General features: G+C 44.3%; 8 protein-coding genes and 1 long non-coding RNA gene across 17 annotated transcripts; 6 read left to right on the forward strand and 3 right to left on the reverse strand.

The window, feature by feature from the left end:
- Window positions 1-10937: 10937 nt before the first annotated feature.
- ppp3ccb (protein phosphatase 3, catalytic subunit, gamma isozyme, b) lies at window positions 10938-39268 on the forward strand. 3 transcript variants are annotated; one of them, XM_021602866.2, is made up of 13 exons: window positions 10938-11589; window positions 16592-16789; window positions 16862-16986; window positions 18250-18361; window positions 18489-18634; window positions 18801-19018; window positions 19125-19219; window positions 19349-19474; window positions 19581-19658; window positions 31255-31339; window positions 32634-32731; window positions 34570-34596; window positions 37728-39268. In XM_021602866.2, exons 1-13 carry the CDS (start codon window positions 11529-11531, stop codon window positions 37883-37885), a joined length of 1527 nt encoding a protein of 508 aa, XP_021458541.1. In that variant the 5' UTR covers window positions 10938-11528; the 3' UTR covers window positions 37886-39268. The 3 variants fall into 3 exon arrangements, with proteins under 3 accessions (XP_021458541.1, XP_021458542.1, XP_021458540.1); XM_021602865.2 differs by having other exon boundaries at window positions 10939-11589; window positions 37719-39268; XM_021602867.2 differs by lacking the exon at window positions 34570-34596 and having other exon boundaries at window positions 37719-39268.
- An 82-nt stretch (window positions 39269-39350) lies between these two features.
- LOC110523820 (dematin) lies at window positions 39351-48920 on the reverse strand. Of its 2 annotated transcripts, XM_036977503.1 has the most exons (16): window positions 48757-48919; window positions 45369-45414; window positions 45211-45288; window positions 44919-44990; window positions 44566-44646; window positions 44424-44468; window positions 44169-44265; window positions 43893-43937; window positions 43658-43792; window positions 43428-43531; window positions 43057-43177; window positions 42941-42981; window positions 42808-42853; window positions 42181-42248; window positions 41971-42051; window positions 39351-40131 (listed from the first exon to the last, which is right to left on the reverse strand). In XM_036977503.1, exons 2-16 carry the CDS (start codon window positions 45375-45377, stop codon window positions 40018-40020), a joined length of 1137 nt encoding a protein of 378 aa, XP_036833398.1. In that variant the 5' UTR covers window positions 45378-45414; window positions 48757-48919; the 3' UTR covers window positions 39351-40017. The 2 variants fall into 2 exon arrangements, with proteins under 2 accessions (XP_036833398.1, XP_036833399.1); XM_036977504.1 differs by lacking the exon at window positions 42808-42853 and having other exon boundaries at window positions 42181-42246; window positions 48757-48920.
- A 12014-nt stretch (window positions 48921-60934) lies between these two features.
- LOC110523822 (protein PBDC1) lies at window positions 60935-64927 on the forward strand. Its single transcript, XM_021602875.2, has 6 exons — window positions 60935-61025; window positions 61327-61392; window positions 61588-61647; window positions 62569-62709; window positions 62805-62916; window positions 63054-64927. Exons 1-6 carry the CDS (start codon window positions 60996-60998, stop codon window positions 63143-63145), a joined length of 501 nt encoding a protein of 166 aa, XP_021458550.2. The 5' UTR covers window positions 60935-60995; the 3' UTR covers window positions 63146-64927.
- A 111-nt stretch (window positions 64928-65038) lies between these two features.
- LOC110523821 (exportin-7) lies at window positions 65039-98128 on the reverse strand. 5 transcript variants are annotated; one of them, XM_021602873.2, is made up of 29 exons: window positions 97979-98128; window positions 90898-91044; window positions 90661-90754; window positions 90493-90574; window positions 90322-90406; window positions 90147-90212; window positions 88973-89077; window positions 88691-88856; window positions 88529-88602; window positions 88326-88445; window positions 87807-87953; window positions 87464-87636; window positions 87197-87390; window positions 86971-87076; window positions 85151-85286; window positions 81460-81533; window positions 81303-81383; window positions 81148-81211; window positions 80933-81041; window positions 80647-80842; window positions 80321-80428; window positions 75656-75738; window positions 75324-75538; window positions 75062-75200; window positions 71645-71709; window positions 71446-71538; window positions 69100-69198; window positions 66554-66681; window positions 65039-66466 (listed from the first exon to the last, which is right to left on the reverse strand). In XM_021602873.2, exons 1-29 carry the CDS (start codon window positions 98069-98071, stop codon window positions 66373-66375), a joined length of 3336 nt encoding a protein of 1111 aa, XP_021458548.1. In that variant the 5' UTR covers window positions 98072-98128; the 3' UTR covers window positions 65039-66372. The 5 variants fall into 5 exon arrangements, with proteins under 5 accessions (XP_021458548.1, XP_021458546.1, XP_021458547.1 ...); XM_021602871.2 differs by having other exon boundaries at window positions 69094-69198; XM_021602872.2 differs by having other exon boundaries at window positions 90147-90215.
- LOC118964604 lies at window positions 90385-96609 on the forward strand. The gene is made up of 3 exons (XR_005051737.1): window positions 90385-90519; window positions 96058-96169; window positions 96267-96609. It is a non-coding gene; the product is annotated as an uncharacterized LOC118964604 (long non-coding RNA).
- Window positions 98129-114460: 16332 nt separating the features above from the next.
- On the forward strand, window positions 114461-192215 carry LOC110522941 (ras-specific guanine nucleotide-releasing factor 2-like). Of its 2 annotated transcripts, XM_036977506.1 has the most exons (25): window positions 114461-115122; window positions 168482-168588; window positions 169461-169608; window positions 170507-170850; window positions 170968-171047; window positions 171142-171335; window positions 171476-171585; window positions 172192-172310; window positions 172505-172668; window positions 179351-179417; window positions 179525-179661; window positions 179842-179924; window positions 180060-180308; window positions 180630-180722; window positions 180965-181509; window positions 181623-181850; window positions 182192-182298; window positions 182712-182824; window positions 183008-183068; window positions 188600-188703; window positions 188810-188894; window positions 189080-189357; window positions 189921-190038; window positions 190161-190229; window positions 190326-192215. In XM_036977506.1, the coding sequence occupies exons 1-25, from the start codon at window positions 114844-114846 to the stop codon at window positions 190419-190421; spliced, it is 3978 nt and encodes a 1325-aa protein (XP_036833401.1). In that variant the 5' UTR covers window positions 114461-114843; the 3' UTR covers window positions 190422-192215. The 2 variants fall into 2 exon arrangements, with proteins under 2 accessions (XP_036833401.1, XP_036833402.1); XM_036977507.1 differs by lacking the exon at window positions 180630-180722.
- Window positions 192216-192647: 432 nt separating this feature from the next.
- On the forward strand, window positions 192648-199067 carry LOC110523823 (creatine kinase S-type, mitochondrial). The gene is made up of 10 exons (XM_021602876.2): window positions 192648-192667; window positions 194968-195148; window positions 195971-196169; window positions 196250-196345; window positions 196463-196684; window positions 197609-197694; window positions 197825-197948; window positions 198053-198187; window positions 198311-198436; window positions 198560-199067. The coding sequence occupies exons 2-10, from the start codon at window positions 195000-195002 to the stop codon at window positions 198674-198676; spliced, it is 1254 nt and encodes a 417-aa protein (XP_021458551.1). The 5' UTR covers window positions 192648-192667; window positions 194968-194999; the 3' UTR covers window positions 198677-199067.
- A 2075-nt stretch (window positions 199068-201142) lies between these two features.
- On the reverse strand, window positions 201143-204749 carry LOC110523824 (ubiquitin-conjugating enzyme E2 L3). The gene is made up of 4 exons (XM_036977508.1): window positions 204606-204749; window positions 202726-202821; window positions 202367-202553; window positions 201143-202049 (listed from the first exon to the last, which is right to left on the reverse strand). Exons 1-4 carry the CDS (start codon window positions 204630-204632, stop codon window positions 201895-201897), a joined length of 465 nt encoding a protein of 154 aa, XP_036833403.1. The 5' UTR covers window positions 204633-204749; the 3' UTR covers window positions 201143-201894.
- Window positions 204750-210677: 5928 nt separating this feature from the next.
- LOC110522942 (hypermethylated in cancer 2 protein-like) lies at window positions 210678-223225 on the forward strand. Its single transcript, XM_036977509.1, has 3 exons — window positions 210678-210833; window positions 216215-216443; window positions 216668-223225. Exons 2-3 carry the CDS (start codon window positions 216225-216227, stop codon window positions 218108-218110), a joined length of 1662 nt encoding a protein of 553 aa, XP_036833404.1. The 5' UTR covers window positions 210678-210833; window positions 216215-216224; the 3' UTR covers window positions 218111-223225.
- The last annotated feature ends 2851 nt before the right edge of the window (window positions 223226-226076 follow it).

A 226076-nucleotide genomic window follows, 5' to 3' on the forward strand; every position in this document is an offset into this window, starting at 1 on the left:
GGGAAGATCTCCTCTGAACTTGATGCATCAGATTCTGAGGACTGGTTGGATTCTGAAGATTCTGAGGAAGACTCCGTTGATACTGAAGAATCAAAGGCCTTTGGTGATCCCGGGCCTCTTCCCTTGCTGTGTCTGAAGACATCCTCAGAAGAGTGACCCCGCTCGTACCATTTCAACCATTCCAATGGATTTGATGCTTTATGGCCATTATGGTGTCCAGGCCTGCCAAACTGTGGAGTGAACAAAACACAAGACAACAGCAACTGAAAAATACTGTAACGATAGCCACTACCAGGGGAGCAACTTTGGTTTTATGGAAAAGGAAGGAAAATATCAAAATGTTCACCCACTTACCGGTTTTGTGAATGCTATTGTGATAAACACAACAAGAAGTGCAGTCCTCAGTAGCTCCATCTTTTACAATTATTTTCTGATTTTAAAAAAATCAAAAATCAAATAGTTTACTCTGAGGTCCTGTATGAGCCTACTGTGGAGGAGAACATAAAATGGACAGACATCCAAAGCTGGAGTTAATATAGCCAGTGTCAATGAGTAAACCAAGGGTTGGGCAGCCATCTAATCCTTGGAATGTTGCAGGAGGATGACTTGGCCAGATATTTCCCACTACAGTAGAATAGGCTTTCTGACTGTGTGTAACACCCATCTGCCATTTCATCACTGAAAATGTTCCTCTCTGAACTCCCAAACTGAAATAACTCCAATGTAAACAAAATAGTAAATCATCTAGGCAGCCCCTCCTTTGTTGAAGAGATCCATTGTGTTGAAACATCTGAAAATGAAAAAAGCTGCTACGATATCTGTCACTAGAAGGATTCATATATTTGCCAGAAGCAACACTGTGGTTTTATTTTACATAGTTTTAACTATTTGATTAGTCAGGTTCTAGCCTCACTAGCTCAAACTAGTGACGATAATCATTTAAACCACAAGCTTAGCCAACAATATATCATGGAAATTCCCTGAAACCAACTAATTTATGATTCAAAATGTGTAGACATGCCTTGCGGCAGGTAGCCTAGCGGGTAGTGCATTGGGCTGGTAACTGAAAGGTTGGTGGTTCAATTACCCGAGCCAATAAGGAAAAACCTCTGTTGATGTACCCTTGAGCAAGGCACTTAATCCTAATTTTCTCCAGGGGCATCATACTACTATGGCTGACCCTGTAAAACAACAGATCTCCCTGGATCCTGGTATGTGACAATATGTTACTCATTGACACTGTCTATATTAACTCCAGCTTTGGATGTCTGTTTATTTTATGTTCTCCTCCACAGTAGGCTCATACAGGACCTCTACTCAGAGTAAACGATATTTAGATTTTTTGACTTTTTTTTAAAATCAGAAAATAATTGTAAAAGATGGAGCTACTGAGGCCTGCACTTCTTGTTGTGTTTACACAACAGCATTCACAAAACCTGTAAGGGTTTTCGTCTTCCTCCTCTGACGAAGAGGAGTAGTAGGAAGGATCGGAGGACCAATGTGCAGCGTGGTAAGTGTCCATTTTAATATAAAAAACTGAACACTACAAAAATACAAAATAACAACGTGAATGAACAAACAAAAATCGAAACAGTCCCGTATGGTACAGACACAGGAAACAATCACCCACAACTCAAAAGTGAAACCAGGCTACCTAAGTATGGTTCTCAATCAGGGACAACGATTGACAGTTGCCTCTGATTGAGAACCATACCAGGCCAAACACAGAAATCCCAAAACATAGAAAAAGGAACATAGACAGCCCACCCAACTTACGCCCTGACCATACTAAAACAAAGACATAACAAAATAACTAAGGTCAGAACGTGACAAAACCGGTAAGTGGGTGAACATTTTGATATTTTCCTTCCTTTTCCATAATTAGTAGTAGTAGCCAGAGGTGCAACTTTCACTGGGAAATTGTTAATTGTCCCCCCTGTCGGGTAGGCTGTTTGGAGCGTTTATCCGACTGGATTAAAAAATATAAGAATAATTATGTCTATGCTGTGGATGTTAAATACATTTTAAAATTAAGATACTGTTTGGTGGCTCCTCAGACCCTCTCACTACACACACAAAATCAAACACTCAAATGATGCTGATATACACTGAGTGTACAAAACATTAGAATCAACTTCCTAATATTGAGTTGGACCCCCTTTTGCCCTCAGAACAGACTCAATTCGTTGGGTCATGGACCTCTACAAGGTTTCAAAAGCGTACCACATAGAAGCTGACCCATGTTGATGCCGAGGCTTCCCACAGTTGTGTCAAGTTGGCTGTATGTCCTTCGGGTGGTGGACCATTCTTGATACACACAGGAAACTGTTGAGTGTCAAAAACCCAGCAGCATTGCAGTCAGACACACTCAAACTAGTGTGTCTGGCACCTACTAACATATCCGGTTCAAAGGCACATTCAGCCTCTGAATGGCACACATACACAAGCCATGTCTCAAGGCTTAAAAATCCTTCTTTAACCCGTGTCTCCTCCCCTTCATCTAGACGGATTGAAGTGGATTTAACAGGTGACATCAATAAGGGATTCACCTGGTCAGTCTATGTTGTGTAAAGAGCAGGTGTTCTTAATGTTTTATATACTCAGTGTATTTTGATACCTTGCCTTAGAGATCTTACAGCACAACAAAAACAGTTGAGTATCAACAGCTAGTGTTAACTAAACAGTGCCAATTAAAACAGATATCAACACTACAAAGTAGATACATTTCCTGGGACATTCCCCCTGACTGTGTTTCACTGAACCAATCATCATCATCATCATCATCATCATCATCCTTCTTAAGGAAAGTTTCTTCCCAGAACCAAGGTTGATGACAAATGGGGGAATTTTGGTGCCACTGAGTCAGAGAATAGGGATAATGTGTTTACATGTCTAATGAAAATTCCTTGTTAGAAACAACTCATTGTTAATTACTGTCGAAGTGTAAACCTACTGGACAAAAACTGGTTGAATCAACGTTGTTTCTGTGGAAAACTGATTGGATTTGAAAACGTAAAGGAATTTAGCTTCCCCCTCGCCCAATTTAACCTAAATCCATTTTTGGACATTTTTGGTTGATTTCACGTTAGTTGAAAACTCAACCCATTGTAAATCCAAACTAGACGTTGAACTGACATTCCTTGTCAGTACCCTGTCAACCATTTTCAATAATGTACTATATTGAGACTGATGACAATGACAAAAAGTCAATTAAATCCAGTCATAGCTGCTGTAATCTTCCCATAATCTCATGCAAGGAGCTGTCAAAAAGGTAGCTGTCAGCGTCAGTGGTGTATAGGTGAGGACGGAGTCAAGTGCAGGAAACAGAAATGAGGAAAAATAACGTACTTTACTCGGGAAAAATAAACAGTACAATAAATTCACATAGGGATAACAAACCCTAACACAAAACAGGAACAATCACACACAAAATATAATGAGAACCAGAGGGTTAAATAGGGAAACAATAATAACGTAATGGGAACCAGGTGTGTACAATCAAGACATAACAAATGGGAAAATAAATGTGGATCAGTGGCAGCTAGAAAACCGGTGACGAACAAGGAGAGGAACCAACTTCGGCGGAAGTCGTGACAGTAGCAGTCTAAAATGGAGATAGAAATATCTAGGGAATCTATGTAATGAAGAATTATGGTTTGTTAAGCAATTTCCTTTTATAACGTCAGAAATATTGACTTACAAGTTCAATCTTGCCCAACCTGTTGCATCCAGGGTGGTTCCTCCATGTCCTTGGTTTCAACCACCGACAGAGGGTAGATGTGAGGACGCAGAGCCTGCAAGCAGATCGATGGCACAGTCCCGGGGCGATGAGGAGGGAGACAGGTGGCGCAGGTTTTGGAAAATACTTCCCGCAGGTCCTGGTATACCTCCAGGATGTTGGGCTAAAGGGCAACCACAGGACTCTCAACCAACGTGGAACCACAGGGGACGGGAAAGCAGGTCCTCCGGTATTTGGGTCCCCAGTCCGTAATTTTCATCCTCGAGCATGAGATGGTGGGGTTATGGCGTTGAAGCCAAGGGAGGCAGAGGATGATCTTGTGAGCTGGTGATGAAGGCAGTGTTCTCCTGGTGGATGGACTCCACAGTGATGGTGAGTGGTTTGGTGATGTGCGTGATGGTCCCGGAACCTAGTGACCGATTATCGAGGGCTTGACCTGGGAAAGGAGAGGAGAGCGGGGATGAGGTGATGTTAAGAGAGGAGGCAAGGGTCTGGTCAATGAAGTTCCCCGCGACACCGGAATACACTAACGCTGTAGAAACAATACAATACAATCACTAGTGTGATTGACACCAAAAAGGGTTTGGCGGAAAGTGATGAAGAGGGGATACTCACTCCTGCCATAGGAGGTGGAAGATCACGTGATCGTCCCTCTGCTCTCGTGGATCCCGAGTTGGGACGTACCGGACACTGCTGGAGCTGGTACCCTCCTTCACCTCAATAGAGACAGAGCCCCAGCTGTCTTCATCTGCGTCGCTCCGCCACGGAGAGGCGTGTGACCCCTACCTACATGGGTTCAGGATCTGATCCAAAGTGTTCACTGGGGGAGGGGGGGAAGTGAGGAGAGCACCGGCGCTACTGAAATAGGTTATCGCGATGAGTGTGTCCACGGAGAGGTTGTCATCTCGACAGGACAGTGCCGGCTGGACCTCCTCGCACAGGACAGCTACTGTCCGGAAGGTGAGCGCGTACTCGGCAGCCATCTAGTCTTCCTGCCAAAGTTGGAGTAGGCACTCACGTCCCTCTCTGCCCTCCGGTGGAGGATCGAAGACAGCCATGAACCCCCTCATACAAATAAAGCTCCTCCTCTCTAGGAAGCCACGGCATTTAGATGGGGTGGCATCATATTTATCCGGGGTCGTGGTGTTGACGAAGTAGGTATCCATTCTCGTCGACCGACTGGGAGATGTTCTGATTTCCTGCTGCTTCCATTTGTAGAGGGAGTTTTCTATAACGTAGACGCTGGGAGTCGAGAAGCAGGTGCAGGTGGTAAGATTAATACAACAAAGAACATGGAACAATACAACATAGGAGTAGTGTCTTGACATGAACACAGAAACAATACTGACTAGGGAATGAACCTAAGGGAGTGCCAGATAAAGGGGAGGTAATGGAGTCCTGGTGTGCCTCGTGATGAAGCACAGGTGCGAGTAATGATTGATGCCAGGTGCGCTTAATGATGCTGGGCACACCTGTATTTGGGGAGATTCTCCAATTATTTTCTGCAGATCCTTTATCAGGTTGGATGGGGAGCGCTGCTGCACAGCTATTTTCAGGTCTCTCCAGAGATGTTAGATCGGGTTCATGTCCAGGCTCTGGCTGGGCCACTCAAGGACATTCAGGGTCGTTGTCGTGTTGGAAGGTGAACCTTCACCCCAATCTGAGGCCCTGAGCGCATCAAGGTTTCTGTACTTTGCTCCGTTCATCTTTGCTTCCATCTTGACTAGTCTCCCAGTCTGCTGAAAAACATCCCCACAACATGATGCTGCCACCACGCTTCACCGTAGTGATGGTGCCAGGTTTCCGCCAGACGTGACGCTTGACATTCAGGCCAAAGAGTTCAATCTTGGTTTCATCAGCCAAGAGAATCTTGTTTCTCATGGTCTGAGAGTCTATAGGTGCCTTTTGGCAAACTCCAAGTGGGCTGTCATGTGCCTTTTACTGAGGAGTGGCTTCCATCTGGCCACTCTACCATAAAGGCCTGATTGGTGGAGTGCTGCAGCGATGGTTGTCCTTCTGAAAGTTTCTCCTATCTCCACAGAGGAACTCTAGAGCTCTGTCAGAGTGACCATCCGGATCTTGATCACCTCCCTGACCAAGACTCTTCTCCACCGATTACTCAGTTTGGCCAGCGGCCAGCTCTAGGAAGACTCTTGGTGGTTCCAAACTTCTTCCATTTAAGAATGTTGGAGGCCACTGTGTTCTTGGGGACCTTCAATTCTGCAGAGATGTTTTGGTGCCTTGACACAATCCTATCTCCGAGCTCTACAGAAAATTCCTTCAACCTCATGGATTGGGCTTCTCTCTGACATGCACTGTCAACTGTGAGACCTTATAAAGACAGTTGTGTGCCTTTCCAAATCATGTTCAATCAATAGAATTTACAACAGGTGGACTCCAATCAAGTTGTAAAAATATCTCAGGAATGATCAATGGAAACAGGATGCACCTGAGTGTCTGAATACTTTTGGAAATAAGGTATCCGTTTTTTTTTTTTTATGCATTTGTTTTTTCTCTTCTTCATTATGGGGTATTGTGTGTAGAATACAAGGATCTTTATAGTAAGGCTGTAACATAACAAAATGTGGAAAATGTGAAGGAGTCTGAATACTTTCCGAAGGCATTGTCTGTACAGTACATGTAGGTAGAAGTAAAGTGACTATGCATAGATAATAAACAGAGATGCAAAAAGTCCTGGTAGCCATTTGCTTAGCTGTTCAGAAGTCTTATAGTTTGGGATTAGAAGCTGTTAAGAAGTCTCTTGGACCTAGACTTGGCACTCCAGTACCGCTTGCCGTGTGGTAGCAGAGAGAACAGTCTATGACTAGGGTGGCTGGAGTCTTTGGCAATTTCTATGGTCTTCCTCTGACACTGCCTGGTATAGAGGGGCCTGGATGCCAGGAAGCTTGGCCCCAGTGATGTACTGGGCCGTACGCACTACCCTCTGTATTGCCTTGCGGTCGGAGGCCGAGCAGTTTCCATACCAGTCGGTGATGCAACCATGCTCTTGATGGTGCAGTTGTAGAACTTTTTGTGGATGTGAGGACCCATTCCAAATCTTTTCAGTCTCCTGGGCGGGAACAGGCGTTGTCGTGTCCTCTTCACAACTGTCTTGGTGTGGTTGGACCATGATAGTTTATTGGTGATGTGGACGCCAAGGAACTCTCAACCTTCTCCACTACAGCCCCGTTGATGAGAATGGGGGTGTGCCCGGCCCTCCTTTTCCAGTAGTCCACAATCATCTCCTTCGTCTTGATCATGTTGAGGCAGGGGTTGTTGTCCTGGCACCACACTGTCAGGTCTCTGACCTCCTCTGGCTGTCTCATCGTTGTCGGTGATCAGGCCTACCACTCTTGTGTCGTCGGAAAACTTAATGATGGTGCTGGAGTCGTGCCTGGCCGTGCAGTAATGGGTGAACATGGAGTACAGGAGGGGACTGAGCACGCACCCCTGAGGGGCCACCTTGTTGAGGGTTAGCGTGGCAGATGTGTTGTTACCTACCCTTACCACCTGGAGGTGTCCCGTCAGGAAGTCCAGGATCCAGTTGCAGAGGGAGGTGTTTAGTCCCAGGGTTCTTAGCTTAGTGATGAGCATTGAGTTCACTATGGTGTTGAACGCTGAGCTGTAGTCAATTAATAGCATTCCCACACCGGTGCTCCTTTTGTCCAGGTGGGAAAGGGCAGTGTGGAGTGCAATAGAGATTGTGTCATCTGTGGGTCTAGTGTTTCTGGGATAATGGTGTTGATTTGAGCCATGACCAGCCTTTCAAAGCACATCATGGCTACAGATGTGAGTGCTACGGGTCAGTAGTCATTTAGGCATGCTATCTTAGTGTTCTTGGGCAGAGAGACTATGGTGGTCTGCTTGAAACATGTTGGCATTACAGACTCGGTCAGGGACAAGATGAATTGTCAGTGAAAACACTTGCCAGTTGGTCAGCGCATGCTCGGAGTACACTCCTTGGTAATCCGTCTGGCCCTGCGGCCTTGTGAATGTTGATCAATATCAGAAGCACACATTCTTTACAATCACAGACACTCACCCCAAAATTGACTCCCCTTGTTTTGTCATCCACCTATGTTGAGAGAAAGTAATCTAATATATCAGAACTGATGTTCAGGTGACGTACCATTTTGATAAATGTGTTACATTCTTTTAATCACGCACTTACTGGGGCAGCAAGACAGAAGCTCACAAGTAGAATAACCGTCATTATAAGGCTCCCTGTATGAAGGATAATCAGAATTTTATAGATCAGAATTACCTGACAGAATTACCTGACATGCCATTTACAATGAATAAAGTGAATCTACAAAATGTTCAAAGAGTATGAATCCAGTTAGATGACTGTGTATCCTATAATTCCAATTTGACATCTTAGTGGGCTTATATAAATGGTTATATAAATATTCTGACCTATCCAATCAGATCACTGCCCTGTTATTTGTTTAATTAGTTTCACCCCAAAAACAAAGTCCCACCATAACTTAATTCAATATGAATCACTGCTGGACAGGAAATAACAGTATTGATGTATTTTCTGAGGTGAGCATATCATAGAAAGGGTGGAGCAATGCTGTGATGGTAAAGTCTAGACTTGATTCTGGTGGGTTCAATTGTAATTTGGGATTGTGGAAAAAATAAATGAGCTTGGTTTGAAGTCCAATTCACTTTCATAATGTTTAGGTAGTTGTCACGTTTACTCCCGCTCCCCCTATCTCCTGCGCTGGACGTCGTCAGTTGTCTCATCATTACGCACACCTGCCATCATCGTTACGTACACCTGTGCCTCATGACACTCACCTGGACTCCATCACCTTCCTGATTACCTCCCCTATATCTGTCACTCCCCTTGGTTATATCCTCAGGGGTTATTGACTCTGGTTCATGTCTGTAACCCACCTTTGTTTGTGTGTCTTGGGTGAGATATTATTACATTTTCACTCCCTATACTTGCTTCCTGACTCCCAGTGTACATGTTACAGTAGTGGCTTTAGGTGTTTCATTATAAATGTTGACATTTGGATTGGTTCATGTGGATCATGTTGGTTGATATCATAGTGATTTCTATTTTTCATTATAAACTGGTTGGTTTGAGCCCAGAATGCTGATTGGCTGTGGTATATCAGACCGTACACCACGGGTGTGACAAAGCATGTATTTTTACTGCTCTAATTAATTATTGGTAACCAGTTTATAATAGCAATAAGGTAGCTCAGGGGTTTGATATATGGCCAGCTAATTGCTGTATCCAGTCACTCCGTGTTGCATCGTGCATAAGAACAGCCCTTAGCTGTGGTATATTGGCCATATACCCCACCCCCTCTGGCATTATTGATTTTATATTGACAAGTATACTATTCTGCTTTTATCATACCCCTCAAAGCCCTCATAATCCTTGACCAAGCGCTTTATGCTAAAAGGATGTAGCTAATCCCATAGAGTAGACACCATTAGATTCCCAGTAGAGCAGTGTTTCCCAGTAGAGCAGTGTTTCCCAATCAGGGGTACTAGGACACAGGGGCTCCTTGAGAAGACTCATGAGACCACAGGGGTACTCTGGGCAGAGCAATATGTACTTGGTGGTACAGTAACCAAAAAAGGTTGGGAACCACTGATATAGAGGAATAACTGTAGCCCACATTAACTCCATACTGAGATGAAATACTTTAGCATTGACATGATTACAAACACTAACCTCAAATCAGTAAGCTGTGAGGAGAAGATATTACACTTGGTGCACACTTTATTTCTATTTTGTTTATTACATCAATCGGTGTAATCCATGATGACAGTATCGGGTTTCATCACACCGTTGTGCTGTGGTTAGTTAATCATTAAGCAAGTAATTAAGCAGCTAACTTATCCAGAAGAGGTAAGATACCCTATCTTCTCTATAAATTACATTTCATATACTGTATACTTTTCACAAAATCCCAAAGGTGTATCGTAATCAACATATAATGGTGAGTAAGTCAGTATGTCATTGTCCTTCTCACAGAACAAACTTTTCAGTGTATGTCTTACTGCTCTGGCAAGTCTAATGGATTCTGAATAATAGCTAAGCACTTGAGTATTGCTATCTGTCTGACACCAGGGGACACAAGTGTATAAAATACATTTTCTGTTTATAATACTATAATATAGGTGGATCAACAAGAACCTGAAAAGAGTGGAAATGTTGAGGTAAGAGAACATTGCCATGTCTTCTTCACACTTTAAAGCATGTCTGTACTTACACGGCCATAGTGACGTTGTATTATCTTTTAGGGGGAGGTGGTGTTGGGAAAAGTCTCGCTCATGATTTATTTCTCATATCATTGATGATGTCTTCTCTCCCAGAGTCCAAGCCTTATTGGAGCTCCATTGGCCCAACCCACTGGCACTACAGCTACCACCCGGACCATCACCAAACAACCCCTACAACCCTTACTACACATACCCCAACTACTACAACCCTTAGAACGTGTTCAACATGTATAACTACGGCTTGAACCCTACTATAAACAACCCTCTCAGTGCCTACACTCTGCCCCCATTGTGACCAGTCTGCCCAAGCTAACCCGCTGAGGGGAGAGGAATAGGCCTACTCATCATCATGTGGAGGTCTCATGAGCTGTGCGGTAATTTGAGCCATTTCTCAATACAAGAAAGACTTCAATCAACATCAGACATATCGTTTTTTTCGTTGTAGGGGCAAGGTGGATTTCAATTGTTTTTTAAATAGTCAAAAACTGACAGTAGAAAGCAATTTCTTGCATGAGTCAGGTTAACGTCTTTGTACTGAAGCCTACATCACTAGTGGCTAGCGACATCTAGTGTTCGATGAGTATATTGACTAAAACAACTGTTCTGAGAGATGAATTGTCTTGTTGAACCAGAAGTGAAGAAAATCAGCGAAGGGACGGTGACACAGCAGGTTAGGTATGTAGGTGCGGTATGTCTAATAGCATGTCCCCCCCTATGCATAAAAACGAGTTTACACATGCAAAATGTCCAAACAGCCTTAACAGCGTGCACGAAGGTACATTTTCAAGACACTTGACCAATAATATGTTGGTATTGAAAGAAAACCAGTGTGTGTGTGCGGCCTACAAGCAAACAGCTGTGTCCTGTGTCCCATAAGTGTATGTCCCATAGTGTGTGTCCCATAAGTGTGTGCCGGCATAACAATAATACTACACTACCCACAACACCATGCGTTAGACAGACACAGCCATGTTGTAGGAAATCCGTTTGTGGTGGATTACAGTAATCCGACAGCAGAGTCTGGACGATACATTTGATCACGACCAAAACCCAAACCGAGAGGCCTGGACCAAATGAGGTACAGCCAAGAACAAACAGATGAAATTAAGACATGAACTGATGCGCGGTGTGTAAACCTGAGCAAAGTGACAGTGAGATTGGCTGGAAATCGTTTCCTGGACTGGAGCGGTCGATTCATCTGACAGAAATTGACAGCAGCTGGCTAGCTAACGTTACCTCCGCAGCGCAGGGCAGAGAGACAAGGCAGGAAAAAAGCTTTCATTTAGTGGTTAAAGTGATCTTCCCCTTTCCCTCCCCCTCACATCTATAGCTAGCTAACTAATTTACGCTCCTGCCTAGTTGATCTGCACTGCCCTAGTCTACAAGCCCGCTGCCGTAGAGGAAGGCTGCGGATCCAGAGGTGCTGTTCCAGCTAGCTAGCTAGCAGCACGGCTAGCTCATTTTACCAGCTAGCCTGCTAGCTACACCGAGGAATTCACACCATTAGCTAGCTGTTTCCTGCTGGGGAAGACACGCCGAGATGTCGGTGACGAAAGACCAAACGCCAACCAAACTGTCCACCACCGAGCGGCCCATTAAAGGTATACAGTCGTATCTCTATTAATTCAGCAAGTGGTTGCAGAGAATTTAACGTTAGCTAGCTAGTTACACGATTATTACAGCTAGTTAGTTAACTAGCAATCAAGCTAACTAGCTAGTTAGGTCATTGTTGTTCACCGTTTGGCGCAAGTGGGATAATATGGCATCTCTTTATTTCCTAGCATCCCTTGCTAGCTTGTTAGCCTGCAGTACTAGTAGGAGGACATGACATGTCATGATAGAATGTCAAGTAGCTAGCTAGTAAATATTTGACACCGTCAATCTTGGACTAACAAACTAGGTAGTCAACTGTTTTTGAGCCTCCTAGTCCTAGCTTGATTCTATTTTTGTTGAATCTGACTGAACTGAAATAAATGTGTGTGTGTGTGTGTGTCTGTTTGATGTATGTCTGGTTCAGAAGACCTGTGTGTGTGTGTGTGTGAGAGAGAGAGAGAGAGAAAAAGAGAGGGTGTGTGTGTGAGGGTCTACACACACACACACACACACACACACACACACACACACACACACACACACACACACACACACACACACACGGTTCCTGCGGCATATGCTGAATGACTGTCAGTGGATTGAGTGCCATAGAGCGGGTCTTTTTGATTTACAGCCTGGGTGGCCTATTAGGAGGGGGGGATTTGCTTTGCTACCAAATTGCAACATTTGCTTTTGAAGAATCTGCTTCTATTTGTAATGGACTTGAATGGTACAGCATGCAGATGGCAGGCCTAACAGTGCATAGCTACTGCTCTGTCTCAACTGTGTAGCCTGATCTAACCCTGATCTATATTATGAAAATAACAACAGGACTCATGGACTTTGGGTTTGGCCACAGGGATTGACGAGGAGTAAGTAGTGACCTCTGGCTTTATGACAATGTACTTCGTTGTGGCCCCAAAAAGAGAGAGTGTGAGTGAGTGATAGGCTCAGTGGGTAAGTGGTGCTTAGGAGCATGAAGATGATGTCATTATACCTGCATCTCTCTGACGCTGCCAGGCTAACTATCATCCTACAGAAAGCACTAGGCTATATACGATCACATTGCTTGCCCTCACACACTCATACATAGGTCTATAGCATGACTCTGACATGACCACTGACCTCCCTGGCTGTGACTGACCAAGATGCTCCCCCCTCCCTCCACCGCTCAGACTGTTCTACCTCCATTCTTGCTTCTTGCTCCATTATCTTTTGATTTTGTTGTATTTCATCTTATTAATTGAAATGTTTTTCTTGTATGTGTTAGTGTACTCTAATTCAGCTTGTAGCTGGCATAGTACACATTCAATTACATTTCAAAAATATTCTTTAAATTATATACACACACGATGTAACTTGTGTAAATCCAAATCTGCTTAATCTGATGTTACCTGTAGTTTTAAATGTATTTTTTATAGCATTTAAAATCAAATAGAAAGTTGGCAGAACACATCTCTCATGCTAATATTTTGATTAGTGGCGGACCGTTTTTTTTGTCAAAAAAAATGCGGCCTATGCCTTTAAATGTTTCTAGTGCGACGCGAGCATGTTTTTTAAAAGAATTGCCTGCGATCAATAATCCGTTTTTGGTCAGGTGTGTGTGTGTGTGTGTGTGTGTGTGTGGGCGCCTGTGTGAGTGGGTTGTCAATGCTCTGTGAGGGTTGACGTTTTGACCTTTTGGCTTATTTACCGATGGTAACCTGATCAGGCCAGCCAGCTGCATCACTCTGCCTGTGTAACGACTATGTCACACATGCATGTATGGATATGGGCCCTGATGCAGGTCCCAGGGAAGAACTCTATGGATATGGGCCCGGGACTAGAATGTGTTTAGTGTGGAGTCACTCTGGATAAGATGAACCAGTATTCAGTGAATGGGTTAGATATGATGAACTAGTTTAGTGTGACATGATTGGCTCAGTCTGTCTGTGTGACCTGCTTCTGTTTTGAAGTTTTACACTAACTAGATCACTCGGCCGAGAAAGCCAATCGAGATATAGCTATTTTCATAGCGGAAATTATGGATGCAATACCTGGCGCCACGCCGACGATAACATAAAAGACCGGGTTCTAATGAATGAATGGTAGATTAATAATGTGGCTAGGACTTAACATTTAATATAGCCTGGAGACAGACAGAAGAGAGAGAGACACAGATAGAGATGGTTATTTGCCAGTCAAACCTGCTCTTCCTGATAGAAGTAACTAGTCCTAATGCAAATGTGACGCTCTATTCTTACCCACTCACTCAGCCATGCAGTACACCCATAAACGCTCTCTGTCTTTCTCTAGAGCCAACACCTCTTTGTGAAAGGATGGGCACCCTGAGGTCTCCAGAGGGTGTGTCCTGGGGTTCAATTGACCAATAGATACATTAGGGGGTGGGTCCTGGGGTTCAATTGACCAATAAATACATTAGGGGGTGGGTCCTGGGTTTCAATTGACCAATAGATGCTAGAGGGTGTTTAATGCACCAATTATTTACAGCGGTTAGTGTTGGTAGTAGAGGTCGACCGATTATGATTTTTCAATGCCGATAATGATTATTGGAGGACCAAAAAAAGCCGATACCGATTACTCGAGCCAGACGGCCCAAGCGGTTGCATATACCCTGACTCTGCTTGCACTGATCACAAGAGAAGTGACACAATTTCCCTAGTTAATATTGCCTGCTAACATGAATTTATTTTAACTAAATATACAGATTTAAAAATACATGCTACTGTCTATTGATTTTAAGAAAGGCATTGATGTTTATGGTTAGGTACATTTGTGCAAAGATTGTGCTTTTATCGGCAATGCGCTTTTGTTAAATCATCACCTGTTTGGCAAAGTTGAAGTAGGCTGTGATTCAATGATAAATTAACAGGCACCGCATTGATTACAGTTAAAGTCGGAAGTTTACATACACTTAGGTTGGGGTCATTAAAACTTGTTTTTCAACCACTCCACAAATTTCTTTTTAACAAACTATAGTTTTGGCAAGTCGGTTAGGACATCTAATTTTTCCAACAATTGTTTACAGACAGTTTATTTCACTTATAATTCACGGTATCACAATTCCAGTGGGTCTGAAGTTTACATAGACTTAGTTGACTGTGCCTTTAAACAGCTTGGAAAATTCCAGAAAATGTCATGGCTTTAGAAGCTTCTGATAGGCTAATTGACATCATTTGAGTCAATTGGACATGTACCTGTGGATGTATTTCAAGGCCTACCTTCAAATTCAGTGCCTCTTTGCTTGACATCATGGGAAAATCAAAAGAAATCAGTCAAGACCTCATAAACAAAATTGTAGGCCTCCACAAGTCTGGTTCATCCTTGGGAGCAATTTCCAAACGCCTGAAGGTACCACGTTCATCTGTACAAACAATAGTATGCAAGTATAAACACCATGGAACCACGCAGTCGTCATACCACTCAGGATGGAGACGCGTTCTGTCTCCTAGAGATGAATGTACTTTGGTGCGAAAAGTGCAAATCAATCCCAGAACAACAGCAAACGACCTTGTGAAAATGCTGGAGGAAACAGGTACACAAGTATCTATATCCACAGTAAAATGAGTCCTATATCGACATAACCTGAAAGTCCGCTCAGCGAGGAAGAAGCCACTGCTCCAAAACCACGATAAAAAAGCCAGACTACAGTTTGCATCTGCAGATGGGGACAAAGATCATACTTTTTTGAGAAATGTCCTCTGGTCTGATGAAACAAAAATAGAACTGTGGGGCCATAATGACCATTGATTGATATGTTTGGAGAAAAAAAGGGGGGGGGGGGGGGCTTGCAAGCCGAAGAACACCATCCCAACCGTGAAGCACAGGGGTGGCAGCATCATGTTGTGGGGGTGCTTTGCTGCAGGAGGGACTGGTGCACTTCACAAAATAGATGGCATCATGAGACAGGAAAATTCTGTAGATATTTTGAAGCAACATCTCAAGACATCAGTCAGGAAGTTAAAGCTCAGTCGCAAATGGGTCTTCCAAATGGACAATGACCCCAAACATACTTCCAAAGTTGTGGCAAAATGGCTTAAGGACATCACAGTCAAGGTATTGGAGTGGCCATCAAAGCCTTGACCTCATCCTATAGAAAATTTGTGGGCAGAACTGAAAAAACGTGTGCAAGCAAGGAGGCCTACAAACCTGACTCAGTTACACCAGCTCTGTCAGTAGGAATGGGCCAAATTTCACCCAACTTATTGTGGGAAGCTTGTGGAAGGCTACCCAAAACGTTTGACCCAAGTGGAACAATTTAAAGGCAATGCTACTGAATACTAATTGAGTGTATGTAAACTACTGACCCACTGGGAATGTGATCTGAAATAGTCTGAAAGTCTGAAATAAATCATTCTCTCTACTATTATTCTGACATTTCACATTCTTAAAATAAAGTGGTGATCCAAACTGACCTAAGACCGGGAATTTTTACTATGATTAAATGTCAGGATTTGTGAAAAACTGAGTTTAAATATATTTGGATAAGGTGTATGTAAACTGCCAACTTCAACTGTATATGCAATGCAGGACAAGCTAGTTAACCTAGTAATATCATCAACCATGTATAGTTAACTAGTGAATATGTGAAGATTGATTGTTTTTTGTAAGAAGTTTAATGCTAGCAACTTACCTTGGCTCCTTGCAGCCACAAGGTCCCTTTGACTCTGCACTCGCGTTACAGGTGGTCTGCCATGCAGTTTCCTTGTGGATTGCAATGTAATCGGCCATAATCGGCATCCAAAAAGTCTGATTTACCAAGTTGTTATGAAAACTTAAAATCGGCCCTAATTAATCGGCCATGCCGATTAACCTCTAGTTAGTAGTGTGTATTCCGTTAATCCAGGCTGCATCACATCCGGCCGTGATTGGGACTCCCATAGGGCAGCGCACAATTAGCCCAGCATTGGCCGGGGTAGGCCGTCATTGTAAATAAGAATTTGTTCTTAACTGACTTGCCTAGTTAAATAAAATAAAAAAATGACAAATGTTGTTTTTATTGTGTTGTAGCGGTGCCCTACCCCCCTGGTTCCAGGCTGACTGTAAAGGACCTGTATGTAGATGGGAAGCCCAGTGTTGAGGTACTGAAGAGCCATCTGGTTAAGGAGGGGCGCCTTGAGGAGGAAGCAGCTCTACGCATCATCACTGATGGAGCCAACATCCTGCGACAAGAGAAATGCATGCTGGAGGTGGAAGCACCTATTACAGGTAACCTCTGACCTCTAATTAACCCCTAACATATTCCGACAGACGGACCTCTAACGTGTGTGTGTGTTGCAGTGTGTGGGGATGTCCATGGCCAGTTCTTTGACCTGATGAAGCTGTTTGAGGTGGGCGGCTCGCCCAACAGCACCCGCTATCTGTTCCTGGGGGACTATGTCGATCGAGGGTACTTCAGCATCGAGGTCAGTGTGTGTTTCAGCATCTGCTGTTTCATCTGACATTTGGAGTCATGGCCTGTTACACAGCCTTGAGTCGCAGGGCTTAGGAGCACATCTTTAAATAGATAGGAAGCACACTACCCAGTACCACCGCCCTCCCCCACACAGACGAACAGAAACGCACACTACCCTCCCTAACCCAACACACACTGTTGGGTTTAAAAATATTGTGGGAAGGCTGTGAATAGCATGTATTCCAATGAATTAAAGAGATTCTCCGGTACTTTTGTAGTTGTGAAAGTAGCGCTGTAGAGCCAGTAGTTGTGAAAGTAGCGCTGTAGAGCCAGTAGTTGTGAAAGTAGCGCTGTAGAGCCAGTAGTTGTGAAAGTAGCGCTTTAGAGACAAGTTGTCCCTGAAATTTCCGTACTACGTCACATAGTGTATGTGAAGATATGTGCCCCACGTCATTGCTTTCTTTCTTTCTGCTGTGTGTGCGTCTTGCTAGCCCTTAATCAAATGGCAAGGAACTGAATCTCATTGTCTTGAACTTGATTTGCTAGGTGGCTGGCGCATGGGAGGAACTGTGAGAGAAGTTGGCCTTTATCCTAGCTGTGGTGATCATAGCTAACGGTAGCATCATGATAGGAATCGTAGCTAACGCTAGCATCATGATAGGAATCGTAGCTATTGCTAGCATCATGATAGGAATTGTAGCTAACGCTAGCATCATGATAGGAATCGTAGCTAACGCTAGCATCATGATAGGAAACGTAGCCAACGCTAGCGTCATGATAGGAATCGTAGCCAACGCTAGCGTCATGATAGGAATTGTAGCCAACGCTAGCTTCATGATAGGAATCGTTGCCAACGTTCGCGCCATGATAGGAATCGTAGCCAACGTTAGCGTCATGGTAGGAATCGTAGCCAACGTTAGCGTCATGGTAGGAATCGTGGCCAATGTTAGCTTCATGGTAGGAATCGTAGCCAACGTTAGCGTCATGGTAGGAATCGTAGCCAACGTTAGCGTCATGGTAGGAATCGTAGCCAACGTTAGCGTCATGGTAGGAATTGTAGCCAACGTTAGCGTCATGGTAGGAATCGTAGCCAACGTTAGCGTCATGGTAGGAATCGTAGCCAACGTTAGCGTCATGGTAGGAATCGTAGCCAACGTTAGCGTCTTGGTAGGAATTGTAGCTAGCTATCGTTAGCGTCTTAGCTATGATTCTTATTATGATACTAACGTTAGCATCATGAGAGGGATCTCACACACACTCTTTCTATCTTCAGTGCGTGTTGTTCCTGTGGACTCTGAAGATCAACCATCCCACCACTCTGTTCCTACTCAGAGGAAACCATGAGTGCCGACATCTCACAGAGTACTTCACCTTTAAACAAGAGTGTGAGTGGTCCTTGTGTATTTAGTGTGAGTGGCCCTTGTGTATTTAGTGTGTGCGCCTGTGGGTGTGCCTGTGTGTGGGTGGGTGCATGGGCGTAATAGTAATAATGTCCTCTTTGTTGTGTTCTAGGTAAGATAAAGTACTCTGAGCGTGTGTATGATGCGTGTATGGAGGCGTTTGACTGCCTTCCCTTGGCTGCGCTCCTCAACCAGCAGTTCCTATGTGTCCACGGAGGCCTGAGCCCTGAAATCACCTGCCTGGATGACATACGCAAGGTATGACCCCTGACCTCTATCCCCTGACCTGCTCTGGGTTAACTTAATCATTTGAATTGGTTTAGCTGGCTATGTTAAGTGTTTTGACTGGTCTAATGAGTTATTTAACTGTGTTTTAATTGGGAAACCCTGTAGATCAACTTTGTTTAACTCTTGTGTTGACCAGCTGGATCGGTTTAAGGAGCCCCCTGCATTCGGACCCATGTGTGACCTGCTGTGGTCAGACCCTGGAGAAGACTACGGCTCTGAGAAGACCCAGGAACACTTTGCTCATAACTCTGTTAGAGGCTGCTCCTACTTCTACAGTTACCCAGCAGTATGTGACTTTCTGATGAACAATAATCTGCTGTCAGTAATAAGAGCACATGAAGCCCAAGACGCTGGGTGAGTATTATCCATAATATGACGCATTAATAATAATAATATTAGTAGTAGTATAATACTGTTTCGCAATATTAACAGTGTATTTCCTGTTTAATGTGTATTTCAGGTATAGAATGTACAGGAAAAGCCAGACGACAGGTTTTCCTTCTCTGATCACGATCTTCTCTGCTCCGAATTACCTGGACGTGTACAACAACAAAGGTAAAGAAATGACCAAGGCCACACTCCATTTCAAACCATGACAACAGGGAAGAAACCATGACGACAGGATAGAAACCATGGCAACACAGGGTAGATAGATTATGTATATATGTGTGTGTGTCCTTGTAGCGGCGGTGCTGAAGTATGAGAACAACGTGATGAACATCAGGCAGTTCAACTGCTCCCCCCACCCCTACTGGCTGCCCAACTTCATGGATGTCTTCACCTGGTCTCTGCCCTTTGTAGGCGAGAAAGGTGAGTGTGTGTGATAACTTTGGGCTCCATGTTACCTTTGCAAAACTGACCTGTGAGATAACGTTGTGTGTTCGTGTGGTAACCCTGTGTGTGTGTGTTCCTACAGTGACAGAGATGCTGGTTAACGTGCTCAACATCTGCTCTGACGACGAGCTCATGTCTGAAGGAGACGACACCTGCGAGGGTAAAAAAAAAACACGCCCTGTTAAGAACTCTTTTTATTTTTTAAAATATGTTTTTATATATATTGACTTTCAATGTAAGCAAATGATGAGAAGAGGCTGAAATAGCAGCATTTTGTTTCTTCAAGGAGGAACTGAAACTTAAGGAAGTGAAGTTGTTTTTGACTGAAGTGCGTTATTGCTCATCACAGAGCAACGGTAGATGTGAAGGTAAATAGACAGACCTAAAGGGTTGTTAGAACAAAGATCTGTATATAATGACTAGGGATGGGGGTTTGAAATAATTTCACTATTGGAATAGTGTCATGCATTTTTTTTGCCGGATATTCGAAATACATGTGACTCTTCTAACCTGAGCACTGCTGCGTGAGGGATAAAGGCTGCCGCGCTATTGCTGCAGCTGCAGATGGGCCGGTTTGTAATTTATGAGATGGGAACGAGCAGACAGGGGAAGAGAGAGCAACTCTACTACAGCCTAGACTATCTCACTTGTAGCAGCCACAATGTTATTTATGATCCCATATAACAGTGCCTGTCTTGACTGGAGTAGCCTAGCTAGAGAAGCTAGCTCCACTAGTCAGCTAGTTGAGGCCACATGCTGCACTTTCTCCCAAACCCCCATTCAGATAAAACAACCGCCTACCTGTTGGTTGCCTACCTGTTGGTTGCCCTACTCCTTCTCATTTCTGTAACTTTTAATTCTGTAATTTCATCCATTTTGCATTGCTTTAGTAAACTCTCACTCCACTTGCTACACGCTGAGCCTCTTTGCCCCCTTGATTGGCCAACAAAACAGCAAGTTACACACATGAAGGCTACCGGTCATCTGTCAGTATTTGTATGGGGCGCACCGTGCACATTGTAAAAACTAAATTGAAAAATTGGTTGTTTTATGAAATGAATCATTTGAAAATCATGGTATATTCTTGTATGCAACTATGTCACATGAATATTACATTTTTTTTTAAATTAGAAAAAGCCTTTTCAGTTATAAAATAGGCCTATCATTGTTTTCTCGATAAAATGTATACTCTCACAAGTATTCGAATACTAGCATCCGTTCAAATATTCAAAGAACCGTACACATCCCTAAAATTGACGCGATGCTCATCTGCCGCCCTTGAGTCCTTGTCTCAAAGGCAGGAAGGCAGGCGACAAGCTTAGGTGCAAGATAAGCCCATACACACGCTTTGGGGTATTTATGGACAGATTTTGGCAAAAGTGAAACCTCTTGCGTCGCCTCTTCCTCTGGTTAAAAGCATCAATTATAAGTTTGAGACTGAAGGCCTGCTTTTAAAGAGCAACTGCCCCTAAAAACCAACTTCTCATTTAGAAAATAGCCTATGTGGCGTTAATATTAGTCAGAATATGAGTCAGAAATATTTATTCTACTCTCAAAATGTACTATTAAGTGTAAATAAGAACATTTTGGTCTTAAAGTCCGTCTCATCCAAAACAGAGTGTTGTGTGATTTGTGGACGAGACAGTATCACAACGTGAATGAAAGTGGGGTTTGTTTAAAATCAAACCATATGCCCCCAGCTGGCTGCACACAAGTAATTATCAATCCGGAGTGCAGCTGCACGCCACCGTATCGTAATGCCTGTGGTAAATTTAGCCTAGGGACCATCGGTAAATTATGATTTATAAACCTCAAACCACTATATATTTTTTTGAAAATCATGTACACATTTTGAAAACATTTAATGATAACTAAAAGGTGTGCCAGCATGAAAATATGGACTCATTTACATTGTGTAATCTTTTGACAAACACAAACTAGCCCCGGAGATATAGTGCCTTCAGAAAGTATTCATACCCCTTGACTTATTTCACATTTTGTTGTTTGATAGTCTGAATTCAATTTTTTTTTTTTTCATAAAAAAAAAAAAAAATCTCACCCATTTTACACAATCGTCACATACAGTTGAAGTCGGAAATTTACGTACACTTAGGTTGGAGTCATTTGAAAGTCGTTTTTCAACCACTCCACAAATTTCTTGTTAACAAACTATAGTTTTGGCAAGTCGGTTAGGACATTTACTTTGTGCATGACACAAGTAATTATTTAGATTATTTCACTTATAATTCATTGTATCACAATTCGAGTAGGTCAGAAGTATACAATACACTAAGTTGACTGTGCCTTTAAACAGCTTGGAAAATTCCAGAAAATTATGTCATGGCTTTAGAAGCTTCTGATAGGCTAATTGACATCATTTGAGTCAATTGGAGGTGTACCTGTGGATGTATTTCAAGGCATACCTTCAAACTCAGTGCCTCTTTGCTTGACATCATGGGAAAATCAAAAGAAATCAGCCAAGACCTCAGAAACTAAATTGTAGACCTCCACGAGTCTGGTTCATCCTTGGGAGCAATTTCCAAACGCCTGAAGGTACCACGTTCATCTGTACAAACAATAGTATGCAAGTATAAACAACATGGGACCACGCAGCCGTCATACCGCTCAGGAAGGAGACGCCCATACTGTGCAAATCAATCCCAGAACAACAGCAAAGGACCTTGTGACGATGCTGGAGGAAACCGGTACAAAAGTATCTACGTATATCCACAGTAAAACGAGTCCTATATCGACACAACCTGAATGGCCGCTCAGCGAGGAAGAAGCCATTGCTCCAAAACCACCATAAAAAAGCCAGACTACGGTTTGTAACTGCACATGCGGACAAAGATCGTACCTTTTGGAGAAATGTCCTCTGGTCTGATGAACCAAAAATATAACTTTTGGCCATAATGACCATTGTTATGTTTGGAGGAAAAAGGTGGAGGCTTGCAAGCCGAAGAATACCATCCCAACCGTGAAGCACGGGGGTGGCAGCATCATGTTGTGGGGGTGCTTTGCTGCAGGAGGGACTGGTGCACTTCACAAAATAGATGGTGTCATGAGGGAGGACAATTACGTGGTTATATTGAAGGAACATCTCAAGACATCAGTCAGGAAGTTAAAGCTTGGTCGCAAATGGGTCTTCCAAATGGATAATGACCCCAAGCATACTTCCAAAGTTGTGGCAAAATGGCTTAAGGACAACAAAGTCAAGGTATTGGAGTGGCCATCACAAAGCCCTGACCTCAACCCTACAGAAAAGTTTTGGGCAGAACTGAAAAAGCGTGTGCAAGCAAGGAGGCCTACAAACCTGACCCAGTTACACCAGCTCTGTCAGTAGGAATGGGCCAAAATTCACCCAACTTATTGAGGGAAGCTTGTGGAATGCTACCCAAAACGTTAAACAATTTAAAGGCAAAGCTACCAAATACTAATTGAGTGTATGTAAACTTCTGACCCACTGGGAATGTGATGAAAGAATTCAAACCTGAAATAAATCATTCTCTCTACTATTATTCTGACATTTCACATTCTTAAAATAAAGTGGCGATCCTAACTGACCTAAGACATGGAATTTTTACTAGGATTAAATGTCAGGAATTGTGAAAAACTGAGTTGAAATGTATTTCGCTGAGGTGTATTTAAACTTCTGACTTCAACTGTTTTTCCAAGTAGATATAAGTCAAAACTGTAACTTGGCCACTCACTTTCTCCATTCACTTTCTTCTTGGTAAGCAACTCCAGTGTAGATTTGGCCTTGTGTTTTAGGTTGTAGTCCTGCTGAAAGGTTCATTTATCTCCCAGTGTCTGGTGGAAAGCAGACTGAAACAGGGTTTCAGTATTTGTATTTATTATGGATTTGCATTAGCCAAGGCAGCAGCTACTAGTCCTGGGGTACAGCAATATTAAGGCAGTCATATACAATTTTTAAAACATTACAATACATGACGCAACATATTTCACAACACATTAAGTGTAAGCCCTCAGGCCACTCCTCTACTACCTCATATCTACAACACAAAATCCACGTGTGCGTGTGTCTTCACAGTCCCTGCTGTTCCGTAAGGTGTATTTTTATCTGTTTTTTTTTATTTATCAAATTTTACTGCTTGCATGAGTTATTTGATGTGGAATAGAGTTCCATTTAGTCATGGCTCTATGTAGTACTGTGCGCCTCTGGTAGCATGTCTTGTGGTGTATGCATGGGTGGCCATGCTAGTAGTTTAAATAGACAGCTTGGTGAATTCAACATGTCAATACCTCTCTCAAATACAAGTAATGATGAAGTCAATCTCTCCTCTACTTTGAGCCAAGAGAGATTGACGTGCATATCATTAATGTTAGCTCTCTGTGTACATTTAAGGGCCAGCCCTGCTCCCCTTGGCCAGTTGTAATTTTCCTAAATCCCTCTTTGTGGCACCTGACCACACAACTGGACATTAATCCAGGTGCGACAAAACTAGGGCCTGTAAGACCTGCCTTGTAGATAGCGTTGTTAGGAAGGCAGAGCAGTGCTTTATTGTGGGAAGACCTCTCCCCATCTTAACTACTGTTGCATCAATGTATTTTGATCATGAGTTTACATTCCAGGGTTATTCCAAGCAGTTTAGTCTCCTCAGCTTGCTCAATTTCCACATTATTCATTGCAAGTGAATGATTTGTCCCAAATGATTTGTCCCAAATACAATGCTTCTTGTTTTGAAATATTTAGGACTTATTTTTTACCACCCATTCTGAAACTGACTGCATCTATAAGTGTTGCAGGGGTTTCACTTGCTGTGGTAGCTAATGTGTCTAGTGTTGAGTCATTAGGATACATAGACACACATGCTTTACTCAGAGCCAGTGGCAGGTCATTAGTAAAGATTGAAAAAAGTAAGAGGCATAGACAGCTGCCCAGGGGAATGCCTGACTCTACCTGGATTATGTTGGAGAGGCTTCCATTAAAGAACACCCTCTGTGGTCTGTTAGACAATTCACAATAAAGCAGGGGATGTAAAGCCAAAAACACAAGTTTTTCCAGCAGCAGATTATGATCGATAATGTCAAAAGCTGCACTAAAGTCTAACAAAACAGCTCCCACAGTCTTTTTATTATCAATTTCTCTCAGCCAATCATCAGTCACTTATATAAGTGTTGAATGCCCTTACCTGCTTCCCTCCAGGCCTGTAGGCACACACATTCCAGTAGGCTTAGATTGAAGAGATTGCAACTAAAATTGTATCAAATTTTTTGTCATATGCTCTGAATGCAACAGGTGACCTTAAAGTGAAATGCTAAATAGGGGTGGCAATATCGTCCGCTATCATCCTCAGTCATTTTCTATCTGAGTTGTCAGACCCAGGTGGCTTGTTATTTTTTTCACCTCTTCCACACTTACTTTACGGAATTAAAAATTACAATGCTTATCTTTCATACTTTGGTCAGTTATGCATGGATGTGTAGGTTCAGAATATGTTATTGGCATGTCATGCCTAAGTTTCCTAACCTTGCCAATGAAAAAATAATGAAAGTAGTTTGCAATATTAGTGGGTTTTGTGATGAATGATTCAATGAATGATGGAGCAGAGTTTGCCTTTTTGGCCAAAATTTAATTGAAGGTGCTCCACAGCTTTTTACTGTCATTCTTTATATAATTTATCTTTGTTTCATAGTACAGTTTCTTCTTCTTTCTGTTCGGTTTTGTCACATGATTTCTCAATGTACAGTGTGTTTGCCAATCGGCTGTGCAGCCAGATCTATTTGTCATTCCCTTTGCCTCATCCATCTCAACCCTACAATTTTTAAATTCCACATCAATCCACACTGATTCAAATGTTTTTACATTAATTCTCTTAATAGGTGCATGCTTATTTAGTAACTGGAATAAGCAATTTCATAATTGTGTGAAGTGCAGCGTCTGGTTGCTCCTCATTATCCAGGCTGCATCACAATCGGCCGTGATTGGGAGTCCCATAGGGCTGCGCACAATTGGCCCAGCGTCATCCTGGCTTGGCCAGTGTAGGCCGTCATTGTAAATAAGACTGACTTGCCTAGTTAAATAAACGTTAAATAAAATGACACACCACATTTTCAACATAGGAATCACTAGAAAACATCTTGTAAAACGTCTTGTATCTTATACACACTATATTAGGCCCAGCCTTTGGAACTTTGGTTTTCCTGGGTATGGCTGCTATAATATGATCACTACATCCTGTTGGATTTGGATACTGCTTTAGAGCAGATTTCTGCAGCATTGGTAAAGATATGATCAATACATGTTTAGGATTTCATTCCTGTGCTGTTTGTAACTACCCTGGTAGGTTGACTGAACCATGTTGCAGGCATTGGTTACAGTTTGAAGCTTTTTCTTGAGTGGGCAGCTTGATGAAAGCCAGTCAATATGTAGGTCACCCAGAAAATATACCGCTGTTGATATCACATACATTATCAAACATTTCACGCATTATCCAGATACTGACTGTGTGCACTTGGTGGTCTATAGCAGCTTCCCACGAGAATGGGCTTTAGGGGAGGCAAATGAATCATCTGTAGCCATATTACATCAACAGCATTTCCTCTCTAAGCTTTACAGGAATATGACTGTGAACATACACGGCAACACCTCCACCATTTGGCATTCCTGTCTCTTCCGAAGATGTTGAAGCCATGTATTGCTACCGCTGTATCATCAAAAGACATTATCTAAGTGACTTTCAGAGATAGTCAGTATATGAATGTTATCGGTTACTCGCAAGTTCTTTTTAGCACTTTTTGGTGTTTCTTTTTTTTTTTATTGCTTTACTTGACAAGCTTATTAGAGGTAGACATGACAGTGATATTTATGTTTGAGCTGATGATGCAGGGAGAGCTGCACACAGTGGACTTCCTTCTAAGGCAAACCGGCTCAGTGCTAGCAGTGTAACTCAGGTTCATAGGCCCATGATTACTGCATACAAAAGATGTAGGATTGGGAGGGGCATTCAGGGGAGTTAGAGGGACAGAAATGAGGTTACTTACATTATGACTGCCAACGCCCCTGGGACAATGTACATTTGCAGCAGCATTACGACAACTCGGCGACTCAAGGGTAGGGATTATCTGAGCTGGGCTTGGGTCACTGATAAATCATTTTCTCGAAGCAGCCTTTAAATGCATGGACAGGGTTAGGGCTGGGCGATATGGCCAAAATATCATATTGAGGCATTTCAACAACAAAGACATTACGATTTGCCTGTATTTTATGTTTTTAAATAGCCTAGGGACCATTGGTAAATTACATTTCCATACTGCCACGAAGGGATGCACGATATGGGCAAACAATCAAGGCCATATTTTTCAGCAAATGTTGCAATTGCAATTTGACTTGTGATTTAGAGGAAAACACTTGGGTGACCTGTTGTAATCATGGAAATAGAATGATTCATCTAATTATATAGGTAGAATATAATAGTGTGCACTTTTATACAGTGTTCGACATGATAACGAATTAAAATGCAAGGGAGGAGTTATTGTGGCAGGGTAGGATCCAAAGTGTTGAGAAGTGTTTCCTCGGGGATGCTATAATCTTTGGCTACATTTAATGTTTTCTCTTAGCTAGTTCATGTAGCTAACATATTAATTCTTTGCATATTCCTCTTTGATTTAGAAGGTACTGTTGCACAAACAACATGCTGATTTAGGTCTATATCACTGGTATTATCAGTCTGTATAGCTAATTATGTTTGCTCTGACTCAGTACATTTATTAGCTAGCCAGCCCGCCAGCCAGCTAAAACGATTTAGGCCCAACTTGCTAAGAAAAGACAAACTAGCTGTTTGCAGATGTAACAGACACAAACTACTAGTGAATTATGGAACGCTACTGGATTTATACTAAGTTGCAAAGTGAAAACAGCATTGTTGTCATCAACAATGACCTCATCTGGCTTAACTGGTGCCTCCAGAGATAAAACCTCTCTCATCGTCACTCAACGCCTAGGTTTACCTCCACTGTACTCACATCCTTCCATACCATTGTCTGTACATTATGCCCTGAATCTATGCTGCCACGCCCAGAAATCTGCTCCTTTTATTCTGTCCCAACGCACTAGACGACCAGTTCTTATAGCCTTTAGCTGTACCCTTATCTTACTCCTCCTCTGTTCCTCTGGTGATGTAGAGGTTAACCCAGGCATGTAGCCCCCAGTTCCACTCCTATTCCCCAGGCGCTATCATTTGTTGACTTCTGTAACCGTAAAAGCCTTGGTTTCATGCATGTTAACATCAGAAGCCTCCTCCCTAAGTTTCTATTATTCACTGCTTTAACACACTCCGCCAACCCTGATGTCGTAGCCATGTCTGAGCCCTGGCTTAGGAAGGCCACCAAAAATTCAGAAATGTCCATCTCCAACCACAACATTTTACGCCAAGATAGAACTGCCAAAGGGGGTGGAGTTGCAATCTACTGCAGAGAGAGCCTGCAGAGTTCTGTCATGCTATCCAGGTCTGTGCCCAAACAGTTCGAGCTTCTACTTTTGTGTCTACCTTTCCAGAAATAAGTCTTTTGTATCTACCTTTCCAGAAATAAGTCTCTCACTGTTGCCACTTGTTATAGACCCCCCTCAGCCCCCAGCTGTGCCCTGGACACCATCTATGAAAGTTATGACAACAGAACTATAGTGTTATTTTAGCCAAGTGTGTAATGCCAGCTGAATCTGTGCTTAGCTACATTGTGTTATTATTATTATTTTTTTATCCTCAAAAACTCCCCAGTCCTTAACGATTACAAGCATACCCAACATGATGCAGCCACCACTATGCTTGAATATATGGAGCGTGGTACTCTGTAATGTGTTTTGGATTTGCTGCAAAAATTACACTTTGTATTCAGGACAAAAAAGTCTAATGCTTTGACACATTTTTTGCAGTATTACTTTAGTGCCTTGTTGTAAACGATGTTGCAAGCTTTCCTTTCCTTTTTTTGACTGTCAATTAGGTTAGTGTTGTGGAGTAACTACATCCTCTGTTTTCTCCTATCACAGCCAGTAAACTGTTTTAATTCACTATTGGCCTCATGGTGAAATCCCTCCGGGATTTGAATTCCTCTCCGGCAACAGAGTTAGGAAGGACGCCTGTATCTTTGTAGTAACTACAGTTGAAGTCGGAAGTTTACATACACCTTAGCTAAATACATTTAAGCTCCGTTTTTGACCATTCCTGACATTTACTCCTTGTAAAAATTCCCTGTCTTAGGTCAGTTTGGATCACCACGCTATTTTAAGAATGTGAAATGTCAGAATAATAGTTGAGAATTATTTATTTCAGCTTTTATTTCTTTCATCACATTCCCAGTGGGTCAGAAGTTAACGCATTGAATTAGTATTTGGTACCATTGCCTTTTTAAATTGCTTAACTTGGGTCAAACGTTTTGGGTAGACTTCCACAAGCTTCCCTCTATAAGTTGGGTAAATGTTGGCCCATTCCTACTGACAGAGCTGGTGTAACTGAGTCAGGTTTTTAGGCCTCCTTGCTCGCACACGCTTTTTCAGTTCTGCCCACAAATTTTCTATAGGATTGAGGCCAGGGCTTTGTGATGGCCACTCCAATACCTTGACTGTGTTGTCCTTAAGCCATTTTGCAACAAATTTGGATGTATGCTTGGTGTCATTGTCCATTTGGAAGACCCTTTTGCGACCAAGCTTTAACTTCCTGACTGATGTCTTGAGATGTTGCTTCAATATATCCACATAATTTTCCTTCCTGATGAAGCCATCTATTTTGTGAAGTGAACCAGTCCCTCCTGGGGACCCCCACAACATGATGCTGCCACCCCTGTGCTTCACGGTTGGGATGGTGTTCTTCGGCTTGCAAGCCTCCCCCTTTTTTCTCCAAACAAACGATGGTCATTATGGCCAAGTAGTTCTATATTTGTTTCATCAGACCAGAGGACATTTCTCCAAGAAGTACGATCTTTGTGCCCATATGCAGTTGCAAACCGTAGTCTGGCTTTTTGATGGCAGTTTTGGAGCAGTGGCTTCTTCCTTGCTGAGCGGCCTTTCAGGTTATGTCGATATAGGACTCGTTTTACTGTGGATATAGTTACTTTTGTACCTGTTTCCTCCAGCATCTTCACAAGGTCCTTTTGCTGTTGTTCTGGGATTGATTTGCACTTTTCACACCAAAGTACATTAATCTCTAGGAAACAGAACCCGTCTCCTTCCTGAGCAATATGACGGCTGCGTGGTCCATGGTGTTTATACTTGCGTACTATTGTTTGTACAGATGAACGTGGTACCTTCAGGCATTTGTAAATTGCTCCCAAGGATGAACCAGACTTGTGGAGGTCTAAATTTTGGCTGATTCTTGGCTGATTTCTTCTGATTTTCCCATGATGTCAAGCAAAGAGGCACTGAGTTTGAAGGTACAGCCACAGGTACACCTCCAATTGACTCAAATGATTTCCAATTAGCCTATCAGATGCTTCTAAAGCCATGACATAGTTTTCTTGATTTTTCCAAGCTGTTTAAAGTCACAGTCAACTTGATGTATGTAAACTTCTGACCCACTGGAATTGTGATACAGTGAATTATAAGTGAAATAATCTGTCTGGAAACAATTGTTGGAAAAATTATTGTCATGCACAAAGTAAATGTCCTAACCGACTTGCGAAAACTACAGTTTGTTAACAAGAAATTTGTGGAGTGGTTGAAAAACAAGTTTTAATGACTCCAACCTAAGTGTATGTAAACTTCCGACTTCAACTGTAGGTGTATTGATCCAAAGTGTAATAACTTCACCATGCTCAAAGTGATATTCACTGTCTACTTTTTCTTATTTTTACCCATCTACGAATAGGTGCCCTTCTTTGCAAGGCATTGGCAAACCTCCCTGGTCTTTGCGGTTGAATCTGTGTTTGAAATTCACTGCTCGATTGAGGAACCTTACAGATAATTCTATGTGTGGGGTACAGAGATGAGGTAGTAATTCAAAAATCATGTTCAACACTATTATTGCACACAGAGTGAGTCCATGTAACATATTACATATCTTGTTAATCACATTTTGTGATTCCTGAACTTATTTAGGCTTGCCACAACAAAGGGGTTGAATACTTATTGACTCAAGACATTTTAGCAATTTTGAAAAACAATTCTACCTTGACATTATGGGGTATTGTGGCCAGTGACAAAACATAAAAATGGAATCCAAGTCAAAACCACAACCTGGGGCGGCAGGGTAGCCTAGTGGTTAGAGCGTTGGACTAGTAACTGGAAGGTTGCAAGTTCAAATCCCCAAGCTGACAGGGTACAAATCTGTCGTTCTGCCCCTGAACAGGCAGTTAACCCACTGTTCCTAGGCCATCATTGAAAATAAAAATTTGTTCTTAACTGACTTGCCTAGTTAAATGAAGGTAAAATAAATAAATAAATAAAAAGCGTGGCCAAATCACACTATTCAGTCTTAAATATCTGTTGTTGCACAATACCTTATCAAAGCTTCTATTGATGCCACATGCCAGCTGAGTATCAGCTGAGCTGTGTTTGTGCGGGTGCACGCATGTTCGACTTTAAAGGAGAGTCGAGACGGACTGATCTACTGATCTAGCATCATAAATAACTACTCAATAATATTTATAGATCACAATTTACCCATGAGTTTTGATGCTCTTGAACACTGCCAGTGTGTGTCGTGATGTGCGTGACTATGATGGGTAGTTTTAGTTTCACCAGTCCCTTACCTCCCCCCCCCCCCCTCTCTCTCTCCCCATTCCGCTCTCTGTCTCTCTCTCAGCTGGAACTTCTGCTGTGAGGAAGGAGGTGATCAGGAATAAGATCCGAGCGATCGGGAAGATGGCCCGCGTCTTTTCTGTACTCCGGTAAGTGTGTGTTTGTCTCTGTATGGTTTTATTGATGACGTAATCAACCTCTATAAAGGTTTTTAAAATTTTATTTTTACCTTTTATTTAACCAGGAAGGGCTCATTGAGATTTGAAATCTCTTTTTCAAGAGCTTCCGGGCCAAGATAGGCAGCACCAAGTCATTACACAATTACAGACAGACAACACGAAACACTACAAGTAATCTAGTAAAAACCATAGAATTCACAAGAGTATAACAAAATCATAAAACAGCAAATTAAAAAAACGGTGACAGGTCAGGGAATCAGTCTCAAGATCATTCATCAGTGATTTAAAAATACCAATCGGGACAAGTTCTTCCAGTTTAAAAGTATTTTCTAAGGCGTTCCAAGACGATGGCGCAGAGTACATAAAAGCCATTTTACTAAATTCAGTTCGGACATTTGGAACAGTTAGCAGGATAAAGTCCTGCGAACAAAGAGAGTACCCACCACATTTCTGAACAATAAAAATAGCCAAATAAAATGGTAGTAAACCCAAAATGGCTTTGTAAATAAAAGTATACCAGTGACAGCCTACGAGTGACTAGAGAAGGCCAGCCAACCCTGGTGCAGTGGTGCATAAGGGGTTTTCAGTTTAAAATAAATCTCAAAGTGCCATGGTAAAGGGTGTCAATTGATCTCAAACACTGAGCGGTAGCATTCATATATAAAATATCCCCATAGTCTAGTAAAGACATGAATGTAGCTGATACTAGCCCCCTGGCTTCAAAAGAAAAACAGGCCTTATTCCTAAAATCACAGCTTCAATTTTAAAAGAGGCCGTCATCAATTAAAATTCCAAGATATTTATATGAGGTTACAGTCTCAATCTCCTTGCCCTGACATGTAGTAATGGGTGAAAGGTTCTGAGATTTATTTCTTGCTTTAGAAAACACCATTAGTTTAGTTTAGTTTTGTCAGTATTGAGGATGAGCTTCAATTGACACAAGATATGTTGAACCGTATAAAAAGCAGTTTGCAAGTTCTGGAAAGCTTTTGTGAGAGACGAGGCACAACAATAAATAACAGTATCATCAGCATAAAAGTGAAGTTGCACATTTTTGCCTTAATTATTTATATAAATAGTGAATACGAGAGAACCAAGTACAGAGCCCTGGGGCACACCATTACAGACAGTATTGATGAAAGACCTGCATACAGATTATATCTGGCCTTGGTTAGGTTCAGCTTTCAATCCAATCTTTCTACGGTGCCTCCCTTGTAACAACCATGCTTTTGAATTTGAAAATGGAATTTGTGTGTGTTGACAGAGAGGAGAATGAGAGTGTGTTACAGCTGAAGGGGCTGACCCCGACTGGGGCCTTGCCTGTAGGAGTTCTGTCTGGAGGACGGCAGACCCTGGAGAGCGGTACGTATACACACCTAAACCTACACACAAACATACACCTACACTCTAACCTGAATTACTATGGCATCATGCTTTCTCTTTTGCCTGCACTCAAACCCACCAACAGACAAAATCTTCATCACCCCCCCCCCTCTCTCGTTCTCTCTGACTCACACACTCATACACCCACACTACTAAATCACTCTCTCCCTCTCTCTCCCAGAACGCACACTACCTCTCACTCACACACAGCAATCCCTAATCCACATTCTCCTTTAACCGACAAAAATATATTTAAACCTCGATCAAGCTCTTAAACCAAAAACATTCCTGCACTCCTTCTGCACTAACCACTGTGACTGGGTGTATGTGTGACTGTCACTGTAAATCCTAGTACTCCTGTGTCGGGGTTGAGAGGGGAGAGGGCAGGGGGAGGTTGGGGATGTGGTTGAATGATCATTGACTGACTGACTGGATTGATAACAAGTCACTGACTATAGATGTTTAACACTCTCTAAATGCATTGATAACATACACTGCATGGCCAGTATGTGGACACCTGCTCATCAAACATCTCATTCCATAATCATGGGCATTAATATGGAGTTTTTCCCCTTTTGCTGTTATAACAGCCTCCACTCTTCTGAAAGGCTTTCCACTAGATGTTGGAACATTGTTGTGGGGACTTTCTTCCATTCAGCCACAAGCGTTAGTGAGGTCGGACACTGATTGGGCGATTAGGGTTGGCTCGCTGTTGGTGTTCCAAATCATCAAAAAATGTGTTTGATGGGGTTGAGGTCGGGGCTCTGTGCAGCCCAGTCAAGTTCTTCCACACCGATCTCGACAAACCATTTCTGTATGGACCTCGCTTTGTGCCCGGGGGCATTGTCACGCTGAACAGGAAAGGGCCTTCCACAAAGTTGGAAGCACTGAATCGTATAGAATGTCATATGCTGTAGCGTTGAGATTTCCTGTCACTGGAAGGGGCCTAGCTTATTCCTCCTCCACCAACCTTTACAGTTGGCACTATGTATTGGGGCAGGTAGCGTTCTCCTGGCATCCGCTAAATCCAGATTCGTCCATCGGACTTCCAGATGGTGAAGCGTGATTCATCACTCCAGAAAATGTGTTTCACTGCTCAAGAGTCCAATGGCGGCAAGGTTTACACCACTCCAGCCGATACTTGGCATTGTGCATGGTGATCTTAGGCTTGTGTGCAGCTGCTCGGCCAAGGAACCCATTTCATGAAGCTTCCGGCGAACAGTTGTTGTGCTGATGTTGCTTCCAGAGGCCGTTTGGAACTTGGTAGTGTGTTTCAACCGAGGACAAGACCATTTTTACACGCTTCAGCACTCGGTGGTCCCGTTCTGTGTGTTTGTGTCACCTACCACTTTGTGTCTGAGCCGTTGTTGCTCCTAGACGTTTCCACTTCACAATAACAGCACTTACAGTTGACCAGGGCACAAATTTGACAAACTGACTTGTTGGAAAGGTGGCATCCTATGACGGTGCCATGTTGAAAGTCACTAAGCTCTTCAGTACGGGCCATTCTCCTGCCAATGTTTGTCTATGGGGATTGCATAGCTGTGTGCTCGAATTTATACACCTGTCAGCAAGGGGTGTGGCTGAAATAGCCGAATCTACTCATTTGGAGGTGTGTCCACATACTTTTGACCATGTAGTGTAACTCACTATAGATTATGTTTAACACTGAATGCATTGAAAACATAATTCACTGACTATATATGATGTTTAACACTCTGAAGGCATTGATTACTCACTGATCTGGTTCTGTTGGTAATGTTAACACTCTCTCTCTGTATGTTTTGGGCATGGCTCTACTACTCACGCTTACACAGCTACCGTAGAGGCAGAAGAGGCACGAGGTACGCAAGTCATTTGTCATCTCTTTCTCTCTCTCTTTCTCTCTCTCCCCTCCTCAAAGTTTGAGCTTATTGTTGTTTATGTACATATTACCAACTCTACCTTCAACCCATCAGAGACTAAGGGGGGGTTCTACTAAGATATATGGAATTGGTTATGTGATTTGAAATTTTAAGACTGTTGTGGAAATGTCCTCTATTTACCAAATCATGAGAGCAAACCACACACAAGTCAGAGTTGGTTATCACAAAGTCCATCTTTCTTTAATTATATGAGCTCTATCACAACCCTGTGACTCTCAGATCAATTCAGTGTCTATCAATGAATTCTCTGAGTCCATTACTCATTTCAACTGAGATCCTTTATAGCAAAGACACACATAGTGAGACAGCATAGGCATAATTTATCATTCAGCTTTGTCTCCTAAACTATGTTATTTTCTCAAACTCAGAACCATAAACAAATCCTCCATATCAACAGCCATGTATCAAATCAATCCTATCTTGACAAGATCACAGAGACACACTGACTGGCACACAGACATTGTGGAGCCGAGAGATACACGCTTGACCTCTCCCCTCTGTCCGGCCCAAGTAACTTAGTCTTGACATAGAACAGATACTGCAACCCCGCCACAGTATTATATAAAAATAACATTCTGATGAGAAGTAACTTACAAACATATGATGAATATAAAACATCTTACCTATGTTATCAACTAATTCTGATTATTCCCCAACAAGACCCCTTGAAGTAACCCCCAAAAATATGTAAAACGTTTTTTTATTAATTATTATTTTGGGCCTTACTGCTATTGGCCTATACAAAAACATTGAATAACAGATAGTTCCAAAAAAAAGATCAAGTTTGTTTTGAAGTGTCTCTCCTATATCGGAGCGATATTAGAAAGATCAGGAAGTGTTTTTTTTGTTGTTTTTTTATGTTTACATGAATTTAACCCCATATTTTTGGCATTAAATAGTCTCTATATATACTGTACTTCCATTCATTTTTGTCAACTGGTACCGGGGACCTACAGACGAATCTTGTGAGGCCAGTGGGTATCCCCGGGCAAAACAACCTACATGTACATGTTTGTGAGAGTCATCTTTGCACAGAGGGGTCGTATTAGTTTGTCGACCAAACGGTTCGGATCTTACAGACAGAAGTTGGCAGATCAGCTGTACCAACTTCAGCCGAGTCTGACACTTGTGGAGGTTGTAGAGCAAAATGGAGAACGCCATTGTGAGAGTCTCATCTTTCCATAATAGTTTGTAGGCCCATTCGGACGCTACAGAGGATTTTTTGAGAAGACCAATTTTCGGGATGTCTCATGGTCTGACAAACACTTTCACCTCAGATGCGGAAGTGCGACATGGGTAGATGCGGTGGATTGAGTTGCATCGATTAAAAAAAAAAAAAAACATTTAACGTCTCTAGCTTATTTATTATGCTAATTTGATTTCCCCGGGGGCGGGGACATCAACCTTAGGGGGTTTAAGGTATTTTTTTAACAGGGTTAAGTGCAGTTTTGTGGACAAAATGTTGCCCATTAGTCAGTATTGATCTACATAACCACCATGTAAACAGTGTTTCTATTTTTTTTTTGTTAGCTTAACTAGCAACACAAAATATCAGGCTATTGACCTTAAAGTATCAGACTGTTTATGCCAGTTTGCTCCCCTCCACTCCTTCCTTCTCTACCCTCCACTCCCTCGTTCTCTCCCCTGCACTCCCTCTTTTTCTCTTCCACCTGGTCTCAATCTCTCTCGTTTGTTTGCCCATGCTGCCTTGATGTTCTTGAAGTAAGTGTCTTACCTCTAACCACCAAGTCTAACAACTAAACCTCTCTCGTCTGAGAAAAAAAGAAGAAACCCACACACTGCTCTTTCTAGTATCACAGTGATACTAGCAAGAGCAGTGTGCAGGTTTCTTCTTTTTTCTCATGTTACCATGCACCTGCAACAAAGAGCTCAGATTGGCGAGTGCCATTTGAATAAAATATCAGACTACTTTACCATGTATTAGCGACTAAACATTACCATATTAAACTACTTTACCATATATTAGTGACTAAACATTACCATATTAAACTACTTTACCATATATTAGTGACTAAACATTACCATATTAAACTACTTTACCATGTATTAGCGACTAAACATTACCATATTAGACTATACTAGTTTAACATGTATTAGCGACTAAACATTACCCTATTAGACTATACTAGTTTAACATGTATTAGCGACTAAACATTACCATATTAGACTACTAGTTTAACATGTATTAGCGACTAAACATTACCATATTAGACTATGCTAGTTTAACATGTATTAGCGACTAAACATTACCATATTAGACTATACTAGTTTAACGTGTATTAGTGACTAAACATTACCCTATTAGACTATACTAGTTTACCATGTATTAGCGACTAAACATTATCACGTTAGACTAGTTTGCCATGTTTTGGCGACTAAACATTACCATATTAGACTATACTACTTTACCATGTATTAGCAACTAAACATGACCATATTAGACTAGTTTACCATGTATTAGTGACTAAATTACCATATTACACTATACTAGTTTATCATGTATTAGCAACCTAACATTACCATATTAGACTATACTACTTTACCATGTATTAGCAACTAAACATGGCCATATTAGACTAGTTTACCATGTATTAGTGACTAAACATTACTATGTTAGACTCTACTACTTTACCATGTATTAGCGACTAAATATTACCATATTAGACTATACTACTTTAGTTGCTAATACATGGTAAACATTACCATATTAGACTATACTAGTTTACCATGTATTAGTGACTAAATTACCATATTAGACTATACTAGTTTACCATGTATTAGTGACTAAATTACCATATTAAACTATACTAGTTTATCATGTATTAGCAACCTAACATTACCATATTAGACTATACTTATGACCACTACCTAGTACCTTATCCTTTCTCTTTACCCATATACCTCCCTTACCCAGCATCATCCCAACCTAGAGTTGTATCCCCCTTACCCTCTTTATACCCTGCAACTGTGGTGTGTGTTGGGTTCCTGCACTGATGCTAAACTCTACATCTCTCCTCCAGCCATCCAAGGGTTCAACCCGCAGCATAAGATCCAGTCCTTTGAGGAGGCCCGAGGTCTGGACAGGGTCAATGAGAGGATGCCCCCCCGCCAAGATGCTCCTCCCCCTTCCAACAACCTTACAGCCAGCGCCCCACCCGACAAGAACGGGACCAACACACAGGCCTAGACACCTGGCCCACCTCCCTCACTCTCTCCCTCTGTTTTTCCCTCTTCTCCCTTTTTCTCTTGTGCCTTTCTCCCTCTCTTCTGTCCTCTCTTTTTTCACTGTCACCTCTTCTTCTCCTCTTCGTCTCCTCTTCTTTCTCTCCTCTCTTTTCTCCCTCTCTTCCTCTCCTTCTCTCCCTCTCTTCTCTCTGTGAGGGGCAGTAGGATGGGTCTTTCTTACTTGGCCTCCAGAGAATCAGTCCAACATCATGTTTATTTATTTCATCTAGAATGAATCTAATGTCATCAGTTTAAAAGTGAATCTGAACAAATGACACATGATGATTAAATCTACAGTGTACATTTCTATAAATGATACATAACGATTCAATATACAATGTACATTTCTATGTAGACTGGCCCTAGGCTGGGGCTTCACTGCCGTATTAAATAAAAGGCAAATCCATTTTGTAATTTTGAGTTGATATTTGGGATAATATTCAGAACACATTTTTATCTGTTACTACTTTGTGTGCTTGGCAAAGGAATACCTGTGCTGTAACTCATATAAAGGTCTTTACTCATCTAAGATATAAAGTATCTCGGCTATGGTACCTAAAATATGAAGTACCTACGCTATGGTGCCTAAGATAAAGTTTAAAGTACATTTGCCGTGTCTGTCTGTGTCCCACCCAAAAAGAGCAAGCAAGAGCACTTGAGTAAAAAATAATAATCGATTGGAACCTCCATTGCATTAAATCCATCCTTTCTTATGCCAATGATAGTGTGACAGAGTATTGACATTTATATTATATATGTACATTATAAATGTTCCCTTCTCTCAATGTGATTTTGACTTTGTTTTTATTATTTTTTTTATTTTTACGAAAAGTAGAATTAGGCGTTATACCTAGATCAGCCGGGGGGGGGGGGGGTGAAGTAAAGATGAGAGTTGTCTCTTTGCGAAGATGTCAGTTGGTTACCAGTGGAGGAGTTGAAGATTGTGTGTGTGAGAGAGAGAGCAAGATGTATGAGTGAAAAGTTTGTGTGTGGAGAGGATGGGAGTAGGTGGATGATGACTAAGTGGAGGTGAGTCGGCGAGACGAGTGGCTGTTTGGAGTGTGGGTTTTTGGTTGTGGGGGAGGGGGGCGTTAATAGAGAATGGTGTTGTGGAGGTGTACTGTATGTAAGGGGGTGGGAGAGGGGGGCCGGGGCCTCATTTTGTTTCTGACTTCTGTTCCAGCTCCTCAACATATCTCACAGAATGTACAGAGATTGTTTAATCAAGGTTTTTCTTAATAGCTGAATAAAAAAAATATATGTTTTTTTTTTGTCAAGTACTTGTACTGCGAGGCCTCTGATTTCTGTAGATGTATCACTCCATTCAATAAAAACTGAAAAGGAACAATTTTGTTAACTTGTAGAATTTGTTGAAAACAAGTTTTTCTTTTATACATTTAGCATTCTACAAAAAAAATAAACACAGCTTTATTTTATTCATATTTTATTAATTTTCTAAACTCGGCATATACACTGTAGGGTTGTCAGGTAGGGGTTATGGGTCTGGTCCTTGGTTCGATGTGGGATTGGAATGTTAGTCATTTCTGATGTTCCACAGGGAAAAAAGATTGCTCTACTGTTTTGCGAGACTAAAAGATATAATCTCTCTTGGTCAACCTCAATCTTGGGTAACACATTAACATGAATTAAGAACTTATACGTTACAGAAGACAAAGATCCCAATCGATCAATCATTAACCACATTTACAAGATCTCTGATAATGTACATGGATTTATCATGAAAATAATATTTCCAGTTTCTGAGTGTATTAAAAGCCATAATATGTATTGTGTGTGTAGGCGGTTGCGTCTGTGTATGGGGGTAGGGAGGCAGTAGATACTAGGAGATTCTCATTGCAAATGATAGGGTTGGTTAGGGTCAGGCTTGTCTCTATACTGATGCTCTATAGTAAAGCTAGCGGCGACTAAAGGATACGAAGGAACATACAGATAGAAGAATATGTGTACGATATGATATAGGATAAGTTAGTATGTGATATGGATAGTTAGGGAGTGATAGTTTGTTGTGTGGTATTCTTCATTAGGCAGTGCAGCGGTTCCTGTTTCCTGTCTGACGGATAAGGTCACTTCCTGCTAGAAAAGTTGAACGTTTTTCTTCAGATTATTTCGTTTCCATAGCGACAGGCGGTCGAACTCAGCAATGGGCATTCCGAACAGACGCTCAAAGTCCTCAGGAGAAAGGTGTCTCTGAGGAGAGAACACACAAACACTTAGTAACACACACACACAAACTAACACATTTCAGTAGTAACACACAAATGACATACGTACAGTTGAAGTCGGAAGTTTACATACACCTTAGCCAAATACATTTAAACTCAGTTTTTGACAATTCCTGACATTAAATCCTAGTAAGAATTCCCTGTCTTAGGTCAGTTAGGATCACCACTTTATTTTAAGAATGTGAAATGTCAGAATAATAGTAGAGAGAATGATTTATTTCAGTTGGGTGAATTCCTCCTGACAGAGCTGGTGTAACTGAGTCAGGTTTGTAGGCCTCCTTGTTCACACACGCTTTTTCAGTTCTGCCCACAAATCTTTTATAGGTTTGAGGTCAGGGCTTTGTGATGGCCACTCCAATACCTTGACTTTGTTGCCATTTTGCCACAACTTTGGAAGTATGCTTGGGGTCATTGCCAATTTGGAAGACCCATTTGTGACCAAGCTTTAACTTCCTGACTGATGTCTTGAGATGTTGCTTCAATATATCCACATAATTTTCCTCCCTCATGATGCCATCTATTTTGGAAGTGCAGCAGTCTGTCCTGCTGCAAAGCACCCCCACAACATGATGCTGCCACCCCCGCTCTTCACAGTTGGGATGGTATTCTTCGGCTTGCAAGCCTCCCCCTTTTTCCTCCAAACATAACGATGGTCATTATGGCCAAACAGTTCTATTTTGTTTCATCAGATCAGAGGACATTTCTCCAAAAAGTACGATCTTTTTTTTTTCTTTTTTCTTTTCCTCCAGCATCTTCACAAGGTCCTTTGCTGTTGTTCTGGGATTGATTTGCACTTTTCGCACCAAAGTACGTTCATCTCTAGGAGACAGAACGTGTCTACTTCCTGAGTGGTATGACAGCTGTGTGGTCCCATGGTGTTTATACTTGCATACTATTGTTTGTACAGATGAATGTGGTACCTTCAGGCGTTTGGAAATTGCCCCCCAAGGATGAACCAGACTTGTGGAGGTCTACATTTTTTTGCTGAGGTCTTGGCTGATTTCTTTTGATTTTCCCATGATGTCAAGCAACGAGGCACTGAGTTTGAAGGTAGGCCTTAAAATACATCCACAGTTGGGCCTCCCGGGTGGCGCAGTGGTTAAGGGCGCTGTACTGCAGCGCCAGCTGTGCCATCAGAGTCCCTGGCTCTGTCGTAACCGGCGACGCACAATTGGCCTAGCGTCGTCCGGGTTAGGGAGGGATTGGTCGGTAGGGATCTCCTTGTCTCATCGCGCACCAGCGACTACTGGGCCGGGCCGGTCGCTAGCCAAGGTTGCCAGGTGCACGGTGTAGCCTCCGACACATTGGTGCGGCTGGCTATGTTAAGAAGCAGTACGGCTGGTTGGGTTGTGTATCGGAGGACGCATGACATTCAGCCTTCGTCTCTCCCGAGCCCGTACGGGAGTTGTAGCAATGAGACAAGATAGTAGCTACTACAACAATTGGATACCACGAAATTGGGGAGAAAAAGAGGTAAAATAAAAAATAAAACAAAAAAAATAAAAAAATAAAAATACATCCACTCAAATGATGTCAATTAGCCTATCAGAAACTTCTAAAGCCTTGTATGTAAACGTCTGACCCACTGGAATTGTGATACAGTGAATTATAAGTGAAATAATCTGTCTGTAAACAATTGTTGGAAAAATTACTTGTGTCATGCACAAAGTAGATATCCTAACCGACTTGCCAAAACTATAGTTTGTTAACAAGGAATTTGTGGAGTGGCTGAAAAACGCGTTTTAATGACTCCAACCTAATTGTATGTAAACTTCCGACTTCAACTGTACATGCACACACAAACCTCCAGCCTGGTACGGTCCACGCCCGGCGGAAGCTTGCGGCGCCCTCTATGGGTGACTATGAGCATTTCATATGGGTAGATCTGAGGAGAAAACACAGTGTTGGCTGGGTCTTTTTTTTTTTTTATGGAAAATAATTTAGTATTTTAAAGAAATTTCACTGTGATTTTAGTGGGGTTTTGTCTGTGTGCATAGTGCGTGTTAGTGCTCACCGTCTGTTCCAGCATACTTGGCAGTGAGTTTCCTCTGTCCATCCTTTCCCGCGGTGCCTCTCCATTCTACACACGCACGCACGCACGCACGCACGCACGCACGCACGCACGCACGCACGCACGCACGCACACACACACACACACACACACACACACACACACACACACACACACACACACACACACACACACACACACACACACACACACACACACACACACACACACACACACACACACACACACACACACACACACACACACCGTTAGTGAAATATAGGTAGATAGATATGACTTGAGCAGAGGGAAGAGTCGCTTTGAAAACACGTCCGGGATTCAATCGGATCGTGCTTGTAGACAATGAAGACATCGGTTCAATTAGAAATTGCCTTTAAAGGTCAAGCATGCTATTACACAGATCTAGCGCATATCAAAATGAATCTCGGCCTAACCTCTTACCTCTTCAGTTGCACAACACGACAGGGAGAGACAAAAGAAAGGAGAGTGAAATAGTTATATTCATACATAAATATAGACTTAAATATATATATATATATTGGCGAACTTGCTTGTGTGGGCCCAACTTCACTACCACAAGTGCTTTTGTAACACATGCTAATAGCCTACCTGCTCTACCCTGATCCCCCTCTATAGCGAACTCTGCTGACTGCATCTGCATAGAGGTAACACGCGTAAGTTATCAACCACAAACACACACACATACACCTACTGCAACGCACGCACACACACACATACTCACCCTGGTCAGACCTGAGCGGGAGGAGGACTTCAAGGAGGAACCTGTAGTAATCAGAGCAACCAATCAGAATCAGGTTCTTACACACGCACACACACACACACTGGACTGTAACTTACTGGTGTGCATGTGCGTTCTGTCTGGCAGTGACTGAGTCTTCCTGCGTCCAATGCCAAGTAGAGCCTTCTCCTTCTCCTCCTTCTCCTCCTTCAGGATCAGCCTGCCCAGGTTAGACTTGATCTGGCACACCCACGTCGCACGCACACACACACACACACACACACACACACACACACACACACACACACACACACACACACACACACACACACACACACACACACACACACAAACACGTGCATGCAGACATACACACCATCAATCAATACATATTGACTAGTGAAGACGGGTTTTGCATTATAATGCATTATACATAGCTGAAAAGGCGTTATGAAAGCACTTATAAGACGGTCTCCGTGGGATGGGTTACCTTGTGGAGCTCCTGCTCCTGCAGTGTCTTGGCGTCATCAGTCAGGTCTTCAAATTCATCCTTCCCCTCTTCCTCTTCCTCCTTCTTCCTCCTCCACTCGATCTCTGTGGCAACAACAGGAGAGATTAGACCACACACTACCAGTACCTCTCCAATCACACGCGTGCGTGTGTGCGTGTCTGTGTGTGTCTGTGCGTGCGTGCGTGCGTGTGTGTGTGCGCGCGCGTTACCCATAGTAGCCAGTGAAGGAGGACAAGGCCAGTACTCTGTCTCTATCTTTGAGGGCAGGTTGGGGTCTGGTTTCTGAGCTGCTGGGAACATAGACGACTGGATGATGCTGGCCATCACGTGCTGCTTGCTGACCTCTATAGACAGGCAGAGAAAGAATTAGACACGCAAAGATACACACACACACACACTCTTAGAATTATCAGACACACACAATCTCAAACAAATATACTGTACCCTGTTTAAAATTTGGCAGCTTCTTGTAGATGTTGGCACCATTATCTAAAATAAAACACAGAAGAAAAGTAGATGTGTGTTTGTTTGTGTTTGTTTGTTTGTTTGTTTGTTTGTTTGTTTGTGTGTGTGTGTGTGTGTGTGTGTGTGTGTGTGTGTGTGTATGTGTGTGTGTGTGTGTGTGTGTGTGTGTGTGTGTGTGTGTGTGTGTGTGTGTGTGTGTGTGTGTGTGTGTGTGTGTGTGTGTGTGTGTGTGTGTGTGTGTGTGTGTGTGTGTACCTGGCGTGTGGAAGTGTTGCTGTACAGGGGTGGCTGTCTTTCGGAGCTGCAATGTGGAGCCTCCTGGAGACCCTCCCCCCTCTCTATACTCCTTCAGCTGAGAGAGAGAAGAGAGAGAGAGAAAGAGAGTTACTACTGCTGGGTAACTGGATTAAAAGAAAGACCCACCCAACACAGAGAAATAAAGGGAGGAAGAAAGGGGGAGAGAAGAAGGGGAGAGAAGGAGAGGGAGAGAGGGTCACAGAAGTGTCTTACCTCAGGAGAGGGAGGAGGAGAGATGGAGGAAGGAGAGAGGGATCTCTGGAGAAGGAAGAGGAGAACACAGTCACATCCCACTCTCCCCCCTTTTTATACAGCCGTTATGAGTTACTTACTCTAACACGAAGTGTGTGTGTACCTCTCTACGGGGCGTACGCGGCGCGTCTAGCGGTGAGAAGGTGAGGTGGGGTTGGTAGGTCATCAAATCTGGTCTCTCCACCTACAGAATAGCACAGACAGCGTTGAATCACAAACACGCACGTACACATGCACCAATAAACCACACACACATACCCCCACAAAAACCATGCACACACACACAGACCTCCCCACAGAAACCATGCACACACACACATACCCCCCACAGAAACCATGCACACACACACAGACCCCCCACAGAAACCATGCACACACACACATACCCCCCACAGAAACCATGCACACACACACATACCCCCCCACAGACACCATGCACATACACACAGACCCTACCTGTAGAATACTTTTATCTCTGGGCAGAGCAGCAAGATCCCTGTACTCCACCACTTCGTCATTCACACGGGCCTGGAGGAAGAGCAAGAAAGTGTGTGTTGGTGCTATGTGTGTGTGTGTTGGTGCTATGTGTGTGTGTGTGTGTGTGTGTGTGTGTGTGTGTGTGTGTGTGTGTGTGTGTGTGTGTGTGTGTGTGTGTGTGTGTGTGTGTGTGTGTGTGTGTGTGTGTGTGTGTGTGTGTGTGTGTGTGTGTGTGTGTGTGTGTGTGTGTGTGTGTCTCTGTGTCTCTCACCATGATGCTGGGTGAGCCAGGAGCACTTGGACCCCGCAAGGAGGAGGATATGCTCCCCGGGGCTGGCCGTCCCTCCACCTACACACAGACATTATAAATCATACCTAACCCCTCCCTTCACCTACACAGAGGAAGACATATGTGTGTGTGTGTGTTACCTTCTGCATGATGGTGAAAATCTCTCCTGTGGTTTAAACCAGATGGCTTTGAGAGAGAAAATAGAGGGAGGTTAGGAGGAGCGGAACAACTCAGTGATGTAGATAAGAATCAAGATTCATAAAGCCCTTCTTTCTGATGGAGGATATTGTTGCCACTGTGAACTGCATCCACAAGCTCCTCACAACAACATCCCACTCACACAGTCTCACACACACACAGCCCAAAACCACTGCCCTCAATAGTCACTCGACATAGTGTGACACACGCACCCTCTGGCTGTATGTGATGAAAACAAAGATTCTCTTCAGTGGCGTTGCGTGGGTAAAATCACTGGGGAAGTCTATCCAGAAAACAAAAAGCCATATTACAACCTATGTGTTGTGATAATTGCGTTGTTTGCTCTATAACCTGTTAGTTCATATGCCTATCGACCGTGATACATAGGCCTAAGGCCGAGACAATAAGAAGACACCGTGAAATAAATTCAACCACACCTTTGTTTCATCACAAAACAGGAGAACAACTTGTCCACAAAGCACAATGAGATGCAACAATTCAAGTTGTTTCTGTCAATGACGTATTGCTCTTGATGTAACGTGATTGGAGTGACGCCAAATCCAAAATGGCTTCCCTTGACACTTTGTTTTTGGTGCGCCATGACCATTCACAGTTGAGCTCATTCAGTTTAGCTCAACGCTGATTGGCTGTTATTTTATACTTTTTTTTACTAAGGGAGGCCAAATGCTCGCTGACTTCCCTTGCATTCAATGCTACTGACAGCAACAATGTCATACTCAGATAGAATCGCCTACACATACAGAGACAGCGATGTTTCGCTCGCTCAGATGCTTTCTACGATGAGATACATTCAGCATCCTGCGAATTGAAGTAAAATCATGAAACACAAAATTATTTTATGTTTTTTATACAAATATTTTGCTCTGTCAATTTTTGTTTGTGCATGATGACTCCCTTGGCATGCTAAGTTAACATATGGAATTATTTTAAGATGGTCATACCAAGGATCATTTAGCTATGTGATTTTTTATTTTAAGACCCCTTAATGTATAAAAAAAATATATACAAAAAATATTTGATGAAACATTGAATTTGGCCTTAATGCTATTAGCCCATCGAAACCTATTGAATAACAGATTCACTACATGGAACAACAGATAGTCTAGAAAAAAATGTAAAGGAAGTGTGTTGTGAAGTGTCTGTCCTATATCTGAGAGAAAAAAGAAAGATCAGGAAACAACATGGTTTTTTTTACACCTTTTTAACCCTTTATTCTAAGCAATAAACTACTTCCATATATATTCCATTCATTTTTTCAACTTGTACCGGGGTATCTTCAGATGAGGCTTGTGAGGCTTGTGTTTGTCCTAGAGCAAAACAACCAACATGTACGTCTTCGTGAGAGACTCCATTAGACGGGGTCATAATATTTTGTAGGCCAAACCGTTCAGCCGCTACAGACGTTTTCGTGAGAAGACCAATTTTCAGGATGTCTCGTGGTCTGAAAAACACCGCTGTAGCTCTGCCACCTTTCACCGCAGATACGGAAGGGCGACATCGGCGGATGCGGTGGATTGATGCATCTAATGCAACAAAATAGATATCTCTAATTTAAACCAACGGATTTTGATGGGGATTTTTGTATTTTGCTAATTAGATTTGCACTGTGGATCGGACATTGGCTCTAGGGGTTAAAGAAAGAGAGAAATGTTGAGAGAGAGAGAGGGAGAGCGAATGAAGGAGGAGAGTGGGGGTAGAGGGATGAATTCCTCTGCTGAAGGATCTGTTCATCCTCTTACCCTCCTTTCCCATCGATCTCTTTACTCCCCTTTCTCTCCATTTCCCCTCTCCCTGGCTAGGTTCTGGTTTGCCTCACCTTCTCTCTGAAGTGCACTTGTTTGTCAGATTTGTTAAAACCATTCCTTAAAGATTCAGGCACCCACCTCCATCCTTCCCCCTCCCCCTCTCCTGCCTCCTCCCGCTCTCTCTCTAACTGAACTGTTTATCAGTCCTGCCAGTCAGGCCGACGCCCAGCCAGCCATCACCACGGTTACACTCCCCACACTGGGGATCATCACTTTGGAGAGGCCTCCTCTCTTTTGCTTTCTCTCTCCCTCTGGCTTTCTATGTCCCTCTCCCTTTCTGTCTTCCCCTCTTTCTCTCCCAGTCCCTCCTTCCGCCTTTCTCACACAAACACACAGACACACACACACACATTGGTACAGTGTGTAGACAGCAGTGAGGGGCAGCTCTGAGCTCTCTGCCAACTGTGTTAGCAGATTAATATTGATCTATTGGGATCTGGCCTGGGATCTGTTGCTCTGAGAGTGGATCCGGCTTAGGAGATCTATAGGGAGCAGGCAGGCCGCAGACGCCACAGTAAAATATAGATGGGGTCTAGTCTATAGGGTAATAGAAGAGCTAATAGCTCCACCTTGCCCTCTTATAGGCATTGCTTATACCTATCCAATCTGTTCAGATCTACATAAGTGCTTACGGGTTGGAGGGGTTAAGGGTTGTTTGTTTGTGGACAGTGCCCTTGAGGACAGACTCAAGTTCCCAACCCTGCTCACAGAGGAATTTCCTTTAGAACCACATCCTGCATGGCCACTGCCCCAAAAAACACACACACTTTCTCCTCTCTCTCTTTCTTTCTCTCTCTGTCTCAATTCCATGGGCTTTATTGGCATGGGAACAATATATTTACATTGCCAAAGCAGGTGAAATAGATCATAAACAAAAGTGAAATAAGCAATCAGAAATTAACAGTAAACTCTCTCTCTCACACACACACACACAAGGTCTAATTAAGCACAGTCAGATGGCTGGCCTGGTTTGAACGCGTAGGGCTCGCAATAGAGTGGCCGCGTAAACATGCGCAGCATGCAACATCACCGAGTGGGCTGGCTGGTGCCCTTGTCTGATTAAAGATCCAGTTTGGAGTCGCTTTCAAGGAGTCATATTTTCTATGATAAAGATGTATAACAATATAGCCTCAAAATAGATAAGCATGTCCAACGCACCAGATGAACATAGGCTCATTTAGGTTATAGCAGCCTATTAGTAATATATCATGTAAGCCTATCATATTATAGGCTCTCTATCCAATAAGACTATAATAATCACGTCATACGGCTTTCCGTCGATAAATGCGCACGAGGGGGAATGAGACAAAGAGCTGCCCGTAGCAAAACAATATGCTTGAATTATTTACATGAAATGTGCTTATCAGCCCTGGTGATAATAGGATATAGGTCATTATTTATCCTTCCCGGACGCCCTCGGGCCAATAGCCCTAGTTGATTTTCAAATGCAATGTTTTTATAAACGTGCCTAATAATAAAATGAAATCAAATAATCCGATTTTACCTGTCAATCAAACCGATCGATCCGCCGTCATCAACAAAATAACACGAACTATAATGATGGGAACAGATCAAGCATGCCAGAATCCCATCAGTCGCGTGCCATGGGCGAGAGGCTTTCAGTTTAACGGCGCTCCTAGACACAGAGGACAGTGGAGGAAGGGAGGATGTACGCGTGCGTGAGTGCGTGTATTAAAACGGGGCTTTGGCTGCAAAGCGACTGCCCCTGGGCTGCATCTCAATCTAGTAGCTTCCTCCTCTCTTCTCTTCTTCTATTCTCTAGTCTTCCATCATCCCCACCCAACCAGTGGCGGTTGGTGCCATTTCAGATGAGGGAGGATGATTCAGTTTTTTTATGAGCATGGCCTTATTTCTATTACAGCATATTGGATGAATGTCATTCATATTCCATTAACCCAGCTCAATGCAACATCAACAGGTTTAGTCTACTACATGATACTCGAATTTCCCCTGTGCCCATCATGAGGTTTCTACAACCTAGCCTATGAATGTAAGTTTACAACATAGTGGATTTTGAGTACCTAAGGTGACAGACAGTGAGTGACACATTCAATACCACCTTGCAGACTCTTGCCTGCATCTAGCTGATCCTGACAGTAATCATTAGTTCAACAGTTGCAAATGTACATTTCTATTGGACAAATTCAGGTATTTTTTATCTCAGTTTCGTTTCGTTTGCTTCCGTTGAAGCATTTGTTTTCAACAGAATCGGCGGAATGAATACACCCCTTATCACACACAAACACAGTTCACGTTCACAGCAGCCACATAAAAACAGTGTCATCACGTTGCTCGTTGTATACAGTGCCTTGCGAAAGTATTCGGCCCCCTTGAACTTTGCGACCTTTTGCCACATTTCAGGCTTCAAACACAAAGATATAAAACTGTATGTTTTTGTGAAGAAGCAACAACAAGTGGGACACAATCATGAAGTGGAACGACATTTATTGGATATTTCAAACTTTTTTAACAAATCAAAAACGGAAAAATTGGGCGTGCAAAATTGTTCAGCCCCTTTACTTTCAGTGCAGCAAACTCTCTCCAGAAGTTCAGTGAGGATCTCTGAATGATCCAATGTTGACCTAAATGACTAATGATGATAAATACAATCCACCTGTGTGTAATCAAGTCTCCGTATAAATGCACCTGCACTGTGATAGTCTCAGAGGTCCGTTAAAAGCGCAGAGAGCATCATGAAGAACAAGGAACACACCAGGCAGGTCCGAGATACTGTTGTGAAGAAGTTTAAAGCCGGATTTGGATACAAAAAGATTTCCCAAGCTTTAAACATCCCAAGGAGCACTGTGCAAGCGATAATATTGAAATGGAAGGAGTATCAGACCACTGCAAATCTACCAAGACCTGGCCGTCCCTCTAAACTTTCAGCTCATACAAGGAGAAGACTGATCAGAGATGCAGCCAAGAGGCCCATGATCACTCTGGATGAACTGCAGAGATCTACAGCTGAGGTGGGAGACTCTGTCCATAGGACAACAATCAGTCGTATATTGCACAAATCTGGCCTTTATGGAAGAGTGGCAAGAAGAAAGCCATTTCTTAAAGATATCCATAAAAAGTGTCATTTAAAGTTTGCCACAAGCCACCTGGGAGACACACCAAACATGTGGAAGAAGGTGCTCTGGTCAGATGAAACCAAAATTGAACTTTTTGGCAACAATGCAAAATGTTATGTTTGGCGTAAAAGCAACACAGCGAGAAGAGCGTATTCTCAATACATTTTTCATAAAAAGAATCCGACAGGATTCAAGAGACAACAAACCCAACAACGGAGTAAAGAAAAAAAGAAAAATGAAGTACTCTGCTTCTTACTTCTCGCTCCATCCCCACTGTCAAACATGGTGATGGCAGCATCATGGTTTGGGCCTGCTTTTCTTCAGCAGGGACAGGGAAGATGGTTAAAATTGATGGGAAGATGGATGGAGCCAAATACAGGACCATTCTGGAAGAAAACCTGATGGAGTCTGCAAAAGACCTGAGACTGGGACGGAGATTTGTCTTCCAACAAGACAATGATCCAAAACATAAAGCAAAATCTACAATGGAATGGTTCAAAAATAAACATATCCAGGTGTTAGAATGGCCAAGTCAAAGTCCAGACCTGAATCCAATCGAGAATCTGTGGAAAGAACTGAAAACTGCTGTTCACAAATGCTCTCCATCCAACCTCACTGAGCTCGAGCTGTTTTGCAAGGAGGAATGGGAAAAAATGTCAGTCTCTCGATGTGCAAAACTGATAGAGACATACCCCAAGCGACTTACAGCTGTAATCGCAGCAAAAGGTGGCGCTACAAAGTATTAACTTAAGGGGGCTGAATAATTTTGCACGCCCAATTTTTCAGTTTTTGATTTGTTAAAAAAGTTTGAAATATCCAATAAATGTCGTTCCACTTCATGATTGCGTCCCACTTGTTGTTGATTCTTCACAAAAAAATACAGTTTTATATCTTTATGTTTGAAGCCTGAAATGTGGCAAAAGGTCGCAAAGTTCAAGGGGGCCGAATACTTTCGCAAGGCACTGTATATAATTCCTTCTCACAACTATCTATGCATCTCCTCCTCTCACCTTTTCTCTTCGCATGACTTTGAGGCGCCGAAAAAACCTTTCCAAGCCAAGCCTTCATATCATGACCTTTATAACCACTACACACAGCCTACATCATTGTCAAGTCATAGTCAACATAGCTACTAGAACTAACGCGTCAGTAAACCCATTAGCTACAATTACGCATTACAGTCTACAGCCAGATTATTTAGCCAAATCAAAGTAAAAGTTTTTTAAAAATACAACTAAATATAGCTAGCTGTCTTTCTCTCTCGCTTCTTTTCATTTCGGAATAAATGAATTTGTTCAAAACTGTTGTCTTTCTCTCTCTGAGTCATGACTCACCACATTTTATGCACTGCAGTGCTAGCTAGCTGTAGATTATGCGTTCAGTGTTCATTCTCTGATATTTTGATTGGGTGGACAACATGTCAGTTCATGCTGCATGAGCTCTGATAGGTTGGAGGACGTCCTCTGGAAGTTGTCATAATTACTGTGGAAGGGGGTGAGAACCATGAAGCCACTACTAAAGGACACCAATAAGATGAAGAGACTTGTTTGGGCAAATAAACACGAGCAATGGACATTAGACCTGTGGAAATCTGTCCTTTGGTCTGATGAGTCCAAATTTGAGATTTTTGGTTCCAATCGCCGTGTCTTTGTGAGACGCAGAGTAGGTGAACGGATTATCTCTGCATGTGTGGTTCCCACCATGAAGCATGGAGGAAGGGGTGTGATGATGTGGGTTGCTTTTCTGGTCACACTATCAGTGATTTATTTATAATTCAAGGCACACTTAACCAGCATGGCTACCACCGCATTCTGTAGCATAACCCATCCCATCTGGTTTGCGATTTGTAGGACTATCATCCCTCATGATGCTGGTTGAAGAATGCCAAGAGTGTGTAAAGCTGTCATCTATTGTACTTAACACTATCAAATCATTCTCTTCAGCTTCTGGTCTGGAACTTAACGTACATTTACATTTGAGTAATTTAGCAGACGTTTTTATCCAAAGCGACTTACATGAGTGCATACATTTTCAAACTTAAATACAGTAAATGTGAAGTATTGTCCCTGCATAATTCAAATGACCAATCCATTGAGAATATTCCAGTGAAAGATCATGTTAAATATTCAGGGGTGTACATGGCGGGGAAAAAAACATCCTGCATCCATAGCTCTGTCTATGAATTTTCCCAGTATGAAAAAATATTACAAATGTATGCACTCACTACTGTAAGTCACTCTGGATAAGAGTGTCTACTAAATTACTAAAATGTCAAACATAAAATTCCTATTCCCAAGAAATCTAAGACTTCATGCCACAATAACTATCACCCCATAGTACTCACATTTGTAATCATGAAGTGCTTTGAGAGGCTGGTTATGGCACACATCAACTCCATTATCCCAGACACCCTAGGCCCGTTCAAATGTACATACCACCCTAACAGATCACTAGACGACGTAATCTCAATTGCACTGCCCTCAACCACCTAGAAAAGAGGAATACCTATGTGAAAATGCTGTTCATTGACTACAGCTCAGCGTTCAACACCATTGTCTCCTCCAACCTCGTCACCAAGCTTAGGACCCCCGGACTGAACACCTCCCTCTGCAACTAGATCCTGGACTTCCTGACGGGCCGACCCCAGGTGGTGAGGATAGGCAACATCATCTCCGCCACACTGACCCTCAACACGGGGGCCCCACAGGGGTGTGTGCTTAGTCCCCTCCTGTACTCCCTGTTCACCCACGACTGCGTGGCCATGCACGATTCCAACACCATCATCAAGTTTGCTGACGACACGGCGGTGATAGGCCTGATCAACAACCTCTCCCTCATCGTCAGTAAGACGAAGGAGCTGATCGTGGACTACAGGAAAAGGGGGAGGGCAGCACCTCTTCCCCCTCAGGAGGTTGAAAAGGTCTACAGCTGTACCATTGAGAGCATCTTGACTGGCTGCATCACTGCTTGGTATGACAATAGCACCACCCTCGATCGCATTGGTGCTACAGAGGGTGGTGCGGACTGCCCAGTACATCACTGGGGCCCAGCTCCCTGCCATGCAGGATCTCTATATCAGCCGTTCTGAAAGAAGGCCCGAAAAATCTTTAAAGACTCCAACAACCCAAGCCATAGACTGTTCTCTCTGCTTCCTCACAGCAAGCGGTTCCAGTGCATCAAGTCTGACACCAACAGGCTCCTGAACAGCTTCTATCTCCATGTCATAATACTGCTAAATAGGTAACTATATAGCTAACAAAATGGCTACACAGACTATCTGTATTTTATTCCTATTTTTGCCCCAGCTTCATGCACACTCACAGAGCCCTACACACTACGGACACTGATACTCCAACACACATACAAACACTCACTCCATCATTTGCTCACACACACATAATATGCACATACAATCATCCTATATGCTGCTGCTGCTACTCTGCCTCGTTGCTTGACATCATGGGAAAATCAAAATAAATGAGCCAAGACCTCACAAGTCTGGTTCATCCTTGGGAGCAATTTCCAAACGCACCACGTTCATCTGTACAAACAATAGTACGCAAGTATAAACACCATGGGACCACGCAGCCGTCATACCGCTCAGGAAGTAGACGCGTTCTGTCTATTAGAGATGACTGTACTTTGGTACGAAAAGTGCAAATCAATCCCAGAACAACAGCAAAAGACCTTGTGAAGATGCTGGAGGAAACAGGCACAAACGTATCTATATCTACAGTAAAACGAGTCCTATATCGACATAACCTGAAAGGCCGCTCACCAAGGAGGAAGCCACTGCTCCAAAACTGCCATAAAAAAGCCAGACTCCGGTTTGCAACTGCACATGGGGACAAAGATGGTACTTTTTGGAGAAATGTCCTCCGGTCTGATGAACCAAAAATAGAACTGTTTGGCCATAATGACCCTCGTTATGTTTGGAGGAAAAAGGGGGAAGCTTGCAAACCCAAGAACACCATCCGAACCGTGAATCACGGGGGTGGCAGCATCATGTTGTGGGGGTGCTTTGCAGCAGGACGGACTGGTGCACTTCACAAAATAGATGGCATGATGAGAAGGAACTTTATGTGGATATATTGAAGCAACATCTCAAGACATCAGTCAGGAAGTTAAAGCTTGGTCCCAAATGGGTCTTCCAAATGGACAATGACCCCAAGCATACATCCAAAGTTGTGGCAAAATGGCTTAAGGACAACACAGTCAAGGTATTGGAGTGGCCATCACATCCCATATAAAATTTGTGGGCTGAACTGAAAAAGCGTGTGTGAGCAAGGAAGCCTACAACCCTCACTCAGTTACACCAGCTCTGTCAGGAGGAATGGTCCAAAATTCACCCAACTTATTGTGGGAAGTATGTGGAAGGCTACCCAAAACATTTGACCCAAGTTAAACAATTTAAAGGCAATGCTACCAAATACTGATTGAGTGTATGTAAACTTCTGACCCACTGGGAATGTGATGAAAGTAATAAAAGCTGAAATAAATCATTCTCTGTACTATTATTCTTACTTTTCACATTCTTAAAATAAAGTGGTGATCCTAACTGACCTAAGACAGGGAATTTTTACTAGGATTAAAAGTCAGGAATTGTGAAAAATTGAGTTTAAATGTGTTTGGCTAAGATTTATGTCAACTTCCGGCTTCAACTGTATCCTCAACTCTAGCCACCTTATTACTGTACAGTTGTAAGGGAAATGTTCATGTTTGTGCTTTTCTTATAACTAATTTCTGTCTTCTATTCATGTGCTGTTCTAATAACCAATAAACAATAACCAATTTCTGTGTTCATGCAAGCGGCTGACTGGAACATATCCTCACTTGCAGCAGTAGCTGCAATTTGGCAGTACGCCCAGACCTTGTTTTGAGAACAAACGAAAGATATCTCAGTTTCAAGGTCTCAGTTTACAGAGAAAGAAGCCTCGTGAGGTGTTGGTCTCTCACATGTTATGAAACAGTATTGGTCGGTCACATGAATTAAACAAAATGGTAATGAATAATGAATTATGCTAAATCATGCAAATATGACTTGTCTATGTATAGCCGTATATAAGACAACTGCTGGGTCTACAGGGAGAGCTCCTTATTGACATGTGTACTATGGTGCATTGAGTTGGTTGGAACCTCTCCAATGCGCTGACAGTAAACAATGATTAATTTAAGATTGACTTCGAGTGTCCCCGTGTAAGAATTTCCACGACACAGTGCCTTCGGAAAGTTTCAAGACCACTTGACTTTGTCCACATTTTGTTACGTTACAGCCTTATTCTAAAATATATTTTTTTTAAATAAAAACTCAGCAATCTACACACACAACCCCATAATGACAAAGAAAAAAGTGTTTTTTTTATCATTTTTTGCAAATTTATATTTTTTTAAACTGAAAACCTTTTATAAGAACTCAGACCCTTTGCTATGAGACTCGAAATTGAGCTCAGGTGCATCCTGTTTCCATTGGTATTCCTTGAGACGTTTCTACAACTTGATTGAAATCCACTTGTTGTAAATTCAATTGATTGGACATGATTTGGAAAGGCACACACCTGTCTATATAAGGTCCCATGGTTGAAAGTGCATGTCAGAGCAAAAACCACTCCATGAGATCAAAGGAATTTTCTGTAGAGCTCTGAGACAGGATTGTGTCGAGGCACAGATCTGGGGAAGGGTACCAAAAATGTCTGCAGCATTGAAGGTCCCCAATAACGCAGTGGCCTCCATCATTCTTAAATGGATGAAGTTTGGAACCACCAAGACTCTTCCTAGAGCTGGCCACCCAGCCAAACTGAGCAATCGGAGAAGGGCCTTGGTCAGGGAGGTGACCAAAAACCCAATGGTCACTCTGAAGGAGCTCCAGAGTTCCTCTGTGGAGATGGGAGAATCTTCTAGAAGGACAACCATCTCTGCAGCACTCCACCAATCAGGCCTTTATGGTAGAATGGCCAGACGGAAGCCACTCCTCAGTAAAAGGCACATGACAGCCCGCTTGGAGTTTGCCAAAAGGCACCTAAAGGACTCTCAGACCATGAGAAACAAGATTCTCTGGTCTGATGAAACCAAGATTGAACTCTTTGGCCTGAATGACAAGCGTAATGTCTGGAGGAAACCTGGTACAGTCCCTACGGTGAAGCATGTTGTTGGCAGAATCATGTAGTGGGGATGTTTTTCAGGATCAAGGGAAGGATGAACGGAGCAAAGTACAGAGAGATCCTTGATGAAAACCTGCTCCAGAGCGATCAGGACCTCAGACTTGGGGGAAGGTTCTACCTTCCAACACAACAATGACCCGAAGCACACAGCCAAGACAACACAGAAGGGGCTTCGGGACAAGTCCCTGAATGTCCTTGAGTGGCCCAGTCAGAGTCCGGACTTGAACCCGATCGAACATCTCTGGAGAGACCTGAATATAGCTGTGCAGCGACGCTCCACATCCAAACTGACAGAACTTGAGAGGATCTGCAGAGAAGAATGGGAGAAACTCCCCAAATAGAGGGTCTGAATGCTTACAGTGGCAAGAAAAACTATGTGAATCCTTAGGAATTATCTGTATTCCTGCATAAATTGGTCATAAAATTAGATCTGAACTTCATCTAAGTCACAACAACAGACAAACACAGTCTGCTTAAACTAATAACACACAAATTATTGTATTTTTCTTGTCTATATTGAATACATTGTTTAAACAATCACAGTGTAGGTTAGGAAAAGTATGTGGACCCCTAGGTTAATGACTTCTCCAAAAGCTAATTGTAGTCAGGAGTCAGCTAACCTGGAGTACAATCATTGAGACGAGATTGGCGATGTTGGTTAGAGCTGCCCTGCCCTATAAAAAACATTTACAAAATTTGAGTTTGCTATTCACAAGAAGCATTGCCTGATGTGAACCATGCCTCAAACAAAAGAGATCTCAGAAGACCCAAAATTAAGAATTGTTGACTTGCAAAAAGCTGGAAAGGGTTACAAATGTATCTCTAAAAGCCTTTATGTTCATCAATCCATGGTAAGACAAATTGTCTATAAATGGAGAAACTTCAGCACTGTTGCTACTCTCCCTAGGATGGCCGTGCTGCAAAGATGACTGCAAGTGCACAGCACAGAATGCTCAATGAGATTAAGAAGAATCATAGAGTGTCAGCTAAAGATTTACAGAAATCTCTGGAACATGCTAACATCTCTGCTGACGAGTCTACGATAGGTAAAACACTAAACAAGAATGGTGTTGATGGGAGGACACTACGGAAGAAGTCACTGCTGTCCAAAAAAAACATTGATGCACGCCTGAAGTTCGCAAAAGAGCATCTGGATGTTTCACAGCACTCCTGGCAAAATATTCTGTGGACAGATTAAACTAAAGTTGAGTTGTTTGGAAGGAACATACAACACTATGTGTGGAGGAAAAAAAGGCACAGCACACCAACATCAAAACCTAATCCCAACTGTAAAGTATGGTGGAGGGAGCATCATGGTTTGGAGCTGTTTTGTTGCCTCAGGGCCTGGACAGCTTGCTATCATCAACGGAAAAATCTATTCCCAAGTTTATCAAGACATTTTGCAGGAGAATGTAAGGCTATCTGTCCGCTAATTGAAGCTCAACAGAAGTTGGGTGATGCAACAGGACAACGACCCAAAACGCTGAAGTAAATCAACAACAGAATGGCTTCAACAGAAGAAAATACGCCTTCTGGAGTGGCCCAGTCAGAGTCCTGACCTCAACCCGATTGAGATGCTGTTGCATGACCTCAAGAGAGCGGTTCACACCAGACATCCCAAGAATATTGGTAAACTGAAAAGTGTTTTGTAAAGAGGAATGGCCCAAAATTCCTCCTGACTGTTGTGCAGGTCTGATCTGCAACTACAGAAAACATTTGGTTGAGGTTGGTGCTGCCAGAGGAGGGTCAACCAGTTATTAAATCCAAGGTTTCACATACTTTTAGTATGCACTATAGCCTTTTTCACACTGCTCAAATAAGTTTTATTTTTCCTATCCGTTTTGGAATACTGACTGTCCACAAGTGACAAAATCGGATTTGTGTGTTCAGACAGCAATCATTTGCTGACATGGCTACACTAGTTGTCATAGCAACAACCAGTGTGTGCACAGTGGTGTAGGCTGATTGGTAGAAGTGCTTGCTATCACTCAGAAGTTATGTAGAAGGGTAAGGTGACAATGCCTGCCATGTACGTTCCCCAGTTGCTTTAAATGTTCAAAATCACAGTGTAAGAACACTTAAAGCCTCAATGGATAAGACGGTCCAACTTTCAAAACGAGTCATTTTTGGCTAGCCACAGCAGTCAACTATACTGAGCAAAAATATATATTGAACAAAAACATAAACGCAACATGTAAAGTGTTAAAAGATCCCAGAATTTTTACATTATGCACAGAAATCTTATTTCTCTCCAATCTTGTGCACAAATTTGTTTACATCCCTGTTAGTCAGCATTTCTCCTATACCAAGATAATAAATCCACCTAACAGGTGTGGCATATGAAGCTGATTAACAGCATGATCATTACTCAGGTGCACCTTGTGCTGGGGACAATAAAAGGCCACTCTAAAATGTGCAGTTTTGTCACACAACACAATGCCATAGATGTCTCAAGTTTTGAGGGAGCATGCAATTGGTATGCTGACTGCAGGAATGTCCACTAGAGCTGTTGCCAGAGAATGTAATGTTCATTTCTCTACCATAAGCCGCCTCCAACGTCATTTTAGAGAATTTTTCAGGAAGTCCAAACTGCCTCACAACTGCAGACCACGTGAAACCACGCCAACCCAGGAACTCCACATCCGGCTTCTTGACCTTTGGGATTGTCTGAGACCAGCCACCTGGATAGTGGATGAAACTGTGGCTTTGTACAATCAAATAATTTCTGCAAAAACTGTCAGAATCCATCTCAGGGAAGCTAATCTGCGTGCTCATCGTCCACCACCATCTGGACCTAAATGCAGTTCAGCGTGGTAACTGACTTCAGTGGGCAAATGGCAGCCGTAGTTTGGGCGAGCGGTTTGCTGATTTCAACTTTGTGAACAGAGTGCCCCATGGTGGCAGTGGGGTTATGGTATGCTAAGGCATAAGATACGGATAATGAACCCAATTGCATTTTATCAATGGCAATTTCGAATGCACAGAGATACCGTGACAAGATCCTGAGGCCCATTGTCGTGTTATTCATCTGCCACCATCATCTCATGATTCAGCATGATAATACACAGCCCCATTGTCAAGGCTCAGGAGAAGGCCCAGATGAAGATCACTACTAGGAAAGTATTATGTACAAGAGAAGACCAAATGCATAAATAAGTCAACGAATAATTGTTAAATAAAATATGGAACAGTTAATGAAAATGTTACATTTCCTTTTGGATCAAGGTAGATACTAGCTAGCTTGCTGACAGCAAGGCTTTGACAAGAGATTACATGCAAGAGCTTGCAGGGATTTGTAGTCTTGTATGATGTCTAATTTGATGTTAATTAGCATTTTTGAATATGAGAGTAAATACAGCTGAATACATTGATAAATGTCACCTTGTCCAAGAGAGAGTTACATATTTTTTGTACAGATTTGACAGTGCTACTGATAGTAGTGGTTGTGCTTGGCTTGCACGTGCAAATTCAGCATACACCACATTCTATAATAGAATTGTGTTATTTGACGTGTCAAATTAAAAGCTTATTTCATGCTTTTTTTTTTACATGCAAAGACCCAAACGGCGTTCAATGTGCCTCACCCTAACAATTTAGTCTATTTTCATCTCTTAATTTCGCCTACTGTTCTAACTTGGTGGTGCACATGTAGCCTATAACCTGTTTTAGAGAAATGTAATCATTGAATATTATAAGAGCTTTCATTGTCTGTTTATATGCCCCCTATATTTATCCTACGGTTCTGACTTGTACACTGTAAGAACCGCCCATGTTCTGAATTCTGTCGCTGTACATTTCAAAAGTACTGAACAAATAGTTATATTGACTTTGCCCATCATCGCTTGCTCATTAATGTCTTAATTGAAAGCAAAGCACCATCGGTGTGTTCGAAGCCTTAATGCATTTTGGTACACCAGAATTACATTAATTTCCAATGAACCGCTGCGTTGCCTTGCAGCATTGTGTTGCAGATACAGCTCGTTCGGTGTGGTACATATGTTGGATTTACCGAACGTGTATGAGTAGATGGCTTGACAAAAATGGTATGATGAACTTTTGTTGCGCACATATCCAGATGACGCTGCATACTATTTTTCAAAGTGTTACGCTTCGATCACACCAACAGTATCATTGCCTTTTGGTACACCAGAATTACATTCATTTTCAATGAAACGCTGCATTTGCCTTGCAACATTGCATTGCAGTTGCAGTGCGTTCGTTTGTGGTGCATACATTGGATTTATCGAACGTATGCCAAACTGTGTGCGTAGACGGCTTGACAGAAATAGTAGCAGAAGGTGAATGTTGATGATGCTACGTACTATTTAGCGCAAATTCACTGTCGGGGTGTTCGAAGCGTTATTGCATTTTGGTACACCAGAATTACATTAATTTCCAATGAAACGCTGCGTTTGCCTAGCAGCATTGCATTGCAGAGGCGTAGACAGCTTGCGCTAGAACGTGACGTCATTGGGTCAAAGTTTACAGCTATGGCGTCGGGAAATGGAATTGCTTCTCTGGTGAGAATCCACAAGATTAAATAACAGTATTTTAACTGAATGTACATGTAATATACGGGTATATTGTAGCTGCATATATAAGTGAACTGTTAAAGTATATGATGCATGTTTTATTTGGACTGATGCCGGCCTGCTGTTTAAAATGCCGCTGGCTAAACGAGGACAACGTTGATTGAGTTAAACATGTGCTTACCATTACACTGCAGCAATATTGAATTACTAATGCTAATGACATTTTGTCGTTATATAGGGTGTGATATCAATTGTAATACTTTTCTTTTGTAATGGTTATGTTATTCAGGGCGTGGAGGGAGCTACAGCAGCCGCCCAGGCTCTGTCTCTACCAGCTGAGGCTTATGGGAACGATGTGAGTAACACACCGGTGCTATTTAGGTTTCCTCTCTGACACAAACTCACAACACAATAGTTTTCTAGTGTGTTAGTTTCAAAGTTTATTCGCCACGTGCACAGGATACAACAGGTGTAAAACAGTCAAATTAAATTCTTACCTAGAGAACTCTTTCCCAACATTGCAACTAACCTGTGTGTGTGTGTGCCTCAGCCTCAACTGGAGGTGATGTGGGCGATGAAGGCTTACAATCATGCAGAGATCTACTTTAATGTGAGTATCTCTTTCTCACAAGCACCTGAAATCAGGTAAACTACCCACATGGAAAAAATACTACAGTTTACTATAGAATAGTACAGTATTATCCACAAAAAAAACTGTAGTAAATACTACAGTTGTGTGCAAAAACACTACAGTATTTAATTTGCATATACCCTGCCTATTTCCCTCCCCCGATATCCCAATTTGTGCCACCCATAAGTGAGAAACCTACATGCTAAGTATAACCATATTGTGTGCCATACAGGTTATAGAGAACACTACAGTAAATACTACAGTATATTATTAGTCCTCAAAAACACTACAGTAAATACTACAGCAGTGGATCTACAGGTTTTGCCTCAGGACCCAAATTGAGCCAGGTTGCCTCAGTCGCGACCCAATATACAATCTGGAAAACTATATTTAATGCTATATTGATAGTAAATGTGTCAATTATGACAAGGGAACAACATTCTCACCTCTCATTTTCAATAAATACATTTTGCCCATATTCTTCAAGAATGTTAAACTCACTGTCAAAATCAACCAAAAGTGTGTGCTAATAGATCTATTTTGAAACATTGATAGTTCATATTTTCTTCCAGGTTTGTAGTTTTTTTTCATTAAAATATAAACTGTATGTATATATTCAAAACCTCCCCGGACCCGAACTGGGGTCACGACCCACCAGTTGAGAATAGCTGTACAACAGTATACAACAGTCCACAAAAACACTACATTAATTACTTTAGTATAAATACTGTAGTAAACACAAGTTAACAGTAAAGTCTGCAAACGCACTATAATACTACAGTATTTAGACCATAGTATGTTTTTTTTTATGTGGGTAGGTGGAGCATAATACCAATACTAGCAGCCACATTGCACTGATCTAGTCCTTCCCTCCAGCTAATCGTGTCTGTCTGTGTGTAGCTGATCTCGTCGGTAGACCCCAGTAATCTGAAGCTGACCAAGGTGGATGACCAGATCTATACGTCCTTCAGAGAATCCTTCTCAGACCTCAACATCAAGAACTTGGACCCAGACATGCTCAAAACGGCCGATGCCAAAGAGGTAGGGGACTGGGTGTGTTATAGGTGTCAGAAATACAAAAAGGGACGGCGGAAGAGTGAGAGAGAAACTAACTTAGTCTCTGTGTTGGTGTCTAGAAGTGGCGTCCGTTCTGTAACCAGTTCGACGGGGTGGTGGAGGACTTTAACTACGGGACTTTGCTACGACTTGACTGTGAGAAGGACTACACAGAGGAAAACACCATATTTGGTATGTTCAGCGAGTCACTATTACACATACAAAACGTTGTCACTGTTAAAAAGTGGCATGAGGAGCATAGCAGTGTAAGGGTCCTGTGTAGCCCAGTGACTACACCAGTGTTAACTGCGATCATGTTGTTCCTGCAGCCACCAGGATCCAGTTCTTTGCCATCGAGATCGCTAGGAACAGAGAAGGATTCAACGCCCCTGTATTTCAGGCCAAAAAACAGCCTTCTTAACCCATACCCTATAACCTTCTTAGCCTAGTCTCCAACACCCTTGTAAACCCAACCAAGGAAGAGTTTCAACAGCCCTGGTTTGACACCCTACCTTTTGACCTAGGTATGGAATACTCTGAACCCCACATCACCTACAACCTCTAACCCAGGAAACATAACATTTCAACAGCCCTGGTTACCAGGCTTAACATCCCCATTGCTTGACATCCATCTCCTTACACTTTTCCTGTGTGATTGTCGACTGGATACTAGACCAGTGGCACGTTCAGCAGGGCACCATGTTGTGGAACGTTCATAGATATATAGAACAATGACTTATCTGCAACGTTTGCTTACTGGGGGTGGCCCAGAGGTCCACACTGCAGCCTGCATCCCACTGTGCATGAGTGCGTGTACTGATGTCCAAACTGAGCATGGTAGCTACAGAGTCTTCAGAAAGTATTCACACCCCTTGATTTTCCACATCTTGTTACAGCCTGAATTTAAAGTGGAAGTTGTGATTGTGTCACTGGCCTACACAATACCCCATAATGTCAGTGGAATTATGTTTTCAGAAAATCTAAAGCCTTGAGTCAAGTATTCAACCCCTTATATGGCCAGCCTAAATAGGTTCAGGAGTAGAAATGTGTTTAACGTGATTTAACGACTACATCATCTCTGTAACCCACAGATAATTAAGGTCCCTCAGACGAGCAGTGAATTTCAAACACAGATTTATCCAGACCAGGGAGGTTTTCCAATGTCTCAAAGGGTAGATGGGTAAAAAAAAAAAACACATTGAATATCCATTTGAACATGGTTAAGTTATTACACTTTGGCTGGTGAATTGATACACCCAGTCACAAGGATAAATGCATCCTTCCTAACTCAGTTGCCGGAGAGGAAGGAAACCACTCAGGGATTTCACCATGAGGCCAATAGTGCATTTAAAACCGTTAGTTTAATGGCTGTGATAGAAAATTGAGGATGGATCAACATTGTAGTTACTCCACAATAACTGAAATGACAGAGTGAAAACACATTCTCCCAAAAATGTATACTGTTTGCAATAAGGCACCAACGTAAAACTGCAAACAATTGGCTAAGAAATTAACTTTGTCCTGAATACAAAGCATTGTTTGAGGCAAATCCAACATCACTGAGTACCACTTAATATTTATGACTAGGGAGTTTGGGATACAAATAAACAATAGAGCTAAGCACAGGCGAAAACCTGGTTGTCTGCTTTCCAACATACACTGGGAGACATTCACCTTTCAGCAGGACAATAACCTAAAACACAAGGCTAAATATGGTTGCTTACCAAGACGACATTGAATGTTACTGAGTGGCATAGTTGACTTAAATGGCTGTCTAACAATGACCAACTTGACAGAGCTTGAAGAATTTAAGAGAATGTGCAAAGATGATTCTAACATGAATTGACTCGGAGTTGAATACTTGTCTAAAAGATATCATTTTCCCACTTTGACATGAGTATTGTGTAGATTGTTCACACAAAAAATTACTTTTATCCCACGGTGTGAATACTTTAAGGCGTTGTATATGTAATTAGGTTCTCTAATTTGTGGCAATAATTTCTGGGTATGTTCTTGTACAGTTTGTTTCAAATGACATTCTTTATAGTGAACCACTTTGACCAGTGTGCTGACTAAAAGTGGTGCACTATTGGAAAATGGGGTGTCCTTTTTGATTTGCCCGGTGTGTGTATCCGACCGCATTCACTGACTGGTTGCGTGAATGGTAAAAATACAAATCTGAATAAATGGATGTCTGGAATCAGCATGTAGCCTGTGTATGTTTAATTCTTATGACGATATTATCTTGCTAGACTGCACCACACACTAAAGACATTACCCCATGTTGTGCAGTGGAAGAACTGACAGCGCGGTATACAAACCAAATGACGTTTATTTGCAGTCAATGATGACACTATAATATGTAGCCGACATCCACACAACTCAACCAAGCTACCGATCCAACACACACTCACATCAGAGAACCAAGCTACTGATCCAACACACACACACAAACTTCAGGGAACCAAAACAATAGAAACCAGAAGTCAAATCAACATGGTTAGAGATGAGCTAGTCGTCACAAACAGTTAGCAGCAACATCTGTAGAGTAGCACAAGTTGCTAATGAACTCTGAACCCCCATCTCCTCTAATACACAGTTCTGTATTCTTATTCCTATCATCCATATCCCTGTAATACACAGCTCTGTTCTACTAAAGGTTGCATTCTTCATTTAATCATTTAGAAATAAACAATCCTTCAGGGAGCTTGGAGACGAGTGCTGAAAGTTCTAGAATTTCCTGGTAGGTTCTGGCTAGAGCTCACCGCTCCTTCACAGCACCCTAGGAGGCCACACACACACACACACCTCACACTAACACACCAGAGACTGCAGTGACGCTCCTATCTGTTGAGTCATCAGATCTGTGACCCCTACACACTAGCCTGCTCAGACACTTCACCCCTCCCCTAACCCAACTAACTCCCTTAAGGTTAGTGTCAGCTCCAACCAGCCTACCAGAGGGTAAAGTGGAGCATAACCTTAACCCATTTAACCCTGCCCCACACCCAAATCCTAATGGAACAAGTAATCATTTTCTAGGCAAAGTGTCTCGGTGCTAGGGTTAGTGTCTAGGGAGTAAAGCAGGGTGGGTATTTACAGCACTCCAACTAAAAGGCCAGAGGAAATGTACAACACAGCCACTCTTTCTCTGCCCCTTTGCAGCTCTAGTGCTCTCTCATCCCCTGTAGAAAGTTTGCTCCCCACAGACAAACAGGTGCACTGACTCACTACACTGTAAAAAGTTCAATCACACGTTTCTCATTTTGTTTTAAATTCAATCAATATAAACATTGTTCAAAATGTTATGAAAAAAAATGTACACTTGTTTTGTTGTTTCTATACAAGGCAGGCAGAAGCAGAGAACTACATTTACCAGCTTCCCCCTTTTCATCCGCTCTCCTCTTTCATCCCCCCCATTCCTCTCCCGCTAGAATGTGTAGAGGTATCCTCCGTCCATCCTCCTTCTCCTCCCAGCAGAGCGACCTGCGGTGACCTCTACAAACTGGCTTTAAAATAGATCTGTATATTTATAGGCTTCTATAAAAAAGGAGGGGGGAACCAAAAGGGGGAGGAGAGGAAGGGTGAGAGGAGGGGTTGAGTTGGGAGGGGGAAGCTGCTCTGTGTGGAGCAGGAGTGCGTGGAAGGTCAGCTCATCATGTCATTGCTGTTGACGCCGTAAGAAGAGTTCTTCATGCTGTCGTTCACCTCCCTCCGGAACACCGACAGATTCTGGGTGAACCTGCACAGATTAATACAGAGAGAGTTAACAGTGACTGTGCACACCAATAACACGTGTGGAGAGAGTGGTCGCTGGGATTGTGTGTACCTGTCTCGGTTCTTGGTTAGCAGGTTGCGTTCTATCCCCTCCATCAGGTTTTCAAAGCAGAGATGCATGGCCTGCTGCTTCTCTGGAGGCTGGCTGTTCACAATACTGTTTCTCAAGTCTGCAAAATACTACACACCCAGACAAAAATTCAGCTTCTCTGATCGGACAAATACTGCAGGAATGGAGGTATATACACACACACGGGTAGAGGCTGTGTCAGGATTGTCATTTTTTTCGTCCACTCAGCAACAAGCAAAAAAATCCCATGACAAACGTAAATCGATCTCAGATTGATTGTCTGGGCCCAAGTTAACCTCCCCTTTCATGTAAGATAGTAATTAGCATAATGCTTTTAGGGAAAGGGGTTCATTTTGAACATGTATTTAACTTGTTTAGGGGGTCTGGGGTCTTCCCCGGGATCATTTTTATGTAGGACAGAAGCTAAAAAGACAATCTAATCCAAAATTAATTAAAAATAATGACACCATCTAAAATATAATTTCCACCTCCAGAAATGAGCCCAATAACATACTGGACCATACATAGCCTACACATGGTCTATATTATCAAAGGTGTTATAAGCAATAAGCATGATCATCTATAGCCCAATTAATGCAGCATAATGGCAAAAAAATAGATGTACATAGGCTGAAGCATGGGGTTTGTTCTTCTGCATTTACCCCACTGGAAACAACCTAATTATTATTAACTCCCCAAAAAGTTATCTTGGGGGGTTTCTATTACAAAGTATGTGATTGCACTTTTAAAGACACCGTTGCCCCTTTAAGAGCTCTGTTGCGCAGCTGCACCTAAATCTCACTTGTAACTGCATTTGTAAAATGTCACACGCACAATTGAAGGAGTAGAAGAGAATTCAACGTGGTATGGTGGTAGCAATGGAAAACTGGGATCAACAGTTTATTATTTATTTTTTAAACAAAGGTCAAAAATCCTTCTTTAACCCGTGTCCTCCCCTTCATCTACACTGGGATCATTGCTTTCACCCGGTCAGTCATGGAATGAGACTAACCAGGTGTTCCTAATGTTTTGTATGTCAGTTCAGTGCACACAAGAGAAAATATACACTATTGTCAAAGTTTGTGGTCACTTAGAAAATGTCCTTGTTTTTGAAAGAAAAGCAATTATTTTGTCCGTTAAAATGACATCAAATTGGTCATATACGGTGTAGACATTGTTAATGTTGTAAATGACTATTGTAGCTGGAAACGGCAGATTTTTTATGGAATATCTACACAGGCTCATTATCAGCAACCATCGCTCCTGTGTTCCAATGGCACGTTGTGTTAGCTAATTCAAGTTTATAATTTTAAAAAGGCTAATTGATCATTAGAAAACCCTTTGGCGGTTATGTTAGCACAGCTGAAGACTTGCGCCGATTAAAGAAGCAATGGCCTTCTTTAGACTAGTTGAGCATCTGTAGCATCAGCATTTGTGGGTTCTATTCCATGCAAGAAATTGCCAAGAAAATGAAGATCTCGTACAACGCTGTGTGCTATTCCCTTCACAAAACAGCGCAAACTGGCACTAACCAGAATAGAAAGAGGAGTGGGAGAAACAGACACCTCAAGTACTCAACTGGCAGCTTCATTAAATAGTACCCGCAAAACACCAGTCTCAATGTCAACAGTAAAGAGGCGACTCCGGGATGCTGGCCTTCTAGGCAGAGTTGCAAAGAAAAAGCCATATCTCAGACTGGCCAATAAAAATAAAATATTAAGATGGGCAAAAGAACAGACACTGGATAGAGGAAGATTAGAAAAAAGTGATATGGACAGACAAATCTGCTTTGGTGGTGGTAAAGTGGGAAATTTAAGAGTATCACTCCATGCCATACCTTGCACTTAATTGGAGCCAATTTCCTCCTACAACAGGACAATGACCCAAAGCACAGCTCCAAATTATGCAAGAACTATTTAGGGAAGAAGCAGTGAACTGGTATTCTATCTATAATGGAGTGGCCAGCAGTCACCGGATCTCAACCCTATTGAGCTGTTGTTGGTACATCTTGACCATATGGTACGTAAGAAGTACACATCAAGCCAATCCAACTTGTGGGAGGTGCTTCAGAAAGCATGGGGTGAAATCTCTTCAGATTACCTCCACAAATTGACAACTAGAATGCCAAAGGTCTGCAAGGCTGTAATTGCTGCAAATGGAGGATTCTTTGACGAAAGCAAAGTTTAAAGGACACAATTATTATTTCAATTAAAAATAATTATTTATAACCTTGTCAATGTCTTGACTATATTTCCTATTCATTTTGGAACTCATTTCATGTATGTTTTCATGGAAAACAAGGACATTGCTAAGTGAGCCCAAACTTTTGAACGGTAGTATAGTGTATTTCATATAACAGACATGATTCTGATTTAGGCCATGTCATTTTCAAACAAGCCCCACAGAGATTTTCCTTGCAGATCTCAAAAATGGCCTCTCCAGAATCCATATGATGAAAAATCCTTTAACCCCTGCACATGTGTTCCAGGGAGTGGTGGGATAGTGGGTGTGTGGTTGTGTACCTGTACCTTCTCGTTGAGCAGGATGAGGCCCAGTAGAGGTCTGGACATGGACCACTGGTTCCTGCAGTCCTCAAAGATGATGATGTTCAACACCGTGGACAGCATCTGTAGGACAAACACACAGATTGATTAGTGTGTGTTTGTGTTAGTGATGCGCGGGTCAGCTGTTTGTTCACCAGCACCCACCCGTAATTACTAATAACCCATCTGCCCAACTATTTGATCGTGAAATCCTGAGGCCTGACCCTAACCCGCAAATATAGAAATTGCACTATACAGTTAGTTCCCTTTTTGTCTCTTCAACATTTTTGTATTGAACAGTAGCCTAATGTTTGCTGAAACCAAAGAAAATGGTAAACAAAAGCCTAAACCAGGGATGGGAAACTGGCAGCCCCCTCAGATCATTGATTTTGTTAGTCTCACTCAGATACACTACATGATGAAAAGTATGCTTGTCAAACATCCCATTCCAAAATCATTGGCATTAAGATGGTCCCACCTTTCCTGCTATAACAGCCTTTACTGTTCTGGGAACATCACTGCGGGGACTTGACCATTCAGTCACAAGAGCATTAGTGAGGTCGGGCACTGATGTTGGCCGATTATGCCTGGCTCGCAGTCGGTGTTCTAATTCATCCCAAAGGTGTTCGATGGTGTTGAGGTCAGGGCTCTATGTAGGCCAGTCAAGTTGCTCCACACCGATTGACAAACCATTTCTGTATGGACCTCCCTTTGTGCACTGGGGCATTCTCATGCTAAAAAAGGAAACGACCTCCCCCAACCTGTTGCCACAAAGTCGGAAGCACAGAATAGTCTTCAGCACTCGACGGTCCTGTTCTGTGAGCTTGTGTGGCCTACCATTTCGCGGCTCACCCGTTGTTGCTCCTAGATGTTTCCACTTCACAATAAAAGCACTTACAGTTGAACAGGGCAGCCACTTGTTGGAAATGGGGCATTCTAAGTCACTGAGCTCTTCAGTAAGGCCATTCTACTGTCAATGTTTGTCTATGAAGATTGCATGGCTGTCAGCAACAGGTGTGGCTGAAATAGCAGAATCCACTAATTTGAAAGAGTGTCCACATACTTTTGTATATAGTGTATCATATTAAAACCTGCAAACATCTCTCTCCACCCTATGGAACTTTGTAGAATTGCAGCAAACATGCAGTAAAAAAAAAGCTACTTTCTCTCTATGCCCCAAGGCAAAATGTGTAGAATTTCACAAAAATTAACTCTGTGGATCCCACCCCCAAAGTTGCCCATCCCTGGCCTAAACTGACACCATGTGCATGCCTTTGTGAAAATGCACTGTACAATGAGGCGATTTGCCTACTTTGTCTTCCTTTCTTTTGCAGCACAGTTGAGAAACAGAATAGCACCCATTAGAGGTCTTCACAGGTCCAAAATGTTGGACCAGTGGCTTTCCCACCTAACCCAATATGCATAAATAGAAATAAATAAAACTGGGGCCTGTTCCGAATGGACTCGAGGACAGTCAGACCAGTTCGGAAAAAGGACTGTGGAAAAACAGACCCAGATCGTCTACTACTGCTACAAAGAGATAGGCGTACAGAAGGAGACTAAATAGTTCATTTAAATCAGATGAGCATTATATATTGTTACATTAAAGAAGTTACTCTGGTAGGCCTAAAACATTCTTCCTCACATCAAGTTCAACTGTCGAGGTAGTTGGAGCACCGGTTTACACAGGCCTGCTGTAGCTAAAGCCTATCATAGCCACAACACACCAAATGTTCACAAAAGTTTCCAAAATGTATTAGGGTAATAACAAAAGTAAGTAAAGCCATTGTTTATAGGGAAAATATGAACAGGTTATTAAATTGCAGCATTACATTGTTAATTTTTTCATCTCGGTCTACTTGTTTTTTTCTTTTCATGGTTTGAGTGCGATTAACAAATCGTAATTCCATTATACTGCTGCAAACACAACATTAAAGTTAGAACTTAATTTAGCCAAAGAAAATGGCTCAACAGAATGACAAAAATACTTGTTGCATATTTAAAGAAACTGGTTTAAACCTTCACAAAAGTTTTGAACAGCCTATATTGCAGCAATTAGGCTTACCAACAAAAGGTGAGTGCCTGTACTATAGTCTACCCAACAAAATGACAGCAATAGGCTAATGATATTTATTTTACAACTGGCCTACTTACAGTGCATTCGGAAAGTATTCAGACCCCGGGATTTTTCCCAAATATTGTTGCTCTAAAATGGAATCTATTTTAATCTACACACAATACCCAATAATGACAAGGCAAAAACCGGTTCTTTGATATTTTCTGTAAATGTATTCAAAATAAAAAAAACTGAAATATCATGTGTGTTTGTACCTGTTGGATCATCTCTGGGTGTTGCTGCATGATGTGTAGGAAGCGGTCATCTGTTGCCATAGCTGCAGGTCGTTTCTTAGTGGAGCGAGACAGCTGAATAGAAATAAGACATTTTATTTACATTCATAACAACACAGAACATACATAATGTATAATGTCATATGAATAGATTATAGATCTACATGGAGGCAGTTGTTACCTGTTTGAACAGGTAGGTGACGATGTGGTCCAGACTGGAACAACACCCAGTACACACCATGGTATCTATAACAAAACACACACAAACACATGTTAGTCACACACGTTTTTCAACCACTCCACAAATTTCTTGTTAAACTATAGTTTTGGCAAGTCGGTTAGGACATCTTTGTGCACTACATGTAATTTTTCCAACAATTGTTTACAGACAGATTATTTCACTGTATCACAATTCCAGTGGGTCAGAAGTTTACATACACTAAGTTGATTGTGCCTTTAAACAGCTTGGAAAATTACAGAAAATGTAGCCATGGCTTTATAAGCTTCTGATAGGCTAATTGACATCATTTGGGTCAATTGGAGGTGTACCTGTGGATGTATTTCAAGGCTTACCTTCACACTCAGTGCCTCTTTGCTTGACATCATGGGAAAATCAAAAGAAATCAGCCAAGACCTCAGAAAAAAAAATTGTAGACCTTCACAAGTCTTGTTCATCATTGGGAGCAATTTCCAAACGCCTGAAGGCACCACGTTCATCTGTACAAACAATAGTACGCAAGTATAAACACCATGGGACCACGCAGCCGTCATACCGCTCAGGAAGGAGACGCGTTGTCTCCTAGAGATGAACGTACTTTGGTGCGAAAAGTGCAAATCAATCCCAGAACAGCAAAGGACCTTGTGAATATGCTGGAGGAAACAGGTACAAAAATATCTATATCCACAATAAAACGAGTCCTATATCGACATAACCTGAAAGGCCGCTCAGCAAGGAAGAAGCCACTGCTCCAAAACTGCCATAAAAAAGCCAGACTACGGTTTGCAACTGCACATGAGGACAAAGATCGTACTTTTTGGAGAAATGTCCTCTGGTCTGATGAACCAAAAATAGAACTCGTCGGCCATAATGACCATCGTTATGTTTGGAGGAAAAAGGGGGAGGCTTGCAAGCCGAAGAATACCATCCCAACCGTGAATCACGGGGGTGGCAGCATCATGTTGTGGGGGTGCTTTTCTGCAGGAGGGACTGGTGCACTTCACAAAATAGATGGCATCATGAGGCAGGAAAATTAGGTGGATATATTGAAGCGTCATCTCAAGACATCAGTCAGGAAGTTAAAGCGTTGTCGCAAATGGGTCTTCCAAATGGACAATGACCCCAAACATACTTCCAAAGTTGTGCCAAAATGGCTTCAGGACAACAAAGTCAAGGTATTGGAGTAGCTATCACAAAGCCCTGACCTCAACCCCATAGAATATTTGTGGGCAGAACTGAAAAAGCATGTGCGAGCAAGGAGGCCTACAAACCTGACTCAGTTACACCAGCTCTGTCAGGAGGAATTCACCCAACTGAAATAAATCATTCTCTCTACTATTATTCTGACATTTCACATTCTTAAAATAAAGTGGTGATCCTAACTGACCTAAGCTCTGTCAAGAGGAATGGTCCAAAATTCACCCGACCTATTGTGGGAAGCTTGTGGAAGGCTACCCGAAACATTTGACCCAAGTTAAACAATTTAAAAGGCAAAGCTACAGAATACTAATTGAGTGTATGTAAACTTCTGACCCACTGGGAATGTGATGAAAGAATTCAGACCTGAAATAAATCATTCTCTCTACTATTATTCTGACATTTCACATTCTTAAAATAAAGTGGTGATCCTAACTGAGCTGAAAACAGGGAATTTTTACTAGGATTAAATGTTAGGAATTGTGAAAAACTGAATTTAAATGTATTTGGCTAAGGTATATGTAAACCTCCGACATCAACTGTATACAGTGGGGTAAAAAAGTATTTAGTCAGCCACCAATTGTGCAAGTCCTCCCACTTAAAAAGATGAGGCCTGTAATTTTCATCATAGGTACACTTCAACTATGACAGACAAAATGATAAAACAAATCCAGAAAATCACATTGTAGGATTTTTAATGATTTTTTTGCAAATTATGGTGGAAAATAAGTATTTGGTCACCTACAAACAAGCAAGATTTCTGGCTCTCACAGACCTGTAACAACTTCTTTAAGAGGCTCCTCTGTCCTCCACTCGTTACCTGTATTAATGGCACCTGTTTGAACTTGTTATCAGTATAAAAGACACCTGTACACAACCTCAAACAGTCACACTCCAAATTCCACTATGGCCAAGACCAAAGAGCTGTCAAAGGACACCAGAAACACAATTGTAGACCTGCACCAGGCTGGGAAGACTGAATCTGCAATAGGTAAGCAGCTTGGCTTGAAGAAATCAAATGTGGGAGCAATTATTAGGAAATGGAAGACATACAAGACCACTGATAATCTCCCTCGATGTGGGGCTCCACGCAAGATCTCACCCCGTGAGGTCAAAATGATTACAATAACGGTGAGCAAAAATCCCAGAACCACACAGGAGGACCTAGTGAATGACCTGCAGAGAGCTGGGACCAAAGTAACAAAGCCTACCATCAGTAACACGCTACGCCACCAGGGACTCAAATCCTGCAGTGTCAGACGTGCCCCCCTGCTTAAGCCAGTACATGTCCAGGCCAGTCTGAAGTTTGCTAGAGAGCATTTGGATGATCCAGAAGAAGATTGGGAGAATGTCATATGGTCAGATGAAACCAAAATATAACTTTTTGGTAAAAACTCAACTCGTTGTGTTTGGAGGACAAAGAATGCTGAGTTGCATCCAAAGAACACCATACCCACTGTGAAGCATGGGGGTGGAAAAATCATGCTTTGGGGCTGTTTTTCTGCAAAGGGACCAGGACGACTGATCCGTGTAAAGGAAAGAATGAATGGGGCCATGTATCGTCAGATTGAGTGAAAACCTCCTTCCATCAGCAAGGATATTGAAGATGAAACGTGGCTGGGTCTTTCAGCATGACAATGATCCCAAACACACCGCCTGGGCAACGAAGGAGCGGCTTCGTAAGAAGCATTTCAAGGTCCTGGAGTGGCCTAGCCAGTCTCCAGATCTCAACCCCATAGAAAATCTTTGGAGGGAGTTGAAAGTCCGTGTTGCCCAGCAACAACCCCAAAACATCACTGCTCTAGAGGAGATCTGCATGGAGGAATGGGCCAAAATACCAGCAACAGTGTGTGAAAACCTTGTCAAATGTTTTCTGTAAGTCTTCACCTCTGTCATTGCCAACAAAGGGTATATAACAAAGTATTGAGATAAACTTGTGTTATTGACCAAACACTTACTTTCCACCATAATTTGCAAATAAATTCATAAAAAATCCTACAATGTGATTTTCTGGATTTTTTCCCCTCATTTTGTCTGTCATAGTTGAAGTGTACCTGTGATAAATTACAGGCCTCTCTCATCTTTTTAAGTGGGAGAACTTGCACAATTGGTGGCTGACTAAATATTTTTTGGCCACACTGTATACTACCCAGTGCAGTGTGTGTGTATGTGTATATATATTACCCAGTGCAGTGAGTCCCTCGGAGATAGATGACAGTATGTACATGACGACATGCGGCTCTAGAGAAGCAATGAAGTTCATGTGATCCTGAGTCAACACCTCCAACAGACTGTAGAACGACTGGCTCAACTTGGGATAGTCCTGGAGGGAGGGATGCAGACAGGAGAGCAAAGGAGAGTTGGTGCAAGTTTTGCTGGAACTGCCATTGTCAGATTGTATATTTACAATGTTCAGAGAAATAGATCACTGTATGTATGCATCTACCAGCAGGTCGCTGTGTGGTATGGACAGCAGCAGTTTGATGAAGGTTTGTAGTGCGTTGTCCAGTGCGTCATCTCCATAGAGACGGAACACCCCGAAATTGACGTAGTTCCCAGAAAGCACAGCCTTCAGCATAGAGAAGCACACACTGACACCCTTCAGCTTCACACTGTACACCTGGTCCTTAGGCACCTCCCCGATGGTCAGGATTCGATTACCTGGAGAAGGGGAGAGGGAGAACCAAGGAAATGAACATAAAATTGTGTGGCTGACAAACCAAATCACAATGCTCCAGTGAACAGCAACTGTTGCAATAAGACACTTAAATGTTTTACCATAGGTGGTGATCATCTTGCTGGTTTCTCTGAACAGCAGGATTCCGTTAGGCGACGACACGTCAAACTGTAACCTCTGTGACCTGGAAACAAACAGAGTTCGGGATTCCTATTTTCCAGAAAAATCTAACAAATGTTCCATCCCAAGACTTTCCCAGATATCCCGAGATTCTAGTTCAAACCGGAAATGGTATCTAAAAGCCTATAATACCAGCAAGGGGAAAATGGACAATTATACCACTGTAAATTGAGAAATACACAGAGGAATCTAACGGTTTCTTGTTGTGTTGCAATTGAATCAACTCAAAGTTCTTTCAAAGTCATCCTACTTAGTTGCTGTAGCTTATAGTTTTAATGTAGGCCTATGAAGCACTGTTGGCCAAATGGTCAAATAATTGTAGGTTATTACAGCTAGTGAAAATTGTAATTTTACCATCGACAGAAAGATGTCACCCAGCTTGTATGCTCTCTCCTCTCCCCTTTAAGAGCAGCTGCCTGGCTATCAGGGCAATTGGGAAGATCCTGACTGTATATGCTATGATAAGCGAGTTATGTAGTGACTTTGTTTAGCGCAGCATTAGATACACCATATATACACAAGAGTATGTGGACACCCCTTCAAAATTAGGGAATTCAGGTTGCTGACAGGTGTATAGAATTGAGCACATAGCCATGAAATCTCCATAGACAAACATTGGCAGTAGAATGACCTTACTGAAAAGCTCAGTGACTTCCAACATGGCACTGTCATAGGATGCCACCTTTCCAACAAGTTCGTCAAATCTCTGCCCTGTTAGAGCTGCCCCGGTCAACTTTAAGTGCTGTTATTGTGAAGTGGAAACGTCTAGGAGCAACAGCTCAGCCGCAAAGTGGTAGGCCACACAAACTCACAGAATGGGACAGGCGAGTACTGAAGCGCGTAGCATGTGAAAATCGCCTGTCCTCGGCTGCAACCCTCACTTCAGAGTTCCAAACTATCTCAGGAAGAAAAGTCAGCACAAGAACTGTCTGGAGGTTTACGAAATGGGTTTCCATGGCCGAGAACATCACTATGCGCAACGTCATGCGCCGGCTGGTGTGGTGTAAAGCTCGCCGCCATTGGACTCTGGAGCAGTGGAAATGCGTTCTCTGGAGTGATGAATCACGCTTCACCATCTGGCAGTCCGACGGACAAATCTGGGTTTGGCGGATGCCAGGAGAACGGTACCTGCCTCAATGCATAGTGCCAACTGTTAAGTTTGGTGGAGGAAGAAAATGTCAGGGTCTGTTTCATGGTCCGGGCTAGGGCCCTTGGTTCCAGTGACGTGAAATCTCAACGCTACAGCATACAATGACATTCTAGACGATTCTGTGCTTCCAACTTTGTGGCAACAGTTTGAGGAAGGCCCTTTCCTGTTTCAACATGACAATGCCTCCATGCACAAAGCAAGGTCCATACAGAAATGGTTTGTCACGATCGTTCTGGAAGAACACGACTAGCCTGCACAGAGCCCTGACCTCAACCCCTTCGAACACCTTTGGGATGAATTAGAACACTGACTGCGAGCCAGGCATAATTGGCCTACATCAGTGCCCAACCTCACTAATGCTTGTGGCTGAATGGAAGCAAGTCCCCGCAGAAATGTTTCAACATCTAGTGGAAAGCCTTCCCAGAAGAGTGGAGGCTATCAAAGCAGCATAGGGGGGACCAATAAAATAATAATGCCCATGATATTGGAATGAGAAGTTCGACGAGCAGGTGTCAACATACAAACAGTTGAAATCGGAATTTTACATACAGTGACGTTTTTCAACCACTCCACAAATATCTTAACTAACTATAGTTTTGGCAAGTCGGTTAAGACATCTACTTTGTGCATGACAATTTTTCCAACAATTGTTTACAGACCAATTATTTAACTGTATCACAATTCCAATGGTAAGAAGCAAACATACACTCAATTAGTATTTGGTAGCATTGCCTTTAAAATGTTTACCTTGGGTCAAACATTTCAGGTAGCTTCCACAAGCTTCCCACAATAAGATGGGTGAATTTTGGACCATTCCTCCTGACAGAGCTGGTGTAACTGAGTCAGGTTTGTCAGCCTCCTTACTCGCACAGACCTTTTCAGTTCTGCCTACAAATTTTCTATGGGATTGAGGTCAGGGCTTTGTGATGGCTACTCCAATACCTTGACTGTGTTGTCCTTAGACCATTTTGCCACAACTTTGGAAGTATGCTTGGGGTCATTGTCCATTTGGAAGACCCATTTGCGACCAAGCAAATGCTGATGTCTTGAGATGATGCTTCAATATATCCACCTAATTTTCCTGCCTCACGATGCAATCTATTTAGTGAAGTGCACCAGTCCCTCCTGCAGCAAAGCACCTCCACAACATGATGCTGCCACCCCCGTGCTTCACGGTTGGGATGGTGTTCTTCGGCTTGCAAGCCTCCCCTTTTTTCCTCCCCCAAACATAACGATGGTCATTATGGCCAAACAGTTCTATTTTTGTTTCATCAGACCAGAGGACATTTCTCCAAAAAGTACGATCTTTGTCCCCATGTGCAGTTGCAAACCGTAGTCCGGCTTTTTTATGCCGGTTTTGGAGCAGTGGCTTCTTCCTTGCTGAGCGGCCTTTCAGGTTATGTCGATATAAGATTAGTTTTACTCTGGATTTGGATACTTTTGTGCTCGTTTCCTCCAGCATCTTCACAAGGTCCTTTGCTGTTGTTCTGGGATTGATTTGCACTTTGCGCACATCTCTAGGAGACAGAACACGTCTCCTTCCGGAGCGGTATGACGGCTGCGTGGTCCCATACTTTTATACTATATATTGTTTGTACAGATGAGCGTAGTACCTTCAGGCGTTTGGAAATTGCTCCCAAGGAAAAAACAGACTTGGAGGTCTACACATTTTTGCTGAGGTCTTGGCTGATTCCTTTTGATTTTCCCATGACGTCAAGCAATGAGGCACTGAGTTTGAAGGTAGGCCTTAAAATACATCCACAGGTACACCTCCAATTGACTCAAATGATGTCAGTTAGCCTATCAGAAGCTTTAAAGCCATGACATAATTTTATGGAATTTTCCAAGCTGTTTAAAGGCACAGTCATCTTGTAAACTTCTGACCCACTGGAATTAGTGAATAGTGAATTATCACTTATATTATAAGTGAATTATAAGTGAAATAAAACTGTCTGTAAACAATTGTTGGAAAAATTACTTGTGTCATGCACAAAGTAGATGTCCTAACCGACTTGCCAAAACTATTGTTTGTTAACAAGAAATTTGTGGAGTGGTTGAAAAATGGGTTTTAATGACGCCAACCTAAGTGTATGTAAACTTCCGACTTCAACTGTATGTTCACTGTGACAGACAAGCAAACAGCGTCAAATAGTAGTGTTGGGTTCCCCTCTCTCCCTGAGGGAGAGAGGGGAATGTATAACGTTTACATTCTGTCCGTATGCATTATTGTTAGCCAGAAGGGACCATATGGTAGGAAGAGACACATTCTGGGAAGAGTCAACATGACAGCCGTGAGTAGGAATGAGTGAGCACTTTGGGGCAGAGGTCAGGTCAGCTGAAGTGAGGAAGAACAGATATCATTAAGGTTCTATCTAGCAACAGAGATGCATTGGCTGTTCAGATGTGTAGGAGGAGACTCAGCATAGGAAAAAGGGTAAAAAAAATAAAGGTTTCTTTTTTTTTGTAACTTTAATTTAACTAGGCCAGTCAGTTATTAAGAACAAATTCTTATTTTCAATGACGGCCTCGGAACAGTGGGTTAACTGCCTTGTTCAGGGGCAGAACGACAGATTTTTACCTATCAGCTCGAGGATTCGATATTGCAACCTTTCGGTGACTTGTCCAACGCTCTAACCACTAGGCTACATGCCTCCCCATATGAGTGCTTGTGTGAATATGTTTGTCTTTTGCAGCTGTATTGACCCAATGGGTGAACAAACTTGGTTTAAGCTTTACTAATCACCCGTGAGTTTTAGTAGGTTCATTTAGAACCTAACAGTACTAATAGCATAAAATCAGCACCATGGACAGCTTTCGGTCAATTCCCAGTAAATCTGACCCATCGCTTTTGTTAGTGTAACATGGAACATTTTTGCGAATGTCTATTTCCTTGAGCGCTTTTGCAGACAATGTATTAGGCGTTTTGTTAGCAGCCGCTGTTTATATTTTGGTGCAACCAGCGTTGCACTACACTGAAACCGGCGTTGAAGATGGAATCCGCAGTAGGTAAAACAGCCCCACTTCCCCCCTTATGGCCGTTATTGTTTTGCTGACGAAGCAGAGTTGGGGAGAGTCGCGCATCGTGATGAAAAAGAAAGTGCAGTACACCGCTGTTCTATTGCACATGCAATGACGTCAGAGGGGAATAAACAGTGTTCGTTGTCTACAGAAACCTTATTGTCATTACACAAACGGACATCGCAGTTTCACCATTAAGAATTCCAGCTTTTAACCCCAACACAGGGTTAGAGGTCGAGGGAGAAGTGTCAGGGTTCTGGTAGCATTGCATATTTTGTATTTCCACATTAGTGCGACATCGAAAATTGTACATATTTGTTCCAGTTGCCAAAAACAATTTCCCTTCGGGAATCGGGGATGCACTTGGTCAGCAAAAAAATAAAAAATCAGGGCTAGAAGTGTGTGCATGTTTGTGTACCTGTTGTGGACGAGCTCAGCCATGAGCTTTAGGACAGGAGTGGTGCATGCTGGTACGTGGTACCAGAGTTCTATTGCTCTCTGCAGAATGGGCATGTAGGCTGGGTAGCTGGTGGAGGGGTTAAGGACAAAACTGTCAACCAATCACATCTCCGCTGCTACAGTGATTCCCTATTCTGCGACAGACTGTCTTATTTCTTCTAGACAACGCATTCCTAACATTCTGTAACCTTGCAACCTCCTACACCCTGGTCAGTAAAGGTCAGGGGTTACAGGTCAGAGGACAGGATTGAGGGTGTATAGAGGTCTGGGGGCAGTGAAGGATACATCCAGTCGAAGAGCATCATGAAGCTGGTCTTGGCGTTGAAGGCAAAGGCGATACCTCTCAGGTCTCTGACCAGCCCCACCAACGTCCTCTTGGCCTCCTGCTCGTTGAACGTGTTGGTGCTGAACATCTGAGCAACCGCTTCAAACGCTGCCGTCAGGGGCAGCATGAACTGTTCAAACTGGTCCTCATCCTCACCTACACACACACACGAAAAGGTGAAAGAATGAAATGTTATCCAAATAAGAAATATTACTGATAATTGTGTAGATAGGCGTGTGTGTCTACCTAGGTCCACCATCAGCAGACGTCCCAGCGCGGTGTAGAATGTGGTGCGGCATCTCATGTCGCTGAGGTTTGATTGGTTGTTCACACCCAGGAAGGAGAAGTGCTCGCTCTGACATAGGAGAAAAGCAAAAGGCATTACCGAAAAATAACTGGATCAAAAGGCATAAATTGAGTTTCAGGCGGTTAGGGGTCGGGGTCAGGGTCAGGGTTCTTACTGTGTGGTTGTTCAGCATGAACTGAACAGCGCTGAGTTTCACCAACTTCCTCACACTGCTGTATGTACACACACACCGTCAAGGAGACAACACAGGAGCTGGAATATAACAGAAAACGAAACCCCACCCCTTTTCACACACACGGTAAAGGATATCCTATGGAAAGGTCGTTGAGTAACTGAAGCGTCTTGGAGGTGATCGGTTCACACTGGCCCCAGTACTTCAGATTGGTGATGCTGCAATCACAAATGGTAATCAATCAATCATTACTTCATAGTACCAGTACTAGTACCAATACCACAGTAAACTCACATTTTTCCGATGAAGACGCTCAGTACCATGGTCTCATCATTTAGCCCCAGAACCTCTGACAGCCGCCGGTACAGCTGGGACACACACAGACACACGTCATTAACCATTGGAACACCCCCTAGAGAGAGAGCAGCTACACAGCTAAAGTAGGAGAGAACTAGGATATAATCATCTGCTAGCAGCGTGACACCAGCCATACATCTCCACAGGGTTGAAGACAACACACACCCATCAACTCTGCTCTCATCTCCCCAGCATGGCCGTACATTCCACCACAGCTCGGAGGTATATTAGTGTGTGTGAGCAAAATGCCCTTTGTGAACAAACATGCGCACTTCACCCCCCCCCCCCCCCCTTTACTGGCTCTGAATTTGCTGATAGTAAACTACTTTATTTAAGAAAAGTGTACTATTAATGAGAACGTGCATACGGAAAGTATTCAGACCCCTTCTCCACAATTTGTTACATTAAATCCATTTTAGAATAAGGCCGTCAATCTACACACAATACCCCATAATGACAAAGCAAAAAAACAGGTTGACATTTTTGCTAATGTATATCAAATAAAACAATAATATTAAATTTTCATAAGTATTCAGACCCTTAGTTGAAGCACCTTCGGCAGTGATTACAGCCTCGAGTCTTCTTGGGTACTTTTTAAAAATGTATTTGACCTTTATTTAACTAGGCAAGTCAGTTAAGAACAAATTCTTATTTTCAATGACGGCCTTGTTCAGGGGCAGAACGACAGATTTTTACCTTGTCAGCTCGGGGATTCGATCCAGCAACCTTTCGGTTACTTGTCCAACGCTCTAACCACTAGGCTACCTGATGCTACAAGCTCAGCACACCTGTATTTGGGGAGTTTCTCCAATTCTTCTCTGCAGATCCTCGTAAGTGCTGTCAAGTTGGATGGGGAGGGTAGCTGCACAGCTATTTTCAGGTCTCTCCAGAGATGTTCGATCAGGTTCAAGTCTGGGCTCTGGCTGGGCCACTCGAGATTCAGAGACTTGTCCGGAAGCAGGTTTTCATCAAGGATGTCTCTGTACTTTGCGCCGTTCATTTTTCCCTTGATCCTGACTAGTCTTCCAGTCCCTGAACAACATCCCCGCAGCATAATGCTGCCACGTTTCACCGTAGGGATGGTGGCAGGTTTCCTCCAGATGTGACGCTTGGCATTCAGGCCAAAGAGTTCAATCTTGGTTTCATTCATTCTCATAGTCAGAGTTCTTTAGATTCCTTTTAGAAAACTCCAAGCGGGCTGTCATGTGCCTTTTACTGAGGAGTGGATTCCGTCTGGCCACTCTACCATAAAGGCCTGATTAGTGGAGTGCTGCAGAGATGGTTGTCCTTCTAGAAGGTTCTCCCATCTCCACAGAGGAACTCTGAAGCTCTGTCAGAGTGACGGGTTCTTTGTCACCTCCCTGACCAAGGCCCTTCTCCCTCGATTGCTCAGTTTGGCAGGACAGACTGCTTTAGGAAGAGGTGGTTCCAAACTTCTTCCATTTAACTATGATGGAGGCCAGTGTTCTTGAAGACCTTCAATGCTGCAGACATTTTTTGGTACCATTCCCCACATCTGTGCCTTGACACAATCCTGTCTCGGAGCTCTATGGACTATTAATTTGACCTCATGGCTTGGTTTTTGCTCTGACATGCACTGTCAACTGTGGGACCTTATATAGACAGGTGTGCCTTTCCAAATCATGTCCAATCAATTGGATTTTACACAGGTGGACTCCAATCAAGTTGTAGTAACATCTCAAGAATGATGGAAACAGGATGCACCTGAGCTCAATTTCCAGTCTCATAGTAAAAGTTCTTAAGATTTACGTAAATAAGGTATTTCTGTTTTGTCATTATGGGGTAGTGTGTAGATTGATGAGGAAAATGTTTTTATTTAATCAATTTTAGAAACGTAACAAAATGTAGAAAAGGGAAAGGGGTCTGAATACTTTCCGAATGCACTGTATGTGGTTTTCCAACCTAGCTATCTTAAGATGAAATCTCTAAATAAGTCGCTAAATGTTTAAAATGTCAAATGAAAATGTGAGGTAGTGTGTGTGTGGTAGAGTGTTAAATTGAGCAGAGCTGAGGGTGATTTGCCTAAGTAGCGGGAGGGAGGGGGGATTAGAGTGAAGGGTATTATAGAGGGGTATGTATGTATGCATCATCTGCTGGTCTTTATTGTTCTTTAATCTGACAGGTCAGACTCACACATACACAACTTGAAATATCAGACATTCCAGAGCCCTCATCATACAAATTATTCTCGAACTCCCCTGCCTCCACCCCACCTCCATTGGGCTCTCTCTGGCTAGCCATGTTAGCAGTAACACTGACCATGTCACTAGGAAGGGGTAGGAGAGGATTACTATAACACCAAACAGACATGTAGCGCGGGGGGGGGGCTGCTCTCTCTACTGTCGCCACTTATCTGGGCTGTTCACATTTTGCAGCCTCTGCCCAGCACAAAGAAAACGCAGTCAAGTCAGCCCAAGTTGTATTGTAGAAAGGCTGTGTCTGCTCTAACATACCCACAGACAATGGAGTCTGGGACAAAAGAGCTGCTAGTTAAAATATAACACATAACTCTCACTAGTAACAGTCTAAGAGAGGGAGGGAGAGAGAGAGAGAGAAAGAGGGAGGGAAAGGGAGAGAGATTAACAGAGTTAGTCAGACATTTAATAGGATAGGATAAACTGTATTGTCTAGGCTTGGGCACTATCCAGATTTTCATATCGTCCTTCTCTCATCCCGGGATTTATGGTATTACTGGCATAGCACACAAGGGGGTGCTAAAAACGCAAGAAAAGTCCATTGGGCATCCATTACCAGAATGCTAACAAATTTAGCACAAACAAATAGCGAAATCACAGATGCTGTTAGCTAAATGCTAACAAGCGAAAACGAACATAAAATAATTGCAAAGACAGGAAAATCCAGCCTATAAAGTTATACAATAGTGGCCAGTAGCTACCAAATATCATTTTTGGTGAGTGTGGCCATTTACAAGAGAAATTGTGTAAATGAACAAAGGGGATGCAGCATGTGTACACGGAGCAGATGGGAGAACAGAGGGGATTTTTTTTAAATATTCATTTATTTAAAAAAATTAAGTAAAATCGCTAGTAAGAAGCAAAGGAAAACAAAATGGTAGCTGTACAGACAACTCATCCAGAGCTCTAACTCTGGCAGAAATCCATTACAAAATATCTGATGGCAAACACTTAGTAGTTTCATACACGTTTAACTTCACCTTATGTGCGCTGTACAGATACAGACTCGCCAATAGATACAGAACGCCATCAGCTCGCTTTCTCCCATTGTGCTATTTACTGTACTAACACGTGACTGGCTCAACTGTTTCCCGGGGAACTACGGTAAGCTTCATAATATGACAGGCGAAATGAAGAACGCAATCGGCTTAATCTCCAAACGTATTGCACAAGTTGACTGAAGGTATTCACTTAAAAAGTAGCTACAACTATTCAAGTGTATTGAAAAACTGCAAAGAAAAACCATCCTGTGGCTTTTTCCAAACACCCTGGTATACGGTATACCGCTCAAGCCTAGCATTGTCCTTGGTGGGGGAAATTGTCCTAGACACAACATTGCTGTGGATCATCTCAACATTAGATCACGTTTCAGGTCTGAAGTATAACAGTGTGTGTGTGGTAACAGTACTTACCTTGGAGGACTTTTGCACCTGGTCTCCGATGTAGATTTTCCTGAACTGTTCGAAGAAGCTGAGCATGGCCAACTCCAACCGCTCGTTACCCGCCTGGGCCAGCCGCGAGTCTGTTAGGTTCATCAGCTGGAGCACCCTGAGATGACACACACACACACTGATCAATTCATCTGCTGCAGCATCCATAGCAGGGCTGTCCCAGACAACAACAAATCTTCGACCGAGAGCGGTCCTGTTCTTTCCACTGATCGAAATTTTTCTTTCCATTTATTGACAGACACACCCCCTATGTGTTTGAATAAAAACTACATATGCAATGAGCTTGTCCGACGCTTTAAGCACACCGTTTGATCATTACGACACAGATGACTCAAAAGAGCCCGATGGTCACACTTTAAAAAAAATGACAGTGAGTGCCTGTGTGACTGGCGCACGTTGTCTCGCTCTCCTCCCTACTGCAGCGAAAAGGTACCACAGCAACTGTTTATTGCGCTGTCCGTGCTGATGCTGCACCATCATTACAGCCATTTAGTTGTTTTACTTGTTTCTAACTGAAAAGTTTTGGTCACCGAAATCCCTAAATTGTTTAGGAAAAACATTCCCTATTCCCTCAACCCTTGCTCTCGTACGTGAAACATGTAAGCATCGTATCCAACCAATATGGCCTGACCTATAATCACATAAACACTGGTAATAAACTCAGAACACTGCTGTTAGATTACAATATAATTTTTTCTGACCATTTAGAAGTGTAAACAAAGTGTCCGTTCTAACCAAAAAATATATTTATAAAGCCTTTATTACAGCAGACTAAACACTGCTGCATGCATTCGTGAATTGCGGTTTATTTATTGCTTAGGCTAATTATTCAACGCTCCCCCCGGAATTTAATTTTAAAACTAAAATGCTTGATTGCATTTCAAAAGACTGAATGTCTCGTACGGTGTGTGATGGCATGAACAAATGAATGATTGATACAGTAGTCTATATATTGAAATATAGGCCTAAGTTAATTACATTATTAAGTCTAAACAGGACACGCTCTTCAGCTTCCAGTTTGATGGTGGTTATACAAGGCTACGATACAAAACCTATTAATGATAATCACATTACTTATTATAACGATGATCATAATAGCAATATGAAGGGGATCAAGAAAAAGGAGGGTATAGGAGCGACAGCTGCGTGCGTATTATGTGACAAACAGGTGCTGTTAGATTACAATATAATTGTTATGCCTGTTTGGAATGGTGTAAACAAAACTAAATAAAGTATCAGTAATACCAGTCTATTCTAATGAAAAATAAAGTGTGAAGCCTTTATTAAAGCAATGAAAAGCGTAAATAAAAACAGCTGAATCTGTGAAATTGCTTTACCCAACATTTTGTCGTTGCATGAGGCTTGGTGCACACGGAATCAGTAAGCTATTAAGCACATTTAACAGTTAGGCTATTGATTATAGACCCAATTTTCTTAGACAATTAGGCAAGGGCTGTTTCCTCGTCTGCTGCCTCCGCCGCAATGTCCTCAATCCCCATATATTATGCACATAGCAACATAGGGAAAAGAGCCAATTCTACAGCGCACTATAGACAATGTTTCAGAACCGTTGACAATGACCGTATCCAACGTGGGAGAAAGAGCATGTTATAAAATAATATTTGATTTATTAGTGTTGCGACATCATATTTTTTACAGCCTATCGACCAATCAATGGGCCAGTCAACTAAATGGGGTCAGCCCTAATCCGGACAAATATTTCCAATAGGACATGTAGGTGGGGGTATTGGTTAGGGTGAGGTTGTTGTGTGCGGACATACCGACAGACTAGTTCTCCGTCCATAGCATCTTGTTCATCTGTGGAGGCGAAGGACACTCTTCCTCCAATGACCGCCCCGATTATATACACCAACCATGTTAACCTTCCTGTAGAGATATAATTATAAACACCAACAACAGCAACCTGCCTGGTAACAAAAACATGTTTGTTTAAAGCGCTATTTTGTCACATATTTCTTTGATTGATTGATAGGGAGAGAGACTCACCCTCCTGGACAGTGATGTCGATGGTACTAGAGTTGGTAGACTGCAGTAGTTCCTGGTAGGTCTGTGCTGATTGGTCAAAGAGCTGGACCAATAGGGCACAGGTCTTCTCGTATTCACAGCGACCGATGGTGGAGAGCTGGTCTAACTGCTGCTGGACTAAACCTGCGTCATCTAGAGGGTCCTCAAGCCCATCCCTACACAGACACACACACGCGTGAAAATGGTTTCAAAGTTCCACAATTTGACCTGTGAGTTTGAGACAGTTACCTGAGGATGATGCAGACAGACTCGAGGCGGGAGGTGATGTAGGCCTTGGTGACTTCAGGTGTGTATGTCTCTAGCAGGTGAGGCTCGGTGGCTTTAACGTAAGGGACCGACGCTGCCAGGCGCTGCCACAGGCTCAACAGGTAGTGGACAGAGTTAGGGGCAAACTCCCAGTGCTGAAACACACACAATATAAAAAGGTTAACATACAACAACGACAATCTTTTTCTGATATATCAATAAGGAGGAAAAAGGTTTCAGCAGAACATTAACGCTTGCATCTAACATCATCCCACCCCATGCACAAGTGACATGACTAAGGCATAGGAGCTCACACACACAGTACCTGTAAACTGGTGACAGTGAAGTTGGCTATAAGCCTGATGACTTCTGGGTAGTTTTCTACTTTGACCAGCTCTCCTAGCTGGTAGTTACTCTTCAGCCGCGCCAACAGACGACAAAACTCATGGTAGTTGTTAGGGTCTGACAGGCTCTGGAACACAAGCACAGCGGCGCTGGTTGAGGCACACGATGTGGTATCAGAGAGAGATGGGTCAGCAAGAAAAAGAACCCAAAAAGCAAGGATGGATCTGAAGGGAGAACATAATTTCACACAGCACAGGGGCATGTAGCCTAGTGGTTAGAGCGTTGGACAAGTAACTGAAAGGTTGCAAGACCGAATCCCCGAGCTGACATGGTAAAAATCTGTCGTTCTGCCCCTGAACAAGCCAGTTAAACCCACTGTTCCTAGGCCGTCGTTGAAAATAAGAATTTGTTCTTTACTGACTTGTCTAGTTAAATAAAGGTAAAAAAAACAAAAACAAATGTTTTACATGTAACACGCAACAGTGTGTGTGTGTAATACCTGCGGGTTCTCTAGTATCCTCTTGACTCCATCCACCAGGTGAGAGAGGAACTTGGCTCGCTCTGCGTTGTTGAACAGAGACCTCCGCACCGACGCTATCTGGACTAGACACGACAACACCTACACACACACACACACCATTAAACACTACATCCATTATGCTCTGAAGTGAATATACCAGACACACATTCAGCTTTACTCACCAACGGGGAGAGGGATGGAGGGATGGAATGATACAAATCAAAAAAGAGCTGGAGAGTGGAGGAATCCAAAAACGCTGCGAGAGAAAGAGAGACCGGTTAGGTTACTACACAGTAATGGGTGGCACAGCACAGCTATTTTACAGAATTGGCAAAAGGTGTCACCTGATCTCCAGGAGGTGGGGATCTGAACAGTGCAGAGGTCATCAGAGGACTCGTCTGTGGACGTTCCGATGAAGTCATAGTTCAGACAGTTGTGGCTGAGCTTCAGCAGCTGCATCAGCAGACCATGCTGACTCTCATCATTCAGGTTCAGGTTTTTACCCGACGCCTACACACACACAGGTCACAAGAACGACTGGAAATGTCAATACCTTACTACAATCTCTAACACACAGGCTGCTGCTACTACGACTATTGCTACTGCCACCACCACTAAACACACACCTGTTTGAGGAGATTGCAGGACAGGGTGAATATGTCGAAGAGGGACGAGTCTCTGAACGACGACGCAATCTTCCTGTGTTTGGTCAGTGGGTGGCTGGTGTCTGCCTGTACATGCAAACACAGATTTAACTCACACACACTTTCAAAAACAAATACAACACCACCACTTTAAATGAGAGGAAAGAAGGGAAAATAAGAGAAGCTCATTTTCCCCCAACATCGGACACCCCCCAACATCGGACACCCCCCAACATCGGACACCCCCCAACATCGGACACCCCCCAACATCGGACACCCCCTAACATCGGACACTCCCTAACATCGGACACTCCCTAACATCGGACACTCCCTAACATCGGACACTCCCTAACATCGGACACTCCCTAACATCGGACACTCTCTAGCGGTTGGAGGATTAAAATCAACTCGAGCTCAACATTTAAACGGCCTGGAAAATAACAGTGCGTTTTGCGACTAAAGACAACCTTCTAGCTAGCTGACCACCGATTTCCATTGCAGTTTATGCAAGTTAGGTTTTGAGCGTTTTCAACAACAAAAAAAAGTCACATTTTGTGGGACACGCTGTATATTGTAAAATTCGACTGCGCGACAGACCAGACATTTAATATCAAACTTTTACCTAAATTATTCATGCTCATGTATATGTGAATATTAAACCATTATCTACTTTCTCAAAACATAAGATGAATGTGTAAAACACTGAAGAAGACGTTGGTGAAGAACCATTAAGAGTCTACAGGAGGGCGCGCTGGGCTGCGCAATGGAAAGTTGACAGGCAAGCCATTGTTGTTTTTTACTGGAAGGCTAGCCAACTAGTCAACTATCTAGTAAACACTTTGGATACGAGGTTGTTGTCTCTTTTTTTAAACTAAATTAAAAACAGACAGATCTTGTAATTTAACAAAATAGTACGGTGGCCAATAACTGGGGACTGCATGCCGATAATACAGGATGTATTATTTTTTTTAGCTAATTGCTAACCTGTTAGCTAACATTTTTACTAGACCAATGATCACAAAACATTAAATGGCTTGATCACAAGACACCTTCAACAGTGTTAATAGATTTCTTAAACTCTGTTGAATATGCCAATAACACGAGGTGCTACGCTAGAGAGGTGTGGAGGAGAGGAAAGAGGGAGAGGTAAGTGTACCTGGTTGATCTCATTGGTCAGTTGGGATAGGATGGTAACGCCTATGATGCAGTGTTCTACACTGTCCTGCTGACAGACAGACAGATACAGGCAGATTCGATCAGCTCACTTCCTGTTTCAAGAAAACACATTCTATTGGCTTAAAACACATTCTATTGGCGACACACGTTTGTACCTGTAGGAAGCGCGTGACGTCCGCGATGACGTTTCTGAAGACATAGTCGTCTTTCTGACAGTCGAACCAGCCAAGCTTGGTGATCCTGGAGGAGACAAACACGGAGAGAATTACTCACATGGAGGAGAGACGGATGAGGAGGAGGAGAGAGGACAGCGAAGAGACGTTTACCTGGAGTACAGCTGGATCAGAGCCTGGGTAACAAACTCGGCCAACTTCGGCCGCGTCGCCAGATAGTTTAGCACATAGTTCCCTGCACACACACACAGATATGAGCCTTATGGACTGACTTCTGGAGCATTAATATAGACTGGTGGGATGTGTGTGACTGAGTCTTACGGATGTCAATGCGATGCTCCAAAGGAAGAGGGTTGCTTGTACGCGATACAAGTTTAGACAGACAGGTAGCTGCAAGGAGTTGAGAGTAGGAAGACTGGAGAGAGAAAGAGGGGAATATGGGGATACAGGCATAGACAGGAGACACCGCAACATCAGCGGAGCTTTTTTTGATCAAGTAATAATGTAATATCAACAGTTTATTGATATAGCGTCAGTGTGTGTGTGTATACTACTCACGCTGCCTCTCTCCAGTAGTAGCTGACACTTGCTGAGACAGTCGGGGCTGTTAGTGAACTCCACCAGGGCTTTCTCTGCCTGCAGCCTCACCCCCGTCTCTGTTGTCTCGTACAGCTGCTTACATAGGATCTCTAACTGGGCTAGGCTCTACACACGAGAGAGAGAGAGAGAGAGAGAGAGAGAGAGAGAGAGAGAGAGAGAGAGAGAGAGAGAGAGAGAGAGAGAGAGAGAGAGAGAGAGAGAGAGAGAGAGAGAGAGAGAGAGAGAGAGAGAGAGAGAGAGAGAGAGAGAGAGAGAGAGAGAGAGAGAGAGAGAGAGAGAGAGAGAGAGAGAGAGAGAGAGAGAGAGAGAGAGAGAGAGAGAGAGAGAGAGAGAGAGAGAGAGAGAGAGAGAGAGAGAGAGAGAGAGAGAGAGAGAGAGAGAGAGAGAGAGAGAGAGAGAGAGAGAGAGAGAGAGAGAGAGAGAGAGAGAGAGAGAGAGAGAGAGAGAGAGAGAGAGAGAGAGAGAGAGAGAGAGAGAGAGAGAGAGAGAGAGAGAGAGAGAGAGAGAGAGAGAGAGAGAGAGAGAGAGAGAGAGAGGAGAGAGAGAGAGAGAGAGAGAGAGAGAGAGAGAGAGAGAGAGAGAGAGAGAGAGAGAGAGAGAGAGAGAGAGAGAGAGAGAGAGAGAGAGAGAGAGAGAGAGAGAGAGAGAGAGAGAGAGAGAGAGAGAGAGAGAGAGAGAGAGAGAGAGAGAGAGAGAGAGAGAGAGAGAGAGAGAGAGAGAGAGAGAGAGAGAGAGAGAGAGAGAGAGAGAGAGAGAGAGAGAGAGAGAGAGAGAAGAGAGAGAGAGAGAGAGAGAGAGAGAGAGAGAGAGAGAGAGAGAGAGAGAGAGAGAGAGAGAGAGAGAGAGAGAGAGAGAGAGAGAGAGAGAGAGAGAGAGAGAGAGAGAGAGAGAGAGAGAGAGAGAGAGAGAGAGAGAGAGAGAGAGAGAGAGAGAGAGAGAGAGAGAGAGAGAGAGAGAGAGAGAGAGAGAGAGAGAGAGAGAGAGAGAGAGAGAGAGAGAGAGAGAGAGAGAGAGAGAGAGAGAGAGAGAGAGAGAGAGAGAGAGAGAGAGAGAGAGAGAGAGAGAGAGAGAGAGAGAGAGAGAGAGAGAGAGAGAGAGAGAGAGAGAGAGAGAGAGAGAGAGAGAGAGAGAGAGAGAGAGAGAGAGAGAGAGAGAGAGAGAGAGAGAGAGAGAGAGAGAGAGAGAGAGAGAGAGAGAGAGAGAGAGAGAGAGAGAGAGAGAGAGAGAGAGAGAGAGAGAGAGAGAGAGAGAGAGAGAGAGAGAGAGAAGAGAGAGAGAGAGAGAGAGAGAGAGAGAGAGAGAGAGAGAGAGAGAGAGAGAGAGAGAGAGAGAGAGAGAGAGAGAGAGAGAGAGAGAGAGAGAGAGAGAGAGAGAGAGAGAGAGAGAGAGAGAGAGAGAGACATGAAGCGAGTAGAGCACTAAAAGCGTTCCGTGTCAACCGCCAGGAGACGGGTGTATAGGTGTATTGAGCTGTGTTCAGTACGGCACAACGATGTAGACCGTTCGGACAGAAATAAGACAAGACCACAGCCCATTTTACACAACAGACATGCCTCGCTCTCATTTCTACAACGAGGAGAAAGTTAACCAAAATAAACATTCAGCAGCACCCTATTGAACGCGCTCCTCGTTAGATAGAAACACAGGGGCGAGACAGAGAGAGACGGGTGTAGTAGTGGTTAAAGGGGCTGGATGGGACTAGTCACCAGATAGTGTGTTGTACTGGGGTAATGGTTAGTTAACTTACTAACATACCAACTAAACCCATCCACCTAACTGACACTAAATCCACCAGTAACACTGCTGCCGACTATTCACCTCAGCTACCGTCAGTAACAACATTGTTGTAAAGAACTATTTACCTAATCACGCACCTCCCAGCTAGCCTGATCGACACCATATTGTTTCAAGGACTAGTCAGCAGAATCCCAAAGATAGTGTGACGCTAGCTGCTGATATAGTACAGTATGTACTAGTATAGATAGGGTGGGAGCCACATGGCTGGTGAGAAGAGGACTGCCACGCATAGATAAGAGCTCAATACCCCCAACACTACTGCTGACACACACACACACACTAATATGGCTCCTATGATTACACAGTCCTGATGCTGTGTAGTCCATAGCTGGCTAAGGATGTGGGCTACCTAGAGCATGTCATACCAGGTTCCTGAGAACAGTGTCAAGATCTAATGGTTTGAGCAGGCCAAGATAGAATGTGCGTGTCTAGAGCGTGCAGTGTGTGTGTGTCGTGCATGATGACTTCGCAATAAGAGACTGTTACATCGCACGGTCAGGCATCCTGACCAGAAAGCACATCCCTTAGTGCGAATGCACCTGCAGTAATTATTGATAAGCTATCTATCCGGGTCTCTCACAAGCCCGCTAAGCTAAAGTTACCTAAATACTGACACTGCGGATCTCTAAATTGTGCATTTCTATGCACAGAATTAACATGGGAGGGGTGAAGACAATTTAATCAACACATAGGTGTTGCTACATAGCTACATGTCCGACTTAGCTATCAACAAAATTATTAGCCAGATACTGTTGCATCAGCAGTGTAGCTGGCTAAGTTAAGTAGTCACCGACAGCTTGAGGTTACTACAAACACAAAAAGGAGCTATGGACAGCATGAGGCAGATATACACAAAGACTGTCATTTCAACAGAAACACCGTAGAAAGCACAGTAAATGTGCTTTACAGCATTAAACACTGACTCCATTGTGGGTAAAATTATGAAAAATACTTAGTAATTTTTGACCAGAGGCTTCCAATTAGTTAACATAATGTATTTATTTTCAGTAATAGCTTATGCCTACTGTAGATTAAAATGATCTGTTCCAGGCAACAATCTCATGCTGTCGGGTGAGACATGAAGCTCAGACTATTTTAGTAAAGTGGGTGTGAAGTGGAATAACATTTTCAGCAGCTGCTGGTTTGACTTGCTTATAAGTATCTTTATTGCTAGCCAACTTTGAATTACTGCATGTTTTCTAACCTAACCGAACTAGCTAGCTAGCTGGCTAACGTTGCCACAAGCCATTTCGGTCTTCACTAAATTGCTCAGCAAAATATTGACGTACAACCTAGGAAAACATCACCCAAAAATATATGTTGTGATGATAGGCCTCGCTGTACAACAGCTTCTGAATGCCATAAAGAATACACTTGAGGTCAGATACATAACCGTTTGCAGACCAGGAGTGTCTGTATAGCTTCTCCCTACTAACCATTTGTTTAATTTAAACATTGTTCCATAATGTTACAGTATTAGCTAAACCTGTTCACATTACCAGTAGTACGCAAACATTCGGTGGCACAGAAAGAAGGAAAAAAAAGGTTGCGAGTCTGGTAAAAAAAATAAATCAGTGGTATTGTGTAGGCCAGGGCTTCCAACCCTGTTCCTGGAGAGCTACCGTCCAGTAGGTTCATTACAACCCTAATCTAGTGCACCTGACAGGGTTCCCTTAGGAAAATTTGGCGCTGGACAAAGTGACCGGCAAGATTTAAATTTACTGGACATTTGAGAAACTTACCAGACATCCATATGCATTGGGTGCGTAATGCCTTAGGGCATCCACACACAGTGCTCAAAATCACATTCAGATTATTGCAATTCATCTTAATAGAAATTAGCCTGTAAAGTTTTTATAAAGTATGCCAACATGACGTGCTTTTCAATAAAAACCTAACATTGTCCGTTGCGTCTTCATCCCTGCTATAAATAATAAACTAATATCACTTAAAACACTTAGCCTTGAAGAACAAGTTGCCTACACAGTAATAAAACAATGTCAAAATATATCTGTAAAATATCATTTCCAAACGACCTGTCCTATAGGCTATTTGTATGAACATTTTAATTAATAAATAACAAAACACATTTTCAAATACAATCTAGGCCTCTCCAATTTGATTTAGCCTAGGCATGAACATTTTAATTAGGCCTAATAAATAACAAAAACATGGCTCTCTAGTAATACCTGGGCCGGCCCGCCCCACTCCCGCTGCGATTCAGCACCACAGCAGTGGAAGGAGGCCACTCCAGACAGTCACGAAATGAAAAAATTATAAAACTGATGTTGGACAAACAAATTCAATATGTAAATAAACATAATTTGTTAAGACTGGTTCATTGAAAGAAAGCCTATTTTACAATGCTCATGTGAAACAAAGACAGAGCCATGTATTTATGAAAGCACTTGTTTCCAAAGCTCAAATGATACCTCTTTTTACACTTCTACTGGGTGATGTTAAATTTATTGTAATTTAAACCATCGTGGGGTCTTGACTCGTGTCATGTGTGATATAAATGGCTTACTGATAACTCTGTTTCCTACTAAAGGCAGTTGGCTGCCTGGTGACTGCAAAACGAACTCACCGATGTGAATAGTTGGCAACGATGTTTCGTTTACAAGTTGTGCTACTGAATAAGTGCAACTAAAATGAACCAATTGCGCATGATACACATCATCACTCTACTCAAGCCATTCCAAATCTTTATACTATACATGACACAGGGGCAGCATATGCAGAACAGCTAGGACCAGGCCTGACCAACACAATCATTTGCCTCTAATTTACTTGCGTTTGCGGCGGGCCTTGGCCTGCTCAAAGGTAGTCGCTGCTGTTGGGAAGCTTGCAGCCTTGTTACTAAGTCCTCAAGAAGGCGTGATCTTGACTCTGTCACTCTGATGTTTACTCTGTTTTGGAGAAAGAATCCCCTCTCAGCAGGTACACTGGAAACAGGGATAATCAACAAAATCTTTGCCAATTTTGGAGCACAACTGTATTTCCATCTCCCAGACAATTTGGCAGGAAATTTTATTTACCAACTTTTCATTTAATAAAAAAAATAATGAATAGGTCAAAAGCAGGCATTTCCCAGCTAACAGAAACCCTGGCATCTGATTTGAATAATTAGCTGGTTGATCAGCTGCATCAAGTTAGTTACAACTGGGGTTGGATAGGAAAAAAACTACAGGAGAATAGCTCTCCAGGAACAAGGTTGGAGAGCCTTGGTGTAGGCTATAGCAATGTTTTATCTAGCCGTCTTATTTTAATTTGTTCAATGCCTCAATTGATTTCATAAACTATATTGGATATATGCTGTAGGTTCAAATCAACCCAAGATGAACACTGAAGATGGAACTCAACCTGTTCTCAACCACTACTTTGCCCCATTCTTCCAAGAGCTCACAGAGTTTGAATGAAGACCCCTGGAGAGGTACATGTACACACACAACTTGACATGTCCCTTGTCATCGGTCTTTTAACCCACAGTGCTGTCATTCAATTGATGTATTTTTCTATGCTTGTCCTAGGGGTGAGAAGAGCTGACAAATCCAAACTGAGGATGATTGTTCCGGAGCCCCATGAGGAACACCTGACACGTCGCTGACTTCTCGCTTCTGTCCAAATGGTCCCGTTGTGGGTTTCACTGCCTCTGCCCCTTACCCCAAATAGAGTTGCCTCTGATAGATCTAGGATTGTACCCAATCCCAATTGTAACTCTGTCTCTCCCCCCACAGCACACCCCAAATATATTTTTTAAATGAGTGTGGTAATGATGCTCCTATTTGGTTAAATGTGTTAACTGTTGTTACTTCTTTTGCCAATTCCGTTAATTTGCTGTTACCAATTTGAATAAATGCATGTACAAATGTATTGTTTGTCTTACATTTAGATTAAGACACCAGATTTGCCAGCTTAATACTGTCATTTTCATTTACAGCAAAGATGTAATACATTTCATAGTACTATTTTTTTTTTACTGTAAAATATTACAGCATCTCTAAATGCACAGTAGGGTTGAGAAAAAAAAAGTTTTTTATTTAACTAGACAAATCAGCTAAGAACAAATTCTTATTTACAATGACGGACTAGGAACAGTGGGTTAACTGCCTTCTTCAGGAGCAGAACGACAGATATGTACCTTGTCAGCTCGGGGATTCGATCCAGCAACCTTTCGGGCAACTGACCCAACGCTCTAACCACCAGGCTACCTATTAAGCTGGCAACTTCCGTGCCAGTATAATGCTGTACATTTACAGGTAAACATTTTTCAATGTAGTTTATGTATTCATTGCTTGAGGTGACAGCTGTAAGTGCTACCTAATGTCAATGGTACAAGGTGCCCACATGACAGCTCGACATAGCTAGCTTGTAGCTGGAATGCTGGCTATGTAGAATTGGCTGGAAAGCTGGCTAACGTTAACGTTAGTTGATTTGCTAATGCTATGCTAGCTAACTATGCGTGTCAGTTTCGCAATGGAACATTGTTCTGGTTGCATAATGTGCACGGTGTGGTTTAAGTAGCCAAATAACAACGATGCACGAGCTGTCGAGCTAGCGACATTGCTGCTCACAGCGTGTAAAAACGCAATGATATTTCGAAAGGGGTAGCGCGGGAGAAATGTATTGTGCTGCTTGTAAGCTAGCAACAGCCAACTCCTTCGCTAACCAATAGCACAACATTGAGGTCTGACCAAGCAAGCCAATCACAATCCAAGAATTACATTTGCACATTAGATACATTTTAGTTCAGAGCGGCGAATGCGGTCTTGAGTTGCTAACCAATTAGTGCTAGCTAACAACTTAGCTAGCGTTACTGTTGCAAGTTAGCCCCCCTCCATCTTCTCCTAGCTAGCAGATAGGCCTACCCATTGAACATATCTGTTGAAGGGTTTGTTTGGCGTTACTTCCTTAAATAGGCTAGAGATAAAACACAATAACTAGGCGGTACAAGCGATACAATCGCCCAGTTCAAACCGTCTTCTTTCATAAACAAAAATGTGTTCTGTCCGCATCTCTAGGTAGTTAGCTAGCTAAACGGCGAAAGTTAACGTTACACGATGACAGGCCACAAGTCAACACTGCAGCCCGCATCCTATACATATATCCCACACAACCTGTACGGCGACTGCTTAATGGATGCATTCACTATATATCAAATAACGTATCGAAATATATATTACAGCTCATTCAAATAGTTATTGTGGATTTATATACTACAAAAACATAAAGCTGTGGTTACCTGCACATGATCCGCCATTTTGCTCCATTCATGCTCCTCTCTCACTCCCCCTAACAAAGTGCATGCGCGCAGATTTTCACATTCAGTAAGCATTTACGCTCGGGAGTCGCGCAATCGTTACGAAAGTTGCCCCGTGCAACTTTACAGAATTTTAAAATCCGTAAAATAAAATACCGCTCACATAAAGCAAACCCCGCTCTTTGTTTACCTCGCTCTTAAAGATAAACTGCTTAATTGCGTTATTTTCTGTTCTGAAATTAGTTTAATCAAACACTATAGAAAGGTTTATGAGTGTGGCACTGCATGCTAAACAGTAGTTAAATACGGTTAAATATGTAGTCTTCCAGTCCTTTGTGTCTGCTTTGGGGATTGGGGACATACATGTTGTAAACCTTTGCTTCCTTTAATAATGCTTTGTTTCACAGTCTAGATAAGCCAACAGAAGTCTTCAGGTCTCGTGGTCACACATCATGGAAGGCTGGTTTCAAACTACTTTTACACTACACCACATTTTGACCTAATTATTCTTGCAGATATCCAGCCGAGTTACAGGCCCAATGTGACTGACAGGATTTGAACTTGGGTCTCCAGGTTCCAAAAAAAGCACATAACCCCCTAAACCAAAACCTGTGCATTCGCTCAGTGAACTATTGGGGAGACAAAACAAGTCATCAGGTCTCAGCTAACGTTACTCAAGTCGATCACCTCTGTTACACTTTTACATGATCACAGATGGACCAGTAGGGCTAAAAGACCATTCTCAGTGAGGTCATGCCAGGGCCATTCTCATGAATATGGATTTCTAGGACAGTTCCATGTTTTACCACCAGATGACACCCCCCTCTAACAGTCTATGGTTGAATCGGTTGGTTGAAAAAAAAAAAAAAAAAGTGCCTGCTTTATGACTACAGGATAATATATTGTAAATGTCATCATGTCTCAATGGGAAGGTCTGCTGGTGAGATGAGAGGTATACCCTGGTGTTGTCCAGTCACAGTCTGACCTAACCTGTCTGCAGCAGGAGACTGGCTGGGGAGGGAGAAAGATCAAATCATATTTGTCACATGCACAGAATACAATAGGTTTAGACCTTACTGTGAAATGCTTACTTTACAACCCCTTAAACAATAATGCAGTTCAAGAAATAGAGTTAAGAAAATATTTACTAAATAAAGTAGAAAATAAAATAATTTATTATAGGCATCAGATTAGTGTCCTGCTCCTTGAAAGCACCAGTTCCAGCCTTTAGCTCGGTGTGGATGTTGCCTGTTTTTATTTGAGATTTTTTTTAATTTCACCTTTATTTAACCAGGTAGGCCAGTTGAGAACAAGTTCTCATTTACAACCGTGACCTGGCCAAGATCAAGCAAAGCAGTGTGACACAAACAACAACACAGAGTTACACATGGAATAAACAAACGTACAGTCAATAACACAATAGAGAAGTCTATATACAGTGTGTGCAAATGAAGTAAGATTAGGGAGGTAAGGCAAAAAATAGGCTGTAGTGGCAAAATAATTACAATTTAGCAAATAAACACTGGAGTGACAGATGTGCAGAAGATGAATGTGCAAGTAGAGATACTGGGGTGCAAAGGAGCAAAAAATATGTAAATAAAATAAATAACAATATGGAAATGAGGTAGTTGGATGGGCTATTTAAAGATGAGCTATGTACAGGTGCAATGATCTGTAAGCTGCTCTGATAGCTGATGCTTAAAGTTAGTGAAGGAGAGTCTCCAGCTTCAGTGATTTTTGCAATTTGTTCCAGTCATTGGCAGCAGAGAACTGGAAGGAAAGACGGCCAAATGAGGAATTGGGGGTGACCAGTGAAATATAACTGCTGGAGTGCGTGCTACGGGTGGGTGCTGCTATGGTGACCAGTGAGCTGAGATAAGGTGGGGCTTTACCTAGCAAAGACTTATAGATGACCTGGAGCCAGTGGGTTTGGCGATGAATATGAATTAATGGGCAGCCAACAAGAGCATACAGGTCGCAGTGGTGGGTAGTATATGGGGCTTTGGTGACGAAACGGATGGCACTGTGATAGACTGCATCCAATTTGCTGAGTAGAGTGTTGGAGGCTATTTTGTAAATGACATCACCGAAGTCAAGGATCGGTAGGATAGTCAGTTTTACGAGGGTATGTTTGGCAGCATGAGTGAAGGAGGCTTTGTTGCGAAATAGGAAGCCGAATCTAGATTTCATTTTGGATTGGAGATGCTTAGTATGAGTCTGGAAGGAGAGTTTACAGTCTAACCAGACACATAGGTATTTGTAGTTGTCCACATATTCTAAGTCAGAACCGTCCAGAGTAGTGATGCGAGGCAGGCGGGCGGGTGAGGGCAGCGATCGGTTGAAGAGCATGCATTTAGTTTACTTGCATTTAAGAGCAGTTGGAGGCCGTGGAAGGAGAGTTGTATGGCATTGAAGCTCTTCTGGAGGTTTGTTAACACAGTGTCCAAAGAAGGGCCAGATGTATACAGAATGGTGTCGTCTGCGTAGAGGTGGATCAGAGAATCACCAGCCGCAAGAGCGGTATCATTGATGTATACAGAGAAAAGAGTCGACCCGAGAATTGAACCCTGTGGCACCCCCTTAGAGATTGCCAGAGGTCCGGACAACAGGCCCTCCGATTTGACACACTGCACTCTATCTGAGAAGTAGCTGGTTAACCAGGCGAGGCAGTCATTTGAGAAACCAAGGCTGTTGAGTCTGCCGATAAGAATGCAGTGATTGACAGAGTTGAAAGCCTTGGCCAGGTCGATGAATACGGCTGCACAGTATTGTCTTTTGTCGATGGCGGTTATGATGTCGATTAGGACCCTGAGCGTGGCTGAGGTGCACCCATGACCAGCTCGGAAACCAGATTGCGTAGCGGAGAAGGTACAGTGGGATTCGAAATGGTCGGTGATCTGTTTGTTAACTTGGCTTTCAAAGGCCTTAGAAAGGCATGGTAGGATAGATATAGGTCTGTAAAAGTTTGGGTCTAGAGTGTCTTCCCCTTTGAAGAGGGGGATGACCGCGGCATCTTTCCAATCTTTGGGGATCTCAGATGAAACAAAAGAGAGGTTGAACAGGCTAGTAATAGGGGTTGCAACAATTGTGGTGGATAATTTTAGAAAGAGAGGGTCCAGATTGTCTAGCCCAGCTGATTTGTAGGGGTCCAGATATTGCAGCTATTTCAGAACATCAGCTATCTGGATTTGGGTGAAGGAGAAATGGGAGAGACTTGTGCAAGTTGCTGTGGGGGGTGCAGAGCTGTTGACCGGGGTAGGGGTAGTCAGGTGGAAAGCATGGCCAGCCGTAGAGAAATGCTTATGAAAATTCTCGATTATCGTTGATTTATCGGTGGTGACAGTGTTTCCTAACCTCAGTGCAGTGGGCAGCTGGGAGGAGGTGCTCTTATTCTCCATGGACTTGACAGTGTCCCAGAACATTTTGGAGTTTGCGCTACAGGATGCACATTTCTGTTTGAAATAGCTAGCCTTTGCTTTCCAACTGCCTGTGTATATTGGTTCCTAACTTCCCTGAAAATTGCATATCGCGGAGGCTATTCAGTATGCCACAGGGTGTTTTTGTGCTGGTCAAGGGCAGTCAGGTCTGGCGTGAACCAAGGGCTATATCTGTTCCTGGTTCTACATTTATTGAACGGGGCATGCTTATTTAAGATGGTGAGGAATGCACTTTTAAAGAGCAACCAGACATCCTCTACTGATGGGATGAGGTCAATATCCTTCCAGGATACCCAGGCCAGGTCGATTAGAAAGGCCTTCTGGCTGAAGTGTTTTAGGGAGCGTTTGACAGTAATGAGGGATGTTCGTTTGACCGCGGACCCATTACGGACGCAGGCAATGAGGCAGTGATCGCTGAGATCCTGGTTGAAGACAGCCGAGTTGTATTTAGAGGGCAGGTTGGTCAGGATGATATCTATGAGGGTGCCCGAGTTTACGGATTTGGGGTTGTACCTGGTAGGTTCTACAGAAAGTATTCGTACCCCTTGACTTTTTCCACGTTTTGTTAGGTGGCAGCCTTACTCTAAAATGGATTAGATTGTTTTTTTTCTTCATCAATCTACACACAATACCCATAATGACAAAGCAAAAACAGTTATTGCTAACTTATTTTTCAAAAACAAATGAAATATTATATTTCCAAAAGCATTCAGACCTTTTACTCAGTACTTTGTTGAAGCACCCTTGGCAGCGATTACAGCCTTGAGTCTTCTTGGGTATGACGCTACACTCTTGGCACACTTGTATTTGGGGAGTTTCTCCCATTCTTCTCTGCTGATCCTCTCAAGCTCTGTCAGGTTGGATGGGGAGCGTCGCTGCACAACTATTTGAAGGTCTCCCGAAAGATATTAGATTGTGTTCAAGTTTGGGCTTTGACTGGGCCACTCAAGGACATTCAGAAACTTGTCCTGAAGCCACTCCTGTATTGTCTTGGCTGTGTGCTTAGGGTCATTCTCCTGTTGGAAGGTGAACCTTCACCCAAGTCTGAGGTCCTGAGCGGTGCGGAGCAGGTTTTCATTAAGGATCTCTCTGTACTTTGCTCCGTTCATCTATGCCTCAATCCTGACTGGTCTACCAGTCCCTGCCTCTATAAAACATCCCCACAACATGATGCTACTACCACCATGCTTCACCGTAGGGATGGTGGCAGGTTTCCTCGAGATGTGACCCTTGGCATTCAGGCCAAAGAGTTCAATTTTGGTTTCATCAGACCGGAGACTCTCATGGTCTTAGAGTCCTTTAGGTACCTTTTGGCAAATTCCAAGTGGGCTATCATGTGCCTTTTACTGAGGAGTGGCTTCTGTCTGGCCACTCTACCATAAAGGCCTGTTTGGTGGAGTGCTGCAGAGATGATTGTCCTTCTAGAAGGTTCTCCCATCTCCACAGTAGAACTCTAGAGCTCTGTCAGTGACCATCTTGCTGACCAAGGCCCTTCTCCCCGATTGCTCATTTTGCCTGGGCAGACAGCTCTAGGAAGAGTATTGGTGGTTTCAAACTTTTTCAATTTAAGAATGATGGAGGCCACTGTGTTCTAGGGAACTTCAATGCTGCAGAAATGCTTTGGTACCCTTCCCCAAATCTGTGCCTCGACACAATCCTGCCTCGGAGCGCTACAGACAATTCCTTTGACCTCATGGCTTGGTTTTTGCTCTGATAACTGTGGGCCTTATATAGTGTTGTGAAAATACTTAAACAGGGGCACTCAATGTCAATATTAAATTGCAGGGAAGATTTGTTCAATCAGTGACTTGCACAAACACAGAAATTGGTTTATAGAAAAGCACAAGCAGAGCACAGAAATGTGTTATCAGAAAAGCACAAACATAAAAATGGCCATCGCATTCCATCCTCTTATCACTTGCGTGAAAATAATCGTAACATTTCAATGTAAGCATTTAGATTTGAGCTTGTATATCATATTTCTATTTCAGTAAGGGAAATCATCACAAAAACCCAAACACTTCATCATTTCAAACCCTTCATTCTTGGTTGTACAATCCAATTAGTATGCTAATATTATTATCATAATAAAGGTTATAGTTCTATTAACGGGAGTGAATTGATCAAAAATACACACACACACACACACACACACACAGCATGTTAAATATCACAATTCAGACAAACGAAGAAAAAAAACACACGCTGCAGCCCATTTTGCAACTTAGGATCCCCAACTTCCAAACAGGAATTCCAACCAAGTTGCAGGCATCCACTCTGTTTGTGGGGAATTATTCTTAGCAACAGTGGCAATGTATTCAGCGAAATCAGTCCTATCAGAAGAGGAACCTGGAACATAAGTACATTCATCGCCAATGATTGCACAAGTGCCCCCTTGACCTGCCAAAATATAGTCAAGAGCCTCTCTGTTTTGCAGAGCCAATTGACTTTTTTTTTTAGCATTGACAATTTTCTCTACGTCTCTAGATATCTTCCGAATTTGGTCTAGGGCACATGCATATTGACTTTCACAGGGAAGAGAGAGAACACATGTTATAACAGTTCCACACCAACATTGATAAGAATGAGATTGGGGCAAGGTTAGCCCAAGCTAAAATCTAGTGTCTCTCCTCACATTTTAGGGGCATAGCTCTGTCTCAAGAAGCCTCGCATTTCCAAATCATAATTATAACTATTGATAAATTATCCACCCCAAATGTAGAATGACAGTCCTTAGTGCTTCACATTGGTTCTATCACTTTAATTTAAGACCCTCAACTTAGCACACACCGACACATCGATACTGGCAGAATATACATTTACATTGACATACAGTATATTCAAAAATGTCCTATACCGGAGCTTGAGTAAATTACATTACTAAGCTGCTCCCGATTGTACTACGTCAGGACATGGAAATCGATTCTATTGTAGTTCGTGTGGGTTTTAATAACATTATGAAGGCAGCTCTGAACAGTTGAAACTGGATTTTAAAGAGCTGATTGACTCTCTGCTAGACACTAACAAAAGACCCATCATATCTGGCCCTGTGCCCTCTCTGAATCGTGGCATTGAGCGCTTTAGCAGGATTATTTCTCTTCACAACTGGCTTCGTGATTATTGCACCTCAATGATTGTAACTTTTGTTAATAATTTGGATACCTTTTGGTAACAAAACACGTTTTTTAAGGAGGGTGGGATCCACCCAAATCATTTGGGTTCCTGGATCCTTTCACAGCATTATAAGGCTACGTTAAGACAACGACTTATCAATGACCCAAAGCCCAGCTCAGCTAATCCCTACCATTGTGACGCAGAGTTGTCATAATGCTTCAGCCAATGTACATTACACCAGGGGCATTGGTAGACACAATGTAAGTAACCTAATTTATGTCACTCTAACTGCCCTGAATGCCTCTGTTGATCTTACAGCTATTGTATGTAGTAATCATGTGCCTATGAATCAGATTTATGCTGTTAGCACTGAGGCGGTGTGCCCTAGGAGGAAGTCCACTGTGTGCAGTTCACCCTGCACTAACATAAATAACATGAGCATATCTACTTCTGCTAAGCTTCCCAGTAAAGCAATGAAAACAAGTAAGCATCCCAGAAGAAAAGTGCTCAAAATAGCTCACGTTAACAAGGTCCCTGAAAACAATAATTTGCTAGTAACAGATGGCATTCATATTCTGAATATCTCTGAAACTCACTTACATAATACCTTTGATGATACAGTGGTAGGAATACAAGGTCAAATTACTGAAGATAATAGCGGACGATATTGCCACATTTTCAATTTAATCCTACTAGAAAGTGTGTGCCCCCAGGCTTGGAGGGAAGTAAAAGTCATTCCGCTACCTAAGAACAGTAAAGCCCGCTTCACTGTCTCAAATAGCCGACCAATCAGCCTGTTACCAACCCTTAGTTACCTTTTGGAAAAAATGTGTTTGACCAGATTCAATGCTATTTTACAGTAAACAAATTGACAACAGACTTTCAGCATGTTTATAGGGAAGGATATTCAACAAGCACAGCACTTACACAAATGTCTGATGATTGGCTGAAAGAAATTGATGATAAAAAGATGGTGGGGGCTGTTTTGTTTGACTTCAGTGCGGCTTTTGACATTGTCGATCTAAGACTGCTGGTGGAAAAATGTACAGTACCAGTCAAAGGTTTGGACACACCTACTCATTCAAGAGTTTTTCTTAATTTTTTACTATTTTCTACATTGTAGAAAATAGTGGAGACATCAAAACTGTGAAATAACACATATGGAATCATGTAGTAACCAACATTAAAAAAATATGTATATTTTATATTTGAGATTCTTCAAAGTAGCCACCCTTTGCCTTGATGACAGCTTTACACACTCTTGGTATTCTCTCAACCACCCCCTTCCTACTGGCACTCATCCTTCTGGCATTTCTACATGTTCTTCTTCAGATAGTGTTTCAGTTCGTCCTAGAGTGTTGGAGGCTATTTTGTAAATGACATCGCCGAAGTCAAGGATCGGTAGGCTAGTCAGTTTTACTAGAGTATGTTTGGCAGTGTGAGTGAAGAAGGCTTTGTTGCGAAATAGGAAGCCAATTCTAGATTTAATTTTGGATTGGAGATGCTTAATATGAGTCTGGAAGGAGAGTTTACAAATTAGCCAGACACCTAGGTATTTGTAGTTGTTTACATATTCTAAGTCAGAACCGTTCAGACTAGTGGGTGTGAGCAGCGATCGGTTGAAAACCGTGAATTTCATTTTACTAGCATTTAAGAACAGTTGGAGGCCACGAAGGAGTGTTGTATGGCATTGAAGCTTGTTTGGAGGTTTGTTAACACAGTGTCCAAAGAAGGGCCAGATGTATACAGAATGGTGTCGTCTGCGTAGAGGTGGATCAAGAAATCACCCGCAGCAAGAGCAACATTGTTGATCGTCCATCATGCCGACACAATGTCTGTGCTCACTTGGGCATGGTTACTGACTGAGAAAAAGTTTTATATAAAACAACTATTTCATTAGAAGAATAAAATCACATTGCTATCTTCACAAAAGTACTCTCATACTTAATCATATATTTTATACAACATTTAGACATAAACTTGATAAATAGAACATGTCCACTTTCAGAGTTACTCTTATTTCGTTATACCATCCTTAATGACATCACAAAATAATAATATGACATGATTATTCTTTAGACCCCCACTAATCATTCCAAACATTTGGATGTCAGGAATAATGTTCTAATGTTTACCTATTTTTAGAAAACGTTTTTGGCAACAAGAGTCTCTCTGTAGCAAAGGAGATTTCAGTCTTCCAATACTAGAGACCAAAAGGAGTCCTTTTCTGCAAACTGTTTATGACCGGTTGTTACGAGTCATAAAACCGTCCCAACTCCCCCCTCTCCACTCCTGTGGGAGATGGGGAGGGGGAGGTCTGGCTATCTGTCAGCCATTTGCCAAGCTGATCTGACACCTTTGATCCTCACCAAGGAGAGCAAGTCATGACAATGTTACTCTATATATTTATTTCAAATTTATGTTGGATACTCATTTTCTGCTTCACACTTATTAAATGTCCAATTTTAGTATTGCTGGGCTGTAACATGTAATGCTTTGGAGGGATCAATATGTATTACTGGGCTGGCACTGTCTATCAGTCCCCCATAGATGGCATGCTCTGCCCATAATAAGCCTCTACCAAGCACGTAAAACAGTTGAGTAGGTGAATACAGAAAACCATTGGTTCTATTTAACAGGGAATGGGGTTTATTTCAAAATGTATTACCAGGGTGGAAGAAATCTCATAAGCGTTTATAGTTTTATTGGTTAGGGGTAAGTCAAGTCCCGTACAATGCGTTAACCTTATTTTTCTCAAATGATCCACTCTGAACATTCCTCAGAATACTTTTACACCGCTTACGTACATCTGCATGTGCAAGTTGTATATTATTATTATTTTTCTATTGTTACTTCATCAGATCTCTAGTAATCGATTATACTCCCTATTATGTTACTTTATCTCAAGTAACCCATTATACATTTGTGTTACATCACAAATTCCTCCTCTACACCAGTGTTCTATTCATACAGGGGTTTACAAGCATTTCGCTACACTCGCATTAACATCTGCTAACCATGTGTATGTGACAAATAAATTTGATTTGATTTAAATCTTCGCTCTAGTGTTCTATTTAACAGCATATTCGGTAATAGTACTTCAATTCTTTCATATCTTAACATTCACTTTTCCCAATATACGTAACTTCTATACTTAGGTATTCACATCCACACCACTCATATAAAACAACACCCCGTGCTCAATAACACCACATGCTATTATTAGTAGTCTCAGACTACGATGGGCAGTGGTGGACGGAACCCCTAGATAACGTTATAGATTTTTTTTTAACTCAGCCACACAGAACTGGAAAACTCAGCTCACACTTCACTCCACATTCACACTGGAGGTAGTCTCCTGACAGCTCTCTTAACACGTCCTTTCCACACTGACACAACCATACACAACTTTCACATCCACATTCACTTAGTACTATTCCCAAACACACTCAGCAATCTCCCTTATTACCCCATGTGTATCTTCAACCATTATTTGTCCTTACTTCCTATGCACCATATGTAGCTTCACTATACATATAGAATAGCACGTAGTACACATTATGCTATTCTCTACCATTGTCAGCAGACCACGTAGACACTTCTCTTATAAATGCCTACAGACAGCTGACAATAGGGCATGGTATCATTACTTTCCCTCGCTCTAGTCTTCTCTCTAAGACTAGCTCTAGCCTTCTTCTGTCATATGTATCTACAACGGTTCCTCTATAGTCTCTACAGTCGCCATAGTCTCTACAGTATCCATGGTCCCTGGGCATCCATAGTCCCTATAGCGTCACAGTCCCTATAGCATCCATAGTATCTATGGTCCCTACAGCCTCCATAGTCCATCACCATCCATAGTATCAATAGTTTATATAGGAATAAATGCTATGGTCTCTATAGACTTTATAGTCTTGCCTCTTCCCATACATATAGAATAACACTTTGTGCTATTACTTAAGACTAGTGGTACCCTCCTTCTACATCTTTATGTTTGGTTTTATTGGTTCTATCATATTTGTATTTAATTTTTTTTATACAAATTCATTTAAATTTAATTACTGAAATCAGTTGTTGCCCCTCAATTGTTTTGCGGATGATGTGTCTCCTCCTGGGCAGCTCACAGTAAGGGTCTGGTCTGGGCTGGTCTGGTCATCTTTTGGTCAGATGGGAATTTCCCTAACGCTTCTTAAAGCGGTTTTCCTCACAGACCCACACTGGAAAGCTCCGCAAGCAGAATCAGTCATCCTGTTCGTTGGAGCCAAATCGTAGAGGAAATTGTTACACAGGGACACTCAAAGTCAATATTATTTTTTATTATTATTATTATTATATATTTTTTTGCTATATTTTTTATTTGATCTTTATTTTGTGTTTACATCTTTTTCTCCCCAAATTTGTGGTATCCAATTGGTAGTTACAGTCCTGTCTCATCGCTGCAACTCCCATACGGACTCGGGAGAGGCAAAGGTTGAGAGCAGTGCGTCCCCCAAAACACAACCCAACCAAGCCGCACTGCTTCTTGACACAATTCCCACTTGACCAGGAAGCCAGCAGCACCAATGTGTCGGAGGATACACTGTACACCTGGCGACCGTGTCAACATGCACTGCGCTTGGCCTGCCACAGGAGTTGCTAGTGCGCGGTGGGACAAGGACATCCCTACTGGACGACGCTGGGCCATTTGTGCACCGCCCCATGGGTCTCTCAGTCTTGACAGAGCCTGGACTCAAACCCAGAGTCTCTTGTGGCACAGCTAGCGCTGCGATGCAGTGCCATAGACCACTGAGCCACTCGGAAGGCCCCGAAGTCAATATTAAATTAATAATTGTTCGCTGTCACCGCGCTGGAGAGGTTCCAATAGACTTGATGCACCATAGTGAACATCTGTCAGGAGCCCTAACAGGGCAGTCCCGTTAGTTCCCTTATATACTGACAAGTTATATTTGCATAATTTAGCTTATTCATCATTCAAAATTAATGTTTGCTTTATTCATGTGACGACCAATACTGGGTCATGCATGTGACAGACCAATACCTCACAACGCTTCTTCTCTCTAAGCTGAGACCTGGAAAACTGAGATATCCCTTTCTCAAAACAAGGTTCTGGGCGTACTGCCAAATTGCAGATACTGATAGTGAGGATTCGTTCAATCAGTCACTTGCATGAACACAGAAATTGGTTTATAGAAAAGCACAAACAGAACACAGAAATTGGTTATTAGAAAAGTACAAATGTAAAAATGTCCATCACAATAGACAAGTGTGTGCCTTCCCAAATCATGTCCAATCAATTGAATTTACCACAGGTGGAGTCCAATAAAGTTGTAGAAACATCGCAAGGATGATCAATGGAAACAGGATGCACCTGAGCTCAATTTCGAGTTTCATAGCAAAGGGTCTGAATACTTATATAAATAAGGTGTTTTCAGTTTTTCTGTTGTCACTATATGGTATTGTGTGTAGATTGCTGAGGATTTTTATTTATTTAATCGATTTTAGAACAAGGCTGTAACGTAGCAACATTTTGAAAAAGTCAAGGCGTCTTAATAATTTCTGAAGGCACAGTATATGTACATATAAAATAGATGACGAGGAAATAATCTCTCTTTCTCACCATCCCTTTCTCGCTGTTGCCGTTAAGGGTTTGTTTATACTCCAAACATTAACAAAACAGATTGTGGTATGGTCATTTTAGGGACTAATGGCCTGGGTGGGGGTTATTTTAGGATTGACGGACATACAGTATTGGTAATCCCCCATAATCCTTCAGTGCTCCCTCTGTCCACTGAGGAGAGAGAGGTTTTTAATACCCCTACAGGACCACTATCTATGTCTCTCCCCTCTTCTAAGGGATAGTTCGACATCTACTGGGATGGGGGGGGGGGGCTGGTCCAAATTAGGAGAGGGCTGTCTAACTTTTTTTGCAGGTTTGACTATATAATGTCTTCCATATAGCCACTTCCTAATTTGCTTGCTTGCTCCTCCCCTATCAAGGTGTTTTGGTACTTCCCATATGCACTGTGCTTTTCCACCAAATTCTTCAAAGTAGCCACCTTTTGCCTTGATGACAGCTTTGCACACTCTTGGCATTCTCTCAACCAGCTTCATGAGGTAGTCGTCGCCTGTAATGCATTTCAAATACCAGGTGTGCCTTCTTAAAAGTTCATTTGTGGAATTTCTTTCCTTCTTAATGCGTTTGAGCCAATCATTTGTGTTGTGACAAGGTAGGGTTGGTATACAGAAGATAGCCCTCTGCCTGTCTCCAATCTCTCTCAACTCTACAGTCGTAGCCTTGTCCCGCTGGTCCTGAACCCGCTCTCCCTCTGACACTCTCTCCCACTGTCACTTGTCCCCTTTTCCTCTCCCCTTGTCACCATTTCCCTATAGCCCCCCCCCCCCCCCCCCCCCCCCCCCGTCTGGCTGTAGCTAGTCCCCTGTGGTGATGCAACAGAAGCATGTCCTTGCCTCTCCTCTAACCTCAGTGTAATGATTTGCCTCTCTGTCCCCCCTCAACCTCTGTTATAGGATTTTAAGCCGCTATGAGACTTTTTTTCAAATCTGGCTGCTGTTGTAAGTTGTTTAGCTGGTGGATGGCGGGTCAGCTCAGGGCAATACAGTACAGTAAGATGAGGTGGAACAAGTCTGTATAGGAGAGTGCTTGCGTTATTCTCATCTGGGGTTATCGTCTTTGTTCCTCCATGCATGGCCTTCCTTCACTTAGAGTCTGTATAAGAACATTAGTCAGCAGCTTTGAGCTGTTCTTAGTGGCGCTAGAGGCCACCTGAAGAAACACTTGGTGTGTGTGTTTTCGCTGAGGAGCTGCTGAGCGTAGGACGGTTGCGTTGTGAGTGGGCAACGCTGGGGATCTCTGGAACACTTTATCGTGTCTTTCCATATTATACACTCGATTCTAGGTGGTTCCTTTTTTCTCATGAAATGTTTTTTTGCCTGAATGAATCCTAAAGAAGCAAAATAGTATGAATTAAGTAAGTATTACGTAATAACACATTTACAACATGTACACGTAGCAAAATAAATTAAAAGTAAATATTCTACTATACTCTGTTGTACTGTACTGTGTGTGCTATCCCACCTTTGGTCGCTTCAGCAGTCTGTTTGGAAACGAGTCCCCAAAAAAGTTAACCATCCCTCTCTTTAGCTCCCTCCCTCCCTCCACCCCCCTGCTGGGTATTTACAATATCACATAACTATACTGGCATCTGGTAATGCAAAGGGAGGCATACATCATACACAAACACACACACACACAGAGACTAAAGCATAGGAATATCTGTTTTTTTCTCTCAAGCTGGCTGGCAGTTTCAAAAACAAACAACTGCATTTTGAAATCAACCGTTGATCTGCATATGCTTTTTTGTCAAATTCTGATCTGAAATCAGGACTGGGTGAAACTATATCACCCTGCGCCAGCAGCCTTCCATCCTTGCCTCTGAAGCTAGGGTTGGTCCTGGTCTGTCCCTGGATGGGAGAACAGATACTGCTGGAAGTGGTGTTGGAGGTCCAGTAGTGGGCACTCTTCCCTCTGGTCTAAGGAGACCCCAATGCAGTGTCCTGACTGTAGTCACTAAAGTTTGATCGTTTCTAGTCAGGTATTTCTCAACTCCATCATGACTCAGCGTGAAGTCGATACTTTAAAAAATGTTTTCTTTGTAGAAATCCACACTTTTTCATTTAACGTTAATCAAATACAACCACTGACTGTTTCCTTGTTGCTGTTGTTCGAAGAGGCAACTCAGTGCAAATGCCCATGTACCAATTGAATCTCAATGAGGAAACAGTCAGGGGTTGTATTTGATGAACGTTTATTAAAAAGTATGGATTTCAGCAAACAAAGAAAGGCAGGCAACAACAAAGGCCAAACATAGATATAAAGTACAAGTTTAAGAATTTACATTTTATAAGTAACGACTTCACAGCGACTCGAAGCAACTTGAAGGAGTTGCAGGTTCACTCTAAAAACACGCGTTTTCACTCAACGCCATGGATTTGGTATAGTGGCGTTAAAATACACTGCTCAAAAAAATAAAGGGAACACTAAAATAACACATCCTAGATCTGAATGAATGAAATATTCTTATTAAATACTTTTTTCTTTACATAGTTGAATGTGCTGACAACAAAATCACACAAAAATGATCAAACAAAATCAAATGTATCAACCCATGGAGTTCTGGATTTGGAGTCACACTCAACATTAAAGTGGAAAACCAAACTACAGGCTGATCCAACTTTGATGTAATGTCCTTAAAACAAATCAAAATGAGGCTCAGTAGTGTGTGTGGCCTCCACGTGCCTGTATGACCTCCCTACAACGCCTGGGCATGCTCCTGATGAGGTGGCGGATGGTCTCCTGAGGGATCTCCTCCCAGACCTGGACTAAAGCATCCGCCAACTCCTGGACAGTCTGTTGTGCAGATAGGCGTTGGTGGATGGAGCGAGACATGATGTCCCAGATGTGCTCAATTGGATTCAGGTCTGGGGAACGGGCGGGCCAGTCCATAGCATCAATGCCTTCCTCTTGCAGGAACTGCTGACACACTCCAGCCACATGAGGTCTAGCATTGTCTTGCATTAGGAGGAACCCAGGGCCAACCGCACCAGCATATGGTCTCACAAGGGGTCTGAGGATCTCATCTCGGTACCTAATGGCAGTCAGGCTACCTCTGGCGAGCACATGGAGGGTGGTGCGACCCCCCAAAGAAATGCCACCCCACACCATGACTGACTCACCGCCAAACCGGTCATGCTGAAGGATGTTGCAAGCAGCAGAACGTTCTCCACAGCGTCTCCAGACTATCACGTCTGTCACATGTGCTCAGTGTGAACCTGCTTTCATCTGTGAAGAGCACAGGGCGCCAGTGGCGAATTTGCCAATCTTGGTGTTCTCTGGCAAATGCCAAACGTCCTGCACGGTGTTGGGCTGTAAGCACAACCCCCACCTGTGGACATTGGGCCCTTATACCACCCTCATGGAGTCTGTTTCTGACCGTTTGAGCAGACACATGCACATTTGTGGCCTGCTGGAGGTCATTTTGCAGGGCTCTGGCAGTGCTCCTCCTGCTCCTCCTTGCACAAAGGCGGAGGTAGCGGTCCTGCTGCTGGGTTGTTGCCCTCCTACGGCCTCCTCCACGTCTCCTGATGTACTGGCCTGTCTCCTGGTAGCACCTCCATGCTCTGGACACTACGCTGACAGACACAGCAAACCTTCTTGCCACAGCTCGCCACATGTGCCATCCTGGATGAGCTGCACTACCTGAGCCACTTGTGTGGGTTGTAGACTACGTCTCATGCTACCACTAGAGTGAAAGCACCGCCAGCATTCAAAAGTGACCAAAACATCCGCCAGGAAGCATAGGAACTGAGAAGTGGTCTGTGGTCACCACCTGCAGAACCACTCCTTTATTGGGGGTGTCTTGCTAATTGCCTATAATTTCCACCTGTTGTCTATTCCATTTGCACAACAGCATGTGAAATGTATTGTCAATCAGTGTTGCTTCCTAAGTGGACAGTCTGATTTCACAGAAGTGTGATTGACTTGGAGTTACATTGTGTTGTTTAAGTGTTCCCTTTATTTTTTTGAGCAGTGTATATTTGTCCATATAATTTACATTCCATTGGTCAGTAACACTGCTGGTCCAGCATAGTAAAACCTACAGTTTCACCTTTTACCGTGAATGAGAGCGAGGGAAGCGCAAACCCTTGTCTAGACTGTACAGAAGACCGTCCGTCGGCCCGCCCCGCCCCGGCAGACAGGCAGACAGACAGACAGTAGCCAGGCTATGCTACAGTGGATTAGACAGAGACAAACAGTAGCTCTAGTCCAGTGGAATACATTACAGCGACCTGTCTCTTTAAATTACTGTCAAAGCCGATTAGCGCTTTTTTCACCGTCTGTTCTCCTCAATCTATTTTGGTTTTACGCTGCTACAGCCTGCAAGTCTTTTGCGATTTTCCATTTGTATAGGCTATATTTTTCTAGTCATTTGGGATGATTTGGATCCCCTTTCTAAAAAGTTTGAGGTTTGAGGCATGAGACTTGGGATTATTTATTTATTTCTGTCTTCTTCGCGGCGCACAGAGTGGACCGGACTCAAATTTCCCCCTGCGCGTCTGTGGTGAACTTGGATTAGCGCGCTCTCTCCTCCACATCTACTTTCTCTCTCCTATCCTGTCCAACTCTCTCCGAAAATATGATAGATATGTCACAGATATGACATCAAAAACAACGACCACTTTTTGAAATCGACTGAAAGAGAAGGGGTCTCACGGAAAATGCAGAAGAGCGTGCGCTATAATGAGGGGCACGCTCTATATCTGTCGCTTGTCGCGCGCAAAGAGGGTACGAAACGCGGCATCCTGAGCAAGAAGACGACGGAGAACAGTCGGTGGAATGACAAGTACTTTGCTCTCTACCAGAATGTGCTCTTTTACTTCGAGAACGACCAGAGCACTCGGCCCTCCGGGATTTACTTGCTGGAGGGGTGCACGTGCGAGAGGGTTCCCGCGCCCAAAAGCGCCACGGTCAGTAAGGACATGGTGGACAAGCAGCAGGTGGGTTAGGTACCCTAGTGACCATGGTAGTGCACCACCTGACATGGTTGTGCTTTGGTTTTGGTCTCTGCTCGCTGTGTTGACACTGAGGTTTGGCACCCTACCCTCACCCTGGTTTCTTACGTAAAACAGATTAAGGATTTGCAGCACAGACGGGGATTACGCATAGAAAGTGCACCTTAGTTGGGAGGAGAGGAGGGATGGAGGGATGACAATTGATTTCCTCCGTAGCATACTCTGTCTGTCCCAGAGAGAACCAGAGGCCTGGGACGTTGAGGGACAGCATGGGCAGTTAGATATTACACAGCTAGGCCTACCTAGAATACATGTAGAATATTTCAAAATGTGGCTTTACACTTTTAGAATGAAGCAGCACATACTACTTACTACCAGTATGCCATATCCTCATGACAGTTGCTGTAGTTAATATATTCCCATGTACACTCTTAGAAGAAAAAGGTGCTATCTGGAACCTAAAAGGGTTCTTCGGCTGTCCTCATAGGAGAACGCTTTGAAGAACCCTTTTTGGTTTCAGGTAGAACCCTTTTCGTTCCAGGTAGAACCCTTTTGAGTTCCCTGTAGAACCTTTTACGCAGAGGTTTCTACATGGAACCCAAAAGAGTTCTACCTGGAACCAAAAAGGGTTCTCATATGGGGACCGCTAAAGAACCCTTTAGGAACCCTTTTTTTCTAAGAGTGTAGTGAATGGAAGCTAAGTATGGAAATACAAGTCTAATAGTCCCTATGAAGAGCTCCATTACTAGCTGACATCTTTGTAATTGTGATGAGCTGCATGGAGTCAGTGACTGGGTACAGATGTTTTCTTGTTGACCTATTACATCCTCACAGTTGGAGGGTGGAGACAGCACATTCACTGGCTCTGTGTACACTACAGTAGTCTACTAGCTTTGTGTTAGCACATTTATACAAATGTTTCTTCTAACGTATATATATTTTTGCATTCACACAGTAACCTGTAATCTGTCTGTGGGTCTCCACATCTACGTTTGTACACTACATGACCAAAAGTATGTGGACACCTGCTCCTGAACATCTCATTCCAAAATCATGGGCATTCATATGGAGTTGGTCCCCCCTTTGCTGCTATAACAGTCTCCACTCTTCAGGGAAGGCTTTCCACTAGATTTTGGAACATTGCTGTGGGGACTTGGGCACTGATGTTGGGCAATGAGGCCTGGCTCACAGTCGGCGTTCCAATTAATCCCAAAGGTGTTTGATGGGGTTGAGGTCAGGGCTCTGTGCAGGCCAGTCATGTTGTTGCAGAATGATTGTGACAAAACATTTCTGTATGGACCTGGCTTTGTGCACGGGGGCATTGTCATGCCGAAAAAGAGAAAGGGCCTTCTCCAAACTGTTTCCACAAAGTTGGAAGCACAGAATCGTCCTCCACCAAACTTTACAGTTAGCAGTATGCATTCTGGCAGGTAGCTTTCTCCTGGCATCCGCAAAATCCCAGATTCGTCCATCGGACTGCCAGATGGTGAAGCGTGATTCATCACTCCAGAGAATACGTTTCCACTGCTCCAGAGTCCAATGGTGGCGAGCTTTACAGCACTCCAGCTGACACTTGGCATTTCTCTCTTTAGGTACTTACCTGTGTCTGTATCTCTCCAATGTGTGCTGCTACTGTCACCTTGGCACAGTATTCAACCCCTGCCGTTGAAATGAACCTGCATTCATGTACTGTACTATATATAGGCCTACTGTACTAGACTGAAAAACAATCACTTCATCAACATCAATTTACATGCTCTAGATCAGGGGTGTCAACATAATTTTCCTTCGAATATAATTTCCAGTTTTGTGCTTTTTTTGGGTTAAAACCCCAATGAGAACAGAAGTGTCAGAAGGGCGGCTCATTGTTGGAAATAGGACGACAACAAAAATCACCAACACACCACCACAATCATCCTCTAATGAGACAGAGATCAGCTCATAGCCTGGAGGCAGCAGGAAGAGGGATTTTCATTGTCACATCAGATCAGGTCATGTTATCTTAGAGGTTGGTGTTGTGTGTTGGTGTTGGGGACAAGTTAGATCACATTTTGACCACATTAGATTTCCTCCGCACCCATGTCTGACGTGTGTGTGTGTGTGTGTGTCTGTCTGACACCCCTGCAAACCAACAGGACCCTAACAGCAATAGCAGCTACAGACACATGGCTTTATTGAACAAACCAAATCATTCCATACAAGTGTCAATGTTGTGTTGCAGTGAGAAATGGCAACTGCAGTATCTAACTCTTCCCCCCCCCCAGACTCTGTTCCTCCTGTGATTGTGATGTTATAGATGAGGTCACTGACCCTCCCGTGTGCCATGTACTCAGTTTAGCTCTGGTGTGTGCGGTTGAAGTGTGTGTGTGTATGTGGTTGACCGTGTGTGTGTGTGAGGTCACCGTTTCCACCATGTGCTAGGGAACATGATCCCCAAACAGGTTTGGTACAGCTGTGCAACAAACACGTGGAACAGTCTTACAACAGTATTATACCATTAGTTTGGGCGACTGTAATTACACTGTATTTAGACACATATTACAATGATGTTACTGAGGTCGTAATGTCTATGTATTGTGAACTTAATTGATGTCTATCTGGTGCTTCAGATTAACATATTCATGGGACATCCATGAAAAACAATGCAGTGTTTGATTCTGTCAGTTCAAGGCCACTTAGTGGACTACCGAACACACAGCTCCAAAGGCTGGAAAGTGAGAGGGTTTTTAACACAAACACCCATGAAAACGCAAACATGTACGCGCACGCACACACACACCTTCACAAAAACACACACGCAGGCACACGCGCAATCCACAAAGACGTCGAAGCATTTAAACCAGACTAAAACATCAGAGAGCTTCAAAGTGGCAATGTCTGATTGAGAGGCAGAGAAGTGTTCTACTGATGTCCTCTCAGATAGCACGCACACACACACACACACACACACACACACAGAGAGAGCGAGAGAGAGAGTGTTACAGTTTGAAATAATAGAGCAGCAGCTTTATCCTCACAGAACATGATATCGTGCCTTAGAGCCGCAGCCTCATGTCCTTAAAGTTGCTGTTGTCATCGTTTTTTAAAACTTCAACTAAATCAACTACTGTAGCAACTGTAAGCGTCTAGGGGGTTTGGGCTGTGTCTTTTGTTAATGTCTCGTGTGTGTGTGTATGTGTGGTCCTGCTCTTGTGAGGTAGTGGAGGATAGCGTGTGTCTGTAGCCAAGCTGCAGGCTCTGAGGGTGTAGACTCTGTGCAGAGAGGGGGGATAGTCACGGAAAATTCTGTGTGAAGGCTCAGTCTCTGGTGAAAAGGACAGACTGTAAACTTGCAAACAGCAGCAGTTTGGGAAGCAGTGTTTCCTCTAATTATTTTGGGAGGGGGCGTGCTAAGGACCTTAAAGCAACATTGAGAGCTGCAGACGCAAATGAGGCCAAATGAAGCCTTAATTGTTTTATATGGAGGAAGGGGGAAAGGATGGAATGAAGAGAGGAAGGGGGGAGGATAGGGAATGCAGACTGCCTGTAAGTGTGTAAGTGTTTTCTGTCTGTCTGTCTGTCTGTCTGTCTCTCTCTGTCTATCTCTCTTTCCCATCTCTCTCTTTATGTAAGTCCTTAGATAATCTACCTCTCTGTGGTCTCACATAGGAAAGTTCTGTATGCTAATGACGCGGCCTACTATAGGCTACTTCAATGCCAGCCAGCCGGCTGATTGATGGGTTACCATGGTTACCAGGGTTGATAGTTGAAGTGGCACAGTTTGAGAAAACATACCGCACACACACACACACACACACACACACACACACAGAGAGAAGTAGCACTTCAAGAAATGTTATACAAGGTGGTCTACAAGTTCTGGCAGAGAAAGAGAATTAGAAAGACTGAGGGATAGAATGAGAGATGATAATGGGGTAAAAGGCTGGAGATGAGTAGAAAGAAATATTGTAGATGAGGAGAAAGAGAGAGAGGAAGAGATGATGAGTTTGTAAATGAGAGCTGGGATGTGATTGACAGTATTAAGTATGATGTGTGATGAGAAAAAGGGAGGGAATGAGGGGAGGGTTGTAAAGGTTGTGTGTGTGGCCCTCTGCTGTGATGGTGTCTACTCTTAGTACACACGGTTCACTACACCCTGAAAACTGACTGTGACAATTAGAGAACAGAGTTTCCGTTAACCTGCCATTGCCAGCTTTTGGCCGATTAAAAAAAAAGATAAACCAATAAATAAAACTGTTGCCGGCCAAAATGATCAGGACAAAACAAATCCCATTGCAAAATAATGCTTTTTATTCAATGATGGAAATACCATTCCATGTAACAACATTTGACAGTCACACTTATCGGTCTATAGGTTAATTTGCATAATTTTGTGCAATTAAATAGGCTTGTGACCATTCATGGTGGAAAAATTCAAAATGCCATCACGTGTTTAAAACAGTTTTGGTGCAGAATAAAAAAAAATAGCTACTATTTTTATTTCTCAACTGGTAATTGAAGCTCGGCTCCCATTCACCATTCAAGTGCAGGGAACAGGCTAAATGCACTCACCCACCACTTTACAATGTGAGCTGGAGGCCGTATGAATTTTGAAAACATACTTGTTTGAAACCTAAATGTTTTATTTTATATTATGAGGCATGTCTTACCTTGCTTCAAAGTAGCCTACAGGCAAAATCCAACCATGGGAACTTCGAGGAGGTTATTTAATAAAGACTTAATCGGCTGAGCGTGAGTTTAAAGTTTGGGGAAGCTTAAAATGTATCCTACCATTTCTACCGTTCTGCGTCCCAGTGAAGCTTTTCATGTGTGCATTTTCGTGAAACAGTTTCAGTTCAGGACTAAACTTTCTCAAAATCATTGCCACATGGTCAATCATAAAATTTGAATGAAAATTCAAAAAAAAAAAAAATGTGAAAGTTATAAGTCAACTAATGTGAGATCACCAGCCTCTACCATATGACACATTGATACACCGAGATCCATTGGCGGCTAAAGACATAAGCGCATGGAACTGATAGCCTATAAACCAATGCAGCAGTAGGCCTAAAACGTCCATTGGTTGCTCTTTCACACCGAGGATTGGTGACCATCGAGGGGGAGTTTGTTTGAATGATTTTTCAAATAGCTTACTGTGAGGAACTATAGTTTTAATATATTACCATTTGCAATGGATGTTAAAAAACAAACACTTTCCTACATTTCTGTGCAGCCGGCCAGGAAAGTCTATGCGTGCTCAGGTGCTTGCGCTCCCTCAACATTATCAGGACAGAGTAACCAGACACATGCTCATATGGAGCACTCTAGCACAGACATGAAACCGAAACAATGACGCCTGGGGAAGGAACCAAAGGGAGTGACATATAAAGGGCAGGTAATCAAGGAGGTGGTGGAGTCCAGGTGAGTGTCATTATGCGCTGATGCGCGTAACGATGGTGACAGGTGTGTGTCATAACGAGCAGCCTGGTGACCTAGAGGCCGGAGAGGGAGCACACGTGACAAATATTGTAATCAGATTGCAGATACTTTTGAAAAATTAGATGATTACTTCTTTTATTACTTTCAAATTCAGAAAGGATGTTTGCGAAAAACAATCTTTGACACTTCTATGTCTTCTCAATGACATTTAGATCAGCATTGAAAAAAGACACAAATTTAAGTTTGTTCCACCTGAGTGAGTCTGACCACAAGTCAGAGACCACTATGATCACACACCAAATGTGACCCAGTTCAAGAAACTAGGCGTATGTCGCAAGTCACGACTTCACAAGAGAGCCTTTTGAACGTAAAAAAATATTTATCAAAATGCGTTTTTTGGCAGAAATGCCTTCTCGAATATGTGAACTTTTATGTGCCTTAATATCAAACTTGTATGTCGAATAAAATTGTTGAGACTGCTGTCTTTTTCTGTGGCTAAACCAACTAGGCTCGTAGTTTAACAATTTGATTCATATTTACAGTTGACATACAAGTTTGATGTTAAGGCACATGAAAGTTCACATGTTCAAGAAAGCATGTCTGTGCGTTGTTCGTGTTTTGTATTATGTTTTGTTTATTCATTAAATGTATTCACTCCCTGAACTTGCTTTTTGGCCGAAATGCCTTCTCGCACATGTGAACTTTCATGTGCCTTATTATCAAACTTGTATGTCATCTGTAAATACAAATAAAATTGTTAAATTACGAGCCTAGGCCTCCTGCCAGTGGTCTAAGGCACTGCATCGCAGTGCTAGCTGTGCCACCAAAGACTCTGGGTTCGAGCCCAGGCTCTGTCGCAGCCGGCCGCGACCGGGAGGTCCATGGGGCGATGCACAATTGGCCAAGCGTCGTCCGGGTTAGGGAAGGTTTGGCCGGTAGGGATATCCTTGTCTCATCGCGCACTAGTGACTTCTGTGACGGGCCGGGCACAGTGCACGCTGACCAGGTCGCTAGGTGTACGGTGTTACCTCCGACACATTGGTGTGGCTGGCTTCCGGGTTGGATGCGCGCTGTGTTAAGAAGCAGTGCTGCTTGGTTGGGTTGTGTTTCGGAGGACGCATGGCTCTCGACCTTCGTCTCTCCCGAGCCCGTACCGGAGGGGTAGCGCTGAGACAAGACAGTAACTACTAACAATTGAATACCACGAAATTGGGGAGAAAAAGGGGGTATAAAAATAAAAATAAATGACGAGCCTAGTTGGTTTAGCCACAGAAAAAGGCAGAGGTCTCAACGTCAACAGTGAAGAGGAAACTCCGGGATGTTGGCCTTCTAGGCAGAGTTGCAAAGAAAAAGACAAATCTCAGACTGGCCAATAAAAAGAAAAGATTAAGAGGGGCAAAATAACACAGACACTGGACAGAGGAACTCTGCCTAGAAGGCCAACATCCCGGAGTTGCCTCCTCACTTTTGACATTGAGACTGGTGTTTTGCGGGTGCTATTTAATGAAGCTTCCAGTTGGTGACTTGTGAGGCGTCTGTTCTCAAACTAGACACTAATGTACTTGTCCTTTGCTCAGTTGTGCACCAGGGCCTCCCACTCCTCTCTATTCTGGTTTAGAGCCAGTTTGCGCTGTTCTGTGAAGGGAGTAGTACACAGCGTTGTAAGAGTTCTTCAGTTTCCAGGCAATTTCTCGCATGGAATAGCCTTCATTTCGCAGAACAAGGTTAGACTGGCAAGTTTCAGAAGAAAGTTCTTTGTTTCTGGCCATTTTGAGCCTGTAATCGAACCCACAAATGCTGATGCTCCAGATACTCAACTAGTTTAAAGAAGGCCAGATGTATTGCTTGTTTAATCAGAACAACAGTTTTCAGCTGTGCTAACATAATTGCAAAAGGGTTTTCTAATGATCTATTAGCCTTTTAAAATGATTAACTTGGATTAGCTAACAACTTGCCATTGGAACACAGGAGCGATGCTTGCTGATAATGGGCCTCTGAACGCCTATGTAGATATTAAATTAAAAATCTGCCGTTTCCAGCTACAATAGTCATTTACAACAATGTCAACACTGTATTTCTGATCAATTTGATGTTATTTTAATGGACAATTTTTTTTAGCTTTTCTCTCAAGAACAAGGACATTTCTAAGTGACCCCAAACTTTTGAACAGTAGTATATACAGTTGAAGTCGGAAGTTTACATACACCTTAGCCAAATACAATTAAACTCAGTTTTTCACAATTCCTCACATTTAATCCTAGTAAAAATTCCCTGTTTTAGGTCAGTTAGGATCACCACTTTATATGTGAAATGTCAGAATAATTGTAGAGAGAATTATTTATTTCAGCTTTTATTTCTTTCATCACATTCCCAGTGGGTCAGAAGTTTACATATACTCAATTAGAATTAGCTTTTAAATTGTTTAAACTGGGTCAAACAATTCAGGTAGCCTTCCACCAGCTTCCCACAAAAGGTTGGGTGAATTTGGTCTCATCCCTCCTGACAGAGCTGGTGTAACTGTGTCAGGTTTGTAGGCCTCCTTGCTCGAACATGCTTTTTCAGTTCTGCCCACAAATTTTCTATAGGATTGAGATCAGGGCTTTGTGATGGCCACTCCAATACTTTGACTTTGTTGTCCTTAGCCATTTTGCCACAACTTTGGAAGTATGCTTGGGTTCATTGTCCATTTGGAAGCCCCATTTGCGACCAAGCTTTAACTTCCTGACTGATGTCTTGAGATGTTGCGTCAATATATCCACATCATTTTTACTTCCTCATGTGCCATCTATTTTGTGAAGTGCACCAGTCCCTCCTGCAGCAAATCACCCACACAACATGATGCTGCCATCCCTGTGCTTCACGGTTGGGATGGTGTGCTTCGGCTTGCTAGCCTTCCCCTTTTTCCTCCAAACATAACAATGGTCATTATGGCCAAACAGTTCTATTTTGTTTCATCAGACCAGAGGACATTTCTCCAAAAAGTATGATCTTTGTCCCCATGTGCATTTGCAAACTGTAGTCTGGCTTTTTTATGGTGGTTTTGGAGCAGTGGCTTCTTCCTTGCTGAGCGGACTTTTAGGTTATGTCGATAAATTACTTGTTTTACTGTGGATATAGATACTTTTGCACCTGTTTCCTCCAGCATCTTCACAATGTTCTTTGCTGCTGTTCTGGGATTGAATTGCAATTTTCGCACCAAAGTACGTTTAGAGCTCATCTCCTTCCTGAGCTGTATGACGGCTGCGTGGTCCCATGGTGTTCATACTTGCGTACTATTGTTTGTACAGATGAACGTGGTACCTTCAGGCGTTTGGAAATTGCTCCCAAGGATGAACCAGACTTGTGGAGGTCTACATTTTCTTTGAGGTCTTGGCTGATTTCTTTTGATTTTGCCATGATGTCAAGCAACGAGTTTGAAGGTAGGCCTTGAAATCCATCCACAGGTACACTTCCAATTGACTCAAATGATGTAAATTAGCCTATCAGAAGCTTCTAAAGCCATACATAATTTTCTGGAATTTTCCACGCCGTTTAAAGGCACAGTCAACTTAGTGTATGTAAACTTCTGACCCACTGGAATTGTTATACCGTGAATTATTAATTAAATAATGTGTCTGTAAACACGTGTTGGAAAGATTTTCTTGTGTCATGCACCAAGCAGATGTCCTAACCGACTTGCCAAAACTATAGTTTGTTAACAAGACATTTGTGGAGTGGTTGAAAAACAAGTTTTAATGACTCCAACCTAAGTATGTAAACTCCCGACTTCAACTGTATATACACACACACATTGATTATTGAAGAATATAATTTTAAAATGCCTCATGAGTTTAGTTCAAGTGTCACACCCAAAACCCCAAGTAAGCGTGTTTTTCTCCAATGTTTGTAAACATTGTAAATGTAAACACACTGTATACCCTCAAAACATGGTTAAAACAATCATTTTGATATTGTAGCTGGTCAGTCCTTGCATCCATAGTGCTGAGCAGTTAGGTTTCTCCAGGCCCATCCCTCAACTTTTTACCAAAACAGAGGCAGGGCGGCCATTTTGTTATTGTTTCATCTGTGGATTTGTCTTTTAAACAGCTGCATTATCAAGATATCAAAGTGTCACCCACTAAAAAGGTTAACAATAGGCCTATAGCAAATGCAGTATAAGGCATTAATTATTTTGCTCAAAGCATGCCATACCATGAGCGTAGCATAAACTTTTTAAACTAGAATCAATGAGTCCAATCAGTCCTCCATGACAAAGTCATAAACAGAGTAGAGCTGGCTAATAAGTTTTTTGTTTTGGGGTTATGCTCAAGTAAAACAATTTGGCTAACCTATACTTCCATAATTCAAAGTCCTATTCTTGAAGATCAAGGGGTGTACGATTTATTGGAATTAGGTTGCTAGATCAAATCCCTGAGCTGACAAGGTAAAAAATATGCCGTTCTGCCAGTGAACGAGGCAGTTTTTTTTCTCAGAATTTGTTCTTAACTGACTTACCTGATTTACCTAGTAAATATTAAAAAATAAAATGGCAGGCAGAGGTCAATAATCCAGAGAGGTGTAAAGCACCGGAACAGCAGGCTGGGTCAGGTCAGGCAGGGGTCAATAATCCAGAGAGGTGTAAAGCACCGGAACAGCAGGCTGGGTCAGGTCCGGCAGGGGTCAATAATCCAGAGAGGGTGGAACAGCAGGCTGGGTCAGGTCAGGCAGAGGTCGGTAATCCAGAGAGTGTGGAACAGCAGGCTGGGTCAGGTCAGGCAGAGGTCGGTAATCCAGAAAGGGTGGAACAGCAGGCTGGGTCAGGTCAGGCAGGGGTCAATAATCCAGAGAGGTGTAAAGCACCAGAACATTAGGCTGGGTCAGGTCAGGCAGGGGTCAATAATCCAGAGAGGGTGTGTTGCAGGAATTAAATTCCTCTGTTTTAATACCTAATTAAAATTAAACACTGTCAATTCATAAGAATTTGTATGACTCTTATTTGTATAAAATGGACAGAGCCCAGTCTTAAAGTCAACCAGCAGCGTTTATTCACGAGAGTACTGCCCATTATACATTTTACCACAGGTTATAAACAGAAAATGACGTCATTAGTTTTAGTACTAGCCCGTCTCATCTCCGCTCCAGTACAATGGCTGTATGGTTCTCACATCATCTCCCCCTATTAAGATAATTTATGACCAAACCAAGGCCAGCCTGTGTAGATAAGCCTTCCAGCCAGTCTGGCTATAAGTTCATTCATTTCTACCAAGGTACAGACAGTCATTGTTCTAATTCTTGATTATAATTACACACATTATATTCAGTACTAGGATTAAAAGAAAATTCATACATATACAGTAACATAATAATATTCTGATTAGCCGATCCTGATTGAAATGTATACATAATTAGTCATTATTGATAATAAAAAAAAAATCCCTTAACAGGGTGGAACAGCAGGCTGGGTCAGGTCAGGCAGAGGTCGGTAATCTAGAGAGGGTGGAACAGCAGGCTGGGTCAGGTCAGGCAGAGGTCGGTAATCCAGAGAGGGTGGAACAGCAGGCTGGGTCAGGTCAGGCAGAGGTCGGTAATCCAGAGAGGGTGGAACAGCAGGCTGGGTCAGGTCAGGCAGAGGTCGGTAATCCAGAGAGGGTGTAACAGCAGGCTGGGTCAGGTCAGGCAGAGGTCGGTAATCCAGAGTGAGGCAAAGGTACAGGACGGCAGTAACGGTTGTCGTCGGGAGAAGGAGAAGAGGACCAAAGTGCAGCGTGGTACGCATTCATAATGATTTTAATAAAGATGAATACTGAACAAAAACAACAAACCGACAAACGAACAGTTCTGTAAGATGCAACAAAAACACTAAACAGAAAATAACTACCCACAACCCATAGTGGGAAAACAGGCTGCCTAAGTATGGTTCTCAATCAGAGATAATGATTGCCAGCTGCCTCTGATTGGGAACCATACCAGGCCAAACACATAGAAATAGAAAACATAGAACACAAAACATAGAATGCCCACCCCAACTCACACCCTGACCAAACTAAAATAGAGACATAAAAAAGGAACTAAGGTCAGGACGTGACAACGGCAGGCAGGAAAGGTCAAAAACAGGGACTATAGCAAAGAAGGGAAACCCCTGGTAGGTTTGAATGAAGAAAACAAACTCGCACAGACAGAAAACACAGGTATACAGTGGGGCAAAAAAGTATTTAGTCAGCCACCAATGGTGCAAATTATCCCACTTAAAAAGATGAGAGAGGCCTGTAATTTTCATCATAGGTACACTTCAACTATGAGAGACAAAATGAGAAAAAAAATCCAGAAAATCACATTGTATGATTTTTAATGAATTTATTTGCAAATTATGGTGGAAAATAAGTATTTGGTCAATAACAAAAGTTTATCTCAATACTTTGTTATATACCCTTTGTTGGCAATGACAGAGGTCAAACGTTTTCTGTAAGTCTTCACAAGGTTTTCACACACTGTTGCTGGTATTTTGGCCCATTCCTCCATGCAGATCTCCTCTAGAGCAATGATGTTTTGGGGCTGTTGCTGGGCAACACGGACTTTCAACTCCCTCCAAAGATTTTCAATGGGGTTGAGTTCTGGAGACTGGCTAGGCCACTCCAGGACCTTGAAATGCTTCCTACGAAGCCACTCCTTCGTTGCCCGGGCAGTGTGTTTGGGATCATTGTCACACTGAAAGACCCAGCAATGTTTCATCTTCAATGCCTTTGCTGATGGAAGGTGGTTTTCACTCAAAATCTCACGATACATGGCCCCATTCATTCTTTCCTTTACACGGATCAGTCGTCCTGGTTCCTTTGCAGAAAAACAGCCCCAAAGCATGATGTTTCCACCCCCATGCTTCACAGTAGGTATGGTGTTCTTTGGATGCAACTCAGCATTCTTTGTCCTCCAAACACGACGAGTTGAGTTTTTACCAAAAAGTTATATTTTGGTTTCATCTGACCATATGACATTCTCCCAATCTTCTTCTGGATCATCCAAATGCTCTCTAGCAAACTTCAGACGGGCCTGGACATGTACTGGCTTAAGCAGGGGGACACGTCTGGCACTGCAGGATTTGAGTCCCTGGCGGCGTAGTGTGTTACTGATGGTAGGCTTTGTTACTTTGGTCCCAGCTCTCTGCAGGTCATTCACTAGGTCCCCCATGTGGTTCTGGGATTATTGCTCACCGTTCTTGTGATCATTTTGACCCCACGGGGTGAGATCTTGCGTGGAGCCCCAGATCGAGGGAGATTATCAGTCGTCTTGTATGTCTTCCATTTCCTAATAATTGCTCCCACAGTTGATTTCTTCAAACCAGGCTGCTTACCTATTGCAGATTCAGTCTTCCCAGCCTGGTGCAGGTCTACAATTTTGTTTCTGGTGTCCTTTGACAGCTCTTTGGTCTTTAGCCATAGTGGAGTTTGGAGTGTGACTGTTTGAGGTGTCTTTTATACTGATAACAAGTTCAAACAGGTGCCATTAATACAGGAAACGAGTGGAGGACAGAGGAGCCTCTTAAAGAATGATGTACAGGTCTGTGAGAGCCAGAAATCTTGCTTGTTTGTAGGTGACCAAATACTTATTTTCCACCATAATTTGCAAATAAATTCATTAAAAATCCTACAATGTGATTTTCTGGATTTTTTCTCTCTCATTTTGTCTCTCATAGTTGAAGTGAACCTATGTTGAAAATTACAGGCCTCTCTCATCTTTTTAAATGGGAGAACTTGCACAATTGGTGGCTGACTAAATACACTGCTCAAAAAAATAGAGGGAACACTTAAACAACACAATGTAACTCCAAGTCAATCACACTTCTGTGAAATCAAACTGTCCACTTAGGAAGCAACACTGATTGACAATACATTTCACATACTGTTGTGCAAATGGTATAGACAACAGGTGGAAATTATAGGCAATTAGCAAGACACCCCCAATAAAGGAGTGGTTCTGCAGGTGGTGACCACAGACCACTTCTCAGTTCCTATGCTTCCTGGCTGATGTTTTGGTCACTTTTGAATGATGCCGGTGCTTTCACTCTAGTGGTAGCATGAGATGGCGTCTACAACCCACACAAGTGGCTCAGGTAGTGCAGCTCATCCAGGATGGCACATCAATGCGAGCTGTGGCAAGAAGGTTTGCTGTGTCTGTCAGCGTAGTGTCCAGAGCATGGAGGCGCTACCAGGAGACAGGCCAGTACATCAGTGGAGGAGACCGTAGGAGGGCAACAACCCAGCAGCAGGACCGCTACCTCCGCCTTTGTGCAAGGAGGAGCAGGAGGAGCACTGCCAGAGCCCTGCAAAATGACCTCCAGCAGGCCACAAATGTGCATGTGTCTGCTCAAACGGTCAGAAACAGACTCCATGAGGGTGGTATGAGGGCCCGACGTCCACAGGTGGGGGTTGTACTTACAGCCCAACGCCGTGCAGGACGTTTGGCATTTGCCAGAGAACACCAAGATTGGCAAATTCGCCACTGTGCTCTTCACAGATGAAAGCAGGTTCACACTGAGCACATGTGACAGACGTGACAGAGTCTGGAGACGCTGTGGAGAATGTTCTGCTGCCTGCAACATCCTCCAGCATGATCGGTTTGGCGGTGGGTCAGTCATGGTGTGGGGTGGCATTTCTTTGGGGGGCCACACAGCCCTCCATGTGCTCGCCAGAGATAGGCTGACTGCCATTAGGTACCAAGATGAGATCCTCAGACCCCTTGTGAGACCATATGCTGGTGCGGTTGGCCCTGGGTTCCTCCTAATGCAAGACAATGCTAGACCTCATGTGGCTGGAGTGTGTCAGCAGTTCCTGCAAGAGGAAGGCATTGATGCTATGGACTGGCCCGCCCGTTCCCCAGACCTGAATCCAATTGAGCACATCTGGGACATCATGTCTCGCTCCATCCACCAACGCCACGTTGCACCACAGACTGTCCAGGAGTTGGCGGATGCTTTAGTCCAGGTCTGGGAGGAGATCCCTCAGGAGACCATCCGCCACATCATCAGGAGCATGCCCAGGCGTTGTAGGGAGGTCATACAGGCACGTGGAGGCCACACACACTACTGAGCCTCATTTTGACTTGTTTTAAGGACATTACATCAAAGTTGGATCAGCCTGTAGTGTGGTTTTCCACTTTAATTTTGAGTGTGACTCCAAATCCAGACCTCCATGGGTTGATACATTAGATTTCCATTGATCATTTTTGTGTGATTTTGTTGTCAGCACATTCAACTATGTAAAGAAAAAAATATTTAATAAGAATATTTCATTCATTCAGATCTAGGATGTGTTATTTTAGTGTTCCCTTTATTTTTTTGAGCAGTGTACTTTTTTGCCCCACAGTAAGTACCCAGGGGAATAATGGGGAAGATGGGTGACACCTGGAGGGGGGTGGTGACAAGCAAAACGACAGGTGAGACAGATCAGGGCGTGACAAAATATATAATTTAATCGTATTATTATATGTAGTAGAAAGCGATGGGTTAGAAGAAGCCTACACATCCAACCCATAAAGTAACATGTAACATCCATATATGGCCAGCTATGTAAACTTTAACATTGATTTATCCTGCAATAGATGGTAACATACATTTTTGTCTTCTTCTAATGCCTCTTAAGGGGAAAGTCATCTAAAAGTAACTGAATGTAATCAGATTAGGTCACCGATTACAATTCTGGACAGGTAACTAGTAACTGTAACAGATTACATTTAGAAAGTAACCTACCCAACACTGCTGTCCGCTGCACTGTTTAGAATGGTGTTTTCCCGCGAATTGCATTTGAGCAAAATGTTTCAAACAACATTTCATTGGCTGCTTCATTACCTGAGTTGCATGTTCTGCTAAAATGCATTACCATAATCTACATGTGATTTCTGTCATTCTGATCACCGCGGGTTATGAGCACCCATTGGTCAGATAAATTCTCAAATTGCCAGTAAATGAAAATCTTCACGTTGTCCGGCGCCACAGTTTCCTAACAGAAACGCTGTTGGAGAGAGGGAGAGAGAGGGAGAGAGAAACTATTTGAATTTAAAAAACACTTCATTAGGTCAACGAAAAGCTATGGAACTGTACATTTAAAACATTTAACATACTAGCACAGAAATCCACCAGAGAGAGAGAGAGAGAGGAAGACCGAAAGCAAGCAGGATACTGAGAGATAAAGGTTGCTGGAGAATCAGATGCCCGGTCTGTGTGTGTGTCTGTGTGTTTCTATGTGTGTGTTTCTATGTGTGTGTGTTTTTCTATGTGTGTGTGTGTTTCTAGGTGTGTGTGTGTTTCTATGTGTGTGTTTCTATGTGTTTGTATGTATGTGTGTGTGTGTGTTTCTATGTCTGTGTTTCTATGTGTGTTTCTATGTGTTTGTATGTGTGTGTATGTTACTGTGTGTGTTTCTGTGTGTGTGTTTGTATGTGTGTGTGTGTGTGTGTGTGTGTGTGTGTGTGTGTGTTTCTATGTGTGTGTGTGTGTTTCTATGTGTGTGTGTGTGTGTGTTTTTATGTGTGTATTAGGGTACAAGTGCTCTGGGATGCTTCTGACTAAGAATAGCAGCTTGCTGGTTCTTTAGCCTCAAGCCACACAGTCTACATACTTTACAGAGCTCTCTGTTTACCTGGATATGTTGAGGCCTGGGACTGTGCGTGTGAGTGAGTGTGTATTTCTCAGTTGTATCATTCAGAGGAAATCAGCACGTTTGTGTTTTGCTGCTGTGAGCAGCTCAGGCACCCAACTGACCAGCATAAATCCTTCCTCTGTCCTCACATTAACACACATTAACACACACATGCAGACGCACACAGAGACATGAATACACACACACACACACACAGACAGGCACAGGCCTATTTGTATTTTGATACTTTAGACAGATCTGTCTGCCGGCTTAAAGCTCTCCAGTCTGACACATAAATGGAAGTCAACTATTGGTCCACAGGCCTTTATGGTTGATGCACCTGTTGTGACTCGCTGTGTTGACATGCTGCCTAGGGGTTCTATCATGTTGTTGTTCAGATTAGACACCAGAGATATGAACTGATGGCTCGCTGTGTTGACATGCTGCCTAGGGGTTCTATCATGTTGTTGTTCAGATTGGACACCAGAGATATGAACTGATGGCTCGCTGTGTTGACATGCTGCCTAGGGGTTCTATCATGTTGTTGTTCAGATTGGACACCAGAGATATGAATTGATGGCTCGCTGTGTTGACATGCTGCCTAGGGGTTCTATCATGTTGTTGTTCAGATTGGACACCAGAGATATGAATTGATGGCTCGCTGTGTTGACATGCTGCCTAGGGGTTCTATCATGTTGTTGTTCAGATTGGACACCAGAGATATGAACTGATGGCTCGCTGTGTTGACATGCTGCCTAGGGGTTCTATCATGTTGTTGTTCAGATTGGACACCAGAGATATGAACTGATGGCTCGCTGTGTTGACATGCTGCCTAGAGGTTCTATCATGTTGTTGTTCAGATTGGACACCAGAGATATGAACTGATGGCTCGCTGTGTTGACATGCTGCCTAGGGGTTCTATCATGTTGTTGTTCAGATTGGACACCAGAGATATGAACTGATGGCTCGCTGTGGAGTAGTCCTGTGTGTGGGCCTGCCTCCCCCTCTCTCCCTCTCTCTCTCTCTCTCTCTCTTTCCCTCCATCTCTATCCCTCCATCTCTACCCCTCTCTCTCTCCCCCTCCCTCTCTCTCCCACCCCCTCTCTCTCCCCCTTCCTCTCTCTCTCTCTCTCTCTCTCTCTCTCCTTCCATCTCTATCTCTCTCTCTCTTTCCCTCCATCTCTATCTCCATCTCTATCCATCTCTCTCTCTTTCCCTCTATCCCTCTCTCTCCCCCCCTCCCTCTCTCTCTTTCCCTCCATCTCTATCCCTCTCTCTCTCTCCCCCTCCCTCTCTCTCTCTCTCTCTCTCTCCCTCTATCCCCCTCTCTCTCCCTCTATCCCCCTCTCTCTCTCTCTTTCCCTCCATCTCTATCCCTATCTCTTTCCCTCCATCTCTATCCCTAACTCTCTCTCTCTTTCCCTCCCTCTCTCTCTCTTTCTTTCTCTCTCTTTCTTTCCCCCTCTCTCTCTCTCTCTCTCTCTCTCTCTCTCTCTCTCTCTCTCTCTCTCTCTCTCTCTCTCTCTCATTGTTATCCCCAGCTGACAACAGGCCTTCGGGACGCCGCATTAGTCGCAGTAAGGAGCTGCACAAGCACTGGTGGTTATGTAACCTGCACGCACACGTGCACACACACGCACACACACACGCTAACACACACACACGCTAACACACACACACACACGCACACAACACGGACAAGCCCTTAAGCCTCTCTCTGGTCTCTTAACAGGCACACACACTAGCTAGTGTCTCTCACCCACTTATATACTGTACTCACGTGCACGCCGCACACACGTTTGTATCATCAGATTTGATTTGATATCAACACATTCTTGTGGTGGAATTTGAGTGTAGTTGTGTGAAAATGAATTGTAATGAATTCTAATTGAATCCAGTATTTTATGTATCAGGTACAGATAACATGTTTATTTTCTAAATAAGCACACCAGTGGTGACATTCAAATCATAATTATATGAAAATACATTTTAATTTAAAAAAAGAAAATTAACATTCAATGTGTAATAATATTGTTTAATAGAATAGAATAAAAAATATCACCTTCCTTTTCTTCCCAAGGAATCAGTGGGCAGAACACAGTAGATAAATAAAACAACATTTATTTTTCAGGAAACCTGGTTCTGAACTACATGCTCTATAGCACTCTCCTGTTTTCTCCTGTTTTCTCCTGTCCTCTCTCCTGTTTTCTCCTGTTTTCTCCTGTCCTCTCTCCTGTTTTCTCCTGTCCTCTCTCCTGTCCCCTCTCCTGTTTTCTCCTGTCCTCTCTCCTGTTTTCTCCTGTCCTCTCTCCTGTCCTCTCTCCTGTCCTCTCTCCTGTTTTCTCCTGTCCTCTCTCCTGTTTTCTCCTGTCCTCTCTCCTGTTTTCTCCTGTCCTCTCTCCTCTTTTCTCCTGTCCTCTCTCCTGTTTTCTCCTGTCCTCTCTCCTGATTTCTTCTGTCCCCTCTCCTGTTTTCTCCTGTCCTCGCTCCTGTTTTCTCCTGTCCCCTCTCCAGTTTTCTCCTGTCCTCTCTCCTGTCCTCTCTCCTGTCCTCTCTCCTGTTTTCTCCTGTCCTCTCTCCTGTTTTCTCCTGTCCTCTCTCCTGTTTTCTCCTGTCCTCTCTCCTGTTTTCTTCTGTCCCCTCTCCTGTTTTCTCCTGTCCTCTCTCCTGTTTTCTCCTGTCCCCTCTCCTGTTTTCTCCTGTCCTCTCTCCTGTCCTCTCTCCTGTCCTCCCTCCTGTCCTCTCTCCTGTCCTCTCTCCTGTTTTCTTCTGTCCTCTCTCCTGTCCTCTCTCCTGTTTTCTCCTGTCCTCTCTCCTGTTTTCTCCTGTCCTCTCTCCTGTTCAATCTACTGTTTTCTCCTGTTCAATCTCCTGTTTTCTCCTGTCCTCTCTCCTGTCCTCGCTCCTATTTTCTCCTGTCCTCTCTCCTGTTTCCTCCTGTCCTCTCTCCTGTTTTCTCCTGTCCTCTCTCCTGTTTTCTCCTGTCCCCTCTCCTGTTTTCTCCTGTCCCCTCTCCTGTTTTCTCCTGTCCTCTCACCTGTTTTCTCCTGTCCTCTCTCCTGTTTTCTCCTGTCCCCTCTCCTGTCCAATCTCCTGTTTTCTCCTGTCCTCTCTCCTGTCCTCTCTCCTGTCCTCTCCCCTGTTTTCTCCTGTCCCCTTTCCTGTTTTCTCCTGTCCTCTCTCCTGTCCCCTCTCCTGTTTTCTCCTGTCCTCTCTCCTGTCCTCTCTCCTGTCCTCTCTCCCGTTTTCTCTCCTGTCCTCTCTCCTGTTTTCTTCTGTCCTCTCTCCTGTCTTCTCTCCTGTTTTCTCCTGTCCTCTCTCCTGTTTTCCCCTGTCCTCTCTCCTGTTCAATCTCCTGTTTTCTCCTGTTCAATCTCCTGTTTTCTCCTGTCCTCTCTCCTGTCCTCGCTCCTATTTTCTCCTGTCCTCTCTCCTGTTTCCTCCTGTCCTCTCTCCTGTTCAATCTCCTGTTTTCTCCTGTCCTCTCTCCTGTTCAATCTCCTGTTTTCTCCTGTCCAATCTCCTGTTTTCTCCTGTTTAATCTCCTGTTCTCTCTCATGTCCTCTCTCCTGTTCACTCTCCTATTCTCTCTCCTGTTCAATCTCCTGTTTTCTCCTATTCTCTCTACTGTTCAATCTCCTGTTTTCTCCTAGTCTCTCTCCTGTCCTCTCCCCTGTCCCCTTCTCATGTCCTCTCTCCTGTCCCCTTCTCATGTTCTCTCCTGTTCTCTCTCCTGTTCTTTCTCCTGTCCTATCCTCTCTCATGTTCTCTCTCCTGTTCTCTCTCCTATCCTCTCTCCTGTTCTCTCCCATGTCCTCTCTCCTGTTCTCTCTCCTGTCCTATCCTATCTCATGTCCTCTCTCATGTCCTCTCTCCTGTTTTCTCTCTTATCCTGTCTCCTGTTCTCTCTCCTGTTCTCTCCCATGTCCTCTCTCATGTTCTCTCTCCTGTCCTATACTCTCTCATGTCCTCTCTCATGTCCTCTCTCCTGTTCTCTCTCCTATCCTCTCTCCTGTCCTCTCTCCTGTTCTCTCCCATGTCCTTTCTCATGTTCTCTCTTCTGTCCTCTCTCATGTCCTCTCTCATGTCCTCTCTCCTGTTCTCTCTCCTATCCTCTCTCCTGTTCAATCTCCTGTTTTCTCCTGTCCTCTCTCCTGTTCAATCTCCTGTTTTCTCCTGTCCAATCTCCTGTTTTCTCTTGTTTAATCTCCTGTTCTCTCTCATGTCCTCTCTCCTGTTTTCTCCTATTCTCTCTACTGTTCAATCTCCTGTTTTCTTCTAGTCTCTCTCCTGTCCTCTCCCCTGTCCCCTTCTCATGTCCTCTCTCCTGTCCTCTCTCCTGTCCCCTTCTCATGTTCTCTCCTGTTCTCTCTCCTGTTCTTTCTCCTGTCCTATCCTCTCTCATGTTCTCTCTCCTGTTCTCTCTCCTATCCTCTCTCCTGTTCTCTCCCATGTCCTCTCTCCTGTTCTCTCTCCTGTCCTATCCTATCTCATGTCCTCTCTCATGTCCTCGCTCCTGTTTTCTCTCTTATCCAATCTCCTGTTTTCTCCTGTCCTCTCTCCTGTCCTCTCCCCTGTTTTCTCCTGTCCCCTTTCCTGTTTTCTCCTGTCCTCTCTCCTGTCCCCTCTCCTGTTTTCTCCTGTCCTCTCTCCTGTCCTCTCTCCTGTCCTCTCTCCCGTTTTCTCTCCTGTCCTCTCTCCTGTTTTCTTCTGTCCTCTCTCCTGTCTTCTCTCCTGTTTTCTCCTGTCCTCTCTCCTGTTTTCTCCTGTCCTCTCTCCTGTCCTCTCTCCTGTCCTCTCCCCTGTTTTCTCCTGTCCCCTTTCCTGTTTTCTCCTGTCCTCTCTCCTGTCCCCTCTCCTGTTTTCTCCTGTCCTCTCTCCTGTCCTCTCTCCTGTCCTCTCTCCCGTTTTCTCTCCTGTCCTCTCTCCTGTTTTCTTCTGTCCTCTCTCCTGTCTTCTCTCCTGTTTTCTCCTGTCCTCTCTCCTGTTTTCCCCTGTCCTCTCTCCTGTTCAATCTCCTGTTTTCTCCTGTTCAATCTCCTGTTTTCTCCTGTCCTCTCTCCTGTCCTCGCTCCTATTTTCTCCTGTCCTCTCTCCTGTTTCCTCCTGTCCTCTCTCCTGTTCAATCTCCTGTTTTCTCCTGTCCTCTCTCCTGTTCAATCTCCTGTTTTCTCCTGTCCAATCTCCTGTTTTCTCCTGTTTAATCTCCTGTTCTCTCTCATGTCCTCTCTCCTGTTCACTCTCCTATTCTCTCTCCTGTTCAATCTCCTGTTTTCTCCTATTCTCTCTACTGTTCAATCTCCTGTTTTCTCCTAGTCTCTCTCCTGTCCTCTCCCCTGTCCCCTTCTCATGTCCTCTCTCCTGTCCTCTCTCCTGTCCCCTTCTCATGTTCTCTCCTGTTCTCTCTCCTGTTCTTTCTCCTGTCCTATCCTCTCTCATGTTCTCTCTCCTGTTCTCTCTCCTATCCTCTCTCCTGTTCTCTCCCATGTCCTCTCTCCTGTTCTCTCTCCTGTCCTATCCTATCTCATGTCCTCTCTCATGTCCTCTCTCCTGTTTTCTCTCTTATCCTGTCTCCTGTTCTCTCTCCTGTTCTCTCCCATGTCCTCTCTCATGTTCTCTCTCCTGTCCTATACTCTCTCATGTCCTCTCTCATGTCCTCTCTCCTGTTCTCTCTCCTATCCTCTCTCCTGTCCTCTCTCCTGTTCTCTCCCATGTCCTTTCTCATGTTCTCTCTTCTGTCCTCTCTCATGTCCTCTCTCATGTCCTCTCTCCTGTTCTCTCTCCTATCCTCTCTCCTGTTCAATCTCCTGTTTTCTCCTGTCCTCTCTCCTGTTCAATCTCCTGTTTTCTCCTGTCCAATCTCCTGTTTTCTCTTGTTTAATCTCCTGTTCTCTCTCATGTCCTCTCTCCTGTTTTCTCCTATTCTCTCTACTGTTCAATCTCCTGTTTTCTTCTAGTCTCTCTCCTGTCCTCTCCCCTGTCCCCTTCTCATGTCCTCTCTCCTGTCCTCTCTCCTGTCCCCTTCTCATGTTCTCTCCTGTTCTCTCTCCTGTTCTTTCTCCTGTCCTATCCTCTCTCATGTTCTCTCTCCTGTTCTCTCTCCTATCCTCTCTCCTGTTCTCTCCCATGTCCTCTCTCCTGTTCTCTCTCCTGTCCTATCCTATCTCATGTCCTCTCTCATGTCCTCGCTCCTGTTTTCTCTCTTATCCAATCTCCTGTTTTCTCCTGTCCTCTCTCCTGTCCTCTCTCCTGTCCTCTCCCCTGTTTTCTCCTGTCCCCTTTCCTGTTTTCTCCTGTCCTCTCTCCTGTCCCCTCTCCTGTTTTCTCCTGTCCTCTCTCCTGTCCTCTCTCCTGTCCTCTCTCCCGTTTTCTCTCCTGTCCTCTCTCCTGTTTTCTTCTGTCCTCTCTCCTGTCTTCTCTCCTGTTTTCTCCTGTCCTCTCTCCTGTTTTCTCCTGTCCTCTCTCCTGTTCAATCTCCTGTTTTCTCCTGTTCAATCTCCTGTTTTCTCCTGTCCTCTCTCCTGTCCTCGCTCCTATTTTCTCCTGTCCTCTCTCCTGTTTCCTCCTGTCCTCTCTCCTGTTCAATCTCCTGTTTTCTCCTGTCCTCTCTCCTGTTCAATCTCCTGTTTTCTCCTGTCCAATCTCCTGTTTTCTCCTGTTTAATCTCCTGTTCTCTCTCATGTCCTCTCTCCTGTTCACTCTCCTATTCTCTCTCCTGTTCAATCTCCTGTTTTCTCCTATTCTCTCTACTGTTCAATCTCCTGTTTTCTCCTAGTCTCTCTCCTGTCCTCTCCCCTGTCCCCTTCTCATGTCCTCTCTCCTGTCCTCTCTCCTGTCCCCTTCTCATGTTCTCTCCTGTTCTCTCTCCTGTTCTTTCTCCTGTCCTATCCTCTCTCATGTTCTCTCTCCTGTTCTCTCTCCTATCCTCTCTCCTGTTCTCTCCCATGTCCTCTCTCCTGTTCTCTCTCCTGTCCTATCCTATCTCATGTCCTCTCTCATGTCCTCTCTCCTGTTTTCTCTCTTATCCTGTCTCCTGTTCTCTCTCCTGTTCTCTCCCATGTCCTCTCTCATGTTCTCTCTCCTGTCCTATCCTATCTCATGTCCTCTCTCATGTCCTCGCTCCTGTTTTCTCTCTTATCCTCTCTCCTGTTCTCTCTCCTGTTCTCTCCCATGTCCTTTCTCATGTTCTCTCTTCTGTCCTCTCTCATGTCCTCTCTCCTGTTCTCTCTCCTATCCTCTCTCCTGTTCTCTCTCCTGTTCTCTCCCATGTCCTCTCTCCTGTTCTCTCTCATGTCCTCACACCTGTCCTCTCTCCTGTCCCCTTCTCATGTCCTCTCTCCTGTTCTCTCTCCTGTCCCCTTCTCATGTCCTCTCTCCTGTTCAATCTCATGTCCCCTCTCCTGTCCTCTCTCCTGTTTTCTCCTGTCCTCTCTCCTGTCCTCTCTCCTGTCCTCTCTCCTGTCCTCTCTCCTGTTTTCTCCTGTCCCCTTTCCTGTTTTCTCCTGTTCTCTCTCCTGTCCCCTCTCCTGTTTTCTCCTGTCCTCTCTCCTGTCCTCTCTCCTGTCCTCTATCCTGTCCTCTCTCCTGTTTTCTCTCCCATGTCCTCTCTCCTGTTCTCTCTCCTGTCCTATCCTATCTCATGTCCTCTCTCATGTCCTCTCTCCTGTTTTCTCTCTTATCCTCTCTCCTGTTCTCTCTCCTGTTCTCTCCCATGTCCTCTCTCATGTTCTCCCTCCTGTCCTATACTCTCTCATGTCCTCTCTCATGTCCTCTCTCCTGTTCTCTCTCCTATCCTCTCTCCTGTCCTCTCTCCTGTTCTCTCCCATGTCCTTTCTCATGTTCTCTCTTCTGTCCTCTCTCATGTCCTCTCTCCTGTTCTCTCTCCTATCCTCTCTCCTGTTCTCTCTCCTGTTCTCTCCCATGTCCTCTCTCCTGTTCTCTCTCATGTCCTCACACCTGTCCTCTCTCCTGTCCTCTCTCCTGTCCCCTTCTCATGTCCTCTCTCCTGTTCTCTCTCCTGTCCCCTTCTCATGTCCTCTCTCCTGTTCAATCTCATGTCCCCTCTCCTGTCCTCTCTCCTGTTTTCTCCTGTCCTCTCTCCTGTCCTCTCTCCTGTCCTCTCTCCTGTCCTCTCTCCTGTTCTCTCTCCTGTCCCCTCTCCTGTTTTCTCCTGTCCTCTCTCATGTCCTCTCTCCTGTCCTCTATCCTGTCCTCTCTCCTGTTTTCTCTCCTGTCCTCTCTCCTGTTTTCTTCTGTCCTCTCTCCTGTCCTCTCTCCTGTTTTCTCCTGTCCTCTCTCCTGTTTTCTCCTGTCCTCTCTCCTGTTCAATCTCCTGTTTTCTCCTGTCCAATCTCCTGTTTTCTCCTGTTTAATCTCCTGTTCTCTCTCATGTCCTCTCTCCTGTTCACTCTCCTATTCTCTCTCCTGTTCAATCTCCTGTTTTCTCCTATTCTATCTACTGTTCAATCTCCTGTTTTCTCCTAGTCTCTCTCCTGTCCTCTCCCCTGTCCCCTTCTCATGTCCTCTCTCCTGTTCTCTCTCCTGTCCCCTTCTCATGTCCTCTCTCCTGTTCAATCTCATGTCCTCTCTCCTGTTCACTCTCCTATTCTCTCTCCTGTTCAATCTCCTGTTTTCTCCTGTCCTCTCTCCTGTTTTCTCCTGTTCAATCACCTGTTCTCTCCTGTCCTCTTTCCTGTTCAATCACCAGTTTTCTCCTTTCCTCTCTCCTGTTTTCTCCTGCTTTCTCCTGTCCTCTCTCCTGTTTTCTCCGGTTTTCTCCTATTCTCTCTACTGTTCAATCTCCCGTTTTCTCCTATTCTTTCTCCTGTCCCCTTCTCATATCTTCTCTACTGTTCTCTCTCCTGTCCTCTCTCCTGTCCCCTTCTCATGTCCTCTTTCCTGATCTCTCATGTCCTCTCTCCTGTCCCCTTCTCATGTCTTCTCTCCTGTCCTATCCTCTCTCATGTCCTCTCTCCTGTTCTCTCTCCTATCCTCTCTCATGTCCTCTCTCCTGTTCTCTCTCCTATCCTCTCTCGTGTCCCCTTCTCATGTCCTATCTCCTGTCCTCTCTCCTGTTTTCTCCTGTCCTCTCTCCTGTCCTCTCTCCTGTTTTCTCCTGTCCTCTCTCGTCCTCTATCCTGTTCAATCTCCTGTTCAATCTCCTGTTTTCTCCTGTCCTCTCTCCTGTTTTCTCCTGTTTTCTCCTGTTTTCTCCTGTCCTCTCTCCTGTTTTCTCCTGTTCAATCTCCTGTTTTCTCCTGTCCTCTCTCCTGTCCTCGCACCTATTTTCTCCTGTCCTCTCTCCTGTTTCCTCCTGTCCTCTCTCCTGTCCAATCTCCTATTTTCTCCTGTCCCCTCTCCTATTTTCTCCTGTCCTCTCTCCTGTTTCCTCCTGTCCTCTCTCCTGTCCAATCTCCTGTTTTCTCCTGTTCAATCTCCTGTTTTCTCCTGTTTTCTCTCATGTCCTCTCTCCTGTTCACTCTCCTATTCTCTCTCCTGTTCAATCTCCTGTTTTCTCCTATTCTCTCTCCTATTATCTCTACTGTTCAATCTCCTGTTTTCTCCTAGTCTCTCTCCTGTCCTCTCCCCTGTCCTCTCTCCTGTCCCCTTCTCATGTCCTCTCTCCTGTTCTCTCTCCTGTCCTCTCTCCTGTCCTCTCTCCTGTCCTCTCTCCTGTCCCCTTCTCATGTCCCCTCTCCTGTTCTCTCTCCTGTTCTTTCTCCTGTCCTATCCTCTCTCATGTTCTCTCTCCTGTTCTCTCTCCTATCCTCTCTCCTGTTCTCTCTCATGTCCTCTCTCCTGTTCTCTCTCCTGTTCTCTCTCCTGTCCTATCCTCTCTCATGTCCTCTCTCATGTCCTCTCTCCTGTTCTCTCTCCTATCCTCTCTCCTGTTCTCTCTCCTGTTCTCTCTCCTGTCCTCTCTCCTGTCCTCTCTCCTATTCTCTCTCCTGTCCTCTCTCCTGTTCTCTCTCCTGTTCTCTCCCATGTCCTCTCTCATGTTCTCTCTCCTGTTCTCTCTCCTGTCCTCTCTTCTGTTCTCTCTCCTATCCTCTCTCCTGTTCTCTCTCCTGTTCTCTCCCATGTCCTCTCTCCTGTTCTCTCTCATGTCCTCACACCTGTCCTCTCTCGTGTCCTCTCTCCTGTCCCCTTCTCATGTCCTCTCTCCTGTTCTCTCTCCTGTCCCCTTCTCATGTCCTCTCTCCTGTTCAATCTCATGTCCTCTCTCCTGTTTTCTCCATTCCTCTCTCCTGTCCTCTCTCCTGTTCAATCTCCTGTTTTCTCCTGTCCTCTCTCCTGTCCTCGCTCCTATTTTCTCCTGTCCCCTCTCTCCTGTTTCCTCCTGTCCTCTCTCCTGTTCAATCTCCTGTTTTCTCCTGTCCTCTCTCCTGTTCAATCTCCTGTTTTCTCCTGTCCTCTCTCCTGTCCTCGCTCCTATTTTCTCCTGTCCTCTCTCCTGTTTCCTCCTGTCCTCTCTCTTGTTCAATCTCCTGTTTTCTCCTGTCCAATCTCCTGTTTTCACCTGTTCAATCTCCTGTTTTCTCCTGTCCTCTCTCCTGTTTTCTCATGTCCTCTCTCCTGTTCTCTCTCCTGTCCTCTCTCCTGTCCTCTCTCCTGTCCCCTTCTCATGTCCCCTCTCCTGTTCTGTCTCCTGTTCTTTCTCCTGTCCTATCCTCTCTCATGTTCTCTCTCCTGTTCTCTCTCCTGTTCTCTCCCATGTCCTCTCTCTTGTTCTCTCTCCTGTTCTCTCTCCTATCCTCTCTCCTGTTCTCTCTCCTGTTCTCTGCCATGTTCTCTCTACTGTTCTCTCACCTGTTCTCTCTCCTGTCCTATCCTCTCTCATGTCCTCTCTCATGTCCTCTCTCCTGTTCTCTCTCCTATCCTCTCTCCTGTCCTCTCTCCTGTTCTCTCTCCTGTTCTCTCCCATGTCCTCTCTCCTGTTCTCTCTCATGCCCTCACACCTGTCCTCTCTCCTGTCCTCTCTCCTGTCCCCTTCTCATGTCCTCTCTCCTATCTTCTCTCCTGTCCTCTCTCCTGTTCTCTCTCATGCCCTCACACCTGTCCTCTCTCCTGTCCTCTCTCCTGTCCCCTTCTCCTGTCCTCTCTCCTGTTTTCTCCTGTTTTCTCCTATCCTCTCTCCTGTTCTCTCTCCTGTTCTCTCCCATGTCCTCTCTCCTGTTCTCTCTCATGCCCTCACACCTGTCCTCTCTCCTGTCCTCTCTCCTGTCCCCTTCTCATGTCCTCTCTCCTGTTCTCTCTCCTGTCCCCTTCTCATGTCCTCTCTCCTGTTCAATCTCATGTCCTCTCTCCTGTTCACTCTCCTATTCTCTCTCCTGTTCACTCTCCTATTCTCTCTCCTGTTCAATCTCCTGTTTTCTCCTGTCCTCTCTCCTGTTTTCTCCTGTCCTCTCTCCTGTTCAATCACCTGTTTTGTCCTGTCCTCTCTCCTGTTAAATCACCTGTTTTCTCCTGTCCTCTTTCCTGTTTTCTCCTGTCCTCTTTCCTGTTTTCTCCTGTTTTCTCCTGTCCTCTCTCCTGTTTTCTCCTGTTTTCTCCTGTTTTCTCCTGTCCTCTCTCCTGTTCACTCTCCTATTCTCTCTACTGTTCAATCTCCCGTTTTCTCCTATTCTCTCTCCTGTCCCCTTCTCATATCTTCTCTACTGTTCTCTCTCCTGTCCTCTCTCCTGTCCCCTTCTCATGTCCTCTCTCCTGTCCCCTTCTCATGTCCTCTTTCCTGATCTCTCATGTCCTCTCTCCTGTCCCCTTCTCATGTCCTCTCTCCTGTCCTATCCTCTAACATTTCCTTTCTCCTGTTCTCTCTCATATCCTCTCTCGTGTCCCCTTCTCATGTCCTATCTCCTGTCCTCTCTCCTGTTTTCTCCTGTCCTCTCTCCTGTCCCCTCTCCTGTTTTCTCCTGTCCTCTATCCTGTCCCCTCTCCTGTCCTCTCTCCTGTCCCCTCTCCTGTTTTCTCCTGTCTTCCTGTCCTCTCTTGTGTTTTCTCCTGTCCTCTCTCCTGTCCCCTCTCCTGTTTTCTTCTGTCTTCCTGTCCTCTCTCCTGTCCTATCCTCTCTCATGTCCTCTCTCCTGTTCTCTCTCCTATCCTCTCTCGTGTCCCCTTCTCATGTCCTATCTCCTGTCCTCTCTCCTGTCCCCTATCCTGTTTTCTCCTGTCCTCTCTCCTGTCCCCTCTCCTGTTTTCTCCTGTTCTCTCTCCTGTCCTCTCTCCTGTCCTATCCTCTCTCATGTCCTATCTCCTGTCCTCGCTCCTGTTCAATCTCCTGTTTTCTCCTGTCCTCTCTCCTGTCCTCTCCTGTCCTCTCTCCTGTTCAATCACCTGTTTTCTCCTGTCCTCTCTCCTGTTCAATCTCCTATCCTCTCTCCTGTTCTCTCTCCTGTCCTCTCTCCTGTCCCCTTCTCATGTCCTCTCTCCTGTCCCCTTCTCATGTCCTCTTTCCTGATCTCTCATGTCCTCTCTCCTGTCCCCTTCTCATGTCCTCTCTCCTGTCCTATCCTCTAACATTTCCTTTCTCCTGTTCTCTCTCATATCCTCTCTCGTGTCCCCTTCTCATGTCCTATCTCCTGTCCTCTCTCCTGTTTTCTCCTGTCCTCTCTCCTGTCCCCTCTCCTGTTTTCTCCTGTCCTCTATCCTGTCCCCTCTCCTGTCCTCTCTCCTGTCCCCTCTCCTGTTTTCTCCTGTCTTCCTGTCCTCTCTTGTGTTTTCTCCTGTCCTCTCTCCTGTCCCCTCTCCTGTTCTCTCTCCTATCCTCTCTCGTGTCCCCTTCTCATGTCCTATCTCCTGTCCTCTCTCCTGTCCCCTATCCTGTTTTCTCCTGTCCTCTCTCCTGTCCCCTCTCCTGTTTTCTCCTGTTCTCTCTCCTGTCCTCTCTCCTGTCCTATCCTCTCTCATGTCCTATCTCCTGTCCTCGCTCCTGTTCAATCTCCTGTTTTCTCCTGTCCTCTCTCCTGTCCTCTCCTGTCCTCTCTCCTGTTCAATCACCTGTTTTCTCCTGTCCTCTCTCCTGTTCAATCTCCTATCCTCTCTCCTGTTCAATCTCCTGTTTTCTCCTGTCCTCTCTCCTGTTCAATCTCCTGTTTTCTCCTGTCCAATCTCCTGTTTTCTCCTGTTTAATCTCCTGTTCTCTCTCATGTCCTCTCTCCTGTTCACTCTCCTATTCTCTCTCCTGTTCAATCTCCTGTTTTCTCCTATTCTCTCTACTGTTCAATCTCCTGTTTTCTCCTAGTCTCTCTCCTGTCCTCTCCCCTGTCCCCTTCTCATGTCCTCTCTCCTGTCCTCTCTCCTGTCCCCTTCTCATGTTCTCTCCTGTTCTCTCTCCTGTTCTTTCTCCTGTCCTATCCTCTCTCATGTTCTCTCTCCTGTTCTCTCTCCTATCCTCTCTCCTGTTCTCTCCCATGTCCTCTCTCCTGTTCTCTCTCCTGTCCTATCCTATCTCATGTCCTCTCTCATGTCCTCTCTCCTGTTTTCTCTCTTATCCTCTCTCCTGTTCTCTCTCCTGTTCTCTCCCATGTGCTCTCTCATGTTCTCTCTCCTGTCCTATACTCTCTCATGTCCTCTCTCATGTCCTCTCTCCTGTTCTCTCTCCTATCCTCTCTCCTGTCCTCTCTCCTGTTCTCTCCCATGTCCTTTCTCATGTTCTCTCTTCTGTCCTCTCTCATGTCCTCTCTCATGTCCTCTCTCCTGTTCTCTCTCCTATCCTCTCTCCTGTTCTCTCTCCTGTTCTCTCCCATGTCCTCTCTCCTGTTCTCTCTCATGCCCTCACACCTGTCCTCTCTCCTGTCCTCTCTCCTGTCCTCTCTCCTGTCCTCTCTCCTGTTTTCTCCTGTCCCCTTTCCTGTTTTCTCCTGTTCTCTCTCCTGTCCCCTCTCCTGTTTTCTCCTGTCCTCTCTCCTGTCCTCTCTCCTGTCCTCTATCCTGTCCTCTCTCCTGTTTTCTCTCCTGTCCTCTCTCCTGTTTTCTTCTGTCCTCTCTCGTCCTCTATCCTGTTCAATCTCCTGTTCAATCTCCTGTTTTCTCCTGTCCTCTCTCCTGTTTTCTCCTGTTTTCTCCTGTTTTCTCCTGTCCTCTCTCCTGTTTTCTCCTGTCCTCTCTCCTGTTTTCTCCTGTTCAATCTCCTGTTTTCTCCTGTCCTCTCTCCTGTCCTCGCACCTATTTTCTCCTGTCCTCTCTCCTGTTTCCTCCTGTCCTCTCTCCTGTCCAATCTCCTATTTTCTCCTGTCCCCTCTCCTATTTTCTCCTGTCCTCTCTCCTGTTTCCTCCTGTTCAATCTCCTGTTTTCTCCTGTTTAATCTCCTGTTCTCTCTCATGTCCTCTCTCATGTTCACTCTCCTATTCTCTCTCCTGTTCAATCTCCTGTTTTCTCCTGTTTAATCTCCTGTCCTCTCCCCTGTCCTCTCTCCTGTCCCCTTCTCATGTCCTCTCTCCTGTTCTCTCTCCTGTCCTCTCTCCTGTCCTCTCTCCTGTCCCCTTCTCATGTCCCCTCTCCTGTTCTCTCTCCTGTTCTTTCTCCTGTCCTATCCTCTCTCATGTTCTCTCTCCTGTTCTCTCTCCTATCCTCTCTCCTGTTCTCTCTCATGTCCTCTCTCCTGTTCTCTCTCCTGTTCTCTCTCCTGTCCTATCCTCTCTCATGTCCTCTCTCATGTCCTCTCTCCTGTTCTCTCTCCTATCCTCTCCCCTGTTCTCTCTCCTGTTCTCTCTCCTGTCCTCTCTCCTGTCCTCTCTCCTATTCTCTCTCCTGTCCTCTCTCCTGTCCCCTTCTCCTGTCCTCTCTCCTGTTTTCTCCTGTTTTCTCCTATCCTCTCTCCTGTTCTCTCTCCTGTTCTCTCCCATGTCCTATCTCCTGTTCTCTCTCATGCCCTCACACCTGTCCTCTCTCCTGTCCTCTCTCCTGTCCCCTTCTCATGTCCTCTCTCCTGTTCTCTCTCCTGTCCCCTTCTCATGTCCTCTCTCCTGTTCAATCTCATGTCCTCTCTCCTGTTCACTCTCCTATTCTCTCTCCTGTTCACTCTCCTATTCTCTCTCCTGTTCAATCTCCTGTTTTCTCCTGTCCTCTCTCCTGTTTTCTCCTGTCCTCTCTCCTGTTCAATCACCTGTTTTGTCCTGTCCTCTCTCCTGTTAAATCACCTGTTTTCTCCTGTCCTCTTTCCTGTTTTCTCCTGTCCTCTTTCCTGTTTTCTCCTGTTTTCTCCTGTCCTCTCTCCTGTTTTCTCCTGTTTTCTCCTGTCCTCTCTCCTGTTCACTCTCCTATTCTCTCTACTGTTCAATCTCCCGTTTTCTCCTATTCTCTCTCCTGTCCCCTTCTCATATCTTCTCTACTGTTCTCTCTCCTGTCCTCTCTCCTGTCCCCTTCTCATGTCCTCTCTCCTGTCCCCTTCTCATGTCCTCTTTCCTGATCTCTCATGTCCTCTCTCCTGTCCCCTTCTCATGTCCTCTCTCCTGTCCTATCCTCTAACATTTCCTTTCTCCTGTTCTCTCTCATATCCTCTCTCGTGTCCCCTTCTCATGTCCTATCTCCTGTCCTCTCTCCTGTTTTCTCCTGTCCTCTCTCCTGTTTTCTCCTGTCCTCTCTCCTGTCCCCTCTCCTGTTTTCTCCTGTCCTCTATCCTGTCCCCTCTCCTGTCCTCTCTCCTGTCCCCTCTCCTGTTTTCTCCTGTCTTCCTGTCCTCTCTTGTGTTTTCTCCTGTCCTCTCTCCTGTCCCCTCTCCTGTTTTCTTCTGTCTTCCTGTCCTCTCTCCTGTCCTATCCTCTCTCATGTCCTCTCTCCTGTTCTCTCTCCTATCCTCTCTCGTGTCCCCTTCTCATGTCCTATCTCCTGTCCTCTCTCCTGTCCCCTATCCTGTTTTCTCCTGTCCTCTCTCCTGTCCCCTCTCCTGTTTTCTCCTGTTCTCTCTCCTGTCCTCTCTCCTGTCCTATCCTCTCTCATGTCCTATCTCCTGTCCTCGCTCCTGTTCAATCTCCTGTTTTCTCCTGTCCTCTCTCCTGTCCTCTCTCCTGTTCAATCACCTGTTTTCTCCTGTCCTCTCTCCTGTTCTCTCTCCTGTCCTCTCTCCTGTCCCCTTCTCATGTCCTCTCTCCTGTCCCCTTCTCATGTCCTCTTTCCTGATCTCTCATGTCCTCTCTCCTGTCCCCTTCTCATGTCCTCTCTCCTGTCCTATCCTCTAACATTTCCTTTCTCCTGTTCTCTCTCATATCCTCTCTCGTGTCCCCTTCTCATGTCCTATCTCCTGTCCTCTCTCCTGTTTTCTCCTGTCCTCTCTCCTGTCCCCTCTCCTGTTTTCTCCTGTCCTCTATCCTGTCCCCTCTCCTGTCCTCTCTCCTGTCCCCTCTCCTGTTTTCTCCTGTCTTCCTGTCCTCTCTTGTGTTTTCTCCTGTCCTCTCTCCTGTCCCCTCTCCTGTTTTCTTCTGTCTTCCTGTCCGCTCTCCTGTCCTATCCTCTCTCATGTCCTCTCTCCTGTTCTCTCTCCTGTCCTATCCTATCTCATGTCCTCTCTCATGTCCTCTCTCCTGTTTTCTCTCTTATCCTCTCTCCTGTTCTCTCTCCTGTTCTCTCCCATGTGCTCTCTCATGTTCTCTCTCCTGTCCTATACTCTCTCATGTCCTCTCTCATGTCCTCTCTCCTGTTCTCTCTCCTATCCTCTCTCCTGTCCTCTCTCCTGTTCTCTCCCATGTCCTTTCTCATGTTCTCTCTTCTGTCCTCTCTCATGTCCTCTCTCATGTCCTCTCTCCTGTTCTCTCTCCTATCCTCTCTCCTGTTCTCTCTCCTGTTCTCTCCCATGTCCTCTCTCCTGTTCTCTCTCATGCCCTCACACCTGTCCTCTCTCCTGTCCTCTCTCCTGTCCTCTCTCCTGTCCTCTCTCCTGTTTTCTCCTGTCCCCTTTCCTGTTTTCTCCTGTTCTCTCTCCTGTCCCCTCTCCTGTTTTCTCCTGTCCTCTCTCCTGTCCTCTCTCCTGTCCTCTATCCTGTCCTCTCTCCTGTTTTCTCTCCTGTCCTCTCTCCTGTTTTCTTCTGTCCTCTCTCGTCCTCTATCCTGTTCAATCTCCTGTTCAATCTCCTGTTTTCTCCTGTCCTCTCTCCTGTTTTCTCCTGTTTTCTCCTGTTTTCTCCTGTCCTCTCTCCTGTTTTCTCCTGTCCTCTCTCCTGTTTTCTCCTGTTCAATCTCCTGTTTTCTCCTGTCCTCTCTCCTGTCCTCGCACCTATTTTCTCCTGTCCTCTCTCCTGTTTCCTCCTGTCCTCTCTCCTGTCCAATCTCCTATTTTCTCCTGTCCCCTCTCCTATTTTCTCCTGTCCTCTCTCCTGTTTCCTCCTGTTCAATCTCCTGTTTTCTCCTGTTTAATCTCCTGTTCTCTCTCATGTCCTCTCTCATGTTCACTCTCCTATTCTCTCTCCTGTTCAATCTCCTGTTTTCTCCTGTTTAATCTCCTGTCCTCTCCCCTGTCCTCTCTCCTGTCCCCTTCTCATGTCCTCTCTCCTGTTCTCTCTCCTGTCCTCTCTCCTGTCCTCTCTCCTGTCCCCTTCTCATGTCCCCTCTCCTGTTCTCTCTCCTGTTCTTTCTCCTGTCCTATCCTCTCTCATGTTCTCTCTCCTGTTCTCTCTCCTATCCTCTCTCCTGTTCTCTCTCATGTCCTCTCTCCTGTTCTCTCTCCTGTTCTCTCTCCTGTCCTATCCTCTCTCATGTCCTCTCTCATGTCCTCTCTCCTGTTCTCTCTCCTATCCTCTCCCCTGTTCTCTCTCCTGTTCTCTCTCCTGTCCTCTCTCCTGTCCTCTCTCCTATTCTCTCTCCTGTCCTCTCTCCTGTCCCCTTCTCCTGTCCTCTCTCCTGTTTTCTCCTGTTTTCTCCTATCCTCTCTCCTGTTCTCTCTCCTGTTCTCTCCCATGTCCTCTCTCCTGTTCTCTCTCATGCCCTCACACCTGTCCTCTCTCCTGTCCTCTCTCCTGTCCCCTTCTCATGTCCTCTCTCCTGTTCTCTCTCCTGTCCCCTTCTCATGTCCTCTCTCCTGTTCAATCTCATGTCCTCTCTCCTGTTCACTCTCCTATTCTCTCTCCTGTTCACTCTCCTATTCTCTCTCCTGTTCAATCTCCTGTTTTCTCCTGTCCTCTCTCCTGTTTTCTCCTGTCCTCTCTCCTGTTCAATCACCTGTTTTGTCCTGTCCTCTCTCCTGTTAAATCACCTGTTTTCTCCTGTCCTCTTTCCTGTTTTCTCCTGTCCTCTTTCCTGTTTTCTCCTGTTTTCTCCTGTCCTCTCTCCTGTTTTCTCCTGTTTTCTCCTGTTTTCTCCTGTCCTCTCTCCTGTTCACTCTCCTATTCTCTCTACTGTTCAATCTCCCGTTTTCTCCTATTCTCTCTCCTGTCCCCTTCTCATATCTTCTCTACTGTTCTCTCTCCTGTCCTCTCTCCTGTCCCCTTCTCATGTCCTCTCTCCTGTCCCCTTCTCATGTCCTCTTTCCTGATCTCTCATGTCCTCTCTCCTGTCCCCTTCTCATGTCCTCTCTCCTGTCCTATCCTCTAACATTTCCTTTCTCCTGTTCTCTCTCATATCCTCTCTCGTGTCCCCTTCTCATGTCCTATCTCCTGTCCTCTCTCCTGTTTTCTCCTGTCCTCTCTCCTGTCCCCTCTCCTGTTTTCTCCTGTCCTCTATCCTGTCCCCTCTCCTGTCCTCTCTCCTGTCCCCTCTCCTGTTTTCTCCTGTCTTCCTGTCCTCTCTTGTGTTTTCTCCTGTCCTCTCTCCTGTCCCCTCTCCTGTTTTCTTCTGTCTTCCTGTCCTCTCTCCTGTCCTATCCTCTCTCATGTCCTCTCTCCTGTTCTCTCTCCTATCCTCTCTCGTGTCCCCTTCTCATGTCCTATCTCCTGTCCTCTCTCCTGTCCCCTATCCTGTTTTCTCCTGTCCTCTCTCCTGTCCCCTCTCCTGTTTTCTCCTGTTCTCTCTCCTGTCCTCTCTCCTGTCCTATCCTCTCTCATGTCCTATCTCCTGTCCTCGCTCCTGTTCAATCTCCTGTTTTCTCCTGTCCTCTCTCCTGTCCTCTCCTGTCCTCTCTCCTGTTCAATCACCTGTTTTCTCCTGTCCTCTCTCCTGTTCAATCTCCTATCCTCTCTCCTGTTCTCTCTCCTGTCCTCTCTCCTGTCCCCTTCTCATGTCCTCTCTCCTGTCCCCTTTTCATGTCCTCTTTCCTGATCTCTCATGTCCTCTCTCCTGTCCCCTTCTCATGTCCTCTCTCCTGTCCTATCCTCTAACATTTCCTTTCTCCTGTTCTCTCTCATATCCTCTCTCGTGTCCCCTTCTCATGTCCTATCTCCTGTCCTCTCTCCTGTTTTCTCCTGTCCTCTCTCCTGTCCCCTCTCCTGTTTTCTCCTGTCCTCTATCCTGTCCCCTCTCCTGTCCTCTCTCCTGTCCCCTCTCCTGTTTTCTCCTGTCTTCCTGTCCTCTCTTGTGTTTTCTCCTGTCCTCTCTCCTGTCCCCTCTCCTGTTTTCTTCTGTCTTCCTGTCCTCTCTCCTGTCCTATCCTCTCTCATGTCCTCTCTCCTGTTCTCTCTCCTATCCTCTCTCGTGTCCCCTTCTCATGTCCTATCTCCTGTCCTCTCTCCTGTCCCCTATCCTGTTTTCTCCTGTCCTCTCTCCTGTCCCCTCTCCTGTTTTCTCCTGTTCTCTCTCCTGTCCTCTCTCCTGTCCTATCCTCTCTCATGTCCTATCTCCTGTCCTCGCTCCTGTTCAATCTCCTGTTTTCTCCTGTCCTCTCTCCTGTCCTCTCCTGTCCTCTCTCCTGTTCAATCACCTGTTTTCTCCTGTCCTCTCTCCTGTTCAATCTCCTATCCTCTCTCCTGTTCAATCTCCTGTTTTCTCCTGTCCTCTCTCCTGTTCAATCTCCTGTTTTCTCCTGTCCAATCTCCTGTTTTCTCCTGTTTAATCTCCTGTTCTCTCTCATGTCCTCTCTCCTGTTCACTCTCCTATTCTCTCTCCTGTTCAATCTCCTGTTTTCTCCTATTCTCTCTACTGTTCAATCTCCTGTTTTCTCCTAGTCTCTCTCCTGTCCTCTCCCCTGTCCCCTTCTCATGTCCTCTCTCCTGTCCTCTCTCCTGTCCCCTTCTCATGTTCTCTCCTGTTCTCTCTCCTGTTCTTTCTCCTGTCCTATCCTCTCTCATGTTCTCTCTCCTGTTCTCTCTCCTATCCTCTCTCCTGTTCTCTCCCATGTCCTCTCTCCTGTTCTCTCTCCTGTCCTATCCTATCTCATGTCCTCTCTCATGTCCTCTCTCCTGTTTTCTCTCTTATCCTCTCTCCTGTTCTCTCTCCTGTTCTCTCCCATGTGCTCTCTCATGTTCTCTCTCCTGTCCTATACTCTCTCATGTCCTCTCTCATGTCCTCTCTCCTGTTCTCTCTCCTATCCTCTCTCCTGTCCTCTCTCCTGTTCTCTCCCATGTCCTTTCTCATGTTCTCTCTTCTGTCCTCTCTCATGTCCTCTCTCATGTCCTCTCTCCTGTTCTCTCTCCTGTTCTCTCTCCTGTTCTCTCTCCTGTTCTCTCCCATGTCCTCTCTCCTGTTCTCTCTCATGCCCTCACACCTGTCCTCTCTCCTGTCCTCTCTCCTGTCCTCTCTCCTGTCCTCTCTCCTGTTTTCTCCTGTCCCCTTTCCTGTTTTCTCCTGTTCTCTCTCCTGTCCCCTCTCCTGTTTTCTCCTGTCCTCTCTCCTGTCCTCTCTCCTGTCCTCTATCCTGTCCTCTCTCCTGTTTTCTCTCCTGTCCTCTCTCCTGTTTTCTTCTGTCCTCTCTCGTCCTCTATCCTGTTCAATCTCCTGTTCAATCTCCTGTTTTCTCCTGTCCTCTCTCCTGTTTTCTCCTGTTTTCTCCTGTCCTCTCTCCTGTTTTCTCCTGTCCTCTCTCCTGTTTTCTCCTGTTCAATCTCCTGTTTTCTCCTGTCCTCTCTCCTGTCCTCGCACCTATTTTCTCCTGTCCTCTCTCCTGTTTCCTCCTGTCCTCTCTCCTGTCCAATCTCCTATTTTCTCCTGTCCCCTCTCCTATTTTCTCCTGTCCTCTCTCCTGTTTCCTCCTGTTCAATCTCCTGTTTTCTCCTGTTTAATCTCCTGTTCTCTCTCATGTCCTCTCTCATGTTCACTCTCCTATTCTCTCTCCTGTTCAATCTCCTGTTTTCTCCTGTTTAATCTCCTGTCCTCTCCCCTGTCCTCTCTCCTGTCCCCTTCTCATGTCCTCTCTCCTGTTCTCTCTCCTGTCCTCTCTCCTGTCCTCTCTCCTGTCCCCTTCTCATGTCCCCTCTCCTGTTCTCTCTCCTGTTCTTTCTCCTGTCCTATCCTCTCTCATGTTCTCTCTCCTGTTCTCTCTCCTATCCTCTCTCCTGTTCTCTCTCATGTCCTCTCTCCTGTTCTCTCTCCTGTTCTCTCTCCTGTCCTATCCTCTCTCATGTCCTCTCTCATGTCCTCTCTCCTGTTCTCTCTCCTATCCTCTCCCCTGTTCTCTCTCCTGTTCTCTCTCCTGTCCTCTCTCCTGTCCTCTCTCCTATTCTCTCTCCTGTCCTCTCTCCTGTTCTCTCTCCTGTTCTCTCCCATGTCCTCTCTCATGTTCTCTCTCCTGTTCTCTCTCCTGTCCTCTCTTCTGTTCTCTCTCCTATCCTCTCTCCTGTTCTCTCTCCTGTTCTCTCCCATGTCCTCTCTCCTGTTCTCTCTCATGTCCTCACACCTGTCCTCCCTCGTGTCCTCTCTCCTGTCCCCTTCTCATGTCCTCTCTCCTGTTCTCTCTCCTGTCCCCTTCTCATGTCCTCTCTCCTGTTCAATCTCATGTCCTCTCTCCTGTTTTCTCCATTCCTCTCTCCTGTCCTCTCTCCTGTTCAATCTCCTGTTTTCTCCTGTCCTCTCTCCTGTCCTCGCTCCTATTTTCTCCTGTCCCCTCTCTCCTGTTTCCTCCTGTCCTCTCTCCTGTTCAATCTCCTGTTTTCTCCTGTCCTCTCTCCTGTTTTCTCCTGTCCTCTCTCCTGTCCTCGCTCCTATTTTCTCCTGTCCTCTCTCCTGTTTCCTCCTGTCCTCTCTCCTGTTCAATCTCCTGTTTTCTCCTGTCCAATCTCCTGTTTTCACCTGTTCAATCTCCTGTTTTCTCCTGTCCTCTCTCCTGTTCTCTCTCCTGTCCTCTCTCCTGTCCTCTCTCCTGTCCCCTTCTCATGTCCCCTCTCCTGTTCTGTCTCCTGTTCTTTCTCCTGTCCTATCCTCTCTCATGTTCTCTCTCCTGTTCTCTCTCCTGTTCTCTCCCATGTCCTCTCTCTTGTTCTCTCTCCTGTTCTCTCTCCTATCCTCTCTCCTGTTCTCTCTCCTGTTCTCTGCCATGTTCTCTCTACTGTTCTCTCACCTGTTCTCTCTCCTGTCCTATCCTCTCTCATGTCCTCTCTCATGTCCTCTCTCCTGTTCTCTCTCCTATCCTCTCTCCTGTCCTCTCTCCTGTTCTCTCTCCTGTTCTCTCCCATGTCCTCTCTCCTGTTCTCTCTCATGCCCTCACACCTGTCCTCTCTCCTGTCCTCTCTCCTGTCCCCTTCTCATGTCCTCTCTCCTATCTTCTCTCCTGTCCTCTCTCCTGTTCTCTCTCATGCCCTCACACCTGTCCTCTCTCCTGTCCCCTTCTCATATCTTCTCTACTGTTCTCTCTCATGTCCTCTCTCCTGTCCCCTTCTCATGTCCTCTTTCCTGATCTCTCATGTCCTCTCTCCTGTCCCCTTCTCATGTCCTCTCTCCTGTCCTATCCTCTAACATTTCCTTTCTCCTGTTCTCTCTCATATCCTCTCTCGTGTCCCCTTCTCATGTCCTATCTCCTGTCCTCTCTCCTGTTTTCTCCTGTCCTCTCTCCTGTCCCCTCTCCTGTTTTCTCCTGTCCTCTATCCTGTCCCCTCTCCTGTCCTCTCTCCTGTCCCCTCTCCTGTTTTCTCCTGTCTTCCTGTCCTCTCTCGTGTTTTCTCCTGTCCTCTCTCCTGTCCCCTCTCCTGTTTTCTTCTGTCTTCCTGTCCTCTCTCCTGTCCTATCCTCTCTCATGTCCTCTCTCCTGTTCTCTCTCCTATCCTCTCTCGTGTCCCCTTCTCATGTCCTATCTCCTGTCCTCTCTCCTGTCCCCTATCCTGTTTTCTCCTGTCCTCTCTCCTGTCCCCTCTCCTGTTTTCTCCTGTTCTCTCTCCTGTCCTCTCTCCTGTCCTATCCTCTCTCATGTCCTATCTCCTGTCCTCTCTCCTGTTCAATCTCCTGTTTTCTCCTGTCCTCTCTCCTGTCCTCTCCTGTCCTCTCTCCTGTTCAATCACCTGTTTTCTCCTGTCCTCTCTCCTGTTCAATCTCCTATCCTCTCTCCTGTTCCCTCTCCTGTTTTCTCCTGTCCTCTATCCTGTCCCCTCTCCTGTCCTCTCTCCTGTCCCCTCTCCTGTTTTCTCCTGTCTTCCTGTCCCCTCTCCTGTTTTCTCCTGTTCTCTCTCCTGTCCTCTCTCCTGTCCTATCCTCTCTCATGTCCTATCTCCTGTCCTCTCTCCTGTTCAATCTCCTGTTTTCTCCTGTCCTCTCTCCTGTCCTCTCCTGTCCTCTCTCCTGTTCAATCACCTGTTTTCTCCTGTCCTCTCTCCTGTTCAATCTCCTATCCTCTCTCCTGTCCCCTCTCCTGTTTTCTCCTGTCCTCTATCCTGTCCCCTCTCCTGTCCTCTCTCCTGTCCCCTCTCCTGTTTTCTCCTGTCTTCCTGTCCTCTCTCGTGTTTTCTCCTGTCATCTCTCCTGTCCCCTCTCCTGTTTTCTTCTGTCTTCCTGTCCTCTCTCCTGTCCTATCCTCTCTCATGTCCTCTCTCCTGTTCTCTCTCCTATCCTCTCTCGTGTCCCCTTCTCATGTCCTATCTCCTGTCCTCTCTCCTGTCCCCTATCCTGTTTTCTCCTGTCCTCTCTCCTGTCCCCTCTCCTGTTTTCTCCTGTTCTCTCTCCTGTCCTCTCTCCTGTCCTATCCTCTCTCATGTCCTATCTCCTGTCCTCTCTCCTGTTCAATCTCCTGTTTTCTCCTGTCCTCTCTCCTGTCCTCTCCTGTCCTCTCTCCTGTTCAATCACCTGTTTTCTCCTGTCCTCTCTCCTGTTCAATCTCCTATCCTCTCTCCTGTTCAATCTCCTGTTTTCTCCTATTCTCTCTACTGTTCAATCTCCTGTTTTCTCCTAGTCTCTCTCCTGTCCTCTCCCCTGTCCCCTTCTCATGTCCTCTCTCCTGTTTTCTCCTGTCCTCTCTCCTGTCCTCTCTCCTGTCCTCTATCCTGTCCTCTCTCCTGTTTTCTCTCCTGTCCTCTCTCCTGTTTTCTTCTGTCCTCTCTCCTGTCCTCTCTCCTGTTTTCTCCTGTCCTCTCTCCTGTTTTCTCCTGTCCTCTCTCCTGTTCAATCTCCTGTTTTCTCCTGTCCAATCTCCTGTTTTCTCCTGTTTAATCTCCTGTTCTCTCTCATGTCCTCTCTCCTGTTCACTCTCCTATTCTCTCTCCTGTTCAATCTCCTGTTTTCTCCTATTCTCTCTACTGTTCAATCTCCTGTTTTCTCCTAGTCTCTCTCCTGTCCTCTCCCCTGTCCCCTTCTCATGTCCTCTCTCCTGTTCTCTCTCCTGTCCCCTTCTCATGTCCTCTCTCCTGTTCAATCTCATGTCCTCTCTCCTGTTCACTCTCCTATTCTCTCTCCTGTTCAATCTCCTGTTTTCTCCTGTCCTCTCTCCTGTCCTCTCTCCTGTTTTCTCCTGTCCTCTCTCCTGTTTTCTCCTGTTCAATCACCTGTTCTCTCCTGTCCTCTCTCCTGTTCAATCACCAGTTTTCTCCTTTCCTCTCTCCTGTTTTCTCCTGCTTTCTCCTGTCCTCTCTCCTGTTTTCTCCGGTTTTCTCCTATTCTCTCTACTGTTCAATCTCCCGTTTTCTCCTATTCTTTCTCCTGTCCCCTTCTCATATCTTCTCTACTGTTCTCTCTCCTGTCCTCTCTCCTGTCCCCTTCTCATGTCCTCTTTCCTGATCTCTCATGTCCTCTCTCCTGTCCCCTTCTCATGTCTTCTCTCCTGTCCTATCCTCTCTCATGTCCTCTCTCCTGTTCTCTCTCCTATCCTCTCTCATGTCCTATCTCCTGTCCTCTCTCCTGTTTTCTCCTGTCCTCTCTCCTGTCCTCTCTCCTGTTTTCTCCTGTCCTCTCTCGTCCTCTATCCTGTTCAATCTCCTGTTCAATCTCCTGTTTTCTCCTGTCCTCTCTCCTGTTTTCTCCTGTTTTCTCCTGTTTTCTCCTGTCCTCTCTCCTGTTTTCTCCTGTCCTCTCTCCTGTTTTCTCCTGTTCAATCTCCTGTTTTCTCCTGTCCTCTCTCCTGTCCTCGCACCTATTTTCTCCTGTCCTCTCTCCTGTTTCCTCCTGTCCTCTCTCCTGTCCAATCTCCTATTTTCTCCTGTCCCCTCTCCTATTTTCTCCTGTCCTCTCTCCTGTTTCCTCCTGTTCAATCTCCTGTTTTCTCCTGTTTAATCTCCTGTTCTCTCTCATGTCCTCTCTCATGTTCACTCTCCTATTCTCTCTCCTGTTCAATCTCCTGTTTTCTCCTAGTCTCTCTCCTGTCCTCTCCCCTGTCCTCTCTCCTGTCCCCTTCTCATGTCCTCTCTCCTGTTCTCTCTCCTGTCCTCTCTCCTGTCCTCTCTCCTGTCCCCTTCTCATGTCCCCTCTCCTGTTCTCTCTCCTGTTCTTTCTCCTGTCCTATCCTCTCTCATGTTCTCTCTCCTGTTCTCTCTCCTATCCTCTCTCCTGTTCTCTCTCATGTCCTCTCTCCTGTTCTCTCTCCTGTTCTCTCTCCTGTCCTATCCTCTCTCATGTCCTCTCTCATGTCCTCTCTCCTGTTCTCTCTCCTATCCTCTCTCCTGTTCTCTCTCCTGTTCTCTCTCCTGTCCTCTCTCCTGTTCTCTCTCCTGTTCTCTCCCATGTCCTCTCTCATGTTCTCTCTCCTGTTCTCTCTCCTGTCCTCTCTTCTGTTCTCTCTCCTATCCTCTCTCCTGTTCTCTCTCCTGTTCTCTCCCATGTCCTCTCTCCTGTTCTCTCTCATGTCCTCACACCTGTCCTCTCTCGTGTCCTCTCTCCTGTCCCCTTCTCATGTCCTCTCTCCTGTTCTCTCTCCTGTCCCCTTCTCATGTCCTCTCTCCTGTTCAATCTCATGTCCTCTCTCCTGTTTTCTCCATTCCTCTCTCCTGTCCTCTCTCCTGTTCAATCTCCTGTTTTCTCCTGTCCTCTCTCCTGTCCTCGCTCCTATTTTCTCCTGTCCCCTCTCTCCTGTTTCCTCCTGTCCTCTCTCCTGTTCAATCTCCTGTTTTCTCCTGTCCTCTCTCCTGTTTTCTCCTGTCCTCTCTCCTGTCCTCGCTCCTATTTTCTCCTGTCCTCTCTCCTGTTTCCTCCTGTCCTCTCTCCTGTTCAATCTCCTGTTTTCTCCTGTCCAATCTCCTGTTTTCACCTGTTCAATCTCCTGTTTTCTCCTGTCCTCTCTCCTGTTCTCTCTCCTGTCCTCTCTCCTGTCCTCTCTCCTGTCCCCTTCTCATGTCCCCTCTCCTGTTCTGTCTCCTGTTCTTTCTCCTGTCCTATCCTCTCTCATGTTCTCTCTCCTGTTCTCTCTCCTGTTCTCTCCCATGTCCTCTCTCTTGTTCTCTCTCCTGTTCTCTCTCCTATCCTCTCTCCTGTTCTCTCTCCTGTTCTCTGCCATGTTCTCTCTACTGTTCTCTCACCTGTTCTCTCTCCTGTCCTATCCTCTCTCATGTCCTCTCTCATGTCCTCTCTCCTGTTCTCTCTCCTATCCTCTCTCCTGTCCTCTCTCCTGTTCTCTCTCCTGTTCTCTCCCATGTCCTCTCTCCTGTTCTCTCTCATGCCCTCACACCTGTCCTCTCTCCTGTCCTCTCTCCTGTCCCCTTCTCATGTCCTCTCTCCTATCTTCTCTCCTGTCCTCTCTCCTGTTCTCTCTCATGCCCTCACACCTGTCCTCTCTCCTGTCCCCTTCTCATATCTTCTCTACTGTTCTCTCTCCTGTCCTCTCTCCTGTCCCCTTCTCATGTCCTCTCTCCTGTCCCCTTCTCATGTCCTCTTTCCTGATCTCTCATGTCCTCTCTCCTGTCCCCTTCTCATGTCCTCTCTCCTGTCCTATCCTCTAACATTTCCTTTCTCCTGTTCTCTCTCATATCCTCTCTCGTGTCCCCTTCTCATGTCCTATCTCCTGTCCTCTCTCCTGTTTTCTCCTGTCCTCTCTCCTGTCCCCTCTCCTGTTTTCTCCTGTCCCCTCTCCTGTTTTCTCCTGTCCTCTCACCTGTTTTCTCCTGTCCTCTCTCCTGTTTTCTCCTGTCCCCTCTCCTGTCCAATCTCCTGTTTTCTCCTGTCCTCTCTCCTGTCCTCTCTCCTGTCCTCTCCCCTGTTTTCTCCTGTCCCCTTTCCTGTTTTCTCCTGTCCTCTCTCCTGTCCCCTCTCCTGTTTTCTCCTGTCCTCTCTCCTGTCCTCTCTCCTGTCCTCTCTCCCATTTTCTCTCCTGTCCTCTCTCCTGTTTTCTTCTGTCCTCTCTCCTGTCTTCTCTCCTGTTTTCTCCTGTCCTCTCTCCTGTTTTCCCCTGTCCTCTCTCCTGTTCAATCTCCTGTTTTCTCCTGTTCAATCTCCTGTTTTCTCCTGTCCTCTCTCCTGTCCTCGCTCCTATTTTCTCCTGTCCTCTCTCCTGTTTCCTCCTGTCCTCTCTCCTGTTCAATCTCCTGTTTTCTCCTGTCCTCTCTCCTGTTCAATCTCCTGTTTTCTCCTGTCCAATCTCCTGTTTTCTCCTGTTTAATCTCCTGTTCTCTCTCATGTCCTCTCTCCTGTTCACTCTCCTATTCTCTCTCCTGTTCAATCTCCTGTTTTCTCCTATTCTCTCTACTGTTCAATCTCCTGTTTTCTCCTAGTCTCTCTCCTGTCCTCTCCCCTGTCCCCTTCTCATGTCCTCTCTCCTGTCCCCTTCTCATGTTCTCTCCTGTTCTCTCTCCTGTTCTTTCTCCTGTCCTATCCTCTCTCATGTTCTCTCTCCTGTTCTCTCTCCTATCCTCTCTCCTGTTCTCTCCCATGTCCTCTCTCCTGTTCTCTCTCTTATCCTCTCTCCTGTTCTCTCTCCTGTTCGCTCCCATGTCCTCTCTCATGTTCTCTCTCCTGTCCTATACTCTCTCATGTCCTCTCTCATGTCCTCTCTCCTGTTCTCTCTCCTATCCTCTCTCCTGTCCTCTCTCCTGTTCTCTCCCATGTCCTTTCTCATGTTCTCTCTTCTGTCCTCTCTCATGTCCTCTCTCATGTCCTCTCTCCTGTTCTCTCTCCTATCCTCTCTCCTGTTCTCTCTCCTGTTCTCTCCCATGTCCTCTCTCCTGTTCTCTCTCATGTCCTCACACCTGTCCTCTCTCCTGTCCTCTCTCCTGTCCCCTTCTCATGTCCTCTCTCCTGTTCTCTCTCCTGTCCCCTTCTCATGTCCTCTCTCCTGTTCAATCTCATGTCCCCTCTCATGTCCTCTCTCCTGTTTTCTCCTGTCCTCTCTCCTGTCCTCTCTCCTGTCCTCTCTCCTGTCCTCTCTCCTGTCCTCTCTCCTGTCCTCTATCCTGTCCTCTCTCCTGTTTTCTCTCCTGTCCTCTCTCCTGTTTTCTTCTGTCCTCTCTCCTGTTCAATCTCCTGTTTTCTCCTGTCCAATCTCCTGTTTTCTCCTGTTTAATCTCCTGTTCTCTCTCATGTCCTCTCTCCTGTTCACTCTCCTATTCTCTCTCCTGTTCAATCTCCTGTTTTCTCCTATTCTCTCTACTGTTCAATCTCCTGTTTTCTCCTAGTCTCTCTCCTGCACTCTCCCCTGTCCCCTTCTCATGTCCTCACACCTGTCCTCTCTCCTGTCCTCTCTCCTGTCCCCTTCTCATGTCCTCTCTCCTATCTTCTCTCCTGTCCTCTCTCCTGTTCTCTCTCATGCCCTCACACCTGTCCTCTCTCCTGTCCTCTCTCCTGTCCCCTTCTCCTGTCCTCTCTCCTGTTTTCTCCTGTTTTCTCCTATCCTCTCTCCTGTTCTCTCTCCTGTTCTCTCCCATGTCCTCTCTCCTGTTCTCTCTCATGCCCTCACACCTGTCCTCTCTCCTGTCCTCTCTCCTGTCCCCTTCTCATGTCCTCTCTCCTGTTCTCTCTCCTGTCCCCTTCTCATGTCCTCTCCTGTTCAATCTCATGTCCTCTCTCCTGTTCACTCTCCTATTCTCTCTCCTGTTCAATCTCCTGTTTTCTCCTGTCCTCTCTCCTGTTTTCTCCTGTCCTCTCTCCTGTTCAATCACCTGTTTTGTCCTGTCCTCTCTCCTGTTAAATCACCTGTTTGCTCCTGTCCTCTTTCCTGTTTTCTCCTGTTTTCTCCTGTCCTCTCTCCTGTTTTCTCCTGTTTTCTCCTGTTTTCTCCTGTCCTCTCTCCTGTTCACTCTCCTATTCTCTCTACTGTTCAATCTCCCGTTTTCTCCTATTCTCTCTCCTGTCCCCTTCTCATATCTTCTCTACTGTTCTCTCTCCTGTCCTCTCTCCTGTCCCCTTCTCATGTCCTCTCTCCTGTCCCCTTCTCATGTCCTCTTTCCTGATCTCTCATGTCCTCTCTCCTGTCCCCTTCTCATGTCCTCTCTCCTGTCCTATCCTCTCTCATGTCCTCTCTCCTGTTCTCTCTCATATCCTCTCTCGTGTCCCCTTCTCATGTCCTATCTCCTGTCCTCTCTCCTGTTTTCTCCTGTCCTCTCTCCTGTCCCCTCTCCTGTTTTCTCCTGTCCTCTATCCTGTCCCCTCTCCTGTCCTCTCTCCTGTCCCCTCTCCTGTTTTCTCCTGTCTTCCTGTCCTCTCTCGTGTTTTCTCCTGTCCTCTCTCCTGTCCCCTCTCCTGTTTTCTTCTGTCTTCCTGTCCTCTCTCCTGTCCTATCCTCTCTCATGTCCTCTCTCCTGTTCTCTCTCCTATCCTCTCTCGTGTCCCCTTCTCATGTCCTATCTCCTGTCCTCTCTCCTGTCCCCTATCCTGTTTTCTCCTGTCCTCTCTCCTGTCCCCTCTCCTGTTTTCTCCTGTTCTCTCTCCTGTCCTCTCTCCTGTCCTATCCTCTCTCATGTCCTATCTCCTGTCTTCTCTCCTGTTCAATCTCCTGTTTTCTCCTGTCCTCTCTCCTGTCCTCTCCTGTCCTCTCTCCTGTTCAATCACCTGTTTTCTCCTGTCCTCTCTCCTGTTCAATCTCCTATCCTCTCTCCTGTTCAATCTCCTGTTTTCTCCTGTCCTCTCTCCTGTTCAATCTCCTGTTTTCTCCTGTCAAATCTCCTGTTTTCTCCTGTTTAATCTCCTGTTCTCTCTCATCTCCTCTCTCCTGTTCACTCTCCTATTCTCTCTCCTGTTCAATCTCCTGTTTTCTCCTATTCTCTCTACTGTTCAATCTCCTGTTTTCTCCTAGTCTCTCTCCTGTCCTCTCCCCTGTCCCCTTCTCATGTCCTCTCTCCTGTCCTCTCTCCTGTCCCCTTCTCATGTTCTCTCCTGTTCTCTCTCCTGTTCTTTCTCCTGTCCTATCCTCTCTCATGTTCTCTCTCCTGTTCTCTCTCCTATCCTCTCTCCTGTTCTCTCCCATGTCCTCTCTCCTGTTCTCTCTCTTATCCTCTCTCCTGTTCTCTTTCCTGTTCTCTCCCATGTCCTCTCTCATGTTCTCTCTCCTGTCCTATACTCTCTCATGTCCTCTCTCATGTCCTCTCTCCTGTTCTCTCTCCTATCCTCTCTCCTGTCCTCTCTCCTGTCCTCTCTCCTGTCCCCTTCTCATGTCCTCTCTCCTGTTCTCTCTCCTGTCCCCTTCTCATGTCCTCTCTCCTGTTCAATCTCATGTCCCCTCTCCTGTGTTCTCTCCTGTTTTCTCCTGTCCTCTCTCCTGTTTTCTCCTGTTCAATCACCTGTTCTCTCCTGTCCTCTCTCCTGTTCAATCACCAGTTTTCTCCTGTCCTCTCTCCTGTTTTCTCCTCTTTTCTCCTGTCCTCTCTCCTGTTTTCTCCGGTTTTCTCCTATTCTCTCTACTGTTCAATCTCCCGTTTTCTCCTATTCTCTCTCCTGTCCCCTTCTCATATCTTCTCTACTGTTCTCTCTCCTGTCCTCTCTCCTGTCCCCTTCTCATGTCCTCTTTCCTGATCTCTCATGTCCTCTCTCCTGTCCCCTTCTCATGTCTTCTCTCCTGTCCTATCCTCTCTCATGTCCTCTCTCCTGTTCTCTCTCCTATCCTCTCTCATGTCCTCTCTCCTGTTCTCTCTCCTATCCTCTCTCGTGTCCCCTTCTCATGTCCTATCTCTTGTCCTCTCTCCTGTTTTCTCCTGTCCTCTCTCCTGTCCCCTCTCCTGTTTTCTCCTGTCCTCTCTCCTGTCCCCTCTCCTGTCGTCCTGTCCTCTCTCTTGTTTTCTCCTGTCCTCTCTCCTGTCCTCTCTCCTGTTTTCTCCTGTCCTCTCTCGTCCTCTATCCTGTTCAATCTCCTGTTCAATCTCCTGTTTTCTCCTGTCCTCTCTCCTGTTTTCTCCTGTTTTCTCCTGTTTTCTCCTGTCCTCTCTCCTGTTTTCGCCTGTCCTCTCTCCTGTTTTCTCCTGTTCAATCTCCTGTTTTCTCCTGTCCTCTCTCCTGTCCTCGCTCCTATTTTCTCCTGTCCTCTCTCCTGTTTCCTCCTGTCCTCTCTCCTGTCCAATCTCCTATTTTCTCCTGTCCCCTCTCCTATTTTCTCCTGTCCTCTCTCCTGTTTCCTCCTGTCCTCTCTCCTGTCCAATCTCCTGTTTTCTCCTGTTCAATCTCCTGTTTTCTCCTGTTTAATCTCCTGTTCTCTCTCATGTCCTCTCTCCTGTTCACTCTCCTATTCTCTCTCCTGTTCAATCTCCTGTTTTCTCCTATTCTCTCTCCTATTATCTCAACTGTTCAATCTCCTGTTTTCTCCTAGTCTCTCTCCTGTCCTCTCCCCTGTCCTCTCTCCTGTCCCCTTCTCATGTCCTCTCTCCTGTTCTCTCTCCTGTCCTCTCTCCTGTCCTCTCTCCTGTCCCCTTCTCATGTCCCCTCTCCTGTTCTCTCTCCTGTTCTTTCTCCTGTCCTATCCTCTCTCATGTTCTCTCTCCTGTTCTCTCTCCTATCCTCTCTCCTGTTCTCTCTCATGTCCTCTCTCCTGTTCTCTCTCCTGTTCTCTCTCCTGTCCTATCCTCTCTCATGTCCTCTCTCATGTCCTCTCTCCTGTTCTCTCTCCTATCCTCTCTCCTGTTCTCTCTCCTGTTCTCTCTCCTGTCCTCTCTCCTGTACTCTCTCCTATTCTCTCTCCTGTCCTCTCTCCTGTTCTCTCTCCTGTTCTCTCCCATGTCCTCTCTCATGTTCTCTCTCCTGTTCTCTCTCCTGTCCTCTCTTCTGTTCTCTCTCCTATCCTCTCTCCTGTTCTCTCTCCTGTTCTCTCCCATGTCCTCTCTCCTGTTCTCTCTCATGTCCTCACACCTGTCCTCTCTCGTGTCCTCTCTCCTGTCCCCTTCTCATGTCCTCTCTCCTGTTCTCTCCCCTGTCCCCTTCTCATGTCCTCTCTCCTGTTCAATCTCATGTCCTCTCTCCTGTTCACTCTCCTATTCTCTCTCCTGTTCAATCTCCTGTTTTCTCCTGTCCTCTCTCCTGTCCTCTCTCCTGTTCAATCTCCTGTTTTCTCCTGTCCTCTCTCCTGTCCTCGCTCCTATTTTCTCCTGTCCCCTCTCTCCTGTTTCCTCCTGTCCTCTCTCCTGTTCAATCTCCTGTTTTCTCCTGTCCTCTCTCCTGTTCAATCTCCTGTTTTCTCCTGTCCTCTCTCCTGTCCTCGCTCCTATTTTCTCCTGTCCTCTCTCCTGTTTCCTCCTGTCCTCTCTCCTGTTCAATCTCCTGTTTTCTCCTGTCCAATCTCCTGTTTTCACCTGTTCAATCTCCTGTTTTCTCCTGTCCTCTCTCCTGTTTTCTCATGTCCTCTCTCCTGTTCTCTCTCCTGTCCTCTCTCCTGTCCTCTCTCCTGTCCCCTTCTCATGTCCCCTCTCCTGTTCTGTCTCCTGTTCTTTCTCCTGTCCTATCCTCTCTCATGTTCTCTCTCCTGTTCTCTCCCATGTCCTCTCTCTTGTTCTCTCTCCTGTTTTCTCTCCTATCCTCTCTCCTGTTCTCTCTCCTGTTCTCTGCCATGTTCTCTCTCCTGTTCTCTCACCTGTTCTCTCTCCTGTCCTATCCTCCCTCATGTCCTCTCTCATGTCCTCTCTCCTGTTCTCTCTCCTATCCTCTCTCCTGTCCTCTCTCCTGTTCTCTCTCCTGTTCTCTCCCATGTCCTCTCTCCTGTTCTCTCTCATGCCCTCACACCTGTCCTCTCTCCTGTCCTCTCTCCTGTCCCCTTCTCATGTCCTCTCTCCTATCTTCTCTCCTGTTCTCTCTCCTGTTCTCTCTCATGTCCTCTCTCCTGTTCTCTCTCATGCCCTCACACCTGTCCTCTCTCCTGTCCTCTCTCCTGTCCCCTTCTCCTGTCCTCTCTCCTGTTTTCTCCTGTTTTCTCCTATCCTCTCTCCTGTTCTCTCTCCTGTTCTCTCCCATGTCCTCTCTCCTGTTCTCTCTCATGCCCTCACACCTGTCCTCTCTCCTGTCCTCTCTCCTGTCCCCTTCTCATGTCCTCTCTCCTGTTCTCTCTCCTGTCCCCTTCTCATGTCCTCTCTCCTGTTCAATCTCATGTCCTCTCTCCTGTTCACTCTCCTATTCTCTCTCCTGTTCAATCTCCTGTTTTCTCCTGTCCTCTCTCCTGTTTTCTCCTGTCCTCTCTCCTGTTAAATCACCTGTTTTCTCCTGTCCTCTCTCCTGTTTTCTCCTGTTTTCTCCTGTCCTCTCTCCTGTTCACTCTCCTATTCTCTCTACTGTTCAATCTCCCGTTTTCTCCTATTCTCTCTCCTGTCCCCTTCTCATATCTTCTCTACTGTTCTCTCTCCTGTCCTCTCTCCTGTCCCCTTCTCATGTCCTCTCTCCTGTCCCCTTCTCATGTCCTCTTTCCTGATCTCTCATGTCCTCTCTCCTGTCCCCTTCTCATGTCCTCTCTCCTGTCCTATCCTCTCTCATGTCCTCTCTCCTGTTCTCTCTCATATCCTCTCTCGTGTCCCCTTCTCATGTCCTATCTCCTGTCCTCTCTCCTGTTTTCTCCTGTCCTCTCTCCTGTCCCCTCTCCTGTTTTCTCCTGTCCTCTATCCTGTCCCCTCTCCTGTCCTCTCTCCTGTCCCCTCTCCTGTTTTCTCCTGTCTTCCTGTCCTCTCTCGTGTTTTCTCCTGTCCTCTCTCCTGTCCCCTCTCCTGTTTTCTTCTGTCTTCCTGTCCTCTCTCCTGTCCTATCCTCTCTCATGTCCTCTCTCCTGTTCTCTCTCCTGTCCTCTCTCCTGTCCCCTATCCTGTTTTCTCCTGTCCTCTCTCCTGTCCCCTCTCCTGTTTTCTCCTGTTCTCTCTCCTGTCCTATCCTCTCTCATGTCCTATCTCCTGTCCTCTCTCCTGTTCAATCTCCTGTTTTCTCCTGTCCTCTCTCCTGTCCTCTCCTGTCCTCTCTCCTGTTCAATCACCTGTTTTCTCCTGTCCTCTCTCCTGTTTTCTCCTGTTTTCTCCTGTCCTCTCTCCTGTTTTCTCCTGTTCAATCTCCTGTTTTCTCCTGTGCTCTCTCCTGTCCTCGCTCCTGTTTTCTCCTGTCCTCTCTCCTGTTTCCTCCTGTCCTCTCTCCTGTTCAATCTCCTGTTTTCTCCTGTCCTCTCTCCTGTTCAATCTCCTGTTTTCTCCTGTCCTCTCTCCTGTTCAATCTACTGTTTTCTCCTGTTCAATCTCCTGTTTTCTCCTGTTCAATCTCCTGTTTTCTCCTGTTTAATCTCCTGTTCTCTCTCCTATCCTCTCTCCTGTTCTCTCTCCTGTTCTCTCCCATGTCCTCTCTCCTGTTCTCTCTCATGCCCTCACACCTGTCCTCTCTCCTGTCCCCTTCTCATGTCCTCTCTCCTGTTCTCTCTCCTGTCCCCTTCTCATGTCCTCTCTCCTGTTCTCTCTCCTGTCCCCTTCTCATGTCCTCTCTCCTGTTCAATCTCATGTCCTCTCTCCTGTTCACTCTCCTATTCTCTCTCCTGTTCAATCTCCTGTTTTCTCCTGTCCTCTCTCCTGTTTTCTCCTGTCCTCTCTCCTGTTCAATCACCTGTTTTGTCCTGTCCTCTCTCCTGTTAAATCACCTGTTTTCTCCTGTCCTCTCTCCTGTTTTCTCCTGTTTTCTCCTGTCCTCTCTCCTGTTTTCTCCTGTCCTCTCTCCTGTTTTCTCCTGTTTTCTCCTGTCCTCTCTCCTGTTTTCTCCTGTTTTCTCCTGTTTTCTCCTATTCTCTCTCCTGTCCCCTTCTCATATCTTCTCTACTATTCTCTCTCCTGTCCCCTTCTCATGTCCTCTCTCCTGTCCCCTTCTCATGTCCTCTTTCCTGATCTCTCATGTCCTCTCTCCTGTCCCCTTCTCATGTCCTCTCTCCTGTCCTATCCTCTCTCATGTTGTCTCTCCTATCCTCTCTCGTGTCCCCTTCTCATGTCCTATCTCCTGTCCTCTCTCCTGTTTTCTCCTGTCCCCTCTCCTGTTTTCTCCTGTCCTCTATCCTGTCCCCTCTCCTGTCCTCTCTCCTGTCCCCTCTCCTGTTTTCTCCTGTCTTCCTGTCCTCTCTCGTGTTTTCTCCTGTCCTCTCTCCTGTCCTATCCTCTCTCATGTCCTCTCTCCTGTTCTCTCTCCTATCCTCTCTCATGTCCCCTTCTCATGTCCTATCCCCTGTCCTCTCTCCTGTTTTCTCCTGTCCTCTCTCCTGTCCCCTCTCCTGTTTTCTCCTGTCCTCTCTCCTGTCCCCTCTCCTGTCCTCTCTCCTGTCCCCTCTCCTGTTTTTCCTGTCCTCTCTTGTGTTTTCTCCTGTCCTCTCTCCTGTCCCCTCTCCTGTTTTCTTCTGTCTTCCTGTCCTCTCTCCTGTCCTATCCTCTCTCATGTCCTCTCTCCTGTTCTCTCTCCTATCCTCTCTCGTGTCCCCTTCTCATGTCCTATCTCCTGTCCTCTCTCCTGTTTTCTCCTGTCCTCTCTCCTGTCCCCTCTCCTGTTTTCTCCTGTCCTCTCTCCTGTCCCCTCCTGTTTTCTCCTGTCCTCTCTCGTCCTCTCTCCTGTTCAATCTCCTGTTTTCTCCTGTCCTCTCCCCTGTCCTCTCCTGTCCTCTCTCCTGTTCAATCACCTGTTTTCTCCTGTCCTCTCTCCTGTTTTCTCCTGTTTTCTCTGTTTTCTCCTGTTTTGTCCTGTTTTCTCCTGTCGTCTCTCCTGTTTTCTCCTGTTCAATCTCCTGTTTTCTCCTGTCCTCCTGTCCTCTCTCCTGTCCTCGCTCCTGTTTTCTCCTGTCCTCTCTCCTGTTTCCTCCTGTCCTCTCTCCTGTTCAATCTCCTGTTTTCTCCTGTCCTCTCTCCTGTTCCCTCTCCTGTTTTCTCCTGTCTTCCTGTCCTCTCTCCTGTTTTCTCCTGTCCTCTCTCCTGTCCTCTCTCCTGTTTTCTCCTGTCCTCTCTCGTCCTCTCTCCTGTTCAATCTCCTGTTCAATCTCCTGTTTTCTCCTGTCCTCTCTCCTGTTCAATCTCCTGCTTTCTCCTGTCCTCTCTCCTGTTTTCTCCTGTTCAATCTCCTGTTTTCTCCTGTCCTCTCTCCTGTCCTCGCTCCTGTTTTCTCCTGTCCCCTCTCCTGTTTCCTCCTGTCCTCTCTCCTGTCCTCTCTCCTGTCCTCTCTCCTGTCCTCTCTCCTGTTCTCTCTCCTGTTCTCTTGGTCAGGGAACTGAGTGACAAACAGAAGGGCTCATTTGGGATGCCATTTCCTGCTTTCCATGCCCAAGATATATTCTCTCCTGTTTTTAAACAATGAAGTCACGTTTGATATTATGAGAGTTTTGTTTATGTAGTGGGAATGCTTAACATGTAGGAAAGTGTGTGTTTATCGGATTCCTTTCAGAGAAAGAACAAGACAAGGATAAACACTAGTTTGACAAAAACAGCATCATTCTTCTCATACTGGAATGTAAGTTCTGGGTTTTGTGAATGTGTGTACATCTACGTGCGTGTGTGTGGCTTTCCAGGACATTCTGTGTGACCCTGATTTAGCCCACTGCAGTGAAAGGTTAAGCAGACCAATATAAGCAGACCAAGTAGGGATTTTTTTGTATTCTCGCATGGACAGATTTTGACAGAAGTGGGCCCTGTCACTTCGCCTCTTCCTCTCTGGTACCACCTTAAATGTTGATTCTATTTCCTGTTTACTTCCTGGTAATAGTATTTATGTTTCCTGTTTTCTCCAGCACTACTTCCTGGTGGTGTTTGGTCATGACGGTCAGAAGCCTCTGGAGCTGCGGACGGAGGAGGAGTCAGACTGCAAAAAGTGGGTGGAGTCTATCCAACAGGCCAGGTAAGAGGGTGGAGTCTATCCAAGGACAGCACGTCAACGCCTCTTTACAAGAGCCTGGGGGCTAAGAACTCATAGCTACTGTAGCAACTAGGGGCTAAGGGAAGGATAGGCTCTGATTTCGGTCTGGCTTGCTTGTTTTATTCATGACACACATGCAAATGCACTGGTTGACTGTCACCTAGGCAGCCGGTATGCTGTGTTCTGCTCTGAGACACACAGTGACTGTGTAGTGATCCTCACACTAAACACACACACACAACCCGCTCTCCACATGTCTGCTCCATTTGTAGGAGTTTGTGTGTGCTCTGCTCGGAGCAGTTCACATTTAGGTCACACTCTGGTGCCGTACCACCAGAGTGATTACATCACAGCCCTAACCTCGACACTCCGCCTCGCTCTCTCTCTCCCCCGCTCCTCTCTCTGTCTCTATCCAGCACTTTCTCTCTCTTTCCCCCCCTCCTCTCTCTGTCTCTATCCAGCACTTTCTCTCTCTCCCCCCCTCCTCTCTCTGTCTCTATCCAGCACTTTCTCTCTCTCCCCCCCCTCCTCTCTCTGTCTCTATCCAGCACTTTCACTCTCTTCACCCCACTACTGTAACTTCTCTCTCTCTCTCTCTCTCTCTCTCTCTCTCTCTCTCTCTCTCTCTCTCTCTCTCTCTCTCTCTCTCTCTCTCTCTCTCTCTCTCTCTCTCTCTCTCTCTCTCTCTCTCTCTCTCTCTCTCTCTCCACACTGAGGGATGATGAATACATTTATGCTATGGTGTTTACTTTTAAATGTTTAGAGCATAATGCTTCTGTGGCGTTCCCTGTACAGAGTGCACCATGTCGACTGGGTTTAAACTCACCATTCCACACTTACCATTCCACCTGTAGTTACTCTGACATCATCATTGAGCGCGAGGTCCTGATGCAGAAGTACATCCACCTGGTCCAGATCATGGAGACAGAGAAGGTGGCGGCCAACCAGCTACGCACCCAGCTAGAGGACCAGGACACAGAGATAGAGAGGCTGAAAGCAGAGGTACACACACATTTACATGGTCTCTCGCACACTCACGTACACACACACACACGTGCTCCCTCACACACACACACGGCCACATTGCTCACACACAAAAATGCACACACAAATAAAGGTTTCCGTTAGGCAAGGGGATCTGGCTAGTGTTTGATTTGTGTTGACTGTTGTGTGTTGACTGTTGTGTGTTGACTGTTGTGTGTTGAACTGTTGTGTGTTGACTGTTGTGTGTTGAACTGTTGTGTGTTGACTGTTGTGTGTGGATTGGTGTGTGTTGACTGTGGACTGTTGTGTGTGGACTGATGTGTGTTGACTGTGGACTGTTGTGTGTGGACTGTGGACTGTTGTGTGTGTACTGGTGTGTGTTGTGTGTTGACTGTGGACTGTTGTGTGTTAACTGTGGACTGTTGTGTGTGGAATGGTGTGTGTTGTGTGTTGACTGTGGTCTGTTGTGTGTTGACTGGTGTGTGTTGACTGTGGACTGTTGTGTGTGGACTGGTGTGTGTTGTGTGTTAACTGTGAACTGTTGTGTGTGGACTGGTGTGTGTTGACTGTGGACTGTTGTGTGTGGACTGGTGTGTGTTGACTGTGGTCTGTTGTGTGTGGACTGGTGTGTGTTGACTGTGGTCTGTTATGTGTGGACTGGTGTGTGTTGACTGTGGTCTGTTGTGTGTGGACTGGTGTGTGTTGACTGTGGTCTGTTGTGTGTGGACTGGTGTGTGTTGTGTGTTGACTGTGGACTGTTGTGTGTGGACTGGTGTGTGTTGACTGTGGTCTGTTGTGTGTGGACTGGTGTGTGTGGACTGTGGACTGTTGTGTGTGGACTGGTGTGTGTTGTGTGTTGACTGTGGACTGTTGTGTGTGGACTGGTGTGTGTTGACTGTGGTCTGTGTGCTTCCAGATCGTGCTGTTGAACAAGGCCAAGGAGAGGATGCTGCCTTACCAGACCAACCAGGAGGAGGAGGACCCAGACATTAAAAAGATCAAAAAGGTCCAGAGTTTCATGCGAGGCTGGCTGTGTCGGAGGAAGTGGAAGATCATCGTTCAGGACTACATCTGTTCCCCCCACGCTGAGAACATGAGGAAGAGGAACCACATCGTGTTCAACATGGTGGAGGCCGAGACCGAGTACGTCTGCCAGCTCTCTGTCCTGGTCAACTTCTTCCTCAGGCCGCTACGTATGGCCGCCAGCTCCAAGAAACCTCCCATCAGCCACGATGACGTCAGCAGCATCTTCCTCAACAGGTAAACACACCGTCTGACCCCCCTCCAGAAACCACCCACAGCCCCTACCCCCTAGACACTTGCGAACGGATTGAATAGATGTCATAGCAATATCTTTTTCTTCTTTGTGTCCCTTAGTGAGACCATCATGTTCCTCCATGAGATCTTTCATCAGGGCCTGAAGGCTCGGATAGCCAACTGGCCCACGCTGGTGCTGGGTGAGATATGAGGCGTCTATGTTGGGTCAAATCTACTCTAGCTAACCTCTACCATTATCTTTGTGTGGGATGTTTTATGTGTCTGTCTCCCCAGCGGACCTGTTTGACATCCTGCTGCCCATGCTGAACATCTACCAGGAGTTTGTGAGGAACCACCAGTACAGCCTGCAGGTGCTGGCCAACTGTAAACAGAACCGGGACTTGGACAAGCTGCTGAAGCAGTATGAGGCGAACGCTGCCTGTGAGGGACGCATGCTGGAGACCTTCCTCACGTACCCCATGTTCCAGGTAGCACGTCGCACACGTCACACACACGCGCGTGTGTCCAGACCTCATTAACCTCCTCCCTTTCACCCCTCCACATGTTAGTATACGGCCCAGACCTGACTGACTGACTGACTGACAGACACCTCTCCGATGTGTTTCAGATCCCTCGTTACATCATCACTCTCCATGAGCTGCTGGCACACACGCCTCATGAGCACGTGGAGCGCAAGAGCCTGGAGTTCGCCAAGTCCAAACTAGAGGAGCTGTCAAAGTGAGGATAACGGAGCTGTAGTGGTTGTGTAGTAGATCATGTAGCCAACAGTGGTTGTGTAGTAGATCATGTAGCCAACAGTGGTTGTGTAGTAGATCATGTAGCCAACAGTGGTTGTGTAGTAGATAATGTAGTTAACAGTGGTTGTGTAGTAGATAATGTAGCCAACAGTGGTTGTGTAGTAGATCATGTAGCCAACAGTGGTTGTGTAGTAGATCATGTAGCCAACAGTGGTTGTGTAGTAGATCATGTAGCCAACAGTGGCTGTGTAGTAGGTAATGTAGCCAACAGTGGTTGTGTAGTAGATCATGTAGCCAACAGTAGTTGTGTGGTAGGTAATGTAGTTAGCAGTGGCTGTGTAGTAGGTCATGTAGCCAACAGTGGTTGTGTGGTGGATAATGTAGCTAATGGTGGTTGTGTGGTGGATAATGTAGTTAACAGTGGCTGTGTAGTAGATAATGTAGTTAACAGTGGTTGTGTGGTGGAAAATGTAGCTAATGGTGGTTGTGTGGTGGATAATGTAGTTAACAGTGGTTGTGTGGTGGAAAATGTAGCTAATGGTGGTTGTGTGGTAGATAATGTAGCTAATGGTGGTTGTGTTGTCAGGATGATGCATGATGAGGTGAGCGATACAGAGAACATTCGTAAGAATCTGGCCATCGAGAGAATGATCGTAGAAGGCTGTGACATATTACTGGATACCAGCCAGACCTTTGTCAGACAGGGTGAGTACACACACACACACACATACTGTACAAATGCACTCACTCACACACACACCGCCAGAATCCCGAGCATTATAAGATGGCTACTTGTAACTGTCATCAGTAGTACAGTATGTGTAGCCTATGTTTTTTTTTTTTTTTTTCCCCTCCCACCAAACTCTCACACACACACACTCTCTCTCTCTACCCATCAGGCTCTCTGATCCAGCTCCCATCCAGCAGTGAACGGGGCATGCTCAGTAAGGTCCGTCTGGGCTCTCTGTCTCTCAGGAAGGAAGGAGAACGACAGTGCTTCCTATTTACGAAACACTTCCTTGTCTGCACACGCACCTCCGGGGGAAAGCTGCACCTGCTCAAGGTGAGAGTCAAACTCACACACAGATATATTATGCATGTACAGATGTCCGATCTTAATTTGATCACTGTTTTGTCGCGTTAAATTTTCCTGCGCCGCAACAGGGACTTAAAATGAGTCTCATGATTTAGATGCTTTCACAAAAACGTATTCAGGGGGCAGTCGAGTCATTCAGACCAGCGCCAGCTATCAAAATCATATTCCGTCACTGACTTTGCTCATAGGCTCAAGCTAGACAATGTCCTACTGCTACTGTAGGACTATAGGTCATATCACCCCCACATTCAAATGGACTCATCTGAAATGTATCCATACACGTGTCCATTAGGCCTATGGATGTATTTCTTTTATCAGCATCAATTAGATTGAGCAATAAAAGTCCCACTTTTATTCCATGGGCTTAGATCCGCACTGTGCAGCTGTTATTCCATAGGCTTAGATCCGCACTGTGCAGCTGTTATTCCATAGGCTTAGATCCGCACTGTGCAGCTGTTATTCCATAGGCTTAGATCCTCACTGTGCAGCTGTTATTCCATAGGCTTAGATCCGCACTGTGCAGCTGTTATTCCATAGGCTTAGATCCGCACTGTGCAGCTGTTATTCCATAGGCTTAGATCCTCACTGTGCAGCTGTTATTCCATAGGCTTAGATCCGCACTGTGCAGCTGTTATTCCATAGGCTTAGATCCTCACTGTGCAGCTGTTATTCCATAGGCTTAGATCCGCACTGTGCAGCTGTTATTCCATAGGCTTAGATCCGCACTGTGCAGCTGTTATTCCATAGGCTTAGATCCGCACTGTACAGCTTTTATTCCATAGGCTGGGATCCGCACTGTGCAGCTGTTATTCCATAGGCTTAGATCCGCACTGTACAGCTTTTATTCCATAGGCTGGGATCCGCACTGTGCAGCTGTTATTCCATAGGCTTAGATCCGCACTGTACAGCTTTTATTCCATAGGCTGGGATCCGCACTGTGCAGCTGTTATTCCATAGGCTTAGATCCGCACTGTGCAGCTGTTGCAAGAGCACATTTTTCACTGGCTGTTTCACTGGCTGTCCACTGGTTTCAAAAGCAATGATTGATAGGCAGCGTAAACGTCTTGAATTCAACCATTATTGGGTTCAAATACACATTTAGATTTGTGAACAGCCATCCACAACAACCACAATCCGTAAGACACAAATAGCTAAATGAGAGAGCAGCAGTGTGATTCACATCAATGTGCTATGTAGACATCAATAGTAAGTGATATCCGTATCACCGTACACTACACCACTGCTGTCATCCTGACCTCCAAGCGTTTATTTCAGTTGGATAATCTTTGGATGCCGACAGCAGTCGCCCATTGGAAGACAGCTTAGACTGTAGCCCACAAAAGCCCATTCCTGCTCTTTACCCGCGATCCATCAAACACATTTGGTGTGTCATCATAGTGGTCTCTGACTTGTGGTCAGACTCGTTCAGGTGGAACAAACTTGAACTTGCGACTTTTTTCAATGCTGATTCGAATGTCACTGAGAAAAGTATCCCCAAAAAATGTGCAAACATCCTTTCTGAATTTAAAAGTCATCCTCTGAGTAATCATCTAGTTTTTCAAAAGTATCTGTAATCTGATTACAGTATTTTTGCTGTTAATGTAATGGATTACAGTTACCGGTGTTTTTTTTGTTGCAATCCCTTACATGTAACGGATTACGTGTAATCTATTACTCCCCAATCCTGATAGGCTACACCTAAACTATAGCCTACATAGGCCTGTAATATCAGATGTAAAGACAAGATGTAAAAGCAGGCAAAAAAGAACTTGGCCCATGATTTTTGAAATCTACAGTGTATTATCAAAAAAGGTTTATCGCGAACGTAAGGTTATGAATCAACTGTCAAAATGTAGTTCAATCATGGCCTGGAGCAGTCTAGTTGTTAGGACCGCTGCTTTATAATACCAACATGTCTGTAATACCAACCTGTTTCAAATAGACCACCACAGTCCCTGTGCCCAAGAACACTAAGGTAACCTCCCTAAATGACTACCGACCTGTAGCACTCTGTAGCCATGAAGTGCTTTGAAAGGCTGGTCATGGCTCATATCAACACCATTATCCCAGAGACCCTAGACCCACTCCAATTTGCAAACCGCTCCAACAGATCCACAGATGATGCAATCGCTATTGCACTCCACACTGCCCTTTCCCACCTGGACAAAAGGAACACCTATGTGATAATGCTGTTAATTGACTACAGCTCAGCGTTCAACACCACAGAGTCCACAAACCTCATCACTAAGCTACGGACCCTGGGACTAAACACCTCCCTCTGCAACTGGAACGTGGACTTCCTGATGTGCCGCCCCCAGGTGGTAATGGTAAGTAACAACACATCCGCCACACTGATCCTCAACACAGGGGCCCCTCAGGGGTGCGTGCACGGTCCCCTCCTGTACTCCCTGTTCACTCATGACAGCATGGCCAGGCAAGACTCCAACACCATCATTAAGTTTGCCGATGACAATAGTGGTAGGCCTGATCACCAACAATGATGAGACAGCCTATAGGGAGTAGGTCAGAGTCCTGACCGTGTGGTGCAAGGACAACAACCTCTCCCTCAACGTGATCAAGACAAAGGAGATGATTGTGGACTACAGGAAAAGGAGGACCGAGCACGCCCCCAATCTCAGTGGAGTGGAGTAGGTTGAGATCTTGAAGTTCCTTGGTGTCCACATCACCAACAAACTATCATGGTCCAATCACACCAAGACAGTTGTGAAGAGCACATGACAAAGCCTGTTCCTCCTCCCTCAGGAGACAGAAAATATTTGGCATGGGTCTTCAGATCCTCAAAGGTTCTACAGCTGCACCATCGAGAAGCGCTCCAGCAAGCGATACCGGAGCGCCAAGTCTAGGTCCAAAAGGCTTCTTAACAGCTTCTAGGCCCAAGCCATAAGACTCCTGAACAGCTAATCAGAGGGCTACCCAGACACCTCTTTTACGCAGCTGCTACCCTCTGTTTATTATCTACACATTGTCACTTTAACTCTACATGTACATATTACCTCAATTACCTCGACTAACCGGTGCCCCCACACATTGACTGTACCGGTACCCCCTGTATATAGCCTCACTATTGTTATTTTACTGCTGCTGTTTAATTATTTATTACTTTTTTTCCAGATTTTTTATTTATCCTATTTTTTACTGAACACGTTTTTCTTAAAACTTCTTAAATAATTGTTGGTTAAGGGCTGGTAAGTAAGCATTTCACTGTACACCTGTTGTATTCGCCACGTGACATAAAATTACATTTGACATTTAGGCCTACCCTGTCCGCGTGGATTCAATTCCATCCCATACCCTTCTGGCACTAGTTACACATTTCAAGTATGGACAGTCCAGGGATATTTTACCACTGAACTTGATAAGAAAATCACCCTACCAGACACTTTTATTAGAAAGACAGATGTATTTAATGGATAACATACCGTAAATAGGAAACTGATAAGAAAAGCAATATCTCAAAATAAAATAAAGAAATGTATCATACAAAAGAGCCCGAACTCCGAGTGATGTTTCAAATGTTTACTCTGCGAAGATGTAACAGTCGAATACATACTGTAAATTCAATACAGCGCAGTGTTCATTTATACCCTTAGCTCTCACCCCCTCCCTTCCACAAAGATGTACTTCAGTACTTTTCCATCAGCCAGGATTTATTTGTGCTCCTCCGTGTATTTCAGTCAGGAGAGGCAATGAGTAACTGAGAGTAGACATTCCTACAGTCTACTGCAGTCCATGAAATAATTGGACTTCTCATGCACAAAGAGCTTCAACCCAACACTACTTTCACTCTCTAAGGATATATAAAAACAATCTGTTCATACTAAGAGGACATAATGGTATGAAATAGTGAAGACATGAAACAGTCATTTTAAATCTATTAACAAACAAAATAATAGCAGTGGGCTACACCAACGTTAGTTTCATACAAAGTGTGGGGTAAATTGCCACAGCCGATGTAAATTGTCAAATCGATAAATCACCCTAAATTGTTCCGATGATAATACCAACCAGAGGGCGAACATATCTTGAAAGACTTTGGTTGCAACCAGGACGAAGGCCACACCGATATCATCTTTCAGGGGGGAGCGGTAATGAGGTGACCAATAATGGTTGCAATTGAGATCAGCTGTGCGGGTGAATTTAGCACGTATTGATCGTTTAAAAAGACATCAGCTGGTGATAATCTAGTGCCATCGATGGTTGCAATAGGTTCCTTGTTATTTGATTATATTCCAATACGTTCTCTAAGCTACCCAATCACATACTGTTTGTGTTCCCCTGTCTGAGTTGATGAGCTGATTTGGGCCATCAGTTGATTGCTAGATGAAGGCCTGCCGTAGAACGATAAACTTTCTTCCAGTGCTCGCCCACGTTTTATACATTTCCATTACCAAACTGTTATGCGCCGGCTACAGTAGCAAAGGCCTGCTGTGCTTCCAGTTTGATGCCGGCATTTGAAGTCATCCTTGTTGTGGATTGAAAGCCTGTATTGTGTGGCTTTAAAATGTCCTTTCTTAAAGCTGTCAGGATGTGAATGCGTTTGAGCCTATCCAAAGACTATTTTGTTGAGCTGAGACACGTTTCTTTGATCTGTAAATTATCAGGCTATTCGTTTTACTTCTTGAAAACATTGAAATGAATGCAATTAGCTTGTGGGCCTAATGTAGGTTATAGGCTATCTAAATGAATTGAAGTATTTTTTGTTGTTGTTGCTTACCTTGAAGAGCTAGAACAGTGTTGTAAAGATGGAGAATATAGGGGAAGGGGGAGTCAAAGGGCAGTGGGCCGGATTCGAACCATATGTGTGCCAGGGTCAGCGGTTGTAACCCCTGGACCACACAGGCACCGAGGCCACCAATCATCTATTCTTGCTATTGCTTCCCTTGCACATATAATAAAACAATTTATATATATTTATTTCAACGGATATGCCCTAACGAAAAATAAGTCTATCCCCTACAAATATGCCCGTTAATTATAATCCACATAAGAATTCACACAAGACGCTACTTGAACAGGCGCCCAGTGGACCTGCAGTCTAAGGTACAATGTAGGTACGGTGCTGCATTGTACACAAACACCGCTTCAGCTGCCCCCTGGTGGTGATTCTTAATATTTCTTCAGATATTCTAATCCTCTTGCCGCAGGATTATTTTCCTCCTGCGACAAAATGGGTCAAATTAAGATGCGATATCTGTACTTTCACATGGTCAGACTCATGCAAACATATACATACGAAATGTGTTGATATACACTACCTGTCAAAAGTTTTAGAACACCTACTCATTGAAGGGTTTTTCTTTCTTTGACTATTTTCTACATTGTAGAATAATAGTGAAGACATCAAAGCTATGAAATAACACATATGGAATCATGTAGTAACCAAAAAAGTGTTAAACAAATCCAAATATATTTTATACTTGAGATTCTTCAAATAGCCACCCTTTGCCTTGATGACAGCTTTGCCCACTCCTGGCATTCTCTCAACCAGCTTCATGAGTAGTCACCTGGAATGCATTTGTGCCTACTTAAAAGTTAATTTGTGGAATTTCTTTCCTTCCTGGGTTTGAGCCAATCAGTTGTGTTGTGACAGTTGTGTTATACAGAAGATAGCCCTATTTGGTAAAATACCAAGTTCATTAGTTACCAGCCTCAGAAATTGCAGCCCAAATAAATGCTTCACAGAGACACATCTCAACATCAACTGTTCAGAGAAGATTGTGTGAATCAGGCCTTCGTGGTCAAATTTCTGCAAAGAAACCACTACCAAAGGACACCAATAAGAAGAAGTGCCTTGCTTGGGCCAAGAAACACAAGTAAAGGACATTAGACCGGTGGAAATGTGTCCTTTAGTCTGGAGTCCAAATTTGAGATTTTTGGTTCCAACCGCCGTGTCTTTGTGAGGCGCGGTGTGGGTGAACGGATGATCTCCACATGTGTATTCCCCACCGTAAAGCATGGAGTAGGAGGTATTATGGTATGGGGTTGCTTTGCTGGTGACACTGTCTGTGATTTACTTAGAATTCGAGGCACACTTAACCAACAAGGCTACCACAGCATTCTGCAGCGATACGCCATCCCATCTGGTTTGGGCTTAGTGGGACTATCATTTTTTTTTCAACAGGACAATGACCCAACACACCTCCAGGCTGTGTAAGGGCTATTTTACCAAGAAGGAGAGTGATGGAGTGCTGCATCAGATGACCTGGCCTCCACAATCCCCCGACCTCAACCAATCACAGCATATGTGGAAACTGTTGCAAAAGCATTTCAGGTGAAGCTGGTTGAGAGAATGCCAAGAGTGTGCAGAGCTGCCATCAAGGAAAAGGGTGGCTATTAGAAGAATCTCAAATATAACATATATTTGGATTTGTTTGACACTTCTTCGGTTACAACATGATTCCATATGTGTTATTTCATAGTTTTGATGCCTTCACTATTATTCTACAATGTAGAAAATAGTACAAATAAAGAAAAACCCTTGAATGAGTAGGTGTTCTAAAACGTTTGACCGGTAGTGTAGGTACTAGAAAACATTTGTATGTCAAGCAGATTTTGACACAGTTGACCTTCCCTCTACACGTGCGTGTTAGATGTATGGCCTCTAACCTCTGCCCTTTGACCCTCACAGCAGGGTGGGGTGTTGTCTCTAATAGAATGTACCCTTGTAGAGGAGCTAGATGCCAACGATGAGGACTGTAAGTATCTTTCATAAAGTAATAAATCAATGAATAAGTCAATTCAATCAATCAATCAATACATCAACAAACTTTTGACCTTGATCCTTCCCACCTCCCTCCTGTAGACAATGCAGGAGGTCAGGGCTTCAACCACCTGGAGTTTAAAATCGTGGTGGAACCCCCTGATGGCCCCGCCTTCTCTGTCGTCCTATTGGCTCCCTCCCGCCAGGAGAAAGCTGCCTGGACCAGTGACATCAGTCAGGTAAACATACCTGGGGATGAGATGCCCAGTCCCAAATCAACTCCTACACCTACTGCTTCTGCAAGTCTCTACACTGATTTTGAAAGAGGTTCAGCACCATGGACAGTAACATGACTGTCTCTCCCCTCTTGTCTCTGTCTTTCTTTCATTCTGTACCTTTTTCTTTCTCTCTGTCTATAGTGTATAGATAATATCCGCTGTAATGGCCTGATGACCAGCGTATTTGAGGAGAACTCTAAAGTAACTGTGCCTCACATGATCAAGTAAGAGCCCAAATAAAGACTGTATATTATTTTCCACGTCAGTGAGAGTTGATAATCCCCAGGTTATCCAATCCCCTTTGCCCATCTGGGAGATCACCCAATAGCTGATGATCTTATTGATACTTGTCCCACCAGGTCGGATGCACGGCTGCACAAAGATGATGTGGACATCTGCTTCAGCAAGACGCTCAACTCCTGCAAGGTCCCCCAGATCCGCTACGCCAGCGTGGAGCGGCTGCTGGAGAGACTGACTGACCTGCGCTTCCTCTCTATCGACTTCCTCAACACCTTCCTCCACACGTACAGGATCTTTACTACCGCTGCTGTGGTCATGGACAAACTGGCCGACATATACAAGAAACCTTTTACCTCTATACCGGTCAGGTAGAAAGATATACAGTATGAACCCACACACACATTGTGTCTTCTCATGCCACATCACTCCATCACTCCTTCATCCATTCTGTCTCTTCCTCAACTCTATCCTCGTATAATAGACATGCATGCTGACCATCACTCTCTCTGTCTCTTTCCTTCTCTTACCTCCCCCTCCACTCCACTCCACTCCACTCCCCTCCTCCACTCCTGGTTTTGTCACTCCTCGTCACCCCCTCCTTCCACATCTTTCCCTTTGTCACCTCCTCTCCCATGCCATCCTGCCCTCTCCTCTTCTCCTTCTCTCCTCCACTCCTCCTCTCCTCTCAGGGTTCAGTATCACTCCTCCGATCGTCTGTCCATCACGTCTCTCTGTCCTGACTACAGTCTGAAGATCACACGGCTTGCTCTGGACCAAAAAGAGTGACACTTTTTTTTTTCTTTTTCTCGTACATTCTCCTCTTTTCACTGCCTCTCCATTGACTCTTTCATTGGTTCATTTCACTCATACAGCCTTTCAAACAAAAATACCTTTTCTTCTTGGTTTTAGTTCAGAGGGCTAACATAGATGTTACATAGGTTTCTCATATGACGTAGGAATAATCAAGTGCTTCCTTTTTGTCTTTATCCTCCTCTTCTTCTCCCATCCCTCTGTCCCTCCTCAGGTCTCTGGAGTTGTTCTTTGCCACCAACCAGGGGACGTGGGGAGGCGAGCACCTCAACAACAAATCTCCCCGTCTCTGTCGCAAGTTCTCCTCTCCTCCTCCTCTCACCATCCCCTCCCGTACCTCCTCCCCGGTTCACTCCCGCAAACTCTCCCTCTCCTCCCCGGTCTCCTCCAAGGCAGGGGTCCTAGACCTCTCCACCCCTTCCTCCTCTGCTGCTAACTCCCCCACTTCCTCTCACCCTCCCTCCATCTCCTCCCCCCCTCCCAATGCCACCAGGCCCCCTTCAGGGTTTTCCTCCCCTCCTCCCAACGCCACCCGGGCTCCATCTGGGTTCTCGTCCCCCCCTCCCACCTGTACGCGGGCTCCCAGCCTGCCAACAGTCCTGGGGGTCTCCACCTCCCCTTCCACCACCACAAAAGCCCTTCTAGAACTGAGCCGCCCCACCTGTTCACAGGAACCTGTCCCCCCAACGCCGGAAGAGGGAGGAGACATGCCGCGCATCGACGCATTCTGTGGAAAACTCAGACGCAGCATCCGCAGGGGTAGGCTGGCACACACATACACGCACAAACACAGACACACACACACAAACACAGACACACACTCACAAACACAGACACACACTCACTGAGTGCCTGTATATTTTAATTAACAGCTGTTCTGGAGACGGTTTCTCTGGAGAAGTTCCTCCCAGAGTCTAACCCTCAAGTCAGCGAGGACCGAGTCCCCCTGACAGAGTCCCCCTGTCGCTCCCCCTCTACACCCAGACACATGCGATACAGACAGTCTGGAGGTTCCACGGGGGAAAACAATCGTGGTACTATGTCACCAGCCTCAGCCTTCGCTATTGCCACGGCAGCTGCCGGACACGGCAGTTCCCAGGGTAACAGACAACATGAACAATAACAACTGTCTTACCAGCAGCATTTACCATTTCACCACAAGTTCTCTCTCTCCCAGGGTAACAGACAACATGAACAATAACAACTGTCTTACCAGCAGTATTTACAATTTCACCACTCTCTCTCTCTCTCTCTCTCTCTCTCTCTCTCTCTCTCTCTCTCTCTCTCTCTCTCTCTCTCTCTCTCTCTCTCTCTCTCTCTCTCTCTCTCTCTCTCTCTCTCTCTCTCTCTCTCTCTCTCTCTCTCTCTCTCTCTCTCTCTCTCTCTCTCTCTCTCTCTCTCTCTCTCTCTCTCTCTCTCTCTCTCTCTCTCTCTCTCTCAGGTTTCAATAATAGCGAGAGGACCTGTGACAAGGAGTTTATCATCCGTAGAGCTGCTACCAACAGAGTCCTCAACGTACTGCGTCACTGGGTCTCCAAGCACTCACAGGTCTGAACCACATACACACACAAACACTGCCTGCCTACCCCTGTTGTCCTCTGTCCAACTCTCAGGACGTCCAGAGAAATGTCACCCTGCTCCACTGGGGCCCCCTTGTGTCCTGCCCTCTGTAGCAGACAGGACTGTTGCTCTTGAACAAACCCCAGCTCTGACACTACTGTCGCCACCATCTGCTCTGTGGGGCCTGGACACACATGCACATTTACGGGATGGTCAGCCCTCATCTCCTGTGTCCTGGTGTGTAGGTGACCATACATGCTGAAACAGGCTGATGTTGACGCAGAGAGAAGAGGTCAATTTATGCTCTATAATAATTCTGATGTGGAAGGCGTCAGCATCCTCTGAAGAAATGGCTGGGGGAAATGATCGCTAAGCTGCGTGTGTGTTTGTGCGTGTGCCAGGACTTTGAGATGAACAGTGAGCTGAAGGTGGGTGTAATGACCCTTCTGGAGGAGGTGCTACGAGACGCAGACCTGCTGCCTCAAGAGAGGAAAGCCACCGGAAACATTCTAAGGTACACACGCGCAAGCTAAAGTACAAGCCCACACACACACACACTCGCAGACACATACACACACTCACAGACACACACACAAACACACACACACACTCACAGTCACAGTGAGAGTGTGTGTGAGAGTGGATGTGTGTTTGTGTCATTACATTTGTTATTCATGAGACTCTGCTTGTCTCTCAGTGCCCTTTCTCAAGATGAACAAGATGATGCTCAACTCAAGATAGAAGACATCCTACAGACGGTATGTATAGTTCAATCACACACACACACAACTACTGCCTAGTTGCCTGAAATGCTAAGCCATTTCATTTGCAGGATGTCAAATCGAGTCAAATCAAATTGTATTAGTCACATGCTCCGAATACAACAGGTGTAGGCCTTACAGTGAAATGCTTACTTACAAGCCCCTAACCAACAATGCAGTTTAAAAAAAATATGGATAAGAATAAGAAATAAAAGTAACAAGTGATTAAAGAACAGCAGTAAAATAACAATAGCGAGACTATATACAGGGGGGTACCAGTACAGAGTCAATGTGCAGGGTTAGTTGAGGTAATATGTACATGTAGGTAGAGTTATTAAAGTGAGTATGCATAGATGATAACAACAGAGAGTAGCAGCACTGTAAAAAAAAAAAAAAGAGGGCGGAAATGCAAATAGTCTGGGTAGCCATTTGATTAGGTGTTCAGGAGTCTTATGGCTTGGGGGTAGAAGCTGTTTAGAAGTCTCTTGGACCTAGACTTGGCGCTCCGGTACCACTTGCCATGCGGTAGCAGAGAGAACAGTCTATGACTAGGGTGGCTGGAGTCTTTGACAATTTTTAGGGCCTTCCTCTGACACCGCCTGGTATAGAGGTCCTGGATGGCAGGAAGCTTGGCCCCAGCGATGTACTGGGCTGTTCGCTCTACTCTCTCTAGTGCCTTATGGTCGGAGGCTGAGCAGTTGCCATACCAGGCAGTGATGCAACCAGTCAGGATGCTCTCGATGGTGCAGCTGTAGAACCTTTTGAGGATCTGAGGACCCATGCCAAATATTTTCAGTCTCCTGAGGGGGAATAGGTTTTGTCGTGCCCTCTTTACAACTGTCTTGGTGTGGTTGGACCGTGTTAGTTTGTTGGTGATGTGGACACCAAGGAACTTGCTCTCAACCTGCTCCACTGCAGCCCAGTCGATGAGAATGGGGGCGTGCTCAATTCTCTTTTCCCTGAGGTCCACAATCATCTCCTTTGTCTTGATCACGTTGAGGGAGAGGTTGTTGTCCTGGCACCAAATGGCCAGGTCTCTGACCTCCTCCCTATAGGCTGTCTCGTTGCTGTCGTTGTTGGCTGTGCAGTCATGAGTGAACAGGGAGTACAGGAGGGGACTGAGCACTCACCCCTGAAGGGCCCCTGTGTTGAGGATCAGTGACGCATGTGTTTTTACCTACACTTACCACCTTGGGGCGGCCCATCAGGAAGTCCAGGATCCAGTTGCAGAGGGAGGTGTTCAGTCCCAGGATCCTTAGCTTATTGATGAGCTTTGAGCGCACTTTGGTGTTGAACGCTGAGCTGTAGTCAATGAATAGCATTCTGACATAGGTGTTCCTTTTGTCCAGGTGGGAAAGGCCCGTGTAGAGTGCAATAGAGATTACATCATCTGTGGATCTTTTGGGGCAGTATGCAAATTGCAGTGGGTCTAGGGTTTCTGGGATAATGGTGTTGATGTGAGCCATGACCAACTTTTTGAAGCACTTCATGGCTGCAGAAGTGAGTGCTACGGGTCGGTTGTTGTTTAGGCAGGTTACCTTAGGGTTCTTGGGCACAGGCACTATGGTGGTCTGCTTAAAACATGTTGGTATTACAGACTCAGACAGGGAGAGGTTGAAAATGTCAGTGAAGACACTTGCCACTCAGTCAGCGCATGCTCGCAGTGCACTTCCGGGTAATCCGTCTGACCCTGCGGCCTTATTAATGTTAACATGTTTTAAGGACGTTCTCACATCGGCTGAGGAGAGCGTGATCACACAGTCTTCCAGAACAGCTGGTGCTCTCATGCATGTTTCAGTGTTACTTGGCTTGAGGCGAGCATAGAAGCAGTTTAGCTCGTCTGGTAGGCTCGTGTCACTGGGCAGCTCTTTCTTATACTTTCTTATAAGCTTCCGCTCCTTGAAAGCGGCAGTTCTAGCCTTTAGCTCAGTGTGGATGTTGCCTGTAAATCCATGGCTTCTGGTTGGGTCATGTACGTATGGTCACTGTGGGGACGACATCATCAATGCACTTATTGATGAAGCCAATGACTGATGTGGTGTACTCCTCAATGCCATCGGAGGAGCATCTGCTTCATCTGACCACTTTTTTATTGATCTAGTCACTGGCGCTTCCTGCTTTAATTTTTGTTTGTAAGCAGGAATCAGGAGGATAGCATTATGGACAGATTTGCCAAAAGGAGGGCGAGGGATAGCTTTGTATGCTTCTCTGTGTGTGGAGTAAAGGTGGTCTAGAGTTTTTTTTCCTCTGGTTGCACATTTAACATGCTGATAGAAATTTGGTAAAACATATTTAAGTGTCCCTGCATTAAAGTCCTTGGCTACTAGGAGCGCTGCCTCTGGATTAGCGTTTTCTTGTTTGCTTATGCCGGAATACAGCTCATTCAATGCTGTCTTAGTGCCAGCCTCTGACTGTGGTGGTATGTAAACAGCTAAGAAAAATACAGATGAAAACTCTCTAGGTAGGTAGTGTGGTCTACAGTTTATCATGAGATACGATACCTCAGGAGAGCAATAGCTTGAGACTTCCTTAGATATCGTGCACCAGCTGTTATTTACAAAAATACATAGTCCACCGCCCCTTGTCTTCCCAGACGCTGCTGTTCTGTCCTGACGGTACATTGTATAACCAGTCAGTTGTATGTTGATATTGTCGTCGTTCAGCCACGTCTCCGTGAAGCATAAGATATTACAGTTTTTAATGTCCCGTTGGTAGTTTAATCATCTGCATAGATCATCGGGGCGGCAGGGTAGCCTAGTGGTTAGAGTGTTGGACTAGGAACCGGAAGGTTGTGAGTTCAAACCCCCGAGCTGACAAGGTACAAATCTGTCGTTCTGCCCCTGAACAGGCAGTTAACCCACTGTTCCCAGGCCGTCATTGAAAATAAGAATTTGTTCTTAACTGACTTGCCTGGTTAAATAAAGGTTAAATAAAAAATAAAAAAATAAAATCTATTTTATTGTCCAAAGACTGCACGTTTGCTAGCAGAATGGAAAGAAGTGGGGGTTTGTTCGATCGCCTACAAATTCTCAGAAGGCAGCCCACCCTCCAGCCCCATTTTCTCCGCCTCCTCTCACGCAAATCATGGGGATCTGGGCCTGTTCCCGAGAAAGCAGTATATCGTTCGCATCGGCCTCGTCAGACTCGTTAAAGTAAAAAATGCCTTCTTCTCCGGCGCCATCTTATAACAATATAGTGGTAGAAAGTGTGTTTAGTCATTATTTAGTCAGTAAATGAATGTTGATGTAATTTGGAATGCTGACTTTGGAACAGAGAAGTCCACTGCTCCACTTCATCCTGGTAAGACGTTGTCCAGATACGTAGTCTCGATTTAGACTTATTTGAAGTCTTCGCCATAAATAATTAGAACCTACAGTATTAGTTATATTAGTGTGTAGTGTGGTGGAGCATCCCCCTGAAGACCCAACCAATACTTGATGTAAAATACTTTAGAATGCATTTAGAAGTATTTGAGGTGCGCTTGATTTCGATCGGAGATTTCACATTTGGGAAAACGCCATTGCTTCTATTTTACAGGGGAAATAAATCAAGCTTAGCTCAAGTATTGTAAAGTATTTGACATGCACTATGTATGTGACCCTGGTTTTAGTCCCCTGTAGAGCCATAATAGTCCACTGTGTCCTTTTATTTAGCGGCTACCTGCTAGGTAGCCTAGCGGTTAGAGTGTTGGGCCGGTAACCGAGAGTTTGACCAACTGAGCCGACAAGGTGAAAAGTCTGTCGAGGCACTTGACCCTAATTCCTCCAGGGTCGCCTTGAGTAATGGCTGAACCCTGGCCATGACCTCACTTTCAGGGGGGATATGCAAAAAATACACTTACAGTGCCTTGCGAAAGTATTCGGCCCCCTTGAACTTTGCGACCTTTTGCCACATTTCAGGCTTCAAACATAAAGATATAAAACTGTATTTTTTTGTGAAGAATCAACAACAAGTGGGACACAATCATGAAGTGGAACGACATTTATTGGATATTTCAAACTTTTTTAACAAATCAAAAACTGAAAAATTGGGCGTGCAAAATTATTCAGCCCCTTTACTTTCAGTGCAGCAAACTCTCTCCAGAAGTTCAGTGAGGATCTCTGAATGATCCAATGTTGACCTAAATGACTAATGATGATAAATACAATCCACCTGTGTGTAATCAAGTCTCCGTATAAATGCACCTGCACTGTGATAGTCTCAGAGGTCCGTTAAAAGCGCAGAGAGCATCATGAAGAACAAGGAACACACCAGGCAGGTCCGAGATAAGAAGTTTAAAGCCGGATTTGGATACAAAAAGATTTCCCAAGCTTTAAACATCCCAAGGAGCACTGTGCAAGCGATAATATTGAAATGGAAGGAGTATCAGACCACTGCAAATCTACCAAGACCTGGCCGTCCCTCTAAACTTTCAGCTCATACAAGGAGAAGACTGATCAGAGATGCAGCCAAGAGGCCCATGATCACTCTGGATGAACTGCAGAGATCTACAGCTGAGGTGGGAGACTCTGTCCATAGGACAACAATCAGTCGTATATTGCACAAATCTGGCCTTTATGGAAGAGTGGCAAGAAGAAAGCCATTTCTTAAAGATATCCATAAAAAGTGTTGTTTAAAGTTTGCCACAAGCCACCTGGGAGACACACCAAACATGTGGAAGAAGGTCAGATGAAACCAAAATTGAACTTTTTGGCAACAATGCAAAACGTTATGTTTGGCGTAAAAGCAACACAGCTGAACACACCATCCCCACTGTCAAACATGGTGGTGGCAGCATCATGGTTTGGGCCTGCTTTTCTTCAGCAGGGACAGGGAAGATGGTTAAAATTGATGGGAAGATGGATGGAGCCAAATACAGGACCATTCTGGAAGAAAACCTGATGGAGTCTGCAAAAGACCTGAGACTGGGACGGAGATTTGTCTTCCAACAAGACAATGATCCAAAACATAAAGCAAAATCTACAATGGAATGGTTCAAAAATAAACATATCCAGGTGTTAGAATGGCCAAGTCAAAGTCCAGACCTGAATCCAATCGAGAATCTGTGGAAAGAACTGAAAACTGCTGTTCACAAATGCTCTCCATCCAACCTCACTGAGCTCGAGCTGTTTTGCAAGGAGGAATGGGAAAACATTTCAGTCTCTCGATGTGCAAAACTGATAGAGACATACCCCAAGCGACTTACAGCTGTAATCGCAGCAAAAGGTGGCGCTACAAAGTATTAACTTAAGGGGGCTGAATAATTTTGCACGCCCAATTTTTCAGTTTTTGATTTGTTAAAAAAGTTTGAAATATCCAATAAATGTCGTTCCACTTCATGATTGTGTCCCACTTGTTGTTGATTCTTCACAAAAAAATACAGTTTTATATCTTTGTTTGAAGCCTGAAATGTGGCAAAAGGTCGCAAAGTTCAAGGGGGCCGAATACTTTCACAAGGCACTGTATATAAGCTCCCCTTATTTGTGTATATTAGATGTCAACCCGTTTGTAGTGCAGACATGGAACACTGTTTAATATTGGTTTACCAGGCGGAGTGTCCCAAAGCAGAGTGTTTTGAGTCTCTGTCTGCGATGGAGCTGGCTGAACAGATCACCCTGCTAGACCACATTGTGTTCAGGAGCATCCCTTACGAGTGAGTGTATATTCTACATCAGAATAGTGTGAGTGTATATTCTACATCAGAGAATAGTGTTGTTGTGTTGTTGTTGCATAGTTGTGGTGTGTTCCGTGTCCACCAGAGAGTTTCTGGGCCAGGGCTGGATGAAGCTGGACAAGTCAGAGAGAACTCCATACATCATGAAGACCAGTCAGCACTTTAACGATGTAAGATTTAAAACAGATCTATACTCAATAGCTCTATACCAGCCAGCGCTTCAGATCTATACTCGTATCTCAACATATTTCCCGGTCCCTGTTTCTGTATCTCTGCCTCTTTCCCACTTCCCTTATTTCTCTCATCCCTTCTCTCCCTTCCCCCTATCTGTTTTTCTTCTGTTTTCCTGCTCTAGATGAGTAACCTGGTAGCGTCTCAGATCATTGCCCATACAGACGTGGGCTCCAGGGCTAACTCCATAGAGAAGTGGTTGGCGGTCGCTGATATCTGTCGCTGCCTTAACAACTATAATGGAGTTCTAGAGATCACCTCAGCTCTCAACCGCAGCGCCATCTACAGGCTGAAGAAGACATGGGCCAAAGTCTGCAAACAGACCAAGTCGTTGATGGACAGGCTGCAGAAGACAGTGTCATCAGAGGGCCGGTTCAAGAACCTGAGAGAAACCCTGAAAAAGTAAGAAAGAGGGGAGATACAGGGAGAATTTGTGTGTCTGGGTTTTGGTCACAGATTATCGCCACGACGTGTACCTGTGCGAACAGTGAAATCTCACCAAGGAGCTATAGGACGTCAGGTAGCCTTGCGGTTAGAGCGTTTGGGCCAGTTCGAATACCCGTGCCGACAAGGTGAAAAATCTGCCGATGTGCCCTTGAGCAAGCACAATACAATAGAGGCAGGATATTTGTCCACATGATTAAGCGCGTATTTTTTTAAATAATTAAAGTGATGCTATAGATGTTTTGTATCATTTCAGCCAGTAGTTTTGAAAGTAGCGCTCACGAGACAAAATGGGTCCCAGGAAATGGTGCACAATCGTGTACTGTACATAGTCATGATGTATGATAGTATGATGTTCCGTCCTGCATTTTATTTATTTTTTAAAATCCTGCAATTCGTATCATATGTTACGAATTTGTAAGGGCTGTAGATCCTTCTTCAATCTCTTTAAGGACTTGTAAAAAGTTAGGAAAAGCTTAAATACTATGTGAACATTGATTGATGGATTGGTCCGTGTGCAGCTGCAACCCTCCCTGTGTGCCCTATCTGGGGATGTACCTGACTGACCTGGCCTTCATCGAAGAGGGAACGCCCAACTTCACCGAGGAGGGACTCGTCAACTTCTCCAAGATGAGGATGGTAAACACACAAACGCACGCACACACAGTCAGTCAATCAGTCAGCCTGTATCTCTCTCTCTCTCTCTCTCTCTCTCTCTGCCTGGCTCATGTCTCTCCTCCCTGTTCTCCTGTCTGTTCCAGATTTCTCACATCATCAGAGAGATCCGTCAGTTCCAGGGTGCGCCCTACAGGATAGAGCACCAAGCCAAGGTAACACCCGCCACACAGTCAATCAATGTTTCTAGGTACAACCCTGTTAGAACTAACTGACTCGCCGGGCTTCCTCTCCGTCTCGCTCTCTCCCAGGTGACTCAGTTCCTGCTGGATAAGACTCTGGTGATGGATGAGGACACGTTGTATGAGCTGTCCCTGAAGATTGAACCCCGCATCCCTCCTGGCTAAACACACAGAAACAGTCGGTCTCAGTCCAGCTGCATCAGACACTTAGTAGTTAGTGTTCTTATTGTTATCTGCTTGGTAACAATGGAACCAGTGGACGGGAGAACCCTGAGAATCACCCGGTTAAGGGTTCCTGTTACTTTATCACCATTGCCAATGATTATGCTTAAGAACTCTGGTGAAGATGTGCCTTGCTTGTAAATATGTACATATCAAGATTTAGTAATAAACTGTGAAGTGTGTTTATAACATGTTATAATGATTTCCTGATGATCTTGCATGCATTTCCATGTATCCATTTACATTTGCTCTGAAAAAGGCTCAAGTAGAACCAAGGTAGAGTCAGGTTTTGGCTGTAACTGATTAGGAGAGACGTCTAGCTTGCCAGACTAATGGCAGCTGTGGGCAGACGAGTGGGGATGGAACAGTGGCGGTAACTATATTGCCCTCTACTGGTGAACAGCCTCATCAAATAGTGATAACATTCCCCAAAGGTTTTTGCACTTCCTTGAAGACATCTTCATGGGTCCACCCGAACCCGAATACCCGAGACCCGACCGGGTTCAAAATTCAATATTTTCCCTCAGGTCCGGGTCGTGGTCCTGTCTGATTGTCATCGGGTCTCCAGTCTATTTGACTACAGCTGATAGACTAGAGTGGAGCCGAATGGACCCGACCACAGCTCTGCATAGCCTATCGCATATTTATTATACCCTAATAAGGTGAATTTATTGATTTATAGAAGGCCTAGCCAAAATATAAAAACCTATTTGTTAACCAGAAGACGAACTTGTCACTCGGGTCCAATCGAGTCTATCTGTGTCTGTTGAACAATTACTTGATTGGTTCCTTGTTCCTGTTGACACACACTGATGATGTAAGCATGGACTTTACATCCTGTCATTTAGCATGTTTATTTACTTACTTATGTATTAAGCATTTTAAACATTGTTCTACTTCTGTCTATTATTGTATTCACACTGGACACTGACATCTATTCCACATTGGTTCAAGGTGAAATGAGGTGGAAACAACATTGATTCAACCAGTGTGTGCCCCGTGGGTTCTCTGTGTGAAGGTTTTCAACTGTTATTTGTTACAAGAAACATTTGAAGAACATGTAAACGCATATGAGGAGCCACTTTTCTCAACCGTGTAATTTTGCACAATCTAATATACTGTAGCTAATTCTCCCCAGAGCCAGACAGTGTATAAGAGAATATACATGTACGGCTTTACCTTTACCAGTCCTGACCCAAATTGCAGTTTCAGAAATGTTGTTCAATCAAGTGTAACATGTCTGTTTTGCGAATGACGACATTCCAGTAAAGGGACTTGACCCAAACGGTCGTTAAAGTTGACTTTTGTCTGAATATTTCTCAATGTTGTAGCTTGTCTCTGGATGCGTTCATTTATTAGTATTTGTTCGGTTTTTATCTGATCACTTGTTAAACAGTATTTTTTGGAAATCTTGCGCTATTGATTTGTAAAGTATGTCAACAGATTTGTAACTTCTTGGAGCTTTTGGATCGGTTAAGCGGTAGAGCACGTTTCTCTTTCCTTACAGTGTTGTTCTTCAGATAACTGCTTTTTCCAGACTGCTTCCGTTTTCTACGGTCCTGAATGGCAGGAATCTTTCTCACATCCTGATAGTATCTACGGTCCTGCTTTTATACCTGACCATGTACTTTGTTATAAAACCTGCTGTTTTACCTCTGTATTGTTCCATGCACTTCCTTAGAGAATGTACAGATTTACACCCCTGGCTTGTAAATAAAATCAAAGTTGTTAATGCCACTTCTATAGTAAGTTGATATTCATCTCAACAGTCAAGAGCTGGGGGGGGGGGGGGGGGGGGGGGAGGGGGGGGAGAGAGAGAGAGAGGGGAGGGGTAGAGAGAGAGAGGGGGGGAGAGAGAGAGAGGGGAGAGAGGGCGGGGGGGAGAGAGAGAGCGAGTGAGACGATATCTATGTTTGGAGAGGGGAGGGGTCTTTGCGTCTAGTACAGATCAAGGTCAATACGGGCAGCCGAGCCAGGACCATCCAAGGTGTTGCACCAGAAATACATTTGATTGGTCAGCAGCACAGCTTCTTACATACCCATTGGCCCACAGCGTAAATTCAGACATTTTAATTGGCCTAAAGCACAGGTCCTAGTCACGTGTTAGTGGGTAGAGTGTGGGATCAGAAAGAGAAATAGACTCCTGAAAGAGAAATCTTTAGCAGGGAGGGAAACCAGCAGTGAAACAGGTACTGTACCCTCTATCTTTCATTCTGTGTTCCCTCTCTCTGTAGCTCTCCTCTATCTCTCATTCAGACAAGGGGGGATAATAACAGGCTGTTTTAAATGTATACATTTTAAAAGTTCTAGATGCAGCCAAGAAGTTGTTAACATCTCCCTTCCACCTACAGGTTATTAGTTCAAGTTTCCTTATGCGTATCTTTATGAGATTTGGCTGATAGTTGTCACTATAATTGCTATATTGACATGACATTGATGGACAGAGCAGGAGCCTTTTGGCGTAGGGAACGTAGACTGGTCTACATGGTCTCGTCTGACGTTCTGAAGGACAGCAGAGCATCAGTTCCTTAAGCACATTATTAGCTGTCATAACGGTCATGAGCTGCTTCACGACTTGAGATAATGCATCCTTTCGAGAGCTTTACAGAGAAGTAGTATTGTGTCTGTTAACTCCATCACCAGGGGTTTAACACTCCTCTCCGTATGGCTAGTAGCATGAAATTGCTCCCCGACACTGATCTAAGGTCAGTTTTAACGTTTCTCCCCCTGATGGTAAACTGATCCTAGATCTGTGGTTTCAGAGCTGGTTCTAGTGTAATCCTGGCTTTAAGGCTTTTATTACCACTGTGACTCCAAGGCATTTAAACCACCATACAGGCCTGTCATACCAGCTGCTCGCCATTTATGACATAACCTTATCACTGATTCACTGGCGTTTCCTATCAGAGCTTCGGCCCCCTTACGCTTCCTCCATCTCTGTATCCATTTCTCTCTCTCTCTCACTCTCACTCTCACTCTCACACTCACTCTCACACTCACACTCACTCACTCACTCACTCACTCACTCACTCACTCCCCGTGTCCTTGTCTTGGCCTGTGTTCTGTAATGAGAGGCTGTGACCGGTTCGGAATGTCAGAGCAGGACAGAACACGTGGCCTGCGGTGTTTTGATTCCTGAAAGAGCGGTCATGGCATTAGACCCGTTTGGCACGGTTTCTCTCCTCTAGATTTCTATATAAATAAACATGTCTTTCAGCGCTGACTGCCTCCTCCTCTCAGGCTTCCTCATCCTCTCAGACTGCCTCCTCCTCTCAGGCTGCCTCATCCTCTCAAACCCCTCAGCCACCTACTTTGTTCTGGTCTGGTGTACTTAACTCGGGGGGTAAACACAGCCACGACTTTGAGGTCAATAGTGTTGAGTTGACCCAGAGACCTTACGTTCAGACACTGAGATGCACGTTGGGCTTCGTTGATATGGATCGCAGAGTAGAGCGGGTGCATTGTCAGCTTTTGCAGCTAACTGACGATCTGGCGATCAAACCGAATTGTATTCTTCCTCCAAGTCGTTACTGTATTCTTAATGAAGAACAATCACATGGAACGTTGTCACCTGACGACTGCAGACAATGATGTAATAGGTGTGTAGAAGGATTCATGAAACAGGAAGTCAATCCCTGCTTCTGTTCTTTTAGTGACTAGACCTCTACAGATCTATATGGACCTCTCTGTTTTAAGGCTGCTTTCCCTCTTTCTGTATCTCTGTCTCTCTCTGTGTCTCTCTCTTTCTCCCATCTCTCTGTCTCTCTATTTCTCCCTCTTTCTCTCCTCTGTGCTGAAGTGAAGGACAAGGGGGTGAGAACGACCTTTCACCTTTAGATTTTAGCCACAGGACATATGGAAAGGAATACCTTGCTCACGGGCTACACTAAAGTTTGTTTTATCTTGGTGACCTACGATTGGTGTACAGAGGCAACTTCCTCCTACCTCCTCCCCCTTGATGGTGGTGGCCGTTTTGCGTCAGCCATTTTGGGATAGTTAAGAGGCCGTCCTGTGAGGCCAAATCAGCAGACTGAGCTTAATCAGCCATCTGCTGAGACTCCCCTCTCATACTGTAAGCTTGTTATCGACGACCTGCACAAACTTTATGAACTTTTTTAAAGTACTTAATATGATACGATTGAATGCAGTACAATCAACAAACCGGAAGCACATTGTAACTCAACTGAGGACATGGAGTCTGCTTGACCTGCATCATCCACAGTCTGTATTCGATGGACAAAATGTAGAGGTCAAAGGGTGAAGAGGGTGGCTGTCTGACTCTGCATCGTGAAGCTTGCTACAACAGAAAAAGACCGTCAGACAGGCCGAAAGGTTAAAGGAAGGAAGTGTACTGCTCTTAAGAAGACAACGACAGTTATACATACACAACAAGAAACCAATGCATAAATAAACACATATTTAAGAATTTTTAGGAAGTACAGCCTTTTAAATGTGTAACTTATACCTTGTGTCTCTCTCCCACCCCCAGTTGACCTGATTCTGACCTTTGAACCGTCCAAGATGGCGTTCTCCTTCACTAGAATGATGTCCAGCCGTAACACGGCCACGCTGTTGGCCAGCCTGGGAGCAGGCACCATGGCAACCTGCTACCTGATGACTGACAGCAACATCCTTTCCGCTGAAGAGAGGAGGAAGCTCTACCCACCCAGGTAGGACTACAAAACAACATGGCCTCTAATGGCCTGTGGACTACAAAAACCTTGGCCATATACAGACGACCTACAGAGGTTGGAGAAATAATTTGGAGCACATGAGTTGGGCCTGGGATAGCTGCACCTGTTGAATGGGAAGAAACCTGAATCTGACACCCAGTTTGCAGTCAGTCGGAAATGTAAGTCAAAGGTAGAGGGGTGGGACAGGGAATGAAACCTTAGACGCTTAGTAGATACATCCTCTGCCCTTTCTTACATCCACATATAGTAGACACATACACACACACACACGTACACGTACACACACACACACACACGTACACATACACACACGCACGTATACACATACACATACACACGTATATACACACACGTACACACGTACACATACACACACGTACACATACACACGTATATATACACACACACACACACGTACACATACACACACACACACACGTATACACACACACACACACACACACGCAAGCACGCACACACACACGCACGCACACACGCACGCACGCACGCACACACAAGATCAGGAACTAAGCCTTGAGCCACAGATTAGACACATCACCAACACTCTAAAACAACTTCCTCTGCTTGTCTCAATCAATCAAGCGACCAGTCAATCAATCAATCAATATGTACCTGTAAAAAAATGTTTTTAATCCACATCACATCCAAAACAGCTGTCCTCTTGGCCAGGACGGTGTCCATAATAACACTCTATTTGAAATGTCCTTCATAATGCACACCTTTCGATCTTTTCATCTCTATGGTTTGAATGAAAACTACTTCTCCCATCATCCCCAGCGCTGACTTCCCTGACCTGAGGAGGCACAACAACTGCATGGCGCACGCTCTGACCCCTGCTATCTACGGCAAGCTGAGAGACCAGGTGACGCCTAACAACTGGACCCTGGACCAGTGCATCCAGACCGGAGTGGACAACCCGGGCCACCCCTTCATCAAGACTGTCGGCATGGTGGCTGGGGACGAGGAGAGCTACAAGGTACGTGGTGGAGGTTGCCTGTGTGCATCTTTCGATCAATCTGAAGGAGATCTGTTAACAGTCCATCCCGTCCTCTCCAGGTGTTCGCCGACCTCTTTGACCCCGTCATTAAAGACCGACACAACGGCTACGACCCCAAGACAATGAAACACCCCACTGATCTGGACGCATCCAAAGTAACTCACTCACTCACTCACTCACACACTCACACACACACACACACACACACACACACACAGTATTGTTCATTGTCCTCAGATGTATGCACAATAACTGTCCCGTTCCCTCCTCAGATCACTAACGGTGTTTTCGATGAGAAGTACGTTCTGTCGTCTCGCGTGCGCACAGGCCGTAGTATCCGCGGTCTGAGCCTGCCCCCGTGCTGCTCCCGCTCGGAGCGCCGCGAGGTGGAGCGTGTGACCGTGCAGGCCCTGGCCGGCCTGAAGGGTGACCTGTCCGGGCGCTACTACAGCCTGGGAGACATGACGGAGAAGGAGCAGCAGCAGCTTATTGATGTGAGGCACTCACAAAGGACTGCTATCGATCTCTGTATCCCCCCTCTCCTTTCCCATTGGTCTGTGTCTGCGTCCAAAAAGTACATGACTACGTGTTTTCTCTGTAACCTGACTGCATACAGGATTCCTCTTATCCGTGATATTGCCTGTTTGTATTACCATGTTAATGGCAGGGACTGTTGTGAAGACTGAAACAGTGCCACAGGAACCTAATCTGTAGTGACAGCATTGTCACATCAGTTTTATCTGGCCCGACTCTTCTGAAGACATGGTTCTCGATTGCACTAATTTATCGTCATTCCCCATTGGTAGCCCATCCAATTATTTCAGGGAAGTTTTGCAGAGTTTTTAGTTACCAAGTTAATCCACTCTGTCTAGACACATTGGGGTGGCATCATGTTGCTTTTAAAGCCTAACGGCTATGATAAGGATTGAAAATAGAGGCAATCCTTTTGGGATTTGGGAGAGACTAGTGTTCACCTCCAACCCTCAGTCTCATTGACCTTTGCCCTCTCACCCTCACGTTGCCTCAGGAGCACTTCCTGTTCGACAAGCCCATCTCTCCTCTGCTGACCTCTGCCTTCATGGCCCGTGACTGGCCTGATGCCAGGGGCATCTGGTAAGACCAGAGCAGTAGAGAGCCGGACCCTGTCCCTGTAGATTTAAAAGCCCGTAAGACTATCTTGTATTATAATAGCTGTAGAGATAGTACTATCTGTGAATAGGGGAATCTGGTGAGACCAAAGGAGTAGAAAGCAAAACCATGTTCCCATAGCATTAGAGGTCTTTGGGGAAGGTTTCTTCCTCTCAACTCCTCTTCCTCCTCCCCAAAGTAGAATTACCTCTATGTAGTTGTAACCCTGACTTCCCTTTCCTTGACCACTACCTTCTCCTCCTCCACCTCCTCCCTCCTCTCCCCCGTAGGACCACTTCCTGTTTGACAAGCCTGTCTCCCCCTTGTTGACGTGTGCCTTCATGGCCCGTGATTGGCCCGACGGCAGGGGTCTCTGGTAGGGTTTACAAGGCTCTTACTAGCAGAAGCCTCTAACCAGCATGTGTGTTCTGTGATCATAGACGTTGACATAATCAGTGCAATCAACAAATGTTTCTGGATTCTTAGGAATGTGTTCTTTCTTCCAGGCACAACAATGAGAAGACCTTCCTGATCTGGGTCAATGAGGAGGACCACACTAGGGTCATCTCCATGGAGAAGGGAGGAAACATGAAGAGAGTGTTCGAGAGGTTCTGCAGAGGACTCCAACAGGTACTTTACATGTTACGTCTTAGTGGTTTAGTGATTTTTTGGGGCGTGAATGTGAACCCACAGTATACAGTATAGAATACCTCACGTGTCCTTCCATCCTCTAGGTGGAGAAGCTGATCCAGGAGAGAGGCTGGGAGTTCATGTGGAACGAGCACCTGGGTTACATCCTCACCTGCCCCTCCAACCTGGGCACTGGACTCAGGGCTGGAGTGCACGTCAGACTGCCCAAACTCAGCAAGGTAACACTCTCTCTCTCTCTCTCTCTCTCTCTTCCCTAATGTTTTTACTTGAAGTGTCCCTGTGCATTGACCCCCTCCTTCCCAAGACAGAGCATTGATTAAAGTTCTGTACTTACCCTGCAGGACCCCCGCTTCGGTAAGATCCTGGACAACATGCGTCTGCAGAAGAGAGGGACAGGCGGAGTTGACACGGCCACAACTGGAGACACCTTCGACATCTCCAACAACGACCGTCTGGGAAAATCTGAGGTAAAACTAGAACCGATATTCTGAGACTGAATGACCGAATGAAACCATAATCTGGGCCAGAGATAAAAGAAAATCACCCCACCTCGACTGCTAATAACTGTGTATCCGTGTGTGTGTATATAGGTGGAGCTGGTCCAGTTGCTGGTTGATGGAGTCAACTATCTGATCGACTGTGAGAAGAGGCTGGAAAGGGGCCAGGACATCAAGATCCCCGCCCCCATCGTCCAGTTCAGGAAGTGAAACACCTGAGCCCCACCTCTGAGAGGAAGTGACCTGCTCTGCGGTTAGGGAGAGCAGGAAGTGAGGCGCCAGTGAGGAGGCCCGATCCATCCACTCGTGACCAAACTGAGCGGTTTGGAGTAAAGTAGCAGTAGTATGTCTTTCTGACAAGGTAAACATCTGTCGTTCTGCCCCCTGAACAAGGCAGTTAACCCACTGTTCCCCGGTAGGCCGTCATTGTAAATAAGAATTTGTTCTTAACTGACTTGCCTCGTTAAATAAAGGTTACATTTCCACTAGTCCAGGTACAGGTGTTGGTGTATTCCCCTTGTGGTTAAGGCTGGGGTTGGGGGTATCATAATCTGATCCTAATCTGATCCTTAATAAAACATCTGATTTCTGATCCACAAAACGACTCGTTCTCGGCTCGCTTTCCAAGGCGATATTACAGTGTGTGCCTTTTCTCCTCCTGCTAACTTCACTACCTCACTAAGAGTTTAAACACCTTAGCAATTAACCACTGACTTGGACTTTCCATAACGTGCCCATACATGTCATTGGACTTTTCATGTGCAATGGCTGTGTAATAGATGATTCACTTCCTGTGAAGGTGACTGTACATGGCTGTGTTACGGATGGAAGTCTGGCGTGAGGCGGAAGTCACTCTGGAGAAGTGCTAAAGTACTAAATGTAAAATATTTACAGTTCTAGTCGCGCCGGCGTATCCGTCTCCCAGCAGCTGATCTGCCATAATAGGTTTACTGCAGTAACAGTGTTGAACACTGAGTTAAGCACTTCTAGAGGTCAGTGAGAGGAACAGACAGGAAGAAGCATGGCAGAAGCCCAATTCCATCAACGGAAAACTACCAGCAGAATTCACACAGATGTCTCTCATTTAACCTTTCTTCATCCGGGTTATTCTCAATTAGATAAAATACAAAACCCCAACATTGTCGTGGATTTGGAAGTAAGCGTTGAGGGCTCTGACTCCCAGACAAGAATGGAAGCATCATCAGTGCCAAAACGTCTGTCTGTCTTAAAGGGTTGGTTCTGTTCGTCTGTATAGTACAGGGAGGGTAATTGGGCTTCTTGGAGCAGCTTAGTGACGTGGAGCTAATCAGCTAATCGCTGCCTGCTGTACTTACACACTAAAGAGGGTTAGTATGAGCAGGGCCAGGGGACCAAAGAAACAGAAGGCATTAAGTGTACATATTTATTGCACGTGGGAAAAGACCAGAGGGCCTGCTGGACATAGCGTGACTGAGAGGGCAGGGGCCAGTGGGTTTGTGTTTGAGTGTGTGTGTGTAGGTGTGAGAGGGTATGTGTTAGAGAGGAAACTGAATCTGGTCTGTGTATTTTTAGCAGTGGTCTACGTGCTGACCACTAGACTTCTGTGTAATGCCAAAAATGAGACACTAGAAGTTTGAGAGAGGAGGGTTGTAGGTCCGTCTCATGGGAGATGTGGTATGATTCAGACGAGCAACAGTTTAGGCTACATGCAACGTCTTCATTTTGAGGCCTGCCGACCCCACTATGCTTTGCTTATGTTCAGTACAGCTATATGACATTGTAGCCTGGGATCTAGATTACCCAATGAAAATAATATCAGAACAGCCACTAAGCTCTACTAAGACTTGAATTTCCATTTGGACAATTCACATAACCCACCCAATGGTCAAGCTATATAAGATTACATCAGTATAACAGTGTGGTACTGCCTGTAATAAATGTATTTCCCATAACCATGTCCTCAGTCACAGGTCATTGTTAGCAGCAGGAGCGAGCAGTTACCTCACCGACGCTCCAACACCTATTGGCCTATTCGAGAGGTGTTGAGGACCATGGGAAACGGAGTCCGTACTGCAGAGACAATCCAATACAACAAGAGTTCATACATGTTTGAGGTAATCGGTCTGGGCAAGGCCCTGTGCAGAATCACTGATCTACAAATCATTTTGCACCTCAACTATCAGCTCCCTCTGTGATCAAGATTAGTGCACAGTGTTTTGCTCAGACCGATCTCTTTGGACACACTGATTATTTATAATTTAATGGTAGACTTCACAGTTTATATATGGGTAGAGACCATATACCGTCTATGGTAGACTGTCCACAGGCCACAGCATAAGACCAGAGACCTTCGGATATGGAGTCAATTTCTATTGTAGAGAAGTATTGCCCTCTAGTGGTGAAAAGTGACACACTGGTCTCAATACACTAATGTTTGCATTTCATTGGCACCGAGCAGTTTCAATGGGAATGGGGTGTCAGAAACGTTATTTCTTGACCTAAATCTCCTAACCCGCTAGAACAAAAGAGAGAGTAACTTCCGGTCATAGCTGTACTCCCTCTAGTCAGAACCTTGAAGAGGCCAGTGAGCAATGGCATGAAGAGCAGTACTTCCTGTCACATGGTCAAACCGTCTGCTAAGTATACAACATATGAACAAAACATTTCATCGTAACCTCTCAAAGAAACAAAAGCAAGTTCAGTCAAACATTTTTTTTTCCCTTTTATAACATCTGGACCATTGAATTGGTGACAAACTGAAGTTATGGTAAACTTAAAATCTAGTTCCACAGAGTAAAGTGCAACATAGGCAAAAAAAAAGAAAGAAATATAAAATAAACATTTCGCCACACCTGAACCTTGATGCTTTAAGTGTTTTTTTTTTTTATCATTTTGTTGCTTTCTGGGTTGATTTTTTTCTGTTACATATTTTAGTGAGGGGAAGGAGTGAGATGAAAAGGGTTAACAATCAGACCACAAGTTGAGCATTTACCAAATAGCTTTCAAAACACTTGATCATCTTTATACAGAGGTCTGCACCAGCACTTCTGTGTACAAATTGAGCATAACATTTCCATCTAGATCTTTCTTTCCGTTGTATTTGTTTTGTTCCCTCTTTAACAAGCTGCTCTCTTGGGCCCAATTCCGGCATTTTTATAATTTAAGAAATCAGTAGAAAGTTAGTAACAGCCACAAGCTGACACCCAGAAGTGACCAACTTGCCTGATTCACGACACAGTCCTGTTGCCAGGGAGAAGTGGAGCTGAGATATATCGCCCCAGGAGGAGGGGGGCTAGAAGGATGTGTGTACGTGTGTGGGGGCATTTTCAGGAGATTGGGTAAGAGCAGAGAGGGGTGTAGGGGGGTTTTGGAAGGGGGGGGGGGGAAGAGGGGGGAGTAGATAGGAGGCCGGGGGGGGAATAGGAAGAGGGAGTCACACGTTTGCGTTCTCAGTCCACAGGTCGTTTTTCTCCATGTTTCTTTGTAAACTCTTCTGCGTTCTTAAAGAATTTTTTACGGTCCTTAGAGTATTCCTCTGCTAGGTCTGCCCTGAGAGGATGCTCTGGCTGGGGGTCGTTGACCAGCGCAATCAGGGACTGGATCACTGCAGGGAGACAAGCAGAACAAAAGAGGAGACTAAGAATTATGTAAAAATGGAGGATGACGTCATGTAGACCAGATGAAACAGATGAGAAAGACATTGAAATCCATAACCACGTAGAGGTTGCAGGATGGAAACCTCTCCAGCCAAATAGACAGGAACCTCCGAGGGAGAGGAGACTGGAGGGTTAGGGTTCAGGCGGCATTTCAATGAGAAATTACAAAGAACTTCAATAATAACTACTACTTAAAAAGTTATGAGAAGAAACCCCTGTCTATTGTCTTTGTCTGAGTGTGCGTGCGTGCGTCTTTCCGCCGTACCTTGGTCAGTTTTAGTGGCTGGTTTCCAGTTCTCTGCGCTGATCACAGGCAGACACACCTGTCCCTTCTCGTCGATGTTGGGGTGGTAGATCTTGGTCTTGAATGTGATCTTGGGGGGCTTGAAGGGGTACTCTGCTGGGAAGATGATCTCAATTCTGAAAGCACCTTTATCGTATGGAGGGTTGTCCTTTTAGAGGGGAGAGAGACAATGATGTTTGGTTAAAAGGTGAGCTGATGTCCTACTGAACATGCCACAGCAACAAAGGAATTGCAATATCGCGGAGAGTGCCTTGATCCTCCTTGTTATTCTGGTCATGTTCATGTCTGTCCGGAGACAAGAGTAGTAAATAGTGACTTACTGGAACAATGAGGCCTTGCCAAGTCAAAATATTTGATTCATCCACTTGAATGTTACGAAAATTTTTCATTCCAGACTTGCGGATTTCATCAAGTTCCTGAAAAAGAGGGTGAATACATCATGAGCAAGTTCCCCTGTACAGTTAGTTAATCATAACCATTACAGGAAGCAGAAAGGTTTTTATCAAACAAGAGAAAGAACTGATAAAACATGTTGTTTCAGTGTTGGCTGAGTCCTAGTAACCACTAAACAACCTGTGTCCTATAGGTCAAAAACAACAGAATGACTACAGACAAACACACAGGGTGACATACAGAACTATAAACAAACGGGGCGACATACAGAACTACTCACACAGGGTGGCAGGTAGCCTAGCGGTTAGGGCATTGGGCCTGTAACCGAAAGGTCGCTGGTTTGAATACCCTAGCCGACAAGGCACTTAACCCTAATTTGCCCTTAAATTTCAGTGAAAATTAAATTTTAAAAAAAATATACAAAAATAAAAAGTCATACAAATAAAAGACTGGATGACTAAAAGTACTAGGGATTAACATGTTAACATATCAACCGTTAGTCTCATCCCTGGAACCAAGCAGCCACACCCCTTCTCAACCAGGAAGTGATCCAGTGCATTCTCACACTGATCTCACTACAGAACACTGCCTTCTGCCACACCAGAGGACTGATTCATAAATCCCACCTTTCACTGGAAATCATGAGATTGGGGGTATTGTTATAGTGACAAGGGCCTTACAGTTAACACACCCATACACATTAGAATTAAACATGTGCACAGCTTCCTGATTTCATGTATTATCAAATCAGAGCGCAAATGTAGCCTTATTCTATGTTGCTCTGGATAAGACCACTGCTACAGGATTACAATGCAAACGACTGTCAAACTAAGATGTGTGGAGTTCAAAACATTGTATTTATTCTTGTTGACTTGATGGGGACTGTTTACTATGAGTACTTATCCTAGGCTGGGTCAAATGGTGGCTGACAAATGCAAGGGAAAAGATAAATGCCAATTATGATAAGGCCGGGTTGTTACACAGTGTTGAGAACATGATTTAAACCCGGTGTTACCTCGAATATTGAGATTGAATGAATGAAATTAAACTAAATTAACTAGCTAGCTTAACGTTACTTGGCAGCCGCATGCTCAATTTCACTTTCGATTCACTCGACTACTCAAAACAATTCAAAACTAAGAAACCAAATCACAGGAAGTGGGTTTGGCTGTTTACCGGTAGCTAAATCATAACGTTAGCAAGATTGTATATACATCGGGTTAACGTTAGCTGGTCAGCTTCCTCGCCTCGGTTTCACATTGAGAAAATAAACTTGCTAGGTAACACTAACCCGAATTGCTAACTCGCTAGCTAGCGCAAAGAACCACACTGCTAACGACCTATGTAACTGTGGTGCGTAGCTAGCTAGCACAATTAACTCCCTGCTACATTAGTATTAAGCTAGCTACAATACGTAGCTAGCTAAAGTTTTTCTGTGCCGAAGATCAAAAATGTTGAAGCGCGATTATCACCCAACTGATGACACAATACTGAATTGAATCTTAATTTATGATGACACATGGTTAACCTTGTTAATCAATTTAGATGAACAAAACGTTTAATTCGAATCTAGCCTATTAATATGCCGGTGCTAACATGACCAAAAAACAACTGCTAGCTGGTTAGCTTAGCATACTAACGTCATTTTCCGCCTACCGAGTTTCATGGGGTTTCTGACACTGTGGGGCTAAAAAAACAAACACATTTAACGACACATTTAATTTTATCTGAGATTTGGGAGTCCGAATGTTTTACTTTCTTTAACCTAACAAGAGAAAATCCTAATTGGATTGATCAGGAAATATACCTTGTGCAGCCTCCTGCTCGCCGCCATCGTGGAATTACTGTCTGTACCCAGAATACACAGCGATATCCAAATGTTGGCTCTTACTGTCTCATCTGTACAGTATGTACGCACGCACTCTTTCAAAATGAAAAACAACACTGTACTTGGAGTGCACGGCTACTTTGATTTTAGTATATTTATCCGGAAGTCATTTTGTCAAATGAGAGTATTCGTCCATTTATTTAGGCTATTTTGGGATAATCCTAAACATGGGCCACTATTTCTCACTTGATTGAAATAGTAAAAATGTATTCATCTGAGGCAATATAACATCTGAAAACACACTGGTAGCAGGTTGATGTTGAAATAAAAAGATAAGATCATGTTACAAAATACGTTACAATGGTTTCAATGCCATGCTCCCTGGTGAGCTTAATCAATAACACATTCTGAAGCTACAAGAATACCAGTGTGCTGGAGTTTATTTTTCAAATAATTTGTTTATGCACCAGGCACAACATAAGGTGTACAAATAATCTAACTTTTGCTTTATAGCTATTGAATAGCCTACTACCATGATATGGTATACTGTAGGTTCAATACCTAAAAGTTGCTTGGCAGATTTAAACTGAAGTAGATGTTGTAAAAGTGTATACTGTGTCCTCTAGAGGGAATACTAGTCCATGTAGAATCTCTTGCAGCCTCTAGAGAGCACACACATGTAATCAGTTAAATCTAATCTGATTGCAATTTTTGTTTACTGTAATGAGTTATGTTACCAGCAAAACTATTGTATCAGATTACAGACACTTTTGAAAAACTAGATGATTACTTCTTGGATTACTTTTAAATTCAGAAAGGTATTTTTGCAGAAGAAAATACATTATGACACCTTTCCGTTTTATCAATGACATTCAATTCAGCATTGGAAAAAGGTGCAAGTTCATGTTGGCTCCATCTGCTCTATCTGATGAAAGTAATCAGATTATGTTACTGAGTTTGGGTAATCCAAAAGTTATGTTACTAATTACGATTTTGGACAGGTAACAAGTAACTAACAGAGACGCGGGAAGTTTTTCTTGATAAATCCTTCTCATGTTATGGATTACATTTAGAAAGTAACACACACACACACACACAGTACGTGACAGTATTTAAAGATTAAGTGGCACGTCTCCTCTTTTCACCTCGTCTTCCTGTGACCCACTCTTCATACGGATAGATGGAGAGAGGTGTCCATTAGTTACAATGAGTCGTCTAATTTATTTATCTTTCTGCTCCTTGTCACTTGTATAAGCATTACAGGTGAACTCATAATCAGAATGCATTTATTAACAATGGCTTTTAAACCACAACTTTTCCATGATTTATTAACCCTGTCAATTTCTTGTCAAAATGTTTCTTTAAAATGTATATTTAAGAGGTCCACTAATTTGGGTGCTCTTTTTATCTCACACGAAATGTCATATTGACAATCAAATATTGGCAACGTAATCATTATTGGCACAGTCATAATCAATAAGACACGTCAAGGGATGAAATAATACTGAGCCTTCATGTCAGCAAGCTGTAAGACATGAAAGAATTGAAGTCCATTCTCTGACAGAGACATTATGTAACCCAGTGGTTCCCAACCTTTTTCAGTTAATGTACCACCAAGTACATTTTGCTCTGCCCAGAGTACCCCTGAAGTTCCCCCTCATGCGCATTTGACCAGTAAACTTATGGTCTCATGAGTCTTCTCAAGTACCCCCTAGTACCCCTGGTTGGGAAACACTGATGTAACCTATAATCAGCCTGCACCACACCCTTTATTCACCAGTGCTTTATCTCATCAAGGAGCTGTGCTTGACTTGGACTGAAATAGGTGTCGGTACTGTTTACATTTAGGTGCAGGAGCTCCACAATACTTTTGAGCTAATATTCTATCAAGAGGAACAGGAGCTCAAGCAGTAGAACATTTGAGGTGCCAAGACTCAGCTTCGGTGAGCTCCTGCCCAAGTCAAGCACCCTCAAGGAGCCTGTTTCAAGCAAAGGATATTTCAGTTCGTACAATGCCAGGGGGCAGGGGCCCATACATACAGTGTGGCAGAGGCAGTTGTTATCTTTGTCGATTCTGGTCAATTTATCCAGCTTGTATCCTGGTTGTTCAGGTTAAACTGACACACAAAACTTTTTCCCTTGGGCACTTCTGCGCATCAGCAGCTGGTCTGGCAGGGCTAAGGAGAGGCTTTTCTCTTCCCTCCCCTTTCAGTTTGCTTTTATTTAAATTTGGGTCAAGGGGTTAGGGTTCCCATTACCATTCACCTGTCTGCAGGAAATTATGCTGGCAGCACAATCACAGATGTATTTTTGTCAAAATAAGAGTCCCCCTGCAAATAAATGCTAATCTTTGTGAATGTCATTTTTTTGCACTCTAGTGCAATATAACTGTGTTTTACAGCATGGCAACAATCTTTTAAAAAAGATGTATGGATAATTTGCCATACTTTTATATTTATAACAGCATTTCTTTAGAAAGTTTACACCAATACTAGTATGTTGAAAGCTAGTGTGTAGGCTACATGTATATGTAAAGAAATACACTTGTAATAAAATATAAATATATTTTGGCAATTCTCTATGTCCAGTATGAAGGAAGTTAGAGGTCGTTTTGCGAGCCAATCAATGCTAACTAACATTAAGGCAATGACTGGGGGTCGATGGGTATCTGCTAGTCCCACAGCATGCTAGCAGATAGCGCAATGACTGGAAGTCCAGGGGTAACGCTAGTTAGCATCTTTTTTCAAACTGCACGCAGATATAAAATTGGTATCCACAAGTTCCTCTGACACTGGGGGAGTAAAGAATCCCTTTAAACATTCTGTCAGATACGGAGTTAACTATCTAGCTACTTAGTCGTTTCATTTCCACTTGCCATCAAAACCATTTCAACAGCAGAATATCAGAAAAATACTTCTTACTCCAGAAATATATAATATTACAAAAGAAGAAGGTAATTATAGTGCAACTTAACTCTGATCGCGTCTGGCTAAGAACTGACAAAAAAAATATCCGCAGGAGTGAAGAGGAGCGCTTCACGTCGAGAGCCAATGGACTTAAGACTTGATGACAATCTATTTTGAATAGTGAATGAAAATCATTAAACATTTTGAGAGATGAGGTTATCTGACAGCAACGATATAATAATATAAATGTATGCAACTAAAGTGATTTGATAAAATGTAACTAAGTAAAAAGTAAGTTAATTGAGTAAGAGTACAGCCCACAGAAAGTAACTAAACAAGTACTAGTTCCTCCAAAAATTACTTAAGTACATGTAAAGACTTACTTGTAGGGCGTTACTACCCACCTCTGATTGTGGCCTATGGAATGGGTGTGGTAAAAGGCCAGCAACACTCCATATTATTTAGTGTCGTATGAAATTACACAATATATAGATTCTACAGAACCGACGGAGTACTCCCAACCCCACTTTTATATCGGCACGTTTTTTTTCTCACTATAAGCCCAACATTGTCAACATACTAGCCTGAACATTGTATTTTTCAATAGTGGTCTTACAATTCCTTCGTGCAATTCTTATAAGCACAATAAAAATCGAAATGGATTCAAATGTATTGTAAAACTGGTTGTTTGGCTCCTGGATGCTGATTGGAGAACATCTTTTTAGCGTGAAGCTGATTTAAAAAGGGCTTTATAAATACATTTGATTGATTGATTGATTGATTGATTGGACAAGTAGCGTTCCAAGCCGCGCTGTATTGGCCGTCACCTATGCCTGCTAACAGTTCCATCTGAAAATAATAACTTTAATTTTGCTGTCCGAATCACCGCTTGTATTTATTTCAACTCACACATTACTTCCAACCTAGCATTTAGTTTGGTAAAGCGAGGGTTAACACATGCCTTGCAGTCTGCCTGTAGTACCTCAAAAACAATGTTTCACTTTTAAAGGTGCTACACATAGGAATTATTTTTTATTTTTGCATTGTAATTTCAGAAAATGGCCATAATATATCTGGCGCTAATAGAGCTCTCCAATTTCTAGTCCTAAAACCCGGAAATAAGTTACCTCTGGTTTGTTCAGCCATCCCCATGGGAAAAATGAACGGGGAAAGAATAGGGTTTTGGAATAAACGTGAAAACAAGGTCTGAGGTTAACACAGGCTTAGGAGATCTTATACGTTTTGTTATATGAGATAATAGCAGTCAGTTAACATAACTTTTATTAATCATAAAGCCTTTATGTGATTTGTTTTTTATTATTACAAAAATTATTCAAAATTCACAAAGTGCCGTAAACTGTTGAATATGAACTCATAGAACAAAACGTACAAGACCTCCTAAGCCTGTGTTTACCACATATCATATTTTCAGTGTTTATCCAAAAACCCTACAGAAATTCTATTATTTTTCCTCATAGGCTTCGTCCGACGAACCATGGCGGAGTTAGTGCCTACAAAAAGACGCCATTATTATTTCTCTATGTATATGTAGCTGACCACGCCATGACAATTATGTGCGCGCTTCTATGTTGCAGAAGTCAGCATGTTGTTGTGACTCTGGATGGCCAGATTGCTAGCAAGAATGACAAGAAACTGCCATGTGGGAAATCTTATTTGGCTCCTTTCAGCTTGTTCATGATACCATCTATTGTTTTGAGGTGTTTTGAATGTTGGGTTTTGTTGCTAAGCAACCGACACATTTTTTTCGTATCTTCTTTTTTTTCATTGTATTTTTATTGTTGTTTTATTTACAAACAAATATCAACAAACAAAAGAGGAATAGTTACATGCAAACAAGCATACATACAAACTATTGACATTGCCAGGAATCATAAACAAACCAATCATATTCATAACCAACCAGTGAACGATAGTGTTTCACCCGCCAGTGTTGTGATTGGCTGTGATATTGCTCTTGATTTCTCCGACTGGAGCGGTATCTGTTGTCATTCTGGCAAAGCTGTTCTGACTTTGTGGCTGGATTATCTAGTGGAAATCGCCCTGTCATTTCCTGGTTGCTAAAATTTACACTGTTCGCTCAATTTTCGTTTATGTGACAAAACAAGCACTGAATAATGTAGGGGATCATTGTATCATCTAAATCACCATCGAAAATATATTTTCAATAACAAAAAATAGGGTTTATAGAGCTTGTACAAAAGTTACTTTCGGTTTTGTTCCACCAGCTTCGAACAGCAGTTTTGGTCCACCCAGTTTCAAACAGCTGAGCCTAAACATAATATTTGTTGTTATTGAAAATATATTTCACAGCGATTTAGATTGGTAGAATGATTCCCTATACCAGGGGTATTCAATGGCTATTTGAGAAGGTCTTAGTCACACAAATGTTTTAGGTGGCAAAGGTCCGACTGGATAACATAGTAACAAACCCCCACTCACACGCCTCTTGTTTCTTTGTGCATTTTTAAAGCTAATTCTATACATTTTGCATGCAGCAGTTTTTCTTCTTCTTCTGTTTTAAGCGAATTTCCTGCAATTCAACACATTGTTCCATGTCTTATGTGTGTTTATATGATACCAGGGATTGAAGCCTGTCCGTATTGACCCCGTTATGGGTCCAGATCCTGTCTGCCAGTTGAGTATGGGGGCCCTACACTATTCAATGCTTATTTTCTCACATAAACTGAAATTGACAAACAGTGTTAAGCAGGGGTAGGCCACTGGCGGCCCATGCCCCCCTTTTGTTGGTCCCCAGACCAGAAGGGGTCTCAATTTACTGTGCAATTTCAAAATTTGGTTGTCCATTAGTGGTCACTCAATTGGCCCATGTCAGCCAAAATATTTTGGGATTGGTAAATTAGTCTATTGGCCAGCTATCTAAACTTGTAGTTAGCATTGTCCAATTACTGATCATGAGTTATTATATAAAAAACTGCAAAAATTTCCATCCACCCTATGGCAAAATGTGCAGAATTGCATGAAATTAGTTATAGAACTGACCCACGGTATGCAGACCCACGAGCCACTGCGGCCCCACATGATGAGTTCCGTTTTTTTGTGGGCCCCACCCCCCATCAAAGCTGCCAATCCCTGGTGTGGAGTTATCCACCTTCCAATATTTTGAAATTCAGGCGTTTATTTTGAAGGTTTCCTCATTACCATAGAAAAGTGACGTCATCGCCAGTACTGCTAGCAGAATAGTAGTGGGGGAGTGCGAACCGAGGGTAGTGAGGTAGGAGAGAGGATGGTAAATTAAAAACGCGATCATCGATGAATTAAGGTAAATCTATATAATTTTTTTCAGTTCCTCGCATGTTTTGTGGTGCAACTTGGTCTGTGTAGTCGTGTTCAATGAGTTTGCATTACGTTGTTTGAAGAAATACCAGAAACACCTAACATTTGGCTCGTAGCATATGCCCAGAGGGGTCTCCCAGTGTGTAGCCAAAGTCAGAGCTAGTATTACCAGCTTGGCAACCACCTCAATACCTGCACTCCTTTTAACCCATGGATTGCTGCCTTCGGTTTATTTTTCACATCTTTGGAATAAGATAAATAACTTTATGATATAATAAACTTATAATAAACAAAAATATGAACTGAAATCTGATGCAGGGCAGGCGCAGCAATGTAGGTTAATTGAATAAAAGGCATTGTTGGATTCCTTCCTTCGCCCTATCCCTTCAGCGCGTAGACCATTATCTCTTTTGTGGTAGACGAGTATCGCCCATTTAATGTTTTTTTTCCCCTCTTATTTCTTTCTCAACTGTGTGTCATTGAATCAGATATTTTAAATCATGGGATAGAAACACTGGTTTTACAATCGCTTGTGTGATGATGGATACTGCAGTGAATTTAAATGTTTCTCCAATATGTGAGGAACGTCAGGCTTTCGCAACATTATAAACAATACTAATGATTTGACGTTTTACTGCGTAGGTTAGACCAAAATTCATCAGAATTAACACAAAATAGTGTAAATAGCTCAAATAAAAACATGGTTATGGGGATTTTGTTATTCATTTGTTTATTGTGATTTTTCAAATTCATTTTCTGATATCTGCCACAATTTCAATTCGTCCTAATGATTTGATTCCTGAAAAATATATCATAAAGCATCATGGTTGTTTACATCAGGTAGTACAACTGTCTTACCCTATCCTAACACAAAATAGGCCTACGGTTATTTTACTCCAATGTTTGTTTTGTTGCCATTTCAGTCTGTAAACAAACAATGTCTGGGAATATGTTTAAAACGGTGATGTTAAATCAATTTTATGCTTGGGCTTTGAGTTTTAGTGGTTACATTTCCTCAGCCACATCCCTCAGTTTTATACCAAGTAGGTAGGGATGCTGTTTGTCTGAAACACAAACTCAGGATTGTGGCTGTAAAAACCTACTATCCTTTTTTTTGGTTTAACCGAATGAACACAAACATGGACGAAACAAAGTTCCCTTCCCGTAATATCTGGAAAATCTATGTATAAAACGATTCTTACACCTAATTATGTTAGGAGTTCGCATGTGTTTAGTAATAATTAAGTTAGCTAGTTAGGAGGGATCATGCGTGATGGACTAACCTTGGGGTGGCCTTTCCGGGAACACTGTGTGAACCTGGCTCAGTAAGAGTCACACTGGGGACATCGTTTTGAGCCAGGTTAATAACTCTGTGGCTAACAGGGTTCTCGCTAATCTGTGACCTGATCTGCTCAGGCCAACTCTACTCCGTATTGGCACTCTGGTAGGAAGGTTATTGGTAACGCCACTTTGTATGTAAAGGACAAAAAGCGAGTTATTCGCTGGCGCAAGTGGGGATACAGGCTGAGGACAGAGTAAGTTTCACATATCCCCCATGTGCTGTACTTACTGTGGCAGTCTCATTTCAGGTATCGGTGATTAATGCAATCAAGCCCCCTCCCTTCTCACTCACCAGGTGGCCCGAAGGTGGAGTGGAACATAACATTAACATGACACGAACCACTATGAACCAGAACGTCAGTTTCTGGTTATAATAAACTCTGTCAACATTAACACCGAGGAAGTTTGACGATCAGAGGCTGGTCATATTTAGAAAATGTCAACAATGTATGCTCACATTGTCTTGCTCACTTCAAATACCTCTCTCTACCTCTAGTGTGTGTGTGTGTGTGTGTGTGTGTGTGTGTGTGTGTGTGTGTGTGTGTGCTGGGTTTTAGCCCAGCAATTAAACGTTGACCCTGCTGCTATCTTAGACCAGGTCTCTTTTGCAAAATAGATTTTTATCTCAATGAGACTAACCTCAGGTTAGGTTGAATCGATTGGGTTTGGTACTGATTAGGATTAGACCCCTGGTAGTTTTCTGGGACAAGGGTGGGTGACTTCAGGTCTAAACAAATCTCCTGTAGAAAACAGTGTATTTGAGTTAACGAGCATTAAGGAGAGTATATAAAGTGGGCCGGCTCAGATTATCAATATTCTACAGGTTTTTACCAGAGGGCCACGCTGCTTTTGCTCTAACATGCCTAAAACCCAGCTAAATGACCATATGTGTGTGTGTGTGTGTGTGAGACAGTGATCTCTGCCAGGAAGTCAAGATGAAACACTGGACAAATGAACAGGACACAGGCTAACACAACACAGGAAATAACAGAAAACAGGTTAGAACAGACACAGGCTAGGCTCGAACACAGGCCAAACCAGAACACAAGACTAGAACAGTTACAGAACAATGTAGGTTAACTGAACCTACATTGAAATGTAGTAGTCTTCTTAAATAGGCATGCTGATCAGAAGCTAGCAGGGCAAACTCATTGATGCTGTAGGTCAGGCGCCCTCTCCGAACCAGACCACCTGGTTATATGGCCTGCTCTCTGTTCTCTTTCCTCCAGACTGTGGTTACAGCCTGTTTATATAAGTCTATGGTTCTCTCTTTTGAAGCGATGAGGTTGTTTTTGAGCAGGCAGGGGAGGAGGGGGGCAGAAGGGGCCTGTAAGGTCCATAAAAGGACCCTCAGCATCTTATCACCATCGGTGTGTTGTGCAGTCGTTAGATAAACAGATTACCCAAACGTTTCTTTTTTCCCTAGTGTGTATTTTAGGAAGTGGGTGGGGGGCGTGGGTTGTGTGATACTGCATCGATGTATGGCAAGACAGATGGGATGTGTTGTTATCAGTAGTACTATTTCTAACTTTGTATCTCCCTGGTTTAAAAGCAAAAATTACCCCTGTGGTGCTGCCACTTGTACAGATGTAGGGCAACAGATTGGTGGAGATGGAGGATCAGAACTGAAGAGTAGTTCGGTCTTACGTTTTGCCGAAGCTCAGTACCTTCATTAGAACTACTGTAAAATGGTCCAATCCAATTGAAAATGAGGGTGGGTGGCATTTCAATCATAGAAATAGAATGGATCCATCCCTTCAGATCACTTCAATTTAGTTGGTACAGGTAGTGTCCCCTGCTAAGACAGTATGCTCTGATACTTTTTGTGTAGGTTCGCGTCCCATACACAACATCCTTTTTTTTTAAATTAGAAAAACAATCTCCTACTGGTGCTAGTGTCAAATAACGCATATGTGATGAAGTGGATGACTATAATAATGCATCCAAAATGTTGTACATTTTAAGTGTACACGTCTATTTAATAAACATGATTATTAGCAGTTTTTTTTGTCCACAAGGTGGGAGAAAGACGTTGTTCCTCATTAAATGTATTCTTAATCTTCATTTTCAAGGTGTTGGCTGCACTTCCCTTTGCAACACACTAATAACACACTGGCAGCTTCATTAAATAGTACCCGCAAAATACCAGTCTCAACGTCAACAGTGAAGAGGCGACTCCGGGATGCTGGCCTTCTAGGCAGAGTTGCAAAGAAAAAGGCGTATCTCAGACTGCCCAATAAAAAGAAAAGATTAAGATGGGCAAAATAACAGACACTGGACAGAGGAACTCTGCCTAGAAGGCCAGCATCGTGTAGTCGCCTCTTCACTGTTGACGTTGAGACTGGTATTTTGCGGGTACTATTTAATGAAACTGCCATTTGAGGACTTGTGAGGTGCCTGTTTCTCAAACTAGACACTCAAATGTACTTGTCCTCTTGCTCAGTTGTGCACGGGGGCCTCTCACTCCTCTTTCTATTCTGGTTAGAGCCAGTTTGCGCTGTTCTGTGAAGGGAGTAGTACACAGCGTTGTACGAGATCTTCAGTTTCTTGGCAATTTCTTGCATGGAATAGCCATCATTTCTCTGAACAAGAATAGACTGACGAGTTTCAGAAGGAAGTTCTTTGTTTCTGGCCATTTTGAGCCTGTAATCAAACCCACGAATGCTGATGCTCCAGATACTCAACTAGTCTAAAGAAGGCTAGTTTTATTGCTTCTTTAATCAGAACAACAGTTTTCAGCTGTGCTAACGTAATTGCAAAAAGGTTTTCTAATGATCAATTAGCCTTTTAAAATGATAAACTTGGATTAGTTAACACAACGTGCCATTGGAACACAGTAGTGATGGTTGCTGATAATGGGCCTATGTAGATATTCCATTTTAAAAAATCTGCCGTTTCCAGCTACAATAGTCATTTACAACATCAACAATGTCTACACTGTATTTCTGATCAATGTTATGTTATTTTAATGGACAGAAAATGTGCTTTTCTTTCAAAAACAAGGACATTTCTAAGTGACCCCAAACTTTTGAACAGTAGTGTGTATGTATGTGTGTGTTTATTTATTTATATATATATATGTATATGTATATATATGTATATATATATGTATATGTATATATATATGTGTATGTATGTATGTATGTATGTATGTATGTCCATGCTAAAAATGTGTTATTAAGGCTGTGATTTCTGGCCAAACCCATGGAAAAGGCGTCTTAGAAAACATCTAGCAGAAAAATTCTTAGAAGGTATTACCAGTACATCAAAACACAATAATGTTGAAGTCAAGACCCCTGCCAACTAATATTAATATTTAGGTTTCCAGAAATTATTTTCCTTCTGTAAGTTTAAGAAATATTGCCTCGTGTCTTGTCAATCTGTTACCAAAAACCCACATCTTTATGATAGTTTATCCCGCGTGAGGAGGGAGGAAGGTCTGCCTTCACTTCTTTGAACCTATGTTAGTTATAGTGTTTTTACTGATAATTTGGTTTATGATTCATTAAAAGGCCAGTGCAGTTATTTCCTGTTTAAAAAAAAATACATTTCCACACTATGAGGTCAAAATAGCACTCTGAAATTGTGAAAATAATGCCCCTGAAATACTGTGAATTTCAGTCTGTTCTGGTGGGATGGAACTTTTGGCCCACATCATGGTGTAGGTACGCTGGCATGTGCATGTATGGCTGTATGCTTTGATAATGAACAGACTGATAGATCTCATTCCTCAGAATCTAATGCTGCCAGAGGAGCTACAATGCGCTTATCCTTCTCCGCTTGCTAGTATGTTGTTTGGTCTAATGTGAAGAAACCACCGCGATGGTTGTAGGGAGAGCAGAGAGGTGTTAAGTATGTGGCCATTTGTGGGCGATCCTGGGCATTGCAAGAATTTCAGGAACACATTTGGGCCTGCAGGACTTTAAATTTCTCTAGGAATATCAGTGGTTGGATTCTTTGAGTTCTCAGAACGGAGTAACTGACCTCTCCCTATTTCCTCCTCCCTCCAATGTTTGTTAACCAAAGTGTGTGTGAGATGGAGCAGCAAAACCATTTCAAGCAGCTGTTGCTGCAGCTCAACCAGCAGCGAGCCAAAGGGTACCTGTGTGATGTCATCATCGTGGTGGAGAATGCGCTGTTCCGCGCCCATAAGAACGTCCTGGCGGCCAGCAGCGTCTACTTCAAGTCGCTGGTCCCCCACGATAACCTGATCAACCTGGACACTGAGATGGTCAGCCCCTCAGTCTTCAGACAGGTGGGTCACCTGACAGGCAGCATCTCACTGACCGTAGCCACATATACACAGATATATTTGCGTTGGACTCTGTCATTCATCAATTTAGATTCCACATCAATAGTTGAAAGCTCAGCTGTTTTATCTGTATTCTGATATCAACTTGCTGTGAAACAAATTGCTCATTGGAACAATATAAATATTTCACTCGCTACCCCCCCCCCCCCCCCCCCCCTCTCCTCTAGGTATTGGACTTCATCTATACAGGTCGTCTGTCCAGTTCTGACTCTGTCAGTGACCACAGTGTCTCGTCCCTCCTGACCGCCGCCTCCTACCTCCAGCTGACAGAACTAGCTGCTCTCTGTCGGAGGAAGCTCAAAAACAATGGACAGACCCCCTCCAGCTCCAACAAGTTGACCACCTCCCCAACCCCCAATGGACACACGCCTGGCCCCCTCCGCCTCTCCTCCACCCCCCTCAGAGCAACCCCCAGCCACCATAACAACCACTCAGGGTCCAGGAAGGGCAACCTGAGGAACCAGAGATGGGGCCAGGAGGGGAGGCTGAGAGAGGATCTCTCCGAGGAGGAGGTGTTTATTTCGGGCTCGCGGTGTGCTTCCCTCAGCCCCTCTGGAGGAAGTAGGGTTAATGGGCTGGCTCTAGGACTGGACCTGTCCAAGAGGAGTCCATCAGGAAGCACCGCCACAGAGGAAGTGTCCCCCAGCAGTCTCCCCCAAAGCTCCTCCCCCCACTCCTCATCTGTTTCTCCCACTCCTCCCACCACGGCAGAGCCTAGGGAGAACCAGAGGCAGCTTCCAAATACCTCCACAGACCTCTTGCCTAGGGCCCCTTGCAAGAGACCCCGATCCCACAGAGAGGCCACCAACCTGGGAGAGACGGGCAAGGCACTGCACAAGGGCCTAGTAAAGAAACCAGGGGCCCCAGGGCACGAAAAGCTGGTCAGAGGGGATAGAGTGACCCCAGAGCTGGAGGATGGGGAGGTGGATGGAGAGGAGAATGGCCAGGACCAGAGTGAAGAAAGTGGGCACAGTGGGAGTGAGGGAGGAGGAGGAGGAGCTGGAGGTAAGAGAAATGGGAACACCAACTATATCTACCGTCAGCCCCAGCCAGGGTTTGAGCCAGGTGTGGGGGACAATCTGTACGTCTGCATCCCCTGTGGGAAAGGCTTCCCCAGCTCCGAGCAGCTTAACGCCCACGTCGACACACACACCCAGGATGAAATCTACCTCGAAGAAGAGGAGGAAGAAGAGGAGGGTGGTGGATACCTGAAGGACGAAGACCCTGACATCTATGCATCACGGGGGGTGGAGCCTGGCGCTGACGAACCTCGGCATCGTTGCACAGTCTGCAGTAAGACCTGCAAGGACGCTGTGTCGCTACGGGAACACGAGAAGAGCCATTGGCTGAACCGGCCGTTCCCCTGTAACATCTGTGGCAAGTTGTTCACCCAGCGAGGCACCATGACCCGCCACATGAGGAGCCACCTGGGCCTCAAGCCCTTCGCCTGCGAGGAGTGCGGCATGCGCTTCACACGCCAGTACCGTCTCGCCGAGCACATGCGGGTCCACTCGGGGGAGAAGCCCTACGAGTGCCAGCTGTGTGGCGGAAAGTTCACCCAGCAACGCAACCTCCTCAGCCATCTAAAGATGCACACCTCGCCCTCATAGAGGACACTTCACCATGGTTACTGCAGCTGGACCACAGCTATCTGGGCTCTATTAGGCTGTCTGCCTCATCTTCAGATGCTATCTGGTGTTGCTGTTACCCATAGTACCTCCTCACCCTTGTAAACACACCTGGGTTCTACCTCAACTTTAGAAACTCACCTTGAAAGGAATGACCCCACCTTTATAACCACTCCTCCTGAGTAACTCTGCTCCTTTACTTTATCTCAACCTCTTAACAACCATCACCCATACCTCAAATCAACCTTCACCCATACCTCAACCTCATAACAACCTTCACCCATACCTCAACCTCATAACAACCATCACCCATACCTCAACCTCATAACAACCATCACCCATACCTCAACCTCATAACAACCATCACCCATACTTCATAACAACCATCACCCATACCTCATAACAACCATCACCCATACCTCATAACAACCATCACCCATACCTCATAACAACCATCACCTGTACCTCAACAACTGAACAACCATCACCCATAGCCTCACCCATGACGACTGTTCCTCTGACTTGCCTCAACCCCATTTTACTAATACCAACCATTGCATCACCCTCAGAACCCCATCTTACTAATACCAACCATTACGTCACCCTCAGAACCTCATCTTACTAATACCAACCATTACGTCACCCTCAGAACCCCATCTTACTAATACCAACCATTACGTCACCCTCAGAACCCCATCTTACTAATACCAACCATTACGTCACCCTCAGAACCTCATCTTACTAATACCAACCATTACGTCACCCTCAGAACCCCATCTTACTAATACCAACCATTACGTCACCCTCAGAACCCATCATAAAATCCACATAGCCAGCCAGCCAGCCAGATATACTGGCCATCTCAGGGTCAACACACCACACCTCGCCATCTGCCAAAGACTCCTTCCCATCCCAGGTGGCTCAAACGTGTTTTGATGATAGCTTTTAGCATCCAACTAAACTAGTCCTCCCAGGGTGTCAGTTCTGTGCCTCCAGGCTGCTGTAGCTGTCTCTCGCTGGTCAATGTGTGACCTCAATGCCTCTACTACCTCATTATAAGACACATACTGGACCCCAGGCATGACTGGCTAACAGTCAGTAGTAATAGTATGCTCTCCAGCTAGATGGAACAGGTTAGTCATCCTATCCTCTGTATATAATAATACATTTTCACCTCCACATACACAGCCTGTTTGAAACTTGCCGTTATTAGAAATTGATCAGGGGTATTCTTAACGCAATGATGTTTACTTTACTGTTGGTTTACAGGTCAGGGTTTGTATTGTATGTGAAGTCTTGAAAAAGCCAAACTTGGGGGGGTTAAATGTTTTGAGAACTTATTGCTGCGCTTTTGTGAATGTTTAAACTGGGTATTTCTACTTTGGGCCTGGGAGGGGTGGGGATATTTTCTGTGAGGCATCATACTCTGGTGGTACTGTTGTGTTTTGTGTGTAGCGGGTTTTTTTCTTTAAAGGGCTGGTCTACTGAGACAGGTGGCCAGTATCCCTGTATTACGTTTGCTTTTGGTTTTCAACAAGTTCCTCCTATCTCTTAAAGAGATTCTCCGGTACTTTTGTATACTTTTTAGCTAGTAGTTCTAAAAGTCATGCTCACCAGCCAAAAGTGGTCCCTGAAAAATGCTTACTACGTCATTGTATGTGCAGATATGTTCACCACGTCATTGCTCTCTTGCTCTGCTGTGTGTGCATCTTGCTAGCTGTCACTCAAATGGCGAGGGACTGAAGCTCATTGGCTAGAACTCGAATTGCAAGCGGGCTGGCCCACAGGGGAGAAAATGTAGGGAAAATGGCACAGCACAGTTTCCAGAAAAACAGTCGCTTTCAAACTAGGGATTTCGTGGCAAATTGAGGTAAAATAGTATTTCTGCTCATAGATTATGCATGTATGAACTACATATTGACACTTCCAGCCCAAAGCTGGAGATTTAAAAAAACACTTAGCCAAAGTTCCAGAGCATGTCTTTAATGCTGTGAGGAGAGCATAGCTTTCTGGACAGTGTATTACTAGTGTATGACAGAGCTGAAACTGCTACGAGATTGTATATTGAAATCCAAAGAAAACTAATACAAAACCAACAAACTTAACAACCAAAGTCTTTCAATGTCAAAGTGAAGTTGTACCCATGTTATTATGTCTACGGTATAGTCCACTCCTAGTTCCACACAAACAGCCATGTGGTTGGAATTACCAATGTTGATTGGACCAACCTCACTTTATGGTCTTACATTATCTTTACTCTGTCCTCAGGAGGACTACATTTACATGTCATTTCAGACCAAAAATCTAAGACTGTTGTATGACTCCGTTTTGGACTAGTATTTAAATCCTCTTTCCTCCATGTTTATCGCTCAATTGTTGAAAGAAAGTCATTTTTTACACCAGAAACATGTATATTACTCCTCAACTCAGGAACCATTGCTGTCAGGGTCTGGCATCTATACAGTCCATATCAACACTCTCTCTGGTTGTTTTGGTTGAGGCATTTAGAATGTAATATGTCGACAACTCAAATGAAAGAGAGCCGAGAGCAACATGTTTGAGCTGTGACAGGGATACTTCTGACTCGTATCTTCAGGGAGTGTTCGTTGTGTTGTCAAACAGTCTGCACCGTCAAATGTCTGTGCGGGAAAGCATAAACACAAGAGATTTTTTTACAGGGAGAGGGTGGTGATTATCTTCTTTCAAATAACTGCGTGATGAAATATCAATTTTACTATTTTAGCTCTTGAATGTTATATCAGCATGCATTTGGTCAACAAACCCTTTATCTAATGAGATTGTTCTATTTTGTCTGTTGCTGTCCCTCTGTTTAGGAAGTTGTTTGCAGAAACTTAGTGTTGATGTCTATTGATTATTCACGAATGTATTTATTAGTTGGATCCTGTTTTAAGCCTCTTTATGATAACTCAGTGGATGATAGTCATGGGCTTTGCTACTTTGTTACTGCTCATCCAGAAAAGAAATATGTTAAATAGCTGCACCGTCAGCGTTTCTGCTGCTGAACGCGAGCGGATTGACTAGCAAGGAAACGTGCGGTGTTGCGCTAGCTTAGTTCATTCAGTGTGTGTCGCAGCGTGGATTAAAACAGACATGGCAAAGCAAGCTGTTCTGCTAATACTTCAGTTTCTTTTGGTACTTTCAAAGATTTAGGACTACGTTAATTCATCAGTTCTTGATCTGTCCTCGGCTGCTAATGGTGTGATAATAGCCTCCTAGTCAGTTCGCCAATGACGACAAGGCATATTGAATGAATGGTAGACCTGAACTGAGAAGGAAGATTGATTAATTAAGTCATGGATGGAGATCTGAAACAAGCTCGTATAGGGGCGGCAGGTAGCCTAGTGGTTCGAGCGTTGTGCCAGTAACCGAAAGGTTGCTGGATCGAATCCCCGAGCTGACAAGGTAAAAATCAGTCGTTCTGCCCCTGAACAAGGCAGTTAACCCCCCTGAACAAGACAGTTAACCCACTGTTCATTGTAAATAAGAATTTGTTCTTAACTGACTTGCCTTGTTAAATAAAGGTTACATTTAAAAAATATATAGGCCTTGTTCAGGTGTTCCATGATTATTCAATTTACAGTAGACTAGGTCTACTATATTGCATCTATTAATTGAACTAGGCCTATTCAGAATTTGTCGCCCACCCCCCCAAAAAAAACCTAAGACGCCAACTTACATTTTCACTATACTATCCATATAATGACAGCTAATAGAATAATCATTACCCCTAAATTTAACCTATTATAAATGTTACAAAGTAATTGAGAACCACTCAAAATTCAGTCAGGATCAACTACTGCGTTGGCTACATTGTATTGATATAATTACATTTTCTAAGTTTCAGAAAATTGCAGTTTTTCAAAAAAGCTAAACGCTCCAACTTTCAGATGGGGTCACCTCCCCCTTACCTGACCTCAGGCCTACATTAACACCTCCTTGTCAGAAAATTCTAGGGAGATCCCTGGTTTGTAAATTAAACTTCTTAGCCAAAACCAAGCACTGATGAGTCTATAGCCTACCATTCGTACTGAGGCAGTCTTCTGCCAACGTCATTATCAGGCAAAAAAAAAAAGGTACATTTGTCTCGGATCTGAGCGTGGTGTCGCACACGAGCCGTCGTGGGGTCCAGGGGCGTCGCTGTCTCGCTGAAGTGTAACTCGTAAAGATTCTTCAAGGTTGGCAGGTTTTTGGGCTAAGTTAACCCCAAACAACTTGATGACTACATTGTGAGAGTGCCATAGTATGATATCTTTGGTGAAATGTCCCTTTTTAAAACATTAAAATAGCCATAAACCACATCAAGCTCCGATCCCAAGACACTGGAGGCGGGGGGGATTTAATGTACTGCTCCTGAGGCGTTTTGACGTGTTTTATACCACTTTTATCCCAAAGGAAGAAGAATACAAAGATGACATGTTTTTACTGTGCTGCATTGTTTCCTGTGCTGTTTTGTTTTTTGAGAATGTGATCTGTGTTTATTGTCATGTCATCTGTTTTATATGCTAGTTTATCCATTGGAATGGGAACCCCAACTCGTGGTAGACACTATGTATTGTACCCTACAGAAAGCATTGTTTTTTTTCCAAAGCAACTTCTGTTGAAGGCTGGTATTGTTACTAGTACAGAGATGCTTCTTGTTTAATCTCTATCAGAAAACCAAAGGTGTCTATGGCAGCTTTAATATGTACGTAGTAGTCACACATTGCCACTACAAATCCAAACCAAGCCACGAATGAATCCACCCAAAAGCAATGTAATTCCTAAGACTACTGGGCTAAAACCATGTCAAAGCTGCATCTATGTATTCATTTACTTATGTCTGTTTTTGTAGAACGAGTTTCTCTGTTCTACAAAATATTTGCTCAATTATATTTTCTGTCTTAATTGAACATGCTTGCAGACAACTCCAAAGTTGTTTTAATTCCTCAGTTTGTGTTCAGGAGTTTCTTTATCCGTGTGGCTCACACACTGCACCGTCACATGATTCAGAATCCACTGGTCAACCTACAGTCTTAATGTACAGATATGGGAATGTAATCTAATAACAATATTTTAATTAAACTTGATTAGAAAGAACTGAATGATTCTTTTGTTTTTTTTGTGTGGTGTGTCGGGGGGGTTCACTGGTCACTGGTGGATATTATGGGGGTGAGGAAAGAGAGGGGGAGGGGATGGGTTCAGACTCGGGAGGGGGGGGCTGTTCCACTTGGGCATGGTTGAAGAGTCGTGTGTGGGGAGGGGCATGGGGCAACGTCTACCATCTGTAGGACGGTCTATTGTGCCCAAGTCAAATAGGCTTTCCTTCAATTCTTCAACAGACTGACTCCTTCTGTCTCTCTCTCTGCCCCCCCCCCCCCCCTTCCTAGTTCAGTTATCACAACGGTGAGAATTGGTCTGAAGATAGTTGTACACTCCAAAGCTTTATTAGACATTTTCAGTGGGAAGTACAGCAGTCCTTTTGGTCATAGCCTGCCTGTGTTTGTCTGTGTATGTGGTAACCTGTACACCCCACTTACTCCCCCAACACACTTAAACACACACGCTAGCCCCTGGGGGAGCGGAGCGGTTGATAATGTGAGGCCCATGTAAAGCCCCTCCCCTCCTGGTGTCACATGCCAGTTGACCCTTAAAGGGGTCAAGGTCCAACACAATAGACTGCATTTTTATTCAACCCCCTCCCTCCTCCCTCCCTATGTCCTCCTTTCATGGCCACCGCGCCCAAATATGGCAGCAGGCAGGGATACATAATTAGATGCGTTTCAATCTGAGGGTGGACCTGAAGGGATTTGCATTTTGGAGGGGCAGGTTGAAGGTGGACTGGTGTTGCTGATTCCAGAAATGAGCAGTTAAGGCCTGCCCGAGCCAGTGTTCATTTTGGCACTCATTTTTTGTTGTTGTTGATTTAGTCTATTCTTAGTAATTTTGACTAAAATATGAAGTCTTAGTCACATTTTTGTTATTTGAATTATGATTTAGTTTAGTTATTGTCAAAATGACACAAACAGTGGGCCATTTTAGTCCACTAAATGCCCTTTTATTTTAGTCTTATTTTCGTCACATCACATTTGTATTGCTTCATTAACCTTTAGTAAACATAAATCACTGACTTCCAAACATACATAACCTTGTCCTACCAACACATTTTTCTGCATAACCTCCTCATTTCTTCCCAACAGCAGAACTATGACAAACATATATAAGAATATATAAGAGTAATCTGGCCATGTAAATTCCTTATCAGCATACATAGATATTGCACAATACACACAAAAGTGCAGAAAGAGCGAGAGTAGCACAATCATTAGATGGTGCCGCAAAGTATTGGTAAGTAGTATGGGTTGCACCTCCATCACTAGGTCGCGTCCTTGCCATTGTTATCACTGTTCCACAGCCACATTTGTGTCCAAAAGCAGAACAGGGGCTAATGACTGTTTTGTCCAGTGATGTCGTCTAGTTACTAAACCTTGAGTCCGAATCGAGTCCCAAGTCCACTGTGCTCGAGTCCAAGGCAGAGTCACCAATGTCCCAGAGTCCCAGTGCTCGAGTCCTGGTCAAAGTGCTCAAGCCTGAGTCACTGGGTTTCCATTAACTTAAAATAAAAGGATTTACATAGTCAGATATAGTGTAGTGGCAAGAGAAATTTAGTCAATAAATTGTTTGCTATCCCTTTTTCTTTCTTTCTGTGCCATATAGACTACTGGTAATGTTACCAGTGCCATGTTCAGTTGCAAAATGTTCTGAACGTTGCAGATGGAAATACCATGAATAGAGCAGATGTTCCTTATTCAACATGTCAGAGAGGCATGTTTGTTCTACCTAGCATATTTCTATCTGAACGTTCCAAAACGTTGTGTCCTGCTGAACCCGCCCCAGGTTGTATTTTTTTTATTTTTATAATTGATTTATTTTTCTTTGTTTTTCCCCAGGTTGTTACCTCATTAGCTACATAGGCTATATCTATTATGACTGAACAAGGTGTAGCCTAAACAAATGGTTAATGGTACATCTGCAAGTAGTCTAGTTTTACAGATTGGTCTCATAGAGTAGACGCAACATAGTAAATGTAAATCCAGACACTTTTAATGTGATATGTTAAGTTTGGTATGGCTACATAAGACAGATGGTTACTTAAGGCAAAAAATGAAAATAGGGTGGGTGGTTGGTCGGGTTGGAGGGGTGGACATATAACGTGAACATCTAGCAGCCCAAAGGTAATGAGTTCAAATCTCATCAAAGACAACTTTAGCATTTGAGCTAATTAGCAACTTTTCAACTACTACTACAACTTTGTATCTACTTTGCAACAACTTAGCATGTTAGCTAACCCTTACCCTAACCCCTAGCTTACCTGACATTCGCCAGCTAGCTAACGTTAGCTACCTAGCAAGAAATCATAACATATAAGTTTAGCAAATTGGTAACATATTGTACATTTTGCTAATTCGTAACATATAGTAAGTTTTTCAAATATGTAACATATAATATGAATTGTAATTCGTAACATTAACTACCAAATGGGCGATGGACATCCACAAACTAATACATACTATATGAAACATATTATACTAAATGTTGTTTCTGATTTTACGTACAAAATAATACGACATGCTCTGACACCAGGTTGCAGCACATTATAATTTGCCATACACTGCAGTCCATCCCATGCATCCCCAGTACATTTGTAGTTCAGTCTAAATTCTGCTATTGCAGTCCTTGGCCTTTCTATAGCCTGCAATGTTTCCAAATATTCGATTTTGAGCTGGCATCGGACGTGGGAACCGGAGAACCCATTTTCTCTCATTCGGGATGATATTTCTTCATAAATATATTTATTTCTATAAATGCCAATTTTATTAAGAGCTGGACACGGTATTGGGCTTTGGCAACTGACCACAGTGCAAGTAGGCACTTGGTTTCTAATTCAACT

This window comes from Oncorhynchus mykiss, chromosome 5, assembly GCF_013265735.2.
Source record: "Oncorhynchus mykiss isolate Arlee chromosome 5, USDA_OmykA_1.1, whole genome shotgun sequence".
Lineage (NCBI taxonomy): Eukaryota > Metazoa > Chordata > Actinopteri > Salmoniformes > Salmonidae > Oncorhynchus > Oncorhynchus mykiss.

Excerpts from the sequence above, each read along its gene's own strand:
- LOC110523821 (XM_021602870.2), bottom strand. The coding sequence starts at position 98,071 with ATGCTTACTGAATGTGAAAATCTGCGCGCATGCACTTTGTTAGGGGGA. Across the intron at positions 88,857-88,972 it reads CCTGCAATCTCCTCAAACAG|GCGTCGGGTAAAAACCTGAA; the intron begins GTGTGTGTTTAG and ends GTGTGTGTGTAG. Across the intron at positions 75,539-75,655 it reads CAAGATGATCACCACCTATG|GTAATCGAATCCTGACCATC; the intron begins GTAAAACATTTA and ends CCCCTTCTCCAG.
- LOC110523824 (XM_036977508.1), bottom strand. The coding sequence starts at position 204,632 with ATGGCGGCGAGCAGGAGGCTGCACAAG. Across the intron at positions 202,822-204,605 it reads CGAGCAGGAGGCTGCACAAG|GAACTTGATGAAATCCGCAA; the intron begins GTATATTTCCTG and ends CCTCTTTTTCAG. Across the intron at positions 202,554-202,725 it reads GGCAAGGCCTCATTGTTCCA|GACAACCCTCCATACGATAA; the intron begins GTAAGTCACTAT and ends CCCCTCTAAAAG.
- ppp3ccb (XM_021602865.2), top strand. The coding sequence starts at position 11,529 with ATGTCGGTGACGAAAGACCAAACGCCAACCAAACTGTCCACCACCGAG. Across the intron at positions 18,362-18,488 it reads CTTCACCTTTAAACAAGAGT|GTAAGATAAAGTACTCTGAG; the intron begins GTGAGTGGTCCT and ends GTTGTGTTCTAG. Across the intron at positions 31,340-32,633 it reads CGCGTCTTTTCTGTACTCCG|AGAGGAGAATGAGAGTGTGT; the intron begins GTAAGTGTGTGT and ends GTGTGTTGACAG.
- LOC110522941 (XM_036977506.1), top strand. The coding sequence starts at position 114,844 with ATGCAGAAGAGCGTGCGCTATAATGAGGGGCACGCTCTATATCTGTCG. Across the intron at positions 181,510-181,622 it reads CAGACGCAGCATCCGCAGGG|CTGTTCTGGAGACGGTTTCT; the intron begins GTAGGCTGGCAC and ends TTTAATTAACAG. Across the intron at positions 181,851-182,191 it reads CGGACACGGCAGTTCCCAGG|GTTTCAATAATAGCGAGAGG; the intron begins GTAACAGACAAC and ends TCTCTCTCTCAG.
- LOC110522942 (XM_036977509.1), top strand. The coding sequence starts at position 216,225 with ATGGAGCAGCAAAACCATTTCAAGCAGCTGTTGCTGCAGCTCAACCAG. Across the intron at positions 216,444-216,667 it reads GCCCCTCAGTCTTCAGACAG|GTATTGGACTTCATCTATAC; the intron begins GTGGGTCACCTG and ends CCTCTCCTCTAG.
- LOC110523822 (XM_021602875.2), top strand. The coding sequence starts at position 60,996 with ATGGCGTCGGGAAATGGAATTGCTTCTCTG. Across the intron at positions 62,710-62,804 it reads AAACGGCCGATGCCAAAGAG|AAGTGGCGTCCGTTCTGTAA; the intron begins GTAGGGGACTGG and ends GTTGGTGTCTAG. Across the intron at positions 62,917-63,053 it reads AGAGGAAAACACCATATTTG|CCACCAGGATCCAGTTCTTT; the intron begins GTATGTTCAGCG and ends TTGTTCCTGCAG.
- LOC110523820 (XM_036977503.1), bottom strand. Across the intron at positions 43,532-43,657 it reads TCCTTCACTGGCTACTATGG|AGATCGAGTGGAGGAGGAAG; the intron begins GTAACGCGCGCG and ends TTGTTGCCACAG. Across the intron at positions 42,982-43,056 it reads CAGAACGCACATGCACACCA|GTTCCTCCTTGAAGTCCTCC; the intron begins GTAAGTTACAGT and ends TGATTACTACAG.
- LOC110523823 (XM_021602876.2), top strand. The coding sequence starts at position 195,000 with ATGGCGTTCTCCTTCACTAGAATGATGTCCAGCCGTAACACGGCCACG. Across the intron at positions 196,170-196,249 it reads GGGACGAGGAGAGCTACAAG|GTGTTCGCCGACCTCTTTGA; the intron begins GTACGTGGTGGA and ends CGTCCTCTCCAG. Across the intron at positions 198,188-198,310 it reads GACTGCCCAAACTCAGCAAG|GACCCCCGCTTCGGTAAGAT; the intron begins GTAACACTCTCT and ends CTTACCCTGCAG.